Here is a 225,354-nt window from a genome sequence, read left to right as displayed (position 1 = left end):
CAATTTGATTGTTTATTGCACAAATCCCCAAAGGAGTACCAAATGTGGCACCCGTCAAACCCTTTAATTGGGCAATGTAGGAGAGATCGCAAAATGGACAAGTATTTGTGCACGTGTTGATGAGATGAATGCCCGACTTCTCCAACTATTGCGATGTGACAGACCTTCGAACAATTAAGGGGATTGGGTGGAGGACGGAACGAAAACCCTTATTTCAGAATGTCAAGCCACAAAGTAAGTGGCTAGACTCGAAAAGGTATACGTATACCAACACGACGTCATTTGGTTTTTTGGATTTAATTAAAATCGATAATCCAATATAGGTACCACCATTTCCAATTCAATCCAAAATACCAAGGCGGAAAAATCATTTTTCTCTACGCGTGCTCACATAAGGGGTCCTTAAGTCTGAAACGAATAAGTCAGGCCCATAAGACAAACACCTGCAAAGTGCCCAAGATCTCTTGCAGCCCAAAACCCCGAATCAAATATGGTTTTTGGCATCAGAAAATCCATGTTTTGACAGAGAGAGAGAGACGAATCATGCTAACTGACTTTGACGGTTTGTCCTCAAAACAGCCACTTACCCGTATAATGATATTCATACCATGTTTTTATAGAAGCATTTCTACTCATCATCATAAACTATGACGTATGCTCACTATACATCTAATCAATTGATACGTGTTCTTTCACCTAACTCTAGTTAACTTTCACATTAAATGTTAGTTTTTTAATTTTTTTAAAAAAATAACCAAAATTAAGTGAAATGACACGTGTCACACCAACATAAATTATTATATATGCTCATCATACACCTAATCAATTAACACGTTTCATTTCACTTAATCTTGGTTAATTTTTTTCAAAATTGAAAAACTAACATTTAATGTGAAAGTTAACTAGAGTTAGGTGAAAGAACACGTGTTAATTGATTAGGTGTATGGTGAGCATACAACATAGTTTATGGTGGTGAGCAAAACTGCTCCCATGTTTTTATATCATATTTCTATACCACCTTAGGTGACATCTGATGTAGACAGCCACATCATTTGAAAATTTTGCAAAACCCAAGGAAATGAAGGAGAATGATTCCTCGTATACCACAATCATCATTTAATTAACTAGTTTTTCTTAATTATTAGTTTATTAAATAATGAACTAAATTTAAAAATCTGATTAATTCAAATTATGTGCTTGTCCACATCAAATGTCACATAAGATGATATGAAAATGTGGTACAAAAATATAATATGAATAACGTTACTCATATCATAATGGTGGGATGATACTATACGTCAAATAAATACACGTGCATGGTGTATGATTGAATTTGTAGACGTAGTTGCAAGACTTGACCACTTATCTCTCTCTCCTCCTCCAGCAGTTGCCGGAATCTGACACTTCATGCCTTAAACCAATTGGGAGAGAGAGAGAGAGCTTCTTCTGATTTTTTTACTATTCAGTCTTCCAGAGGATGATGCTGATTGTGGAAAAGTCAACTCCAGCCCACCACTAAACAACCAACCTTTCTTTGACTTTTGCTTCTTACTTTTCCAATTATTTCGTTTCCTTTGACGCAAGCCCCCACGCCCACCCCCGAAGAGCACATGATGGATGCGGAGTCGCATCACCGCCATCGGCCCTCCCCTGACGGCGGCGCTGCTGCCGGTGGGCAGGAGCTGGTCAGGACTTACAAGACCTGGAAAGGCAGCAACGTAAGCTAAATCTCTCACTTGGGTTTTGTTTTTCATATGTGAAGTTTTGTTTTCTTTTTCTTGATTTTGCTCACTTTTGGGGAATCTTGGAGTTACCCAGTTGCTGAAATTGAAAGGGGTTTCTTTTTTTTTGAGTGTTCGATTGAAAGGTGATTGCTTTTTTATTAGGAAGGTGTTGAAAGATGCAAAATTGTGTTGATTGATTTGGGTTGTGACTGCTTTTAAGAAGTGGTAATTTGTTTGGTGATTGACCGGACACAAATTAGCTTTAATTATTTCTTGGAAAACTGGGGATTATGTCCAATTTTTACTTTTTTATATTTTGGCAAGACGACATTATGAACTACTCTACTTTATTGGAGGAGATTCAAACTCGAATGCAAGGAGGCGGGCACGCTATCTTGTTCGTCTTTGAGTTTACGGTTTAGGTCTCTGCTATGGCATTCCCAGCATACCCTTTAACCATACAATCCTCAGAGACCGAAACTTATGCTTATTGATCATGTTGTAGCATAAGGGAGGATATCCTTTCAAATATATGACGATTTGACTATTCGGCATTTAAGCTTTTCGTTTGGTTTGTCTTTCCTTGTAAGTGGCAGCATATGCATCCTTTGTTATGCGTTTATGTTTACTCAAACACATTGTTGGCTGTTTATTCTGCAGATATTTTTACTTGGTGGAAGGCTTATATTTGGACCCGATGTTAGATCTCTTCCGTTAACAGTATTCCTACTTACAGTGCCTGTTGCAGTTTTCTGCATCTTCGTAGGAAGGAAACTCATTGATCACTTGGGAATTTCAGTAATTGTTGCCGTTTCTCTATGGACGCTACTTGTAAGTCCTTTTCCTATTTGAATTCTGTTGTAGTGGTTAATAAGATTGTATGTATACGCATTTGCTCAACGCACAAGCTTGGAATTTACTAAGGCATAGCTTATTAGTATAACTGAAGGTCATGATTTTTGTGATAGTAGTTTTCTACTTATTCGACACTCTCTTTTCATGAATGCCTGAACTATGAACTGCCAACGAGAATTATGATGGTCAAATTTCTGAAGTTTGGTGCAACAAGTTGTGTTCTGACGAATGGAAGCGTGTGTATTTGTTTTCTCAGGTTTTGGTTTTTCTTATGCTAACCTCAGGAAGAGATCCTGGTATAGTACCTCGTAATATTTCCCCTCCAGAGCCAGAGGATTATGATGCGAGTATGGAGAGTGGGTCAAGTGAATCGCAACAGTCACGTTTTCCACGCATAAAGGAAGTAGTTATCAATGGTATTACTGTGAAGATCAAATACTGTGACACCTGCATGCTTTACAGACCTCCTCGTTGTTCTCACTGTTCCATATGCAATAACTGCGTGCAGCGATTCGACCATCACTGCCCTTGGGTTGGCCAATGTATTGGATTGGTAAGGGACATTCTTTCAGGATCTAAACTTTGGTGCTTTTCTATTAATATTTTCACTTCTGCGGAGGTGCTTAGTTTGATTGGATGACTAATTTATAATTGATTAGAAGAATCGCAAAAACTCAAAACAATTGCTCAAATTTATGTAAACCTGCCTTTGATTTCTGTGTGCAGCGGAACTACAGGTTCTTCTTCATGTTCGTGTTCTCTGCGACTCTTCTTTGCTTATATGTACAGGGGTTTTGCTGGGTCTACGTTGTGAGGATCATGCACGGCGAGGATATATCAATTTGGAAAGCGCTAATAAAGACTCCTGCCTCCATTGCGCTCATTATTTACAGTTTCATTGCCTTTTGGTTTGTCGGCGGTCTTACTGTGTTCCACTCATACCTCATCAGTATGAACCAGGTTAGAAACTCATTCATTAAACAATTTTGCTGTGCTGTGTGTGGTGATGCTTATTCATGTAGATCCATCTATACTTTTGAATTCATGTTTTTTTTTCTTTCCGATCTTGTAACGTTAGAGTTCTATTTTGTTGTGCATTGGCAGTCTACTTATGAAAACTTTAGATACCGGTATGATGGACGAGAGAACCCATTCAACAAAGGCACAATTAAGAACTTCATGGAGGTATTCTGCACTAGTATTTCTCCATCCAAGAACAATTTCAGGGCAAAAGTTCCAAAAGATCCTGTTCTTCCTGCACCAGTCGGCGCCAACTTTGTTAGTCCTGTCATGGGGAGAGCCATGAGTGACATAGAGATGGGGAGGAAGCCATTCTGGAATGACGCTTCAGGAGAGATGGGCGATTATGAAGGGCAATTTAGCAACGATGATGGAGTAAACAAGGGCCCCCGAGTAAGTGAGGCCGATAGGTCCCAAGATTTAAGCAGGAGTCTCCGAACAGAGAGCACAGAGAGACACGTTGCCTCGCATCCAAGACGTTCTAGTTGGGGAAGGAGGAGTGGAAGTATAGATATAGCACCTGAAGTTCTTGCTTTTGCTGCTGGAGTTGGGGATTCAAAGCGGGTCACTGATGGAAATGGTATCAATGGCAAGTCGACACCAGAAATTAGACAATCTCATACAAGTTTGTAGATACTCGATGAACAGGAAGGCTATTATACTAAAGAAAACAATACAAGGAAAGGCTGCGCGAGCTTTTGAAAATGTTAAGCTGTGTTATGTTGTCTGTATGTAAGTGTGAAGTTTGAAAGAACAGCTCTCTCAAGCAGTTAATTCTTTCCAATGTGCCGCAACGCCATCACGAGTCTATCTTTTTTTTCTTTCTTTTGACCACATCTGTAATTTAACCACCTCAGTTTTCATGGTATAAATGTGGAAGCAATTTTTCGTGTATGTTCGAAATTTGTTTCACCTTTCTGTTTTACCTGTTGTCTGGACAAAGATTTTCTAGCACTATGAAATGTACTTCATTCATCAGAATATGAAATCTGTTTCCAGATTAACACAACTTTGTTACTTAACTGATTTGCAGAAGCAAAAACATACACCGTGTGTTCAAATCAGGATCTTATATCATCAGTAAGCCGTATCATTAACCATTTTGCGATGCAGTCTGAATGAAACGCATGAGAGCACGCCAAACGAGTGACTTTACATCCACGCAACATCTCTTCCGGGCAAACCACACACATTCCCATCTCCAACACCTTCTTGTCGATTATCAACTTCTCCAAGAACTCAATTGATGCTTTAGTTGCAGGCTTTGATCCGAACCTACTTCTTCTTCTAATGACTCAATCACAGCACGTTCGAGCTCTTGATAATGTTCATATTGTTGATGCGAAAGTTTAATTTGCTTATGAAAGGTGAAAAGAATGTCCAGCTTCTTGCGTCCCAAGGCAGCTTGCCCTTGATGACGCTACATAATTTCATCAATCATGTTAATTACGCTCCCTAACGGTTTTAATCTTACTTTGTCGCCGCTGTTTTTCCAGCGCAACCTATTCCAAACGAACGGGAAACGTATCTGCTCAGATACCGTATGATCAATTGTCATTGAGAATACAATTTCCCACAACGAATGTGAGTGATGAGAATTGTATTTGTACACCAACCATTAAACCTGTAAAATTCACTATGTACTTATTTTGGTTGACGTCATAGTCTGAATAGTAGCTTCTCATCACATTCCAAGTAATTGAGAGCTCCTGATGAACCGAAAGCGATTGATCATCTGGCTCAAAGTACATGATTTGTCCTCTGTGATCACACGTACAATGTCGTCATTGTCCCCGTATCAGGGGTTCAAGTACGTAGACATCTTGAACTCCGATCGGAAAAGTTTGTGAGAGAATGGAGTGATAGGAGAGTAGAAAAGTTTGTGTGAATTCTAAGATATTGGCCTTTTACGCAACGAGTGATTTGTTTTACTTTTTAAGCAACCAATGCAATTTTGTTTTTTATTTTCAGAATTATAACGTATAAAACTTAAAAAAGTTTTGAATTTTAAATATAGGAAAGAAAAATCTAAAAGGATTGAAGGGCACTCTCAAAAGTCATAACTTCACAAGTGCTTTTGGAGACATTTGGCAGGAAAAATACATTTATGCTCCAAGTTTTTCTACTTTCTAGATTACAGGGCACTTGCAGTTGCAGTGCTTATCAAGTGGTTCCTCGGAGGTGCTTCCAAATGCATTTTCAAAAAGGAAAATTAACGAAAAGTTAAAAAAAAAACTTCTTTTTTAACGAAAAACCCTTTTTAAATGTATAGTAAATAGTGTCAGTTAAAGGTAAAAATATGGTTTTTCGTTAAAAATGAATGTGCCAAAAATGTTTTGTTAAAACTCCCTTTTCAAAAAGCACTTGGATCTGTCTTAAAAAGCTTCTTGTGCCTCCAAAAACAAAAAACAAAAAAAACAAACGATTTTGCAGAAAGCACTTATGCTATGAGCATAAATGCTTTTCTACAAAAGCATTTCAGACGGGCCACTACTTTGCTCGTAGATATACCCGTGATTCTGAGTCATACTTCACACATTGTGTTTTGCTCGCTAAAAATTTTCAAACTCTCGTAGCATCAAATTTACAGCCCTGCTGCCGGCGCAACATGTAATGCTTTCATCACGGTGATCACAATAGAGGTATCGAATACAATAGTTTCAAGAAAGGGGGAAGAATCCGTTTCCAACATTACGGAACATTTTCAACTGAATTTAACTGATTTGAGAAGCAAAAAAATGGACCAAGTCAAGGAATTGAGAAAGCCCGGAAAACATCCAAGCCTTCATTGCATGCTCTGAAAACGCTTCATAATAATCATACTCATATCAAGATACCGGCGGGCGCAGTTTGCCAGGCAAGCGGACTCGCTGGAACTGAACTTGCTCCCGGGGGTACCAGTGATGCACTTGTCCCAACACACATTCGTAAGCTTTCCCACCATCTCATTCACCATTGCTCTTTCCTTCTCTTGCTGCACAGCAAGCACGGCGTTGTTTAAGAAAAATCAACCATCAATGGCATAAGTATATTGACAGAAACGTAACAAACCAACACCAGAAACAGGTATACCGCAGCAATAATCACATAGCAATTGGCTGTGCAAGAATTTGAAAAACATTATTTTGATTTGACAAAGCTACAGAGGATATCGCCAGAACATTAATCAACGCATATCCAATCAAAAAAAATCATTTGAACTTAGTTTCAAGGCTATAGAGGCGACATCTAAATTCGTCAATTCATCAATATCTTCATAAAATTCTTCTATGCTCATGTTTTTTCCTCCGATAAAAAGTACGAAAAAAATCAATTCAAATTCAGGTGTAACCGGCTATCACACAATGTTAAGCATCAAAATGGAAATCCGAGGGCGAAGTTTGGAAGCAATTTTTAGGCATTCGACAATGTTGCTCAAGACGGTCACCCTAAAGAATTGATGCATTGAACTGTACACTGAAAGATAAAGATTTCCATCCTTACATTTCTTCAAAAACCAAATAGTACGATAACAAAAAATCTACTCCAAAACTGCCAATTACTCATGCATAAGGGTTCGATTAATTTCTTAAGACTATTTTATTTTTTGTTTAGCGACCCCAAGCCAACAAGGCTCCCCTTTTGCGAGGGTCGGGGAGGAACGTCTGTGAGGCTGTTTCCATAACTCGAACCCGTGACCTATTGGCCACAAAAGAGCAACATTTCCGTCAAGGCTCACCCTCATTTAAGACTATTATTAGGGAGAAATTGTTTGCTTGAGACTTGCATACAAATTCATAAAAGCAAAAAATTTGACGGATAACCCATAGGGCTAAAATTACAGCTTTCAAATGGGTAATCAAGCATGTATAGATCTATGTGAAATTATATATGCATTCCAAAACGTATACATACAAAAACAAATCCAAAACCGTAAATCCCCAAATATATTCAGAGTTTTAATCCGCTCAAATCAGAAGCAACTGGCTTTCTTTTCTTCCTCGTGAATTTTATCGGGAACCAAACAGGGAGAAGGACAATAGAACTTACGTTTATGAAGTTAAGCAGTTCAGGATTGTTCATTGCTGAAGGATCCATGGCAGTTTGTACTCACTACTCCGGTAAAACCCTTCTAAATTCTTGAACTATGAGGACAATCCCACCGTCTCTCACGCTCTAAAAAACCCTAGAAACATTCAGAGGAGACCGGCAACAAATAAGGGACTAAACTTGTTGGGCCACATTTTGCATGAAAGCTGGTTCGGCTGTCTAAGCTTTTTACTATAATACTGCAAGTTTTTATTTTGTTTAGGCCCAAAGAAGGGGATGTGGGCTGAGACTTAAGATTACTAATTTTTTGTCAAAACACATGCCAACATAGGATCCGTCGTAAAATATGAAACATGTTAGTCGAAGAACGATGCTTAGCTCCTTACATTTAATAAGTCATCTCTCATGTCACTTAGTACTATGATTTAGTGGTATTCCTCTTCATTTGTAAGTTAGAGATTATAGGTTCGATTCTCGCTAAAGATGAATTTGAACTGCTTTATTGCTAGTCCATTGTGATACTAATCTCATCCCCTTCTTTTTAGCGTAGATAATACTGTTTGTTCAATAAAAAGAAGTCATCTCGTATTGGCTAAAAATTATAGACTGACACTTCTAATGAAGTGACTTATTACAAGTACAAAAATAAAAGTTTATGCACACATATTAAACTGTGATTTGTTTGCAAATAAGCAAAACTTCGTATGTGTAATGAACCTAGTATACTCTTTTTCTTTGTAATACAAAATTATCATAAGATAATTTTAATCATGCAACCAAGACGCCAAATATCAAACCCAAACGGGCGAAAGAATCAATGAGTCCAAGAGGCAAACTACACCCGCATTACTAAAATTAAGCATGATCTCAAGCTAAGCCTACAAAAACTTCATCAACCAAAATCCTAAAACTATCCATAAGCCTAAATGAGCAATATCGACCCACCTCAAGCATCCTTGTCATCAAATGTAGCGCATGTAGCCGTGGAAATTTTTTGAACATTGAGCAGAGCTCGGTCTCCAGCAATCGAACTACACATAATCGTAAAAACCAAAAGAGCAATCATAAGTCAACAATGTTCTCTGCTTTGTGAGATACGAAATGGAAAACGTCTATTGTATACATCTTTATGCTTACTTTGCAAATAAGTTGTTTTCACAATTCAAATTTGTGACATTTTGGTCATAAAAGAATAACATTTCCGTTACGCCAAAACTTGCCCTCACATAATCGTAAAACCAAAAAATAAATAAATACACAAAATCGCATATAAAGACCAGTTCCAACCGAAACAATGGTCACAAACAATTGAGCAAATTGCAGTATAACAAGATTATTTAGTTAAAACTGATTAATGGATTATGCAAAAGTATATGAAAGGCATTTAACTAAAGCATATATGCAAATGGTTTGACATCCACATGGTAATTCAACCATAAAATTGTTTAAAGTAGAAATTTAGACCAAGTAGCAAATTCTGAAAGACTTTCTTATGCGTTAAGCATTTGTACTCCTTTTTCTTTAATGTTAAACTTTTTTATACTAAACAGATGCAAGATATACCTTATAAAATTAATACAAATCATAAATAAACTTTTTCTTCACCATTATAACTTTTCTTTGGTCCAATAATCACATCTCCTTAAAAAATAAATGACTCAAATGAATTAAATTAACCAAATATTGCTTAAGATTAAGGCTGGCAATTTCTTGTATGACATGTTAACCCGACACGAAATGACACGTAAACAATAAGTTTCAGGTCAACATGTTAATGAGTCTGGTTGTTATCAGGTAACCTATTAATAATCCGTTTACAAAACGGGTCATTATCAGATCATCCTATAAGATATCGTTTGCCAGATCTAGACATTAAACATGACAATTTCTTGCATGACCTGACCGTTAACCTGACACAAAACAACTTGACCCGTTAATGAATCAAGTTGTTATCGGGTCACCAATTAAGAATCCATTAAGATAACGAGTTTGACATGACATGACCCATTAAGGTAATAAATATGACAAGAAAACGATACGAACACAACAAATACGACCCATTTCCCAAGTCTTCTTTAGATTCAAAGAAAAGAGAGCAGCAAAAATTGAGGCCTATGGGTGAAGCCATAAGACATTACCATTAAAGATAACACAACAAAATAAGCATGTTTACTTTTGGTGCTGCGCTTTCAGAATAAGCATTTGGCTAGAGACATTGTTTTAACGAAATCGGGTGCTTTTTCAGGAAGCAGCAGATCTTTAAATCAACTTTGCACGCATGGAAATAGAGGACATCTTCACGATGAAGAAAAGCACCAATCTAAGTTGACTAGCTCTCTAAGGTTTTTCAGCTAGATAGCTTTCCATAAAGGCATGTTCTTTTTCTGGCTCCTTTCATTCAAACAATTGTTCAAAGAAAAAAAAAAGAACAAAAATATTTGATCTTTTGTGCGGCTATTAAGCTTTATGTGTCAGCCATCCATATTTCAAAAGAAAGTAAGTAGCTGTAAACCATTGAAGGATTTGGTAAGAATTGTTATGCAGAGAGAGAAGAAGATTGAGAGGGTTTAGAGAGAGAAGGAATCTTTGGAAATGTATTAATCTTTCTTGTTAGTTACATCTGTTTATTACAAACTATGTATAATAGCTAACTTCTTAATTTTTTGACACATGTCAATTCCATAGCCATAGAATCTTAATACTCCTAACATCCCTCCTCAAGCTTAGGAGCACAGAAATTGAGCCTAAGATTGGCACAATGTGTCTGAAATAGTGGTGCAGAGAGTCATTTTGTAAGTATATCAGCAAATTGTTCATTCGAAGACACGAAATGCACATGCAGTTGCTGTTTTGCTACCCTCTCTCGTACAAAATGCACATCAATCTCAATGTGTTTAGTGCGTTGATGCTGAATTGGATTGCAAGTAAGGGTTATTGCAAATAAGTTATCACAAAAGAGGAGTGGTTTATCAGAAAATGGAACATGCAGAAAAACCAACAGTTGTTTGATCCAATCGATTTCAGCTGTTGTAGTTGACAAAGCCTGATATTCAACTTCAGTTGATGATCAAGAAACAGTGTTTTGTTTCTTAGATGACCATGAAATGGGATTAGACCCTAGAAACACAACCATTCCAGTGGTTGATCTTCTATCATTAGGGTCTCATGCCCATTTTACATCACTATAGGCAGTGACATCCAATGAACCTTTGACATAATGAATACCACAGCCTTGAGTAGCTCTTAAGTATCTGAGAATTCTTTTAACAGCCATGAAATGCAACTCTATAGGGTTTTGCATAAATTGACATACCTGATGCACTGCAAAAGCAATGTCATGCCTAGTGAATGTTAAGTATTGGAGGGCACCAACCAAACTTCTATATAGTGCAGGGTTATTATAAGGCTTTCCATCATCTTTGAGCAATATGTTATAGGGCAAGCATGGAGTAGCACATGGTTTAGACAATAACATTTCAGACTTGGTTAACAAATATGTGACATACTTGTCATGAGATAGGAATAAACCATTCTTCTTCTGCATAATTTGGATCCCCAAAAAGTGGTGAAGTGGCCCCAAGTCTTTGATATCAAATTCATGAGTGAGAGATTGAACAACCTCAATGATTGCTTGTGTTGCACTTCCTATTATAGTGATGTCATCAACATATAATAGGAAGATCACCACAGAACTGCCAACAATTTTCACAAACAATGATGAATCTGCATATGTGGATTTGAACCCCAAAGATGGTAGAAAACTAGTGAATCTCTCTTTCCAGGCCCTTGGTGCCTGTTTCAATCCATATACGGATTTATGTAATCTGCAAACATAGTCTCCATATTTGGTATCAACAAATCTAGGTGGTTATGCCATGTACACCTCTTCTTGCAAGATGTTTTTCACATCCAATTGTCTCAATGTCCAACCAAAGTGTGCAGATAAGGCTAGAATTAATCTCACTATTGTATGTTTAACAACTGGGCTAAAAGTCTCTCCATAGTCAATACCTTCTTCTTGATTAAACCCTTTAGCCACTAGTCTTACTTTATTTCTCCTAATTGAACCATCAACATTCTTCTTGATCTTAAAGACCCATTTACAACCTACTAAGTTCTTGTGTTGTGGTAGAGGAACCAATAACCATGTACCTTGGTTGTGTAAAGCTGACATCTCGTCTTTCATAGCCTCATACCATATTGGGGATTTTAATGCAAACTTATTTGTTGCAAGTTCAACTTGACTTAAATCAACTCCTTCATTTTCATGTACATCATTAAGTAGAGCAATTTTACTTAAGATGTCACTCTTTGACCTTGTCTACATAAGGTGAAGATTGATTGAAGGAATAGATAGAACCACTTGCAAGTGTTCAAGTTGGAATTCAGGTACCACAGAGTGTAGGAGACAAGGGTTGTGTTGTTAGTGCAGTAATGGATTGACTGGAGCTTGAATCTTCTGAATTTGAACTTGAAACTGTAACTGGAAATGCAGTGGAGTCTTCTTAAGCTTGATTGATAACAATATTTGACATGGAACTAGGTATAGGAGCTGAACCTAATTGTGTGGAACTTGGTGAGGAACTCAATGTGAAGTGATTTTGTGGTTCTGTCAAAACAAAGACATTATTGTGATCTGGTATTGGAATTGGTGCTTGTATGAGTGATGGTAGTGGTGTAATAGTGACAGAGTGATGTTTGGGAACCAAAGATTGGTAAGGAAACCTATCTCATCAAATATCACATGTCTAGAGATATAAATTTTCTTTCTAAATACATCTTAGCAAATACCCTTTATACTTGGATGCATTCCCCAAAAAGACACACTTTGTTATTCTGGGTTTAATTTGGTGTTGTTATATGGTCTTAACAAAGGGTAATAAAAACAACCAAATATTTTCAAATGTTGGATCTTAGGTATTGAATTATGCAACAATTCAAATGGTGATTTATTGTCTAATGTAAGGGATGACATTATGTTGATTAAGTATACTAAGGTTTGACAAGCAAAATACCAAAACAAGGATAGTAATGAAGCAGATCGTAACAAAGTGATGGATGTTTCAATAATATGTCTATGTTTTCTCTTTGCTATCTCATTCTGTTCTGGTGTAAAAGGACATGACATTTGATGGCTCACTCCTTTATCAGAAAGAAACTTTTGAAATGCTTTACTTATATATTCACCACCACCCTCACTTTGGAGAGTTTTTATGGATGTATGAAACTGGTTTAAAATGAATTTGTAAAAGGAAACAAATGTTGCAGAAACATCACTTTTATTGATATGGAGAAAATCTAACAATACTTGGTACAATGATCAATGAAGGTCACATGTATTTGAATCCTTCTAAAGACACACAATGAGCAGGGCCTCACACATCACTATATACAATATCAAAAGGTTTTACACACTTTGCAACTGAAGGAGAAAATTGCAGTTTACTAAATTTACCCTCTAAACATGTTTGACACAATGAAAGTATATATCAACACATAAGGCATTTGAAGTTCTTAAAACTTAAGAGACTATGGAATTAGAAGGATGACCTAGTCTCTTATACCAAATACTGATTGTAACTTGTTGTCCAAGAAAAGCTACATATTACCCTTTATTAATGACTGCATGAGAACTTGGTGAGATGATAGGTTACAATCCATTATTACACAGCCCTTTATAAAGTATCCTCCCTATGGCTTTGTCCTGAATCCAAAATGAAAATGCATTGAAAATCAACCAACAATTATTATCCAAACATATCCTATGCACAAACAATAGGTTTTTAGACAGTTTTGGGACATAAAGAATAGAATTAAGCTTAAAAGGCTTCATTGGAGTTGTGAGGAGAGTTGAACCAATGTGAGAGATAGCTAAACTGTCACCATTAACTGTCTGGATTGTTTCATTTGATGGATATGGGGTTGCCAATGAGATTACTCAATTTTAAAGTCATGTGATTATTGGCACCGGAATCAATAAGCCAAACTTGTTGTTGTGATGGTGCATATGGCACTGAGAATTGAAAGTAAGTAGCTGTAAACCATTGAAGGATTTGGTAAGAATTGTTATGCAGAGAGAGAAGAAGATTGAGAGGGTTTAGAGAGAGAAGGAATCTTTGGAAATGTATTAATCTTTCTTGTTAGTTACATCTGTTTATTACAAACTATGTATAATAGCTAACTTCTTAATTTTTTGACACATGTCAATTCCATAGTCATAGAATCTTAATACTCCTAACATCCCCCCTCAAGCTCAGGAGCAGAGAAATTGAGCCTAAGATTGGCACAATGTGTCTGAAATAGTGGTGCAAAGAGTCATTTTGTAAGTATATCAGCAAACTGTTCATTCGAAGACACGAAATGCACATGCAGTTGCTGTTTTGCTACCCTCTCTGGAACAAAATGCACATCAATCTCAATGTGTTTAGTGCGTTGATGCTGAATTGGATTGCAAGTAAAGGCTATTGCAAATAAGTTATCACAAAAGAGGAGTGGTTTATCAGAAAATGGAACATGCAGAAAAACCAATAGTTGTTTGATCCAATCGATTTCAGCTGTTGCAGTTGACAAAGCCCGATATTCAGCTTTAGTTGATGATCAAGAAATAGTGTTTTGTTTCTTAGATGACCATGAAATGGGATTAGACCCTAGAAACACAACCATTCCAGTGGTTGATCTTCTATCATTAGGGTCCCATGCCCATTCTACATCACTATATGCAGTGACATCCAATGAACCTTTGACATAATGAATACCACAACCTTGAGTGGCTCTTAAGTATCTGAGAATTCTTTTAATAGCCATGAAATGCGACTCTATGGGGTTTTGCATAAATTGACATACATGGTGCACTGCAAAAGCAATGTCAGGCCTAGTGAATGTTAAGTATTAGAGGGCACCAACCAAACTTCTATATAGTGCAGGGTTATTATAAGGCTTTCCATCATCTTTGAGCAATATGTTGTAGGGCAAGCATGGAGTAGCACATGGTTTAGACAATAACATTTCACACTTGGTTAACAAATATGTGACATACTTGTCATGAGATAGGAATAAACCATTCTTCTTCCGCATAATTTGGATCCCCAAAAAGTGGTGAAGTGGCCCCAAGTCTTTGATATCAAATTCATGAGTGAGAGATTGAATAACCTCAATGATTGCTTGTGTTGCACTTCCTATTATAATGATGTCATCAACATATAATAGCAAGATCACCACAGAACTACCAACAATTTTCACAAACAATGATGAATCTGCATATGTGGATTTGAACCCCAAAGATGGTAGAAAACTAGTGAATCTCTCATTCCAGGCCCTTGGTGCCTGTTTCAATCCATATAAGGATATACGTAATCTGCAAACATAGTCTCCATGTTTGGTATCAACAAATCTAGGTGGTTATGCCATGTACACCTCTTCTTGCAAGATGCCATGTAGAAAGGCATTTTTCACATCCAATTGTCTCAATGTCCAACCAAAGTGTGCAGATAAGGCTAGAATTAATCTCATTGTTGTATGTTTAACAACTGGGCTAAAAGTCTATCCATAGTCAATACCTTCTTCTTGATTAAACCCTTTAGCCACTAGTCTTACTTTATTTCTCCTAATTGAACCATCAGCATTCTTCTTGATCTTAAAGACCCATTTACAACCTACTAAGTTCTTGTGTTGTGGTAGAGGAACCAATAACCATGTACCTTGGTTGTGTAAAGCTGACATCTCATCTTTCATAGCCTCATACCATACTGGGGATTTTAATGCAAACTTATTTGTTGCAAGTTCAACTTGACTCAAATCAACTCCTCCATTTTCATGTACATCATTTAGTAGAGCAATTTTACTTAAGATGCCACTCTTTGACCTTGTCTACATAGGGTGAAGATTGATTAGAGGAATAGATAGAACCACTTGCAAGTGTTCAGGTTGGAATTCAGGTACCACAGAAAGTGTAGGAGACAAGGGTTGTGTTGTTAGTGCAGCAATGGATTGACTGGTGCTTGAATCTTCTGAATTTGAACTTGAAACTGTAACTGGAAATGTAGTGGAGTCTTCTTAAGCTTGATTGATAACAATATTTGACATGGAACTAGGTATAGGAGCTGAGCCTAATTGTGTGGAACTTGGTGAGGAACTCAATGTGAAGTGATTTTGTGGTTCTGTCAAAACAAAGACATTATTGTGATCTGGTATTGGAATTGGTGCTTGTATGAGTGATGGTAGTGGTGTAATAGTGACAGAGTGATGTTTGGGAACCAAAGATTGGTAAGGAAACCTATCTCATCAAATATCACATGTCTAGAGATATAAATTTTCGTTCTAAATACATCATAGCAAATACCCTTTATACTTGGATGCATACCCCAAAAAGACACACTTTGTTGTTCTGGGTTTAATTTGGTGTTGTTGTATGGTCTTAACCAAGGGTAATAAAAACAAACAAATATTTTCAAATGTTGGATCTTAGGTATTGAATTATGCAACAATTCAAATGGTGATTTATTGTCTAATGTAGGGGATGACATTCTGTTGATTAAGTATACTAAGGTTTGACAAGCAAAAGACCAAAACAAGGATAGTAATGAAGCAGATCGTAACAAAGTGATGGATGTTTCAATAATATGTCTATGTTTTCTCCTTGCTATCTCATTCTGTTTTGGTGTAAAAGGACATGACATTTGATGGCTCACTCCTTTATTAGAAAGAAACTTTTGAAATGCTTTACTTATATATTCACCACCACCATCACTTTGGAGAGTTTTTATGGATGTATGAAACTGGTTTAAAATGAATTTGTAAAAGGAAACAAATGTTGCAGAAACATCACTTTTATTGATATGGAGAAAATCCAACAATACTTGGTACGATGATCAATGAAGGTCACATGTATTTGAATCCTTCTAAAGACACACAATGAGCAGGGCCCCACACATCACTATGTACAATATCAAAAGGTTTTACACACTTTGCAACTGAAGGAGAAAATGGTAGTTTACTAAATTTACCCTCTAAACATGTTTGACACAATGAAAGTATATATCAACACATAAGGCATTTGAAGTTCTTAAAACTTAAGAGACTAGGGAATTAGAAGGATGACCTAGTCTCTTATGCCAAATACTGATTGTAACTTGTTGTCCAAGAAAAGCTACATATTACCCTTTATTAATGACTGCATGAGAACTTGGTGAGATGATAGGTTACAATCCATTATTACACAGCCCTTTATAGAGTATCCTCCCTATGGCTTTGTCTTGAATCCAAAATGAAAATGCATTGAAAATCAACCAACAATTATTATCCAAACATATCCTATGCACAAACAATAGGTTTTTAGACAATTTTAGGACATAAAGAATAGAATTAAGCTTAAAAGGCTTCATTGGAGTTGTGAGGAGAGTTGAACCAATGTGAGAGATAGTTAAACTGTCACCATTAACTGTCTGGATTGTTTCATTTGATGGATATGGGGTTGCCAATGAGATTACTCAATTCTAAAGTCATGTGATTATTGGCACCTGAATCAATAAGCCAAACTTGTTGTTGTGATGGTGCAGATGGCACTGAGAATTGAGAGTAATGACCATTAGGTGTGGTAGCATGCATGACATTCATTGGGGAAGTAGAAGTCTTCTGAAAACATGTTTCTGCACTATGATAGGGATTCCCACATATTTGACAACCTAAAAAAACATTTGTATTTCTATATTTGCAAGTATCAGCAAGATGGTTGTTCTTGACACAAATTTAGCATCCCTGTGACGAATTTGTATTCCTGAATCGACGAGTAAAGGCCAGATGATTGTTTTTCCCACAAATTTGGCAAGTTTAAGCCTAAAAGCCATAGTTTTGTGATCTTGGTGGTGATGTACCAAGAATTCCAGGAGCATGACTTGAATGAAAATTCTTGTTGTTGCCAAACTTCGAATTGAAGTTGGAATTGAACCGATTTTTGCCTTTGTTGTTGTTGTTGAAAGACTTGTATGCATTAGAGTTAGGACTAACATGGTTGCCACCAGAGTTGGAAAAAGATTGATTCTTAGAAGTAAAACCATTGTTTTGTGCCATGAGTGCAGATAACACAGGTGATGTAGATACATTTTCAAGCAAAGTTTCTTCAGCAAGTAGTTAAGATTGAAGATCTTTCAATGATATCACAGTTTCACGACCCCTAATCATAGATCTTATTGTATTGAATTCAGCAGACAAACCATTTAGTGTAAGAATCACAATATCATCATCCTCAAAAAATACACCAGCAGCAGTCAAGAAATCTCTTGCTTCTTTAATTTTTTGCAAATATAGTGTGATGGAATCATTACCCTTGTTTATAGTCTGAAGCTCGGATTTGAATTGAAAGATGCTTGTTATTGTGATTGTAGAGAACTGCTCTTTAAGCCAAGTCTATAAATCTTTGGAACTGGTATTGCCAATTGCACAAGAAATTGCAGTAAGAGACAAAGTTGCAGTGATTAACTACATTAATGCTTTATCATGCATCTTCCAAATTTTATATTCATCTGATGGTACCCTTGTGAAGGAATCACCAGATAAGACTGCAGAGTTATCAAAAGATTCTTGACTAAACTGGGCAGGACATGCTGTTGAGTCATCAACAAACCCAATGATGCTATGACTTTCAAGAAGTGACTACATCTGGAAATGCCAGGCCAAATAATTCGTATCATCCAATTTCATGTTTACCAAGCTGGAAACAGATGAAATGAATGAAGTGATTGGAGATTGGAGAATCTGTAATTAAGAAGCTGTCACCATTGTTGCAGATTGTGACGAAATCTTGAAGTAATCTTGACAGAGAACAAACCATAAACACTTGGTGTGTACACTTTGTAGAACGTAGAATCAAAAGAAAGGGTGAAGACAAAGCACCCAAATTTACCAGAAAGAATCACAGTATTGCAGAGGAAACTTGAAATGTAGTGGAAGCAGATGAAACCAAGATCGAAGAACCGTCAAGCTTCTATGCTTGTTCCGACGATGATACCATGTAAATCATTGAAGAATTTGGTAAGAATTGTTATGCAGAAAGAAGAAGATTGAGAGGGTTTAGAGAGATAAGGAATCTTTGGAAATGTAGTAATCTTTCTTGTTAGTTACAACTGTTTATTACGAGCCATACATTCTATATATACTAACACTCAAACGGGTGGTTACTGTTCTAGGGCAGTGTGCGGACCAAAATGCCCCTCAAGTTGGTTTCAGGCATTCCTTTTTGTCTTTTTTGTACAGTAAAATCCCGAATTTGACCTCATTTTGTGCTATTTGCCGGTTATGCATGGCTTGGACTTTGTTTCCGTGCGTGGGTTTTGTATTTTCTAGGGAAGATAATTTACTTTTATTATTCTGCATGTCTGTCTTTCTGACTTGCTTTTGGTTGGTAGTTGTGCTCTTTGACCCTGTTCTTAGTTTTCTAACGTTGCATGCAAGATTTATGGCACAAAAACAAATAAAAAATGATAAAGTAATGGGTTGTTGGACAAAAAATTAAAAAATGTCAGGAGTTAAGCCCAAGCAGATGATTTGTAGCACAAAAAAAAATAAAAAATTATAAAAAAATTTGGTTAGAGAGTAAAAAATTGATTAAAAAATGTGAAAAGCTGGTTTGGTGTGTTTGGTTTTTGTTTTTTAATATTTTCTCCTTTTAGCATACCCATGTATAGCTGTTGGGAAAACAAAAAAAATATTTAAAAAATGTGATTAAAACAGGGTCACGTGGTTTGTGGCACAACTAACAATAAAAATTTATACATTCTTAATTTTTTAAATCCATGTATAGTTGGTGGATGGACCGAAAAATATTAAAAAATATGATGCACAGTAAATTTAACAGTGCCTCTCCTGACACAAAAATATGATGCAGCACAGTTTTGTCAGGCCCACGTGTTGGTCATCGTGTGGTGCTTTGTTTGGGTTTTATTTTGTTCCATTTTGTTTCCTCTCATTTTCAACTTTGCTTCACTGTCGCTTTAACCCGTTTTGTTTTCTCTCATTTCCATCTTTGTTTCGCGGTCATTCTCACAGCTTAAATCCTTTTTGCCTAAAAAATTCTTGCTTCGGGTCGTTGCAAATTTTCGTGTTGTTGCTTTCAGTCGGTGTTTTGTGCAATTCTGCAGCCTGCAGTTGCTCGGAAAATACGAAATCAATGTAAGGTTTTTATTTGCACCCTGCGAAGACATCTGTGTTTAAGGTGAAGAGTTTTGAAATTATGTGCTTTTAATTCGAAGGATAGTGTGCTTGCTTATTGTTAATTATTTTTATTTCATTTTGAATTTGTTAGTTTATCTTTTGTGCATCCAAGTATATGATTCAATGTTTAGACTGGATTTTTGTGGTTTTGAGTTTGTGGGTTTTTTTGGGTGCATGAGAAAATGTTATCCAATTGTTTGATTCAACATTTTTCCTTAATCTGTTGCAACTTTGCTGTCAATGTGCCCCTTTGTCAAACTTTGTTTTCAATTTTTTATTTTTTCTGTGCTGCTTTTGTAAAATTGAAGTAGGAGTTTGACGGATGTTGATGAATCCCGCAATTTATTGGCGAAAAGAACAACACCTTTTGTAATGTTTGTAGTCATTTACCCACAAATTATTTTAACCATTTATTTAATTAGGAATGAAAGAAATCAATCCTTTCTTTCATATTTGTTTATAGATTTGTGTTATGCTGATTCTTATCTTTATAAAATTTATTTCTCTTTTAACAGATTCAATGGAAACAGTTAAGGTCACCCCCTATTGCAGAATTGTGTCCTTACATTAAAGCAGACAAAATAAAGATTCGTGTATGTAGGATATGGAAATCTAGCATTTATGCAATTGTTCACAAATACGTAACACTACACTGTATCTTGGTTGATGAAACGGTAAGCCATCATTGTCCCATAATTTAAATTAAGTATTTTAACAGTTATAGTTATGTCATAAGTTTTTTTTTTCATTTGTTAGTTTGTTAATTTATATTTATGTTTTTATATTTCTTTTTTTTTTCAACAGTTTGATTTTTTAACATGTCTAAAGTGTTTTTTAAATCTTGGTTGTGATAGTTGACATATTTTCAGTTAGTTTATTTATCCATTGTGCTCATTCAATCTCTATGTACCAAAATATAATGTTTTTTGCTATTTACTTGCTCATAAGTTTTTTAATTCTGTTTTTTTTTTTTGTTTTTTTTTTCTTAATATGGCATATGATCAATTACGAAGAACAAAGCGGTTGAAGCATCTGCGTCAGACATCGATTGTGAACTGGTAGTCTCAAAGATTGACGCTGGTAGTTGTTACGAAATCATGAAATTTCGCACGGTCAAAATCAAAAGACAGTATAAAGTGGTGCCGCATGAAACCCAGGTTATATTCACTGGTACAACAGTATTTAAAAAACTATCTACCATCTTTCCACCCATCCCTCGACATCGGTTTTTCCTACTAGATTTCAACATGCTCTATCCCCGTCTGAACAGAGATGATATTCTTACAGGTAACATCAATACGTGTATATTTGTCTATATATATATATGTCTGTATCTACATGTCAATCAATTAAAAACATTTCTGTTATTTTTTCAATGAAATGAGTTTTGACTTTATTTTTGTATTAACTTTTTAAATCATAAGATGTGATTGGCCATATAACTGCGGTCCAGCAATTGGAATCAAAACAGATTAATCAAAGACTAGCGCAGAAGTGTGATATACACATTGAGAATATCATGTTGTTCTTTTCCTTAACTGTTGCAATTCCAATTTGTTAATATCATTTTCTCTGTTAGGCTGGGAAGAAAATTTAGTGTTTGTTTCTCATTTGTTTTGTGCACAGAAAAGAAGAATTGTCTGTTACATTGTGGGCAGATATTGCAGAAGCTTTTTGTCTTTATCGATCCAGAAGTTGTCTTTGCCGATTATTGTTGTATTTACAAGTTTAAAAGTCAAGATTTACCTAGGTAACTCATTTAACTAAAACCCATTTTTTCTATCTGTACTTGGATATGTTCTTACATTTCTTGCTATATCTTATTTTTTTTCTTTTTTATTTCTTATTTATACACTGTTAGAACCTATTTGTTACAGTTTATATTTCGTTTCTAGCATTGCATGTTCAAATTATTTTACCACATTTTTATATGTATCCATTACAATTTTTTCCTCACATTTAAACATCTACCATCCAATTAAAAACATTTACTCATCTATGATATTTGCTAATATTTGTTTTACAATTCTGTTATTATTTTTTGCCATCAACAGAGAACATCATCTTGAATAGTACTGGCTCCTCCCTTTTTTTCATCGACCCAGACATCCCGGAGGTTAACTCATATAAATCAATGTCAGTGCACTTCTAAAATCGTCATTCCTGTTAAAACCTCTAAACATGCTGATTTTTCAAAATTTCTTATTTTCTTTTTAAACTTGCAGGTTCTCAACCTATAAAGTCCCTGTAAAAATACTACCTTCTTCTTCAAGGCAGGCAAATGAGGCTGAAATTTTGTGTACAGCAAGAAGAGTAACAATAGATGAGCTGGCCTTTTTGGATCCTGATTTGTATAAGGTATACAAACGATTTGTTGATGCACAAAATCAGCGAAGACTTTGGTACAACAGAAAGTGTCAGGTTTTGTGACCTTCGCTTGGTTGCTTCGGTCACTAGTGAGGATAAGTACGTAAATGAATAGAGACAGAGAAGCAAACACAGGATGTACGTGGTTCACCCAGATTGGCTACGTCCACGGAGTAGAGGAGTTCTTATTAGTAGTGAAGGGCTTACACAAGTACAAAGGATCAAGCTCTCAATTTAGTGAGTTCTTGTGAATTATTTAACACAAATGGCATTCGGCAATATTGTGGGGGAATGACCCCTATTTATAGAAAAACTTGTAGCTTTGTCACATTGACATGTGTCATGTTATGATTGGTTCTTGATGTTGACACGTGCTGCGCTCTGATTGGCTTCTAATCTTGACACGTGTCGAGTAGTGATTGGCCTCCTGGTCGGAGGGGAACTCTTCTGGGTCCTTAACAGTATAGCGTTGGCCGGTGCTCGGTAGTTTCGGGATTGGTCAAGTATGGTACAAACAGTGCTCCCCTAAGTTCCCGAGTGAGGGAAACTCCTCGGTTGGGGACTTGCAAGATCCAATCCCTTGAGTAATCACGAAACTTCTAAGTACCGAAGTGTGGTCTGATCTTCATCTGCCATTCTCTGGAAGTACCTTTCCTCCATCCGGGAATGGTGTATTTAGCTGATGTTGACGCACAAGGTAATGTATCAATTTCACTTGAAGCTTAGTTGTAGTTTCGGGCTTAGTCAAGTGTGATACAAACCCTATAGTAGGAGTCCCCCAAGTCGCCGAGCTAGGAGATCTGCCGAAAGAGGTGACAGACAAGGTAAGCAGTCAAACTTCCAAGTAAGCAACCCAGGATCAGAGGTTTGACGTCGGCTTCCGGTTGATTGTTCTCATTCTCCTTGTCTCTCATTCAACTGCCAGGATAAGGAGAAGCAAATGGATAAGAGATGATATGAGATACTTTTGCTTTTGAAGAAGTAACTTTCCACAGGCTTATTCTTGAACTGTGCTGGAGGGTTTTCTGGTGCCCTTCAGAGTATAGGGCCGACTCAAAAATTTGAGGGTCAAAACAAGTCCATCAAATCTAGAGTACGTTCGACCTTGATGATATGGGATACTTTTGCTGTTGACGGAATAATGAATGTGGTATGGAAAGGTGTCGTGCTGTAGTGATCTGTTTCAGCTCACCGTTGAACCTTCTGCTTCAATCTTTTGCATGGCAGAAGTGGTGTGCAACCTTTGCATTTAAATGGTCCTTCAGAACATTCCTTCATAGTGACTCATCCACGCTTGGCAGCTTCAGTGTAAAGAGCCAATATCTGATCAACTGTCATGAGGTATTTGCCGGTGGAATTCGTGACCTTGACAGCAGTTGAGGATGAGTACTCGAGAGCAATGCTAAGTAAGCAACCAGGCAAAGGCTCCAGGCAGTCAGTTCCAAATTGGAGGTTTGATTTCAGGTTCCGACTGACTGCTCTTTTTCTCCTTGTCCTGCAGGTGTGGACAAGGACAAAGACAAAGACAAGGAGAAAGCATGATATGGGATACTCTTGCTTTCGACCCTGATGATATGAGATACTCTTGTTCTTGGTGTGGCTTATTTGCTGAGGCATTATCGGGGGGAAATAAAGCTGAGTATTTCGAGAGGTTATGTTGAGGGTGCCTTTTCGAATGCGAGAAAGGGTTGAGCATTTTTGCAGGTTTTTTTGTCCGTTGAGGAGGGAGGTCAATGTATATAGGGATTTCCCAATAACAAGTAGTAATGCTATTCCTTTACCCTTCTTGGTCACAGCAATGTAGTGGGAGCTGCCAGCTTCACGTGTTTTAATTTTGTCAGAGCACTTTGAAAAAGTGGTATGTGGTATCTGGAAAGCTGATGTTACGTGTGAAGATTACAGACAAGCTTTATCTAAGGAAATCTGGCTCTCGAAGTTCTGAGAGTTGTGCCTCTTCGGTTTTCGAACAAGCAATCCCGTCGAGGATCTGACTCTCGAGATTCGGAAAGCGGTGCTACTCCGGTTTTTTAGAAAGTAATTATGTTGGGAGTCTTTTCTCGAATGTGAGTAAAGGTTGGACGTTCTTGCCAACCTGTCTTGCCGCAAAACACGGAGGTCGACACACATAGGGACTTTCCAGTTGTCAAGCAGTGGTGCTGTTCCTTTACCCTTATGGGTAATAGTAGGGTAGCTGGAACTTCGAAATTCTCGTGCCTAAACTTTGTCAGAGATCTTTGACAAAGTTATATGTGGTACCCGAGGAGTTGATGGTGCATATGGAGAGCGGTGATTGAACAGTAAGATTCACGTGCTTTCTACTTCACCAGAAATCTTCGACAGAGTGCCCGTAATTTCCGCAAAGCTGATTGTGCATGTGACAGGTGCTGACGAGGCTGAAAAAGCAGGTGCTTCTTCGATTTCTGAGATCGGCCCTCGTGGTCTCTGAGCAGCCCAGCTTTTGAGAAAGTAAACGCCTCTTCGATTTCTGAGATCGGCCATCGTGGTCTCTGAACAGCCCAGCTTTTGAGAAAGCAAACGCCTCTTCGATTTCTGAAGCTCCGTCGAGTGCAGATTTTTATAGAGGCTGACATTAAGTTCCACAGCACACTTGAATCTCTACCAGTAGAAGCTCATTTCTTGCACTTCTAAGATCTTGATTTGTCTGACCTCTTCCCTCTTCAACACATTTGAAAATGTCTGGACCCTCCGACCGTCGTTTTGACTTGAACCTTGGAGAAGAGACAGCCACGCCTTCTCCAGACAACATATGGCGCCCATCCTTCATATCCCCTACCGGTCCTCTTACCGTTGGGGATTCTGTGATGAAGAATGATATGACCGCTGCAGTGGTGGCCAGGAACCTTCTCACTCCCAAAGATAACAGACTACTTTCCAAACGGTCTGATGAGTTGGCTGTTAAGGACTCTTTGGCTCTTAGTGTTCAGTGTGCAAGTTCTGTGTCTAATATGGCCCAACGCCTATTTGCTAGAACCCGCAAAGTTGAATCATTGGCTGCTGAAGTGATGAGTCTCAAACAGGAGATTAGAGGGCTCAAGCATGAGAATAAGCAGTTGCACCGGCTCGCCCATGACTATGCTACAAACATGAAGAGGAAGTTTGACCAGATGAAGGAATCTGATGGTAAGGTTTTACTTGATCATCAGCGGTTTGTGGGTTTGTTCCAAAGGCATTTATTGCCTTCGTCTTCTAGGGTTGTACCTGGTAATGAAGCTTCAAATGATGAACCTCCAATGCCTCCTCCTTCTGGGGTTTTGTCAAGTACTGAGGCTCCGGATAACCACCCTCCGGTGCTTTCTCTTTCTGGGGCTCTACCGACTGCTGAGACTTCCCCTAAGCAACCTTTGTGAAGGCTCCCTTTTGTTTGTTTATTTTGACTCATGTATATGTACATATTTGTGGCTTATCGAAAATATTAATAAATAAGCTTTGCTTCATTTCAACATATTGTGTTAAATACACCAAAGCCTTCTTCATAAAGTTCTTTGAATTTTTGCTTTTGTTGAAACCTGTATTGTTGAAGCTTTGTGAGTGAAGCATGTAGTTTGAGGTAGTGTTCCCTTAATTTCCCGAGTGAGGAAAACTTCTCGGTTGGAGACTTGAAAAATCCAAGTCACTGAGTGGTTGTGAGACTGCCGAGTATCAAGGTGCAGTAGCATATGGTGGGAGTCCCCCAAGTCTTCAGGCGAAGAGAGTTGCCGAATGAGGTGTCTCGCGTGTTACTAATTTGTCAAAGTAACGAATCCTTGTTTCGATGTCACACATTCGTATATGCTTTATCTAAAAATATTTCCAACTTTTGTGTGTTTGATGCTGCATGCTATTGACTAGACAAGATCAAGTGCAATTAGTAGCTTTTCTCTCTTTTTCATCTTTTCTTTGGTGGAATTGCTTTTCGTTTCCACTAATCAGCCTGAGTGGATGCAAGATAACACCTTTCTCTATAGCTCAGATTGCAAAGTCGTCTTCATGAAAGTTTTTCCTTATCTTGTGAACTACAACATATCCAAATTTGAGATCCATCGGAGTAGTACAACTTCAGAAATTCAAGTATGATGAGTAACTGTTCATCAATGTTCTGTTAATCCGTCAGACTTGTTGTGAGCTTCGAAACTCCATTTTCTCTTGTTCAGATCAACATACTTTCTTCATCGAAGTTGTTCCTCAGCTTGTGAACTACAACATATCCAAATTTGAGATCCCTCGGAGCAGTATAACTCCAGAAATCCAGGTATGATGAATGCCTGGTTATTATTTTTCTGTCAACCCGTCAGATTTGTTGTGAGCTTCGAAACTCCATTTTCTCTTGTTCAGATCGGTATGCTTTCTTCATTGAAGTTGTTCCTCAGCTCGTGAACTACAACATATCCAAATTTGAGATCCCTCGGAGCAGTATAACTCCAGAAATCCAGGTATGATGAATGACTGGTTATTATTTTTCTGTCAACCCGTCAGATTTGTTGTGAGCTTCGAAACTCCATTTTCTATTGTTCAGATCGGCATGCTTTCTTCATTGAAGTTGTTCCTCATCGTCTCTTTCATAACATATCAAAAATTCAGAATGAACTAATGGTTAAATATTTCCAGATCTTCGAAACATCACAGCAGCTTCGAAATCTGCAAGAATCCGACTGTCATGTTTGGAGCTTCAACACTTTAATTTCCGTCGCTCAAACAGAAATGGTTCCTTCTTGAAAGTTGTTCATATGCTCAAGAACTATAGGGTGTCCAAAATTCAGCTCCATTGGAGAAGAGCAGAGGTTTCAGAAATTTGATAGATGAAAGGAGGCGGAAGAGGGAGAGAGAGAAAAAGTCTCTTGGGTTGGATTTCTATTTTGGGGCAGATTCCAATTTTTGTAGCACCTTCATTATTGATGAATTGCTTGTACTTTTGTCCATTATGAAACTTGGGACTTTGGCTTGTTGTTGGATCTATTATAATATGTTTGGGAACATATATAAGTGAATAAATAAGAAGGAAAATTTTGGGCCCTTGTGGGTGTAAAACAAAAAATGTTTATGTTTACCCAAGTGTTTTTGTACAAGTTCAAGGGCATCTTGGGTTTTGTGAACAAAATTTGTTTATTTGGAGCAAGGTTTTGTGTTGAAGCTTTGTAGGTGAAGCTTTGGTGTTGAAGCTTTGTAGATGAAGCTTTCGAGGTGAAGCTTTGATGGTGAAGCTTTGTAGATGAAGCTTTCTAGGTGAAGCTTTGATGGTGAAGCTTTGTAGATGAAGCTTTGTAGATGAAGCTTTCTAGGTGAAGCTTTGATGGTGAAGCTTTGTAGATGAAGCTTTCGAGGTGAAGCTTTGATGGTGAAGCTTTGTAGATGAAAGTATGTAGAGGGAGCTTTCTAGGTGAAGATTTTTTAGGTGAAGCTTTGTAGGTGAAGCTTTTTTAAGTGAAGCTTTTCGGGTGAAGTTTTTTTTTTGGGTGAAGCTTTGTGGGTGAAGCTTTTTAGGTGAAGCTTTGTGGGTGAAGCTTTGGAGGTGAAGCTTTTCGGGTGAAGCTTTTTGGGTGAAGCTTTTTAGGTGAAGCTTTGTGGGTGAAGCTTTGGAGGTAAAGCTTTTCGGGTGAAGCTTTTTGGATGAAGCTGTTTTTTTTTTTTTTTTTTTTTTTGGCGCTTGACACGGTCTTCATTTGCTTGTTTTGTAGTGACTGTGGAAGACGGATTGCTTTCTGATTGAGAAGGGTTCCGGCATCGCTTGCTATGAATGTAAAAGAGTGAGGACTGAGTTGGCTAAATTACCTCTTTATTGAATTCATTGCCAAATGGCCTTCATTACATAGGATGCCGAACGGCTATAGCTCAACACTTGTACATCGTGAGTCTATTTGTAGTAGTACTTCAAGTGATCAGCGTTCCATGGATGGCCAAGGGTCTTGCCATCGGAGCTTCTAAGTGTGTAAGAGCCAGGGCGACTGATGCCAATGACTTCATACGGTCCATCCCAGTTTGGACTAAGTGTGCCTTCACTCGGGACTCTGTCGCAGAGTAATCTTTTCTTTAAGACCCAGTCTCCTATTTTGAAAGAACGAGGCTTGACCCTAGAGTCATAATAGTTGGAGATGCGCTGCTTGTAGGCGACATTCCTCAAGTGAGCTTGGTTTCTGTGTTCCTCGACTAAATCCAAGTTGAGGGTGAGTTGTTTGTCATTTTCACTTTGAATGTAGTTCTGGACTCGGAATGTTGCTTGCTCGAGCTCAACAGGGACAACCGCCTCTGTGCCAAAGGCAAGTGAGAATGGAGTTTCTCCTGTTGAAGTCCGATATGAAGTGCGATATGACCAAAGAACTTGGGGTACAAATTCTGGCCAACAGCCTTTAGCTTTGTCCAAGCTGGTTTTCAAAGTGCGCTTGATTATTTTGTTGATGGCCTCAACTTGTCCATTAGACTGGGGATGAGCTGGAGAGGCAAAGCATAAGTTGATGTTGAACTTAGAGCAGAACAACCTGAACTTCTTGTTGTCAAACTGTCGCCCATTGTCAGTGACTATCGCATTGGGAATGCCGAATCTACAAAGGATGTTCTTCCACACGAAGTCTTCTATCTTTGCCTCAGTAATGGTTGCCAAGGGTTCTACTTCGGCCCACTTTGTGAAGTAGTCCACTGCAACGACTGCGTAACAGACTTTGCCCTTCCCTGCCGGCATTGGGCCGATCAAATCAAGTCCCCACTGGGCGAAGGGCCAAGGGCTGATCATAGGAGTAAGAGGCTCTGGAGGGGAATGAGGAATAGTTGCATATCGTTGACATTTGTCACATGAGCGGGATACTTTGATGGCGTCCTGGTGGAGTGTTGGCCAGTAATATCCTTGGCGAAAAGTCTTGTGTGCTAGGGACCGAGATCCAGCATGATCTCCACAGACTCCCTCATGTATTTCCCGAAGGACGATTTCCGCCTCGGCAGGCGTAAGACACCTAAGTATGGCAGGCTAAAACCTCGCTTATAGAGTTGATCATTGATGATCAGGTAGCGGGTAGACTTGTATCGAATTTGCTTAGCCTGGACTTTATCATTTGGGAGGGTGCCATGAGCAAGGAAATTATAGATCGGGGTGATCCAACTATCCCCCTGTTGTAAGTTGCATACTTCTGCGGCCATGGTGCTTGGTGTTGCCAGCAGTTCGACATGAATTTTTCTTCCAATCTTGTCTTCCACAGCTGAGGCGAGGCGAGCCAGGGCGTCTGCATGACTGTTTGCCGCTCGAGGAACTTGGGTGATCTGGTAGTGGAAGTGCTTGAGCAAAAGTTGTGTTTGCGCAAGATATGCTGCCATGGAGCTGTCCTTAGCATCAAAGTTGTTGGTAACCTGGTTGACCACTAATTGGGAGTCACTGAAAATATCAATTTGTTTAACCCCGAGGTGTTTGGCCAAACGTAATCCTGCTAGAAGGGCTTCATACTCGGCCTCATTGTTTGATGCCTTGAATTTGAAACGAAGAGCATACTCCATTGCTACTTTGTCGGGCGTAGTCAAGACTAGTCCCGCTCCACAGCCCTGTTGGTTGGATGAGCCATCAACATACAGACTCCATGCTGAGGTCGTTGATTCTACTTTCTGAGCTTCCGATGGTAATGAAGCTACTGCTTCAGGTGTAGAAGCAATGTCAACAGGATATGTGAAGTCGGCGATGAAATCTGCTACTGCTTGACCTTTTTCGGCTGGTTTTGGTTGGTAGGAGATGTCAAACTCACCCAATGCTATCGCCCATTTGATCATTCGCCCAGACGTGTCAGGACTCTGGAGTATCTGTCGAAGAGGGTGATTGGTAAGCACGATGATGGCGTGTGCTTGGAAATAAGGGCGAAGTTTCCGAGCAGACATGACCAATGCTAGAGCTAATTTCTCAATGTTGGAGTATCGTGTCTCCGCATCTTGTAGGGCCTTGCTAGCGTAGTAGACGGGCCGTTCGACACCACTGTCCATTCGAATAAGAACAGAACTGACTGCTGAAGCCGAAACCGATAGATAGATGATGAGAGTGTCACCAACTTCTGGTTTGGAGAGCAGAGGGGCTTTACTCATGTACTCTTTGAGGTTCCTGAATGCCTTGGCACATTCCTCCGTCCATGTAATGTACTTCTTATTTCCCTTAAGTGCTTTGAAGAAATGAGCACATCTGTCTGTGGCCTTAGAGATGAATCTGGTTAAGGCTGCCACCTTGCCAGTAAGGCTTTGGATGTCTTTTGAAGTTATTGGCTCTTTCATGTCGAGGATTGCTTTGATCTTTTCAGGGTTAGCTTCAATGCCTCGTTGGCTAATCATGAAGCCTAAGAATTTGCCAGAGCCCACGCCGAAGGCACATTTGTTGGGGTTCAATCTCATTCGATACCTCTTTAGAATGGTGAAAGTTTCAGATAGGTCGGTGATGTGTTGGTCAGCATGTTTGCTTTTGACTAGCATATCATCAACGTAAACTTCCATGTTCTTCCCAATTTGTTCGGCGAACATTGAATTGACCAGTCTCTGATAAGTTGCTCCTACATTCTTTAGGCCGAAGGCATGACTTTATAGCAATATAGTCCCCTGTCAGTAGTGAAGGCCGTGTGTTCTTGGTCTGAGGGGTTCATGAGGATTTGGTTGTATCCTGAATAAGCGTCCATAAAGCTCAAGAGCTCACACCCTGCCGTAGAGTCTATAAGCCTGTCAATAAGAGGAAGAGGGAAACTATCTTTCGGACACCCTTTGTTTAGGTCGGTGTAGTCAACACACATCCTCCACAAGACCTTTTGAAGCGAAAGACTTTCTTTGGTCGGATTTTTCCTAACAAGGACCACATTTGCTACCCATGTCGGGTAATTGACTTCGCGGACAAAGCCTATGCCTTTGAGTTTTTCAACTTCTGCTTTCATTGCCTCGTATCGTTCAGCGTCATAAGATCTTCGCTTCTGTCTCACCGGCTTGATCTTGGGGTCAATACTCAAACGATGACATATGACATCGGGAGAGATGCCTGGCATGTCCTCGTATGACCAGGCGAAGACTTCAGTGTTCTCTTTCAAAAAAGATATCAATGCTAACCGAAGGGGTGGTGACAATGTGGTGCCAATATTCACCATGCGGTCTGGATGATCTCTTGAGATAGGTACCTTCTCCAACTCTTCAGCAGGTTGGGCTTGCTGGGTGAAAGAGTCATCTCGAGGATCATCGGGTTGATTGTTGCTATCAGGAAGATCCAAGGTCGCTTCATCTAGGCTGGTCTTTGTGACTTGGTCATGTACAGACAGGGTTTCCTTGGGTCTGGGCAAGTGTTGTTGCTTAACTGAAGTGTTGTAACATGATCGTGCACTAAGCTGATCTCCTCTGATGTAGCCGTTGCCATGGGGGGTTGGAAATTTCATCAACAGCATATGCGTGGATACCATAGCCTTGAGATCATTGATGCCTGTGCGCCCAAAGATGACATTGTATGCCGTTGGGCAGTCAACCACTAGGAAGGTAGTGGTAATGGTAGCCGTGTAAGGGCCTGTACCAATAGTAAAGGGTAAATGTATGCTCCCTAAGGGTTGCACGATATCACCGGAGAAGCTTATCAGAGGAGAAATCGAGCGATCGAGCAAGTGTTCAGCTACACTGAGTGCCCTGAAAGCTTCGGCAAACATGATATTGACCGAAGCCCCTGTGTCTACGAGGATTCGTCGAACATCAAAGTTGGCTATGTGAGCCTCCACGATCAATGGGTCGTTATGAGGGTAGATGATGCATCTTTCTTCCTCAGGGTAGAAACATATCGGATCCCAGTTAGGCTTTTGATACTTCCCTCCCCTGATGTCTTCCACGTGAAACACTTGGTGACCAGGCCTCAGAATTCGTTCACTGTTTTTCATGGCCCTATTGGAAGATTCAGATATGGGTGTGCCGCCGCTTATGGAATATATGACATTCACCTGGCGTTGGTTACGGTTATCCCTTTGAGGGTGAAGAAGGAATTGATCAATTTTTCCTTCTCGTGCCAAAGCTTCAATACGATCACGGAGGATGATACATTTCTCGCTATCATGGCCGTTATGCTCATGGTAGCAACAAAACGTGCCCGCGTTATTCGGGGGCGTGTAATCTGGGTGCCTCGGCTTTGGCTTTGGTATCAGGTGAGCTATGCTGGGGTAAATGGCCGCACATGTGGCATTCAAGGGCGTGTATGTCTCATACCTTGGGGTAGGGGGTATCTTGACGCGGGTTTGACCCACTGCATTGACTGCCTGGGGGCGAGCGTTATTGTGGCGATACCCTTGGTTATCGGGATAGTGTCCCTTACTTTTTTTACTGAAAGGAGAGTGGTGAGGATGGAAATCCTTCCTCTTGCCTTGAAATTGATATGTCTGTTGATTCGGTGAAGCATTATGCAAGGCATGGGAAGGTGCCACTGCTGTTTGGGAAGTCGAGGTCTTCTCATTTAGGTGAGTCTGGCTTCCACCTCCCACTTGTTGATAAAGGATGGTTGTAGGGGGTTTCTCCTGATATGTCTTTGCCTCGGCGGAGGCATGGTTATAAGCCTGCGCCATCACCTCAGAGTAAGTCTTCCAAGTATTGGCATTGATCATGTATTTAAAGAAACAATCACGTAGGCCTGCCGTGAAGGCTTTGAGGGCAGTCTTGTCGTCTGCCTCGGCACACCGGGAGTATTCATGGCTGAAGCGGCCAGCATACATACGTAATGACTCGTCTGGCTTCTGGCGGATAGTGTACAAGTCATCTGCAGAGTGCAAGCGATCGGTTTGGAAAATGTGTTGGGAAACAAATAGTTTCCTCAATTCCTCAAATGAGTCTACCGTCTCAGGTGTAAGACGACAATACCAATTTAGAGCTCCACCAGAGAGGGTGGAGGGGAATAGAAGACATCGCTCTTCGTCGGTGTGCATCCGGTATGCCATGGTGGACTCAAAGAGGTTAAGGTGCTCAATCGGGTCCTCTTTTCCAGTATAAAGTTGCAAGCCAAGCTTTTGCTTTGTCTTTGCTTGAAGGGGGGTGTTGAGGATCCTCCTTGTAAGAGGGCCAGGCCTGGGTTGGTTCCAGTCAGGTATTTCAGCCTGACGTTCAGCCTTCAACTTGTTTACTTTCTCAAGAATTTGTAGGACAAGGGGGTCCTGAGCGGAGTTATGTGTCACTGGAGCTTTCTTTCGTAAATCTCCATCTCTTATTGGAGTTAGGAAGGTTTGATCAAGGGCATGTGATTTTTCCCTGGACTCGCTGTACTGGCTTCCAGGGTATGTCTGTCGGAACACCTCTGAGTCCCCTGTACCCTCATGTCTCTCTGGGACTTGTTGCCCCTTCCCCAAATTGGTGGCCGGCTTGGGCCGTGGCAGGGGACCGAGTCTCTCAGAAATCCTTGGGTCATTAATCTTTGAGCTTATATGGATGGAATTCTCTCGACGTTGCTTCAGGAAATCCCGACAATCGCGAAAGACGGCTTTCGATCCTTCTGCCCCTTCAGCAAAGAGGTGTCTCCCTCCACTTCTCATGGTTCGGGTCGAAGCAACTGGGTTAAGAGAAGCCTCATGTTGATTATCAAGTCGAGGGGTAATCTGTTCCCTATCAGGGATATCTATGTCGAATGCATGTGACCCTCCATGTTGGAGGGCACCCAGTTGATGGTTGACTTCCACGGGGGCAACAATCTCGCGTGTCTGAGCTTGCCTAGCTTCGTGGAGTGTCTCGAAGAGCTTCTCATATTGCTCCTGGAGGACCTCATTCCTCATTGCTATCTTGTTGTTCTGAGCTTCCAACTCATCGACTTTAGCTTGAAGAAGAACTCGTTTTCCTTCCTTCTTTCGTTGTTTCGCACTATGTGCAAGGGGGGTGTCATTCTGTGTGCTGTGGCTTCCTTCGCTTCCCATGTTGGATAGGGATGCCTGGTCAAAAGAAAGTGTACGAATGATAGAAACCAGCTTGACACAGCTGAAGAGAGTAGGAATAAGTGTCGTTTCCCACAGACGGCGCCAAATGTTGATGCACAAAATCAGCGAAGACTTTGGTACAACAGAAAGTGTCAGGTTTTGTGACCTTCGCTTGGTTGCTTCGGTCACTAGTGAGGATAAGTACGTAAATGAATAGAGACAGAGAAGCAAACACAGGATGTACGTGGTTCACCCAGATTGGCTACGTCCACGGAGTAGAGGAGTTCTTATTAGTAGTGAAGGGCTTACACAAGTACAAAAGATCAAGCTCTCAATTTAGTGAGTTCTTGTGAATTATTTAACACAAATGGCATTCGGCAATATTGTGGGGGAATGACCCCTATTTATAGAAAAACTTGTAGCTTTGTCACATTGACATGTGTCATGTTATGATTGGTTCTTGATGTTGACACGTGCTGCGCTCTGATTGGCTTCTAATCTTGACACGTGTCGAGTAGTGATTGGCCTCCTGGTCGGAGGGGAACTCTTCTGGGTCCTTAACAGTATAGCGTTGGCCGGTGCTCGGTAGTTTCGGGATTGGTCAAGTATGGTACAAACACGATTTATGCTTTTCTATCTTTGTTTTTTTTTTTTTAACATTTACCTGCATTTTTATATATTGAACAAAAACTAATTTTGTTGTTGCTCTTACACGTGTCATAAAACATTTGACAGAATGATACATTCCTATGTAAAGCATTTGTCAAACATTTTGACACACGTTATGATTGGTGGTATAATGCTTGCCCTAGCTGTGTCAAACAAATGCATAAGGACCCATCGACCGGACAACTCATCTGTCAGAAACACCCTAACCAAATTCCAACACCGTGGTAACATTCAATATGCAAGTTTGTTATTCTGTCTTTTTTTTTACTTTTCTATGATTTTCAATTCCATGTTGTTTCTTTCCAACTAAAAAATGACTTCAAATCTATAACCTCTGTTCTTTAAACTTCTTTGCTCTGATTGTTAACAATGAGTTATAAGCCATTAAAAAAACTCATGGAATTTAGTTTTTAAATATAGGTACAAAGTTAATTTGATTCTTGAAGACAGCACTAATGAAATTAGTGCTTTGATAATTGGCAAAGCTGGAGAAAAACTCTTTTGTATGCCCTGCAAAGATTTGGTCATGAATCAGAGATTGATTGACCAACAACAACTGCCTAATGAGTATTTGCGACTAATTGGGCAAAATAAGATTTTCCACTTGCGATTCGGAAATAGAAAAAATAGTTTCAACTCAAGTGATGTGCTGGTTTACAATGTGTCTGATGATACAGCTATAGAACCAATAACTCCACAAATCTTACCAAGAGCAGTCATAGTATCTTCCACTACTGTATCATCTTCGACCTCACCACCTGAAACAAGTGGAGAATCACATAAATGAAAGAGGGAGCCTGTGAGGAAGGCTCTGTTTACTGGCAGTGAACAGAGGTATAGATTCAAACTCCATAGTATCATAAAATCTGATAGTTTTATTTTACTTCCCTGTGTTCAAATATTCATATCTTCTGCTTTGATTAATATATACATGTCAAGAATCTTTTTTTTTAAGACAAAATTTGAGTAAAGAGATACAAATTATAGTTGGACAACATTTTTTTATGTTTTATCCAATAAAATGTGCTCATCAGTCATGGTCATTTAAAACAGTGAAGCAGAAGAAATTTCAGAAGTTATCCAAAAGAATTTGATGAAATGCCTATCAAATTGCTGAAAAAAAGCTTATGCAAAAATAGATGGTCCATCCAAAAATTAAATAGGTAAATATGGTTTCATTTTGCTAAATTCTTTGCTTCAAAACTGCTTAGCTGTGAACTTAATCACTTTCTAAATGCCTTGCATTATTTTTCTTTGTACAGGTTGGTTTCTCAATGTCAACACTGATAATGCTCCTGCTACAAGACGTTTCCTCCTCTGCTACAATATATTTTGCATCTTTTCCTACTCTGTATTAAACTTTGTCTGATATCTTTGTTGGTTTGTAAATACCACTTTCTGCACAAAACTAGACAATATTTTTTGCACCTTCGTATACCAGCATTTGTTAATTTTTTGTGTACAGAAGCTGGTTTAGTTTTTAGAGCACAAAGAATAGCTAAATTAGAATATATAGCTCTAATATTTTTTGTATCCCTGTAACAAAGTATTTGCTAATTTTTTGTTTGTAAATATGATCATCCTAATCCAAAAACATAAACTTTCATGTTTATCCATATCTTCTCACAATTCAAGCTTTTCTCCAACTTTTCCATTTTCTTTGTTATTAATGTTGTTATTGCTTTGCAAATTCATTTTTCAAGTCTTTAATATAGCATTTCACTCTACTTTAAAACCCGCAGCAACGCGCGGGTATAAATATTTAGTAATAGCTATAGTAGCTTGCACTTTGAGCTACAATCACAACAAATTTAGCTAACTTTTTAATCTCTTGACACATGTCAATTCCATAACCATAAAATCTTAATACTCCTAACAGTAGCTAGTAGTAAACTAATTAGTCCAAACCACTAGAAAGAAAAATTTAATTTGAAGAACAACCAAAAGAAAATGAAATCGATGAGTGATCTGATGACGAATCAAGATATTGCCTACTGTGAATGATTTGGGATTAACTGTATCGTAATGAACGTAGCTCGGTTATTGCATGCATATATGGTTTTACTTTTATTGCTGCATTATTTTAAGTGGTCCACGGAATTTTGCTTTTAGAGAGACAGTTACTCAACATAACCAAATTTTTGTATAGGGATTATTGATTTACCAAGTTATCATGAACTTTAGGTTTTACTTGGCTTAGTTTCTTTCTCGGACGTTTCATGTACTTGAGACAATATCCTTTTAAAGCAAGTATGTACTATCGATGTTTGATTTACCAAGTTATCATGAACTTTAGGTTTTACTTGGCATAGTTTCTTTTTCGGACGTTTCATGTACTTGAGACAATATCCTTTTAAAGCAAGTATGTACTATCGATATTTCAAACATTAAAACACTTTTCCAAATAGACATGCATAAATAACGTGCAACTTTTTAAACGAAATTAGGCTATGTATTATATATATATATATATATATATTTTTTTTTTTTTTTTTTTTTGAACCATTGCTTTATATTTATTATATACTATCAAATTACAATTGTATATTTTCTGTTTGTAATTCGTTTTGTTTAAAAAAAAATGGAACCAACCGGTGACTTCGTCATAGCAGTCCACCCTTTTGGGGGTGGGGACTCATAGCAGTCCACCCGTACCAAAAGTCGAACACATGACATACCATGTAGAATAAGGATTTGAAATTCGTTCCCAATCATTCAACCACTCCATGGTGGTTGTAATTCGTTTCCTTTAATATAATAAAAAATGCGGCAAAACGAGATAGTCTTGTTTGCATATGAGTGGCACACTACAATAACATTTCAACTGAGGTGGCACACATTGATGCAATTTGCAGTAAAACCTATAGTTCAAGTGATATTGGTCCCTTTTATATATGATTAATGTTAGAGAGATTACATTCAAGGAATTGACAAAACATATATCACTTGCTACATCGTGTATAGTACAAAAATATAAATTCCTCAATTCCCTAATAATTTTCTTTATTTATGTTTTTTCCAACATCACTTGAGGTAAATAATTTTGTGTGTTTTTTCATATGTTACTTTCACATAGTTTTACTTACTAATTCTTCCACATATAGTTTACTAACAGTTTATGTGTTTTTCCATCTAGGTAATGAGTTAAGCATGCCATCGGATGACTTCATATGAATGAGAAATACATCACCTGTCCATTTCGATTAATAATGAGTAATATGTGTCCTTACCTGAAAAAAATTCACCGAAGCCTCATAACTCCAATATAATATAACTGATTAGATCAATGATGTTTTTTTTTTCAAAAAAAAAAATAAATAAATAAATTGTTAGTAACTTCACCATGGTAGTCCACTTTTCCAAAGATAAAAAAGACTCACTGGTTAGCTCAATGCTCTTTGATTAATTGCTTGTTAACACATCTTTCACATGAGATGCTCTTTATAACAAGGACATCGAGATGTAAGAATTTGCTTTTTTCATCACAAATTATAGACATTACAAAACAAGAAATTAAATGATCTGTAAGTAAGTCAAAGTTTTTTAAAGGGTTGCTATATCGATATAAAGCTTCACAAAAACTTCATTTTATAATTAAAAACGCTTAAAGTCCCGTTTTAAAGCAAAAAACTCATAAACTTAAATGTTATTGTACCAACTTTTCTTATACTCGACTATTATTGCACAATAAATTTAGTGTTTTTTCAAGTCTTAGTTTTATAATGATGCGTTTGGATGATAAATTTAAAAGTTTCATAAACTTATAACAAATTTATTACCGATGCACCTATAAAATTTAGATAGAACAACTTGAAAGTGACTAAATACAAAATTTTGAAATGACATATTTCAAGGTGTCAATTTGAAAAATCTTTTATTTAGCGTTTTTGGTAACACATACATGTGTAATGTTTTTATAGTAAATTTCTAGTGCTTGAGTAGTTTATGTTGCTAGTGTTTTTATAGTGCATTTGTAACGATTGAGTCTAATTAAAATGTCATAAAATTTTAAAGTTCTTTTTCCAAAGATAGCACAAGTGTGTCGTGATTCACTGCTAGCAGCACCAGTTGTTTGAGAATAAACAAATTAACTATTTTTTAATTGTCAAACATCAAAAGTATTCATCCAGTAATACTGTAATAGTACTGTTGTCCCTTTCTATATTCACACCGTTAGGAATCATTTTTCTTTTCTTTTTCTTGTACAACCACTCAAAAAGATACCATCTCCAAATTCTTCTCTTGTTCTATCTATAAATACTCAACATGGTTGCTTCTCATTTTGCTCATCCTTGACAGAGTCCAATAAGTTCCAAGAAATAAAGGCCTTTGCATTTTTCATTTTTCAAAATAATGGACAAGTTCAAATTTGTTAGAAATGGGATGATCAGATTGCCTCCTGGTTTCCGATTCCAACCAACAGATGAAGAGCTAGTTTTTCAGTACCTGAGATGCAAAGTCTTCTCATGCCCACTTCCTGCTTCCATTATTCCCGAGATCAACGTTTGCATGTATGATCCTTGGGATTTGCCAGGTCAGCACACAATACATATACATTATCACTAATCACTTCGCTTAGTTCTGAATTTTTTTGGTCATTTTTTCACTTATAAAAACTGACAGTTTATGTGCGGTATGTTTCCAGGTAATTTGGAACAAGAGAGGTATTTCTTCAGCAACAAGGAGTCAAAATACCGGAATGGAAACCGAGCCAACAGGGTGACAAGTTCCGGTTACTGGAAAGCAACCGGCGCAGATAAAAAGATTGTATCTTCAAGGAGGAATCATATTGTGGGAAAGAAAAAGACTCTAGTATTTTACAGAGGGAAGTCTCCACATGTTTCTAAGACTGATTGGGTCATGCATGAATATTGCCTTGTGAATGCAGAAACTACAGCTTCCATTCACGCAACTGAGGTGAGTTTAGAACGAGGTTTGTCACAAACTCAATAATTCAAGAGGATATTTGACATGAACACGTGGGTTAAGCCAAATGGTTAAGGCATTTTGCCCGACTCTTTGCACTTAACTGTTCGAATCCCACCCCCTACTTGTAGATTAGAATATATACCGTCTTATTAAAGGAAAAAAAACATCAGTTGACACTCTTAACTAATTTTATGCAGAATGCTTTAACGCCAAAAGGAAATTGGGTTTTGTGTCGGGTTTTTTCTAAGAAAAGAAGTGGCAAGATGAATGAGGAGATTGTGGTGAATTACAACAGCATCAAAGTTAACAATAATGCGAATCCTGCATCTTCTTCCTCCTCTTGTTCAAGTTCAAGTGGGATCACAGAAGTAACTTCCCCAAGTGAAGAATGTGGTGAAGAAATCAGTAGCTGCCCTAAATTTTGATCATATTAATTAAATGTAGCATCGTTCTTCGTGTGTCGTGTTCGATCATGATAGGAAATGAATCTTTTTTTCTTGGAAGATATTAAGAGTATTCATACTATGTTTTTGTACCACATTTTCATACCATTTTAGGTGGCATTTAATGTGGACAACCACATCATTTGAATTAATCATATTTTTAAATTTAGTTCATTATTTAATAAAATAATAATTGAGAAAAACTCATTAATTAAATAATGATTATGGTATACGAGGAGTCTTTCTCCTTTCTTTCCTTAAGTTTTGCAAATTTTTCAAATAATGTGGTTGACCACATCAAATAGGTGGTATAGCAATATGGTATAAAAACATGATAAGAATAACATTACTCAGATATTAAAGTACTTCCAGAAACTTTAGTGCTCTGAGAGATTGGTGGATGTAAAAGTTGGTAACGTTTAGAATACTGAACCCAATTCTCAGCATCCTCCTTTGGAGAAAAAATTAATATAGCTTGGGCTACCCAATTAGGGCATCTTTTATACCGGGCGTGGGACCACAATACCGAGCGTCTAATATTCTTGTGAAAGCTGCCCTAACAATTAATGAATTGCTTCAGATACCCTCACACAAGTTTTTTCTCTCTTCTTTGACAGTATAACATGCATGGTAATCTTCTATAGATAAAGTAAATTAAAAATATGAATAGTGATTTTGGTGTATCAAGTTTCAACAAAAATATTTGGACAAAAATACTCTTGAGACAAAAAATTTCAAATGCATCAAATAAGATAGGGGTGTTTTCGTCATTTTAATAGTATTTTTTTAATAATAAATTTTTTGGTAGTTTTTTTTAATTAGTACCTCACAATAGGTTAGCAATAATGTGATTCAATTTCTCTATTTTTAAACACGTTCAAAACATTTTCAGAGGCTTGTAATGCCAGTTATAAAAAATATCTTTCGCACGTGGATAATAATATGATTAAATAAATTGTCAAATGATTGTTTTTTGGGTAAATTACACTTTCATACCTCAGGTTTGGGGTCCATTTCAACCTCATACAACAACTTTAAAACATTTCACTTTCATACCTCAAGTACTATTTACATCCGTTAGATTTTCCATCCATTAATCCGTTAAATGCTGATATGGCTGCCACATTTGTGCCACGTGGCTACCAAATGTCTGCCACGTGGCAAATAAATTTTTTTTTTTAAACCTGAATTTTCTCAAAAAAAAAAAAAACCAGATCTGCAAGAAAAAGAAGAATAGGGAGGAAGAAAGAAAAAGAAAAAAAAATTGTCCTCCCCCCCCCCCCCCAGCGACCCAGAAGAAGAAGAAGAAGAAGAAGAGGAAGAAGAAGAAGAGGGAGGAAGAAAAGAAAAGAAAAAAAAATTTGCCCTCCACCCCCCCCCCCCCCCCCCCGGAACCCAGTGACCCAGAAGAAGAAGAGGGAGGAAGAAAGGAAAAAAAAAATTTGTCCCTAACCCCCCTCCCCAACCCCAGCGACACAAAAGAAAAGTAGAAGAAGATGAAGAATAAGAAGAAGAGGGAGGAAGAAAAGAAAAAAAATAATTTGTCCCTAACCCCCCCCCCCCCCCAACCCCAGCGACAAAGAAGAAAAAGAAGAGGAAGAAGAAGAAGAAGAAGAGGGAGGAAGAAAAGAAAAGAAAAAAATTTTAAATGTTTTTTTGCCACGTGGCAGGCATTTGGCAGCCACGTGGCACAAATGTGGCAGCCACGTCAGCATTTAACAGATTAATGGATGGAAAATCTAACGGATGTATTATATTGAAATAAAATAGTACTTGAGGTATGAAAGTGAAATGTTTTAAAGTTGTTGTATGAAGTTGTAATAAACCTCAAAACTTGAGGGGCTACTGTGTAATTTACCCTTGTTTTTTTTAACAAACGATATTATTTACACTAAAGGGGAGGGGGTGGGCTTAACCTCATAATGGGTTAGCAATAATGTGATTTAATCCGCTGTTTATTAAATATTATTTTCTCTATTTTTAAACATGTTCAAAACATCTTAAGATGTGTGTAATGCTGGTTATAAAAAAAAGGTATTTCGCACGCGGATAATAATGTGATTAAATTAATTGTCAAATGATTTTTTTTTAACAAACGATATTATCTACACAAAAGGGGATGAGCTTAGCCTCACAATGGGCTAGCAATAATATGATTCAATCAATTGTTTATTAAATATTATTTTCTCTATTCTTAATGTAAATTCTATAGAGACCGATTTTATTATGTGAATTCAGTTGTTTAAATTGGTTTATGAGGGGTTTCTTCTAGCATAATCTAAAATTATTCATTTACTTCAAATATTTGACAGTGTTTTTTAAATAATTAATTTTTTTGTACTTTTTTTAATTAGTACCTCATAATATGCTAGCAATAATGTGATTCGATCAGCTGTTCATTCAACATTATTTTCTCTATTTTTAAACACGTTCAAAGCATCTTATTATGCGTGTAATGCTGGTTATAAAAAAGGTCTTTCGCACGTGGATAATAATGTGATTAAATTAGTTGTCAAATTATTGTTTTTTTTTTAACAAACAATATTATCTACACTAAATAGGTGGGGGATAAGTTTAGCCTTATAATAAGCTACAAATAATTAAATGTGGGGTCTCGCCAATTTTACGAGGCATTCTCGTAAAAAGATAAGGGGAAGGGCTTATTGCTACAGGAATCTCTAGCTTTTCATTTCAAGAGGTAATTGATTTTTCGGTCAGGATGATAAGATAGAGAGGGCTAAAAAAGAAGCAAAGCATATATATCAACTTTGCATAAAGAAATCCTTTTTTGGAGAGCACCAGGTCCAAAATGAAAGCCATGCCAGCAGCTAGAATCATATGACTTTCATTTAAGCTTCTTTCCTAGTTCTAAAAGTTGAAAATAAGATATAAACATTTACACACAAAAAGAAGAAAAAAAATTTATTAGAAAATTAATAAAAAAAACCCCTCGTAAAACTTTTTTTTATTTAACTCTTAAACAGCTTTCTTTATCATTAAAGGCACGTTTCTTTTATTATTAAGAACACTTTCTTATTATTAAGGACATTTCTTTTAAATCAAAGCCTCATGAAATGAGACTCTCTTTGTTTTTTGTCCTTGTAATATAACAAATAACATCCTTAATAATTGTCTAAGTGTTTTTCAATAAAAAAAATTTTGACGGGAAACTTTTTATTAGTTCTCTCTAAAATTATTACCTATGAAGACTTTGTTTGGATTCTTTGCTTAATATATAAAAAATTCAATTTCAGGTACATATAATAAGTCTCTTCATTGTCTAATCAAGAACAATACCTATAGTTTTTATTCCAAACAAAAAAATTCCAAACTTGAGATTTCTTCTCTAAATAGTTATATTTGGGTGGGAATTTGGTTAAATCGGATTTGCACCATCAGCCCATGAATTCTTGGCCGTTGGATATGCACCATTTTAGCTAGATGGGTATCTAATGACCAAATGGTTTTCCGTTTTCGTTCGCCCAATTGCTGGCTGGGACGGACGAGATTGAAAGAGTGGAAGCTAGTCCTGTCGAGTTCTAATTTTTTAGAGGAGAGTTATAAGACATATATGTTGAAACTACTCTCTAGAAAAACAATATTCTTATTAAAACAGTTGCAAAGTTCCTTGAGTTCTTAATCTTCTTTGTTTTTTTCATTCACTCTAATGTCTAAAACTTAGTTGAGTTGTATATGTTCCGTTACTTTGAATGAGTAATAGATCCTTATTTATGCAAAATAAAAACTTCGAAAAGAGAGTGAAAAAAATAAGGAGATTTTGTAACATGGCGAAAAATCTAGCTTGATATATCAAGAAAAGATTTGAAGTTTCAAAGCTGAAAGAATATAATTTCTAACTCCGCTATTGACTAATTTTATGACATTACATTTCCAATCAAAATGTATCTGAACGTAAAATTCGTCTCTAACAGAATGCTTTGCCCTAATTATGGTTTATAATTGAGATTTTGTTGAAGCTGGCAACACACTGTTGGCAGCGATAAACATGAGCTGACATACACATTGTTGCCAAGCACTGCGGATGACTCTTTCAACATTCGAAATACATGGCCCCAAGACAAAAAAAAATTCCACAACCACAAAATTACAAATATAGTAAGTTTGTTTGCAAAACCCAATATTTTTCTATAATTAACCAAACCAAATCTCAAACCATATTTTTATAGTTAATCAAACCAAATATTTGCATTATTATTATTTTTTGGTTGCCTAACTGTCAAGGAACATGAAGTTTTATCCTATATAACTAATTAACTGCCTTTGACCTATCTCTTTCATATTCTCCCTTCTAGCTCATAATTTTCCAAATCTAATTATCTTCTACGTCTCTTCTTCCTACCGCTTGTGGCCGCAATCCCCCATTGTTGTCCTCTCCAATGGGTGACCAAAATTCAAAGCTCACCCCAGAAGCCGAGGCTGTGCCTCCTAGAATCCTTTCCCTCTTGCAGAGACGCTTCGAGGAGATGAAGAGCCGGTCCAAGGCACGAAAGCTAAAAGCCGCTAGTACTCTCTCCAAGAAACAGCTACTTAAGGACTGTGCACAGGAGGAGGTTGATAACTCTCTCCTTCATTCGCCGCAGTGTTCACCAGAGTCTGACAAAATAACGTTTCCGAAGATACCACCAACTTTGGAGAACAAGTCCAAGGTTGCACCAATCTCGCAGGAGTGTGACAAGGGTACAAAACAGGTTGACGATGAGGACCAAAAGAAGCAGCAAAGTAAGAGAGATGGGACGGAGTGTAGTGTTGAAGATCATAAAGAGCCAAAGGGTGTGAATGTGTATATAGGAGGGGTTTTTGCAATGGAGGACACCACAGAGGGAGAGGAAGAGGATGAAGATAATGAAGATGGTACGCAGAGAAACAGAGAATTTTTCATGTGTCCCGCGTCACCAAGTTTTAAAATTTATTGCATGGAAGCTCTGGAAATTGAAAATGATAGCAGTAAGTTTTTACACGTAAAATTGGATGCAACTTTTTTTGTAGCACATTGTATTTGAGAAAAAGATATGAAAATTTTTGGAATTGATGCATACAAATGCAGGAAAGTACGACAGCACAACGGACGAGGATATCAAGCACAAGAAATCGCCAAGTGCTGCTTCTGTAGACTGCAGTGTTGATAGCCTAGCGTCAACGACTGATCACAACGATGTAAATATCTTATGAGAATAAAATATACTAATTAAGCAAAGTTTGTGATCTTGTTCTAAAATGTTTCATGTCATGTTCCAGGGCCAGGTAACAAAGACAAAGAAGAAAGGAAGGAGAAGGAGAAGAGTACGAAATGGATTCGGAGTAAAGAATCTATTGCACATTAAAGGATGCTACTACCTAGGTTGCAGTGGTGGCCACGACAGAGCCACCTATCTGGCCGAGAAATCTGCAGCCACTTGATCACGCAAGGAACTGTGAGCTTGATATACATTGTTGATCCATTCCTTGACAGCGGTTGGGGTCTACTGTTTCTCTAACATGATATCAGAGCTGCGGTTCCAAGAGGCCTTCGGTTCAAAATCTCCAAGCCACCACACCTAATCACTTGTCAAGTTAATTAACCTGCAGGGTCGGGGTTGCACCTATACAGTCGTGCAGGATGAAGCTGCATGTAAGAGAACGTGTTGGCTTGAGTGATTTTCTGCGAGGAATGAGCACGAAGAGTGATGGTCATTATTTTCGTACTTTTCCTTCGGTCTCTTTCTTGTTCTTGGCCATGAGACTTTCATTTTCCTGCACTTCTGGGCCATGACTCTCTAACTCATGTCCTTTAGACCAAAATTTGTGTCCCAATGTAAATCAGTAGAGATGTACATTGTGATTACAGTGGACAAAGCTCTCTTGCCTGATATATATGCATCGGAACGTTGTTCTTAATTATATACAACAAGAAAGATCAAACAAACAAAAATGAGAAGTACTTAACCTAAGTGATCACAAATAGGATAAAATTGCTCTTCAGAAGCTGAAGACATTAGTTGATTAAGCTACCTTTTAGCGAATATTTAAAACCAGTAAGTGCAATGAAACATTATAGTAAACGGTAATTAACGTAATGAAAGATCAATCATTTGCTCAACATACAAAAAGCACGAAACCAAAGCAAAATAAAGTTCAAACCATAACAATGTTCTAGCACGAAGGCCAGCTTGATCAGCTCAGAATGTAGCAAAACTCTATCATACTCTTTAATTCCTAATAAAAGATAAAATGTGCGTCAAGAAGCTTTTCTTATCGACTTCCTTACGGCATTCAGTTCTTCCTAGCAAGACGGATTGACAGGCAAGAACCTGGACTTACGAGAACTGTAATGATTACCAAGAAAGAGAAATGCATTAACAAATGCAGCGGGAAATCAAGAATCCCGAGTCCACTTCTTGTCAAGGAGAATTGTTTCCCTTGATCAAGAAGAAAATATGCCTGAATTATAAAGGGAAAGTTTGTCACCATCTCTGTCTGATAGAATGCATAGATCCCGGGTGACGAGTTTGGTACTCCGCCTAGGCGTTCACCAATGGGAAGTACGAGCGTTATCATCCACTCATCCAAACCCGTTCTCCTATCCACTCTGAATTCATCCTTGACAGGAAACTTCGAATATAATAACTGCATAATTTTCTGAGCTCACTGACCTTTATCCCTATTGGACTTTCAAGTGTTTTGCCTTAAACAGCTCGGTGAAGATACTCGACCAAAGGGCTGGCTACATGAGTTGATTATATTTGATAAATTTTCAATTAATTTAGCCTTTCTTCTTCCTTGAGAATCTGTTCACTAATTTCCCCCCTTTTCATCAGTTTCCAAGGAGTAAGTGGAAAACCAGCTGCTTCCTCTGCTCACATTTCAATTTATGAAATTTTCGTTGTACATTTTCTTTAATCATTTCTACGAATTCGAAACTGAATCTTTTTTAATTAGTTAGCAGCTTCTGAAGAATACAAAGCTAAAACTTAGGAAACTAATTCAGCAATCATAAAACGGACCAATTAGTAAACTGCAGAAGGTTGTAAAAAAACCAGATGAGAAAACATGGTTCATAAGTTCATATGATAGTAGAAGCAAATCCAGTTGTTCAAAATAACACGAGAATCCAACGGTAAAAAACCACACAACCAAATCAGCATAACATAGAGTTCACGTCATCTGTAGAGAGAGACTATTATTATTGAAAAGAACATAACTAGATAGAAGGGTAGGCAGAATTCAGAAACTCTGCATCCTCGACAAAGATCTGCAGATTCTTCGACTTCATCAAGAAATCAACAGCTTCCTCATTGAATTCTAGCACAAATTCCAACTTGATGAGTTCCGAAAGTGCAGGTATATGTTCAGTGCACTCCCACAGCACACACTCAGATATTGCTTCAGCAAAATAGGTAGCAAACTCAATGGTACTCTTCTGTCCGCCAGATTTGTCCATCTTCTGGATGAAGAATTTGGAATTCTCCCTGTCCCACCGTATCTTTCGTGTGCCTCTCACATTCAAAACTTCCCCAGAAGATAGTGGCAGATCATAGCTCACAGTGATTGGTTCAGGTGTCTCCACAACAGCAATGTCTACAAGACCTTGGACAGCTTCCTGCCTCTTCTCTACTTCCATCTCAATGGGAGGACCAGCTAGAAACCCAAGAATCAGCCTCAGCAGCGTTTTCCCGATCAATTTCTTCGTTGGAATCATCAGTAGTTCAACATCATCTGCGAGGGATGATTCTACCTTCTTCACAGATTCTGAAATACTGCGAACACCAATTTTCTTGTAGATTTCAAGCAGCCTAGTCTGAGGCAAGGAAGCCAAGCTTGGCTGAGGGTACCAAACAAATATTGACTGTGAAAACTGTTTGAAAAGATACTGCAGCTGAAGGTCATCCGCAACGAAAACATCCTCCTTGTTGCACAACAAAATTCCACCTGAGCCAGAATAAACCGGTACTTTAACCACGGCATCAGCAAGACTTTTCTCCATCTTCAAATTCCAGTGGTTTGAAACATAAAGCCAGAACATGCAGCATTGATCATGAGACAATCCGCTTTCAGAACTTTCCCAAACTTTCCAGAGATTCAAGTAATCATCAACAGAAGGATGGGATCTTATTCCAAAAGCAGGAGAGAAGAAACCAAACAACTTTTGCTCATAGTGTTTCTCCAAAACAGTTAGCAGCAAACCAAATAGACCATCCTTGTCATACAGAACACATTCATCTGCACTAACCCACTCACCATTTTTATTTTCTTTCAGAACCCAGATCCTTCCGGGAGCCTCTCCATCTGTCAGTGGCACCCACATAGAGTCACTCAAGAAACTATGTACTCGAACAAATGTCGAAAACTCATCATGTAGATCAAGGTGCCTTGCAATCAAGGCACATCCCTTTTTCACTTCGACAATCACCCCAATTGCAGCGAGCTCCTTTCTGTAGGTTGTAAGTTTAGAACCATAGAATTCTTCATCAATGAAAGGCCCATCAGTTTGCTTTAAATGCGATTTTGAATCAAACAACAAGCACTGGTCAGGAGAATGGTAACCAACATGAGTCTTCAACCATGCTCGAGAAAGTTTTCCCCTGAAAGCCTCCGGAAGGGAGTAGGCATTCTCATGCAATAAAATCTGTAGGCATCATTGCAGTGCACACAGGGCTCTTCACTGAACCTTATTTGATATCCGTTACTGAAAATGTAACGTCGCGCAGTAATGAGAAACACGCTTTTGAACCCAATACCTGTAGATTAACCAGGAATGCAGTTGAATTAGCAAAACGGAAAACTAACAAGACATTCAAACAGAGAACAAAAACTTAATTCAGAACGCATAATAAACATGAGATGGGCATGATACCATTATCAAAGCGGTATTACTATTACATGACTCCAATAAGAGTACATAATTCTTTGAAACAAATGACATTTCAAGATGGAAATATTGATACTTAGTAGTGGCATGCAGAATATATAGAAGCATCTCGTGTATATATACACATACCTTTCTCCCCAATGTAGCCGCGCTTCCTGTTGCCTTTCTTGGTGGAACGGCCAACACTGCAAATGGACTCGATGTTCTTTAGTGAAAACCCCTTCTCATTGTTGAAAACAGTTAAAGTAGCAGGAGCCCCCGCGGCTGTTATATCCCTGGAAGTTATGACAAACTCAAGTGATGGATCAACCCCTTCTGGGTACTCATTATCTTCTGCATTCTGCAAAATAAGTAGTACACTGTGAACCATTGATTCATATATTCAAATAGCTACCGTCTAAGGTAAATACATAAACACACATTAAAGCACACAAGCACGCACATATCTATATATATTACAAAAAAAAAAAAAAAAAAACCTGGATGAGTTCCATGAGGAAGTGAACATCCTTAACGTAGAGTTCAGCAGAGAGATTCTTAACAGCCTGGTGAAGATCCTCAGTCAAAGGGTTGGCCTCTTCCCTTCCAATGGAGAACTTTGTCTTCCTTATCTCTTCCATGTGCGCTTTCGGAGTAGCCATTGACTTATCAATTGCCTCTTTTAGTTAAGCTTCAGTACTTCACAGACAATCAGAAGTTGTGACTTGAGAGAAATTGAGAATGATCAATGAGTTGTTTATATATGAGAACGAGAGAGAAAGTAGAAGTTTATGATATTGATAAACTTCAATTAATGCATGGATTAGCTTAATTAATTTTGTCTTTTCAACTTCCCATGAGAATCTGGGACGTTTTATCTCCTTTTTTCAGTTTCCAAGGGGAAAAGAGGAAGAACTGCTTCCTCTTCTAAGGTTTCAATTTCATGAAAATTTATGACTGTCAACTACAGCGTGTATGTAGGTTGTGATTAAAGGTGGTGAACAAAAGAATATTTATGAATACCTTGAATAGATTGGGTGGCAAGTTAACAAAATAAGCTATCAACAATCAATTGTCCACAATCACAAGAGAATCACATTAACTAATACAGATTAAAGTTCACAGCATTTATATATTGACGGATTATCGGAAAATCACACTAATTATTTACATTGAAACCACACATTATATTAGTAAGACAGTGCTTAAATTAAGGACACAAACTAAACCTTAAACAACAGCAAAGGGAAGTTTATAACATATCTAGTCAGAAGGCAGAGTTTAGAAACTCCTCATCCTCGACGAAGATTCGCAAATTCTTGGACTTCATATAGAACTCAACTGCTTCCTCATCGAAATCCATCACGAATGCCAACTTGATCATCTCTGAAAGTGCAGGTATATGATCAGTGTTCTCCCACAGGACACCAGAAGATATTACTTCGGAGAAATATGTGGCAAACTCAATGACACTTTTCTGCCCTCCAGACCTGTCCATTTTCTGTGTGAAAAATGCACACATTTCTTTGTCCCACCGTATCATTCGGCTTGCCCTTACGTTCAAAACCTCTCCGGTAGACAATGGTAAGTTATAGCTTACATTGATTGGTTCGGTTGTCTCCACAACAGTAAGACTGAGAAGGCCTTGCACAGCTTCATGCCTCCTTTCTGCTTCCATGTTGAAGGCGGGATCAGCTAGAAAACCGAGAATGAGCTTCAACAGCGGTTTCCCAATCAAACCATCCCTTGGAATTACCCGTTGTTGCTCAATGCCAAATTCTAGGGGCAGTTCTTCCTTCTGTACAGATTCGGAAATAGTACGAACACCAATTTTCTTGTAAATATCAAGCAATGTAGTCCGAGGCAATGCAGGCAAGCTTGGCTGAGGGTACCAAACAAATAAGGGATGAGGAGAAGACTGCTCAAAAAGATCCTTCAGTAGCAAGTCATCAGCAAGAAACACATCCGACTTGTTTAGCAACAAGATTTCATCTGAGCCGGAATTAACAGGCAGTTTCACCAAGGCCTCAGTAAGAACTTTCTCTGTTTTCGAATTCCAGCTCTTTGTAATATAACCCCAGAACTTGCAACAGTGCACATGCGACAATGTTATTTTGGAGCTTTCCCAAACCTTCCAGAGCTTGCAGTAGTCCTCAATAGAAGGACGAGATTTTACCCCAAAAGCATACGAAAAGAACGCTAGCAGGTTATGCTCAAAGTAGGTCTCCAGGACAGTCAGCTGCAAACCAAATAGCCCGTCTTTGTCATTGATTACGCATTGATCAGGACTAGCCCACACTCCATTCTGATTTCTATTCGGAATCCAGATCCTTCTGTCAGCCTCGCAATCCGGCTTCCACATAAACACCTTCAAGTACTCATATACTCGAACGAAAGTAGAACGTTCATCATGAAAATCAAGGTGGCTGGCAATCAATGGACATCCTTGTTCCACTTCAACGATCACCCCTATTTCAGAGAGCTCTTTTCTGTAAGTTGTAATTTTAGAACCATAAAATTCTTCGTCAATGAAAGGCCCGTCAGTCTTTTTCAGAAACAAATCAAATTTGGAGTCGAACAACAAGCACTCGCTCGGACGCCTATAACCAGCATAAGTCTTCAACCATGGTTGAGAAACTCTCTTTATAAATGCATCTGAAAAGGAGTAATCTTTCACCTCCAACAAAATATGCATGCATTCCAGCAATGCTAGCGCATTTTCTGGGGAAATGCTGCTTGGATTCTGGGGAAGACAAACATTAGGAGGCACAAACTTGATACCATCCTTGAATTCCACAGCGACCCCCATGCTCTTGAGCTCCTTCTTATATTCATGAATATTCTTGCCATAATAATTTTCAGAATCGTCGATAAAAGGGAGACGAGATATTGGAGAGATGTATTCCCAATCAGGACTAAAGAGAATGCACTCTCTTGGAGATCTATAATCACCCCGACGAGTGCGCAGCCACTTTTCCTCCCGAATGCAGCTTTTCAGATCTTCAGGAAATTTAAAAGGAGTTCCCTTCAGCTTTCTACAACACAACAGAAATGATGCAACATTTTCCTTGGTGATGGAAGTCGAAGATGCGTACTGCTTGAAATAACGAGCAAATACTTTTGCAGCCTCCTCATAATCAACAACCACCCCTATTTTCTTCAACTCATTTCTGTAGGAAAATATGTTGTCTCCATAGAAATTGTGATCGATCAATGGGAGGCCACTAAACACCTGAAGAAGGCAACCCCATTCCTTATGAACCAAGAGACATTCATGTGGAAACTTGTAAACATTGTTTGCTTTCAGGCACCTTGTTCTACTCAATGTTTCGACAATCTTATCAGATGAATTTGAGATCTGCATAATTATCAGCAATAGTAGAATAGCATCCGATGTTAGAGAAGATAAGCATGACGGTGGCTTTAGGTGGTCGATCATGAGCTGGTAATTTGTGCGGAAGGAAACAACCACACCAAGCAACTCGAGTTCTTCTCTGAAATGAAGAATTTCTTCACCGTAAAGCTCCTGATCAATGAATGGAATGTCACTAATTTTGGATGCAATTCGCCACCCTTGGTTGAACAAGACAGATCCAACTGGAGACCTGTAGCCATGGGACGTTTTAAGCCAACTCCCCCTTTTAATACTGGATACGAATTCTTCTGCTGAAAAATAGTTGTCCCTCAAAAACTTGATAAATTTCAGGATTGAAAGTACACTGTCTATAGTTAAAGTGGATGAATCTGCGAGAGACATAAGACGGTCCCCAATAAACTTGCATGCTTCTGCGTACTCAAACATGACTCCAACTGCTTTTAGCTCCTCCTTGTAATCATTAATTTTCTCCCCATAATAACTCATGTCAACCAATGGGATATCAACAAAATTAGATCCACTCTGCAGAATGTTTCCACATGATGATGTGAGTATGAATGACTGCGAAGGTGGCCTAATGGCACCCGAATATCCATTCAAATAAACTTTCAGCCAGTAACCGTTCGCTATGCTTTTCAAAAACTTCTCTGGAATGTGAACCCTCTCGTGTTTCAGGTGACGAATCCAGTCCAAAAGCAAGAATGCATTTTGCTTCGTCAGAGTTGAAGACACGGTTGGAATACATGCATTGGGAGCAGAAATAGAAGGGACATCCGAAGCTGCGGCATGATCTTTGAGGAACTCAAGGAGCCGCTTCTCTTTTGTAACTTTACCTGCAAAGTGACCTGGTTTTATGTAATCTTCTCCTAACTCGACGTAGCCTTCTTCCATCCACAGATTTGAATCAGTCAAATCAGCCCATTTGCTTTCATAGGCAGGGACAATAAGCCCTCTCCTTTGTCTATTAACGTAGCCGTAGTTATTCACAAGTGGCATTTTACTACATAAATCATCAACTTCGTAAGCAGGGATATACTTATTGCACAATGAATGATACAAAAAGTGGGCATATGCAACGACAGGTTTCCGCTCATTGCCAAGAGAATGATCCAGGCAAACTGCATACTCGTAAACACTTACAGCAGCAACCTTCATTTCTTCTGCGAACCATTTCAGCAACTCCTCCTTCTTAGAACATGACTGGAGAGCTTCCTGGGTTATTTCTGGCATAAAAAGAAGTTTTGCTGTGGATATAAATTCCTTGTTCCAATCAATCAACCATGAGACATGACAAGAAAGACGGGATAGGCAAATCTTCTTTTCACCAATCCGCATTGCACTTAAGCTGCAGAATGCTACACTCCCGTCAAAATCCACATATTTTATCAGTGGAATGTTCTTGATGTTGGTACAGTGGAATGTCCGCCTCCAGTTATCAGAAACAAACAATAGAAGCTCCAAATAGACATCTTCAGACACTCCGGCAACAATATCGGAACTCTGAATGCATTTAGCATACCACTCATCGTGAACTGGTTCAACTCCAAGGAAATTCAGAATGTGATCATACTCCTCTTTGTCAAATGAATCACATAAAACATATCTTCCATGGGAAGAGATGTTCCCCAAGCTAACCCTTTCATCGCTCGCCTTTCTCAAAATATTCCAGAAAGCAGGCAACAACCTACCCACTTCGCGAGGTTTATGGAAGAACCTCTGCTTGTGTGACTTGGTTGGTACAATGTCTTCCTCAATAAGCAGTGCTTTGATTGACTCCCTCACAACATTCAATTCATCATAGGGGGTGTTCTGGACAGGTAAGAACCTAAAGTAAGGAGGCAAACTAGAATCTGGTGCGTCTCCTATAGTTTTCACGAGCGAGATAAATGCTTTGAGGAATGCAACAGGCACACAACTAAGAATTCCTCGATTCCACTTGCTGTCCAAGACAATACCTTCTCTTGATGATTGTAACAGAAAATCTGCCTGAATTATGAAAGGCAAATTTGTAAACATCTGAGTTGGAAGGAATGCATAGACCCCGGGTGAGCTTGTTCCTCTATGAAGGCGCTCCCCATATGGAAATGCTAGCGTGATCACCCACTCATCGACCTCCATTCTCCTCTCCTCTCTGAACTCTTGCCTGACAGGAAACTTCTGCTTCCACATATAATAGATACAGTTTTTGTCGTCATCACCATTTTCTTCTGCAGAGAGGTGGAGTGTGTAGGACTGAGCATCAATGTTCTTCTGCGCCACAAGATCAATCTCACTTGATATTGATATCGCGCTCACAGTGTTGAGCCTTGGATCCTCATTATGTTCCCTAACCGAGAGCCGCTTAATCTTTGAAAGAAACAAGAGAACTTCCGGATGCATTCTTGAGAGCTGCTGCTTCACAGGATGGACCTCGTCAGGCTTTAGAGGTAAGATCAGCGTTGTGGTTGGAAGGGCAGAACCATAACCATATATCTGTTTTATGTCACATAGAGTAGGGTTTTCCTCAACCCATTCAGGAACAATGTACCCGAGATTGCAATGCAGACAAGGCTCTTTACTGAACCTTATCTGATAGCCATTACTAAAGATGTAAGGCCGATCTGTGATCAGAAACACACTCTTGAAGCCAATTCCTGTAGATTAACCAGAAACATGATTGAATTAGCACAACAATGAAAAATCATAACTACCAAATAAGAAAGAAAACACATATAAGCTTATAGGCATTCCAAACTTCAGTTGCGTACTTCACCGATTAATATATAACAGTCATCACGTAAAATATCACCTAAATTTTGATATCTGCAGAATAATTCCAATCAAAGTACTAATTTTTTCTGTATCAAGCATACCATAGTATAGCATATAGTTCGCGATGGACGACTGAAATGTGAACTCGCAGAGAATTATTAAATCTTGGAACATTTCTATAACCTGTAAGGGCTGATCATAAACATGTGCCACATGGTATCAAATGAAACATTGCGTGGCTTCCATAAAGTTAGGGGAAGTAATGTACTGATAATGCACATACCTTTCTCTCCAATGTAGCCGCGCTTCCGGTTGCCTTTCTTGGTGGACCGTCCAATGCTGCAAATGGATTCTATGTTCTTACGTGAAAATCCCTTCTCATTGTTGAAAATCAGCAATGTGGCAGGAGCCCCTGTGCCGGTTATATCCCTGGACGTTATGACAAATTCAAGTGACGGATCAACGCCGTCTGCGTACTCATTGTCTTCTGCATTCTGTGAAGTAAAATACAACATGTTTTGTTATTTCAATCAAACCATATAAGAAACAAAAGTTAAATCTTTAAATTGTTCATAGTGGCATATCGATTAAGATTAAGATTCACAAGCATATATCTTTACAAAACTAAATTATTTCCCATTTCCATTCGATTAAAACATTGAGAAATCGAATAGCATCTCATCCAATGTAAGCTTTAACAGTTTAACTTTACTGAATGTATTAAACGAAATTAAAAACCTTCAAATGCATTATCCAGCACACTAATACCTACATGCATGCGCATACAAACGTAACAAACCTACATAAAGTCCATAATCTTTCTTCAAAACGCATTTAGTTCTTGTGATACAAAAAAAAATATTGGGGAGAGGGGGTATTGAACACGTGACTCGGGATTGCTCTTTGCCACTTGAGCTACAAGCTTCTTGCAAAAGCATTTACTTTTCTTTTCTGGGCAAGGGTATATTATAAAGGAAATTGATTTCCGCATTTAGCAAGGTGATATTCTAAATTAAAGTGATTTCGGCACACCCTTTCCCTATGACACTCCATATTTATTTTTGACATTTGAAGTGAATGAATGAAAGAAAGCAAATTCCTAGTCAACTGACCTAACCACTTTGACAAAAAAATAAAAAATAAAAAATTGACCTAACCACATTAACACCAAAAACAAAATTCATCATGCATATTGATGTCAAATATTTAGAGAGACGGATCACTAGCCTACTCTTAACCACACAAAATTGTCTCAACTCAACTACCGTATTACTAGGTGTTGAGTTTTATAAGTATGGTTTGGAGTGAACCAGTGACCCATCTTTCTGAAAATCTGAAATAAAATCAAAGCGTACTATTCTTTCGATACGTCCTGGACTTGATTTACTGGGCTTGAATTTGCATCTTTAAGTTGAGTTTTCAAAAAGTTACGCTAACTCCGACTTAAGGATATTGAGTTGATTGGGCCTCAAAAAGTTACAATAGCTCTAGTCCCTGAATGATGACTGGGCTATGAAAAAATTGTGTTAACTCTGGTACAATGGAGTTCTTATCATATATGGCCAAATTTTAGCCCCAGCTTTCATAAATATTAACTTTTGGAACAAATTTCATACATAGTCAAAATCACTCTTGAATAGACCCAAATACCCACAATTAAACCTTTTTTTCTGTAACGTGTGCCAGCTTTTCCTCTTAATGAATGAGCAGCAAGTACGCAAAATTTCATAGGCCTACAATAAATTTGGATTCACTGGGAAGAAAACTGTTGTTCGAATATATCAACCTTTAGGAAACTGCAAATTATATAAGTCATATATAGTTTCATTTTCATACTAGGAAAAAGAACAAAACTCCCTTTGATACAATACCGGTAAAAACAAGCGAAAAAGCTCCAATCAACTCTTATGCCTAACAACATGTATTGATAGCGAAAAATCTTCACATGCTGTCGGACATGTATTGATCTAAGAAAGGTTAATTTCTTTGGATTACAGAGATTTGGGTCAAAGTACACAATTCTTCCAATCCTCCATTTAGGAACTTGAGGTAGTGACTGTTATTGGTAGTGTCCTTCACATTTATATGGTGATGAAACGACTGCGAAATCTACTTTCCGGCAGTCAAAATTAGTATTTTCCAGAAATAAGCCAGTAGTCCTTTTGTATGTATTACATGAGTTGGAATCGAAAGGAACTCCGAGGATTTTAGGTCTAGTGTAACTGGGTTTTAATTTTTAAGGCATTTAGGTCTATTTAGGTGTATTTTTGGTTATAATGAAATTTTTTATAAAAAATAACATTTATGAAATTGGAGGGTAATTTTGACTATAGATGATAAATAATCGGTACGGCACTACAATGACTTGACCAGTTTTCCATGTGGGAATTGATTTTTCTTGTGACCATGTGGGGTTGGAATTGATTTTTCTTGAGACCATGTGGGGTTACTCACAAGAGAGCATATTGAAAAATAGGATCATAGATACAAAATAATATACAATTAATATATGATCCTTAAAATTGTTGAGGCCTTTTGTGGTATTAAGAGTGAAAACTCTCATATATTATTTTGTCATATGAAAGATCCTATCCTTCAACAACTGAGTGTTTTCACAAGGAGTGTGTGTGTGTATGTATATATATGTATAATATATAGATATATATATGTGTGTGTGTGTATATGTATAATATATATGTGTGTGTGTCTATATGTGTGTGTGTGTGTGTGTGTATAGGAATGGGAATGCAAATTACCTGAATGAGTTCCATGACAAAGTGGACAGATTTGGTATAGAGTTCAAGAGAAAGATTTTTAACCGCCTGATGAAGATCTTCAGTTAAAGGGTTGAGTTTTTCTTCACCGATGGAGAACTTTTTCTTGCGTATTTCTTCAATGTGCTCTCTTGGCGTTGCCATTTTCGGTACGGTCGACGGGCGATCACAAAGCCACAGCCGGCTTTTCAGTTACAGAGAGATTAAACAAAGTCAGAGAGAGAGCAAGCAGGGAGGGCAAGTAAACGAAAGTAAACAGAGAGTCAAGAGCGAAGGTGGGACACTAATAACTCCTTTTCCATGTTGCAAAGGAATAGGGTGTTTATATATAAAGGCCAAAATTATTTTTCGGAATGGTTAATGGAACCCAAAAAAATTTGAAGTATGCATTTAATTATTTTTTATACATATTAAGAAAAAAATGCCTTTAAAGGAAAAAATCTCCATTTTTATAAAAAAAAAAAATTGGAAATATGGCTCTCACACCACATTGAGTTTTAACGATTCGAATTATCTATTTTTTAAGTTGCACCTCATAGATCATCTTTACAAAATATTAGCCAAATTAAAAATATTTAAGACAACTAATTGAGTTCAAAGAAATTAACGACATTTTATTCTCTAAGAAACATTAAAATTTCATGGTGATAATTAAATAAGTAAATGGTTTCGAATTGAATTGAATTGAATTTTTATAAGAATTGTCTATAAATCAAGACTTACAAAATAAACGATTCGAATTATTGAAATTCAATGTGAAGTCGATCCCACAATTAATTCCTATTTTAAAAAAAAAAACAGATATCTTCTTATAAAGGGTCTGATTAGGAAAAATACTTTTATCAGAAGTGAATAATTAGTTTGTCAAGAAAACGCACATTAATTGTTTAATATTAATAATAGTTCTCTAATTTTTATTTATTTATTTTGATATGAGATGCAATTTTTTACTCTCTTTTTTTGTGAAAATGAGAATATAAAAATATTTAATTTACTAAAATAGACAAATGAACCTTCTTGAGGAAGTTGAATGATTCAATGCAAACACAGGAAAGGTAAAACCGCTCGATGAAGGAAAGCAAAGGAAAAGCGAACTTTTACCAAAAAAAAAAAAAAAAAAAAAACATCAACAAACGCGAAAGAACAAAAGAAAAAAAAATATATTATTGAAATTGTGAGTTGCTTTCGAATCTAAGCCACTTGTCATTCTAACGAAGAACGGAAGGACCACAATTTATATACAAATATTCCATCATTATGGGATGTTCCAGTCTATTAATACTGTCACAAGCAAGTTTTACATATTTCTTAGATTGAAACATGTGACAGTAAACTCATTCTGTGTAAGTTATTCTCCAATTAAAGAGTTTTGTTGTACAATAATAATTGACGTTGAACAAAGAACTCCTTGTATATGAGAGTGGTCCTTTGTGTAAGAGCTCTTCTTCTTGCAAGTATAGAGCCCGTCAAATTTTTTTTTTAGTACATCGGTATTTTACACATAGAGGATAGAAAGTTCAGGTAAATCACACAATAATTAGCCTAATTTAGAGCACGTCAATTTAAACTCTTAATTAAGGTTTAATATCATTTCTAATGCACCAAAAAAATTTGGACTTCTTAAATATAAGGATAATCTAATGCACCAGATACTCAAAACTCTTACAAGTTTTCTGTCAAAGTAAGACCAAATTTGAATTTTAGTATAATATTTAAGTTTGAGGTAGAGCTTATACTAACAAGAAAAAATGTTATTCAACCGAAAACATTAAGCTTTGATTTTTTTACTACAATCATCTTCAATGCACATACTTAAATCGTGAAAAACTCAAGTTTGACTCAAATATTTTCTCTTACAATACAAAGACTTAGATTTTAGATGTAACATATAAGTCAAATACAAAAATATGTCTAAAATTATAAATCTTGCATGGAGAATGCTCTTCACAAAAATTGGATGTCAGGTCACATTGGTTTATTCAGATTGGGATTCTCTCCCCTCCATTTTTTTCTCCTCTCACAATTTTTTTTCTTTTTCCTCTTTCTACTTTTTTCTTCTTTCTCTCTCTACAAAGATGAAATGTTGAGTGTTCAAACTAGTGGTGTAGCTATAATTTTTAAATAATAGGGTCATAATATCAACAAAATAAGTTTCATTGGGTCGAGCACCTAGGAGGCATGTGTCAATTCTTGTTAACATATGCCGAAAGTTCATGTCATATATGTCGTCAACTAATATTATTTGTAGAGGCTTGTCGAGTGTAGATGTAAGATATTGCGGAGTAATGTTGAAGTCTACCAAGGTTTTTCAACTAAAGTATTTCATCGAGCACATGATAAGCAAAACAGAGTCGCAAACAAGAAGAGAGAAAATGAAGACAAATATGATAAAAGAAAATAGAAGAAATAGAAGGAGGAGATTATAATTTAGTTTGCCTTAATTGTTTATAGGGGTCAAATACAATACATTAATAAATATAATGAGATTTTTTAAGTTGTTGGAGTCAAAGATAACTAATGATCTCATGTTAGCTCTGCCACTGATTCAAACATGAGTGAGAAAGAGGAAAAAAAAAAAAAAAAAAAAAAAGGAGAGAATTCTTGTTCCCTTTATTTTAGTTTGTTGTCGTATCTGTAATTTTAATTTATGAGTTTGTACGAAAAGCAAACTCTTTGCATGATTTCAATTGCTTATTAAATTGTGTTTCTTTTGCTTTTGAATTTTTTGTGAAAGAAGAAAGTGAAAGGAAACATGTAGTGGTGGGAATTGTATCCGAAAAGCAAGACTGATCGCATCACCTTGGACGCTGATTCGACCGCTCAGTCACCACTCTCCAGAGTCTTAATCTTTTGAGGAATCTGAACACCTTTCCACAACTTTTGTTTTTCCAAAGGACAATATATAATGGAAGACTCACTGTATCTTATGGTCTAGCTGAAGACTTGTAGTTGTCTTCGTTTATTCAGAAAGGTTTCAAGTTCGGTAAAATTCTTGTTAATCGTATCAAGTTAACTATAAAACAAATTTAGTTTAAAATATGATTTCGTTTTAGGCTATCTAAGCTTGAATCCGAATAAAGTATACATGCATTGCGTCAAAACACAACCCCACCATGCACACTATCCTAGGTTACCATGCGTGGGATACGTATTTACGTGGTTGCTCGAATGGTATCAATCAGCAATAATTTTAGGATCATAAGTCGCCTATACGCATGTAAAATTTAGTAGAATCGTATTAATTTGATGACATAATGACATGATGACAATGATAAAAATGATAATGGAAATTCAATTAGGATCAGAGGCGGATCCACCTTGGATAAGGTGGGTCAGCTAACCACAAACTCATAAATTTTCCATGAAATAATTGGGTGCTGCCTATTGAAAATTTGAGATTGCCCTTGAAAGCTGTTCTCTAACTGTTCAATGAACTAGGGGCACTGAATAAAGTAGCTGCTAGCCTCATGCCTTTGCATGTTTTTCTATGGGCATTTTCAATAAGATCACTCAACATCTATCGACATGGTCGCCCAAAATCTATCGACATCAGTCAACATGCTCTTATTGACATGTGTCAACAGACATGTAATATGACTTGACAAATAATTTTAGGCATACAAAGATTTGATAAAATGTCAATTTTCATGCTATACGATCTAAAAAATTTTGTACGCGCTACGTGTACTATTCTTATTAACTTCACATTTAATATTTTCTAGATCCATCACTGATTAGGATGGTGTTACTAATTAGTGCGAGAAAACCAAAAGGCCGGTGATTGAAATTACCATTCCTCATCCACTTGACTTTTATCAGGCAGAAGAGACTTGATCAAGCAGATATTTTATTTACGGTCTAATATAGACAAATGAACCTTCTTGAGGAAGATCAATGATTCGATGCAAACAGAGGAAAGGTGAAACCCCTCGATGAAGGAAAGAAAAACATTAGCATTAACAACAAAAACAAAAGAATAACAACAAAACAAAATATTATTGAAACTGTGGACGGATTGCGATTGCCCTGATGCCTTCGAATCTATGCCACGTGTCATTGTGTAACCAAGAACGGTAGCAAGGCATCTTACACATGAGAGATTTTTCAATGTGACCGGTACACGGGATGATACATCATGTGTCATTATACAAATAGTAAGATATGTATGTTAAAAAGTTAATAACTAAAAAAATAAAACTTTCAACTACTTATATAAAAACACATGATGTATCATCCGTATTTCCATCACAAAGAAAAATTTCTCCACGTAGAACAATTTTATCAGCACGTGGAGGCCCGTCCACTAATACGCTGTCACAAGTAAGCTTTTTTAGCTCTACATAATATTGCATTATTAGACACTCATTTTTAACATAAACATATAATAATTTTTGCATTGAGATTGAGAGAGAACCAAATAACGGTGCTAACTACACATTTGTTTTTACCTCTTACACACGTATTTTAAAATTCGATCATCAGATTAAACGAATTGAAGAATATGAGTAAATAAAAATTAACAAGAACGTGTGTAAAAAGTAAAAAAAGATATGTGATGGCACTATCCAAATCAAAAACCTCAAACCGGCCACTTCTTTTAATTTAAAAGTACAAAAATATAGCTCTAAAATTATAAATGTCTTGCATTGCCATTAAGAATGCTCTAAATCAGAAAAATTGGAAGTTAGTTAGATCACACTCGTTTATTCCACTTTATTGTCGTCCCTGTAATTTTAATTGATGAACATGCTTTGCTCTAAATCACAAAAAAATTTAGGGAGTTTTAACGAAAAATCCGCGGTACTATTTACTTTAACGAAAAATCATATTTTTACATTAAAAAGTCAAACCTGGTACTATTCACTTTACCCTTTATTTTGTCCTTATTGTTAAAACTTAAAGATTAAAACCATTTTCATTAGTTTTCCTGAAAATTTAAGTAACCCCTAATCAATCCGACACGTTTCCCTTCACTTTCTTATTTTTTTTTTTGAACAAATTTCACTTTCTTATTTATTATTTATTATTTTTGATCAAATTTCACTTTCTTATTTTACAAAGTTTGTAGGATTGATTGGGGGTTGCTTAAATTTTTTTAAAAGCAACTTCTTAAAAAGGTGGTGTCTTAATTATGTTGGGTAAATAAAAAAGTTTTTATTTTATTTTTATTTTCAAAATCTTGGATCTAAAACAGCAAAAAGTATAAGCAGCTTTGCAAACTTTTTGAAAAAGTTACCGGAAAAAAAAAAGCCTAAATTCATTATTTAATAATCTCGTGCTAAAATTTTAATCCAAGACTATTGGAGCAAAAAAACTGTTTATAAGTTAATACCTAAATTTTCTCAGTTAAAAATGTTAGATTTTAGCGCAAGGGTTAGAGATGATCTAAGTATCTAAAAAGAACCAAAACGTTGACCACGTTTGCTCGACTAAATTTTTTTTGTCGAATAAAGTTACTTGACCCGACGAAATTTTGTTTGTTGCGCAAACTTTCGTCGAGCAAATTGTAATTTATGGTAGTATTTGGAGAGATTTGAGGAAATGCGTGTATATTGAGTTCTGGTGGTTGTTCGTTTTCTTTTTGTGCGGTTGTTAAAGGAGACATATTGGAGGAAATGCGTGTACATTGGGTTTTGATGGTTGTTAAAGTGGTCCTATTTGTGTCGATTTCTGTATGTAAAATTTGGTAAATTTGATTAAATTTTGTATTACTTAGTTTACTGTCTATTTGGTATTATGTGTGTAAACTCACTCTAAATTGTAGTACATAAATTAGTGTGGGATTCTATTGATGTGAAAGATAAGAATTTATTAACATGGGGTTTTATTTTTTATTTTTTGTCAAAGGTTTTATTGACTTGCAGCTGATCTAAATGAGTTCACACTCAAAATCCACCATGGTGTTACTTTGTGCATGAATTTTACATGGGTGGAATTGTGCAATGGGAAGACAAGTGTGACAGAGACTTTATCTCCATGTTTGACTAAAACGACTTGGCAGAGCATCTTGGCTACAATAAAGTCACAACCGAATTTTGGTACAAAGAGAAACGAAAGGGTTGGGTTCCTATTACCGAAGATGCTCGCTAGTGTGATTCTGCGGAGATAATATCTTCAAGAAAAATAGTTATGCTGCGTTATCTTACTGAAAAATGTGTTCTTATTTTGTAAAATAAGAAAGTGAAAGGAAACATGGAGTGGTGGGATTTGTACAAAAAGAAGGACTGATTGCATCAGCTTGGACGATAATAGTTATGCTGCTTTATCTTACTGAAAAATGTGTTCTTATTTTGTAAAATAAGAAAGTGGAAGGAAACAGGTAGATTTAGTGGTGGGATTTGTACGAAAAGCAAGACTGATTGCATCAGCTTGGACGACGCTTCGACAACTTAGGCCATTTTTAGTGGAGAAGGTTAAAAGTTATAAAGTTAAAAAGTTAAAATGATTTGATTTGTTCAAAAATTCCTTCCATCAAAGGTTATGTTATAATTCTATGAAGTCCACTATATCAAAATTTGGCTAAAAAGGCATGAGGTTGGCCAAATATAGCCCCAACTTGTTTTTTGGGTCCAGCTCCTCATTTACAATAATTGATTCAAATTCAACGGTTAGATTTGAAAACATTCAACAGTAATTTAATTAAATTACCAATAAATTTAAAGTACAAACATAAAACTAATAAATATAAGAATGGGCAACGGTTATGACAGACGGGTAAATGCGGTTATTTGGCCATAATCGTTTAACCGTTGGGTAATTGCATAAACGATTATACTCTTACATATAACCGTTTATAAATGGTTAACCATACTTATAACGGCGTAACCATTTCACTGTAACCGTTTACCCGTTTTTTACTCATTTTGCCCCTTTTTTTACCTGTCATGTTTTTTAAACAACGTAAAAATTGCAACTTAGTACTACGGTCTAGTGATATTCTTTTTCACCCATAAGTGACATAAGTGAGAGTTCTTGGATTCGATTAAAAAAAAATTGAAAATTAAAGTAGAAATTAGTCTTTTTTTTTTACAATTAAATACCGTTGTAGGTACATTTAACATGCATTTTCGTATTTAATATTTTAAGTCCTCAAAAAATTTATACAAATTATTGTATCATTGATGAAAAATGTTTTGATTGCCGCATGTTCATGTCATGCAAGTCGTTCTTGTTACGATACTTGTGTGGTTGGCAGTCAATTAATATCATAAGAAATAGAGAAAATAAAACAAATACTGGGCATCAAAATAGAACTCTGTGTGTTCATGAAAATAAATTAGGAAGCAATCTGGGACTCTCGCTTGGAGATTAGTGAGCAGGCAGCAGCACCACAAACAATTGCTTCCCTTCCCCAATTATTTACCACATGTCAGACTAATCCAAACCTCCAATCCAATTAATCCAAAATATAAATCCTTGAACTAATTTTGAATACAAATAAAAAGAGAAGAGAAGTGGATTTTGTGGTTGATGGAAGTCGGAATGAGGTGCTGCAATCATCGACGACTAAAAATGGGCAACAAATCCACTGTTTTGCCGGAGATGAGAGAGGGCACCAAGGAGAGATGAGCGGCGGGAGTATGGGAGAGCTCGAACAATTTTAGAGTTTTTTATAGCTTGTTTTCAATTTTACATATATTAAAATAAACTATTAAATGGGTACTCATTATAGCTGCAAGTAATAACCATAATCATCTATTTAAATTTTACGAGTAAACATGTTATACACATAACTATTTATTTGTTTAAACAGTTACTCATAATTGTAATCGTGAGTTTTAAATGGGCCAGTTACCATGGTTATCCATACTCGCGAGTATTTTGTCCATTTTTAATTGAAGACGATATATGAACATAGTCTAACATTATTCATTTAAAAATGACTTTTTATAAGAATATAATTCTAAACATAATTATGTTTAGTCATTTTCAATTAGAGATGACCTTACCCACCATAGTGAGGAATCTAAACACCTTTCCACAACTTTTCTTTTTCCCAAAGAACAACAATGGAAGAGACTAACTTTACCTTATGGTCTAGCTGCAGACTGGTGGCTGTCTTCATTTATTGCTAAAGTTGGGTCTGAATCGTATCAAGTAACTATAAAACAAATTTAGTTTAAATATGATTTCGGGTTTAGGCTATTTGAGCTTGGACTCGAAAGTATGCACTCATATTAGGTTTTGTATCAAAACACAACCCCATGCCCAATGTCCATAGTAACTATGGGTGGGTATGGGTAAAGTATTTACGTGGTTGCTCAAATATTCAGAGGTGGACGCATTAAGGGGGAAAGAAGGTTAGATGACCATCCAAACTTTGGCGATTCGTCATGGATAACTTGGGTGCTGTCTTTTTAAAGTTTGAAGTTGACCTTCATATATGCTCTCAAATTGTTTGATACAATGCCTCAAAGAAAAGTTGCACTTCTTATTATTTCTTTTTAAAAATATTACGTGGCCAAAATGATGTTGTGGGCCATGTTACTTTATATAAAAAAAAAAGGAGGATACGCTAGAACTTTAAATCCAATCCCACCAAACTCAATTCTTAACGTCCAAACTCCTACCACCCCACTTTGGCGATCATTCTAACGACCACCTAAATTTCATCTTTCAAGTTCCAAAGTAAGTTCTTCATAACTTGTCCAAATTAAATTTCTTTTATGAATAATTATATTTGATTATTGATGTGAATCATATATAGTTTTTATTTAGATTAATTCTATGTGTTTTAGACTTTTTGTATTTGTGTAGATAAACTGGTGAAAGTTTTTATATAGATTGTTGAATGAGTTGAGTTGAGTTTTGTGTGAGGTGTTGGTTTGTGTAAGTTTATCAAATTTGAGTAATTCCTAACAAAATAGGTGTGGACTTTATTTAAATTATTAAGTTACGTTACAATATTTTCTACATGTCAACTCTTGGCACTTCAAGATCAACTTGGGCATTGTAGTCTTTATATGCGTCCGCAATGAATTTTCTCAATTGAAAGAAATTGGTAGTCTTACAAAAAAAATGGTAGAGACGAGAAGTTATATAGTATATAATCCAAACTTTATATATTTTTATGAGATAACCTTGACCTCCTAGTTCTATTTTTGAAATTTGAGGAGTCATCAAAACTTTATATATTTTTGGTCAAATTTCAAAAATATCTAAAGTTTTGATGACCCTTCAAAGTTCAAAATAGAATTAGGATATTAAGGTTATCTCATTGATATTGAGAGTATGTCAAGTTGGAGATGAAAGTCCTAATGAAATGTTTAAAATATATGAGGATCTCTTATATGTTGCCAATTGGTACTGAATTGGATGCTTGCTTTCTAACATACTAGTAGAGAGCACACACCTTGTATGTGTGAACAACCGCCCACCTCCTTCCACGTTCTTCTCAAGCGCAACCGCTTCAGTTCATTCAAACTATCCAAAAAAATATCATGATTTCACTTACGTGTATGAAAAAATGATGATGGAACAATTTCTCTTAATAAATGCATATTTTTTATCTTATGTAAATATTTCGATATAAAATTATTATTTTGCCCTCCTTATGTAAATATTGTGTATCAAAAGTGAGGCAAAATAGGGAAAAAAAAGGGGAAAAGTTCAAAAGATACAAAATTACTATTTTACCTTCCTCATGTCAGCATTGTTGTATTCAAAAGTGAGGGCAAAATTGGAAGAAAATTGGGCAAAAAGTTGACAAGCCCTCTTCTCTTAATAGAATAGATTATTAATTATTATGACTGTAACATCCCACATTGCCCAGAGGAGTGGATTCTGTAAGCCTTATATGCATATTCCCATCTCTACCTAGCACGAGGCATTTTGGGAGCTCACTGGCTTTAGATTCCTTAGGAATTTCGAAGTTAAGCGAGTTCGAGCGAGAACATTTCCAGGATAGGTGACCCACTGGGAAGTTCTCATGTGAGTTCCTAAAAACAAAACCGTGAAGGCGTGGTCGGAGCCTAAAGCGGATAATATCGTGCTACGACAGAGTCGAGCCCGAGAAGTGGTGGGAGCCCCGGCGGGGATGTGACAATTTGGTATCAGAGCTAATCCCTGGGCGGAAGTGTGCCGACGAAGACATCAGGCCCCTAGGGGGGTGGATTGTAACATCCCACATCGCCCAAGGGAGTGGATCTTATAAGCCTTATATGTATATTCTCATCTCTACCTAGCATGAGGCCTTTTGGTAGCTCATTGGCTTTGAATTCCTTAGGAACTCGAAGTTAAGTGAGTTCGAGCGAGAGCAATCCCATGATGGGTGACCTATTGGGAAGTTCTCGTGTGAGTTCTCAGAAACAAAACCGTGATGGCGTGGTCGGGGCCCAAAGCGGACAATATCGTGCTACGACGGAGTCGAGCCTGAGATGTGGTTGGGGTCCAGGCGGGGATGTGACAATGACCGGACATGATTTCGTGCAAGATTAGCAAGTTCAATACCAAATTGAAGCACAATTTAGTATCTAGTTAATTACTTTCACTTTGTTTAATCATTATGTTCGATTTTCCAATATGGTACTTAAATTTATAGGGAATTGTAAGAAGTCTTTAAGAATCTCAATTGAATATAGCAAGACTTTTATAAAATCTTTCAAATTCTCAATTGAATACCCCTGGAATTATTAATTTCCTGAAACTCTCTTAAAATCCTAATTGAATACACCCCCCTTAATTTGAAGAAATTACTACTTTCTTGCATGCGTACAATATATAGGTGGAGATGGAGTGGATGAAAACACAAGTAGAAGGAACTGAAAAAGCAATCCTTTGTTATGGTAACCCTATGCCACAACGTCCCCTTTTTTGGTCAAGCAAGAGAACTTCCATTACAATAAAAACTAGTACAAGGCACAAAAAGAGCCAGGTAAACAACAATATATAAAGTAAAAGGCACAAGCAAAATGAGAGTTACAACCCAAGATACAATAAGAGGCCCACACAAGCTTAGGCCTGAAGGCTGCAAAAACAAACAACAAAAAACCCTAAACTCAAGTAGCATAAACCAGACCACCGCCGCCGCCGTCACATCCTCGAAGAAAGCCAAACTCCGAACCAAGAGAGTAGACACTAGATCCAAGTCTCATTCACGAACCCTTACAATATATATATATATATATATATATAACAAAGCATTTTATGGATAGAAAGCGAGGCTAAGGGGTATGTAAAATACCAAACATTTGGCCTCGATGGGGATCTAGCATGCCAATTGGGGGAGAAGAAGTGAGAGAGGGAAATGGATCTTGGTGTAAAGTTTGCATAATTATTAGTAGTTATTATTTGTGTAGAGTTTGCATATCAGCGGGATTGACATTGTCTTTAGTTGGCAAATAACCTTTTTAGTGTTATTTCTGCTCCCCAATTGAATTTTTTTATCCTCCTTGGCCTCTTCGTACATAATAGTCTATTTGGCTGTTCACATTCGAAAAATGACTTTCTACGCATTTCACATATATTTGTGAAGAAAATCTTGTTACGAACACTTTTGCTAACAAAGGCTTGCCTTCTCCAACTTTAATATGGCATGACTACCCTCAATCGGCGGCTCATGTTGCATTGTTTTTTTACTACGTTGGTTTGTCTGGCTACCGCTTCTTAAATTAATGTTCATCTTGACATACATGTTTATCTCACTTTCTTGCGTTTTTCTAACCTCTTGGTGTTGTTTGACTTGTTTTACAGGTTTAGATGTTTTAGGTTTGACTCTAGAGGGTTTCATGTCCCCCATATTTTCTTTGTATCTTTCTTGTTTTGGTTTCAAGAGGGTAAAGTTTATGTCCTCTTTTCCTTCATGCATTTTTTTTCTTTTCTATGTGGCATAAAGTTTAGGGTAAATTACACTTTACCCCATCAGGTTTGCGTGCAATTACAACCTCATACAACATCTTTAAAATTTTCAATATCATACATTATCTATTATTTTATTACAATTTCATACATTTGTTAAAAGTTCTATCAATTCTTCTGTTATATGCCTATGTGGCCGTCGTGGATCCCACAAATTTGTGCCACATGAATAAAAAATAAATAATAATTTTCAAAAAAATTTCTTGGGAAGTCTTCTTCCCCAAAAATAAAAGTTATGGGTCTCTTCTTCCTCGAACCCCCCTCCCCCCCCCATTTCAATTGCCACACACTCCATTTTGCCGCTCTTAGCTCAATTTCCACACACTTTTCCTTCTCTCTCATCCTACTTTTTCTCTCTCTAAAACTCAACCCCCTATCTCTTTCTCTCTCTGCATAGTCTGTGACTTCCAACGATGGTGCTGCTGACGTCGATTCTGCAGCTCCTTCACTGTTCCAGCAATAGCCACTCCCCCGTCGCCCAGCCTTTTTGTATCGGCTCTTCCTTATCGATTTCATCGGCTTATACAGTAAATCGAAACAGATTTGCAAGAATTTCAGAGCCGCCTCAAAGAGAAACAACAAGTCTTGATCAAATTCACCGTCGAAGCCTCATTCTTCGCCTTCGACGTCTGTCCTTCCCATCTTATGGGTTCTTGCAGAAGCTGTGGGTTTTTCTTGGGTCGTGTGGATCTGGGTTTGTACAGTTTGGTGGGTTGCGATGGATTTCTGTGGTTTGAACTTCGAACCACTTTTCAATATTTGCTTCAATTCTTTGAAATTCATAGATTTCAAAGCAATTTTGGGTGTTTTGCAGATGGGTGGGTTGCAATGAATTTCCTGTTTTAGGGCTTAATGCTAGCAAGGTGGAGACTTGGGATGGTAGCAGCGCAAATTGAAAGGGAGGAAGAAGAAAGATGAGGAAGTGGAGAAAAATGGATGTTCTTAAAATAGTTTTTAAGAATTTTTTTTTTAATTTTTTTAATTTTGTATATTCCATGTTGTTACTGGAGCAATGGGTCCCACTTGTATGCTAGGTCAGCAAAAAATGTGGCCACATTATCACTTAACAGAAACTTTAGCAGATTAATTAACGGTTGTATGAAATTGAAATGAAATAATAAATAATGTATAAGATTGAAATGTTTTAAAGATGTTGTAAGAAATTGTAATTGCATGCAAACCTAAGGGGGTAAAGTGTAATTTTTCCTAAAGTTTATATCCTCCCTAACTAATAAGTGTAAATTTCTCTCCTTCTATCAAAGTTTTCTAAGAATAAAAAATACGACTTTATTAAGAATTACATGTGCATGAGCAACTTCTTGAGGGGTTTTTCAATGTGACCGGAACACGAAATGATACACTACGTGTCACTATATAAATTATATTATTACATATTTGATACTCAAGCAACAACCCCCCGGGGGCGCCGCGGGCGGGGTGGTTCCTAATGATATGGTGGTTACTAAGGATATTGTGCATGGTTGGGTTGTGTTTTGACGCAAAACCTAATATGAATGGATACTTTATTCGAATTCAAGCTCATATGGCCTAAATATGAAATCATATTTAAACCAAATTTGTTTTATAGTTAACTTGCGATTCAGCCCCAACTTTAATGACAATTTTCTCGAACTTGAAATCTTTTTCAATAAATAAAGACAACTGCAAGTCGTCAACAAGGCCATAAGGATAAAGTGAGTCTTCGAATAGTCTTCAGCTTCCAATTTTTTCAAGGTTTGTTGTCATAAATGATATTTAAAATTGACTAATCTTATCAAAATGATTTTTAAATTTAAAAATCAATCTGGTTCTTAAAAATACATGTCACAAATCAATTTGCTCATTCCGTTAAAAATTTATTAAAATTTTTGTTATGTACTTATATAACCTGATCTCATAAATCTAATTAAATATTTTTATTTGAATTAAAAATGTTTAAATAATAAAAATTTTATATAATTAAAAACTTACAAAAAAAAAAAGAACAAAAAAAAAGGAAGAAGATGAACAGCTCTTCTTCTTCTTCTTCCCACCCCAGCTGTCGCACATGAAGCCATTCCTTGTATAAACTATAAAGTTCCTAATGAATGACATTTAGCCGTCCAAATACTGCAAGAAGCTCAAGCCTTTGCGCTCCAACTACCTCCCGAGAGTCCTTCGCTGGTACCCAAATGCCTCCCACGTCGATCTCACGCTCTGCCCAGGAGTCCCGGACGCCTCCCTCGCCACCGTTCAAATGCCTGCAAGTCCAGCCTCCTTTCGATATATCTTTCGCGGTCGAATTGCTTTTTCGGAACTGGGTTACCGAGTTTGACTGCCAATTGCAAGAATCTGGTGGAGATCGACCTGTCAAACGCCACCGAGCTCAGAGACTCCGCGGCGGCAGCTCTGGCGGAGGCGAAGAACATTCAAATGCCTACAATTCATCTTCGTTATTCTTTTTTCCTTTGTTTTTAGTTTTTAATTATACAAAAAAAATTGTTTTTTATTAATTAAATATTTTTAATTCTTATAATAATATTTAATTAAATTTGTATGACCAGTTATATGATATGTCACCACATAACAGAATTTTTGACAAATTTTTAGCGGAATGATCACATTAATTTGTAACATCTATTTTTAAGGATTAGGTTGATTAATTTTCAATTTTAATATCTATCTTGATAAAATGGATCAATTTCAAAAATTATTTATGATAAAAGTTATTTGAATAAAGAAAAGTTGTGGAAATGTGTCTAGGTTCCTCAAAAGACTAAAGTCTATGGAGACTAAGTGGTCGAATCAGCCATGCTTTTCGTACAAATCCCACCACTAAATATTTACAACTACATGTTTCTTTTTCACTTTCTTATTTTACAAAAGTTTGAAAGAAAAAGAAACACAATTTAATCAGTCAATTGCATTGCTTAGCGTCTTTCAATTGCGTATGTAAGTAAATAAAATATTGTTATATTATCATCCTCACAAAAACATAAATAAAATAACGAATGAAAATAAAATTATTAAGCATTTTAGGCAAAATAATCCGTGAAATTTGTACAATTCTTCATTTTAATTCCTCAGATTATGGTAGAAGTAGCCATGAGTTTAGACTCAATGTTCACTTTTTCTTTAAGGGTAATGCTAGAAAGACTAAATTTGCAAACTAAATGATGTGTCGCAAATAAGAATGAGCATGTTTATGAACGCTTAAGTAATAATCCAATAATCAATTGCCATGTCACTTAGTTTACAACATTTAATCTCCTTAACATTACCTTTTCTTTAAAATGAAATTCACAATTGAAATTGCAGTGTAACTAAACTAATGTTCACTTCTTCTTTCCTTCATTGAGTAGTTTTACCTTTCATCCGTTTGCACTTTGCATTGAATCATTGATCTTCCTCAAGCAGTTCTCTGCTATAAATAATGTTTGTAAGACCCATTTTCAAAAAGAAATCAATAAAAATAAAATTTCAAGATCTATAATTGATGTATTAATAGAGCCTATACAATAAAATAAGGAAATTGTTCTTAGCATTCAAAAAATCTTATTTGTCACTCCAAATTTTCTATAATTAGAAAGAAAAATACCATCGTAAAGAGTGTAGAATGTGATTTTTGAAGTATTAATAACAGTTCCCTAAAATAATTAAAAAATGATTTGACATCACATTTTCTCATATGTCAATCCTATTTGGATTGGCATATCAATTAGAGTGTATTTCTACTTTCAAATTTGTTTATATGACATTCTCTTTAGAATTGGACATCTCCTTTAGAGATGTTCTAAAATATTGTTATGTTAATTCTCACAAAAAAATAAGTGCATCCTTACTTCAAAATAATAATAAAAAAATCCTTAAAAAAATAAAGGAATTATTATTAGAAACTGAAAAAAAATTAAAGGAATTGTTATTCCAAAATTCTTATTTGTATTATGAACTTTTTATATTTAAAAAGAAATATACATTTGTTAAGTGCAAAATGAGATTTTGAGTGTTCTAATAATAGTTCCCCAAATTAATTGTGCATTCATTTTTTTGTTAAATTAATTGTACACTTTTTATAAGAGTATTTATTTTAAATAAAAAAAAAATTAGAGTGCATTATTAAAATTTTAAAATTTCATTAACTGGTACCAAAATAGTAATCCTAGGCTGACTAACTTTTTAGATCTAATTTACGAGAAATTTTTAGTTGTGACAGGAATACAAGTGGTATACCATGCGTTTTAAAAGGAATGGTGAAAATTTTTATTTTTTAAGTTACTAACTTTTTATCACACATATCCCATAATTTATTTAGTGACCCATTAACACGTGATGTACAACTCGTATTGATGACACTGAAAAATCTCTCTTAATTTACAAGCAAAGCACAATAACACCTTTATACGTAAACATCATTGTCCTTTCCAGCCTCACCTCTCTCTGTTTACTCTCGTTTACTTGCTCTGTCAGACTGTCTGCTTGATCTCTCTGTGATTTTATTGTGTTATTCTCTCTGTAACTGAAAAGGTGGCTGTGGCTTTGTGATCGCCGGTCGACCGTACCGAAAATGGCGACGCCGAGAGAGCACATAGAAGAAATACGCAAAGGAAAGTTCTCCATCGGAGAAGAAAAACTCAACCCTTTGAATGAGGATCTTCACCAGGCTGTTAAGAATCTCTCTGCTGAACTCTACGCTAAGGATGTTCACTTCCTCATGGAACTCATCCAGGTTTCAATTCATTTTTTTAAATAAAATATATGTGTACGTTGGAATACGATCATGATGATCTCCGCTTTACTATGTGTGTATTTAATGTATGAAGGTGCACCATAGGAATGGTGTACTGATATACACTTGACCTATGATGTACGGATACTTTACTTTAGTAGCGTTCCATATTCAACAATTGTCGGATACTCTCGAATACTCATGGTACGCATCATGATCAACGGATACGACTTTGACTTAATAGATACACGCATCCCACGTTTGGGATACAAGTATCATACTTCTAGGAGACGGAGGTTTATATAAAATCTGATGAATACGAAGAGTTTGCCTCTAATTGAAACTATGAATACACTTTCACACTTGTTATATATATATATATATCAAGTGAATTAGATTTCTAACTTTTCTTTTCCAACAAATCATTCGATTTGGATGATGAAATCGATTTGCTGTGTTATCAAAATATGTTCTAAATTATATATTATTGTATAATTTTAATTGCCTATCTCGGCATATCGTATGTTACATTTAGAGATTTTTCGTAGTGCCACGTTGTTTTGTGTCATATCGTCGTATCGGTCTAATAGCACTTAACCAAAGGGTGTAATAAGAAGTCTGACTTATCATTAAGATTGTACCTTTCTATAAGGGACCATTAAGAGAAGTCTCATAACTCTCTGGAAAAAGTACGATGAAGTCTATAAAATGAGTATTTATTCGTCCAGTCAAATCAATCCAACATGAAATATATTTTCTCTTCTTCCCTTTGGTGTGTTATTTCTTTCTTGGCACTACCGCATAGTAATCAATAGTCTAACGACATAAGAGATTGATCCTGTGATTTCCTACATGCTTGTGTGTTTGTGTGTTTGCGTATTACCTTAGACAGTAGCTATTTGAATATATGAACCAATGGTTAATAGTATATTACTTATTTTGCAGAATGCAGAAGATAATGAGTACCCAGAAGGGGTTGATCCATCACTTGAGTTTGTCATAACTTCCTGGGATATAACAGCCGCGGGGGCTCCTTCTACTTTAATTGTTTTCAACAATGAGAAGGGGTTTTCACCAAAGAACATCGAGTCCATTTGCAGTGTTGGACGTTCCACCAAGAAAGGCAACAGGAAGCGCGGTTACATTGGGGAGAAAGGTACGCTTGCAGTATATACACGAGATGCTTCTATATATCTGCATGCCAATCCTTTTCCTTTTGAGTTTATGACTACTAACCAAGTATCAATATTTTTGTTATATAAATAAAATAGAGGGTTAGGTGATATTAGCCCTTCAGAGTAGTACAGTCTTGCCATTGCTGTTTATAAACAACAAGAAACTAAAGAAAAAGGACTTCTCAATCTTGACATGTAATTTATATCAAAGAATTATTTACTTTTATTGGAGGCATATAATAGTAATACTGCGTTGATATCATGCCTATGTCATGTTTCTTATGCGTTCTGAATTAAGTTTTTGTTGGCTGTTTGAATGTCTTGCTATTTTTTCGTACTCTTTTTATCGTCGAATCCGGAAGGAAGAAGTGGTTGTAGCTTTGAAGAAGATGAAGCATAAAAAAGCAATAGGCCCAGACGATATACCAATCGAAGTGTGGAAACTTTTGGGAGAGACAGGTATAACATGGCTCACTGACCTTTTCAATAGGATTTTGAAAACGAAGAAGATGCCAAATGAGTGGCGAATGAGCACTTTGGTGCCTATCTACAAGAATAAGGGCGACGTACAAAATTGCATGAACTATAGGGGTATTAAGCTAATGAGTCATACAATGAAGCTCTGGGAGAGAGTCATTGAGCATAGATTAAGGCAAGAGACACGGGTTTCGGACAACCAATTCGGGTTCATGCCAGGGCGCTCAACCATGGAGGCAATCTATCTCTTACGAAGATTGATGGAAAGATATAGAGATGGGAAAAAGGATTTACACATGGTCTTTATAGATTTGGAAAAAGCGTATGATAGGGTCCCAAGAGACATTCTTTGGAGGATTTTAGAGAAGAAAGGAGTACGAGTAGCATATATCCAAGCTATAAAGGATATGTATGAAGGAGCAAAGACTGCCGTAAGAACTCATGAAGGACAAACCGAAAGCTTTCCCATAACTGTAGGATTACATCAAGGCTCATCCTTAAGTCCTTACCTTTTTGCGTTGGTAATGGATGAGTTAACACGACATATTCAAGATGATATTCCTTGGTGTATGCTTTTCGCAGACGATATAGTGTTGATAGATGAAACTCAGGAAGGGGTAAATGCAAAGCTTAACCTTTGGAGAGAAGTGTTGGAATCTAAAGGTCTTCGCCTAAGCCGATCAAAGACAGAATATATGGAGTGCAAGTTCAGTGCAAATGGAGGCCAAAACGAGTTAGGGGTGAGGATCGGAGATCAAGAAATACCAAAGAGGGACCGTTTTCGTTACCTAGGATCTATCTTGCAAAAGAACGGAGAATTAGATTGAGATCTCAACCATAGAATACAAGCTGGATGGATGAAGTGGAAGAGTGCATCCGGCGTGTTGTGTGACCGCCGTATGCCACTGAAGCTCAAGGGAAAATTTTATAGGACGGCAATAAGGCCGGCGATGCTGTATGGCACAGAATGTTGGGCGGTGAAACATCAACACGTACACAAAATGGGTGTAGCGGAGATGAGGATGCTTCGTTGGATGTGTGGGCACACGAGAAAGGAAAAGATTAGGAATGAGGATATCCGGGGTAAAGTAGGAGTAGCCGAAATTGAAGGAAAGATGAGAGAAAATCGGTTACGGTGGTTTGGACATGTGCAAAGAAGGCCTACTGACGTTCCGATTAGAAGATGCGACTATGGGACAGAGGTGCAGGGCCGAAGGGGTAGAGGAAGACCTAGGAAAACTTTGGAAGAGACTCTAAGAAAAGACTTAGAGTACTTGGATCTAACGAAGGACATGACACAGGATCGAGCACAATGGCGTTCTAAGATTCATATAGCCGATCCCACTCAGTGACTTGGATTTTCCAAGTCTCCAACCGAGAAGTTTTCCTCATTCGGGAAATTAAGAGAACACTACCCCAACCTACATGCTCCACTCAGAAACCTTCAACATACAAGCTTTAACAAAAGAAAATTCAAAGAACTTAGCGAAGAAGGCTTTGGTGTATTTAACACAATACGTTGAAATGAAGGAAAGCTTATTTATTGATATCCCCGATAAGCTACAAATATGTACATATACATGAGTCAAAATAAGCACACAAGAGGGAGCCTTCACAAAGGTTGCTTAGGAGAAGTCTCAGCAGTCGGTAGAGCCCCAGAAAGAGAAGGCATCGGAGGGGGATCATTTGGAGCCTCAGTACTGGACAGAACCCTAGAAGGAGGAGGCATCAGAGGTTGATCATTTGGAGCTTCATTACGCGGTACAGCCCCAGAAGACGAAGGCAATAAATGCCTTTGGAACAAACCCACAAATCTCTGATGATCAAGTAAAACCTGACCATCAGTTTCCTTCATCTGGTCAAGCTTCCTCTTCATGTTTGTAGCATAGTCATGTGCGAGCCGGTGCAACTGTTTATTCTCATGCTTGAGCCCTCTAATCTCCTGTTTGAGACTCATCACTTCAGCCGCCAATGATTCAACTTGGCGGGTTCGAGCAAATAGGCGTTGGGCCATATTAGACACAGAACCTGCACACTGAACACTGAGAGCCAGCGAATCCTTAACAGCTAACTCATCAGACCGTTTGGAAAGTAGTCTGTTATCTTTGGGAGTGAGAAGGTTCCTGGCCACCACCGCAGCGGTCATATCATTCTTCATCACGGAATCCCCAACGGTAAGAGGACCAGTAGGGGAGACGAAGGATGGGCGCCATATGTTGTCTGGAGAAGGCGGGGCTGCCTCTTCAACAAGGTTCAAGTCAAAACGACGGTCGGAGGGGCCAGACATTTTCAAAGGTGTTGAAGAGAGAAGAGGTCGGACAAATCAAGATCTTAGAAGTGCAAGAATGAAGCTTCTACTGGTGGAGATTCAAGTGTGCTTTGGAACTTAATGCCAGCCCCTATAAAAATCTGCACTCGACGAAGCTTCAGAAATCGAAGAGGCGCCTGCTCAGAAATCGAAGAGGCGTTTGCTTTCTCAAAAGCTGGGCTGCTTAGAGATCACGAGGGTTGATCTCAGAAATCGAAGAGGCGTTTGCTTTCTCAAAAGTTGGGCTGCTCAAAGACCACGAAGGCCGATCTCAAAAATCGAAGAGGCGCTCGCTTTCTCAAAAGCTGGGCTCCCCAGAGACCACGAGGGCCGATATCAGAAATCGAAGAGGCACCTACTTTTCCAGCCTTTTCCAGCCTTGTCAGCACCTGTCACACGCACACTCAGTTTTGCGGAAATTATGGGCATTCTGTCAAAGACTTCTGGGGAAGTAGAAAACACATGAATCTTACTCTTCAATCACCCACTTCCCACACGCAACAATAGCTCATGGGTACCACAGATAACTTTGCCAAAGTTCTCTGCCAAAGTTGAGCACGTGAAGCTTGCAGCTCCCACTACATCGCTCTGACCAAGAAGGGTAAAAGAATAGCAAAGAAACAGCACTAACAAAGTTTAGACCCATAAATTTTGAAGGTCTAGCTACCATATTATTACCCACAAGGGTAAAGGAACAGTACCACTGCTGGATAATTGGAAAGTCCCTGTGTGTCAACCTCTGTGCTTCGTGGCAAGGTAGACTAGCAAACATGCCCAACCTTTACTCACATTCGAGAAAACACTCCCAATAAGATTGCTTGCTCCAAAATCGAAGAGGCACCGTCCTCCGAATCTCGAGAGCCAGACTCCCAACATGACTACTTTCTTAAAAATCGAAGAGAGGGTAAAGGAACAGTACCATTGCTGGATAATTGGAAAGTTCCTGTGTGTCAACCTCTGTGCTTCGTGGCAAGGTAGACTAGCAAACATGCCCAACCTTTACTCACATTCGAGAAAACACTCCCAACAAGATTGCTTGCTCCAAAATCGAAGAGGCACCGCCCTCCGAATCTCGAGAGCCAGACTCCCAACATGATTACTTTCTCAAAAATCGAAGAGACACTGCTCCCCGAATCTCGAGAGCCAGACCCCCAGCATGATTGCTTTCTCAAAAATCGATGAGGCATCGTTCTCCGAATCAATCGAAGAGGCGCTCGCTTTCTCAAAAGCTGGGCTGCTCAGAGACCACGAGGGCCGATCTCAGAAATCGAAGAGGCCCTACTTTTCTAGCCTTGTCAACACCTGTCACACGCACACTCAGCTTTGCAGAAATTATGGGCATTCTGTCGAAGACTTCTGGTGAAGTAGAAAGCACATGAATCTTACTGTTCAATCACCCACTTCCCACACGCAACAATAGCTCATGGGTACCACAAATAACTTTGCCAAAGTTCTCTGCCAAAGTTGAGCACGTGAAGCTTGCAGCTCCCACTACATCGCTCTGACCAAGAAAGGTAAAAGAATAGCAAAGAAACAGCACTAACAAAAGTTTAGACACATAAATTTTGAAGGTCTAGCTACCATATTATTACCCACAACTGTAAAGGAACAGTACCACTGCTGGATAATTGGAAAGTCCCTGTGTGTCAACCTCTGTGCTTCGTGGCAAGGTAGACTAGCAAACATGCCCAACCTTTACTCACATTCGAGAAAACACTCCCAATAAGATTGCTTGCTCCAAAATCGAAGAGGCACCGTCCTCCGAATCTCGAGAGCCAGACTCCCAACATGACTACTTTCTCAAAATCGAAGAGAGGGTAAAGGAACAGTACCATTGCTGGATAATTGGAAAGTCCCTGTGTGTCAACCTTTGTGCTTCGTGGCAAGGTAGACTAGCAAACATGCCCAACCTTTACTCACATTCGAGACAACACTCCCAACAAGATTGCTTGCTCCAAAATCGAAGAGGCACCACCCTCCGAATCTCGAGAGCCAGACTCCCAACATGATTACTTCCTCAAAAATCGAAGAGACACTGCTCTCCGAATCTCGAGAGTCATACCCCCAGCATGATTGCTTTCTCAAAAATCGAAGAGGCATCGTTCTCCGAATCTCGAGAGCCAGATACCACAGACCACTTTTTCAAAGTGCTCTGACAGAGTTAAAACATGTGAAACTGGCAGCTCCCACTACCGTGCTATGACCAAGCAGGGTAAAGGAATAGCATTACTACTTGTTGTTAGGGAGACTCCTATATATGTCGACCTCCATCCCCAACGGACAGGCAGACCTGCAAAAATGCTCAACCCTTCATCATATCTGAGAGGGCACTCCCAACGAAGCCTTTCGAAATATTCAGCTTTCTTTCCCCCCGATAATACCTCTGCAAACAAGCTATACTAGAGCAAGAATATCTCATATCATCAGGGTTAAAAGCAAGAGTATCCCATATCATGCTTTTTTCCTGTCTTTTCTTTTGGCCTTGTTTTTACCTGCAAGACAAGGAGAAAGAGAGCAATCAGTCAGCACTTGGAATCAAGCTTCCAGCCAGGAACTGACTGCCTGGAACCCCTTACCTGATTACTTACCTGGCATTGCTCTCGAGTACTTATCTTCAACATCTTATGTTTCCAGGGAAGATTCCGCATCTGCTTGAGGAACAGATAGGGCAAGTGCGAAGGATACAAGGAAGCATGTGGAGACAAGCGTAACAGCACACGTGCCGATACATTCATTACTCTGTCAAAAGCAAAAGTATCCCATATCAGCAGGGTGGAACGTACTCTAGATTTGATGGACTTGTTTTGACCCTCAAATTCTTCAGTCGGCCTTATACTCTGGAGGAAACCAGAAAACCCTCCAGTTCAGTTCAAGAATAAGCCTGTGGAAAGTTACTTCTTCAAAAGCAAAAGTATCTCATATCATCTCTTCTCATTTTTCTTCTCTTTATCCTTCATGCTGCTGCAAGATGGGGAGAAGGTGAACAATCAGTCGGAGCTCTGATTGCTTACCTTGTCTGTCACCTCTTTCAGCAGACCCCCTAGCTCGGCGACTTGGGGGACTCCTACTACATGGTTTGTATCGCGCTTGACCAAGCCTGAAACTACAAGTAAGCTTCAAGTGAAATTGATACATTACCTTGTGCATCTCCACCAGTTAAAGATACCACCCCTGGATGGAGGAAGAGTACTTCCAGAGAAGATGCCACATCTACCTATGAGACAGATAAGGCAAGTCAAGACGACACCACACTCCGATACTTAGAAGTTTCGTGATTACGAGATCATTCTCCCACAATATTTCCTAATGTCATTTGTACTAAATCATTCACTTGTACTCACTAAATGAGAGCTTGAACCTATGTACTTGTGTAAACCCTTCACAATTAATGAGAACTCTTCTATTCCGTGGACGTAGCCAATCTGGGTGAACCACGTACATCTTGTGTTTGCTTTCCTATCTCTATCCATTGATATACTTATCCACACTAATGACCGGAGCAATCTAGCGAAGATCACAAAAAGCGATCGTTTTCGCTACCTAGGATCTATCTTGCAAGAGAACGGAGAATTAGATGGAGATCTCAACCATAGAATACGAGCTGGATGGAAAGAGTGCATCCGGCGTGTTGTGTGACCGTCGTAGGCCACTGAAGCTCAAGGGAAAATTTTATAGGACGGCAATAAGGCTAGCGATGTTGTATGGCACAGAATGTTGGGTGGTGAAGCATCAACACGTACACAAAATGGGTGTAGCGGAGATGAGGATGCTTCGTGGGATGTGTGGGCACACGAGAAAGGATAAGATTGGGAATGAGGATATCCGAGGTAAAGTAGGAGTAGCCGAAATTGTAGGAAAGATGAGAGAAAATCGGCTCCGGTGATTTTGAACATGTGCAAAGAAGGCCGACTGACGCTCCGGTTCGAAGATGTGACTACGGGACAGAGGTTCAGGGCCGAAGGGGTAGAGGAAGACCTAGGACAACTTTGGAAGAGACTCTAAGAAAAGACTTAGAGTACTTGGATCTAACGGAGGACATGACACAAAACCGAGCGCAATGGCGTTCTAGGATTCATATAGCCGACCCCACTTAGTGGGAAAAGGCTTTGTTGTTGTTGTTGTTGTTGTTAATTCGGCCGAATTTATGTTTATACACCATACAGGTATAGGGTTTAAAAGTGTGTTTCTCATCACTGCACACCCCTACATTTTCAGTAACGGTTATCAAATAAGGTTCAGTGAAGAGCCCTGTGTACACTGCAATGTTGGCTACATAGTTCCGGAATGGGTTGATGCAAATCCTACTCTTTTAGACATAAAAAAGATTTATGGTTCCGGTTCTGCCCTTCCAACCACAACACTGATCTTACCTTTGAAGGCAGACAAGTTCCAAGCTGTGAAGCAGCAGCTCTCTAGCATTCACCCTGAGGTTCTATTGTTTCTTTCAAAGATAAAGCGGCTCTCAATCCGCGAAGACAATGAGGATCCAAGGAAAAACAATGTAAGTGCAATTAAGATTGCAAGTGAGACTGAATTTGTGACGAGGAGGAACATTGATGCCCAATCCTATACCCTCCATTTGTCTGCAGAAGAAAATTGTGATGAGGTTGAAAAAGAATGCAGCTATTATATGTGGAAGCAAAAATTTCCTGTCAAGCAGGAATACCGAGTTGAACAGAGAAATGAGGTAGAAGAGTGGGTGATCACGCTTGCATTTCCAATTGGGAAACGCCTTCGTAGAGGAATGAACACATGTCCAGGTGTATACGCCTTCCTACCAACGGAGATGGTGACAAACTTTCCCTTCATAATTCAAGCTGATTTTCTTCTTTCATCATCAAGGGAAACAATACTCCTCGACAACAAATGGAATATGGGGATTCTTGACTGTGTATCAACTACATTTGTCAATGCATTTATCGCGCTTGTTAGATCGATAGACGATGCTCCAGTGTCTAGTTTGCCTTATATGTTCCAGTTCCTGCCTGTCCATAGCTCTTCCTTTGAAGAACTGAATGTTGTTAGGGAGTCAATTAAAGCAAAACTTGTTGAAGAAAACATTGTACCTAGCGAGCCCCACAAGGAGCAGAAATTCTTTCACAAGCCTCGTGAAGTGGGTAGGTTAAGGCCGGATTTTTGGAATATTTTGAGGATGGCGAGGGATCAAGGGATAAGCTTGATTAATCTCTCTTCTCATGGAAAATATGTTCTGTCTTATGCATTTGACCAGGTGGAGTATGATCACATACTGAGTTTCCTTGGTGTTGAACCTGTAAACAGCGAATGGTATGCTAAATGCATCAAGGGGACTTTCGGTCTTGTAACTAGGGTGTCCGAAGACGTCTATTTGGAGCTTCTATTATTTATTTCTGATAACTGGCTGAATAAAATTTTCCAGACCAGCATCAAGAAAGTACCACTAATAAAATGTTCAGGTTATGGAACCGAATCTTTGTGCCGCATAAGTGCAATCCAGATTGGTGAAAGTAAGGTTTGCGTATCCAGTGATTCTGATCATGTCTCATGGCTGATTGATTGGAACAAGGAGTTTCTACCTGCCGGTAGGCTTCTCTTTATGCCAAAAACCACACAGGAAGCTATCCAGTCTTGCTCTAGGAAGGGGGCATTGGAGAAATGGTTTTTAGATCAAGTTAAGGTTCGTTTCGTGAGTGTAAATGAATATGCAAAGGATCTCCTTGACAATTCACTTAATGAGCGAAAGCTTGTGATTGCGTTTGCCCACTTCATGTATTTTTCCTGGTGCAGACATTATATCTCGACGAAGAAAGTTAATGAATTATGTGGAGATATGCCGCTAGTGGATAAGTATGGGAAAATCATCAGAACAAGGAAGAAGGTGATTGTGGATAAGTATGGGAACATCATTGAAAACAGGAAGGGGATTATTGTGCCTGCCAATGGAAGCAAATGGGCAACACTGACTGATTCTAATTTGTGGAGGAAAGAAGGCTACGTTGAGTTAGGAGAAGATTATATGGCTGCAGACTGTTTTGCTGGTAACTGTACAATACAGGAGAACCTCCTAGGGTTCCTTAAAGTCCGTACTGCAGCTACAGACATTCCTTATATACCTGCTCCCAGTGATAGTATATCATCTTTATCTGCACCACTTACTAGGGAAAATGCATTCTTGCTTTTGGACTGGATTCGTCGTCTGGCGCATAAAAAGTTTTTCGTCTCACAGAATTTTGCGAAGTGCATAGAAGAAGGTGGTTGGCTGAAGGTTACTTTGAATGGCTCTCCTGGTTTTAGGCCACCTTCGCAGTCATTCCTACTTGAGTCATCATCAAGAAACATTTTGCAGAATGTCTCCGTGTTTGTTGATATCCCATTGGTTGATCAGAATTATTATGGTGAGAGGATTAATGAGTACAAGAACGAGCTAAAAAGAATTGGAGTCAGGTTTGAGTTTGGAGAAGCATGCGATTATCTGGGGAAGCATTTGATGTCTCTTGCTGCTTCTTCTACTTTAACCTGTGGCAATGTACTTTCTGTACTCCGTTTCATCAAATATTTGAGGGACAACTGTTTTTCTTCTACTGATTTTATCTGTAGTATTAAAGAAGGTCAATGGCTTAAAACGTCCCTTGGCTTCAGGTCTCCGGTGGGTTCTGTTTTGTCGGACAAAGAGTGGATAGTTGCATCACAGATTAGTAACATTCCTTTCATTGATGGAAGATTTTATGGTGAAGAAATTTTTCAGTTCGAAAAAGAACTTGAGTTGCTTGGTGCGGTAGTCAAGTTTGGTGAAAGTTACCAGCTAATCATTGACAACCTAAAGTCACCTTCTTGCTTGACGTCTTGGACACCCGAGATTGTTCTATTCATGCTTGAATGCATGCATATTTCCAGTTCATCTGAGAAACTTGTCAGAGCGTTGAAAGAATTGAATTGCCTGAAGACAAACATTGGTTACAAGCGTCCAGAAGAATGTCTCCTGTTTGACCAGAAATCCGACTGGGGCTGCATTCTTCAGGTCTTTAGTGGTCTTCCATTGATTGATCACGTTTTCTATGGAGACAGGATATTTTCCTACAGAAATGAGTTGAAGAAAACTGGGGTGGCGGTTGATTTTGAGGACGCCACTAAAGTATTTGCTCAATATTTCATGCGGTATGCATCATCGACTTCCATTACCAATGAAAATGTTGCTTCACTTCTGTTGTGTTACAGAAAGCTGAAGGGAACTCCCTTTAAATTTCCTAAAGATCTTAAGAGCTGCATTCGCCAGGAAAAATGGTTGCGCACTCGCCTTGGTGATTATAGATCTCCCAAAGATTGCATTCTCTTTAGTTCCAGTTGGGAATCTATCTCTCCGATGTGTCTTCTCCCATTCATTGATGATTCTGACAGTTGCTATGGCAAGAACATTCATGATTTTAAGGAAGAACTGAAGAGATTTGGGGTGGTTGTGGAATTCAAGGATGGAGTCAAGTTTGTGGAATCTTGTTTTTATATTCCCTTGAATCTGAGCCACATTTCTGCAGAAAATGCGCTAACATTGCTGGAATGTTTGCAAATTTTATTGCAGGAGAAAGATTATTCCTTTCCTGAAGTGTTCTTAAAGAAAGTTTCTCAACCATGGTTGAAGACTTATGCTGGCTATAGGCCTCCCAACATGTGCTTGTTGTTTGATTCCAAGTTTGGCTCGTACGTAAAGCAGACTGATGGACCCTTCATTGATGAAGAATTTTATGGATCTAAAATTTTAATGTACAGGAACGAGCTTGCTGAAATAGGGGTGACTATTGAAGTGGAACAAGGGTGTTCTGTTATTGCTAACCATCTTGATCTTCATGATGAATTTTCGACCTTTGTTCGAGTATATAATTACTTGAGCTAGTTTAAGTGGGAGCCAGATAGTGAGGCTGGCCGAAAGATCTGGATTCCGAAAGGAAATAAAAATGGAGAGTGGGTTGGTGCAGATGAATGTGTTATAGACGACAAGGATGAGCTGTTTGGTTTGCAGTTAACTGTTTTGAAGAAACACTATGAGCGAAAATTGCTTAATTTCTTCTGTTGTGCATTTAGAGTACGATCCCAACCTTTGGTTGATGATTACTTGAAGCTTTGGAAAGTTTGGGAAAGTTCTAAAAGAGGATTGTCACATGATCAGTGCTGTAAGTTCTGGCTTTATGTTTCGAAACACTGGAATTTAAAGACGGAGAAAAGTCTTGCTGATGCCCTTTTGAAAGTACCAGTTTATTCAGGCTCCGCTGAAATCTTGTTGTCCAACAAGGAAGATGTTTTCATTGCCGATGACCTTCAGTTACAGTGGCTTTTCGAACAGTCTTCTCACTTGATATTTGCTTGGTACCCTCAGCCAAGCTTGGCTTCCTTGCCTCGAACTAAGCTGCTTGAAATGTATAAGAAAATTGGCGTTCGTGTTATTTCTGAATCTGTGCACAAGGAAGAACTTTCTCTTGCAAACGATGCTGAACTACAAATAATCCCAAGCGAAAGAGTGTTCGCAAAAGCCCTTCTGAGGCTGATTCTTGGATTTCTTGCTGGTCCTCCCATTGAAATGGAAGTGGAGAAGAGGCAAAAAGCTGTCCAAAGTCTTTTCAATGTTGCTGTATTGGAGACGCATGAACCAATCATTGTAAGTTATGATCTGCCTTTATCTTCTGGGAGAATTTTGAATGTTAGAGGCACACGTAAGATACGGTGGGACAGGAAGAATTCCAAATTCTTCATCCAGAAGATGGACAAATCAGGCGGACAAAAGAGTACCATTGAGTTTGCTACATATTTCGCCGAAGCAGTATCTGATTGTGTGCTGTGGGAGTGCACTGAACATATACCTGCACTTTTGGAGCTGATCAAGTGGGCGTTTGTGCTAGAATTCAATGAGGAAGCTGTTGATTTCTTGATGAAGTCGAAGAATCTGCAGATCTTCGTCGAGGATGCAGAGTTTCTGAATTCTGCCTACCCTTCTATCTAGTTATGTTTCTTTCAAGAATAATATTCTCTCTCCGCAGATGACTTGAACTCTTATGCTGTTTTAGTTGTGTGGTTTTCTACCGTTGGATTCTCATGTTATTCTGAACAAGGGGAGTGCTTCTTTTTACCATATGATTTTATGCACCATGTTTTCTCATCATCCGGTTTTTCTCGGTTTCCTCCTCAAACTTGTTACTGTTGTCAATTTCCCTCCTGAATTCTAATTTTGACCGATTATTCCTAAACTTTTGTAATTAGTCACTTTCCCTCCTTTGTTGGACTTTGAAATTTTTTATTTAACATTCTATCCATCTTGGTAACATGGACAGCAGTGAGAAATATGGGAGGGCAGAAACCCCTCACCAACACCCAAGACGCTGTTGCTTTCATTTTTTAGTCTTCCGATAGTAGGTTTACGACGGAGGACAAGGAAATGTCGTCGTCTTCACCTTCCTCTGTCTCCGATGCTCTTGGTTGGTCGGTGTCGGTGCGATTGGAGCTTTGGAACTCGTGGGTAGGCCTACTGCCTCTCTTGGAATCTCATTGATTCTGATCAGTACCTTCAGAAGTTGAAGACGCCGACGAGATTCAACGTTCTGATTCTCTTGGTACCAATGCTTGCTGCTTCCCGTAAACTGATTCAAGTATGTTCCCATTTTCTTGCTGTCCGAGAACTCCCTATCCATCTACTTGTTTTACATATTCAATTCTATGTTGTTTCACCAACCCATCCATCAAAGCTCAGAACTCTTCTATTGGCAGAGATTGGGTTTTGGTGAGGGATAAAATTACTTTTTTGTTTTGTACATTTGTCTGATGTCTACGCGATCAAAGATGGATGAAAAATTCTACAATTTAATGATAGGGGAATTGACAGCGTGCCTTACAGGTTTGAGAAGAAAATCGACAAATATCGCATTCATAATAAGTGCGAAGAGGAAGAGGGAGCAGGTCCATTGGAAACTAATCAAAAGGAGAAAACAAAACGGCACAGATTCTCAAGCAAGACGAAAAGACTGATGGTTCATTCAAAGGAAACCTCCAATGGTGAAGTGGATCAAGGTGAATACTGATGGTTCATTCAAGTTTACAGGCTGTGCAGGTTATGGTGGTGTATTTTGTGATTCTCAAGGTATTACTTTGGGTGCTTTTGCGTTGTCCACGAATTTTTCTAGTCCAATTGCAGCTGAGGTTCTTGCTGTAATTGAGGTTATTCAAGTAGCTTGGGTGCTTGAATGCATCACATTTGGTTGGAGACGGACTCAACTATTGTGATTCACCACTTAAACCCTCTAGTTCTATTATTCCTTGGTATTTGCGTGTTGATTGAAGCAACTGTCTATGGCAGATTAAGCATATGTGTGTTTTTGTTTCCCATATCTTTCATGAGGGAAAAGGTGTGGCCGATGTCTTAACTAACTGTAGTGCAAATCACGATGCATATTACTAGTGGTCTAACGTTTCTTCACGTACAACTTCTGCTTATATTCATGATCTTTCTGCTTCTACTAACTATCGTTTCAAATGATTCTTATCATATGTTTTCTTTGTAAGTGGGGTTAATTTTTTATTCCCCTCTTGTATTACTTGCTATATTTTTTCCATCAACGAGCGAGGTTTGCCTTTATATCCCCCTCATTTGTATTTAGAAATAAGACTATGGGTCCATTAAAAAAATAAAAGCTAATCCTTGCATTAATTGAAACTAATGATCAGTATCAACAAACTACTTCTGTCTCAATCTCAAATATAAATCAACTCTTACCCTTCCTCTTTCTTTGATGATTTAAAGAAATAATTCAATCATTAACCGTCACAACATGTGGTCTACAAAATATGATTTTAAAACATAGTCTGCTTAGCATTTTCTATTATGAGAATTTATGACTGTGTCGACGACATCAACGTGGAAGTTTTTTGTCAGAATCTTTCTCAAACCATGTTGGTCACGAACTGTTAGATGACTGAGAGCCAATAAATGTTCGGTGGTATAGGGCCGAACAATTTAATTTTTTTCAATTTTATTCCTTCTTGTTGGGCTATCTGCTGCCGAACATCTTTGTGGTTGGTTTGGTTGAGAACAACTCGTAGTAGAACTTGAAGATGTCTGGCTTAGTGGGGTTGAAGAAAATAAAAGTGGGGTTCAATTTGTATGTGATCTAAGTTCTTTTAGTGCACAAATGGTAATTACAGAGATTCTTAAGTAGAACCATTCATTTTTTAACTAGTAATTTATTTGGCGTTTCTATAACTTCTGAAGAATACAAAGAGAAAACAATGTTATGAAAATAATTCAGCGATCATACAACTGTACAATCAGTTAACCGTAGAAGGTTAAAAAAAACAGATGACAAAATATGGTTCATAAATTCATATGATAAAAGAAGCAAATCCACTTGTTCAGAATAACATGAGAATCCAAAGGTAAAAAACCACACAACCAGAATAGCATAACATAGAGTTGAAGTCATCTGCTGAGAGAGACCATTATTTTTTATAGAAACTGAGAGAGACCATTATTTTTTATAGAAACATACGAAGATCTGCAAATTCTTCGACTTCAAGAAATCAACATCTTCCTCATTGAATTATAGCAGAAATGCCAACCTGATCAGCTCCGAAAGTGCAGATATATGTTCAGTGAACTCCCACAGCACACACTCGGATATTGCTTCAGCTATTTACGTAGCAAACTCAATGGTCCTCTTCTGTCGACTAGATTTGTCTGTCTTCTGGATGAAGAATTTGGAATTCTCCCTGTCCCACCATATCTTTCATGTGCCTCTCACATTTAAAACTTCCCCAGAAAGATTGTGGCATATCATAAATTACAGTGATTGGTTCAGGTGTCTCCACAACAGCAACGTCTACAAGACCTTGGACAGCTTTCCGCCTATTCTCCACTTCCATTTCAATGGAGGACCAGCAAGAAATCCACAAATCAGCCTCAGCAGCGCTTTTCCAAACAATCTTTCCCTTGGGATTATTTGTAGTCCAGCATCATTTGCAAGAGAAACTTCTTCCTTCCGCACAGGTTCTGAAATAGTGCGAACACCAATCTTCTTGTAGATTTCAGGCGGCTTAGTCCAAGGCAAGAAAGCCAAGCTTGGCTGTGTTGAATTGTAATCTTGTCTTGACCCAAAGATAATGGATCCAGCCCATGCACAAAGAAAGATCCATGCACATGCTAGAGAATTCTAGCAAAGTTCAAGTTGGTGGAAAAATCTAGAATAATGGTGAGGATTCCACCAACATACAAGATTAGTGTAGATAATTCTAGCTTAGGAAGGTAGTGGAATTATCTAGAAAACATGATGCTTCCATGCTTCTCCAAGGTTCCATCCATGCCTATAAAAGGAGAAGGTATCCACACCATTTGTAACAACCATGGTCCGAAATGCCGATAATATCGGCGATATATCGCCGATATTATCGGTTTTTCAGGGTACCGATTTTTTTCTCTATATCCAACGGGTTTTCGGGATAATATCGCGATATTATCGAATTTATCGATAATATCGGTGGCTGACCCTTGGAGAAGAACGCCGGAGCTGTAGAAGCTCCGGCCGATTGTAAAACAGAACCGATCTAGGTATGAAAATGAAAAAGAAGACGAGATGAACATTTGTATATATGAAATTTGCCGTGAAATCATCGGAGGTGTTCGGAAATTGAGGCGACACGCACGGCCTCGCCGGAGTTCGCCGAGTTGCAGAGATGAGAAGGAGAGGGAGAACGAAAGACGACGGCGGCGTCGACGATGTGGGTCTTGGACCATCGGCGCAGAGAGCTAGAACGAAAGACGACGGCGGCGGCGACGATGTGGGTCTTGGACCATCGGCGCAGAGCTAGAACGAAAGACGACGGCGGCGGCGACGATGTGGGTCTCTGTGCGTGTGTGTGGGAGTGGGAGAAGGATCGAGAGACCTTGGGTCTCTGTGCGTGAGTGTGTGTGTGTGGGAGAAGGATCGAGAGAAGAGAGAAGGGGGATCTGTGTTTGTTCTTGACGGGGGAAATTGACGTGGGAGAACGGAGAAGGGGGAGAAGGGACTCAGAGAAGATAGAAGGGAGAAGGTTCGAGAGAGTCTGAGAGAATACGTATGCGTGTGAGAGGTGAGTGTGCGTGGGATGTGTCATGTCGGTGTGTGTGTGTGGTGTCGTGTGAGGTGAAAGATGTCAAGTGTATATAGACATATAAATATTATGTAATGCATTTGTAACCTGTAAAGCCTGCAACACCAATAATATTCTTACTTTTTGGTTTTAGATTCTAGCAATACTTCAAAAAATTTATGTGGCCCTTTGATGTGGTTGGGTCATCTCATCTGAGATGCCTGACTGATTTTACATTATGTCCATAACTTTTTGCAGTTTCAGACTATGGACATCAAATAATACTGCTTTTATAGTGAAACCGTGTCTGTGTGCGTGAGTCCGTGATTTTTAGGTTTCACATGCAGAACAGTGTATCATTGTCTATTATATTCTTTCATGCGACACGCCTTATCAGAAGTGGAGTGATAGTATCAGAGAGGCATTCAGCATTTTCGTTTGTTCTTCTTCCCTTACCATTTTCAAAGCTATTCCAGATCCATTCCAAAGCTTGAAAACAAACGGTTCCATATTTAAGGTAAGTTTACAAACTTAAATTTATATTATTGTAATTTATACAACAACAAATAAATTTGTATGGACTCGTATGTTAATTTTTTTAAGTAATTAATACTATCATGTTAAATTTTGTAAGTAATTAAGTAATGTTAACAATTACATGTTAATTTTTTTAAGTAATTAAGTAATGTTGTATAATTATTCCCTAGGATAATTTTAATATGTTTAATGTTATTTATTATTTTATTTCCCTTACCATTTTCAAAGCTATTCCAGATCCATTCCAAAGCTTGAACACAAACGGTTCCATATTTAAGGTAAGTTTACAAACTTAAATTTATATTATTGTAATTTATACAACAACAAATAAATTTGTGTGGACTCGTATGTTAATTTTTTTAAGTAATTAATACTTGCATGTTAATTTTTTTAAGTAATTAAGTAATGTTAACAATTGCATGTTAATTTTTTAAAGTAATTAAGTAATGTTGTATAATTATTCCCTAGGATAATTTTAATATGTTTAATGTTATTTATTATTTTATTAATATTAGGTTTTATTATCAAATTGGATTATTATTCATTAACAATAGGTTTTTTTATTATCAAATTGAATTATTATTCATTAATATTAGGTTTTATTATCAAATTTGATTATTCTTCATTAAATTGGATTATTATCAAATTGTATTATTATTCATCACCATGTTTTATATTAGGATTATTTTTAATTATCAAATTGGATTATTCTTCATTAATATTAGGTTTTATTATCAAATTTGATTATTCTTCATTAAATTGGATTATTATCAAATTGGATTATTATTCATCACCATGTTTTTATATTAGGATTATTTTTTTATCAAATTGGATTATTATTCATTAATATTAGGTTTTTTTTAATTATCAAATTGGATTATTATTCATTAATATTAGGTTTTATTATCAAATTTGATTATTCTTCATTAAATTGGATTATTATCAAATTGGATTATTATTCATCACCATGTTTTATATTAGGATTATTTTTAATTATCAAATTGGATTATTCTTCATTAATATTAGGTTTTATTATCAAATTTGATTATTCTTCATTAAATTGGATTATTCATTAAATTGGATTATTATCAAATTGGATTATTATTCATCACCATGTTTTATATTAGGATTATTTTTAATTATCAAATTGGATTATTCTTCATTAATATTAGGTTTTATTATCAAATTGGATTATTCTTCATTAATATTAGGTTTTATTATCAAATTTGATTATTCTTCATTAAATTGGATTATTCATTAAATTGGATTATTATCAAATTGGATTATTATTCATCACCATGTTTTATATTAGGATTATTTTTAATTATCAAATTGGATTATTCTTCATTAATATTAGGTTTTATTATCAAATTGGATTATTCTTCATTAAATTGGATTATTCATTAAATTGGATTATTATCAAATTGGATTATTCATTAAATTGGATTATTATCAAATTGGATTATTATTCAGTAATATTAGGTTTTATTATTCCATATTATTTGTATAATTACTTAATTTTTTACAATCATTTTCATTTTCATTACTTCGTATTTAATTCTTCTGTAGAATAACTTTATGATTTAGGTTCTCTTATTTTATCAAAAAATAATTGTCTAATTTTCATGAAAAATTAATATAGGTACATTTAAGATGTCAAGTGGAGTTACTAAACGTGATCCAGCTTGGGAACATGGAGACCCAATAGACGGAAACAAACATGGCACAATTTGCAAATATTGTGGTCGGGTAATGAAGAGTGGCGGAGTGACACGACTTAAGTACCATCTTAGTGGATTAGATCCAGCAAAAAATGTCCAACGATGCGATAATGTCCCCCCAGAAGTGAAGGCATTCATCAGCACATTATTAAAAAAATAAAAAACAGCAGAAGGAAAAGATAACACATGGAATGGAAAATATTCGAGCTGGGCTACGAGGAGAAGTCATTGGCCAAGCGGTTGACAGTGATGATGATGACGATGAGGACGAATGTGATGATGACATGGGACCTGAAGAACGACGCAGTTTGAAACAAGCATTACGTGCCTCCAAACAATCAGCATGGGAAAGAGAACACCTTCATAAAATTCCTAATAGGGGACAAGGTTCCGGGACAAGTGGTGGTGCACAAATGAGACAGGGAGGCAGTCTTAGAGAATCACAACCAACACCACCAATAGCCCCAAGTTTATATAAGTCATCCAACGCACGTTGTTGAGCAAAAATTGTACATAATATGTAAACAAATAATTCACTCGACACAATTTCACCCTCGTTCAGTTTTCCGAAGAGGATTTTATTAATTCGAGTTCGACCCATTCTAGGCTACACACTTATTAATTACAATCTTTCTTTTGGGAAAGAAATACCCTTTGATTCCAATTCGAATAAAAATGTAACTTGAGGAATTTGATGTTTGTTTGATTTTGTGACTGCACCTAGGTCGAACCCTAGATTGCCTACGTACCCTCTTGAGGGATCAAGTCACTCGTAGTTCATGGTGTTGGTACTTATTTGGATTTGATGCTTTGTGCAGTTTTAGCTCATGCGGGTGAGAAGCATAGTGCCTTATGCAGTTTCAGCTCATGCGGGCGAAGAGCATAGTGCCTTATGCAGTTTCAGCTCATGCGGGCGAGGAGCATTTGAAAGTTTGATATGGCTTCATGCCATTTGAGACTTTTCTTCGGCTTTGTGCCATTTGAGAGTTTGATACGGCTTCGTGCCCTTTGAAAACTTTTCTTCGGCTTCGTGCCATTTTGGTATTTGATAGCAGGATTGAATTTAGTTTGTATAAACCAGGGATTCGTTTCGCCTTCACGGTTGCGTCTAAAACTTGATATTAGACTGCCTACGTATCCTTAACGGAATCAAACCGGCGTAGTTCATTATTTTGAGACTCATCGCGGCTTTGTGCCATTTAATACTTGATATGGCTTCGTGCCATTTGAAGTTTGACGGGGTTTTGTGGCATTTGTGTCTTGTAAACTTTGAGTCCTTGCTTTTCTTCTTTCTTTATTTTTCTTTTGTCATTGCCGTATGTCTCCTTAATGGTTCGAAGAGGATGGGATCCAATTTTGAAATGGCACAAGTTAAATTGCCATAAAGAACTCCCATAACTTTATTGACCCCCACGTGAGCGACTTTCCATGTGAGATGCTAATTTCAGTTAGCATTTCTCCTCTTCCTTTTTATATTTTTCTTTGAACTTTTCAAAACATGGGACTTCAAACCTATCTGACCTAAACTTCTGACCAATCTGACAGCAAGCCTTACTCTTTTAACTTTACTTTTGATGTGACCAAAGCTTTTTGGTCTGGAACTCTTCTTCTCTTCCTTATGAGTTTTAAACATTTTTTTTCTGTCTTCAACCTTGAACTTAGCTTTTGCCCAACATTTGACAATAACTTGCTTCATCTTTGAGGTGCCACGTGCTTAGCCTTTTTAAAAAAAAAAAAAAAAAAAAACAAACAAGCACTTTCTTTTGAGTTTTCCGTTGCCTGCATGGATTTGTCTTCAAAGGGGTAAAACTAGTCTTCGACTAAAATCACGAATCATCTTTGCTTGTTGGAGATTTTTTTTCCAATTCCTAATTTAAACAGGAATTCGAATGAAACTTGGTCAGTGGCAACTAGCGCCTATTCTTCTTTGGTTGGGCTTTCTTCGGGTTTCTATCTCAATGAAGAACGCAAAACTTTTTTTGAAGACGACCATGGCTCGTCGACCGATAGAAGCTCGGGACCATAGCTGGGCATGTTGGGTTCTTGTTCTCCACTTGTTCAAACGTGCAGAGTGACGGCTTCTTCTCCGTTGCATCTCTGAAAAGAGGAAGGGAGGTGTCGAAAAACTTCTTTAGACACCCAAGAGGCTGCAGGAGCTTCACAGAGAGCCTTTGAGCCTCTGTAATCTGTTTTAAAGTGCAACTTTAGAACCATTTCCGCTGCATCCTTGGACCTGGGGACATGTCTATTTTCCCAAATTCTCGGCTTTCTTGCCTTCGGATGTGTTCCACATTTTCTGAAGGCCTTGGGTTATTCTCGCCACTGTCAGTGGGATGGGGATGGCTCATGGCGATTGGTGTTGCATTTTTTCTTTCACTTCTTCACACTGACCATCGCTGCCATCTTCTCGTACGAGCCTTTGTCGAAATTTCTGATGGTCTGGACCCGCGTGCTTAACTACATCGCTTGGCTCAACGTCCTCGGAGTGCAGATGGCACTGCCCTTGGGCTTCTTCCGAAGGACTGCCGGAAACAACAGTTGAAGAGCGGTGGTATTGCGGTTTGGTTGATTGCTTGGTTCACCGTCCTCGGGGCCCTTGGGCTTCTTCCGAAGGACTGCTAGAGACAACGGTTGAAGAGCGGTGGTGACTGGGTTTTTATCAAAGCAACGCCCCCTGTTGTCGGCAAAATTAAGGGGGAAGGAGAAAAGATTTTTTTTTCTTCTCTTATCAATTGGCTGCCATGGGGAAATTTGCCCATCCATCTTTCTGGCTTCGGTGAAAGAGGAAAAGCCAAGTTCCTCTTTCATTCATCCTGCAAAAAGCTGCACCCAATACACAAAACCAAGAACAAATTAAAGATAAAGATTGATACCTTTGTGTATTTTAATGTTCTTTGTCGTGTGCACACTTTGATGTTCTTTGCCGTGTGTAAACCTTCCTCCTTTCCTGCGTTTTTTTTTTTCTTTTTTGCTGTTGTGTATTTTTCCCCTTACTCTCTTGCTTTGTTCTTCTTTGTCGTTCGTTCTTCACCGTTGTCTCTCAATTTCTGCAGAGTCTCTCCTCTTCTTTCTCTGTTTTTTTTTTTTTTGCTTTGGTTCGATGCCTTTTTATAGGCGAACAGTGGACATGGCAGTTGAAGTTTAGTGGGATGCAACTTTTCTGGAGTGTGGAGATGCTGAGAGAAAACCATCTCTTGAGTGGAGAACGTGGGAGTTTTAAAGGGTTCTAGATACACACATTCTCTATACCCGGTTGCCATGTAGATGACAAACTCCTTCAGACTTGGTGTATGTTGAGGTCCACGTGTGCGGGTGTAGTTTTTTTTCTCTCTTTATTTCTTATATATATTATATAAATATAGTATACATAAGAATATATGCGCGCACACACACAAAATGAGCCTTATTTCTAGTCAGTCCATATTTTGGACTATTATTATTTTAAAGTCTCCCCATTTTTATTAAGATTTGCTAATATATTTTGTTTATGAAAATATATAGCTCAACAGTTGCCCCCTCAAGCATCGTGCGTGGAAATAGCCTGGACATGTACGAGGCTTGAAATTTTTTCTCTTCTCTAGCTCCATTTATGTTTTGATTTAATAAAAGCGTCCTTTTGTATCTTTTGGCTTGAGCTTTCTTTTTGAGTTTTAAACTCAGTTTTCTCCTCTTATTTGCAGAGAAACAATCTTGGAAGTTTGGAACAAAGGCTAGTTGTTGCTTTTTGCTGGGCTAGAGGTGGTGCTTGGTACTTCCTCCTTTTGTTGACGGCGACGCAACGACGATGTTGCTTTTTTTTTATCGCAACCACTAACGCCGCATGGGAGTTGCTTGTTTTGCTATTGGAGAACAAATCTTGCAGCTTGGGCTGTTTGTTGGTGACCATTTCTAATATTTATAGAGATCCCACTTTTTAAGGGGAAAAGAGAGAGTTTGGTCTTGTCTCTTGCTGCTGCCGGTGGGATGGGTATTCCCCGATCCTCCTTTTCCTTCGATTGCTCTCGTTGCTGTGGTTGAGTGCGGGGAATTCCACCATTTTGCTATGTTTGGTTTTAGAATTGGTCCCTACCGCTACCATTGAATTTTTTTTCAGAACTTCTTTGGCAGTTTGATGTTGTTGCCATGGTAAGCCAATGGGCTTTTCAAAGTCTCACCTTCATTTTGTTTCGGGAAAAGAAGAAAGATTGACACTTGCTTCTTTCTCTGCAAAAAAGAGAGATATAGACAAGAAGATTTTTTTTTTTTTTTTTGCTTCTCCCTTGCGATGTACCCCTTCTCCCTACCGTGGGTTTCTCCTTTTTTTTTTTTTTTTTTAATCATATTTCCCCTTGTAGATTTTATAATCACTTGGTTGAAGTAGGACCGAAAGCACGACCTATGTTCCCTTCATGATTACAGGTTTTTTACACGGCATGCTACCTTAAACATAATTGTACTATTTTTCAAGCATAGCTGTTGTTTTCAATATTTTAGCCACGTATAGCTTCTGTGCAACACCTAAGAGCAAATGTATTTTTGCTATTTAGACTTAGCTCTCTGTAACCAAGCATGCATGACAATTGTTGTTTTCAATGCATTAGACTTTTTTATCACAAAGTGAATCACCTATGCTTTGTCCTTAAACTCTCGCCTGGGAAGAGTGCAAACAAATATTAGCATATGACAATTCAAACAAATGCTAATTCCGTTGGGGGACAAATATATAATTTTTGAAGAGTTATGGCTGCGTCTAATTTTGGGGATCAGATTGCCTACGTACCCTATGAAGGGATCAAGCCAAACGTAGTTCATCCCTTGATTTCGGGAAAGTGTTTTTTTGCGGCTGTATCTAGTAATAAAGCTAGACTACCTACGTACCCCATGAAGGGATCAAGCCGAACGTAGTTCACCCCTTGATTTTGGGAAAATGATTTTGATTTTGATTTTTTTATGACTGCACCCATTTTTAATGATAGGCTGCCTACGTACCCCTTTTTGAGGGATCAAGTCATACGTAGTTCAGAGGAAAGGATTTATCTTGACTTGTTTCCTCTGAACTTGTTTCCCTCTCGGAGTTTGTTAGGCATTAGCTTGCCCCCTATCCTTTATTTGGGGATGTATTGCTTGAGCTCAGTTGATTCGTCACCATTCTATTCTTTTTCTTCTTAATGGTAACGCAGTTTACTTGAGTTGAGTCACAAACTTCTTCCATGCTTACTTTCTCAATTGTTCCATAAGTTTCATTTTCTGGAAGTGGAGGTGCACTATTGAAAGTCATGAAGTCTATGCAGGTACAAACCTGTCCATTTTTCTTCTTGATTAGAAAGCAGGTTGGGAATTGTCTGACAGACTTAATTGGTTCGTTATCAGATTCCTTGCTTTTTTCTTTGCTACCAATCGTGTTGACTTGAACAATGTCTTGTACCTCTTCTTGCGCATCGTCATTTTTGTCACGATTTATTGTCACCTTTTGGGTTTTGACTCTCCACTTTTTGCTTTTATGAGACTTCTTATGTTGAGAGTTGTTGATTTTACCAAGTCGTTGGAAGACAGAAATTCGAGGTGGCTTGCTGCTAGATTCTTCTTCAGACAACATTGCTTTCTCGAGATCAGTAAAGCCTTCAAACTCATGATTCTCGGTATTTGAGACAAATGCTTTGAGCATATCATTTTCTTGGTGCACTGTGACGTTGATGGCGCTTCTTTTAGCTTTGCACCTCTTTGCTTTTATCTTTAATGGAACCTTTGATGAGGACTCATTTCTTTTGAATGAAACAATGCGACCCTGTCGACCATTATTCCTTTGCAAATTTGTTGAGACTACCAAATTGCCCCCAGGAATCGATTGGTTGATTTTGCGTAGAGGCTTTGTGTAGTTGGTCATGAGTGCTTCAAATGCATTTTGGATTTGTTCCATTGCCTTCTTTTCAGGTTCTCTTCGATCTTGTAATGAACAATTGTGACCCACTTTTTGAGATTTCGGAGTTTTAGAACTCGCGATTTTGACTAGCCTTGATGGCTTTACCCTTTCTATAGCTAGTGATCGTGATTCCTTCTGCCCAACCTCATTTTTTGTTGGTTGCGAAAAAGTGACTTTTGATTGTTTGTAGAATTTTGCATCTGCGTAATTCACTTCTTCACCCCTAAATGGGTCGGTGTCCGCTAGGACTTTTTTGACTTCGCCATTCACCAAAAACTTGAAGCATTGATGGAGTGTAGAAGGAACGACACCATATGTATGAAGCCACGGACGTCCCAATAAAACATTATAAGATGTGTCAGCATCAATTACATGGAAAAGGGCGTCGGAGTACAACTCCCCTATCTCCATTTGTAATGTTATCGATCCCATTGCTTTTTGTCCGACTTGATTGAAGCCTTGAATGGTTAACATTGATGATGTCAATTGACGAACATTCATCCCCATAACTTGAAGTGTTCGAAGAGGAAGTAGGTTTACTGCTGATCCACAATCAAGCAAGATTCGATTTATTGATGTATCTCCCACTAGTCCACTGACGTATAAGGGTCGATTGTGGTATTCGTCTCCAAGTATAAGGTCACTTTTGTCAAATGTGATACTTGCAAGGCAGCAAGCGCAATATTTTGGTGACGTTGTATCCATCTCTGCAAATTTCAAGCTTGTTTCAAATACTTCAGGATTTGTTAAAGCCATTATGAGTGCTTCTCTAAGCTCATTAGACATTTTTAGAGCATCGTACACACTAAGGAGATATGAGATGCACTTAAGATGGTCGACAATGTCGTATTTGCCATCTTGGGACTGTAATACATCTTTTGCATGTCTCTTAGAGATACTTTCTTTTGTGGTTGAGACTGAAACTTCTACCGTAGGCTCTACAGTGGTAGTGACTGGAACCTCTCTTGCACTTGGTTTATCGGAATGTTTGACTGAATCAACTACTTCTTTTCCTTCTTTCTTGTCGGCAGACGGGATCCTTTGGCCAGAGCGTAGAGTTATTGCATCTACCTCATTATCGTTATAGATTTCACATGAGGTTGCGTGGCAATTTTCAATTCCTTCCTCATTTCCCTTACTTTTGAAAAGTTTTGGAGGGAGGTAGTCTTCAAGGGTTATTGGTGCTCTGAAAGGCTGCTTGTACTCATCGTCTTGAAAGACTCTAGGCCTTCTCTGAGTATTTTTCTTCTTTTTCTTTGCATCTTTTGAGGGTGGTCCACTCCATAATTTTCCTTTTGATTGCTTAGTGGAAGAATGATGTTTAGCAATCTTTTTCACCCTCTTTTCACTTACAGTTTGCCATTCATCTTCGGATTCAAGTGACGAATCTTCCCAAACATCAAAATTTGGTGCCGTCATGAGCTCATACAGAGTTGGAATTTTTGGATTTCCAGAATGAGGCATGGCAGGATAGGTATAGACAACTGTGGTTTCATTATCGACATGGAATCCTACAGGGATTGACCCTTCTGGTAATGGAGATGAGGGTGTTGATTTTCCTTCGATCATATTGGACGTTGCCGTCTGATGTTTTGAAGATGAATCCACCTCGATCTCATGCTTGTTGATTTTTTCTTGAATTATATCCTTAAGGATATAACAGTCCTCTATCGTATGGCTGATGAGTCGATGATACCGACAATACTTTGGATCATCGGTCTTATTTACTTCAGCGGGACGCTTTGGTTCAGGAAGCGTGATCATTTTTGCTGCAAGGAGTTCGTCGAAGATAGTTCCAACATCTTCATCATCGAAACTATATTTAACTTCTTTTCTTTCTTTAAGTGAAAGCCTCCTTGTCCCCTTGGTTTCTTCTTTTCTTTTTATATTGTCACTTTTCTTGTCTACTTTGACAAATGTCGCCATAGAATCTCCCTTCTTCGACATTCTTTTGTTATCTCCATTCTTGGTGTCTGACTTATTTTCTAAGTCTTGGATCATTTTTCCAATCACATTTTTCCGGGACATCTGCTTCTCCACATTGCTTGCTTTGGATACCAACTCGTCGAAAGTTCGAGGCTCCGCAATTCCTACAAATGTTGCAATCTCAGGGATGAGGTTATTGTAACATATTTGCACTGCCGAAAATTCAGAAATCTTTTCCATGCATTGTAGGTTAAGACTCCTCCATCTTGTGATGAATTCGCTCGTACTTTCTCCAAGCCTTTGTGTTGTTTGAGCCAAATCCATTAATGTGACTTTTTTCTTTGAATTGACGAATTGAGCTAGAAAAGCTCTTTGCATATCATCCCATGTTAAAATAGATCCTGGCTCTAACTGAGTATACCATGTGAAGGCACACCCTTTGAGTGATTGAACAAACTGTCGAACCAATAAGGGATCTGACTGCGATGTTTCCCCGCAAGCTGAGTAAAAATGAGCTAAATGTTCTTGAGGAGAACCACTTAAACCATCAAATTTATCAAAGCTCGGTTTTTGATACCCTTGGGGAAATGGCACTGTGTCATAGTGAGCTGGATAAGGCTTCCGGTATCCAAGAATTGGTGTCGTTAAAGACATTTGAAATTCACGAATCTTTTCAGCGAAAATTGCATTGATATCTTGATGCGTGAGTTGGGTGCCAGAACTTTCTCCTTCTGTTTCTTTCCTTGCTCTTTCTCCAGCATTATTTATGCTAGCTTGAGCGGCTAACTGAGCTGCTAAAGTTGCAATCTCAGCTTCCTTATCAGCTACCAAAGCCGCCATTTCTGCTTCTTTTTCTGCTAGTTTTCGTTGCATTTCTAGCAATTGTTCTTCTATATTTGATGCCCCAGTCATCAAAACTTGCATGTTCTCAGATTCGGGGTCTTCATTTATCTCCAACCTTTGGAATTGAGTCATTACTCTAGGAATCTCTTCTTGGGAAAAATATTCGTTTCCTCCAAGAGTATCTTTAAGGGAAGATGAACTCTCGAGAGAGTGGACTGCCAATGCTCGGGCCCTTGCACGTGTGATAGGCCCCTCAAATTGAATGTTGTTACCTTCCTCAACAATTTCGTAGGCCTTGGCCTTTTGTTGAACATTTCCGGATACTATTGGCAAAATTTCTTCATCTTCTTCGACGGAAGTCATCATGACCAACTCCGTTGTAGGTAAAGTGATTGGGATTGTTCCAATCATGATTTGAGTAATGACGGGAACCTTGGTAAGTGGTGATGATGTCACTTTGACAATCTTGCGTCGAGGGACCTTGGTGTCCTTAGATGAAATAGCTCCAAGAAGCTCCCTTGAGATGATTTCAATATCTTCAAGTACACACTCCTTAGCGATCTTCTTCCTAAGAGATCGTGCTGCTCTTTTCCTTGCGTTCCTTAGGGCGTTCTTGGACGGGCATTTTTTTGGTCCAACCTTGATGATTTTTACAGCCGCCTTGTTTGTCTTTGTTGCTAACTTAGCCTTCACCATGTTGCAGATAGTTGGTGCTTCATTGATGGTGAAGGAGATTCGGCGACTAGCACGCCCTCCATGTCCAAGTTTGGATGCAGCAGCAGAGAGTTCGTGGAAGTAAACAGTAACTTGTGGTGCCATGCTTCCTTTTTTTTTCTGCAAAAAAGAAAACACATAGCACATTAATTATCTTCAAAATTAGAGATGAAAGGGAAAATGGGTCCCACCGGGCGTGCCAAAAATTATGTTGAGCAAAAATTGTACATAATATGTAAACAAATAATTCACTCGACACAATTTCACCCTCGTTCAGTTTTCCGAAGAGGATTTTATTAATTCGAGTTCGACCCATTCTAGGCTACACGCTTATTAATTACAATCTTTCTTTTGGGAAAGAAATACCCTTTGATTCCAATTCGAATAAAAATGTAACTTGAGGAATTTGATGTTTGTTTGATTTTGTGACTGCACCTAGGTCGAACCCTAGATTGCCTACGTACCCTCTTGAGGGATCAAGTCACTCGTAGTTCATGGTGTTGGTACTTATTTGGATTTGATGCTTTGTGCAGTTTTAGCTCATGCGGGTGAGGAGCATAGTGCCTTATGCAGTTTCAGCTCATGCGGGCGAAGAGCATAGTGCCTTATGCAGTTTCAGCTCATGCGGGCGAGGAGCATTTGAAAGTTTGATATGGCTTCATGCCATTTGAGACTTTTCTTCGGCTTTGTGCCATTTGAGAGTTTGATACGGCTTCGTGCCCTTTGAAAACTTTTCTTCGGCTTCGTGCCATTTTGGTATTTGATAGCAGAATTGAATTTAGTTTGTATAAACCAGGGATTCGTTTCGCCTTCACGGTTGCGTCTAAAACTTGATATTAGACTGCCTACGTATCCTTAACGGAATCAAACCGGCGTAGTTCATTATTTTGAGACTCATCGCGGCTTTGTGCCATTTAATACTTGATATGGCTTCGTACCATTTGAAGTTTGACGGGGTTTTGTGGCATTTGTGTCTTGTAAACTTTGAGTCCTTGCTTTTCTTCTTTCTTTATTTTTCTTTTGTCATTGCCGTATGTCTCCTTAATGGTTCGAAGAGGATGGGATCCAATTTTGAAATGGCACAAGTTAAATTGCCATAAAGAACTCCCATAACTTTATTGACCCCCACGTGAGCGACTTTCCATGTGAGATGCTAATTTCAGTTAGCATTTCTCCTCTTCGTTTTTATATTTTTCTTTGAACTTTTCAAAACATGGGACTTCAAACCTATCTGACCTAAACTTCTGACCAATCTGACAGCAAGCCTTACTCTTTTAACTTTACTTTTGATGTGACCAAAGCTTTTTGGTCTGGAACTCTTCTTCTCTTCCTTATGAGTTTTCAACATTTTTTTCTGTCTTCAACCTTGAACTTAGCTTTTGCCCAACATTTGACAATAACTTGCTTCATCTTTGAGGTGCCACGTGCTTAGCCTTTTTAAAAAAAAAAAAAAAAAAAAACAAACAAGCACTTTCTTTTGAGTTTTCCGTTGCCTGCATGGATTTGTCTTCAAAGGGGTAAAACTAGTCTTCGACTAAAATCACGAATCATCTTTGCTTGTTGGAGATTTTTTTTCCAATTCCTAATTTAAACAGGAATTCGAATGAAACTTGGTCAGTGGCAACTAGCGCCTATTCTTCTTTGGTTGGGCTTTCTTCGGGTTTCTATCTCAATGAAGAACGCAAAACTTTTTTTGAAGACGACCATGGCTCGTCGACCGATAGAAGCTCGGGACCATAGCTGGGCATGTTGGGTTCTTGTTCTCCACTTGTTCAAACGTGCAGAGTGACGGCTTCTTCTCCGTTGCATCTCTGAAAAGAGGAAGGGAGGTGTCGAAAAACTTCTTTAGACACCCAAGAGGCTGCAGGAGCTTCACAGAGAGCCTTTGAGCCTCTGTAATCTGTTTTAAAGTGCAACTTTAGAACCATTTCCGCTGCATCCTTGGACCTGGGGACATGTCTATTTTCCCAAATTCTCGGCTTTCTTGCCTTCGGATGTGTTCCACATTTTCTGAAGGCCTTGGGTTATTCTCGCCACTGTCAGTGGGATGGGGATGGCTCATGGCGATTGGTGTTGCATTTTTTCTTTCACTTCTTCACACTGACCATCGCTGCCATCTTCTCGTACGAGCCTTTGTCGAAATTTCTGATGGTCTGGACCCGCGTGCTTAACTACATCGCTTGGCTCAACGTCCTCGGAGTGCAGATGGCACTGCCCTTGGGCTTCTTCCGAAGGACTGCCGGAAACAACAGTTGAAGAGCGGTGGTATTGCGGTTTGGTTGATTGCTTGGTTCACCGTCCTCGGGGCCCTTGGGCTTCTTCCGAAGGACTGCTAGAGACAACGGTTGAAGAGCGGTGGTGACTGGGTTTTTATCAAAGCAACGCCCCCTGTTGTCGGCAAAATTAAGGGGGAAGGAGAAAAGATTTTTTTTTCTTCTCTTATCAATTGGCTGCCATGGGGAAATTTGCCCATCCATCTTTCTGGCTTCGGTGAAAGAGGAAAAGCCAAGTTCCTCTTTCATTCATCCTGCAAAAAGCTGCACCCAATACACAAAACCAAGAACAAATTAAAGATAAAGATTGATACCTTTGTGTATTTTAATGTTCTTTGTCGTGTGCACACTTTGATGTTCTTTGCCGTGTGTAAACCTTCCTCCTTTCCTGCGTTTTTTTTTTCTTTTTTGCTGTTGTGTATTTTTCCCCTTACTCTCTTGCTTTGTTCTTCTTTGTCGTTCGTTCTTCACCGTTGTCTCTCAATTTCTGCAGAGTCTCTCCTCTTCTTTCTCTGTTTTTTTTTTTTGCTTTGGTTCGATGCCTTTTTATAGGCGAACAGTGGACATGGCAGTTGAAGTTTAGTGGGATGCAACTTTTCTGGGGTGTGGAGATGCTGAGAGAAAACCATCTCTTGAGTGGAGAACGTGGGAGTTTTAAAGGGTTCTAGATACACACATTCTTTATACCCGGTTGCCATGTAGATGACAAACTCCTTCAGACTTGGTGTATGTTGAGGTCCACGTGTGCGGGTGTAGTTTTTTTTCTCTCTTTATTTCTTATATATATTATATAAATATAGTATACATAAGAATATATGCGCGCACACACATAAAGTGAGCCTTATTTCTAGTCAGTCCATATTTTGGACTATTATTATTTTAAAGTCTCCCCATTTTGATTAAGATTTGCTAATATATTTTGTTTATGAAAATATATAGCTCAACACACGTCAAAAGAGTGTTTGGAGTTATTTCAAGGGAGGTAATGTGAAGGAGGGAATGGGGCGTCTAATTAGCAAGTTCTTTATCTATGAAAATGTCCCTGCTGAGAAAACATCATCACATCATTTCAAAAATATGGTAGTGGGATGTCAACAGGCCGGTGTTGGAGTACAACCTCCCACTCCCTATGAGATAAGAAACAAATATTTGGATATGGAGTATAAAGACATTGGCGAGTATGTTAACAAGTTGAGGTCAAAGTGGGAAACTAATGGTTGCACAATCATGTGTGACGGATGGACTGGGCCGACCAGATTGTCTATCATCAACTTCATGGTATACTCCAAGGGAAAGACAATTTTTTTGAAGTCTGTTGATGCTTCAGACCATATAAAGAACTACAAGTATATTTACAAATTATTGAGGGATGTAATCATGGAGGTGGGAGAGCATAATGTTGTCCAAGTCGTGACCGACAACGGTTCTGCATTTGTCAAAGCTGGAAAAAAGTTAATGAAGCATCATACTGTGTTTTGGACATCATGTGCAGCACATTGTATTGATCTCATGTTTGAGGCAATGGGGAAGAGAGAGAATGTTGCTACTGTGGTCAAAAGAGCTAGAACGATCACAAATTATATTTACAATCACGGTTGGTTGTTGGCAAAGATGCGTGAATTTTGCAAAGGAGAAATCATTCGTCCAGCTACCACTCGATTCGCCACCAACTATATTGCATTAGACAGCCTACTGAAGAAGAAAGCAGGGTTGAAACAACTATTCACTAGTGATGATTGGGCCAACCACAATTTCAGCCACTCAAATACAGGTCGTATGGTGGAAAGTATAGTGCTTGATCATGCTTTCTGGACTCAATCAGAACATGTGTGCCAACTGTTTGAACCTTTTTACAAAGTTTTACGGATCGTTGACACATAAGAGTATCCTACTATGGGGGCAGTATATGAGTTGATGCGTGTAGTGAAGGATGAATTGGAAAGAAAACATGGTGCAAGGTGGGTCATCAAGATAATTGAAGATCGATGGTATAAAACATTGTACCACGATTTGCATGCAGCAGGTATAAATTATGTCATAATTTGCAATTCATTTCTTTAGTTGCATAAGTATTATTTCTCTTATTAGAGTATGTGTTTCTTTGAACAACCTATTATTTGAATCCTCGATACCAATACAGACCCGGTGTTGGAGATGATGGTACCCTTATACGTGCTGTACATAATGTATACTCTAAATTAGACCCTGCATCACCAGCAGTTGGCCAATTTGGAAATGAGGTACACAATTACTTAAATTATAATAATTACTTAAATTATAATATTAATAATTACTTTGTTGGATTAAACTAACACGATTTATTGAATTCAGCTAACATGGTTTAAAGATGCAAGAAGAACTTTTGGAGAACCAACATCAATTGCTGCTCGAACAACAATGTCTCCTAGTGAGTGTAAACATATTTCACTATAAGTTTATAATAGAATTTGTTCGAGTTATTAGGCTTATCAACATTGTTTTTCATTGTAGCTGAATGGTGGATCATGTATGGGACCGATGCACCAACTGTGAGAAAGTTAGCAATAAAAGTATTATCACAAACAGCTTCATCATCTGCTTGTGAAAGAAATTGGAGCACATTTGCACTGATACACACAAAGCAAAGAAATAGGTTGGCGCATAGTAGGTTGGAAAAATTAGTTTATTGCTACTACAACATGAAGCTTCAAATTCGAGATAAGGAAGCTGAAATAGATCATGTCGACCGTGGTGACCCACTAGATGTGTTTGATATTGTTGGTGAAGATGATGATACGGAGGGTAACCAACTTTTTCAATGGATTAGACCTCTTCATTTAGATGATGATGAAGGCAACCCAGCTCCCAGAGTTGCTGAAGAAGCACGTAATGAAGGGATAAATGTAGAAAGAGTATTAGAGGAGGAGGTGGGATCTAGCAGCGCTGACTCTTTGGATGAACTTTTCCTCCCAAGACCAAGAAACACTGGAATTCCACCTTCTTCCAATCTTACACAACCACAACATCGTGCTAGTACTAATGATAGCTCTAGTACAAGATCAGGAGACTCACCTACCACCGGAGGTGGGAATGATGAAGGACATAGTGGAGCTGGAGGTAGTGGAGCTGGAGGTAGTGGTGGTGGATATGGAAACTATTATGGACCACCACCTCCCGGATATATGAGCCCTTTCACTGGTGAGGCAAACTTCACGCATGCAACACAGGATGATGACCATGGCAGTAGGCGGGCAGGACCAGGAATTGGTGCCATAGGAAAGGACTATACTCGCAGAGAAAGAGGCAAGGGGATTTTGTCAAGTCAAGAAGATGACTCGTTATCTAGAACTTCAGACTCTGTTGGATTGGGAAGTAGTAACTATGGTTATACTCATAACCAACCATTTCCCTACCCTTCATATCCCTACCCTTCATATCCCATTCCTGTTGGGATGGAATCGAGCGACTCATGGAAACAATCCCAGACTCAATCTTCAAATGATTTTTCTTATGGACAACCTCAACCAATCTCGGATCCATATGGGTGGCATATTAACAATTACATGCAAAACTATTTTGGGGATTTATCATTTGATAACTACTCTTCACAATACACTCATTCTACACATAGAGATGATGAAGATAGTGAAAAATTTGAACCTCATAGGAACTCTATGTGGTACTAAAGTGTAAAATATTGTACTAATTCATTATATATAAATGATTATGGTGTGTTTAGACTTCTTTCATTAATTACTACATATTTTCTACACTCATAATGTTTGTCAGATCGCTATATAATCAACTTGATAATGTTAAATCCATCATGCAATGCATTTCCTTCCAATTTTTTGTGATAAACTAATAGATAATTGACTAAATAAACATCCTACAAAGTTTCAATAAAAATTTCCAAGTTTTTCTTACAATTTCCGTGGTTTCCATGTAATTTTTATCGATATCGATATTTTACCGATATTTCCATCGATATTTCCGTGTTTTCGGATTACCGATATTACCGATATTTAATACCTTGGTAACAACCAAGAGAGCAAGTAGTGAGAAGTGAGAAGAAGCAACAAAGCTTCTAAGAGTGTTTGAGTGTTTCCTTTTGTACTAAGTTTGTGAGTGAATAAAAATCTTGTGTAAAAACTTTGAGTATTCTTTATTTCTCTTGCCTATCAATTCCGCTGTGTTACATACTCCTTTGTGAGATAAATAACTCCAAAGTAGTGAAGTCTTTTTAAGCCCCAACAAAGTGGTATCAGAGCTATGGCTAGCAACGCTATGGTAGCCTTCCAAGTTCCAGTGCTCGATAACAACAACTTCGATAATTGGAGTATCAAAATGAAGGCCATTTTGGGAGCACACGATGTATGGGAAGTCGTGGAGAAAGGCTACACTGAGCCTGGAGATGAAGCTACTATGTCCCAACCCCAGAAGGAGAGTTTGAAAGATTCAAGAAAGAAAGACAAGAAGGCTCTCTACCTCATCTACCAAGCATTAGATGACAATGGCTTTGAGAAGGTCTCAAGTGCAACCGCTGCCAAGCAAGCATGGGAGAAGCTTCAAACCTCTTACAAAGGATCTGAACAAGTGAAAAATGTTCGTCTTCAAGTATTAAGAGGTGAGTTCGAATCTCTACAAATGAAAGGGTCTGAATCAATCTCTGATTATTTCTCAAGAGTCTTAGTTATTTCTAATCAATTAAAAAAGAAACGGTGAAAAGTTGGAAGATGTTAGAATTATGGAGAAGATACTACGCTCGTTGGACCCCAAGTTCGAGCACATTGTTGTGACGATTGAAGAAACTAAAAACTTGGAAGAAATTAGTATAGAGCAATTAATGGGTTCGCTACAAGCATATGAAGAGAAACATAAGAAGAGGCAAGGGAATGATGAACAACTCCTCAAGATGCATGTCCAGCCAAAGAAGAAAGAAGAAAGCTTCGACAATGAGAGAAGCCAGTACGAAAGAAGTCGTGGTCGAGGACGCGGATGTGGACGTGGACATGGTTGGAACTTCAACAACCATAACAACTACGAATGAGGAGGAAGCTCAACAAAAGGTCATGGAAGAGGATGCTCAAACTTAAGGTATGAAAAATCTCAAGTTCAATGCTACAACTGTCAAAAGTTTGGGCATTATGCTTGGGAATGTAGAGCTTCAAGCAACAGACTTGAGAACATAAATTATGTGAAAGAAAAGAAAGAAGATAATGGTGTTGTGCTACTAGCATGCAAGAACAATGATGGAGACCCACATGTGCGGAAGAAGAAGCATGTTCGTAGAGCTTAATTAATCGGTGAGTGGCAATGTTTCTTTTGGAGACGAATCCAAAATACTCGTCAAAGGAAAAGGTAACATCCTAATTCCCATGAAAAATGGCGGTCACCAATTAATTTCAAATGTCTACTACGTGCCCAATATGAAAAGCAACATTTTGAGATTGGGTCAACTCTTAGAAAAAGGTTATGATATTCACTTGAAAAATTATAGCATTTTTCTTAGAGATGACAAAGGAAGATTAATTGCCAAGATGAAAATGTCAAAGAATAGGATGTTTCCTATGAATATTCAAAATGATGTTGCAAAGTACTTCAAAACATGTTACAAAGACACATCCTGGCTTTGGCATCTTCGTTTTGGGCATCTTAACTTTGGAGGACTGGAGTTATTATCCAAGAAGGAGATGGTGAGAGGCTTACCGTGCATCAGTCGCCCTGATCAAGCTTGCAAAGGATGTTTACTTGGGAAACAGTTCAGGAAAAGCTTTCCAAAGGAGTCAACCACAAGAGCCCAGAAGCCACTCGAGCTTATTCACACTGATGTGTGCGGTCCAATAAAACCAAGCTCTTTGGGTAAAAATAATTATTTCCTTCTCTTCAATGATGATTTTTCAAGGAAAACCTGGGTATATTTCTTGAAGCAGAAATCAGAGGCCTTTGGAGCATTCAAGAAGTTCAAAGCCGTTGTAGAAAAAGAAAGTGGTTGCAAGATCTAAGCCATGAGATCTGATTGAGGAGGAGAATTCACTTCGAACGAATTTCAAGAATTCTGTGAAGCCAATGGAATTCGTAAACCTTTGACAGTTCCAAGATCCCTTCAACAAAATGGTGTGGCGGAAAGAAAAAATCGAACCATCCTTGACATGGCTCGAAGCATGCTCAAAAGCAAGAGATTGCCTAAGGAGTTATGGGAAGAAGCTGTAACATGTGCTGTTTACCTATCAAATTGGTCTCCAACAAGAAGTGTGTGGGGAAAGACTCCACAAGAAGCATGGAGTGGAAGAAAACTAGGTATCTCCTATCTAAGAGTTTTTGGAAGCATAGCCCATGTACATGTACTAGACGAGAGAAGAACCAAACTCGACGATAAAAGTGAGAAGTTTATCTTCATCGGCTATGACTCAAATTCAAAAAGCTATAAGCTATATAATCCAAACAATGGGAAGACAGTGATTAGTCGAGACGTGACGTTCGATGAAGAAGGAGAATGAGAATTTTGCTCTCATACAGGTGATCTTCACTTCTTTCCTCAGTTTGAAGAAGAGAATGAACAAGGGATGATGGAGCAAACAAGAGAGGTTCAACAAGAATCCATTATTCCACCTGCTTCACCAACATCAACCAATCATGGTAATTCACCAGCATCAGCATCATCAAGTAGGAGTCTAAATGAAAGAGAAGTACCACGCACAAGAAGTCTACGAGATCTTTATGAGGTAGCTGAAAGACTTGATAATCCTACACTTTTCTGTTTCTTTGCTGATTATGAACCAGTTGACTTCCAAGAAGCACTGCAAGATACTAAGTGGAGGAAAGCAATGGATGAAGAAATTGAAGCAATCCAGAATAACGATACATGGGAACTCGCTATTCTTCCAAAAGAACACAAAGCCTCAAGTGGGTGTATAAGACAAAGAAAAATGTCAACGGAGAGGTCGAAAGATACAAGGCAAGATTAGTGGCGAATGGCTATAGTCAAAGAGCCGGAATCGACTATGATGAGGTATTTGCACTCGTTGCTCGGTTGGAAACTATACGATTGCTAATTTCTTTGGCAGCTCAAAACAAATGGAAGATTCAACAAATGGATGTGAAGTCCGCTTTCCTAAATGGAGTCATTGAAGAAGAAGTCTACATTCAGCAACCGACAGGTTATGAAATCAAAGGGCATGAAGACAAGGTTTTGAAGTTGAAGAAAGCCCTCTATGGGTTAAAACAAGCGCCACAAGCATGGAATAGTCGCATAGACAAGTACTTTCAGGAGAACAACTTCATCAAGTGCCCTCATGAACATGCTCTCTACATCAAAGTCAAAGATGGAGATATTCTAATTGTGTGCTTATATGTGGATGATCTAATCTTCACCGGAAGTAATCCAAGCATGTTTGAAGAGTTCAAGAGAATGATGACCAAAGAATTCGAGATGACTGACATCGGGATGATGGCATACTACATAGGCATTAAAGTCAAGCAGAACGAAGAAGGCATTTTCATCTCCCAAGAAAGCTACACAAAGGAGTTACTGAAAAAGTTCAAAATGGATGACTGCAAGCCCATAGGCATGCCAGTGGAGTATGGAGTCAAACTAACCAAGCATGACAGAGGAAAAAGCGTAGATCCAACATTTTTCAAAAGTCTAGTTGGAAGTTTGCGTAACTTGACATGCACAAGACCAGACATTCTTTATGCCATCGGATTAGTCAATCGCTACATGGAGAATCCCACAACTACACATTTGAAGACTGCCAAAAGAATTCTTCGATACCTTAAATGTACTATTAACTTTGGCTTGTTCTATTCAAGTTCTGATAACTACAAACTTGCTGGATATAGTGACAATGATTGGGCAGGAGATTTTGACGATAGAAAAAGCATTACTGGATTTGTGTTCTTCATGGGAGATACTGCATTCACATGGATGTCAAAGAAGCAACCGATTGTCACTCTCTCTACCTGCGAAGCTGAATACGTAGCTGCTACCTCATGTGTTTGTCATGCAATATGGCTGAGAAACTTGCTGAAAGAATTAAGCATGCCACAAGAAGAGCTAACAGAGATCTATGTCGACAACAAGTCTGCAATAGCTTTAGCAAATAATCCAGTATTCCATGACAGGGGCAAACACATAGATACCCGCTATCATTACATAAAAGAGTGTATTGCAAGAAAAGATGTGCAAGTGGAATACGTGAAGTCACAAGACCAAGTCGCTGACATATTCACCAAACCACTCAGGCAAGAAGACTTTGTCAGATTAAGGAACACAATTGGCGTCACAAGACAAGATTAAGGGGGGATGTTGAATTGTAATCTTGTCTTGACCCAAAGATAATCGATCCAGCCCATGCATAAAGAAAGATCCATGCACATGCTAGAGAATTCTAGCAAAGTTCAAGTTGGTGGAAGAGTCTAGAATAATGGTGAGGATTCCACCAACATACAAGATTAGTGTAGATAATTCTAGCTTAGGAAGGTAGTGGAATTATCTAGATAGCATGATGCTTCCATGCTTCTCCAAGGTTCCATCCATGCCTATAAAAGGAGAAGGTATCCACACCATTTGTAACAACCAAGAGAGCAAGTAGTGAGAAGTGAGAAGAAGCAACAAAGCTTCTAAGAGTGTTTGAGTGTTTCCTCTTGTACTAAGTTTGTGAGTGAATAAAAATCTTGTGTAAAAACTTTGAGTATTCTTTCTTTCTCTTGCCTATTAATTCCGCTGCATTACATACTCCTTTGTGAGATAAACAACTCCAAAGTAGTGAAGTCTTTTTAAGCCTCAACATGCTGAGGGTAGCAAACAAATATTGATTGTGAAGACTGTTAAAAAGGATATTGCAGTTGTAGGTCATCGGCAATGAAAACATCCTCCTTGTTGCCCAACAAGATTCCACCTGAGCCACAATAAACAGGTACTCTTTTTTTTTTGGTGAAGAATAAACCGGTACTTTCACCAAGGCATCAGCATGACTTTTCTTCGTCTTTAAATTCCAGTTCTTCGAAACATAAAGCCAGAACATGCAACAATCCTCTTTTAGAACTTTCCCAAACTTTCTAAAGCTTCAAGTAATCATCAACCAAAGGTTGGGATCGTACTCTAAATGCACAAGAGAAGAAATTAGGCAATTCTTGCTCTTAGTGTTTCTTCAAAACAGTTAACTGCAAACCAAACAGCTCATCCTTGTCATATATAATGCATTCATCTGCACCAACCCACCCTCCATTTTTATCACCTTTCGGAAGCAGATCTTTTGGTTAGCCTCACTACTGGCTCCCACTTAAACTCGCTCAAGTAATTATATACTCGAACAAAGGTTGAAAATTCATCCTGTTGATCAAGGTGCCTAGCAATCAAGGCACATCCTTTTTTCACTTCGACAATCACCCCAATTGCAGCGAGCTCATTTTTGCAGGTCGTAATTTTAGAGGGGTGAAGTCACGATTTAGTTCATGAATTATCAGTTAAAATTAAGTCCTGAATTATTTTTTTCAGTAAAATAAGTTTTTAAATTCATTAAAAATTACTAATTTCATCTCTACTATTATTTTCAAAACTATTTTATCTAATTTTTCGTCAACTTAAGTCACTTGACACACTTTAGAATGTAATGCCGTCATTTTCTTGTCTACAAGTCTTTAACATTTCATATAAGTTGCAAATCTAATGACTAATTTACCCTTCGAAAACTTAACTTACACTATTTCTTATGAAAAAACTACCAATTTACTCTCCAAATTTTTTTTTCCGAAAACTCTCCAAAATTAACTCCATACACTATTTCTTTATGAAAAACTACCAATCTACCCTTCAAGTAATGTGACTTCAATTGACGGAAAATTGAATATAATAGCTTCGAATATATTATTAGGGATATAATTGGCATATTTTTATAATTCAAGGCTAATTTTTCTGAAAAAATGGTTTATGAATCTAATTTTCACTGAGATGATAATTCAAAAACTAAATTGACAATTCATTTATTTTAGAGTCATAAAATTCTTCATTAATAAAAGTGTTGAATACGTGGTTCATTTTTATTGGACCTTTCAATATTGTTAGCTAGCAACCCATTTGTTTCACTTTTTCGGTTTTGTATTTGAGTGCCACATGGGTGGCTTTAGGGTTTAAGGCAACAACTCCACTTTATAAAGGCATCATGCCTTTTTGGGTTTTCGAGAGAAGAGAGAGCAGCCGTACAGAAAAGAAAAGGAAAGCTTTTGGGTCAGCTCCTCGTGAGGCTCACCAGGGACAATGCTTTCTTCAACAATCTTTGCCTTTATAGACTCCCTGGCAACATTCAATCCTTCATAAAAAGAGCTATGAACAGGCAGAAACTTGAACATACTAGTCAAGCTAGAAACGGGAGCATCTTCTATAGATCTGACAAGCGAGATAAATGCATTCACAAATGCAGTTGGCACACAATCGAGAATCCCCTTATTCCATTTGCTGTCCAGAAGAATTCTTTCCCTTGATGAGGCAAGAAGTAAATCAGCTTGAATTATGAAGGGAACTTTCTCAGAAATTGTAATATACTTCATTATTATTTGTTTACAAGAGGGAAGCCCTCTCTTATAGAGGGCTAAAAACTACACTAGTCCTAACAAGTGGACAAGCCAAATGATGATCACATGAGGAAAACATCGAAGAGGAAAATAAGGAGAAAAGGAAAGGAAAGCAAAGTAATGATGGCTAGCTATAATGATGGCTGTCTATAAAGTAAAGTAATGATGGCTAGCTAGATGAATAATTACAAGTCTATTGTCTATACCAATAATGTCTAGCAGCTATTGTTGACACTCCCCCTCAAGTTGGTGCATAGATGTCATGAATGCCCAACTTGCTTAGTGAGTTGTGAAATACTGAACATGTGACTGCTTTGGTGAGCATGTATGCTAATTGATCTTCAGATTTAACGAATGGAACTTCAATAAGTCTTGCCTCAATTTTTTCTTTAATAAAATGCCTATCCACCTCCATATGTTTGGTGCGATCATGTTGAACTGGATTGTGAGCAATGTCAATTGCAGCCTTATTGTCACAATGTAGACGCGGCCTAAATCCCAAATCTCTCAGTAAATTCTTCACCCAAAGCAGTTCACATACTCCATGTGCCATGCTCCGATATTCTGCTTCAGCACTTGATCTAGCAACAACCTTTCGTTTCTTACTACGCCAAGAGACTAGATTTCCTCCAACAATAACAAAGTATCATGATGTTGATAGTCTGTTAGTTACATCACCAGCCCAATCAACATCAGTGTAGCCTTTAACATCTAGATTATCATGTTTTGAAAACATTAATCATTTCCTAGGAGCTGACTTTAAATACCTCAAGATACGATTTACAACATCCATGTGTGTTTCACTTGGTGCATGCATAAACTGGCTTACCATGTTGACTGCATATGCTATATCTAGTTTAGTATGTGCAAGATATATTAGCTTACCAACAATTCGTTGATATCTCTCTTTGTTCGTAGGTATCTGATCAGGATATTCACCAAGTTTGTGATTCAGCTCAATTGGGGTATCTGCTGGTTTGCATGCTAGCATCCCAGTTTCTGTCAAAATATCAAGAACATATTTCCGTTGTGATAGAAATATTCCTTGTTGTGAGCGGGCCACTTCAATGCCCAAGAAATACTTTAAAGCACCAAGATCTTTCATCTCAAATTCACTTGCTAGATACTTTTGCAGTACTGCCTTCTCTTATAGATCATTTCCTGTAACCACCATGTCATCCACATATACAATAAGAGCAGTGATTTTACCTTTCTTATGCTTTAAGAAAAGAGTATGATCTGAGTTGCTTTGCTTGTATCCGAAAAATTTCATCGATTTGGTAAATCTCCCAAACCAAGCTATCGGTGATTGCTTTAAATCATACAACGACTTTTTTAGTTTACAAACGTTGTTGGTCTGATTGGGATCCAGTTTGCATCCTGGGGGAAGCTCCATATAAACTTCTTCTTCTAAATCTCCATGCAGGAAAGCATTTTTGACATTGAATTGTTGCAAAGGCCAATCAAGGTTTGCTGCTAAGGATAAGAGTACACGAATAATGCTTATCTTAGCTACAGGGGCAAAAGTCTCTCCGTAGTCAATGCCATATGTCTGCGTGTAGCCTTTTGCCACTAATCTTGCTTTGTATTGCTCAATAGTGCCATCTGCATTGAATTTTACTGTGTATATCCACCCGCAACCAATTGATTTCTTCCCCTTGGGTAGGTTAGTTAACTCCCAAGTGGAATTTTTCTGGAGTGCCTCCATTTCTTCATTCATTACACGAGTCCACCTAGGATCTTTCATAGCATCCTCTACACTACAAGGAATAGATATAATGGATAATTGATTTACAAATGCCTCACATGATGTAGATAACCTATGGAGGGACACATGGTTAGCAATTGGGTATTTAACCTTGGCTCTAGGATCAAGATCATATAACTGTTTAGGAATCCCTCGAGATTTTCGAGGGGGAAGTTGATAATTAATGGACTCAATTTGCCTTGACTCAGGTATGATCTCAATAGAATTAGATTGATCAGTTACCTGTTGATTATGTTCAGGGGCTGATTGATCATGTGGCACTATCGAAGAAGGCAATCCCAAGCCATCTGGACTTAACGTTGCTGGATGTACTTCTGTGTCTGATGTTGGAGTTGATGATTCTGTTTCTGCATGTATTGTTTGATTACAGTCGTCTGCCGACTTATCAACATTTATCTCAATTTCCAAAATTTCTGCAACAATTTTAATGTTGCTAATGTCTTGGGTATCCTCTTCAAACATATTATTCTCCTCCTGAAGGGGATACTCAATGTCCCCCTTTAAAAAATATGTTTCTTCTTCTTGAAACTGGACACCTGCAGTGATGTATAAAGTTTGGGTAGGAGGATGAAAACATTTGTATCCATTTTTTGTATCAGAATAACCCAAGAATACACACCAGAGGGCACATGGATCAAACTTCCCTCGTTGATGTGAATAAACCTGTACATAAGACACACACCCAAAGATACGTGGTTCTAAGTTTGGGATAGATGGAATGGTGAGAAGGTGGTTAAGTGTTTGGAATGGTGTTTGATATTGGAGAGTACTGAATGATGTTCGATTTATGAGATATGTTGCAGAACACAGTACCTCCCCCCAAAACTTATGATGCATGTTGGCACCATATAAAGATGCACGAACCACTTCTAAGAGATGTCGATTCTTCCTCTCTGCTACACTGTTTTGTTGAGGTGTATAGGCACATGTGGTTTGATGAAAAATACCATGCTCTTGCAAATAGTTATGCAGAGCATGATTGACATATTCTTCTCCATTATCAGACCTGAGTGTCTGAATTTTCTTGTCAAACTGAGTTGCAACATATTGATGAAAAATATTGAACTTGGTAGGAACTTCACTTTTGTGCTTCATTGGAAACACCTAGGTCATTCTAGTACAGTCATCTATAAATGTCACAAACCATCTAAATCTAGAAGTGGTAAGAATTCTAGCAGGACCCCAAATGTCAGAATGAACAACCATGAATGGCACATAACTTTTATTTAATCTTAATGGATAGGAAACATGATGACTTTTGGCCAAAATACAAATTTCACAAGGGAAATCGGATTCTTTGAATTGGGGAAAAAGTTCAGGGAATAAAAGTTTAAGATAACCAAATGAGGGATGTCCTAATCGCCTGTGCCATAACCAAATCTTCTTCATTCGGGTTGATTCGTCTCTGCTTACATGATGCACTTGACTCAATCTATTGCTGCATTCTTCCGTTAAGTCCAAATAATATAGTTTGCCCCTTTTAGTACCACAACCAATCACGACCCTGGTGAGCAGATCCTGGAAAAGACAATATAATGGCAAAAAAGAAACAGAACAATTAAGGGAGTCAATAATTTGAGAAACAGATAAAAGATCGTAATCTAGGGATGGTACAACTAGGACATGATCAAGATTGAGAGAGGAAGTTAGTGAAATAAAGCCTTCTTCAGTAACTAGAGAGATTGAACCATTGGCACTGGTAATGAATGTCTGGTTGGCTGTTTTTAGTGAGTGAAAAATGTTAGCATCAGATGTCATGTGATATGTGGCACCTGTATCAATAATCCACGATCTATTACAAGTATTAGCGGATGTATAATTAGATATACCTAAGGTGTTCAAGGCTTTTGGGACATGGTCAGATGAGCTAACATCTTGAGAAGACTCAGATGTGGTGAATGATGCTCTGCTGGATTCCTTCTTTCGTCCTTTGTGAACCCATCCTTCTGGATAGCCAATAATCTCATAACAGCCTTGAATAGTATGGTTTTTCAATCCGCATTTGGTGTACTGCATAGGTGGTCGATTACGAAATCGATCAGCTGTTGAGGAGTTTATGTTTTGAAGTCGAGGTTCTTGTGGAGATCGAGAATTTGTGGTAAAAAGCACAATAGCTTCAAGCATGGTGGAACTTTCTGACATGGTTCCTTGTCAATTGCTTTCACGTTTGACATGAGAATATGCTCCTTCAAGACCAGGTTTGGGCTCCATCCTCAAAATCTCACCACGAATTTGATCAAACTTGTTGTCTAATCCTGCAAGAAAAATATAGACTCGAAGTCGCTCAATTTCTTGTTGCCTTGATAAGATATCATCTGGGTCCTTCATGTTAGTAGGACTAAGTTGATCAAGTTCTTGAAAAATCTCGGTGAGATTGCTGTAATAGTTAGCAATAGGAGCTCCATTTTGCTTCATGGTAAATGACCTTTTATGAAGATAATAAATTTTGGCTTCATTAGAGCCATTTGAGTAAGTCTTTTTTATGGCATCCCATACCTGCATGGTTGTGTCGTAACGGATGAATCGCTTCATCTGATTGGGTGTCATAGCATCAAATAACCAACTTTTGACTTGGCAATTTTCAACTCGCCACTTGTTATACAGTGGGTCTGTGATTGCAGGCTGCTTGGTATCATCGGAAAGATGCCCATGTTTTTCTCGACTAGCAATTTTCATCTCTATGACTTGATGCCATAGAGAATAGTTGTTTTCATCAAGTTTAATTCGTACAGAGAAATTGGAATTATCATTTTGAATGGTGACCACTTGTGTGGTGGAGTTTGATTCACCTGGTGTGAATGATTGAATTGGTGGGTTTGATACTTCATCATCACTAACCATTGTATAAGCTTAAGATCAGTGAAGTTGAAATAAAAATAAAACTGATATGATGATTGAGATATGATATGGCGGAAGCTTTTTTTTTCTTTCTGTTTTTGAGGTTCAAGAGTCAGTCATGATCGACTGCTCTGATACCATCTCGGAAATTGTAATATACTTCATTATTATTTGTTTACAAGAGGGAAGTCCTCTCTTATAGAGGGCTAAAAACTACACAACTAGTCCTAACAAGTGGACAAGCCAAATGATGATTACATGAGGAAAACACCAAAGAGGAAAATAAGGAGAAAGGAAAGCAAAGCAAGGTAATGATGGCTAGCTATAAAGTAAAGTAATGATGGCTAGCTATAAAGTAAAGTAATGATGACTAGCTAGAGGAATAATTACAATTCTATTGTCTATACCAATAATGTCTAGCACGTATTGTTGACAAACTTTTATCACTATCTTGGTGGGAAGGAATGCATAGACTCCAGGAGATGTGTTTGTTCCTCTATGAAAGAGCTCTGCAATTGGAAATGCAAGCGTGATCACCCATTCATCTACTACATCATTTCTCCCATCCATTCTACAATCCAGCCTGACAGGAAACTTCTGCTTCAACATATAATAGCCGCATTCTTTATCAAACTCGTAGCCATTTTCTTTCGCAGAAAGGTGGAGTGTGTATGATTCAGCATCGATGTTCTTCCTGGTGACAAATTTAGTCTCGCTTGATATTGCTATCGCACTTACAGAGCTGTGCCCCTGCGACTGTTGCATCCTGGGAAGTTATGACAAACTCAAGTGATGGATCAACCTCTTATGGGTACTCATTATCTTCTGCATTTTGCAAAATAACTAGTATACTATTTACCACTAATTCTATATTCAAATACAATATTGTAAGGCCATCTCCAACTGGATTGGCCATAGGGCCATAGGTCAAATGATAACCTTTTTTGACACAAAACTTCTCCAATAGAGATATGGGTAAAAAATTCTTGGGACCCATTGGGCCAAAATTCTGCCATATGGCCAGCCAGCCCCCTCGGTTAGGCCAACTGGATTTTTTTTATATTTTTTTTGAGACAAAATGAAAAATTCTAATTTTTTCTTATAAATACTTAAGATATTTCGACATCATTTCTCATATCTTTTTCACATTTTCATACTATCTTACTTCATTTTATTTTCATTATTCACATTCTATTCACCTCAAACATTTTTTTATATATATACCCCACTCTTATCTCATCCAATAATCTTTCCTTTAATTTTTTCAATAATTTTCATATGGTCACATCTTTAAGTGACACTCAAAATATGTCCGGATACTTATTCATTTAGCGACAAGTGATACTCAAAATATATTAGAAAACTTTATTTTAATATAGTAGTTTAATTCAATTAACCAATAAAATTAAAGAACAAACTTATAATAATAAATTATTGAGATGACTAAAAAATAGCCCATTTGATTGGAGATAGTATATAAATAATTAAATATAATCTAGTACTATTCATTAAAAAATAATTTCTTGTAAGGTTATAATATGGGCGGGAGCTAAACATAGCTCATTCGGTTGAAGATTGCTTAAGATTCCAAAAGCATGCCATAGACTAAACATTAAAATGCAAAAAAAAAAAAAAAAAAAAAATCCAAAGAAATGAATTAAAAACTGGATGAGTTCCATGAGGAAGTGAACATCCTTAGCGTAGAGTTCAGCAGAGAGATTCTTCACAGCCTGGTGAAGATCCTCAGTCAAAGGTTTGGCCTCTTCCCATCCAATGGAGAACTTTGTCTTCCTTATCTCTCCTACGTGCGCTTTCGGAGTAGCCATTGAAGTATCGATTGCTTCTTTTAGTTAAGCTTCAGTACTTCACAGGGAATGAGAGAGAGTAGTAGTTAATGGTATTGATAAACTTCAATTAGTGCATGGATTAGCTTAATTAATTTTGTCTTTTCATCTTCCTTGAGAATTTGAGACGTGTTGTCTCCCCTTTTCATTTCCAAGGGGCAAAGTGGAAGAACTGCTTCCTCTTCTAACGTTTCGATGTCATGAAATTTTATGTGGGTTAATTACATTAACATGTCCTGAGATTTATTGAGTTTTCACAAAACTTCCTCATGTTTGAGATATTAACACCTTTTGAAATTTTTATTTCCTTTCATAAAACCTTTGAGTGAAAAATCTGCATATAAATTTACTATTTTACCTCTATAATTAAATTTGTTGAGTAAGAAAGTTTCTATAAATACACACAAAAAAATATCAAATTAAAACATTAAATATTAAAAAATAAATAAAATCAAAACCTCAGCCGATGAGATGAGATGACAAAGTCCTAGCTGTCTGTCTCTCCCTGCAAATTTTTATTTTTCACCACAATCTGAATCTCTTCAAACATTTAAAAAAAGATTAAAACTTTAAGGTGAGTAGTAAATACCCATAGAGAATTGAGTCGGAGTTTGAATTTGATATGGATTCTCGGTCACAATTTGGGTCTGGGTTAAGGAAGCATCAACAATGGCTGATTTTTTCTCAATATGCAGAGGCGGCAGCGACGACCATTGTAACAGGAACAACCCAGAACAGCGACTACCACCATCACATTTCTCCGGAGACGTTGGTCTGCAACAAGAATGAGGACGTGGCAAATCAGTCGTACCAGGACTTCGAGCTGTGGAAGCAACAAAAGCAGCTCCTCCAAACCCAGCAGCCGTGGCTTTACCAGTCTCGTACCAAGCTAAACTCCAAGGTGCTTTGCTGCAACTCTTGGGCTGATCTACTGACCTATGATATGGCAGGTCTCTTTTAGTTTTGCAGCCCCTTTTCTAGCCTTGGGGATCCATTCCCTCAACTTGGATATGAGCACGGTATCTTTTGGATGATCTGATCAATTATATATTGGGATTTTCCTTTTATATTTGTTGCTAGTGCCTTATTGAGAAATAAATGTTTGACCTATAATTGGTTAGTCTTCACCAAGGATCACAAACAACATACACATATATATCTTTGAGGAGTCGAGTAAAGAACGATGATTATACCTGAGGATGCCATGGTATAAGCAGCAAAGAACACCAAGAGAGTCTTCTACTCATTAAGGAACTTGATATCAAAACTGATGCGTAAAATAACTAAACACACAAATTAAACCCTCTTTTTATCAATTGTAGTAAATTATGTAAGTAGGGATCGTTCTAGGCCGGGGATTAGGAGGGATTGCTAAATCACTTGGAAACTGACTTGAAAACGTGAAAACAAAGTTTAAAACACTAACTAGACTCAAAGAATGCAAAACTATACTTTAAAACACTAAAACAAACCAAAAGACTCAAAACAGCCCCTAAACACTCAAAACTACCTTAAAAACACAATCTGGGCAATTTTGGGACTCTCACACAAACTTGGACAAATTTTGGTTTTCTAATGAACTAAAACACTTAAAAACATAATCTAAGACAAGTTCTAATTAATATGACTCAAAGAAATAAGATGGGGTTGATTTTCGACGAAAATAATTAAATCAAGACAAGAACAAAGTAAACAAATTCTTAGACAAATTTGGGTGAATCAAAACACTCTAACACACAACTAAAACAGAAATTAAACACTTTGAAACAATAAAGTAAAAGAGGGATTTTGGTTTTAATGAATTTGAAAACAAAACAAACTTTGTAAAACGAAACAGATTGTAAGTGAATTTGAATGAAACTTATGGATGGAAGATTAGCTAGGAGGTTCTTCTCCACATATGTCACACTTGCATACAAAACGATTTCCAGTTGCTTTTCGATAAGCTATGAATACTCAACGCCCCAAATTAACCGTGAATTGCACTAATTAACCCTCAGTTTTTTTTTTCACAAGTTATTAGGTTGGATGATTGCATACGACAACCCAAAACATTCCCTACAAGTTCCCTACATGAATTGCATAATAGAGATACAAGCAAGAATCATTAAGTTCTATGAAAAACATAAGCATTGACGAGGCACTCGTTACTATGAATTGCATGAAACTTATGCCAAAAATTTACTTAACGTGATTGTGACTAGCAACATTCACTACTTGTGAATATAAGTTCATAAGGATTAGGTGAAACTCCTTTATATTCTAGCGTTAAATTCATGCATGAAAATTAAGCGTGCACTCTTAACCAACATACACAAATCATTTTTTATATGATCGGATAAGTATGAACATAGTTTCGAATCATCCCCTAACTAAAAGGGGTTTAGTTCCTCATACTCACAAAGCAAAGATACATAAAATTAGACATTAAAATCAAAGGAAAGAAAACACCTAAAATGCTCCAACTTGGATAGCAAGTGCATCAATGGATCTCCCTTCCTCCTTGTTGCGGCATGAGGCTTGTGGACAGATTTTTTGGTGGACTTATGGTGTAGAATGGATGGGGAATTTTGTGGAAGGGTTTAGGGTGAGAGTGGAAGAGTGTTTGATGGTTGGGGAGTGGTGGAGAACTAGGCAAAGAGGGTGGAAGAAGATGGAGTGGCTGTTATGTTTTCTAGGCACTAGAATGATGTTTTTTGGGTGTTTTGCTACCTAGAGGTTGTATGGACGAATTTTCTATGATGAATGATGAATATGGGGGATTGTCCTTTGGCCAAGGGGTGTAAACATGTATTTATAGGCCCCAAAAACCTTAGAAAATCAGGTTAGGTTAAGGATGAAATGCATGGCAATTTGTGTGTGTGGTGTGCAATGGTCCAAGGGTGAAAATGAAGTAATGATGCAAAGTGTGAAGGGTAAAATGGAGTGGTGTTGTAGCTAGGGAGCATGAATGATTGTGTACATTGCATAGAGATGGAAAGGGAGGTGAAATGTGTCAACAAATGGGTCAAAGGTGCAACAACATGTGTTGCACATGGCATTGGATTCCAAATGTGAATGATGGAGCATCAATTGGTGCATGTAATGGATGTAAATGTTGTCTAAAATCTAATGAGTGAAGGAAACAAGAGGTATCAAGCAATTAAGTGTAATAATTAAATGAATTGAAGCATGAAATCAGAAATTATGTAGGGGACAAGAGTGATCAAGCATGGCATGGGAATCCAAAGGGAATTCTATGTTGTTTTGCATGGCAATGAAGGCAAGTTGGGGTGACAAATTTTTGGGCTGAGTTCTTCATCTTTTGGACCATAATTCTTCACATTCTTGGCCTCTTTAGTTCTCAAATTCGTCCATCCACTTTGGCCCAAATATGTGACATGCATTCCAAGCTCCATTTTGCTCCAAAATGCTCCAAAATGCATATTCTTGCCTACTTTGTCCATAAAATCTGAAAACACACGAAAATGACTTTAAACATTAAAATAACTAAGGAAACACGACATAAATGCACAAGAACAAGCCAACTAAGTCGCATAAATATGCGATCAAAAACCCTAGTGATAGTTCTAGCAATTGTTTTGACGTAATCTTCCTGTGAGCAGGGACACCTCCTATATAAACTTATAACTCAACTGCATTTCAACTATCATGGGATCGTTGAAGCTTAAAAAAACTTTCGCATTCGTTAGTTGTTAAACCACAACTAATGCACACACTTAGTGTCCTACAAACAAGGGATTTTATTCTTCAAATAGTTTTTGTCATTAATTAATTAATTCCACATTTAATTGTCCTTATTATGCTCAGTGACAATTTCATAGAGTCCTAACATTCTCCCACTTGAATTATCAAGGATCTTATCCTTAATCAACGTATTGAATCAAATTAATCATTTAGTGATCACTTTAGCCAACACAACCATTAATCCCTTTGCATATCTACCATAAATTATTTAAAAAAAAAATGAACCTTAGAAAATCTTGTACATCAACTCGTACAAGCCATCCTAAGATTGTATCTCCCAAAATAACTTATGCATGATACAAATACCAAAACAAATTTAAAGCTCTGTTTCCAAGCTCCCACTGATTAGAGTGGTCCACCATTGTCAAGCTTTTGTTTAGCTTCAATGGAATGCTTATAATACCAAGCTCATTTGGTCTGAATCTTTCATCAGTCCACAACATTTCAATATAGTGCATACCTCTGTTTCCAAGCTCCCACTGATTAGAGTGGTCCACCATTGTCAAGCTTTTGTTTAGCTTCAATGGAATGCTTATAATACCAAGCTCATTTGGTCTGAATCTTTCATCAGTCCACAACATTTCAATATAGTGCATACATATAATTTGTACATATACACAATAACTGAAATAAAACCTCAACCATTAATATGGTCATGACTCCTAATTGGTTTAAACCACGTTTCGATATCCTTATGATGATATGTGTAAGTTCAAAACCTAACATTCTCCCACTTTGAACTTTCACTTATTATGTTCCTTATCTATTGCATTAAACCAATCCCTTAAGTGATCACATGAGTCAATCCAACCATATAATTTCTCATACCTGCCATGAATAATCTCAAAGAGTTGAACCATAGAAAATTGGTACATACAATGAATTTGTACCAACACTCTGAGATCATATCTCCCAAAACTATTCATGCATGATACAGAGCCGAAACATATTAAAATGTTTATCCTTTACGCTCCCACTGATCAAACCAAACATCATTGTCAAACCTTTATTTGGCTCCAATGAAAAGCTTAAATAGTCCAGCTCGTTAATCCTTGGTTTGCTTTTAATTTCATTATTTCAACGCATTGCATATATATATATATATATATATATATATATATTTGTATACACATACAATACTTGAAACAATCAATTCTCATCAATTGCCATGATGACAAATATACGAATACATTAGTCTATGCTTGTTCAAAACACAAGGAAAATTTAGATGAAAGGAACAACCTTTACTCCCACATAGCAGCGAAATCAAATAAGTCAATGAGTCTCATATTCATGACATGTTCCTTGAACACCCCACAGCCAAGGGCTTAATGAGAAGATCTGCAATCACTGATGCAGTGTCTATGTGCTCAATAGACACTACTCTTGCCTTCACCTTTTTCTTTATGGACAAATATTTCACGTCCATCATTCATACATCTTTATGTTACGCCTTTGGGCAAGAAACGTAAATAACCATCATTTGGAAAATAGATTATATAACCTTAATGTATAATAGTCATGTAAAAGATTAAGAAAACAACCAAGATTTCAAGTCTTTTGAACAAGAAAACAGTCAACTTAATTCTCTAAAAAATGTTATGCTTGAACAAATCTCAAACCATTCATACATTCCTCTCTTTGGAAAAGAATATTGACATGTTATGAATTTTAAAAACACAATTTACATAATCCATTACCTAAAGTCCTTTCACTTTTGTACCAAATCTAAGACTTTATTGTTATGCTTCCAACCATCTGAAGAATCCAAGAAACATTAGGCAAAGGAACAGTCCACTTAACATTTTACAAAGTACAATATACTGAATAACAATTTGAACCACACAAAATTCTTTTCTTTTGAAAAGAATAAATACATGGTATAAATTGCTGATCATAAACATACATATATAATGTTTATATATGGTTTCTTTGAACAAAATTTCCTTATAATTTCACTTTATTGAAAAATTATATCAACATTTGTTCAAGAATAACTCATTATGGTTGTTGCTCCTGCAAAATGTTAGTTTCAATAACTTATGAGATGAGTAATTTTTATCATCTTGTCATTCAACTGGCGCCTGAGAAACTTTATGTTAAAATTGAAGACTAGAAACCCAAGGTCAATTTATAAGGTGATTTGAATGACTTCAAATCAATACTCTTTACGAATCTTAGGCAGGCTAATTGCATCATAAATCAAGATACAACATGAATCAAGTCTTTGCTCATATACTTAATGGTGAAGTCAGGAATTGTCGGGAGGAGGGGCGAAATTTAAAAAGGTAAGATTCTAGAAAAATGTAGACAGCCAAATCTTTTTTGATAGTAAACAATAGCAAAAACATCTCTCTTAATGTAAACAACTTTGCTACCACTAAACCGTTGATCTCTCATTTTGTTACGCAGTGATGTTTTCACAATATTCATAGCAAAAAACGCTCTCGCTGCTTAAGCGGTTGCAACTGGTAACTCGGTGTTTACCTCATTAAAGCAACCATCCAATTCTTTTAGTTGCATACCAAGGACTTGAAAATAGAGATCCACACGATAGTAATGTAAGTTTGTGAGTCTTGGAGCTTTGGGCTTTGATTTTCCGAGTGTGAAATGCAAATCCTCTATGTTAGGAACATTAATATCATTTTCCTCACAAAATTTTTAGACATTATGAAATAAGTCCTCAAAGTCACATCAAAAATTCGTTAAAAGTAGTGATGACTAGAAAAAAATATACAAATTTGAGTATGAATGTGAGGCTTAATTCACTTATCCACCTTCTTATTGTAGAAATTATCATTTGTGATAAAAGAAAAATCAACATTAAGGTAATTTTGAGTATTGAAAGTCTTAATATCATGTCCAAAACAATTAATTAGGGACCAATCAAAACATCCAACCAAAAGAACGAGGGACCAAGGCAAACCATTAACAAAAAACAAAGGGACCAAATCAAACAGAAGAAAAGATAGAAGGAAAAAAAATTGGAGAAAAGCAACAAAAGAAAGAAGAACAAGTAAAACACAACGTTTCATTTAAAAGGAATGGAGAATACGATGTCGTTCGATCCAATATTTTTCTTTTAAAACATACTTTTTCTTTTCTTTTCTTCTTCCTCGCACATGAGCCGCCTCTTCTGCAACGGGCAACCTACCAACAACAGAATGGGTGAGGGAAGGGGCTGAACCAAAGCTCCAGTTATGTTTTTCGGCGAAGGGAGTGGCTGCCGCCACTCCTTGCCCTCACGTAGCTTCGCCATTGCATATACTACATATACCATTTGTAATAGCGTTCAAGGTTGAGCATGCTTTGATATCATGGTGAATTAAAGAATAACTTTTTTTTGGAGAAAATTAAGGTTCATTACAACTTATATGCATATTGACACACCCCGACCTAAATCAGGACGTGCTGGCCGTCACGTGAGCGTGACGTAACCATGTGCACAGTGCGGAAGCAATAAAGGTATAAGGAAAAACGAATAAACAAAAACCAAATCAACTAGAGTACTAGATGAGATAAGGTGTAAGTGCGAGATTAAGTGTAAAATACACAACCAGAGCTTAAATATCCTAAGTGCAGTCAAGCAGGATAAATACTAATCATACAACACCCAAGGGTGATCCTACATTTACGATGTTCTGTCAGAACCACCGTCAAAATCCTCGTGATCCACCAAATAACTTCTACCTAAAACCTGGAAGGGCACGAAACAGAAAGTGTGAGTGGGCAAAAACAAACTGAAGCAATCTCATAACTTTAATTTATGAACTTACCTGACAGTTACTTGGGCATCCGCAACGCCAATCATAAATATATGCAACTACTAATGCATAAATAAAACAAGCAGATACTTTGCATGGCATTTCAAAACGTATAATTATTCAAATTCATTTTCTGAGAAAAATCTCAAGTATATAGATATATACGAAACACTAAAAGCCCACTCACTGATATGTCAAAGGGTCGTAGCCCCCGAGCCTCTATTGATGGCTCTTGTCCTCAGGATAGGTCTCACCTATATGCGAAATAACTGAATAAACGTTATTTAAAGCACATACACAAAACTAGGAAATAACTTCTCATACATTGCTCAAATGGGGTATTTGAATATACCACCATAACCTACTCAACCTCAGGAACATCCCCATATTTTTAGAAAAAAATTTCATGACCCCACGCGCTCTCACGCGCCGGCCAAGGCACTGCTATACACGCCCCCACGCGCAAGCACGTGCTTGACACACCTAACGGAAACCTTAACGCCGTTAGGGAATATTTCGTTAAAAAGTAGCATATGCCGTTAAAGTTACCTGACGGCGTCAGAATATTCCGTCAATATTCTCCTTCTTCTTCCTTGGTTCGCCGGAGTATGGTGCCGGTGCTGCTGCGATCACCGGTTTCTAGAAAATCTTTAAAGTTTCATATCTCACTCATTTAAATTTGAACCAAAATAAAGCTTAGGGCTAGAGGAACAAAACCTTACCACTTTCAAGCCTTGAAATCCACGGGATCTCGCCAGAGAAACCTCGATATTCCGGCCACCTTTGCAACTCGTCTAACCCGAGTATGACCTTAAAACTTGCTGAAAAGTCCACATTTACGATTGCTTGAACAGTAACCCAAATCGGGAATTCTGGTTTTTGGGTTTTACGAGTTCTCATGTCAAACTAAGGGTATGGATGAGCTCCTGAGTTCATAAGGAACACAAAAGCAACCTCCTCGACGTCGATCCGAGTAAGATGAAGCTAGTTTGAAGAGTGACCGTACAACTTGTACGAAAAATGGATAAAATTCGAGAGAATGAGAGAGAGAAGGGTCAACGGGTTATTTGGGTGTGTGTGAGTGGTCCTAGTTTGGGTTACCAACCAAAACAAACAAAAGCTTAAGTTCTAGTTGGGTCCAAAAATTTAGAAACTTAACATATTGGACCACCTCTAAAAGCATGTCGCACACAACACACCTCAACGTCCAAGGGAAAAATAGACATTTTACACTGACGATAAAAATAATTCAGGACGGGCTATGACACATATTGGTTGCAACATGTATATCAATTAGACATCAATAGCCACATAATGAATTCATAGTAACATTTTTACCTTGCAAAAAACAAAAAAAAACACTCAAAATATGATTCAACCATATTCATTCCTTTATCAAACTCCAACGAGTTTGCCTAAATACTTCCAAAAAATCCTAAATTCTGCCATGTGTGGATAAACTAGTTATTCAATGAATGACCATGACATGCAATTTTATGTAACACCTTTGGGTAAGAGACATAAAATATCAATTGTGCAATCTTACTCATGCATCCTAATTTGCACAGCTATTTCACCAAAATTTCAAGTTACAACTCAAATTAGGTCTTTGTCTAGTATCCATGCATAAAACTTTAACATGGTAAGTAGGAGAACCTTCCAGTAGTTCTGAGGTATGTGTAGTTTTTATTTGGCCACATAATTTACTTTGCATTAGAATATGGCACTACAACATGACAACATACTAATACATTCAAAAGAATAAAGAATCACTTTGCAATATGGTATGGACATCGAACTCAAACCAACTTCTATAATGGGAAACAAACACTCCAAACTAAACACAGTGCAAAGCAAAGATACAGAAACAGAGAAATAGAGAAACCTGCAATTGACAACAATGGCGGCAATCCAGGGGTATGCATACCACCCCAGCCTTCAATGACCAGATTGAAGTTCGTGAAGTGAGGGCTTCCCTTGAGCCCGATGGATCGAATGTCCGGGAACCACCTAATCACCATCCTAGGGATGACAGCGTAGCAATTCCCGCTGAAAATCACATCTTACACCGTTCGATCTCTTACCACGACTTGCACACCGTTGAGATCGAGTTCCGGTTCTGGTCCGTCTATATAAACGAGAACACGTGCTCCAATACCTCATTGGGAAATTAGTTCCGTCATGTTTATCATTTTCCACAACTTAAACTGGTCGAACAACACTAAACTGATGCCGCTCTTCCGACTTCTCTTATGCGACAATTCAATGATATCAGAGGAAACCCAGCAATCACTATGCTCTAATTCATTAATTGAACCACTCACATGTTGTCTTCTTTATAAGAACTTATATGCATGTTATGATTGATGAATTACAATTTCATGTGATTATCATACTCGGATAATATATTATCATAAACCCATTTTGATGTAGTTTCTGCAATCAATTGTCCCAAGAAATAATCACACGGTCTTTTTGAGATCCTTCCTTTGTTCTGAGGACCCCATCAATCAAGCAGCAAAGACAACACCAAGAGAGTCTTCTACTCACTAAGGAACTTAATATCAAAACCCTAGCGATAGTTCTAGATCTTGTTTTGACTTAATCTTCCTGTGAGCAGGGACATCTCCTATATAGACTTATAACCCAACTGCATATCAACTATCGTGGGATAGTTGAAGCCCAAAAAAACCTCCACATTCATTAGTTGTTAAACATAACTAATGCACTTAGTGTCCTACAAACAAGAGATTTTTTTGTCATTAATTAATTTATTCCATGTTTAATTGTCCTTATAATGCTTAGTGACAATTCAATAAAGTCCTAACAATAAAGGGAATGGGGTTTGCCGGAAGCCATGGCAAGGTGGGGGGACGGGTGCTTTATCGAGAAGGAAATGGTTGGCTGCTAGGGATTTTTTTTTAATTTTTTTAATTATTGTTTTGATTTTTCTATTTCTTTATAAAGTTTATGTATTTTTCTTATGTAATTAATTTTAAGGTTAAATCTGTCTTAACGGAAATTTTTTAGAATGAAATTTGAATAAAAGAGGTTTTGTGTAAGTGAATTAAAACCTCAATGGGTGTTAGTATAATGTGTTAAACGTGAAGAGTTTGTGTGAAAACTCAATAAATCTTAGAGTGTTAGTGTAATTAACCCAATTTTATGATGATGACTACTACGATACAATCCATTCATGGAGGTTACATATAAGTGATTAAGAGCAATTTCACCCCTAAAGACTTTACGCCAACACCCAATGCATTTATCCACTCAAGTGAACAGTAATAGATCTCAGTGAACAGTAATCAGCCAAAGCATCTCCACCCCTAAAAAAATGCGTTGGCACCTAGCCTAAAAATGTGCCGGCACAAACGATCTCCACCCCTACAAAATGTGCTGGCACCAGCCCTATTTAAAATATTTTATATATTTTTAAAAAGAATAAAAAAAAATAGTTTTATTTTTGGATAAATTTTTTAACCAATTTCAGATAAAATTTCAAATAAACATAAAAAAACACACTAAATAAAATTACACACTCATCAAATAAACTTAAAAAAAACACACTAAAATAAAATTATATAAACTCATCAAATAAACTATAAAAAAACACACTAAAATAAAATTACATAAACTCATCAAATACACTTTATTCTTCAACCACAATCTTATTTTAATTATCTTCACCTTCTTGCAATCCCCACTAGTGCTCAGTCAAGTCATTTTGGCGGGTTACGTGTCAGTATAGCTCTTGCACATCTGTATACCGTTGAACGATCAATTCATTGTAACTTACATCCTGTTCCAACGGCTCGTGTTGCACGGGATCTTCGGTCCGGTCATGAGCACAGTAGATACGTGTTCTTGAGTTGTTCATCGGATTCGGTTCATATTCATCGACGACATCATAATCATACTCATCTTCCACAATCATGTTGTGGAGAATAATACACGTCATCATGATGGATCGAAGAGCCTCAACATCAAACATTCTAGCAGTATACCTGATAATCGCCCAACGAGCTTGCAGGATACCAAAACAGTGCTCCACATCCTTCCTACACCCATCTTGACATTTTGCAAAGTGTTTTTCTTTTTCAGTCTATGGATGTGGCACTGTTTTAACAAACGTAGACCACCTTGGATAAATGTCGTCTGCAAGGTAGTATGGTCCATCGTATTTAGTGCCATTAACCAAATATATGCATCTCGGCGATTTTCCTTGTAGCATATCGTCGAACACTGGAGATTGAGCTAGGACATTTAGGTCATTCTAAGCTCTTGGAACACCAAAAAAAGCATGTCAAATCCATGTATCAAATGAAGCCACCGTTTCCAAAATGATATTTTTGCCTCATTTTCTGTCACCATAAGCTCATTGTCATGCACTTGGATAGTTTTTCCAAGTCCAGTGCATGCAGTCAATGCTTCCAATCATGTCAGGGAAGCCTCGCATCTCACCCTTCCTCAGAAGCCTTCGCATGTCCCTTAGCGTGGGTGTCCGGAAGTACTCATTGGTGTACAGGGCTTCAATTGCATAGCAAAATTGCATTAGGGACTCCAGAACAATTGTTTTTCCCATCCTCGCGATCTCATCCACTTGATTTGCAGATACTCCATATGCAAGCATTCACAAGGCAACCGTAATGTTTTGCTTTGGAAGAAAACCTAGAACACGAAAAGCATCCTCTTTTTGCACAAAATATGGATCATGGTTGCAAATAGCACTCATGATTTTGTTAAACAAACTTCGTTGCATTCTAAAACAATGTCTAAAAACATGATCACGGAATACGTTGTTGGGAATAAAATAATCTTCCAAGAGATATTTACCTCGTCTTTCCCTTTTTCCATCGAAGTTTGCAGCACGTCTGGGTTTGGCTATCTAACCTACAACTTCCATGACACGGCGGGAATGTGAGGCCCTATGCCTTCTATGGTCATCATCCGAGTCCTCCTCCATTGCGAAAGCCTCATCTCCACCTCCACCTTCCTCGAGATTGATCAATTCTTCTTGTTGTGCCAACAATCTTTTCTATTGCTCCACAAATTGTTTATGCACTCTCCTTGAAGAAGACATTGTAAAAAAACTCAAGATTTGAAAATGATGAAGATGGATGTAGGGCTATATGGTTTATATGGACAAGGATGAGCTTTTTGGTTTTTTTTTTTCACACAAAAAGTATATGAAAGCTTTGGTAGAAAGTGTAGAAAATATTGAAATGTGGTGTAAGGTGGAAGATGAGGTTATGTATTTATAGAAAGAAAAAAAATTCTTTTAAAATTTTTCTGTATTTTAAAAAAAAATTTAAGTATTTTTTAATAATTTTTCTGTATTTTTTCATAATTTTTAATAAATTTTAATATAGTATCTGGATAATTGGATTTGAAAAATATTCAAATCCAAGAGCCAAGACGTTGCCACGTGGCCAACGATCATAATTCTAACCGTTGGGCCTTTTTTTTATTATTTTTATTTTTATTTTTGGTGAAAAAACGTGGACCGTTGATCTGTGATCGGATGGTCCATTTTAAAAGTCAAATTAAATTTTTTTTTTACTGTTGGAAATCTAACGGTCTACAAAAACTAGCCGTTGGAAATCCAACGGCATTGAGAGAGCCACATCGCTTCCTTCCGGGTGAAGCACAAGTGGGTTGACAACGGGCCCTGCCGCTTGCACCCTTGTCCTCTACTTGCGCCCACTCGCGAGTGAGCTGCACGCGCCAGGCAAATAGCCTGGCTCCTTGGTCAATCAATTTTGGGCTGGCCCAGAGACCAGCTTGGGCTGGGTGCCAGGCAAGTTGCTGGGTTGGAGTGAATTGACAAGGTCCCAGCCTGATTTTTTAACTGGGTGCTGGGCTATTCCACCTCCGGTGGAACTGCTCTAAAGGTGGTGAACAAAAATAGTTGTCCCAAAACAAAAAATGTTTCATTCAAAATTTCAACTAACCCTATTCGAGCTTTGGCATAGGACAAGACGGTGCCTACTCTAATTTATTTCTTGTACAAAAAAATATACTTGAATGAATTTAAACTCGATTGCAAAGGGGCATGCACGCTACCCCGTCCAACTAACCTAACTGATATTTGCATCTGTACCTTCCTAATACCATGAATCAATAAAAGAAACTGAAATCGTCACGAGGATTCGGACGCATTTTGGTAGATTTCGTAGAGATTCTAAAATCCAAGAGACAGAAATATGGGTGCAATGCATTGTCACACTAAAGAAGCTATCAACTTAACAAAATAATAATTATGAATAATTTGAATAGATCGGGTGCCAACAAATGAAGCTATCAAATATCAACTGTCCAAAATCACTAGAAAATCACATTAACTAATACAGATTAAAGTTCACAGCATTTATATATTGACGGATTATCGGAATATCACAATAATTATTTACATTGAAACCACACATTATATTAGTAAGACAGTACTTAAGGACACAAACTAAACCTTAAACAATAAACGGAGGGCGCCGCGTGATTTTGAACATAAAAAAACCCAAGGTTAGGTCTCGGGTCTTGCACTCGCCACCGCACGAGCCATAATGTGTCCCCATGCTCCAGCCACGCGCCTCCGTGCTCCAGCCACATGCAGCCGTGATCTCCCGCGGTGGTGCCACGCACCGTCACTCGCTGTCACGCGCCAGGAAACACGCGCAGCCGCGTGGTCACTGGGGACAGCGAACATGCCGCAGCGTTCGCAGAGGAATTCCTCATCCTCGACGAAGATTCGCAAATTCTTGGACTTCATATAGAACTCAACTGCTTCCTCGTCGAAATCCAGCACGAATGCCAACTTGATCAGCTCCGAAAGTGCAGGTATATGATCAGTGTTCTCCCACAGGACACCGGTAGATATTACTTCAGAGAAATATGTGGCAAACTCAATGACACTTTTCTGCCCTCCAGATCTGTCCATTTTCTGTGTGAAAAATGTGGACTTTTCTTTGTCCCATCGTATCTTTCGGCTTGCCCTCACGTTCAAAACCTCCCCGGAAGACAATGGTAAGTTATAGCTTACATTGATTGGTTCGGTTGTCTCCACAATAGTAAGATTGAGAAGGCCTTGCACAGCTTCATGCCTCCTTTCTGCTTCCATTTTGAAGGCGGGATCAGCTAGAAAACCAAGAATGAGCTTCAACAGCGGTTTCCCAATCAAACCATCCCTTGGAATTACCCTTTGCCCAAAGACAATTTCTAGGGGCAGTTCTTCCTTCGGTACACATTCTGAAATAGTGCAAACACCAATATTCTTGTAAATTTCAAGCAATGTAGCCCGAGGTAATGCAGGCAAGCTCGGCTGAGGGTACCAAACAAATAAGGGGTGATGAGAAAACTGCTCAAAAAGATCCTTCAGTAGCAAGTCATCAGCAAGAAACACGTCCGACTTGTTTAGCAACAAGATTTCATCTAAGCCGGAATTAACAGGCAGTTTCACCAAGGCCTCAGAAAGAACTTTCTCTGTTTTCGAATTCCAGCTCTTCGCAATATAACCCCAGAACTTGCAACACTGCGCATGCGACAATCTTATTTTGGAGCTTTCCCAAACCTTCCAGAGTTTGCAGTAGTCCTCAATAGAAGGATGAGATTTTACCCCAAAAGCATACGAAAAGAACACTAGCAGGTTATGCTCAAAGTAGGTCTCCAGGACAGTAAGCTGCAAACCAAATAGCCCGTCTTTGTCATTAATTACGCATTGATGAGGACTAGCCCACTCTCCATTCTGATTTCCATTCGGAATCCAGATCCTTTTGTCAGCCTCACAATCCGGCTTCCACTTAAACTCATTCAAGTACTTGTATACTCGAACGAAAGTGGAAAGTTCATTATGAAAATCAAGGTGGCTGGCAATCAATGGACATCCTTGCTCCACTTCAACGATCACCCCTATCGCAGAGAGCTCTTTTCTGTAGGTTGTAATTTTAGAACCATAAAATTCTTCGTCAATGAAAGGCCCGTCAGTCTTTTTCAGAAACCCATCAAATTTGTAGTCGAACAACAAGCACTTGCTGGGAGGCCTATAACCAGCATAAGTCTTCAACCATGGTTGAGAAACTTTCTTTCTGAATGCATCCGGAAAGGAATAATCTTTCGCCTGCAATAAAATCTGCATGCAATCCAGCAATGCTAGCGCATTGTCTGGGGAAATGCTGCTTGGATTCTGGGGAAGACAAACATTAGAAGCCACAAACTTGACACCATCCTTGAATTCCACAACGACCTCCATGCTCTTGAGCTCCTTCTTATATTCATGAATATTCTTGCCATAACAATTTTCAGAATCGTCGATAAAAGGGAGACGAGATATTGGAGAGATATATTCCCATTCAGGACTATAGAGAATGCACTCTCTTGGAGATCTATAAGCACCACGACGAGTGCGCAACCACTTTTCCTCCCGAATGCAGCTTTTCAAATCTTCAGGAAATTTAAAAGGAGTTCCCTTCAGCTTTCTACAACACAACAGAAATGATGCAACATTTTCCTTGGTGATGGAAGTCAAAGATGCGTACTGCTTGAAATAACGAGCAAATACTTTTGCAGCCTCCTCATAATCAACAACCACCCCTATTTTCTTCAACTCATTTCTGAAGGAAAATATTTTGTCTCCATAGAAATTGTGATCAATCAATGGAAGACCACTAAACACCTGAAGAAGGCAACCCCATTCCTCGTGAAGCAAGAGACATTCATGTGGAAACTTGTAAACATTGTTTGTTTTCAGGCACCTTGTTCCACTCAATACTTCGACAATCTTATCAGATGAATTTGAGATCTTCATAATTGCCAGCAATAGTAGAATAGCATCCGATGTTAGAGAAGCTAAGCATGACGGTGGCTTTAGGTGGTCGATCATGAGCTGGTAATTTGTGTGGAAGGAAACAACCACACCAAGCAACTCGAGTTCTTCTATGAAATGAAGAATTTCTTCACCATAAAGCTCCTGATCAATGAAGGGAATGTCACTAATTTTGGATGCAATTCGCCACCCTTGGTTGAACAAGACCGATCCAACCGGAGACCTGTAGCCACGGGACGTTTTAAGCCATAGCCCCTTTTAATACTGGATATGAATTCTTCTGGTGAAAGATAGCTGTCCCTCAAAAACTTGATAAAATTCAGGATTGAAAGTACACTGTCTTTAGTTAAAATGGTTGAAGATGCAAGAGACATAAGACGATTCCCAATAAACTTTCATGCTTCTGCGTATTCAAACGTAACTCCAAGTACTTTTAACTCCTCCTTGTAATCATTAATTTTCTCGCCATAATAACTCATGTCAACCAATGTGATATCAACAAAATTAGATCCACTCTGCAGAATGTTTCCACATGATGATGTGAGTATGAATGACTGCGAAGGTGGCCTGCTGGCACCCGAAGATCCATTCAAATAAACTTTCAGCCAGTTACTGTTCGCTATGCTTTTCAAAAACTTCTCTGGAATGTGAACCCTCTCGTATTTCAGGTGACGAATCCAGTCGAAAAGCAAGAATGCATTTTGCTTCGTAAGAGTTGAAGACACAGTTGGGATACATGCATTGGGAGCAGAAATAGAAGGGACATCCGAAGCTGCAGCGTGATCTTTGAGGAACTCAAGGAGCTGCTTCTTTTTTGTAACTTTACCTGCATAGAGGCCTGGTTTTATGTAATTACTTATTCTAAAGTAGGGGGGAGGGCAGGCACTATTCACGTTTGTTTTGATTTTGCTTTATTTACGACAATGCCAGCCGAATGTGGCTGGGTTGGGGGGTAATTCTAAAAAATTCAGAGGGTGATTTTGTCTTTTGAGGTCAATTCCTCCCCCCTCGATTTTGCTTTATTTACAACAAAACCGTGGGATTTTGGGCTGGGTTGTAACGTAGTTATTAAAAGTTAGGAGGGTAATTTTGTCCTGTGCATTTGAGACGGATTGGGGTGGGTTTGGGTTTGCTGTCATTCAGTAAGAGCAATTCCACCGGGGACCAAATGTCCCAGCCTCCAGTCCAAAAACCAAGCCAGGCCTCTGTCAATCAAGTCCACCCCAACAAACTGACTGGTACCCAGCCCGAGCTGGGCAAGAGCCCAGCCCAAAAGAGACTGAGACAGAAGCCGGGGAAGAAGCCTGGCGCGTGCACTTCACGCAGCCGTTTGGCGAGTGCCCGACAAGCTTTCAGACGCCGGGGCCCGCGTGCAGGCGCTGTCAGTCCCCCCCCCCGAGTTGCGACGTGGCTACCTCTCTGCCGTTGGATTTCCAACGGCTAGTTTTCTAGACCGTTGGGTTTCCAACGGTAAAAAAATTTTAAATTTTACTTTTAAACTAGACCGTCGGATCAAAGATCAACGGTCCACGTTTTTTTCACAAAAAGTAAATTAAAAAAAAAAAAAGGGCCCAACGGTCAGAAATATGACCGTTGGCCACGTGGCAACTCCCTAGCTCTTGGATTTGAATATTTTTCAAATCCAACGGTCCAGATTAATTAACTATATTAAAATTCATTAAAAATTATTAAAAAATACAGAAAAATTATTAAAAAATACAGAAAATTTTAAAAAAATTACAGAAAATTTTGAAAAATGTTAATTTTTTTTCCTATAAATACCTAACCCTCATCTTCTACCTTTACACCACATTCCAATATTTTCTACACTTTCTATACTATCTACATTTCAATATTTTCTACACTTTAAGAGAAAAAAATGTCTTCGTGGAAGCTCATTGAAGATGTTACGTTGTGTGAATGTTGGGTTCACACTACTCATGATCCGATTACGGGTAATGAGATGGATAAGCGAGAGATGTGGAGTAAAATTACGAAAGCGTTTTGTGATGTACATGGAGAAAACGCCAGAACTAGTCAAGGTCTTCAAGATCGTTGGAAAAAACTCAACGCATCATTTACTTATTGGAAAAACGCCATCTCTCATGCTTCCGGTAACCTCCGTAGTGGGACAAGTTTAGCGGATCAGGTGACAATATTTTTATTTATTTATATGCATTCCACTCACATTAATATTTTGATTTATTTAATTTCGTATGTAATTTTTATCTTATTTCTTATGTAATTTTTATTTAATTTCTTATGTAATTTTTATTTAATTTCTTATGTCATTTTTATTTAATTTCTTATGTCATTTTTATGTAATTTATATGCATTCCACCCGTATTAATATTTTGAATTTATTTATTTGTGTTACACCCGCATTTTTTAACACTATGTTATCCCACTTTTTTATAGACACTACAAGCTCAAGCATTCTACAATTCAAAGAACGGGAACAAATCATTCAATAGATTGGAATGTTGGCAAATTGTCAAAGATTGCCCTAAATACAAAATTGTGGCAACTGGTCCAGAAGTTGTCATGCACGGTATGGGTCTACATAGTTCTCCAGAACCAGACATGGCGGAACAAGAAGCCGACACATTTCAAGACACGGAAGGGACGGCTGAACAAGTGCCCGAGACCCAACCGACTCGTCAGTCCCTAAGGCCTCTAGGTAAAAAGGCGTCAAAGAAAAAAGGTAGTTCTTCCAAAAATGACTACACTAAATATATGGAGGAACTTGCTCGCCAAGGTGAACTAAACTTGGCACGAGAAAAGGCTAGAGATGAGGAAAAAGTTGCTGCTATGGCAGCAATATTAGCAGCTACTGAGGCCCGTGATGCGGCGGCTGAAAGACAAAGAGAAGTAGTTAATCGAGAGAACGAGCTGGTTAGAGAAGCACTTCATCGAGAAAATGAATTGCTTCGAGAAGAAAGGATGGCTCAAGCAGATCGTGACACTATGAGCAAGTCTCTAGTAGGACTGTCTCCGAATTCTAAATATTTTTGGACATCGGAAAAAAGAGATGTCATGCGTAGGAGGCGTGCAAGAGATGCGGAAACAAGTCAAGGGGGTTCTAGCTACACAAATCATGGCAACCAAGATCCTAGCACCACATATCCTAACTCGAGAGACTTTATTTAATTTCTTATGTATTTTTATGTATTTTCTTTCTTTTTTCTAGTAGAACTTTATTTAATTTCTTATGTTTTTTCTTTTTTTAGGTTTGAACTTTATTTAATTTCTTATGCAATTTTAATGTAATTATTTATTTAATTTCTTTTGTACTTTATTTAAACACATGAAATAAGATTACATAAACTCACCAAATAAATTTAAAAACAAAACACATTACATAGAATTACATAAACTCACCAAATAAACTTAAAAACAAAACACACTACATAGAATTACATAAACTCACCAAATAAACTTAAAAACAAAACACACTACATAGAATTACTTAAACTTAAAAAAAATACAATTTATTCTTCAACCACAAGCCTCATTCTAATTATCTTCGCCTCCATGCAATCCCCACTGGTGCTCAATCAAGTCATTCTGGCGGGTTACGTGCCAGTATGGCTCTTGCACATTAGTGTACCGCTGAACGATCAATTCATTGTAACGTCCATCACGTTCCAACGGCTCGTGTTGCACTGGATCTTCGGTCCCATCATGAGCACAATAAATACGTGTTCTTGAGTTGTTCATCGGATCTGGCTCATATTCATCGACGGCATCATAATCATACTCATCTTCAACAATCATGTTATGGAGAATAATACACGTCATCATGATGGATCGAAGAGCCTCGACATCAAACATTCTAGCTGCAGCCCTGACAATCGCCCAACGAGCTTGCAGGATACCAAAACAACGCTCGACATCCTTCCTACACCCTTCTTGACATTTTGCAAAGTGTTTTTCCTTTTCAGTCTGTGGATGTGGCACTGTTTTGACAAATGTTGACCACCTTGGGTAAATGCCATCTGCAAGGTAGTATGATCCCTCGTATTGGGTACCATTAACCCAATATGTGCATCTCGGCGAGTTTCCTTGCAGCAGTTCGTCGAACACTGGGGATTGGGCAAGGACATTTAGGTCATTTTGAGCTCCTGGAACACCAAAAAAAGCATGCCAAATCCATGTATCAAATGAAGCCACCGCTTCCAAAATGATGCTTTTGGCTCCTTTTCTGTCGCCATATGCTCCTTGCCACGCACTTGGACAGTTTTTCCAAGTCCAGTGCATGCAGTCGATGCTTCCAATCATGCCAGGGAAGCCTCGCATCTCACCCTTCCTCAGAAGCCTTCGCATGTCCCTTGACGTGGGTGTCCGGAGGTACTCTTTGGTGTAGAGGGCTTCAATTGCAGAGCAAAACCGCATCAGGGACTCCAGAACAGTTGTTTTTCCCATCCTCGCGATCTCATCCACTTGATCTGCAGATGCTCCATATGCAAGCATTCGCAAGGATGCCGTAATTTTTTGCTCGGGAATAAGACCTAGAACATGAAAAGCATCCTCTTTTTGCACAAAGTATGAATCATGGTTGCAAATATCACTCATGATTTTGTTGAACAAATGTCGTTGCATTCTAAAATGCCGTCTAAAAACATGATCAGGGAATATGCTATTGGGAATAAAATAATCTTCCAATAGATTTTTACCTCGTTTTTCTCTTTTTCTATCGAGGTTTGCAACACGTCTTGGTTTGGCTATCTGACCCACGGCTTCCATGACACGGCGGGAATGTGAGGCCTTCTGCCTTCTATGGTGATCATCCTCATCCTCCTCCATGAAGAAAGCCTCATCTCCACCTCCACCTTCCTCGAGATTGGCCAATTTTGCCTGTTGTGCCAACAACCTTTGTTGTTGCTCTTGCAACTGCTTATACACCCTTCTTGAAGAAGACATTGTAATAAGAACTCAAGATTTGAAAATGATGAACAAGGATTCTGAGCTAAAAAGAAGGATTGAGCTTGGTGTGAGGATGGATGTAGGGATGTAGGGTTTATATGGACAAAAAAAGAAAGGATGAGGTTCTGGACAATGCCACGTGGCACTACGTGATTGGTTGAAAATCTTATCGAAATCTTGGCTAAATTATTGTAAACCGGAAGTGACACGTGGCGTGTCAGGATTGGTCGAGAAGATTATCGAAAATCTATCCACAAAATAGTACGTTCGGATAATGACACGTGGCATGACGTGATTGGTTGAAAATCTTATCGAAATCTTGGCTAAATTATTGTACCATGGAAGTGACACGTGGCGTGTCGGGATTGGTTGAAAATAATATCGGAAATCTATTCACAAAATAGTACGTTCAGATAATGACACGTGGCGTGACGAGATTGGTTAAAAATCCTATCCGAAATTAAAATTATTTTATTTTTTTATTCTTTATTTTAAATGGGTTAAAAATCTTATCCGAAATAAACTTAAAAAAAAAACACACCAAATAAATGCGCTGGGTGCCAGCGCATTTTTTTAGGGGTGGAGATGCCTTGGCCTATTACTGTTCACTCCAGTCTATTACTGTTCATTTAAGTGGATAAATGCGCTGGGTGCTGGCGCAAAGTCCACAGGGTGGAATTGCTCTAAGGGTTTCGGGGATGGGAGGCCATGCCTCCGATAGAGAAGGAGAGAGAGAGAGAGAGCGAGAGAGAGGTGTGGGGATCTCAGCGCCATTGCTGCAGATCCTCGATTTCATGAGTGGGAGAGGGGGGACAGTCAGAGAAAAGTATGGGGGCCTGTAGTTAACGGGACACGAGTCTCAGGAGTAGAACCCAACCAGCTCTCATCTCTCACTCTTCCTCTCTCTCCTACGCGAGCCCTCTCATCTCTCACTCTTCCTGTTTCTGTCCTCCTCAAACCCTAGCAGCCACAGCTCCATCTCTTCCGTTTCTCTCATCCTAGAACAGAAGAAATATGGAAAATCAGGGCCTTTTCATTTGCTTCCACAGATTTCTCGAGCTCCGGATCGCTAGCCTCCGTATGAAGGTTCATCTCTCTCTCTCTCTCACTTTTTAATCTTATATATATATATATATATATATATATAACCTAATATTATTAGGACAAATAGAACATTTCATCTGGAGAGATTTTTTTAATTGATTGTTGTAAAATTCGATTCTTGCTAAATGCTTTCTTTATTTTTTGCTGATTTGTGTGTGGATTTTTTGTTTGATTTCATTTTTGGTTGCAGGAAACGTTTATCTTCTAATTTTAGGGTTTTGTTTTGGGAGTTTGCAAACGCTTTCTGGGTCAGGTGTGTAACCTATCATTAACAATTTTTTTTTTTTTTATAATTAAAATTGAAAGATTGCTTAGGAATGGATTTGCCTGCGGTTATATAACTTATCTTTAACCATTTTCTAATATTTTTTGTGTTTTAATTAGAATTCAAAGATTGTTGAGGAATGGATATGGCTATGGCTTAGTTGTGAATTAGTGGTGCAGCGGCAACTCCTAAGTTGCTATTTAGGTAAAATATCAGAGCTCCCCCAATTTGAATTTTCAATTCTGAATTTCAATTTCTAGGGTTCATTTCGATTTGGGTTTTTTTTTGGAATCTGATCTTTCTTTGGTATTTTTGTTTATTCCGTCGTCAGTCATGGCCTCCTGAGATGAAAGAGCCATGGGCGTGCATGGCTACTACTGTGTTTGCTTAGTGTGAGAGGCTGATTTGCTTTTGCTAATTTTGGATATGTTTGGATTATTTTTTTTTTTTGTTGGGGTTGTCATTCTTTAAATTTTTGTAAATTTTCTATGAAGAGTTGAATATTTGTGCCTGTCCAGGGTTTAGGTTTCGCTGAAATGTTCATATCTAGGATTAGATTTAGAAAAAAAATTGGGTTTTGAGCTGGGGCTTTTTTGCTTTTTGCTAATTCCATTGTTCCAATCTGCTTCTTACTTATGAAGATAATGTATTTTCCTGTATATTGTTTTCCCTTTTTTTCGTTGGTATTTTTAGTGATTTTCCTGTATGTTGCTTTCTCGTATATCAAATTTTATTTATTCATTTTTTATATGTTGTGAGCTGTTTTATGATTCAATCCAGCATCATCCACTTTCACAAAATAGGTTGCTCATACTTCAGTGGACACAATTTTTTAAGGTTTTTCTTAAAGTCTTGGTGTCATGTTACATTTTGAGGAAAGCTTCCATCTCTACGTGAATCACTGGCAAATAGAAAAACAAACTGTCTTTTCAGCATTCAACGTTGTCATTTGCATCTTGACAAATTGTCTTTAGTTTTTCTGAGAACTTCAATAGCTGAATGCAATTAGATGTAGGTTGATTTTATTTGAATTTTGTTTCCTTTTAATAAAATTTGCAGAATTCTGGCCAAATAGCCCCTTTAGACAAGATAGTTGAATTGAAGGAGAAATATAAGTTTCATGTGTTATTGGATGAGAGTAACTCATTTGGTGTGCTTGGAAAATCTGGAAGAGGTAACTGAATACTGTAGGATTCCGGTATTTTTAGAAACCCGTCTTTTTTTGTATCTCTCATAACTATTGATCCATTACCTGTTTGTGATTTCTGGTGGTGTGATTTTGCAGGTTGAAAAATTAGATATTATTACTGGTGCAATGGGACACGCATTAGCCACAGTAGGAGGATTTTGCACTGGAAGTGCTAGAGTCACCAATCACCAAGTATGTTTACCGAATACACACTATTAACCATTTATATGATGTCTCTGTTGATAGATGAAATTTTTAACAAGCAAATGACTTTCTTATCTTTCTATTTTAGTGAATGCTTAATTATGTGCTCACAATCACTTATGTGCATGCATATATTAAACAAAAAGCGTCAAAAGTTTCTAAATGATAAAATTTTGGGATATGGTAATTGGCAGCGATTGAGTAGCTCTGGGTACGTCTTTTCTGCTTCTTTGCCCCCATATCTTGCGAGTGCTGCCATTACTGCCATTGATATCCTCGAGGAAAACCCTGGTCTGATAACAAAGCTGAAGAAAAATATTGCCATATTATGGAAAGGTATGTTCTTGATCTCTTATTCACTTGCATGTAGTTTGATGTTCTTTATTCTGTATCTGGACAGTTGTCAGCGCCGTGGTGTGTACTCATCACTTGATCAATTTCCTTGGCATCCCCTTTGCTTTGTGAGATCACTTACTGCCTGCCTTGCATTATGATGCTCTTGATTGAGAAATGTGACGTGATGTGATGTGGTGTGCAGGATTGTCAGCTATACAGGGCCTCTCATTCGCTAGCAGTCCAGAATCCTGAATTGTCTTCCTCAGACTACAGAAAGCAGATTATGTGAATCCTTTTCTGTCATTTTCTGCCTCTCTACTTTTAATTGTAATGGTTGCGGTTATGCAGTTGTTGAAAGAGCATTCCATCTTTGTGGTTGCCTCCAAAAAGTCATCGCTTGATAAATGTCGTCTTCCATTAGGAATTAGATTGTTCGTCTCCGCTGGCCATATGTAATCCGATCTGTTCAAGGCAGCTGCATCCATGAAAGGAGTTGCAGAATTGGTGCTAGATTATATAACCAAGCAGATTGTCATTTTCTGAAGGCGGTATGTCTTTTTAACCAAGCAGAATTGGTGAAAAATTGAACCCAATAGAATATAGAAAATGAAGTGTTTAGAAAAGAATTTTTTTCAATTCAAGTTGTCTTTTTCTTTCTGTTTATTTAACTTCGGATTGGCTGCTTTATTTGTTTTTCTAGATTATATATTTTGATATTCTCTAAAAACTTATGTATCGTCTACCGTCACCTGCTTCTGCTCCTCAACTTGCTTCATTTTTAATTTTCAAACTTTATTTTTTACATGTGAAAGCAATTGATTGCCTTCTTTTGGAAAAATGCTAATGGAAAACTTTTTCCCCGTTTCTAAATGATTCTCATCTGTTTTTTTGCAGTTTTCTATAGAGGTTTAGTTGAACATGGAGACAATATCCGATTGCTTGAAGGCAGGAATGTCTGGTATTGCTCACCTGGTATGTTTAATTTTCATTGTTCATCTGTCTGATTACGCTTTTTATTTTTGCTATCTCCCTTCATCTATAAACCGTCTGAGACTTATCTATCTCCATTTTGGCGATACAATTTCTTCATTGTGGAGATAATACTGTGTGATTGTTTTGCTTCTGGTAAATCTTTTATCTATTTTCCGTCTGTTCCAATTTGAATTCCCTTTTTGGATTTTATATGCCGTTGATTTTACTAATTAAAGTATATAATTCCTTTGACACCCTCCGTGTATATATAGTGGCAATTTTACTTAAAATTGTCTTAAACCTAGACATGGATGATCATAACCTTGATGTACATGTGATTTGCAATTAGATGCGTTGTCTTCTATAGTTATTTGTTTGCCCTGAGGTTTTATACGATATACTTAGTTTCTTTTCTCTACTTCAGACCAAGCAGTGCAGTGCACGGTAGATATGACAGATTATATAGTGTGATGAATTGCTTGCTACTACAGATCTTTTTATCGACAGATATACATTGTATTAATCGTGAATTCCTTCGTGTGACAATAGTTGTGCTTTTGTGTCTGCATTATTTAATTTGGTTATGGTTTAATTTAATAAGATTATTATTAGAGGTTGAGCTGTCTTTAAGGTTTAATACATTACATAAGTGGGTTAGGTTTTTCAACTTTAAAATTGTTTTGTTGTAAACATGCAGCGCCCATGCTCACAAAGTCCTAAACTAATTTTATTAAATTAAGGAGTTGGCAAACCACTTACAAAATTATGGACTCAAGGAATTAAAAAAACTGGTCCATTTCCTACTATCCTAACCCGTCTCCCCCAACCATTTTCTGCCATCCATTAGGTCCTTTAAATAATTAATGTCTTAAGTCTTGCATGACCAAACTTTCCACTTCCCATTTTGGGGAGAGAGAGAGAGAGAGAGAGAGAGAACCATATGGGGTATTCAGGATTTCAGGGAGAGGGGTAGGGGTCATGCGCAGAGGCTCAGTGTTGTGGGGTGAAAAGTTATTTGAAAATAATGGAAAGAACATTTTCTGCATCGTGATTCTTTAATTGTATGATAATGTTTTCAATGTTTTAGATTACATTGATCTGTATTATTTTAAAGTATATATGAAGATTAGTTTATAGGTTTATGCACTTAAATTGGATATATGGTATTTTTCAGATTATTTGACATACAATTGCATATAATCTCAATTTTTCTCATGCAATTTTTGTCTGAGCTTCGGAATCGTTGAATAGGATAATTCATACTTGGATAGCTACATCAGCACAATTGGAGTTGAATTTGTAAGCATTTTGTCAGTTTTACACTACTGATTCCTTTGATTCAACTCTCATCTTACCAACATCTTTCACTCATCTATCCCTTTTGTTTGTTCCTGATTATGATGAATTTTTTTGCAGATTAAATGTCCTATTTACAGCAAAGCCGTCAGGTTTGGGCTGATATTGGGGCTGGGTTGGAAGGGCAATTTTGTCCTGTGCGTTTGAGACAGATTGGGGTGGGTTTAGGTTTGCTGTCATTCAGTGAGTGCTTTCGGGAATGGGAGGCCATGCCTCCGATAGGGAGAGAGACAGAGCGAGAGAGAGGGAGCGGGAGGAGTGGGGATCTCAGCACCATTTCTGCAGATCCTCGATTTCATTTGGCTTCGTTTTCCCTTTCTGAAACCCTAACAGCCACAACACCATCTTTGGAATAGCATCGGCTTCCTGCTTCCTAAAATCAAAACCACTCAAAGTGGCCTTCATTTATGTAACTCGAGAGCTTCGGTGAGATGGAGGAGAGGAGCATGGAGATGGGCTCGAGTCCGCAAACGACGGAAGAGATCTTGAGGTTTGATAATTTTTGCACTTTCTCGAATTGATTCAGTGCATTTTTTTATAAATTACTTAGTTTTGGGTTTGAATCTTTATCTGGAAATCCAAAATGAAAAAACTGTGCTCTGCAACACGATTGACGATTTCGATGTCGGCTTCATGAGATCTCTTCGATCTTTGCTCCCAATTTCTGTAAATTTGGGGTTTCTTGGGGTATAATGTTTTCAAACTCTATTACTTATTGGATGTGAAGATCTAATTCAATTTGGTGATTAATATAATTAGATTGTATTAAATTTTTCATGATTTTGTAGAATTTTACGTTTTAATTTGTGGGTTTTGGAGAATTCTTCATTAAATTTCTGGGTTCTTTTGATGTGAGATTTAGTTAATTTTTGTAGCTTTTGTAAAATCCTTCGATTAACTTTTTTTTGTTTTGTTCTCTTTTCGTATTAGCAAGTTATGGAACCAACTAAGATCAATTAACTTATTACTGATTCTTCTCTCTTCAGGTTCATGGATTGTTAAGGAGAGTGTGGGAAAGAAAGGGTGCCTCATTGGTTAGGCACTGGAAATCAATTATTTCCATCGGAAGAACTACTTGGAGGTAAAGTTGAAGAAATAATTATTAAAGTACATTAAAAATTGTAACTTGCGTTTTGATATTCTATTACTCCACATGCTAAATCTGCTTGGACATTGAATGATGGAGGAGCTGGTTTCTTTTTTACTTAGGGCGTGTGGGATGAGATTTAAATGCGTGTCTCTCATGATTTGCATAAACATAACTTGGATATGAAAGTATAAGATATCATGAATCATATGTTATTTTCTAATTTGGATACATTATTTGAATTATTGCTTCTTTAGAAAAGATTAAGGAAGGTGGGTTCATCATGGGATTTAAGTTTTAACAATACAACTTCTTAAAATTGAGTAAATGCTCGCATTTGATAGAACTTTGAAGATGGATTTTCAGGTTCAAATTTTGGTTGTGTATTGGTACTGTGGAGTTTTTACTTTTATTTTATTTGGATGTATGGTTGGGAATGAGGTATCTGAAAATTTTGGAGAAAAATTAGCGGCTATTGTTTACTTGCAAAGTCTGTAACTTTCTTTTAGCTTTTGCAGTACGTTTGGGAGCAAGCTGAAATTGATATCATTGAGCACAAGACAAGAAAAAGCCTCCATTTCCATCTCCTAAAAGCAGCAGAAGAAAATTAAACAAGCATTTTCATACAGCTGGAGGCTGTAAGTTGTTTATGTTTTTCCAATTATTACTTATTTGATAATATTTTGTTTTTCTGGTGAATTCTGAATTACTGAGAGACAATTACTCATGTGTTACAGGTGGTCACTGCCTGACATCAAAGACTACTTAGAAGTGGCAGCCTTTAAGTCCGTTCATTTTTTAATGCGCAAGATGCAAGACAACAGAAAAATCCGAAGAACAGAGGAGTTTACTATCGGCCGGGACATAAAATATGAAGAGATGAAACGTTTTCATCAACATGATTCTTGGAAATAAGAAGCGTGCTTATGTTTTTGTCACAGATCCTGAAGAAAACTATAGATCTGCATGCATTTGTATCTTCAGAGAATTCTAACTGTTGTTCTGGTGAGAAAATAATCTCAAAACATATGATGTGAAGTGGACTTGGCTAATAATTCATTTTGATTATGTATATGCAGAATTAGTAGCTGAGAAAATAGAATGGGCAAGTATACAAATGGATTTGATTTGATTCTTGGAGCTCACATATATCTCCACAATTGTTAATTTTTATCATGGTTAGGCAGCATGACTATATTATTTGCTACTAACTGAGAGAGTGCACCTGCAATTCAAGCCCATAACGTGTTCTTTATTTATTTTTTTATATTGAAAATCATTACACAGCGTTGGTGGTGGGTACCTGATACGGTACCTCTGGCTCTCTTCTTCACTGCAACAAGTTGCCAAAAAAGTAAGTCGAAATCGTGATGCATAATTTCCTTTCATTTTTTAATTAATTTATGAATATACTTTCATCATAATGTATTTACTTCTTGGGCAGTGCAGCCTTTACAGAAATGGATGCATCCATTCTTTTCCCTGGTACAGGTATTAACCTCTGTTAAATTTGATTTTCCTGAGCATTTTCTTTTATTTAAGGTCAAAACTATTTATGAGTCATATTTATCATCGTCGTGCATAGAAAAATGTTGTAATTATTTCTCTCTCTCACAAAATTAGTAGATTTGAAGTCAGTAATTGACTAAATCATTTGTATTTTGTTTGAATGCAAATGTCTTATTAGTTCATTTATGATATTTATTGTGACTGTTAAAATATTATTCTCATAATTATTTAAATTATGTTTCTTACCATAGTAACTAAATAATTTAAAAAATCTAAACAGGAATTAGTATGCAGTTTGTTGAATCCGAATGATATTTATATATGCCCTCATTTCATCTGAAAAACGGCTTTTATGCTTGGTGACAATGTGTTTTTCAGTTTGCTGCAGCCAACGTCGAATTCTATCTAATTAGGGAAAAGGTCCAACAAATTTCCACTAGATCCATCAAGCGCATGATTAAGCTTTTGAAATTTCTGTAAGTAATTCTTTTGTTTGTTCCTTTAAGTTTGCATATATGATTTTTTGCATTTATAAAAGTTAAAATCAAGTTTTTTTTTTTTTTTTTTTTTTATGTGAATGCAGATTTTGGATTTAGCATTTGATTTTCTTTGATGGGATTTTGAATTTAATGTGTGGAAATTGGGTTTCATTTGAATCTGAAAAATATGAATGTTTAGGGTTTTTGTTTGCTGATTATTGTTTGTTTTATTTGTATTTTTTCGAGTTATATTTAATTTATGTTTATATTGGGTGGTATCTTTAAGGTTTAATAGAATAGATGAGTGGATAAGGTTTCTCAACTTTTAAATTGTTTTGTTATCAACGTGCAGCACCTATGCTCACAAGTCCTAAACTAATCTTATTAAATTAAGGAGTTCGTAGACCACCTACAAAATGATGGAATCAAGGAATAAAAAAAAAGTGGTCCATTTCCCACTGTCCTAACCCGTCTCCCCCTACCTGTAGCAGAATTAAATTTTTGTTTTGAAGTGTATGCCATTTCGGATAATTTGGGCTTTATTTTGAGCACGTTGTTAAGATTATTAATCACACTTTTTCATAGTAATTTAGATGAAAAACAAATGCTGAATTTGGGGGCATGGGGATGGGGGAGTGGGAATGCAGAGATAGAATTATGGGTTGAGTAGTGATGCTGAATATGGGGGTATAGGGGTGTGAGAATTTCAGAGAGAGAGTGAGGGAGGGATGGGGTTGGTTTTGAAAGATTTGCTCTACCTAGGATTGTTCCTGTAAGATTTTGACAGCGTTGTCTCTCTAAAATTTGTACCCTTTTATGACGTTTGTAGGGTTTAGGTTTCATCAGATGGCGTTTGTAATGTTTATACTGAACTGTCGACTCTTTTATTCTATGTAGGTGAAATTGAAGGTCAGTAGATCTCTTAAATTGATGAGGGGGCTACAATTCGTACAAGGAAACTAGCCAGAGATATGCTACTATTTTGGAAGAGAGTAGATAAAGAGATGGTATCCTTCTCTTCTCCTCCGGAAATGCATTGAGTACAAGAAGTACATGCATGAAAATATCAAAATGCATGTCTTTTTATCCTATTGATCTTAAATTTAGTCCTCTGTAATGATGTGTAGTAGACCTCAAATTCATATCTTGAAATGTTCGTGTCTAAAGTTCTGTACATCTTCTGTTTTGGGTTTTTTCCTATTTTAGGCTAAATAAAAAAATTATTATGAAGTCTGGATAGTCATTTAGAATTTTGGTGATATTGAGAGTTGATGAAGTAGGTGATGAAGGAGGGGGGGACGGAGAAGGTGAAGGTACTGATGGAGAAGGTTATGAAATTGGTGAATTTAAGTCTGAAGGCACTTTCAAATGTTTTCAAAAAGTCTGAAAGCACTATTATTTTGCTAATTTGCACCACTGATATATAATAATCTTCATCAGAAGCAATATGTCGAACTACTGCTGCTTCATCAGAATTAGCAGTTGAAACAATTGAGTTTATTATTTATGATTTTCCTAATTAATTTGACCATGAAAATTGTCAATTATTTTCTAAATATTGGATGCTTTAATTCCTAAGTTGAGCAGTTTGTGTTACCCCTGTTAGTCATTTTCACGCTCATTATTTAATTGCGGACATTACACTAAACGTGTTCAATCGGTTTCATAATACCTGATAAGTTCATGCCCATTGAACGCATCAACTTATTATATATATATATATATATCTGATATATGTGACTGTTTGAATCAGGACTTATCGAATGAAGGCAGCAGCAAGGGAATTTGAGCCTTGGCCTGTAGAGATACGATTTTGTAAGGAAGCTAGGTACCTTTCTAAACTTATTGGATGTGAAGATTTGAATGATCAAATTTGTGAATAATGTAAATTTATGTGATGATTATTCAACCGCCAAATAGGTGGGCATGTTCATATGTTTTCCAATGTTATATACTCTCCTGTCAACTCTGAATGTTGAATTACTCAACTATTAATGTCAGATTAATTAAAGTTGGGCATCAGTTCATATGTTTTTCAATGTTTTGTAAAAACGATGCAATTTTCACTTGGTATTGAGTATGTGGTTGTTTAAGTAGAATAGTGGGAGATTCATTTGTAAAAAATCCTCAATGATCATTTGAATATAATTTTGAATACTACACTACCGTTCTGCTTAAAGCGCTCTAATAGATGCATAATCTTGAATGAATATGTAAAGACTACTTGAGAAACTAACAGTATACAAAATCTGAATAATTTTATTTTATTTATTTATTTTTTTTACCGACACAAAACCGAGCGCAATGGCGTTCTAGGATTCATATAGCCGACCCCACTTAGTGGGAAAAGACTTTGTTGTTGTTGTTTCCGTCTTTTTCTAGGTTTGTCTGCTATGGTTATTATGAGTTTCTGGTTTTCTTCATCCTTCAGGCAGTTGCTTCTTTAGGGACTTATGACATAGCATTAGAGATGGGAAAGAAGGTGATATGTATTTTCGTTATCCGTTCAATTTTGATGGTAGTCCTTATCTTAGTTGTGTTTATTTTCTATGTTGTATATATCCATGTACATATGCTATGTGTGCGTATAGATCGATCATCTAACAAAAAACATGCTAAACTATATAGAAAATGAAAATTATACGTAATAATGTGTAAAGTTGTTGCCTTTCTATTATTTTGTGGTACATTATTTTTACAGGTTTGAACCCCTTGCCACTCATCAGTGGTTGCTATTTCTGGAACTTCTACTTGAATTTCTATGATCTGATTTTATAGTTTATTTCTCTTGCATTTTGTGAATCTCAGTGATGGGCGCAAGAGCTGATGAAGAGGTAAAACTTATTGCACTATTGAAATTGCGGTATATCTATACCACTGTGAATGCTCATTTTCTAATTATTTTACTTTGTACAGACAATTGAAAGATTAATTGAGACGGGAGACGGTGAACAAATTTTCCAGAAGGCAATCCAAGAACAAGGGGGAGGCTAGGTTTGTCAAATATCCTTTTTTATTCTCTGCCCCTAAATAAGCACTTTTTACAATCGAAATTGTGCATTCTCTCACAAACTTGACACATTTTTTGACATCTTAAACAATTAATTTTAAGCTCCTAACTCTTCTAGCTTGGGTTGTTGAAAACTTAATTTTCTGATTAAGATTGATCATTTCCAAAATTGTGTATCAAATTGTAGATAATGGACACTTTGGCCGAAATTCAAGAGCGACATGATGCTGTTAGAGATCTTGAGAGGAAGCTTCTCAATTTACAACAGGTATCTTCTTAGTTTGTTCAATGATGTGTACTCTCTGATGGAAATGAAGTTGCTATATAATACAGATATCTACCATAGGCCTTACTTTTTAGAGTTCACTTTACAATTTGGTATTGCCATATTGAATATAATAACATTTTAGATTACATTGATCCATATTATTTTAAAGTATATATAAGGATTAGTTTATAGGTGTATGCACTTAATATTGGATATATGATATTTTTCAGGTTTAGTTTGATTCCAACTCCTTTTTGAATAAAAAAATTGGTAAGTTCGAGTCAATTTCTTGCTTTTCTGCTTAATTTCTACTTCTTTTTTTCCTGCTTTTCTGCTGTTTTTCTGCAGCTTATCTGCTGCCTGTCTGCACTCCCCCTTTTCTGCTGCCGTCCATTGCCTTGAACAAAAAAAAAAAAAACCCATTTTCCAAAGCCACCAAAGCCACAAGAAAAGAATGTATGATGTTGGTGTTTTGTGTATCTATTTCACATCTGTGAATGAAAAAAAAAAAACCATTGTAATGTTGGTGTTTTGTGTATCTATTTCACATGTGTGTTGCAAAAATTTGATTTGAATTGGTGGATTTGGGTAAGAAACTAAGAAACCGAAACAGTTCTTTCGGTTTTAAGATCGGAAATGGACATGCATGTGTTTCTCTTTGTGAGATATAAGGGATTGAGGAATTTTGAGAGTGATGGCTAGATAAGGAATAGAGAAGGAATAATTTTTTTGTTTTTGGATCTAGAGTTTACTGCAAAGTTGATTTCTCTTGATTTTTTGTTGTTTTAATATCTTTTGTTCATGTATTTGAATGGATTTTTTTTTTAAATTTCTGCCTATTTATGTAAACCCCTATTCAATTTGTTGGATTTCATCAGAGACTATTGGGTCTAATCATTTCCTTTTAATTTTTCAGGTTGTTTTTTTATTTCTATAGGGGAGTTGCAGGTGTCCGTGTCAGATTCATAAGGAAAAAGAACCATTTTTGTGGATATATTGAAACATGTAAGAAATTGTTCTCTACTAACATATTAGGAAAAATTAGAAATTTTCCAGTAAATTTGTTCTCTTTCGGTTAAGTAGTTTAGGCAATATGGACAGATTACTTCAAAATTCAAATTGAATGATGGTTTATTGGTGTGAATTATGTTACATGTTTAGCTATTCTAATAGATGTAGATGTATTAATATTCAATTTATCCCCATTCACTTATGGTGTTTACTAAACTGTTGTGCACTATTGCTGCACAACCTCTGATGGTTCCATTGTTGGGCAAAAAATTGAGATTAAATTTAATTACAAAATAAAAAACTAGATCGCTACACAGACTCTGATGTTATTTTGTAACTTAGTTGATTTGGGTTTGTACAGTTTTTTTTCATCTTTGAGCCACTGGCTTGCAGGCTTTCAAGTGTTAAATTGTTTACTCCTTGCTATGAGAAACTAACAAAATACAAAATTTGAATGATTCTATTTGTGTCTATCTGTTTTTCCGGATTTGTCTGCTATTGGCTATTCTGATTTTCTCTGGCTAACAGACTCTCTGAAAATGTGTTTTGGCTTTTTTAATTCAAAAACTAAAACTCATTTCGTTTGTCGACGATGATTTGTTATGAGGTATTGCTATAAAATGGAGAAATTAACACTGATTCTATTACTATGTGTACAGCAGTTTGTAATATCTAATCTTAAAATATATTTTTTTTTGGGTAGTCAGAAAGAAGGCACTCAAATTACTTCTGCTCCAACCCATTTCAACAATTTATCAAGCTTTAGTTGAAGCTCCTGGGAAGCATATCCATTATATTGCCAACCTTGAAAAGCCTTGGTAAATAATGTCAGTTGTTGCTTCTCCAACTCTTTTCCCTAATTTAAGCTTTTTAAGCTTCATTTCCTTTTTCCTATATGTAGTTTTGATTGTGTTGGGAGTTAGCATCTTTGGTTTCGACACTGTTTTGTTTGTGATAGATCTCAATTTATTGCAAATATTTTGCAAGTTGAGGTGCTAAAGATTTTGCATTAACTTATTTTTTCATTTGCCCGTGTTCTAATCCAAAAGGTTTAAAGTTGGTTGAATATTACAAACTGGTATTACAAACTGGTATAGGTTTGGGTATAATAAAAGAAGTAATATAAATTATTACTAGGGGTGTGACATCCACACACCTCATTTTACTTCTCACACCTTTTTAATTTTCGGTCATCGGATCGGATGAATTGAAGAATATCAACAGACTAAAATTATCAAGGGGTGTGTGAGAAGTAAAATGGGGTGTGTAGATAGCACACCCTTATTACCATGACACAGTAACATTGCGAGAGGTCTTTTATTAATCTCTCTATCTATGACAGTACGAAATATATCATAGATGAGACTAATATTTAAAACCATGTTTATGTACTGGTGAAATACAAGCATCTATATTTCATTGGAAAATCAGGTGAAATATAGGTGTTTTTATTTGCAAAAAATTCAGATATGGTGTCTTAATAACTTTCTCATTCTATTCTATATGATTCTTTAATCAAAGTTTTGTAGCTTTTGGATTTGGTAGATGTTAGTAAATTAGGTAGTAAAAAGTACTCTTTTGCTTATTCTCAATGTAGTCAAATTTTCTCAAGACAATTTGAGTGGCGAAAAACAATTTCAAACATATGTCGTATATATAAACGTTTCTTTTGGTTGTGAAGATAATACTATGGAGTGTGTGCATATTTGAATTTTCAGTTTCCTCGACTGTATTCAATCTCCCATTTCATTATAGACCTCACGTAGTACTTAATTGTTCTCCACTAAGATGCATGCTTCAGTACAATCGAATGAAAAAAAAAAAACCATTGCAATGTTGGTATTTCGTATATCTTATTTATAACAATGTTTTCTATTGCAAATTATTGCCACAACAATTTATATACACAAGGTCCATGTGGCTATTATGCATGCATTATTTTCTTCTAACTGAGGATACGTTTTAATTAGTTCCTCCCTTAATTTTTTAGGTACACAGTGGTGTTGAAAGTTTTCCTCATTATGCTCCTATGCCCAGTTGGTCAGGTGTATATGACATGCAGTGAGCTCGGGGACACGGATAGGTTAATTCATCCATGATGTTGAGCCCTGTCTTGAATGGTATCTTGGGCGCCGCGTTTTAGATGCTTAGGTATATGATTGAAGTGTTATCTGTAGTTTTTCTTTTTGAATTCATAATATTTGCAACTATAAAAAATAATATACTTTTATACCTCTGTTTCTCATTTCTTTGTTTTCATGAAAAATTAATTGTCATTGGCAGCACTATAGAAAACCATCTTTCTGCATTATTCTCCGCTTCATACATAGTTACATGATTTTAGGTTTAATATCTAGCTTTTTAGTTGTAGATTACTTATATGGTCTTTAACTACAATATTTAATTTGTCATGTTTTTACTTTTGACTTGCTGATATTTATTTTAGAATCTGGAATCATATCTAATATTTGTTTATTTCCTGACTGTCTTATTCCCTCACTATCTCCAGATTTTAAATTTTGGTAAGAACCATGAAAATGACTGAAAAGTACAATGTTGTTTTTGAAATATATATTAGCATCCCCTTCTCACCTAAATGCCAAAATCAGGTGGCTTGACTTGAGGTATTTTCAGATATTGTAATTGAATCAACAATTAGGTTACACTTTAACAAAAATATGTAAAAATGGTTGATAACCACATTTATAAGAGAGAAGTACTATTTTGTCTTTGATAGTTAACAGATTTGTGGTGGAGTCAATAACATGCTCTGAGTCTGAAATCTTTGCTCTTCTCTTTTGCATTCCCAAAATTTGTTTCCTGTAGCTTGGGAAGAAAATTTTGCAAACTGTGCAAGATCCTTTACATGTGCAATTTGGGATGCTCATTTTGCAATCCAACAATAGAAAAAAAGTTTAAAAGTCTTAATTGAAAACGTTAATTCCCAACCATTTATAACAGGATAGCTTTTTAAGTGTGAATAATCATATTGTTTGTTACACATTGCTGTATAACCATTTGTGTGGTAGACAGATCAACTACTTTTTTAGCTGTTATAAGTTCTTTGTTTGACATACTAATTTTTCTTTATTTGGTTGATTTGTTTTGTAACAGGAACCAAAGAGAAAAAAGAATGAGCTCAAGGGTGCAATATCGTTGAAGATCAGCCCTAAACAAGTTATGTAAATCCTATCAACTCTCTACGTATAGAAGGTTCTGCAAATATAACTAAGCTACCAACTAATCCTTAGTAGTCAAAGTGCTCCAATGTTTGGAGTACATCGGTAAAATAGGAACGACTATATTTTGGGCATCTCTTAATATGTATATATCAGTGTACATAGCTAAGCTATAAACTACTACTATATACTTTATATAAATAATTTGTGCATGTTCTATATAAATAGTTTTTACATATCTATGCAACATGCCATAATACATTTAGGCCCTTAGCTTAACCTTATTGTATCTATGCAACATGCTATAATACGTTTAGGCCCTTATCTTAACCCTTTTATACAATACTTATAATTTGTTTGACATTTAGGCCCTTATCCTAATTCCTAATTCCCAAGGTTAAACCCAACCGTGCTTTATTTAGTTGCTTAAAGCTTTAGTTTGTTGATTGTTATGTTTTATCAGCTGTTATAAAGCCGCTCTCCATGTTTTTGCCTTTGAACATGTGTGCTTGAAAACTTGCTGAAACGACAACGGAACAATTTTTATGTTTTTTGTTAACTGTTTAAACAGGTGCCTGGCCTGTAGGACAAGTATTTAACCACCTTTACTACAGGGGCAAAATATGTGTGGACTACATCTTCCTTCTGTTTCTTCTGTAACTTATGGAAACAGGCATCCTGCATCTTTTTAGCTTTGAACATTAGTGCTTGAAAGATTAGCTACTGAAACAAGAACAACACACTTTTTTTTGCTTTTTTGTTTAGCTGTTAAAACACGTGCCTGGCCTGTATGACATATATTTTGCCATCTTAACTTGAAGGGCAATATAAGTGTTAAATGCATGTTACTTCTGTTTCTCAAGGAAACGGAGCATTTTTTTGCAACTATACCTTTTATAATCAGCTCGGTTGAATGTATATAAAAGTCGAACTGCTTATCTTACCGACACCTTTTACTCATCTATCCCTTTTGTTTGTTCTTGATTATGTTGATTTTTTTTTTCAAGTTAAATGTCTTAATTCATGTGGTTAAGGTTGGTGCATTCAAGTCCCGCAGCAACGCGCGGGCATTTTTACTAGTATTCTCCTAACTCGACATAGCCTTCTTCGATCCACAGATTTGAATCAGTCAAATCAGCCCATTTGCTTTCATTGGCAGGGACAATAAGCCCTCTCCTTTGTCTATTAACGTAGCCGTAGTTATTCACAAGTGGCATTTTACGACATAAATGATCAACTTCTTAAGTAGAGATATACTTATTGCACAATGAATGATACAAAAAGTGGGCATATGCAACAACAGGTTTTCGCTCATTGCCAAGAGAATGATCGAGGCGAACTGCATACTCGTAAACACTTACAGCATCAACCTTCATTTCTTCTGCGAGCCATTTCACCAACTCCTCCTTCCTAGAACATGACTGGAGAGCTCGCTGGGTTATTTCTGGCATAAAAAGAAGACTCGCTGCGGATATAAATTCCTTGTTCCAATCAATCAACCATGAGACATGACAAGAAAGACGGGATAGGAAAATCTTCTTTTCACCAATCCGCATTGCGCTTAAGCTGCAGAATGATACACTCTCGTCAAAATCCACATATTTTATCAGTGGAATGTTCTTGATGTTGGTGCAGTGGAATGTCCACCTCCATTTATCGGAGACAAACAAAAGAAGCTCCAAATAGACATCATTCGACACTCCGGCTACAATATCGGAACTCTGAATGCATTTAGCATACCACTCATCGTCGACTGGTTCAACTCCAAGGAAATTCAGAATGTGATCATACTCCGCTTTGTCAAATGAATCACACAAAACATATCTTCCATGGGAAGAGATGTTCCCCAAGCTAACCCTTTGATTGCTTGCCTTTCTCAAAATATTCCAGAAAGCAGGCAACAACCTACCCACTTCGCGAGGTTTATGGAAGAACTTCTGCTTGTGTGACTTGGTTGGTACAATGTCTTCCTCAATAAGCAGTGCTTTGATTGACTCCCTAACAACATTCAATTCATCATAGGGGGTGTTCTGGACAGGTAAGAACCTAAAGTAAGGAGGCAAACTAGAAACTGGTGCATCTCCTACAGTTTTCACGAGGGTGATAAATGCTTTGAGGAATGCAACAGGCACACAATTAAGAATTCCTTGATTCCACTTGCTGTCCAAGACAATATGTTCTCTTGATGATTGTAACAGAAAATCTGCCTGAATTATGAAGGGCAAATTTGTAAACATCTGAGTTGGAAGGAATGCGTAGACCCCGGGTGAGCTTGTTCCTCTATGAAGGCGCTCCCCATATGGAAATGCTAGCGTGATCACCCACTCATCGACCTCCATTCTCCTCTCCTCTCTGAATTCTTGCCTGACAGGAAACTTCTGCTTCCACATATAATAGCTACAATTTTTGTTGCCGTCACCATTTTCTTCTGCAGAGAGGTGGAGCGTGTAGGACTGAGCATCAATATTCTTCCGCGCCACAAGATCTATCTCACTTGATATTGATATTGCGCTCACAGTGTTGAGCCTTGGATCCTTATTATCTTCCCTAACTGAGAGTCGCTTAATCTTTGAAAGAAACAAGAGAACTTCCGGATGCATGCTTGAGAGCTGCTGCTTCACAGGATGGACCTTGTCGGGCTTTAGAGGTAAGATCAGCGTTGTGGTTGGAAGGGCAGAACCAGAACTATATATCTGTTGTATGTCAGATAGAGTAGGATTTTCCTCAACCCATTCAGGAACAATGTACCCGAGATTGCAATGCAGACAAGGCTCCTTATTGAACCTTATCTGATAGCCATTACTAAAGATGTAAGGCCGATCTGTGATCAAAAACACACTCTTGAAGCCAATTCCTGTAGATTACCCAGAAACATGATTGAATTAGCACAACAATGAAAAATCTTAACTACCAAACAAGAAAGAAAACACATATAAGCTTATAGGCATTCCAAACTATTGTGCTAGGATAGCACCAAACCTTATGGAACCAACTCAAGCTAAACTACAGGAAATATATCAAATTGAATGCAAGAACAAAATACTAAAAGACACTAAGATTTTAACGAGGTTCCTCAATAGTCAGTGTAACTGGAGTACGTCCTCGGAGCAGTAGAAGCTCACCCAATAATCCACTATCAATCAAATGAGAGTTTACAAAGTGTTGGCAAGCTCACAACCCAAAACCCCAATACAACTAATAGCTCGTACACACCAAAGAAACAAATAGAGAAAGAAATAGAGTGATTAATTTCTTCTATATACAAAGCTCAAAGCTATTACAATAATAAAACTTTGATGGAGTGAGAACTAAACAATGAGAGGGCACACTTTCTTTTTCTCTCCAAAATGGAGCTATTGAAAAAACCAATATGTGCTCTCTATTTTCTGCTACTATGTGGCTGCCTTGCTCTCTCAAAGATGGGCTACTAAAACAAATGGTGTTCACTCCTTCTCTCACTCTCAGCTGCACACATTCATCCATCATAAAGCACCCAAAAACAACACCAATAATAAGGCTACTTGCTAGCCTTTACCCTTTTTTCTACAAACATCATCATAACCTTTTTTATCTTTTCAACAAACATAATGATGTTGTCTACCTCATTTTGTTTATTTTATTTAGCCAAAAGTTGTTTTGTCATTTGACCATAATTCAACACAAACTTCAGCTGCATACTTTACCGATTAATATATAACCGTCATCATGTAAAATATCACCTAAATTTTGATATCTGCAGAATAATTCCAATCAAAGTACTAATTTTTTCTGTATCAAGCATACTATAGTGCATATAGTTCGCGATAGACGACTGAAATGTGAACTCGCAGAGAATTATTAAATCTTGGAACATCTCTATAACAAACATGTGCCACATTGTATCAAATGAAACATTGCGTGGCTTCCATAAAGTTAGGGGAAGTAATGTATTGATAATGCACATACCTTTCTCTCCAATGTAGCCGCGCTTCCGGTTGCCTTTCTTGGTGGACCGTCCAATGCTGCAAATGGATTCTATGTTCTTACGTGAAAATCCCTTCTCGTTGTTGAAAACCAGCAATGTGGCAGGAGCCCCTGTGCCGGTTATATCCCTGGACGTTATGACAAATTCAAGTGATGGATCAACGCCGTCTGCGTACTCATTGTCTTCTGCATTCTGTGAAGTAAAATACACCATTTTTTGTTATTTCAATCAAACCATACAAGAAACAAAAGTTAAATCTTGAAATTGTTCATAGTGGCATATCGATTAAGATTAAGATTCACAAGCATATATCTTTACAAAACTAAATTATTTCCCATTTCCAATTGATTAAAACATTGAGAAATCGAATAGCATCTTATCTGTAACATCCCACATCACCCAGGAGAGTGGATCCTGTAAGCCTTATGTATATTCCCATCTCTTCCTAGCACGAGGCCTTTTGGTAACTCACTGGCTTCGGGTTTCATTGGAACTCCGAAGTTAAGAGAGTTTGGACGAGAGCAATCATAGGATTGGTGACCTACTGGGAAGTTCTGCTCGTGTAAGTTCCTAGAAACAAAACAGTGAGGGCGTGGTCGGGGCTCAAAGCAGACAATATCATGCTATGGTGGAGTCGAGCCCGGGATGTGGTGAGGGCTCGGGCCGGGACGTGACATTATCCAATATAAGCTTTAACAGTTTTAACTTTACTGAATGTATTAAATGAGATTAAAAACCTTCAATTACATTATCCAGCACACTAATACCTACATGCATGTGCAGACAAACGTAACAAACCTACATAAAGTCATTAATCTTTCTTCATAACGCATTTAGTTCTTGTGATACAAAAAAATATTGGGGAGAGGGGGAATTGAACACGTGACTCGGAATTGCTCTTTGCCACTTGAGCTACAAGCTTCTTGCAAAAACATTTATTTCTCTTTTCTGGACAAGGGTATATTATAAAGGAAATTGATTTCCGCATTTAGCAAGGTGATGTTCTGAATTAAAGTGATTTCGGCACACCATTTTCCTATGACACTCCATATTTATTTATGCCATTTGAAATGAATGAAAGAAATAAAAAAAAAATATATATATATCTTATTCTAAGAAAGAATTCCTACTCAAGTGACCTAACCACTTTGACCAAAAAAAAAAAAACTGACCTAACCACGTTAACACCAAAAACAAAATTCATCATACATATTGATGTCAAATATTCAGATAGACAGATCACTGGGCCACTCCTAACCACACATAATTGTCTCAACTCAACTACCGTATTACTAGGTGTTGAGTTTTATAAGTATGGTTAGGAGGGGTGAACTAGTGACCAATCTCTCTGAAAATCTGACATGAAATCAAAGCGTACTAATCTTTCGATATGTCCTGGACTCGATTTACTGGGCTTGAATTTGCATATTTAAGTTGAGCTTTCGAAAAGTTGTACTAACTCCAACTTAAGGATATTGAGATGATTGGGCCTCAAAAAGTTACAATAGCTCTAGTCCCTGAATGATGACCGGACTATGAAAAAATTGTGTTAACTCTGGTACAATGAGGTTTATATCATATATTGCCAAATTTTAGCCCCAACTTTCATAAATGTCAACTTTTGTAATAAATTTCATACATAGTCAAAATCACTCTTGAATAAACCCAAATACCCACAATTAAACCTTTTTTTTTGTAACGTGTGCTAGCTTTTCCTCTTAATGAATGAGCAGCAAGTATACAAAATTTCATAGGCCTACAATAAATTTGGATTCACTGGGAAGAAAACTGTTGTTCGAATATATCAACCTTTAGGGAACTGCAAATTATATCAATCATATATAGTTTCGTTTTCATATTAGGAAAAAGAACAAAACTCGCTTTGATACAATAACTACAATAAGATTAAATCGTCCGGTAAACACAAGCGAAAAAGCTCCATTCAACTCTTATGCCTAACAACATGTATTGATCGCGAAAAAGCTTCACATGCTGTCAAACATGTGTTGATCTAAGAAAGGTTAATTTCTTTGGATTACAGAGATTTGGGTCAGAGTACCCAATTCTTTCAATCCTCCATTTAGGGACTTGAGGTAGTGACTGTTATTGTTAGTGTTCTTCACATTTATATGGTGATGAAAAGATTACGGCGAAATCTACTTTCCGCAGTCAAAATTAGTATTTTCCAAAAATAAGCCAGTAGTCCTTTTGTACGTATTACATGAGTTGGAATCGAAAAGAACTCCAAGGATTTTAGGTCTAGTGTAATTGGGTTTTAATTTTTGAGTATTTAGGTCTATTTAGGTGTGCTTTTTGCTATAATTGATAATTTATATAAAAAAATGACATTTATGAAATTGGAGGGTAAGTTTTGGCTATATATAATAAATACTCAGTACGGCACTACAATGACTTGACCAGTTTTCGATTTGGAAATTGGTTTTTCTTGTGACCATATTGGGTTACTGACAAGAGAGCATATTGAAAAATAAGATCTCAGATACAAAATAAAATACAATTAATATATGAAAATTTTCATCCTAAAATTGCCAAGGCCTTTTGTGGTATTAAAAGTGAAAACTCTCGTATATTAATATTATATTATTTTACAATCCTATCCTTCAATAACTGAGTGTTTTTACTAGGAGTGTGTATATATACATAGGAATGGGAATGAAAATTACCTGAATGAGTTCCATGACGAAGTGGACAGATTTAGTATAGAGTTCAAGAGAAAGATTTTTGACTGCCTGATGAAGATCTTCAGTTAAAGGGTTGAGTTTTTCTTCTCCGATGGAGAACTTATCCTTGCGTATTTCTTCAATGTGCTCTCTCGGCGTCGCCATTTTCGGTGCGGTCGATGGGCGATCACAAAGCCACAGCCGGCTTTTCAGTTACAGAGAGATTAAACAAAGTCACAGAGAGAGCAAGCAGGGTGAGCAAGTAACGAGAGTAAACAGAGAGTGCAAGAGCGAAGGTGGGATACTAATAACTCTTTTTCCATGTTGCAAAGGACTAGGGTGTTTATATATAAAGGCCACGATTATTTTTCGGAATGGTTAATGGAACCCAAAAATTTAATTATGCATTTAATTTTTTTTATCAAAACTACATATTAATAAAACATTGTTTGTCAATTAAAAACAAATATAATTACTACTATACCTTTTTAATACAAAACTAAAAGAAGATATTAGAAAAGAAAATAATGTGAGCATTAAAGTAATTTTGTACAAACAAGTTTTTATTACTATTTTTCTAAAGCTCACAGCTATGTCACTTTATTACTACCCTTTCAACTCATTCACTCTCTTTCTCTTTCTCTCTCCTTCCTAACGGCCAACACCTATTTTTTTTGGAATGTCTATCAATCTGTTAAAAGCAAATAACTTCTCTCATTAAAAATTTAAAATACAAATATTTAAAATATATATTACTCAACACACAGAGTGTGTGACCTTTGCTAGTATATATTAAGAAAAAAAATGCCTTTAAAGGAAGAAATATCCATTTTTATAAATAAAAAAAAAGAAATATGGCGCGCACACCACATCGAGCTTTAACGATCTGAATTATCTATTTTTCAAGTTGCACCTCATAGATCATCTTTAAAAAATATTAGCCAAATTGAAAATATTTAAGACAACCAATTGAGTTCAAAGAAATTAAAGAACATTTTATTCTCTAAGAAACATTAAAATTTCATGGTGATAGTTAAATAAGCAAATGGTTTCAGATTGAATTGAGTTGAATTTTTACCAAGATGATCTACAAATCAAGACTTACAAAATAGACAGCTCGAATCATTAAAGTTTAATGTGAAGCCGACCCCACAACTAATTTCTATTTAAAAAAAAATAGATATCTTCTCTTAAAAGGCCTGATTAAGAAAAATACTTTTATAAGATGTGAATAATTAGTTTGTCAAGAAAAAGCACATTAATTATTTAATATTAATAATAGTTTTTTTATTTTTATTTATCTCTATTAATTAATGAAACACTCTTTGTCAATCAAAAGAGGGTGAAAAAACAACTTAGTATTATATCACAAAAAAAAAATGATAGGCAATAATGTAATTTCATATGTTCAAATTTTACTCTTTTTTTATTGAAGTCTCACATACAGGTGATGTTAAAATATCTCTAATATTTAAAATAAAAAACAATCAAAAACAAAAATCTCCCACTTCCCCCGCGTTCTCTCTCTCTCTCTCCCCCTCTCCTTCTCATTTTCTAAAAAAATGTGTTCATACACAAAAACCTCCCACTTCCCCTCAAGCTCTCTCTCTCTCTCTCTCTCTCTCTCCCTTCTCATTTTCTAAAAAAATGTGTTCACACACACAAAGTATGTAAGTAAATGCTGAGTTTATTTATATATGAAGATGCAATTTTTTACTTTTTTTTTTGTGAAAATGAGAATATCAGAATATCTAATTTACTAAAATAGATAAATGAAACCTTCTTGAGGAAGTTCAATGATTCAATGCAAACAGAGGAAAGTTAAAACCACTCGATGAAGAGCAAAGGAAAAGCGAACTTTGGAAAAGAAAAAAATAAAGAAAAAAAAACATTATTGAAACTGTGAGTTGCTTTCAAATCTAAGCCACATGTCATTGTAGCGAAGAACGGAAGGACCACAACTTATACACAATGATTCCATAATTATATGATGTCTCAGTCTATTAACATTGTTACAAGTAAGTTTTACATAATATTGTATTTCTTAGATTGAAACGTGTGACAATAAACTCATTCTATATAAATTATTCTCGAATTGAAGAGTTTTGTTGTACAATAACAATTGACGTTGAACAAATAACTCCTTGTATATGAGAGTGGTCCTTTTTGTAAGAGCCCTTCTTCTTGCAAGTCTAGAGAGCGTCAATTTTTATTTTTTTAGTACATCGATATTTTTATACTAAGTTCGGGGAAGTTCGGGGAAGTTCGGAGAAATTCTACTAAGTCACACAATGAGCAGCCTAATTTAGAACGCGTCAATTTAAACTCTTAATAAGGTTTAATGTCATTTCTAATGCACCAAAAAATTTGGACTTTTTAAATATAAGAATAAACTTATCTAATGCACCAGATACTCAAAACTCTTATAAGTTTTCTGTCAAAGTGAGACCCAATTTGAATTTTAATATAATATTTGAGTTTGAGGTAGATATACTTGAGTTACAAATATGTACATATACTTGAGTCAAAATAAACAAACAAGAGGGAGCCTTCACAAAGGTTGCTTAGGAGAAGTCTCAGCAGTCGGTAGAGCCCCAGAAAGAGAAGGCACCGGAGGGGGATCATTCGGAGCCTCAGTACTGGACAAAACCCTAGAAGGAGGAGGCATCAGAGGTTGATCATTTGGAGCTTCATTACGCGGTACAGCCCCAGAAGACGAAGGCAATAAATGCCTTTGGAACAAACCCACAAATCTCTGATGATCAAGTAAAACCTGACCATCAGATTCCTTCATCTGGTCAAGCTTCCTCTTCATGTTTGTAGCATAGTCATGTGCGAGCCGGTGCAACTGTTTATTCTCATGCTTGAGCCCTCTAATCTCCTGTTTGAGACTCATCACTTCAGCCGCCAATGATTCAACTTGGCGGGTTCGAGCAAATAGGCGTTGGGCCATATTAGACACAGAACCTGCACACTGAACACTGAGAGCCAGAGAATCCTTAACAGCCAACTCATCAGACCGTTTGGAAAGTAGTCTGTTATCTTTGGGAGTGAGAAGGTTCCTGGCCACTACCGCAGCGGTCATATCATTCTTCATCACGGAATCCCCAACGGTAAGAGGACCAGTAGGGGAGACGAAGGATGGGCGCCATATGTTGTTTGGAGAAGGCGGGGCTGCCTCTTCAACAAGGTTCAAGTCAAAACGACGGTCGGAGGGGCCAAACATTTTCAAAGGTGTTGAAGAGAGAAGAGGTCGGACAAATCAAGATCTTAGAAGTGCAAGAATGGAGCTTTTACTAGTGGATATTCAAGTGTGCTTTGGAACTTAATGTCAGCCCCTATAAAAATCTGCACTCGACGAAGCTTCAGAAATCGAAGAGGCGCCTGCTCAGAAATCGAAGAGGCGTTTGCTTTCTCAAAAGCTGGGCTGCTCAGAGACCACGAGGGTCGATCTCAGAAATCGAAGAGGCGTTTGCTTTCTCAAAAGCTGGGCTGCTCAAAGACCACGAAGGCCGATATCAGAAATCGAAGAGGCTTGCTTTCTCAAAAGCTGGGCTGCTAAGAAACCACGAAGGCCGATCTCAGAAATCGAAGAGGCACCTACTTTTCCAGCCTTGTCAGCACCTGTCACACGCACACCCAGCTTTGCGGAAATTATGGGCATTCTGTCGAAGATTTCTGGCGAAGTAGAAAGCACATGACTCGTACTGTTCAATCACCCACTTCCCATACACAACAGTAACTCATGGGTACCACAGATAACTTTGCCAAAGTTCTCTGACAAAGTTGAGACACGTGAAGCTTGCAGCTCCCGCTACATCGCTCTGACCAAGAAGGGTAAAAGAATTGCAAAGAAACAACACTAACAAAGTTTAGACACATAAATTTTGAAGGTCTAGCTACCATATTATTACCCACAAGGGTAAAGGAACAGTACCACTGCTGGATAATTGAAAAGTCCCGGTGTGTCAACCTCTGTGCTTCGTGGCAAGGTAGACTAGCGAACATGCCAACCTTTACTCACATTCAAGAAAACACTCCCAACAGGATTGCTTGCTCCAAAATCGAAGAGGCACCGCCCTCCGAATCTCGAGAGCCAGACTCCCAACATGATTACTTTCTCAAAAATCGAAGAGAGGGTAAAGGAACAGTACCACTGTTGGATAATTGGAAAGTCCCTGTGTGTCAACCTTTGTGCTTCGTGGCAAGGTAGACTAGCAAACATGCCCAACCTTTACCCACATTCGAGAAAACACTCCCAACAAGATTGCTTGCTCCAAAATCGAAGAGGCACCGCCCTCCGAATCTCGAGAGCCAGACTCCCAACATGATTACTTTCTCAAAAATCGAAGAGAGGGTAAAGGAACAGTACCACTGCTGGATAATTGGAAAGTCCCTGTGTGTCAACCTCTGTGCTTCGTGGCAAGGTAGACTAGCAAACATGCCCAACCTTTACTCACATTCGAGAAAACACTCCCAACAAGATTGCTTGCTCCAAAATCGAAGAGGCATCGCCCTCCGAATCTCGAGAGCCAGACTCCCAACATGATTACTTTCTCAAAAATCGAAGAGACACCGCTCTCCGAATCTCGAGAGCCAGACCCCCAGCAGGATTGCTTTCTCAAAAATCGAAGAGGCATCGTTATCCGAATCTCGAGAGCCAGATCCCCGACAGGATTGCTTGTTCGAAAACCGAAGAGGCACCACTTTCCCAACTTCAAGAGCTGGATCTCCTTGGATAAAGCTTGTCTGTAATCTTCACACGCAACATCAGCTTTCCAGATACCACAGACCACTTTTTCAAAGTGCTCTGACAGAGTTAAAACATGTGAAGCTGGCAGCTCCCACTACCGTGTTATGACCAAGCAGGGTAAAGGAATAACATTATTACTTGATGTTAGGGAGATTCCTATATATGTCGACCTCCATCCCTAACGGACAGGCAGACCTGCAAAAATGCTCAACCCTTTCTCTTATCTGAGAGGGCACTCCCAACGAACCCTTTCGAAATATTCAGCTTTCTTTCCCCCCGATAATACCTCTGTAAACAAGCTATACTAGAGCAAGAATATCTCATATCATCAGGGTTAAAAGCAAGAGTATCCCATATCATGCTTTTTCCCTATCTTTTCCTTTGGCCTTGTTTTTACCTGCAAGACAAGGAGAACGAGAGCAATCAGTCAGCACTTGGAATCAAGCTTCCAGCCAGGAACTGACTGCCTGGAACCCTTTACCTGATTACTTACCTGGCATTGCTCTCGAGTACTCATCTTCAACATCTTATGCTTCCAGGAAAGATACCGCATCTGCCTGAGGAACAGATAGGGTAAGTGAGAAGGATACAAGGAAGCATGTGGAGACAAGCGTAACAGCACACGTGCCGATACATCCACTACTCTGTCAAAAGCAAAAGTATCCCATATCAGCAGGGTCGAACGTACTCTAGATTTGATGGACTTGTTTTGACCCTCAAATTCTTCAGTCGGCCTTATACTCTGGAGGAAACCAGAAAACCCTGCAGCCCGGTTCAAGAATAAGCCTGTGGAAAGTTACTTCTTCAAAAGCAAAAGTATCCCATATCATCTCTTCTCATTTTTCTTCTCTTTATCCTTCATGCTGCCTGCAAGATAGGGAGAATGTGAACAATCAGCTGGAGCTCTGATTGCTTACCTTGTCTGTCACCTCTTTCAGCAGATCCCCTAGCCCGGCGACTTGGGGGACTCCTACTACATGGTTTGTATCGCGCTTGACCAAGCCTGAAACTACAAGTAAGCTTCAAGTGAAATTGATACATTACCTTGTGCATCTCCACCAGTTACAGATACCACCCCTGGATGGAGGAAGAGTACTTCCAGAGAAGATGCCACATCTACCTATGAGACAGATAAGGCAAGTTAAGACGATACCACACTCCGGTACTTAGAAGTTTCGTGGTTACGAGATCATTCTCCCACAATATTTCCTAATGTCATTTGTACTAAATCATTCACTTGTACTCACTAAAGGAGAGCTTGAACCTATGTACTTGTGTAAACCCTTCACAATTAATGAGAACTCCTCTATTCCGTGGACGTAGCCAATCTGGGTGAACCACGTACATCTTGTGTTTGCTTTCCTAATTCTATCCATTTATATACTTATCCACACTAATGACTGGAGCAATCTAGCAAAGATCAGAAAAAGTGACCGTTTTCGCTACCTAGGATCTATCTTGCAAGAGAACGGAGAATTAGATGGAGATCTCAACCATAGAATACAAGCTGGATGGATGAAGTGTAAGAGTGCATCCGGCGTGTTGTGTGACCGTCGTAGGCCACTGAAGCTCAAGGGAAAATTTTATAGGACGGCAATAAGGCCAGCGATGTTGTATGGCACAGAATGTTGGGCGGTGAAGCATCAACACATACACAAAATGGGTGTAGCGGAGATGAGGATGCTTCGTGGGATGTATGGGCACACGATAAAGGATAAGATTGGGAATGAGGATATCCGAGGTAAAGTAGGAGTAGCCAAAATTGAAGGAAATATGAGAGAAAATCGGTTACGGTGGTTTGGACATGTGCAAAGAAGGCCTACTGACGCTTCGGTTCGAAAATGTGACTACGGGACAGAGGTTCAGGGCCGAAGGGGTAGAGGAAGACCTAGGAAAACTTTGGAAGAGACCCTAAGAAAAGACTTGAGTACTTGGATCTAACGGAGTACATGACACAAAACCGAGCGCAATGGCGTTCTAGGATTCATATAGCCGACCCCACTTAGTGGGAAAAGGCTTTGTTGTTGTTGTTGTTGTTGTTGTATTTGAGTTTGAGGTAGAGCTTATACTAACAAGAAAAAATGTTATTCAACCGAAAACATTAAGCTTTGATTTTTTACTACAACCATCTTCAATACACATACTTAAATCGTGAAAAACTCAATTATTTTCTCTTGCAATACAAAGACTCAGATTTTAGATGTAACATATAATTCAAATATAAAAATATGTCTAAATTTTGAAAGAGAAAACCAAAAACCTCAAACTGGCCTTTTTAATTCAAATATAAAAATATGCCTAAAATTATAAATCTTGCATTCAGAATGCTCTTCACAAAAATTGGATGTCAGATCACACTAATTTATTCAGATTGAGATTCTCTCCTCTTCCTTTTTTTTCTCCTCTCACAGTTTTTTTTCTTTTTTCTCTTTCTACTTTTTTCTTTTTTCTCTCCCTACAAAGATGAAATGTTGAGCGTTCAAACTAGTGGTGTAGCCAAGATTTTTAAATAATAGGGCCATAATATCAACAAAATAAGCTTCATTGGGTCGAGCACCTAGTAGGCACGTGTCAATTTCTGTTAACATATGTCGAAAGTTTAAGCCACATATATCATCAACTAATATTATTTGTAGAGACTTGTCGAGCGTAGATGCTGGATATTGTGGAGTAATGTTGAAGTCTGTCAAGGCTTTTCAACTAAAGTATTTCATCGAGCACATAATGCACAAAATAGAATTGCAAATAAGAAGAGAGAAAATAAAGACAAATATGATAAAAGAAAATAGAAGTAGTAGAAGGAGGAGAATGTAATTTAGTTTGCCTTAACTATTTATAGATGTTAAATACAATACATTAATAAATATACATGAGGATTTTTCAGTTGTTGGGGTCAAGATAATTAATGATCTTATGTTAGCTCTGACACTGGTTCAAACATGAGAGAAAAAGAGGAGGGAAAAAAAGAAAAAGAAAAAAGAGAATCCTTGTCCTCTTTATTCTAGTTTGTTGTCGTATCTGTAATTTTAATTTATGAGTATGCATGAGCCTCGTACGAAAAGTAAAGACTTTGCATTATTTCAATTGCTTGTTAAATTGTGTTTCTTTTTCTTTTGAATTTTTTGTGAAATAAGAAAGTGAAAGGAAACATGTAGTGGTGGAATTGGATCTCGCATCACCTTGGACGCTGATTCGACCACTTAGTCACCACTCTCCAGAGTCTTAATCTTTTGAGGAATCTAAACACCTTTCCACAACTTTTGTTTTTCCAAAGGACAATAATGGAAGACTCACTGTAATCTTATGGTCTAGCTGAAGACTTGTAGTTGTCTTCGTTTATTCAGAAAGGTTTCAAGTTCGGTAAAATTCTTGTTATTCGTGTCAAGTTAACTATAAAACAAATTTAGTTTAAAATATTATTTCGTTTTAGGCTATCTAAGCTTGAATGGAAAACTAACCAAAACACCCTCAAAACTTTACTTTTAATCATCAAGACATATTTTTTCAAAAATGCCGATCATACCCTTCACACATATGTACAAGATTGGATCAGTTTTCTACAAAGTTCATGTGGATACATCCAAAAGAAGAAAAAGGAGATTGACATTTTCAGAAAACATTTGCATGGAAAAGAATATGTGGCAAATATTGCAACAACCAAGACAATACAGATTCACATGCAAAAGAAAATGTGGCAAACTCAACCAAGACAACATAAATTCACATGACATTCAAGCAAAGACAAGACAACCAGTTTTCAGAAACAGTGCTGACAGTTTTCAGAAACAGTGTGCTGTCACTATTCAAAAAATTGTAAATAGATGAAATTTTATTTTGTCTTTGAAGAATTAGATTTTCTATATAAGGGAGCCTTTCCTCCCATACAGAACACACCTCTCTCAACATCTGAAAACATCATACTCACTTCATACACTCAAGCATTCGTAGCCTTCATAGTATACTTGTAAACACTTCTTTGTAATCACTTTCTTGTAAGCAACTATCTCTGTAAACATTCCATATCTCAATAAAAGTTCAAGTGTACATATTCAAGCAATCTCCAAGTCTTAAGTCAGTTTTCTTTTCTTTCTTTAGTGTGTTTGTTTAATTAAACTTCTAGTCCAAAACAGGGAAACACTATTATGGTTATATTATTAACCTGCTAAACTGACGATCATACTTTGTTCGAGCACTCTATTATAGTTGAATACTTGCCATATAAATAACTGGACATTAACCAGGGTACCTCTAAGTTCTTCGTACCTCTAAGTTCAGCCGTTAATGCCTTATACTTGTACTGTGAGTGGCCGTCATGCTGAAACATGTCGAGTTCCATGTGCAAGGTTCTATGTCTAGTTGTTATAATGGTCATCTGACTATTTAACCGAGCATGCTTTGCGAATTTGGAATCAGAGTCAAGTTTAGCATTTTAATAGTATAATAATAATAGTAAAGTACCTTGAGAATAGAAGTCATTGATACAATTGATATCATATTTGTTTATTGTGTATGAACAACATATATTATTGTCCCTGTATACCCTGTCAACCACAATTACCAGGTATTTATTGTCCTAGACATCCAACTATAACTAGCATAAAGAGAAGATTAGCATATATATCCAAAAGAATTATCAGTACTTTGAAGAAGCAAAAGTTTTATCTTGGCTATCTTGAACATCCTTCATTTATTCGTAAATATAATAACACAGAAGTGCAGCATAAAGTTTTAGAAGCAAAAAGAACAACAGATCGAGTTTTAGAGACATTGAGAGAAAAAAAGAGAGTTTTTAAAAAACCAGTTAGTCGTAACTCTAGAGAAATGTAGACTGTAGTTTATGATAGATTATCTTAATTTAGAAATTAGCGAACCTCAAAAAAGAAAAATAACTTTAGACCAAAATAGTTTAGTTTGTTATTTTCCATCAAGAAAACATAATCATATTTTGCACAGTGAAGAAAATTCACAAGCCAATACTATTGTAGATCTTATTATTAGTCAAGCAGAAAATATAAAATTAGAAAATAATAAGCATAATCATTTGTTAAACCAGTTGTTAGAACATTTTCAAAAAAATTCCATAAAAGTAATTAGACAAAATTTAGACTATATTACATCTCAGTTAGAAGATAATAATAAAAATATTCAAATGTTTCCAAGCAAAAGAGAGATAAAAGAGCTTGTTGATCTTATAGATAGTAAGCCGAAGCAAGTAGAACTTAGATTATTAGAAATAATTGAGCAGCTAAAATTAGAAGTTCAAAAAATCCAATTAGTACAAAAAGAGTTAAGTGAACAAGTAGATAAGTTGCATAATAAAATAGATAAATTATTAATTTAATGACCGACTCTAGAAGTAGTAGAAAATATATACAAGCTTTGAAAGAAATCAGTAAGTTAGATAAAAAACCAGTAGGTTTAACAGATTTTTCAACACAAGTATCAAGTAGTAATATTCTCATTAGGCAAAATAATTTGATTATTCAATTAGTTTTAAGTTTGGCTGAAAAATTAGATCAAGTTGAAGAACAAATAGCAGAAATAAACCAAGTTTTACATAACGCATCTTCATCACTTCCACCATCCTTGCTAGATAAATTAGAAAATTTAACTTTGAGTGCAAATAATAATAGAAGACCTAAGCTAAATCCTTTTGATAATAGAAAATGGAACTCTTTAGGAAAAAGGGAAAAGAAGTAGATAGAGCGGAAGATATTTATCCAAATGAAGAAGAAGCACAAGAATTTATTCGAAGAGGTTTTGAGAGAACACAGAAAAATAAATATAACTTGTATCAATTATGTTTATTTGAAAACAGAAGTAGAATTGTAAGCAGCATCAGTCAACATGAAATTAGCTGTATTGATAAAAAAGTCACACTTAATCTAATTAGTAAAGAAGCAGTTACTCATATAAGAAAATCACATTTTAGTTAGATTCATATAGGAACAATATTAATTGGAATAGCAGGATTAACCAGAGCACAAGTAGGTACAAACGCTTTAGTATACATATATGATGATAGATGAGATAATCACCAACAAGTAGCAATAGCAACAGCTGAAGTAAACTTAAGTTCAAACTTAGCAGTCATGGGATGTATTCAAAATTATGTTATGACGATTAATGAATTTAGTAAATATATTAAAGTGAGCATAAGAACAAAAAATTATAATATGAAAGGAGAGTATAAAAATTTGTGTATTAGCTTAATGTATATAGGTAAAGTGTCCGATAGATATAATCATAATTTTAATTTAGAGTTTCAAATTTTAGTTCAAACATTTGGCAGTAAACATGTAAATATGATAGAAGCAAAACCCGTAGATACTAGCTTTTTAGAAGAAACTCAGTGGACAATGCCTAATTTACAAGTAGCACCAAATAGACAACCATTTAAAGTACAAATGAAATTAGTACATGTCAAGCAACAATTAGGTTTAGTAATTATAAGCAGCTAGAAAAAAATAGAAGAGGATGAGAATGAAATCGAAAATGAGAGTATACATATGGCTTTTGATAATTTAGATATTAATTTAGTTGAACAAAATTTTGATCATATTGTAGATAAACTTATAGAAGATATTGATCATTTAGATGAAGAACAATATTTGGAAAAATATAAGACATATGATTTAGGACTATATAAAATTTGAGACGAAGAAATGAGAAATTTAATCTTAGAAATAGGAGTAGAACACATTTTATGATCAAAAGAATATAATAATTTATTAGAATTGAAAGTAGAATGTAATCCAGAAGAAGAAAGTAGTACATCAGGAGTAGAAAATCCAGGACATGCAAGTAGAACTTATCAACAATTTTTGAGACCAACAAATGAACAATATAATGAAAAAGCAAAAGTAGACTATATGGAAGAAAGTATGATAAAACCTACAAAAAATAGGAGTCCATATTTGAGAGGGTTGGAACAAATTAATATAGCTGGTAATATATTAAATTTAGATAATGTAGATCCACAAGATTGGGAAAGAACGATTGAGAGATGAGAAAAAGGTTGAGTACATGCAGCATTAATGTTAAATTTTAGTAATTCACAAAATATGTTAGATTACTTTGAGCATACTTTGGATGGTTTAGTTTTTTATTATTTCCAGTCATGGAAAGTTCAAAATCCAGAACAACATCAGGCAGCTAAAACACATTTTAATATTGATGGTTTTGTTACTTTGATTAAACAAGAGTTTTTAGAAATAAAAGGACCAATAGGTGAAAAGATTTGGAATGAATGGCAAAAGCATCCGAAGAAAAATGATATTGCTATACGACCTAGAATTCAACATGTATATGATATACTCAGACAAGAGTGTAGTCAAATAAAAGCTAAGAGACAAATTAGGAAACAATTTTACATGAGTTGCAAAAATATAGATTTACCACAACATTATGGTTGCCATAAGAAAAAGCATAAGAAAATATACAAAAAGAAATATAAGTCATATAAACCTTATAAACAGCATAAAAATTTCAGCATAAGACCTTCAAGAACATATAGGAAAAGAAAATATATTCCAAAACAATTTAGAAAAAGAAGTGGCAGACCTTGGATTAGAAAATATAAAGCACTAAAAGATAAGAGTAATTGTAAATGTTACTCATGTGGAGAAGCTGGACATATTAGACCTAAATGTCCAAAATTAGGTTAACAGTTGAAAGAAAAAGTACATTTGATGGAGTTGTTTAAGTTATAAGAAGATGAGGAATTCAATCAATATACAGTTTAGATAATTTAAGTGATAATGAGAGTATTTATAGTATAAAGAGTATTAACATGATAGATTCAGACTCAGAAGATTCAAGTAGCACAAATAGTGATCTAGAAGAGTATATGTGTACATTCATAGAAGAACAGCATGAAGAAGAATATAAATACATCAATTTAGGTTCGCCAGAAAAATGTCATAAGTGTAGTAAATTAGTTGCAAATAAATACTATAATACATATTCAATATTATGTGAAAAATGTTATAATAATAGGTTATTAGAAGTTAATTCAGCAGAATCACAAGAAAATACTGAAATATTAGGAAATATTGTTCATAGTATAGAAAAACCAAAAAATAGTTCTTTAATTACCATAAATTGCGAAATAGAATTAACAAAAGAACATAAGATACACACGATAGCTATGATAGATACCGGGAGTACAAAGAGTGTCATAAGAGAAGAGTTAGTACCAGAAAAATATAGACAAAAATTAGCAAAACCAGTAAGAATAACACAATTTGATGAGAGACCAGTTTACTTAACACATTGTATAAATAATGAGTTTATTAAAGTAGAAAAACAACAGTTTAATTTACCAATTATCTTGAGAAAATGGGTGGGAGTAGAACCAAATAATCGATGTCTAGTCGTTGTAAATTACTTAGCCAATCATTTAGTATTTGGAGAGACGCATTGGCACAAGCTAGTAGTAATCTTAAAAGTGAGGAAAATTACACGGATTAGGTAACAATATATTATTTATTTGTTTGTACTATACCCAAATTTACATTGTAATTATTTGTTTGTATTATTTATTTGTTACATACTTTAATTATAATTATTTGTTTGTATTATTTATTTGTTACATACTTTGATTATAATTTTGTGTTTGTATTATTTATTTGTTTCCTACTTTAATTATAATTATTTGTTTGTATTATTTATTTGTTACATACTTTGATTATAATTTTTTGTTTGTATCATTTATTTGTTTCCTGCTTTAATTATAATTATTTGTTTGTATTATTTATTTGTTACATACTTTGATTATAATTTTTTGTTTGTATTATTTATTTGTTTCCTACTTTAATTATAATTATTTGTTTGTATTATTTATTTGTTACATACTTTAATTATATTTATTTGTTTGTATTATTTATTTGTTACCTACTTTGATTATAATTATTTCTTCTCCCCCATTGTGTAGCTAATTCAAGCACAAGCTTGGTATGGTGCCAAAACCAAAACCAAAAATAAATCATTCAACCGGTGGGAATGTTGGAATATTGTCAAAGATTGTCCTAAATTCAGAGTTGTGCATGTCGGTCCAGAAGTTGTCATGAACAGCACCCCGCTATACTCTACACCTGATAATGGCTCGCATGAAGATGATGTAGAAGAAGTGCCCAAAACGCCCATCCTTGAACAAGCATCAGGTTCGACCCGTTATCCAATTAGGCCTCAAGGTAAGAAGGCTTCAAAGAGAAAATGAAGTGCTTCCAAGCATGATTATGCAAAGTACATAGAAGAACTTACTCGCCATAGTGAATTGACTTTGGCGCCGGAAATGGCGAAATTTGAGGCTGATAAGGCTAGAGAAGAGGCAAAAGTTGCAGCTGTTGAGAGAGAATTTCAAGCTAATCAGAGAGAAAGAGAGCTACTTAGGCAAGAAAGGGAACTGGTTAGAGAAGAAAGAATGGCTCAATGAGATCGTGAGATTATGAACACGCCTTTAGAAGGGAAGTCTCCAAATTCTAAATATTTTTGGAAGTCGGAGAAAGAGGATGTGGTGCGTAGGAGGCGTGCAAGAGAAGCGAGAGTAAGAAGAGATGGTCCTAGCAGCACAAATTGGTTAAGTGATGATGAATAGAGTACTTTTTGTAATCGGAGCTCATAGTTTTCCAATCACCTTGGGTTGTAATTTATTATTTATTTAATTGAGTATTTTATGTTGTTTCTAATTTATTGAATTTAGTACTTTATTTAAAGTGAGAGTAAATTTATTTAATATGGTAATATATTTATACTATAAGAGAATCTTTATTCAAATGACATAAACACACCAAATAAAAAACTCACGAAATGAACACCAAATAAAACGTACCAAATAAAATTACATAAACACACCAAATAATAAAAACCTCACTAAATCAACTAAAATAAAACACACCAAATAAAATTACATAAACATACCAAGTAAAAAAAACCTCACTAAATGAACTTAATTATCTTCAGCTTGTTTCAATGCCCACTGGTGCTCTATCAAGTCATTTTGCCTGGCATTGTGCATGTCTGGCCTTTGAAATGCAGTATATCGTTGAATGACCCTTTCATTGTAACGTCCGTCCCTTTCTAATGGCTCATGTTGCACGGGCTCATCGGTGGCGTCATAAGCACAATATATACGTGTTCTTGAATTGTTCATCGTGTCTGGCTCATATTCATCAATGGCTTCATAATCGTACTCATCTTCCACAATCATGTTGTGAAGAATGATGCACGTCATCATGATGGATCGAAGCGACTCTACATCAAACAATCTGGCAGCACCCCTGACGATCGCCCAGTGAGCTTGAAGGATACCGAAACAACGCTCCACATCCTTCCTGCACCCCTTTTGACACCCTGCAAAGTGTTTTTCCTTTGCACTTCGCGGACGTGGCACTGTTTTGACAAATGTTGACCACCTTACGTAAATGCCATCAGCTAGGTAGTATGGCCAGTCGTACATACGTCTGTTGACCTCATACGTGAGTTTTGGTGCCTTTCCTTGCAGGACATCATTGAACACTGGGGATTGGGCAAGGACGTTGAGGTCATTTTGAGCTCTCGGAATCCCGAAAAAGGCGTGCCAAATCCATGTATCAAAGGATGCCACCGCCTTCAAAATGATACTTTTTGCTCATTTTCTGTCTCCATAAGCGCCTTGCCATGCACTTGGACAGTTTTTCCACGTCCAATGCATATAATCAATGCTCCCAATCATCCCAGGAAAACCTCGCATCTTGGCCTTCTTCAGAAGCCTTTCATGTGAGTAGGTTCCGGAGGTACTCTGCGGTGTAGATAGATTCGATTGCTCCACAAAACCTCATTAGGGACTCAAGAATGGTTTATTTCTCCATCCTCGCTATCTCATCCACTTGGTCTGCAGATGCTCCATACGCAAGCATCCGCAGCGCAGCAGTATTTTTTTGCTCAGGAATGAGACCAATAGCACCACAAGCATCCTTCTTTTGCTGAAAGTAAGAATCATGGTTGCAAACAACAATCATGATTTTGTTGAACAAATGTCGTTCCATTCTAAAACGACGTCTGAAGTAGGTATCAAGAAATAAACTATTATGGACAAAATAATCTCCCAACAGCTCATCACCTCGTAGTTGCCTGCTTCTATCAAGGTTTCTGGAACGGGTGGGCCTGCATATCTGACCCACAGCTTGGATGACTCGACGGGAATGTGAGTCTCTGGCCATTCTTGCTTCATCATCTCTCCTTCTCCGCTCCTCATCCTCTTCCTTCTCATTTTGGGCTATATGGAGATTGAACATTCCTTCAGATTGGTTAAACAATTCTTCATCTTCTTGATCGATTTCCCACATCATGCTTAAAGAAGAAGACATTGTAAGTAGAAACTATAAATAATGATACAAATTTTGATTTGGTGAAGAAGGAAACAGAAACTATGAATAATGATAGAGATATTGAGAAAATTGGTGTGAGATTTAACATGATGGATGATGGATTATATGGAAGATTATGAAATGATTAGGTTGTAGATAGTGCCACGTGGCATGCTGTTATTCGTTAAAAATCTCATCGAAATCTATCCTAAAAGATTATGAAAAGATAACGACACGTGGCACGACGGCATTGGATAAAAATCTTATCGAAATCCATCACCAATAATTATCTTTTCGGATAATGACACGTGCCACAACGAGAATGATTTAAAATCTGATCGAAATCTATCCTCAAATATTCTGAAAAGATAATGACACGTGGCACGATGACACTGGATAAAAATTTTATCGAAATCTATGACCAATAATAGTCGTTTTGGGTAAATGACACGTGGCGCAACGAGAACGATTTAAAATATCTTATCCGAAATTACAAATAAATTTATTTAGTATTATTTTGTAAAAAAAAAATATTAATAATATTTTATTGCCTATTGCCAGGGCTATTCAAGTGCATGGGTGGAGATGCAAAAGACATGTACTGTTCATTAAGGCAGTTACTGTTCACATGGTGGATTGAATAGTGAATTGCCTGGGGGGAGGGCTCCAAGGGTGGAGTTGCTCTAATACATATTTCAATTGTTGTAGTACCTTCATTAATATTAAAAAAATGACATTATTTGCCTTCCACACACATTTTATTCCTTAGAAAATAAAGTGACTGTTACAACCTACCACTACAAACACTAACCTTTCACTATCAACGTCGTTTGCCACCACCACAACCATAATCGCAACCGCATCATTGCTTTTCTTACTCACAACACTTTTAAAATACAATTAACTAAACGATCATCTGCTTTATTTTATAGATAATTATTCTTAGAGTACATCATAAACAGTATTTAAAAAAAAAAGCACAACAATTTGGTAATTACAGAGATTCTTAAGTAGACCCATTCATTTTTTAGTGCACAGCAATGTGGGGTTGAAGAAAATAAAAGTGGGTTCAATTTGTATGTGATCTAAGTTCTTCTTTTAGTGCACAAATGGTAATTGCAGAGATTCTCAAGTAGAACCATTTTTTTTTAACTAGTAATTTATTTGGCGTTTCTATAACATTAAGTTGATAATAAACAGCGTAGGGTAGCATATACCATAGCGGTTTGAGAATAAGACGGCATTCTACCTTAAGGGTATTGTAACTCAGTTGATTATGGATATTCACCCAAGTTCGACTCCGCCTCAGTTCCACGAGGAAGTGAACATTCTTATAGCACAGAGTTCAGCAGACAGATTCTTAAACAACTTGGTGAAGTAACTCAAGCAAAGGGCTGGCTGGTTACATGAGTTGATTATATTTGATTAATTTCAATTTATGCATGGATTAACTTAATTAATTTAGTCTTTCTTCTTCCTTGAGAATCTGTTTAACTTATTTTCCTCCCTTTTCATCAGTTTCCAAAGGACTAAGTGGAAAACCAGCTGCTGACCAATCAGTTATTAAAATAAATCAGCGATCATACAACTGACCAATCAGTTAACCGTCGAAGGTTACAAAAAAATTATAAAAATAAAATAAAATAAAAAATAAAAAAAACAGATGAGAAAATATGGTTCATAAATTCATATGATAAAAGAAGCAAATCCAGTTGTTCAGAATAACATGAGAATCCAACGATAAAAAAGCACACAACCAAAACAGCATACAATAGAGTTCAATTCATCCGCTTAGAGAGACTATTAATTTTTGTTGAAAGAAACTAGTTAGAAGGGTAGGCAGAATTCAGAAACTCGACATCCTCAACGAAGATCTGCAAATTCTTCGACTTCATCAAGAAATCAACATCTTCCTCATTGAATTCTAGCACGAATGCCAACCTGATCAGCTCCGAAAGTGCAGGTATAAGTTCAGTGAACTCCCACAGAACACACTCAGATATTGCTTCGGCGAAATATGTAGCAAACTCAATGGTCTTCTTCTGCCGGCCCGATTTGTCCATCTGGATGAAGCATTTGGAATTCTTCCTGTCCCACCGTATCTTTCGTGTGCCTCTCACATTCAAAACTTCCCCAGAAGATAGTGGCAGATCATAGCGTACAGCGATTGGTTCTGGTGTCTCCAATACAGCAACGTCTACAAGACCTTGGACAGCTTTCCGCCTCTTCTCCACTTCCATTTCAATGGGAGGACCAGCAAGAAATCCAAGAATCAGCCTCAGCAGTGCTTTTCCGAACAATCTTTCCCTTGGGATTATTTGTAGTTCAGCATCATTTGCAAGAGATACTTCTTCCTTCTGCACAGATTCTGAAATAGTGCGTACACCAATTTTCTTGTACATTTCAAGCAGCTTAGTTCGAGGCAAGGAGGCCAAGCTTGGCTGAGGGTACCAAACAAATATTGACTGTGATGACTGTTCAAAAAGACACTGCAGCTGAAGGTCATCAGCAATGAAAACGTACTCCTTGTTGCACAACAAGATTTTGCCTGAGCGAGAATAAACCGGTACCTTCACCACGGCATCAGCAGGACTTTTCTCCGTTTTTAAATTCCAGTGCTTCGAAACATAAAGCCAGAACATGCAGCATTGATCATGCAACAATTCGCTTTCAGAACTTTCCCAAACTTTCCAGAGATTCAAGTAATCATCAACAGAAGGATGGGATCTTATTCCAAAAGCAGAAGAGAAGAAACCAAACAACTTTTGATCATAGTGTTTCTCCAAAACAGTTAACTGCGAACCAAACAAACCATCCTTGTCATGCATAACACATTCATCTGCACTAACCCACTCACCATTTTTATTTTCTTTCGGAACCCAGATCCTTCGGGGAGCCTCTCCATCCGTCAGTGGAACCCACTTAGACTCACTCAAGTAACTATATACTCGAACAAATGTCGAAAACTCATCCTGTAGATCAAGGTGCCTAGCAATCAAGGCACATCCCTTTTTCACTTCGACAATCACTCCAATTGCAGCGAGCTCCTTTCTGTAGGTTGTAATTTTAGAGCCATAAAATTCTTCATCGATGAAAGGCCCATCATTATGCTTTAAATGTGTTTCCGAATCAAACAACAAGCACTGGTTAGGAGACCGGTAACCAGCATGAGTCTTCAACCATGCTTGAGAAAGTTTTCCCCTGAAAGCCTCCGGAAGGGAGTAGGCTTTCTCCTGCAATAAGATCTGTATACATTCAAGCAATGCTAATGCATTTTCTCGAGAAATGCAGGTCGGATCCTGGGGAAGATACAGACAAGATTCCACAAACTTGACTCCGTCCTTGAATTCCACAACCACCCCCAAGCTCTTCAGTTCGTTCTTAAATGCATGAATGTTCTTTCCATAATGATTTTCAGAATCATCAATGAATGGGAGAAGACATATGGAAGAGATGGAATCCCACTCGGGACCAGAGAGAATGCACTGTTTGGGAGATCTATAATCACCAAGGCGAGTACGCAGCCACTTCACCTCGCGAATGCAGCTCTTAAGATCTGCAGGAAATTTAAATGGAGTTGCATTCAGTGTTCTGTAACACAAGAGAATTGATGCAACATTTTCTTTTGAAATGGAAGTCGAAGATGCATGCTGCTTGAAATAACGGGCAAATACTTTTGCTGCATCCTCAAAATCAACCACCACCCCAGTTTTCTTCAACTCATTTCTGAAGGAAAATATTCTGTCTCCATAGAAATCGTGATCAATCAATGGGAGATCACTGAAGACCTGAAGAATGCAGCCCCAATCCTTGTCAAACAGGAGGCATTCCTCTGGACGTTTGTAACCAGCTTTTGTCTTTAGGCAATTCGATCCTTTCAAAGCACTGACAAGTTTTTCAGATGAGCTCGAAAGACACATGCATTTAAGCATCAATAGAAGAACCTCAGGTGTCCAGGAAGTCAAGCAAGAATGTGACTTCAGGTTGTCAATTATCAGTTGGTAGCATTTGCTGAATGAGACCGCCACCCCGAGCAACTCAAGTTCTGTTTTGAACTGACAGATTTCTTCTTTACCATAGAATGCCTCATCTATGAAGGGAATGTCACTAATTTGCGAAGCAACTGTCCACTCATCATCCGACAGGACAGATCCAACCGGAGACCTGAAGCCAAGGGACGTTTTAAGCCACTGACCATCTTTAATACTGCTGATAAAATCGTCTGGTGGAAGAAGTTTCTCTCTCAAAAATCTGATGAAACGTAGTACAGAAAAGACATTGCCACGGGTTAAAGAGGAAGCAGCAGCAAGAGACATGAGATGCTTCCCCATATATTCACACGCTTCTCCAAACTCAAACCTGACTCCAATTTTTTTCAGCTCCTCCTTGTAATCGTTAATCTTTCGACCATAATGACTTTGATCAATCAACGGTATATCAACAAAAACAGAGCTATTCTGCAAAAGGTTTCCCGATGATGACTTGAGAAGAAATGACTGCGATGGTGGCCTGAAACCAGGAGAACCATTCAAAGTAACTTTCAGCCAGCTACCTTCTTTTACACACATCAAGAACTTCTGAGGGATGCTAGCTTCACGCATGAGCTGGCGAATCCAGTCCAAAAGCAAGAATACATTTTGCTTATTGAGTGGTGCAGATAAAGATGATATACCATCGCTGGGAGCACAAACATTTGGGATATCTGAGGCTTTAGCATGATCTTTTAGAAACCCAAGGAGCTCCTTCTGTTGTGTAAAGCTACCAGCAAAATGACCGGAATCCAAATAGTCTTCGTTCAACTCAACATAGCCTTCCCTTCTCCACAGATTAGAGTCGGTCAGTCCTGCCCATTTGCTTCCTTTAGCTGGAACAAGAACTCCCTTCCTAGTGCTGGTGATTTTGCCATACTTACCCACCAATGGCATTAGTGCACACAAATTAACAGCTTCCCAAGATAAGATATATCCCTTGCGCAAAGACTGGTGTAAAAAGTGGGCGAATGCAATAGCAACCTTCCGCTCACAAAGTGACTTATCAAAGAGAATGACTGCATAGTCATATATACTTACAGAACCAACCTTGACTTGGTCCAAAAGCCACTTCTTCAACGTCTCCTTCCTAGAACACAATCTGAGAGCTTCCTGTGTGGTCCCTGGCATAAAGAGAACATTGGAAACAGATGCAAACTCCATGTTCCAGTCAATCAGCCATGAAATATGACAAGAATCACTTGATACACAAACTTTGCTTTCGCCTTTCTGGATTGCACTTATGCTGCACAGAGATTTGTTTCGATAACCCCCACATTTTATGAGCGGTATATTCTTGATGCTGGTGCTTGAAAATTTAGAACCCCAAAATTCAGAAATAAAAAGTAGAAGCCCCAAATAGACATCTTCCGGCACCCCAGTTATAAGATTAGATGTACCCCGGATGCATGTTGCATACCATTCATTGTTCACAGCTTCAACTCCCAAGAAATTCAGTATCTCGTTATACTCCACATCGTCAAAGGCATATGCCAGAACATATTTTCCATGAGACGACAGATTAACCAAGCTTACCCCTTGCTTCTTCGCTTTATTCAAAATATTCCAAAAGGCAGGCATTAACCTACCAACCTCACAGGGTTTATAAAAGAACTTCTGCTCCTTGTGAGGCTCACTAGGTACAATGCTTTCTTCAACAAGCTTTGCCTTTATAGACTCCCTGACAACATTCAATCCTTCATAACGAGAGCTCTGAATGGGCAGAAACTTGAACATATGAGTCAAGCTAGAAACTGGAGCATCTTGTTTAGATCTGACAAGCGAGATAAATGCATTCACAAATGCAGTTGGAACGCAATCGAGAATCCCCTTATTCCATTTGCTGTCCAGAATAATTGTTTCCCTTGATGAGGCAAGAAGAAAATCGGCTTGAATTATAAAGGGAAAGTTTGTCACCATCTCGGTGGGAAGGAACGCATAGACTCCAGGAGATGTGTTTGTTCCTCTACAAAGGCGCTCTCCAATTGGAAATGCAAGTGTGATCACCCATTCATCTACATCATTTCTCTTATCCACTGTGCACTCCCGCCTGACAGGAAACCTCTGCTTCCACATATAATAGCCGCATTCTGTATCAAATTTGTAGCCATTTTCTTTTGCAGAGAGGTGGAGTGTGTAGGATTCAGCCTCTATGTTCTTCCTGGTGACAAAATTAGTCTCGCTTGATATTGCTATCGCACTTATAGTGTTGTGCCTTGGATCCACATTGTCTTCTCTAACCGAGAGTCGCTTAATCTTTGATAAGAACAAGAGAATTTCCGGATGCATGCTGGAGAGTTGTTGCTTAACGGCTTCAACCTTGTCCGCCTTCAGAGGTAAGATCAGTGTTGTGGTTGGAAGGGCAGAACCAGAACCAGAACCATATATCTGTTTTATTTCTGAAAGAGTAGGGTTTGCGTCAACCCATTCTGGGACTATGTAACCAACATTGCAGTGCACACAGGGCTCTTCACTGAACCTTATTTGATATCCGTTACTGAAAATGTAAGGTCGTGCAGTAATGAGAAACACGCTTTTGAACCCAATACCTGTGGATTAACCAGGAATGTAGTTGAATTAGCAAAACGGAAAACTAACAAGACATTCAAACAGAGAACAAAAACTTACTTCAGAACGCATAATAAACATGAGATAGGCATGATACCATTATCAAAGCAGTATTTCTATTACATGACTCCAATAACATTGATACTTAGTAGTCATAAAAGGACTGGCATGTAGAATATTGATACTTAGTGGTCATAAAAGGACTGGCATAAAAGGAAATAGGCTTTTTATTCAAAATGGTCCATGAGATTTGCATCATCCATAAGTTTGGTCCCTAAGATTTAAAATCAATAAAAGTAGTCTTGAGATTGTCCACCATCCATGATTTTGGTCCTTCCGCTGAAGCTTTTGGCTGGAAGTTTGAGCAATTTTCAAAGTTTCGTAACTCAATCGTTTCTTAACCAAATTCGACCCGTAATATATCAAAATGAAAATAGGAAAGTATAGAATAAGATTATATCATTTGTAAGCCCAATGGTTTCCGGAGATTGTCGGAAAATAGCCTCAAAATTGACTGGTCCGAGGGAAAACTGGAAAACTCGCCGGAAACTGGGTAAACTTTAAACGTTCATAACTTCTTCAATACTCAACGAAATTAAGTGATTCAAAAACAAAAATCATACTAGTCGACGAGAAGAAGAGAATGGTACTTTTTCCAACACTAAATCTCCGTGGTTTGGCCAAAAAACGGCTCGAACGTTGCTGACTCGTTTTTCAACAGCTACTTTCGAGCCGTTTTTCGGCCAAACCACGGAGCGTTAGCCATTGAAAAAGGTATCATTCTATTCTTCTCGTTGAGAAGTATGATTTTTGTTTTTGAATCACTTGATTTCATTGAGTATTGAAGAAGTTATGAATGTTTAAAGTTTACCTAATTTTCGGCGAGTTTTCGGCAACTTTTCCAGTTTTCCCTCGGACCAGTCAACTTTGAGGCTATTTTCTGACCATCGCCGGCAATCATTGGGCTTCCTAATAGATATAATCTTTTTCTACACTTTCCTATCTTCATTTTGATATATTATGGGTTGAATTTGGTTGAAAATCAATTGAGTTACGAAGCTTTGAAAATTGCCCAAACTTCCGGTCAAAAGCTTCAGCGGAAGGACCAAAATCATGGATGGTGGACAATCTCAGGGACTACTTCTATTGATTTTAAATGTCAGGGACCAAACTTATGGATGATGCAAATCTCAGGGACCATTTTGAATAAAAAGCCAAGGAAATATTGATACTTAGTACATAATTCTTTGAAACAAATGACATTTCAAGATGGAAATATTGATACTTAGTACTCATAAAAGGACTGGCATGCAGAATATATAGAAGCATCTCGTGTATATATACACATACCTTTCTCCCCAATGTAGCCGCGCTTCCTGTTGCCTTTCTTGGTGGAACGCCCAACACTGCAAATGGACTCGATGTTCTTTGGTGAAAACCCCTTCTCATTGTTGAAAACAATTAAAGTAGCAGGAGCCCCCGCGGCTGTTATATCCCGGGAAGTTATGACAAACTCAAGTGATGGATCAACCCCCTCTGGGTACTCATTATCTTCTGCATTCTGCAAAATAAGTAGTACATTGTGAACCATTGATTCATATATTCAAATAGCTACCGTCTAAGGTAAATACATAAACACACATTAAAACACACAAGCACGCACATATCTATATATATTAAAAAAAAAAAATTAAAAAAAAAACCTGGATGAGTTCCATGAGGAAGTGAACATCCTTAGCGTAGAGTTCAGCAGAGAGATTCTTAACAGCCTGGTGAAGATCCTCAGTCAAAGGGTTAGTCTCTTCCCTTCCAATGGAGAACTTTGTCTTCCTTATCTCTTCCACGTGCGCTTTCGGAGTAGCCATTGACGTATCAATTGCCTCTTTTAGTTAAGCTTCAGTACTTCACAGACAATCAGAAGTTGTGACTTGAGAGAAATTGAGAATGATCAATGAGTTGTTTATATATATATGAGAACGAGAGAGAAAGTAGAAGTTTATGATATTGATAAATTTCAATTAATGCATGGATTAGCTTAATTAATTTTGTCTTTTCAACTTCCCATTGGAATCTGGGACGTTTTTTCTCCTTTTTTCAGTTTCCGAGGGGCAAAGAGGAAGAACTGCTTCCTCTTCTAAGGTTTCAATTTCATGAAAATTTGTGACTCTGTCAAGTCAACTACAGTAATAAATCCATGTATGTAGGTTGTGATTAAAGGTGGTGAACAAAAATAGTTGTCACAAAACAAAAAACGTTATTTCAAAATTTTAACGACCACTTTTGAGGAGAGAAATTCGAACTTTGGCATAGGACAAGAGGGCGCCTAATCTTATTCTGAACTATTCTAATTTATATCGTCCACAAAACATACTCTAATTTACGAAATGGAGTTTAAACTCGGGTGTAAAGGGGCACACACGCTACCCAGCCCATTTGACTCCTTAACACCTTAACCACCATATCACTTATGTTGTTGTGATAATATGCTACTATATTTATATATATGGTTTTGTTTTGAATTCTTTTTACAAGAAACAAATTTGCACATATTCCAAATTTTTTGTGGTATTATATTTTAAATTGTGTCAATTAATTACTTAGTCAATGGCATGTGGTTTTTAATTTTTCTTTTTTTTATTTGGTCACTTACATGGTAAGGCTGGAAAAAATTCCCGAAAATCCCAAACCAAACCGAAAAAGTCCCAAACCAAAACCATCCTGAAGTTCGGGAATCCCATCCCGAAAAATACCGAAATTTTCGATATGGGATTGGTTTCCAAATCCCATTTGTTTGGTAATCCCGAAAAATACCGAAGTATTCGGTTTCCTATTGACTTTTGGGTTTTGGTTCTTGAAAACCATTGCCATGGTTGCTGACTACTGTTCACAATACACTTACTCTACAAATAGAGATGATGAAGATAGTGAAAATTTTGAACCTCATAGGAACTCTATGTGGTACTAAGTCACTCATGTATCTTACCATGCAATGTATAAAGTGTAAAATATTGTACTAATTCATTATATATAAATGATTATGATGTGTTTAAACTTCTTTCATTAATTACTACATATTTTCTACATTCACAATGTTTGCCAGCTCGCTATATAATCAACTTAAATCAGTTAAATCCATCATGCAATGCATTTCCTTCCAATGTTTTGTGATAAATTAATAGATAATTGACTAAATAAACATCCTGCAAAGTTTCAATAAAAATTTCCAAGTTTTTCTTACAATTTCCGTGGTTTCCATGTAATTTTTATCGATATCGATATTATTCCGATATTTCCATCGATATTTCCGTGTTTTCGGATTACCGATATTTTCTTCCTTGACCTTGAATCAAAGAAAGAAACTGAAATCATCACGAGGATCAGGACGCATTTGGATAGATTTCGTAGAGATTTTAGTATCCAAGAGAAAGATTTGGGTGCAACGCTATAGTTTGTCCACACTAAAGAAGCTATCAAGTTAACAAAAGAATATTTATGAATACCTTGAACAGATTGGGTGGCAAGTTAACAAAGGAAGCTATCAACGATCAACTGTCCACAATTACAAGAGAATCACATTAACTAATACAGGTTAAAGTTCACAGCATTTATATATTGACGGATTATCGGAAAATCACACTAATTATTTACATTGAAACCACACATTATATTAGTAAGACAGTACTTAAATTAAGGACACAAACTAGACCTTAAACAACAGCAAAACTACATATTAATAAAATATTGTTTGTCAGTGAAAAACAAATATAATTACTACTATACCTTTTTAATACAAAACTAAAAGAAGATATTAGAAAAGAAAATAATGTGAGCATTAAAGTAATTTTGTACAAACAAATTTTTACTACTATTTTTCTAAAACTCACAGCTATGTCACTTTATTACTACCATCTCAACTCATTCACTCTCTCTCTTTCTCTCTCTTTCCTAACGGCCAACTCCTATTTTTTTGGAATGTCTATCAATCTGTTAAAAACAAATAACTTCTCTCATTAAAAAATTAAAATACAAATATTTAAAATTATATTTCTCAACACACATAGTGTGTGACGCTTGCTAGTATATATTAAGAAAAAGATGCCTTTAAAGGAAGAAATATCCATTTTTATAAAATAAATAAATAGAAATATGGTGCGCACACCACATTGAGCTTTAACGATCTGAATGATCTAATTTTCAAGTTGCATCTCATAGATCATCTTTACAAAATATTAGCCCAATTGAAAATATTTAAAACAACTAATTGAGTTCAAAGAAATTAACGAACATTTTATTCTCTAAGAAACATTAAAATTTCATGGTGATAGTTAAATAAGCAAATGGTTTCGGATTGAATTGAGTTGAATTTTTACAAGGATGATTTACGAATCAAGACTTACAAAATAGACAGCTCGAATCGTTGAAGTTTAATGTGAAGTCGATCCCACAATTAATTTCTATTTTTCGAAAAAATAGATATTTTCTCTTAAAAGGCTTGATTAAGAAAAATACTTCTATAAGATGTGAATAATTAGTTTGTCAAGAAAACGCACATTAATTATTTAATATTAATAATAGTTCTCTTATTTTTCTTTATCTCTATTAATTAATGAAACTCTTTTTGTCAACCAAAAGAGGGTGAAAAGACAACTTAGTCTTCTATCACACAAAAAAAAATGGGCAATAATGTAATTTCACATGTCCAAATTTTACTGTTTTTTATTGAAACTTTATCTACATGTGATGTTAAAATATCTCTAATATTTAAAAATTAAAAAAAATTAAAAACAAAAACCTCTCACTCCTCCCACATTCTCTCTCTCTCCCTCCCCCTCCCTCCCTCTCTCCTTCTCATTTTCTAAAAAAATGTGTTCATACACACAAAGTGTGTAGGCAAATGTTAGTTTATTTATATATGAAGATGCAATTTTTTACCTTTTTTTTTGTGAAAATGAGAATATCATAATATCTAATTTACTAAAATAGATAAATGAAACCTTCTTGAGGAAGTTCAATGATTCAATGCAAACAGAGGAAAGGTAAAACCGCCCGGTGAAGGAAAGCAAAGGAAAAGCGAACCTTGGAAAAGAAAAAAAAACATTATTGAAACTGTGAGTTGCTTTCGAATCTAAGCCACATGTCATTATAACGAAAAACGGAAGCACTACAACTTATATACAATGATTCCGTAATTATATGATGTTCCAGTCTATTAACATTGTTACAAGTAAGTTTTACATAATATTGTATTTCTTAGACTGAAACGTGTGATAGTAAACTTATTCTATATAAATTACTTTCGAATTGAAGAGTCTTGTTGTACAATAACAATTGACATTGAACGAATAACTTCTTGTATACGAGAGTGGTCCTTCGTGTAAGAGCTCTTCTTCTTGCACGTATAGAGAGCGTCAATTTTTTTTTAGTACATCGATATTTTTACACTAAGAGGAGGGGAAGTTCGGCTAAGTCACATAATGGGCAGCGTAATTTAGAGCATGCCAATTTAAACTCTTAATAAGGTTCAATGTCATTTCTATTGCACCAAAAAATTTGGACTTCTTATATACAAGAATAAACTTATCTAATGCACCAGCTACTCAAAACTCTTATAAGTTTTTTGTCAAAGTGAGACCCAAATTTAAATTTTAATATAATATTTGAGTTTGAGGTAGAGCTTATGCTAACAAGAAAAAATGTTATTCAACCGAAAACATTAAGCTTTGATTTTTTACTACAACCATCTTCAATACACATACTTAAATCGTGAAAAACTCAAATATTTTCTCCTGCAATACAAAGACTCAGATTTTAGATGTAAAATGTAATTCAAATATAAAAATATGTCTAAATTTTGAAAGAGAAAACCAAAAACCTCAAACTGGCCTCTTTTTTAATTCAAATATAAAAATATGCCTAAAATTATAAATCTTGCATTGAGAATGCTCTTCATAAAAATTGGATGTCAGATCACAATAGTTTATTCAGATTGAGATTCTATCCTCTTCCTTTTTTTCTCCTCTCATGGTTTTTTTCCGTTTTTTTCTCTTTCTACTTTTTTCTTCTTTCTCTCCCTACAAAAATGAAATGTTGAGCATTTAAACTAGTGGTGTAGCCATGATTTTTAAATAATAGGGTCATAATATCAACAAAATAAGCTTCATTGGGTTGAGCACCTAATAGGCACGTGCCAATTCCTGTTAACAAGCCGAAAGTTTATGCCACACATGTCGTCAACTAATATTATTTGTACAGGCTTGTCGAGCGTAGATGTTGGATATTGTGGAGTAATGATGAAATCTGTCAAGGCTTTTCAACTAAAGTATTTCATCGAGCACATAATGCGCAAACCAGAGTCGCAAACAAGAAGAGAGAAAATGAAGACAAATATGATAGAAGAAAATAGAAGTAGTAGAAGGAGGAGATTGTAATTTAGTTTGTCTTAACTATTTATAGATGTCAAATATAATACATTAATAAATATACATGAGGATTTTTAAGTTGATGGGGTCAAGACAATTAATGATACCATGTTAGCTTTGTCACTGGTTTAGGGAAAGAGGAGGGAAAAAAAAAAGAAAAAGAAAAAAGAGAATCCTTGACCCCTTTATTCTAGTTTGTTGATGTATCTGTAATTTTAATTTATGAGTATGCATGAGCTTTGTACGAAAAGCGAAAACTTTGCATTATTTCAATTGCTTATTAAATTGTGTTTCTTTTTCTTTTGAATTTTTTGTGAAATAAGAAAGTGAAAGGAAACTTGTAGTGGTGGGAATTGTATCCGAAAGGTAAGACTGATCGCATCACCTTGGACGCTGATTCGACCACTAATATTATTTGTACACGCTTGTCGAGCGTAGATGTTGGATATTGTGGAGTAATAATGAAATCTGTCAAGGCTTTTCAACTAAAATATTTCATCGAGCACATAATGCGCAAACCAGAGTCGCAAACAAGAAGAGAGAAAATGAAGACAAATATGATAGAAGAAAATAGAAGTAGTAGAATGAGGAGATTGTAATTTAGTTTGTCTTAACTATTTATAGATGTCAAATATAATACATTAATAAATATACATGAGGATTTTTAAGTTGATGGGGTCAAGACAATTAATGATACTATGTTAGCTTTGTCACTGGTTTAGGAAAAGAGGAGGGGAAAAAAAAAAAAAAAAAAAGAGAATCCTTGACCCCTTTATTCTAGTTTGTTGATGTATCTGTAATTTTAATTTATGAGTATGCATGAGCTTTGTACGAAAAGCAAAAACTTTGCATTATTTCAATTGCTTATTAAATTGTGTTTCTTTTTCTTTTGAATTTTTTGTGAAATAAGAAAGTGAAAGGAAACTTGTAGTGGTGGGAATTGTATCCGAAAGGTAAGACTGATCGCATCACCTTGGACGCTGATTCGACCACTTAGTCACCACTCTCCTGAGTGTTAATCTTTTGAGGAATCTAAACACATTTCCACAACTTTTGTTTTTCCAAAGGACAATAATGGAAGACTCACTGTATCTTATGGTCTAGCTGAAGACTTGTAGCTGTCTTCGTTTATTCAGAAAGGTTTCAAGTTGGGTAAAATTCTTGTTAATCGTGTCAAGTTAACTATAAAACAAATTTAGTTTAAAATATGATTTTGTTTTAGGCTATCTAAGCTTGAATCTGAATAAAGTATACATGCATATCAGGTTTGCGTCAAAACACAACCCAACCATGCACAATATCCTTGGTTACCATGGTGGGATACGTATTTACGTGGTTGCTCGAATGGTATCAAACATGCAGCAATAATGTTAGGATCAGAAGTCGCTCATACGCATGTAAAATTTAGTAGAATTGTATCAATTTGATGACATATGACATGATGACAATGATAAAAATGAAAATGGAAATTCAATCAGGGTCAGATGCGGATCCAGCTAACCCCAAACTCAGAAATTTTCCATGAAAGAACTGGGTGCTACCTATTGAAATTTTGAGATTGCCCTTGAAAATTGTCCACTAACTGTTGGATGAACTACGGGTACTGGACATGGTAGCAGCTAGCCTTATGCCTATGTATGCTTTTCTATAGGCATCTTTCAATAGGATCACTCGACATCTATTGGCATGCTCACCCAAAATCTATCGACATCAATCAACATGCTCCTATTGGCATGTGTCAACAGACTTGTAATATGACTTAGCAAATAATCTTAGGCCTACTAAGATTCGATAAAATGCCAATTTTCATGCTATACGATCTAAAAAAAATTCATACATTGTGTGCACTATTCTTATTAACTTCACATTTAATATTTTCTAGATCCGTCATTGATTAGAATGGTGTTACTAATTAGTGCGATAAAACCAAAATTCAGGAGATTGATGGTAATTACCAATCCTCATCCTTTTGACTTTTATCAGGCAAAAGAGACTTCATCAAGCAGATATTTTATTTACTGTCTAATTTAGACAAATGAACCTTCTTGAGGAAGATCAATGATTCGATGCAAACAGAGGAAAGGTAAAACCCCTCAATGAAGGAAAGAAAAAGTTAACATTAACAACAAAAACAAAAAAGCAAAACAAAACAAAATATTATTGAAACTAAGAACGGAAAGAAGGCAGCTTACATCGAACAATTTTATCATCACGTGGAGGCCGGTCCGCTAGCTCCACATAATATTGCATTATTAGACACTCATTTTTAACATAAACATATTATAATTTTTGCATTGAGATTGAGACAGAAAACTAAATGATGGTGTTAATCACACAATCATTTTTACCTCTCACACACGCCTCTCAAAGTCCAACCATCAAATCGAACAAATTGAAGAAGTTGAGTAAATCAAAATTAACAAGAGCATGTGTAAAAGATAAAAAAAAATATGTGTGAATATTACTATCTAAATAAAAAAAAACCTCAAACCGGCCACTAGTTTTAATTTAAGTACAAAAATTATCTATTCTAAAATTGAGGAGTTGATTGGTTGTAGCTTAGCTACAGTGAACTGTTTGCTCCTTGATTTCACCTTATTTACAAGAAACCCATCAGATTTGGGCTGGTATTGGGACTGAGTTGTTTTGGGCCGCTCATGATGTTGTTCCTGGGCTTTGTCATTTGTTGGTGTGAGGCCGGCCCTTTGGGAGTCTTTGTCACGTGGGTTGGGGATGGGATTCTGTGGGAGGATAAAACCTAATTTCGACTCATGGGCCGATCATCTAAGGAAAAAGAGTTGTGCAGAATAAAAAGCCCATAAGAAATAAGCACAAGGGCGCGTGCCGAGGTAACTACCCCATTACGGAAGAGAAGTGGGAGGGGAAGACAGGTCATGGGACTTGTTCCCAAAGCATGTAGTGATATGACGATGACCACTAAGGAAGTGGGGAAGGAAGACGATCGTGGTACTTGAATCTCAAGTACGCAATCCTATAAATAGGGAGAGGAGCCAAAGAATCAGGTACGTAAAGAACACCCGAGAGAATCCCGAGAATAGGAACTAATCGACTGACTTGAGCGTCGGAGTATCTTCTGCAGGTACCCCGCCCGGCCAAAGCTGCGGAGGAAGATTATTTTGGGACACTTCGAAGAAGGATTCGGCGAACGTGAGGATTGCGGTCAACAACTCTGTGGAGGTATTTCTCTTTGTGGGAAATCCCGCTCCAACAGTTGGCGCCGTCTGTGGGAACGAAACAAAATCAAGCTATAAACATGACTGGATCCACACAAGAAGTTCTGAATCCTTATGAAGATACAAGGACTCGATCGGTACACGCAAGGTCTCAATCCCAAAATAGTGAACCTTGTCTCGCCATGGAACAATTTAGAAGGTTAACGAGGGAATTGCGTGAAACAAAAAAGACAGCAGATGAAGCGTTGAAGAAGGCTGAAGCGAGAAATGCAGTAGAAGGTGCAACCGGTACCAAGAGACAACGTGCAGAAGAGGAAGATAAGGGGGGCATCTCTAGTAGCGCGCCATACAGTAACCGTGTTGAAGTGACGAAAAATCAGGGCGAAGAGGATCACAGGGGAAAAGGATCGAAAAAGGTAAATGATGCTGATTTGCGAGAACAAATTGAGAAGATTGTGAAGAGATATAAGCCCCAGACCCTGGCAGAACTTGCCTTGGAAGCAGCCAGAGGGATTCGCAAATCACCGTTCACAGAGGACATCCTGAAAGCTAAAAAACCTGCCAAGTTCACCCAACCAAAGTTTAGGCTATTCGAAGGTGCAACTGATCCCGTCGAACACATTTACCACTTTCAACAACAAATGGCGCTTGAAGGAGACGATGAGGCCCTCATGTGCAAGTTGTTCCCCTCAAGTCTTTCGGGGTCATCATTAACTTGGTTCAGGCAACTGAAACCGAGGTCTATCGGAAGTTTCACAGAGCTTTGCGAAGCATTTATATCCCAATATGTCTGCAATCGGAGGCCAAGAAAAGATATTACGATCTTGTTCAACACCAAACAAAATGTTGGCGAGAGCCTCAAAAGCTACATGACTAGGTTCACCGAAGAAATGTACACCCTAGAAGAATGTGATTCCCACACTGCGTCTTTGGCATTCCGAGAAGGGGCGTTGCCTGGAACAAAGATGCGTAAGTCATTGATCGAAACGCCACCACTGGACATAAGGGAGGTGATGGCCCGAGCTGATAGACTCATCAGATTAGAGGAAGAGGAATTAATCCAATCAAAGCAGGCCACCGCGACTATTGTTACATCTCCAGCGGGCACTACCACGAAAGATTTGAGTGGATATTGAGAAAAGTTATGGAAAACACAAAAGATTTGAATGTAGGGAAACTTGGACGCATATGGGAATGACCATATGAGGTGACTGAAGCTTTCAGAAATGGAGCTTATAAACTCAGGCACGTAGAAACAGGTCAGTATGTGCAGCGCCCATAAAGCGCAATTCATTTGAAAAAGTACCACATTTAGCTACTCGTGTTTATGTTTTCCGTATCTAAGTTTCTGTTTCCAGCAATGTTGAAGGGTAAATCCCCTATTGTCTTCCTTGCATGTCAAAGAGGGTGTCCCTGGATGTCTGTTGACATCTCCTCATTGTATGATAAATAAAGTTGCACTTTATTCGAATCTTAGACTAAAGTCTAAAAGTTGAAGAGTATATAAACCAAGGGATGAGGATCGAATCAAGATCGAAAACATAAGATCGAGTGGGAAAAGAAAACCCAAGATTGGATGGGCAGAGACCCAATCAAGATCGAAAATCTAAGATTGTGTGGGAAAAGAAAACCCAAGATCGGATGGGCAGAGACCCAATCAGGATCGGAAATCTAAGATCGTGTGGGAAAAGAAAGCCAAGATCGGATGGGCAGAGACCCAATCAAGATCGGAAATCTAAGATCGAGTGGGAAAAGAAAACCCAAGATCGGATGGGCAGAGACCCAATCAGGATCGGAAATCTAAGATCGTGTGGGAAAAGAAAACCCAAGATCGGATGGGCAGAGACCCAATCAAGATCGGAAATCTAAGATCGAGTGGGAAAAGAAAACCCAAGATCGGATGGGCAGAGACCCAATCAAGATCGGAAATCTAAGATCGTGTGGGGAAAGAAAACCCAAGATCGGATGGGCAGAGACCCAATCAAGATCGGGAATCGAAGATCGAGTGGGAAAAGAAAACCCAAGATCGAATGGGCAAAGATCCAGCCAAGATCGAAAAGGTAAAAAATTGATTAAGAGTAAACTCAAGGTTGAACGATTTTTGAGATCGATAACGAAAGTGAAATGTTTGAAATATTCCCACAAGAGGGGTTTGAAATAAAAAATCACCTGTAAGCTAAGAGGCCACTTTGAAACGAGAAATCACAGGCTTGGTGAAGAAACTGAGCAGGTGAAGTGAAGGAAAATAGGGATGGAGGAACTCAAGGTAATGACATATAAATATATACGCATACATGTGTAGAGATATATGCAAGTATATGAGAAGTAAGTGCAGAGATTTGCATGTCGTACGCAAAGGTATGCCTATGTTGCGTGTAAAAATGTGCCTATATATGCCAATGTACCCAGATATGTGTGCATATATATATATATATATATATATGTGTGTGTGTGTGTGTGTGTGTGTGTGTGTGTGTGTGTGTGTATGTATAGGTAGTCTGGTTAAGGAAGTGATGTCTGCAAGTCCAGGAAAATATATATGTAGATAGATATATAGGTAGCCCAGTCAAGGATGTGATTTATGCAGGAATGTACATAGACATATAAGAGAGGGAAAAGCAAGTGTGTCGGTGTATATATATATATTGATATATTGATATATGTATACATAGGCGTGCATATTAGATGTGCAGACTAAGTGTGCAGCCTAGCGTTATGGATTATATGCATGAGGAGGAAACACACATGGTAAATATTTATATATGTAAATATATATATATATATATGTATGTAAATCAGGTAAAAGTGAATGAAGGAGTGCAGACAAGATGGGATAGAGATCTATATAATAAACATGTATAAGGCGTCAATCCACTTTCGTAAGTCCTCTTTCGTAATGTTCGTAAATCCTTTTTCGTAATGATAGACCTCTTCCGTGACGTCAGACCTCGTTCGCCATGTCAGTCTTTCGTAATGTTCATAAATCCTCTTTCGTAATGATGGACCTCTTCCGTGATGTCAGTCCTCTTTCGTAATGTTCATAAATCCTCTTTCGTAATGATAGACCTCTTCCGTGACGTCAGTCCTCTTTCGTAATGTTCGTAAATCCTCTTTCGTAATGTTAGACCTCTTTCGTGACATCAGTCCTCGTTCGCTCTTTCGTAATGTTCGCAAATCCTCTTTCGTAATGTTAGACCTCTTTCGTGATGTCAGTCCTCGTTCGTCATGTCAGTCATCTTTCGTAATGTTCGTAAATCTTCTTTCGTAATGTTAGACCTCTTTCGTGATGTCAGTCCTCATGTGAGTTCGTAATGTTCATTCCTAAATCCTCTTTCGTAATGTTCGTTCTTCGAAAATTTATTTTTAGAAAAAGCAACTCCCACAAGGTTGGCAATGCTTAAAGTTTTAGTTTGGCTTAGAGAGTACAGTTTCAAGGCCTTATGAGATCGAAAAACTTGGTTTTTCCCTATTTTACATGTGTAAAAAAGGGGAAAAATGGGGCATTGTGGGAGGATAAAACCTAATTTCGACTCATGGGCCGATCATCTAAGGAAAAAGAGTTGTGCAGAATAAAAAGCCCACAAGAAATAAGCACAAGGGCGCGTGCCGAGGTAACTACCCCACTACGGTAGAGAAGTGGGAGAGGAAGACAGGTCATGGGACTTGTTCCCAAAGCATGTAGTGATATGACGATGACCACTAAGGAAGTGGGGAAGGAAGACGATCGTGGTACTTGAATCTCAAGTACGCAATCCTATAAATAGGGAGAGGAGCCAAAGAATCAGGTACGTAAAGAACACCCGAGAGAATCCCGAGAATAGGAACTAATCGACTGACTTGAGCATCGGAGTATCTTCTGCAGGTACCCCGCCCGGCTAAAGCTGCGGAGGAAGATTATTTTGGGACACTTCGAAGAAGGATTCGGCGAACGTGAGGATTGCGGTCAACAACTCTGTGGAGGTATTTCTCTTTGTGGGAAATCCCGCTCCAACAGATTCACTGAAAGCATTAAAATTACTCTTTTGCCTATTTTCAATCCAGATCGAACAGACCGGGCTACAGAACTTGGGGTTAATTTTGTAGTTGTGCATTTAAAGGATGTGATTGGTGTGATGACATTGAGGGGATGGTTCTGAGAGGTTGACGATAAATTTTCCATTGTGACGGAAACATGGGTGGTACACCACGTGTTTTTATGTAAGCGGTGGAAAATTTTATATTTTAATTTATTAACTTTTTAACACACATATCCCACAATTTGTATAATGACACGTGATGTACCATCCATGTACCGGTCACACTGAAAAATCTCTCAAGGTTGACAAGACGTGCTGCAGATAAAGAGATGAAGTAGGCATAGGTATTCCAAAGAAAGAAAAATACATGATTGAGTGGTGATGCTGAATTTGGGGGAATGGGGGAGTGGGAATGCACATATAGAATTATGGGTTGAGTGGTGTTGCTGAATTTGGGGTATGGGGGAGTGGGAATTGTAGAGAGATAAAGTGAGGGATGGATGGGGTTGGTTTTGAAAGATTTGCTCCACCTAGGATTGTTCCTGTAAGATTTCGACAACATTGTCCCTCTTCTGAGTTCCTCCCCCAAAGATGCCGTCAATTGCCTCCTCGCTTAAGGTTCTCCCCATATCTATCTCTGTCCTTACTTTCTCTCTAAAATTTGTACCATTTTTCAAATGGCTTTAGGTTTCATCAGATGGCGTATATACTGTTTATACTGAACTGTTGACTATTTTATTCTTTGTAGGTGAAATTGAAGGTCAATAGATCTCTTAAATTGATGAAGGGGCTATAATTCGTAAAGGAAACTAGCCAGAGATATGCTACTATTTTGGAAGAGAATAGATAAACCGATGGTATTGTTTGGATTAATATTTAAACCTTGGGCTGCAAGTGTGTGGAAGCCCAAAGATACCAATTAAAAGAAGACTTGCCCGAAGCCCTGCATCAAGCCCAAAGACAATTTGGCACCTTCCCATTAATGCAAAGGTCATGTGCCTATGATTTAAATGTCAAGTGCTAGGGACTAACTCACAATAAGCCAAAAAGCACTTTTCAGTGGCAATACAAGTAAAAAGATGATGACTCACTAACCCTCCAAGTGTTTTTGGGCAAGAGCAAAGTCACTGCAGTCGGGCTAATCTGCCTATAAAAGGAGGAAGATGCCCCAAAGACAAAGACACTCAACCAATCAAACAAACAAACATACAAACTCTGCTTTCAAGCCAAATTTGCATATAAAAGCTGTAATCAGCCCAGTTCTCAGTCATTTTCAGGATCATTCCCTACAAAAGCCATCTTTTGTCTAGTTTAGAAGCTCTGTTATCACCCCTAGTGGCGTAGTATCGATTCCCTTGTGTAAACTTGTTTGACATCCATCCTTTTTTAGCATATAAACCCTGTAAACTCAAAAGAGAAATGATTGCAAGAAGTTTAACCTTGTCCGACAAGGTGAAATCTTGCTCAAAGCTATTTGTTTGTTTTACAAGTTAATAGATCCACTGCTTAATGTATTCTCCAGCATGTATTCAAGTCATATCCATATGTTTTCCTACTTTAAGAGTCTCATTTGTGTCTGGATCTGGTCACTTTAATGGATATTCATTTAAAACCAACCAAGAACCAAACAAATGACTTAAGGGATCTGGACTCCCCTCATTCGAATATACAAGACTATGAACTGAAAGTCCTTGTTTGCAAGGCAAGAAAAAAAACTTAATCCACAACAATCCTTTGATAACAAAAAGTCTGAGTAACTTGGGGTGTAAGTAATCGACTAAACACAATCTTATTCTACATCTGCTATACTGAGATAGCAATGGCATGCCTAGCACTTGGTTAGTTTTGATTGCAAGCCTCAAGGCCTATACCTAAGGCCCGACAAAGGCACCTTTCAAAATTAACTCTATCATCTTCTTGCAACACATCAGCAAGCAAGAGCCCGACTACACATCCAAAGTGCCAATCCCTTGGGGAGCTATGTTGAGAGCCGAGGAGCCCTCTTCGGAGAAATCTTTGCCCGAATAGGTATCATTCCCTTCTCCTCTGGAAATGCATTGAGTACTACAAGTATATGCATGAAAATATAAAATGCATGTCTTTTTACCCTATTGATCTTAAATTTCGTCCTCTCTAATGATGTGTAGTAAGCCTCAAATTCATATCTTGAAATATTCATGTCTAAAGTTCTGTACATCTTCTGTTTTGGGTTTTTTCCTATTTTAGGCCAAATAAAAAAAAATAGTATGAAGTCTAGACATTTAGAATTTGGGTGATATTGCGAGTTGATGAAGGAAAAGGGGACGGTGAAGGTGAAGGTACTGACGGAGAAGGTGAAGGTACTGATGGAGAAGGTTATGAAATTGGTGAATTTAAATCTGAAGGCACTATTACCTTGCTAATTTGCTCCACTGATATATAATAATTCATCAGAAGCAATATGTCGAAATACTGCTACTTCGTCAGAATTAGCAGTTGAAACAAACGAGTTTATTTAATTATGATTTTCCTTATTAATTTGACCATGATAATTTGACAATGATTTTCCTTATTAATTTGACCTGTTAGTCATTTTCATGCTTATTATTTAATTGCGGGTGATGGGTGTTTTGGTAAATTCACGTTACGGGAAATATTTTTCTGTATTTTCATTGGTGACTTTGAACTATGTGTCACGCGGGGCCCACATCCCACTTTTTCCTTCTCTCCCATGTCTTCCAATCCTCATAAATCCCATTTTTTTTATCAACTCTCCAATCATTTGCTACCACCTCATCTCTCATTCCCTTATTTCACTTTCTCTCATCTCTCAGCTCTGTCTTCTCTCTCTCTCTACAAGTGTAGAGAAACCGGACCATACCACTCTCGCCGTTTCGGCAAGCATCACCACCACGAACCTAGGCTAGTCACGAACCACCGTCGACTACCATGATTTGTTTTCCCTCATCCCTCACCTTTCTCTCTCTCTGTTGCCCATTCTCATTTCTACAGTTATGCAAACGCTACCTCGAAGAGAGATCACCATCACTATCATCTAACCAGTTCAGTGCACCCTAGTTCAAAATGTGGCTACACAGTGGCTCTGCCCACTATTCATTGTCTCATCTGGTGAGACTTTACTATTTTTCGACCAAGGTATGCCTCAGGAACCCCCTCTCTCGTCATTTTCATCGTTTGTGAAAAATTATAAGGTTTTAGGCCTTTGTTGTAGGGTATGGGGACAAAAACCACTCGGGGAAACACTCCCAAGATTTTCGACGAGAAAACCCAGCTTTTGCAGGCTTTTTTTGGCCGAACCCGACCTTAGCTCAACCTCACTTTGGTAAATTTCGATTCCTTAACTCCTGAGCTTTACTTTGGCTTTTGAATTTTTGAATTTGGTTTAGAATTGAAACCATTATAGCCTTCTAAAGTTTTCCGACCATCCTCACTGCTATTCCGATGTTCTCCTTCGCAGAAAACCGGCCGACCTGCGAGCCCACGGGTCAACCCGACCCGATGCAGGAAAAAAAAGGCCCAAACCTACCTCAAATATTTGGCCCAAGCCCAGCCCAAACCTTTGGGCCATTATTCTTGCCGACCCAGTTCTTAAATGGGCTTAGAATACTCTGGGAATATTCTCTAGAATATTCTCTGGAATATTTCAGAATTTTCTCGGAAACTATCCTAAGCTAATTTCGACGTCCTGAGTTAGTTTTTGACATCCATTTAGTGAAATTCCAAAGTTTTAAAGTGTTGACCACTAGGGCGTCTAGGTTAATTTTTGGGGTTGATCGTTGACTTTTCATTGACTTTTTACAAAATTTGCCTGGGACCCTTCTTAGCGTAATTTGACACACTAATTCCAAATCTGCACTCTATTTTTCCAAAGTTAATTGTCTTAATGGAGTTTTACTAATGGGTCCTAATATTATGCTTAAGTGCAATTACTATCGGAGACTCCAGCTTCCCTAGTTCGAATGGTTGGGACCTCGCAAGTATCTATGAGTGGGTCTTTTCTTCTATATAGTATATATATAATTGTTAGTTCCATTTATACATTTCATAAAGAGCTTTCTACAATACAACTAGACTAGCGTGACGTTTATAAGACTTAGCGAATTGATAGAAATTATGAAGTTATGCTACATCCTACAGGATGCACAAGTATGCGTATTATTATTGATGCCTTGATTATATTTATGATCATGAATAATATTATGGTGATGTAAATTATCAATTCACCACTGTATAATTTTATTTACGTTATCTGCTCGTCGTTGCTGCACCGGTGTTAGTACTCATCTAGGCTAGGGCCAGTCTTTCACGTGTATGTTCACATCACACTGTACGCTCACTTTGGATCCATTGTAGGTGCCAGTCCTGTCCTAGATTGCTATAAGCAATTAGGACTCGTATGTGATGCTCATAGCTCCAATCTTCACATGATTGTAGTACTAGAGTGTAAATTATTGTTACAGCCAATCATGTTCATGTCAGAATACCTCTGCATGAACTCGTGTATCAACATATGTCGATGAGCACTCGATGTGATATATTTATTTCTGCGAGATATTGTGATTTCTAGAAGTTATATGCCTATCTACAAAATTTGTGACATATTGAAGTCTTGAGATATTGCAGGCTATGGTTAGTATTTTCATACTATATGTACTATGTATATTTTGGAAACTATACTTGTTTTACGGCTATGGGTTATAATGTTTTCAAAAAGGTTTTTACAAAACTTTATTTTTATGCCCACCCTTGTTTTTCACCCCTCCAGGTTTAGTAGTTGAGCTTTACTTTCGACGAGGATTCTTGGCAAATCTTAGTACAGGTGATTACCTTCAAAGGGTATAATTCTTATCCAACTTTGACTGTATTTTACTTATGCTCTGACATCACATGTGAGATGGGTTCATTCCCGCTCACAAGTGCACTCTTATATTTAGGCACTTTTAGGTTTAAATTTATTCACATTTCCACATCACTACACTTGATGGCTTCGTCACCCTTCTGGTGTCAGCCAACACAACTCGATTCGGAGTCCAAGTGGACATTCCAGGTCAGGGTGTGTCAGTTTGGTATCAGAGCATAAGTTTGGGTAGTATTGCATTCGTCACACGCGTGATGTAAGCATTCTCGGTTCTTAAACCTAATTGTCGAATATTGCCTCCTCGTCGAATATGAAAAACGTGTTAGCTTTTCCTAAGTTATAGGTTACTTAGATGACTTATTGACATGTTAGAAGAACACTTTGACAACCACCTCTAAACTATAAGCAAAGAATTTCCCTACCAAGCAAAGATGTAGATTTGAGACAAGTTGATAGCCCTGAAGTAGGGCTACTATATCAATAGTTGTGCATCACAGGAGATTTACCCACAAATCCACTACCATATAGTCATTTCTACCAACCCTTTCGAGTTAGAAAACCATAATAGTTTTGATTCCTTGCCAATACCTATTAGAACTCCTACGAAGTTTTACTTTTTGTCAAAATTCAAAAAATATTAATAGTGGCAATGTGGTGCTATAATGGTAGCACTCGATGGAAGAACATCTGGGGGACAGTCACTTTTGGTCCTCGATAGCATTAATCTTTTCAAATGCACTAGTGATCATTCTGGATCTTCATGAGGAAGATCAATTTCCGTTGAAGCCCATTCCAAGGTAGGTTACTAGCAAATTCTTTTTTTAAGTCTTAGAACACTTCAACCAACACTAGTTCCTAGAAATTCTTTCAATGCTATACTCATCATTTCGATGAGTATAGGCTTGTGAGATGAGTTGTTATACCTACAGTTAGTAAAAATCCCCATGTAGCAAGTATTTTCTCTAAAATTAATGGAACCACCTTAGAAAACCAGTTCCTTACCAATCATCCAAAACTATCCACTTGAGCGGGCTCTAATCTGTAATCAGCTTATTGTGGCGCTACTAATTGACGATATTGTCCGATATACAGAATTTGTCAACCTGTATTCAGGATATATGATTTCCAATACCGGACACAGGTACTAGTATATAGGAGTGATACCTTTATGACAGAATGTCAGTTCACAATGAACAATATAAAAATATCATATATACGTTGATTAGCGGTGCGATTGATAGATTGATTAATAGTGACTACATGAGCCGAAGAAATTAGAATCATGGAAACTTAGGAGCAAACCTTGTTAGAGAACAGTAAACTTGTAGTTGTTTCAACTATACTTTCCACTTAGGTAACCAAAACCTCTTCGACCAGTCACTTCTCCGATCACTTTCACAGACAAATATTAGAATCAAGGCACAAGTCAAATTCCCGTTGTAAGAGCGATTTAAATATCAAGAAAGTTGTGAAGACCTATTAGCATATGTCGTAGAGAAAGGAAGTAGTATGGTACTTTTCGAGGATGAATATCTTTGGCGTCATTTCCCAAAATTTTACCTAGGATATCACCAAAGTGCAAAGTGAAGTACACCATCGATCCACTTTCTAGTATTACACCAATTTTTCTTGTGCATTTTCAAATGACTCCTACATCATTGAGAAAACTTAGTTACAAAAGCTTACCGATAAGGAATTTACCCAACCAAACACTTTATCTAGGGAACCTTAAACCTGTCCGCAAAGGCGAAAAACTGAACCTTATGATCGTACCTAGATTTTAGCAACACAATCGAGTGATGTTTAAAAACCGTTAACCCCTACTTCAAGTTGGTGGTCTCTCCGACCAAATTTTGGAACCCGAGTTTCTTCCATAACCTGACAAATTTGTAGTAGTCTTACCGACGACTTTCTCATCTACCCAAGCAACAAGAGCAAATTTTCGAGACACCGACATTTAACTATATACCAAATTCCTCAAACTGTTAACTTTGAGTAAATTGGTACTTTTCTTGCTAGACGTGATCTCAATAGACAATATTCTTTTCTTTTTCCCAAAAGGGTTGTAGCGAAAGAAAGTTGAAATTCTCACAAAGTGTTGTGAAATTCGAGATATCTTTGGTCTTGTCGATTTTATCATTAATTTGTTGGTGATTTTTCGGCTATAGTGTTTTTCCTCACTTATTGACCTAGGAAAGTTAGTTTAGTTTGGGATGATGGATGTGAATAAAACTTCTAACCACTTAATGTTGTCCCTTCTCGAGCATTATTCTTACATTTTTCGACAACGTCGATAATTTGGAAATCCACAATGACATTTTATCAGGATGATTTGGCTAGGTAGATGCAGCATGACGGGGTATCGATTATGTTTCCCAAATGTGGGAACCGTACAAACTAAACAATCTTATTCATGACTTGGTGTCAACAGTTACAATCTTTACTTGAAAACCGAATGACACTTCTTTGTGGAGAAACTTGTCCAAAATCATTATAAACCTTAGACCTCTCAAATACATCTTCATTTGAAAGGAACTAGATTTCTGACTGTGGCGAAGGAATAACCAAATCAGCGCATACGATTGTACTATCATGTATCACCCCGGTTGTGCAAACGTAATTACTATTTACCGCAACAAAAGACATATGTACACTTGAACACTTTCAACCTATTCTATCCCATTAAGTTGGAATGCATGAATATTGGTATGGCATTACCTACAAACCATCAAGAAATCGTTCGCATGGTTATAATCACTTCCTGTATCCAAATGGAAATGGGGAAATATCATCCTAAACTCCTGGTACGAGTTATCTTGTACATGTTGAGATTATGAGGATATTTCGGTGATTACTAACCGACTTGACAAATCAACCCACTTTATGTTGGTCCAAATGGGCTACATTTTAGACCACTTGATAAAATTCTTCATTCTTAAATTTATTAGATTTTCTGGCGTTTTGATCTACTCTGACTGTGATTCCATATTCACCTAATTGTGCTGGAAGGTATTCCAGTCAACCGTGAGTACATGTCTACTATATTGCACTTCGTATTAATTTAGAAGCAGACACACCGTTTAGGTGAATCGCTCGAACAATTAAATTTTAGTTATGACCATTAATTCCTCAATCACCCAACAAATACTCTGTTAAACGAATATTTACCGTTGTAGCGAGATGTAATACATTTAATCCAATTACCTTGTATTTTAGAGAACTTGTTTTGACTCTCAAATACTTGAGTGTTCATTTAGCCTTTTCGACGTAATTTTTCGCTAAACTCGAATGGACATTCATAATGAATCTACTTGCTGAGGCATATGTGAATTACAATGTTCAGTTGCATAGTATGCATGACACTACTGTATCTCGTTGTGATGCGCGTTTTGCTTCCAAGTCTTAGGAAGTTTTCTTGAAGGTTATGAGTACAATGTTGTTGTCTAGTACCACACTTCACCCTTAGACTAACGACCAGTTTAAACGAATTATCCGGACCTTCGTGGCATGTTGCGTTTATCCATTCTATACTTTTAACATGATTGTAGTAGACACTTATCATGTTAGAGTTGCATGTAACTGCGGTTACACTTTCGGTTTTTAGGTATGGCACCATTTGAGATGTAGTACAGAAATTCTATACATAATACATAATTGACAGGTGAGTATTACAAACATGTATTTGAATGATCTCGATTGCAATGTAGCAAAAATTGCGTGCTATTGACGATGTCGCCCGAGAGTGTAATGTGTGAGCGCGATCAAGGCGTTAATCAGATGATTTATATGTATTTCCCAATGAGTGGCAAGATGGTAATATTGCACCCTCGGGAATTATTTGCTTGCTTATCGTGACAACAGTGAGTTGTTAGTATTGCGGGTTGCAGACCGTAATATTTATAACTTATTTGTTGGATTCGTTAAGCAAGTGGACAATTAGACCGTTTACGTTAGTTTATTTATTGTTTGGGCTTGACCCAAAGATACCACACTTATTCTTCGGAGTACGTGATGCTACAAATGCGTATGTGAAAATTTTTCTACTTTCAATTTTGATTTCGATACAATCATTTTAACTTCACCTTATCACATATGTATTTTGACGATATGTTACTATATATCTATTTTTAACTTTATGTTTTAATAAAGGATTTTATATTTTAGTATGGCACTAAAGGAGAAGGAAAGTATGAGTTTGGAGGCATGGAAGAGGAATAATTGCAATCCGATCGCGACGGAATGGCATTCTCTTCTATGCAACCTCTCTAACTTGATTTCTTCCTTATATTTACATATATTTTTCTTCCTATCTTCCTCGAGTATTTATGTAAACAAGTGATTTCAAATTTCGGGGATGAAATTTTTTTAAGGTGGGTAGATTGTGACAACTCGTCCCTAATTTTACGATTTTATAAATTTTAAAAGAGTGATTTGAGAAAAATGTCCCTAGAGGCAAGATCGTTGACTTTTGTTGACCATCATTTTGTGATGCATATGGGCTATTATTTTATCCTATTCTCAAAGTACTCAACAGTATAAACGGCTAGGCGCAAGTGGAATTGATTATGCAAAAAATGGTCGATGACAGGTTGAACTGATTCTACAAAAATGGTCGAAGACGGGTTGAACTGATTTTACAAAAAATAGTCGAAGATGGTTTGAACTGATTCTGCAAAAGTGGTCAATGACTGATTGAACTGATTATGCAAAAATGGTTGAAGACGGATTGAAGTGATTTTGAAAAATGGTCGAGGACGAGTTGAAGGGTTGAGGACGAGTTGAAGGTATTCTGCAAAAATGGTCGATGACGGGTTGAATTGATTTTGCAAAAATGGTCAATGACTGATTGACCTGATTCTACAAAAATGGTCGAGGACGGGTTGAACTAATTTTACAAAAATGGTCGAGGACGGGTTAAATTGACTCTACAAAAATGGTCGATGACTTATTGAACTGATTATGCAAAATTGTCGAAGATGGGTTGAACTAATTCTGCCAAAATTATCGAATACGGATTGAATTGATTCTGCAAAAAGGTCGATGACTGGTTGAACTAATTCTCAAAATGATCAATGATTGATTGAACCGATTCTGCAAAAATGATCGAAAACATGTTGAACTGATTCTAGTCATACAGGATACAAACTAATTCTACATGTAGTTTCCAAACTTATTATGTAGAAATAGTTGTGAATGATTTGAGTTTATGGCACATATTAATTTTGTTGGAGTTGTGAGGACTGGGTTCTATCCCTCCTTAGGGGGTATAGCTGGTATTTTAAAACATTGTTTTCATGTTTTTAGGCTAGTTTTGGTTGCTTTTATGTTTTTATCTTTCCTTAACATGTTTAAAAATTAGTAGAGTTCCTTGAAATATAATGAAATTTTTTGTCTCCATATATAAATCTCCCTTCAAAACTCTAAAAATTAATTTTTATATTTACAAAAAAAAAACATTATTATAGAGAGTGGACAATTAGATTTCTAGTGTTTGTTTTTTTATATATTTATTTTGAAATATGCATGCATTTTTTTTTTTTTGTGAGAGTGAGAATATATTTTTAGTATCGATCCTTAATAAAAAATACAAATGTTAAAAAAAAAAAAAAAAAAACTTAAAGTGCTTCCCAAGAATGCTTTTGAAATCTAAAAATATTTTCTCTAAAAACTCTTTTAATCATTTTAAAAGTATTTTCAAATAAGCATATTCACATATGAACCTGCTTAAGGAAGATTGACGAATCAATGCAAAGTACAAACAAAGGAAAGGTAAAGGTAAAAACCCTCGATGAAGGAAGGAAAAAGTGAACATTAACAACAAAAACAAAGGAGCAAAACAAAAACAAAAAAATATTGAAACTGTGAACGGATTGTGATTGCCCTGATGGACGCTTTCGAATCTGAGCCATGTGTCATTGCGTGATGAAGGGAATGACTGCACCTTATATGGAACGAGTTCATCACCACGTGGTGGTCAGGTGCACTAACGCACTGCCATAACTAAGGTTTTTGCTCTATGTAGCATTGCATTATTAAACTGAAACGCCATGTGGCAGTAACCTCATTTCATGTAATTACTCTCGAACTAAAGATTTTGTTGTATAAAAAAAAATGATGTTGAACGAGCAAGAACTCCCTTGTATTTGAAAGTGTTTCTTGCAAAAATACAGAGCGAGTGATTTTAAACTTGAAATCTGTATAAGGTTTAATGTCATTTTTAATGTATCAAAATTTTGGACTTCTTAAATATAAGTTTAAACTTATCTAATGCACCGGATACTTAAACTCTTATAAGTTCTCTGTCAAAGTGAGATCCAAATTTGGATTTTACTATGATATTTGAGTTTCAGGTAAAGTTTATACCAACAAGTAAAAATGTTATTTAACCAAAAATATTAAGGAAAACTAACGAAAAAAAAAACTGTAGTTTTGAGGGAAAATGACAAATAAATGTGTAGTGAATAGTACTAGGAAAAGGTAAAAATGTGATTTTTCGTTAAAAATGAACAATACCGGAAGTGTTTCGTTAAAACTACCAAAAAATTAAGATTTGAGTTTTGACTCCAACCTTTTTCAATACATACCTAAATTGTGAAAACTCAAATTTTTCCTGCAATGCCAAAACTCAGACTTTAAACTTAAATATATAAAAGGGAAAACTAACCAAAAATCCTAAAAAACTTTCCTTTTAATCATCAGGACAAAATTTTTTGATAATACCCAAACTAGGCATAAGAAAGGTGACAAATGAGGGCTCCAGGGAAACAAACCATGCAGGAGGATTCACATGGATCCACACGGCCTTCATTAAAAGCAAAAGGAAAAGACAAGTTTGGCAGATGCAGAAATAGTACCACAATTTCAAAAACAGTGCACTATTCAAAAAAATTGTTTTTCATTTAGGACTTTAGTTTTGTATATAAGGGAGTCTCCCATACAAAACACCTCAAAACCTCAACACACACCTTAAAAATCTCAACACAGCAGAGACACACCTCTACACTGCTACATCTCTACTCCTCTCAACCTCTCAACATCTCAACACCTAAACACCATACACTCACATCATCTTCACCCGTAGCCTTCATAGCATCCTTGTAAACACTTTCTTGTAAACAATTATCTTTATAAACATTTTATATATCAATAAAAGTACAAGTGTACATGTTCAAGCAATCTCCAAGTCTTAAGTAAGTTTTCTTTTCTTTCTTTAGTGTGTTTGTTTAATTAGACTTCTAGTCCAAAATAGGGAAACAATATTGTAGTTATATTATTAACCTGCTAAACTGACGATCATACTTTGTTCGAGCACTCTGTTATAGTTGAATGTTTGCCATACAAATAACTGGACATTAACCAGGGTACCTCTGAGTTCTTCGTACCTCTGAATTCAATCGTTAAGGCCTTATACTTGTATTGTGAGTGGCCGTCATGCTGAAACATGTCAAATTCCATATGCAAGGTTTTATGTCTAATTGTTATAATGGTCATCTGACTATTTAACCTGGCCTGCTGTGCTAATCTGGTATCAGAGCCAAGTTTAGCATTTTAATAGTATAATTATAATAGTAAAGTACCTTGAGGACAGAAGTCATTGATACAACTAATATCACACTTGTTTATTTTGTATGAACAACAGATACTATTGTCCTTGTAGATCTTGTCAACCACAACCACCAAATATTTATTGTCCCAGATATCTAACTATAATTAGCATAAAGAGAAGATTAGCATATATATCCAAAAGAATTAGCAGGACCTTGATGAAGCAGAAGTTTTATCTTAGTTATCTTGAACATCTTTCATTTATTAGTAAATATAATAACACAGAAGTGCAGCATAAAGTTTTAGAAGCAAAATGAGCAACAGATCAAGTTTTAGAGACTTTGAGAAAAGAAAGAGAGTTTCTAAGAAACCAGTTAGCTGTAACTTTAGAGAAAGGTAGACTGTAGTTTATGATAGATTATTTTAATTTAGAAATTAGTGAATCTCAAAAAAGAAAAATAACCTTAGACCAAAATAGTTTAGTTTTTTATTTTCCATTGAAAAAGTATAATCATATTTTGCATAGTGGAGAAAATCCACAAGCCAATAGTATTGTAGATCTTATTATTAGTCAAGCAGAAAATATAAAATTAGAAAATAATAAGCATAATCATTTGTTAAACCAGTTGTTAGAGCATTTTCAGAAAAATTCCATAAAAACAATTAGACAAAATTTAGACTATATAACATCTCAGTTAGAAGATAATAAAAATATTCAAAGGTTTCTTGGCAAAAGAGAGATAAAAGAGCTTGTTGACCTCATAGATAGTAAGCCAAAGCAAGTAGAACTTAGATCACTAGAAATAGTTGAGCAGTTAAAATTAGAAGTTCGAAAAATGCAATTAGTGCAAAAAGAGTTGAGTGAACAAGATAAGTTGCATAATAAAATAGATAAATTATTAGTTTAACGACCGATTCTAGAACTAGTATAAAATATATTCAAGCTTTGAAAGAAATTAGTAAGCTAGATAAAGAACCAATAGGTTTAACAGATTTTTCAACACAAGTAGCCAGTAGTAATATTCCCATTAGGTAAAATAATTTAATTATTCAATTAGTTTTAAATTTGGCTAAAAAATTAGATCAAGTTGAAGAACAAATAGCAGAAATAAACTACGTTTTACATAACACATCCTCATCACTTCCACCAACTTTGCTAGATAAATTAGAAAATTTAACTTTAAGTGAAAATAATAATATTAGAAGACCTAAGTTTATTCCTTTTGATAACAGAAAATGAAACATTTTAGGAGAAAAAGAAAATAAGTAGTTAGAGCTGAAGATATCTACCCAAATGAAGAAAAAGCACAAGAAAATATAGAAGAGGATGAGAGTGAGATTGAAAATGAGAGTATACATATGGTTTTTTATCATTTAGATATTAATTTAGTTGAGCAAAATTTTGATCATATTGTAGATAAGCTTATAGAAGATATTGATCATTTAAATGAAGAACAATATTTAGAAAAATATAAGACATGATTTAGGACTACATACGAAGAGATGAAAAAATTGATCTTAAAAATAGGAGTAGAACATATTTTAGGATCAAAAGAATATCTTAATTATTAAAATTGAAAGCAGAATGTAATCTAGCAGAAGAAAGTAGTACATCAAGAGTAAAAAATCTAGGACACGCAAGTAGAACTGATAAAAAAAATTTGAGACCAACAAATGAACAATATAATGAAAAAGAAAAAGTAGATTACATAGAAGAAAGTATGATAAAACCATCTAGAAAAAATAGGACTCCATATTTGAGAGGGTTAGAACTGTAACATCCCACATCACTCAGGGAAATAGATCATGTAAGCCTTATATGTATATTCTCATCTCTACCTAACACGAGGCCTTTTGGGATCTCACTAGCTTCGGGTTCCATCGGAACTTCGAAGTTAAGCGAGTTGGGGCGAGAGTATTCCCATAATGGGTGACCCATTGGGAAGTTCTCGTGTGAATTCCCAGAAACAAAACTGTGAGGGTGTGGTTGGGGTCCAAAGTGGACAATATCGTGCTATGGTGGAGTCGAGCCCGGGATGTGGCGGGGGCCCGTGCCGAGATGTGACAATTTGGTATCAGAGCCAATCCCTGGCCGGATGTGTGCCGACGAGGATGTCGGGCCCCTAAGGGGGGTGGATCGTAACATTCCACATCGGCCAAGGGAGTGGATCATGTAAGCCTTATATGTATATTCCCATCTCTAACTAGCACGAGGCCTTTTGGGAGCTCACTGGCTTCGGGTTCCATCGGAACTCCAAAGTTAAACGAGTTCAGGCGAGAGCATTCCTAGGATGGGTGACTCACTAGGAAGTTCTCGTGTGAGTTCTCAGAAACAAAACCGTAGGGGCGTGGTCGGGGCCCAAAGCTGACAATATCGTGCTACGGTGGAGTCGAGCCCGGGATGTGGTGGGGGCCCAAGCCGAGTTGTGACAAAAACAAATTAATATAGTAGAAAAAATATTAAACTTAGATAACGTAGATCCACAAGATTGGGATAGAACAATTGAAAGATGAGAAAAAGGTTGCGTACATGCAGTTAGATTTTAGTAATTCACAAAATATGTTAGATTATTTTGAACATACTTTAGATGACTTAATTTTTTATTATTTCCAGTCATGGAAAGTCCAAAATCCAGAATAGCATTAGGCAGCTAAAACACATTTTAATATTGATGGTTTTGTTACTTTGATTCAACAAGAGTTTTTAAAACATAATAGGTTAGATGGTAGAACCGAACAAGAACAAATAAGAGCAATTAAAAATTTAGAACAATTACAAATTTGTGATTTACAGTATATAGCTGAGTATACCACAGATTCCTTTAAATATTTAGGAAGAACAAGTAGAATTAGTGATATTAATTTATTAGATACTTATATGACAAAAATAAAAGGACCAATAGGAGAAAATATTTGGAATGAATGGCAAAAGCATCCAAAGAAAAATGATATTGCAATAGGACCTAGAATTCAACATGTATATGATATACTTAGACAAGAGTGTAGTCAAATAAACGCTAAGAGACAAATTAGAAAGCAATTTTACATGAGCTATAAAAATATAGATTTACCACAACAGTATGGTTACCATAAGAAAAATAAGCATAAGAAAATATACAAAAAGAAATATAAGTCATATAAACCATACAAACAGTATAAGAACTTTAGCATAAGACCTTCAAGAACATATAGGAAGAGAAAATACATTCCAAAACAATTTAGGAAAAGAAGTGGTAAACCTTGGATTAGAAAATATAAAGCACCAAAAGATAATAGTGGTTGTAAATATTATTCATGTGGAGAGACTAGACATATTAGACCTAAATGTCCAAAATTAGGAAAACAGTCCAGAGAAAAAGTACATTTAATAGAGTTGTTTAAGTTAGAAGAAGATGAAGATATACAGTCAATAAATAGCTTAGATGATTTAAGTGATAATGAGAGTATTTATAGTATAGAAAGTATAAATATAATGGATTCAGACTCGGAAGAGTCAAGTAGCACAAATAGTGATTTAGAAGAGTATATGTGTGCATTTATAAAAGAACAACACGAAGAATAATATAAATACATTAATTTAGGTTGGCCAGAAAAAATGTCATAAGTGTAGCAAATTAGTTACAAATAAATACTATAATACATATTTAATATTATGTGAAAAGTGTTATAGTAATAGGTTATTAGAAGTTAATTCAGTTGAATCACAAAAATGTACTAAAATATTAGGAAATATTGTTTATAGTATAGAAAAGTCAAAAAATAGTTCTTTAATTACCATCAATTGCGAAATAGAACTAGCAAAAGAACATAAGATACAAACAACAACTATAATAGATATAGGGTGTACAAAGAGTGTCATAAGAGAAGAGTTAGTACCAGAAAAATATAGACAAAAATTAGTAAAACCAGTGAGAATAACACAATTTGACGAGAGACTAGTTTACTTAACACATTGTATTAATAATGAGTCTATTAAAGTAGAAAAACAACAATTTAATTTACCATTAACATTTGTTTCACCAGTAGGATCATATCCATTCATTTTAGGTTTAAATTTTTTGAAAAGTGTGCAAGGTTTTTATTCATGAATCCTAACATAACATTTTTCAAAAGAGGCATTACAATAACTGATCAAAGTAATACTGTAGAAGCATACAAAAGCATAAGTATAGAAGAATCTAGTAGTCAAGATGGTTATTATTTAGAAAACTCAAAAGAAAATGATGAGCATAATAATATAGAAGAGTTTGATGAAGAAATATTTGAACATGAATATCCGAATTTTGAAGAAGGAACCCGTATAGAAATATTACAGTTAGATAAACCAAAAAGTTTAGAAAAATTATTACAATTAGAAGAACAAACTAGAATCCTAGGAAAAAACCCACAGTTACATTGGAGTAAAAATAAAATATTAGCAAAATTAGATATAATTAAACCAAATTTAACCATTAAGACAGTTGATATGCCTTGTAGTTTAATAGATAAACAGGAGTTTGAGCAGCAAATAAAAGAGTTGTTAAATTTAACAGTAATTAAACCCTCTAAGTCTAGACATAGATCATCAGCATTTATAGTAAGAAAACATTCAGAACTAAAGAGAAGTAAGGCTAGAATAGTTTATAATTACAAGAGATTAAATGATAAGACATACGAAGATAGTTATAAGTTACCAAATAAAGATGAGCTTATAAATAAAATTCAAGAGAGTAAATATTTTAGTAAATTTGATTGTAAATCAAGATTTTGGCAAATACGATTAACAAAAACATCAATTGAGTTGACAGCTTTTACTTGTCAAGAAGAACATTTTGAGTGGCTTTTTATGCCATTTGGACTTAAAAATGCTCCATCGATCTTTCAAAGAAAGATGGACCAAATTTTCAAGAAATATGATAAATTTTATAGTTTTTATGTCGATGATATTTTAGTACATAGTAAAAATAGAAATGAACATAGGAAACACTTAGATATACATTTACAAGAATTTATCAATAATGGAATTGAGATTAGCAAAAATAAAATAAAATTAGAAAAGCAAGATATAGAATTTTTAAGAATGTATATCAAGTCAGGTAAAATACAATTAAAAGATCATATAGCTAAAAAAGTTTTAGAATTTCCAGATAAGTTAGAAGATAAAAAAACAGTTACAAGCATTTTTAGGATTGTTAAATTATGCAAGAAATTTTATCCCTGATTTAGTAAGAAAAATAGCAGTTTTACATAGTAAAACTAGCAAAACAGGACAAAAGTATTTTAATAGTGAAGATATTAAATTAGTTCAAAATATAAAATAAGAAATTACTAAACTTAAGCCATTAACTTTACTATTAGATGATAGTTACAAAATAGTTTGAAATAGATGTTTCATCATTAGGATGGGCAGGTATACTATACCAGAAAAAGCATAAGAAATCTCCAAAGTATGACAAACAAGTTTGTAGATATTCATCAGGAAAATTTAGTGATGTACAGTCAAGATTACCATCAACAGATTTAGAAATTTGAAGAATAATTAACTCACTTGAAGCATTCTCTTTATTTTTACATAATGAAGTATTTACGATTAGAACAGATTGTCAAAATATAGTTTCTCATTATAAAAGGTAATGACAATACATTAGTCGATATCTTATCAAGATTAATTTGTTGAACAGGAATGAAATATCGTGGACCATCATCCTCAAATAGCGCAAGACCACAAGGCAGAAGAGCACATTTCAATAGCATAATGATGCATCATGGATCTCCACCATTTAATGAATTTCAAAATAGCATAAGCAGACCAGCATCACCACCAATACCTACTTTCAACTTTAATGGCAATATTGTTGAAGGAATCAGAAATCCAACCCTAAGATATAGGCCAATAGTACCAGGACTTTCTGATAAGCAGCAGGTTCTCTTAGATAATTTTTGGAATATCCAAATCAAACAACCAAGCATGAGGTTAGGTCATGAAAAAGTACTTAGAACCTTAGAACAAGAGTTTGATAGCTTGAATTTTAATTTCCATCAAAGCTAGGAACATATTCATTCTCTTGAGTACAAACTTCAAGTCATTTCTAGAGACCATGAGTCATTACTTGGTAAGTTTACCAAAATGAACCAAGAACTCCAATCTCTTACAATGCAGCAAAAGGCAAGTGACACCCTGAAAAGAGATTTGAAAATAGGTTTGGAAACTGATCAGCATAAGAATAAAGGAAAATAGGTTGTTGAACTCATAGAACAAGAGGCTAATAAGCCCATAGAAGAAGTTAAGATTGAGCTCTTAGAAGAAGACATTGAAATGAAGCAGCATCAACACCTGAGTAACAAAGAAAAACAAGAAGGATATGAAAGTTTTCTTAGGAATTTACCTTTAGACTTAATAATAGATGACATCATATTAGAAGAAATATCAAAAGCAAAATTAAGAATAATGCCACCATATATGCAAAATGAGATCCTGAGCAAAGTACCATAGTTCATGAAAGAATTACAATTACAATTACAATTACAATGTGTTTTGTATCAGTCAATCTTTGATCCAAATCAAGGATGGATATTATTACAAAAATGTATCCACCATGTCTTTGTAATAGTACAGAGAATTGTATTTGTAAACTAGAAGTTAGCATAACTGTGGCCAGGATTAACATGAGAGATTTTAGACCATGACATTTTAGTTATGAGCATCAGAAAAAGCATAATGTGCTAGAAGTTACCCTAGCCTTACTATTAGAGTGTGGCTATCTTGATAAAATATTCATTAACCATATTTCCCAACTAAAATCATTTCCTAAAAAACTTATAAAAGTAGCAGAAGATTATTTGGAAAGGTGGAAAGAAATTTGTATAAGTTTTATTAGTAGTCCTCCAAATTGGTATGTACATACGCATAAGGAGAAAGCTAGGCATATAAACATGATTAATGAAGAGTGCTTTAGACTATCATCTATCTCCTCACATAAGTGAACTCCTTCATACAAAAATATTCTAAAATTTCGAGGAATCCAAATGTTAGCTTTAGATGAGTTTAAAAATTTTAGGTATGATATGGTATTAGTAGCAGAAGAAGAAGAAATGTATATTTACAGTAAGACAAGGATCAATCATCAACCCTATTGGAAGCCTCAAAATTTCAAAGAAGAAACAGCAGAAAAGAAGATAGAGAAAGAGATGCAGAGCTAGTAGAAGACGATGAACAGTACTGGAACAATTTGACAGAAGAAGAGCTGCATAACATCGACAACATGATGGAAGCATGAAGAGCTAGCAGCAAATTAGCATAAGTTGAATAATGTGGATGCAAATTTTCTCCTTCTCCTTATTTGACAAAATTGCACCTACAAAACAATCAACACCTTTAGTCAAGGCCAAGAACCTCAACCGCCCACGATGAATGGGGGGGCTTTGGCCGAAGAACCTCCGCTGCCAAAGTTAGAATTTAGAGAGAAAAAGTGTTTAGAGGATTTTTGAGAGTTTTGCAAGGGTATCAACTTCGCTTTTTAGAAGAAATAGGATCATATATATAAGGAATGAGGTGGCCGGCCCTTAGAGGATTTTGTGTGAAAATGGTGATTAATTGGATGATTAATGGATTAATTAGGAATTAATCCATTAATTAGCCTAATTAATCTAATTTGTATGGAAGGTTTTGAAGGTTATGGAATGAGGATGGATGAGACAAATTTGAACTTGTTACCTATTTTGGGTAATTCTGATTTGGTTGATGGATGATTCTCCACTGATCGCGTGTAGGAGACCCGGTATGCCTCGAGGGTAAATTTGTCATCTTCATCCAAAAATTCATGTATCGCCTTGTAATTATTTTTGGCTCCACAAATAACATCATGCAAAATAATGTATTTTGATCAGACAAAAATGTCAACATCATTGTGGACCCCGCTACAATAATGAAATAATGGCATAAGAGTAAATAAAGAAAAGAGTTTGATCCATTATAGACTTTTCATATACAAAATGTCTTTTTTATTAAGAATGAATAGTAATATGCCCTTTTCGTTAAAACTCCCTATATAAAACTATTTGCATTGAGATTTGAGAGAGAAAACCAAAAACTTCAAACTGGTGAAAAAAATAATAATTTAAATATAAAAAATAGGTCTAAAATATATATCTAGCATTGAGAGTGCTTTAAATCACCAAAATCGGATGTTAGATAGGATCACCCACGTTAATTCTACTCTATCATTGTCACTGTAATTTTAATTAGAAGTAGGATTCTCTTTCCTTCAATTTATCTTCCTTTTCATTTCCCTCCTCTCACACTTTTTACTTTGTCTTTCTTTTTTTATAAATTAAGAAGTCAATACAAGATGTTAACATAATTTAATCATGACCGTTCAAATAAGAGCGAAAAATAAATAAATAAAAATAAAAAGGGGATGATGAGTACGCATGAGCTTTGTACGTAAAGCAAAGCCTGCATTATGTCAATTAACTTCTTAAATTGTGTTTCTTTTTCTTTTCAAACTTTTGGAAAATAAGAAAGTGAAGGGAAACATGTAGTGGTGGGATTTGTACGAAGGCAAGACTGATTGCATCAGCGTGGACGCTGAATCGACCACTTAATCTACGGAGTCTTAAGTCTTTGAGGAATCTGAACACCTTCCCACAACTTTCATTTTCCAAAGGACAATAATGGAAGACTCACTGTATCTTATGGTCTTTTACTTTTTGGTCATGTATCTTATGGTCTAGCTGAAGACTCGTAGTTGTCTTCATTTATTGGGAAAGATTTCAATTTAGACGAAATTGTAAATTAAGTTGGGTGTGAATCGTATCAAGTTAACCATACATTGGGCCTTTTGCTCTTCTAAAGTAAGCTCCAAGGCTTCACACCAAGTCTTCACTGACATAATATGCATGAGCTTTAATTTGAATAAAGCATGTATTCATATTAGGTTTTGCAAGTTTCAAGGATTAGGTAACGAGAAGAAACTCAATATTTTTGTGTCGTTTAGTTAATGTGTGTATCAAGTCGTTATCAAGTCAATACGTTAACTAATCGGGATCGTTATCTGGCATCAGATGTCAACACGTTAAAACTTTTTGTTGAAATTTTTACCTTTGGTAAAAACTTTTCGTCGAGCAAATGGTAGTATTTGGAGAGAGATTTAAGGAAATGCGTGTAAATTGGGTTTTGGTGGTTGTTGAATGAGAGAGATTTGAGAAAATGCATGCAAATCGCATTTTGGTGGTTGTTATAGTGTTCCCATTTGTGTCGATTTCTGTACGTAAAATTTGGTAAATTTGACTAAATTTTATATTTTTTAGTTTACCTTCTATTTGGCAATATATACGTAAATTGACTAAACTGTAGTACAAAAAAATAGTGTGGGGTTTTATTGATGTGGTAGATAAGAATTTATTGACGTAGGGTTTTTTTGACTTGCAGCTGATCTAAATGAGTACACACTTGGAATGCACCATGGGAGTTAGTCTGGATGGATTTTACATGGGTGGAACTGTGCAATGGGAAGACAAGTGTGACAGAGACGTTATCTCCTTATTTGACTTAAAATGTGAAATTCCTTCCTCACAATTTTATTATTTAATTATTTACTTCGTATCTGTTAGATTTAATTAACTATATTTTTGTTAATATTAGAATTTTAATTATTTAATTACAAAGTATGGTTTTTCATAATTAGTCAAAAAAAAAAAAGACTAGATCTGCCAAATGGCAATGGGAGAGAGGGAGAAAGGGAGAGAAAAGAGGGAAAGAGAGGGACCAATCAGAAGGAGGGAAATGAGAGAAGGGGAGGAAGCAGCCAAACCCAGACCTCCCTTCAACCCGCCGACTCGACCTGATCGTATCTCCCTATTCCCGTTGACGACGGGATAGGTGCCATAATGTTCCTCACTTCAAACCCAGTCTAGCCCTTACCTAAATTCCACCTATGGATTACTATATTTGACGAACGAATCACGAGAAACTCGCAGCTCACTGGAAACCCTGGAGCAATTATCGCCCTTTCCGGCATCGATCACAGTGGCGCACCACCTGGGGTTGGTAGCCCTCCCTTGTAGGAATAAAACCCGACAACAATCACTGGCATCGAACCTTCGACGGAGGAGCAGCGAAGCTCGATAATTTCCGGCCACCCGGCCATTTTGAGGTGTTTTCAGGTGTTTCTTGGCCGAATTGGACTTCGGCTTAGGTATGAAAGTTATTCCCCTTGTTATGTTTTACAATTCTGCAAAATTTGGTAATTTTTGGAGTTAGTCGGAAAATTAGGTTTTCGTTCGTCGGAAACCGCTGCATGTGGCAGTGCGTGGACAGTGGGCCAAATTTGTCTTTCTAGGCTAAATTCGATATTCTTTATCCAATTTTGACAGTTGTTTGATGTGATTTCGTTGTTTGAGCCTAGTTTCGTAGATTGTCGCCCCTT

The 225,354-nt window shown here is 37.0% G+C and overlaps 15 protein-coding genes, 2 long non-coding RNA genes and 2 pseudogenes across 54 annotated transcripts; 11 read left to right on the top strand and 8 right to left on the bottom strand.

Annotated features, from left to right (window-relative positions):
• Nucleotides 1-1,357: 1,357 nt before the first annotated feature.
• Nucleotides 1,358-4,493, top strand: LOC126626972 (probable protein S-acyltransferase 7). The gene is made up of 5 exons (XM_050296380.1): nt 1,358-1,718; nt 2,385-2,555; nt 2,836-3,132; nt 3,306-3,539; nt 3,684-4,493. The coding sequence occupies exons 1-5, from the start codon at nt 1,611-1,613 to the stop codon at nt 4,230-4,232; spliced, it is 1,359 nt and encodes a 452-aa protein (XP_050152337.1). The 5' UTR covers nt 1,358-1,610; the 3' UTR covers nt 4,233-4,493.
• A 1,734-nt stretch (nt 4,494-6,227) lies between these two features.
• Nucleotides 6,228-7,799, bottom strand: LOC126626981 (mitochondrial import inner membrane translocase subunit TIM8-like). The gene is made up of 2 exons (XM_050296394.1): nt 7,629-7,799; nt 6,228-6,573 (listed from the first exon to the last, which is right to left on the bottom strand). The coding sequence occupies exons 1-2, from the start codon at nt 7,674-7,676 to the stop codon at nt 6,385-6,387; spliced, it is 237 nt and encodes a 78-aa protein (XP_050152351.1). The 5' UTR covers nt 7,677-7,799; the 3' UTR covers nt 6,228-6,384.
• A 12,553-nt stretch (nt 7,800-20,352) lies between these two features.
• On the top strand, nt 20,353-36,115 carry LOC126626970 (uncharacterized; annotated as a pseudogene).
• LOC126626983 (uncharacterized) lies at nt 26,032-27,363 on the top strand. Its single transcript, XR_007624832.1, has 3 exons — nt 26,032-26,448; nt 26,532-26,629; nt 26,805-27,363. It is a non-coding gene; the product is annotated as an uncharacterized LOC126626983 (long non-coding RNA).
• Nucleotides 36,116-39,014: 2,899 nt separating the features above from the next.
• Nucleotides 39,015-40,298, top strand: LOC126627050 (NAC domain-containing protein 83-like). The gene is made up of 3 exons (XM_050296469.1): nt 39,015-39,257; nt 39,369-39,640; nt 39,850-40,298. The coding sequence occupies exons 1-3, from the start codon at nt 39,077-39,079 to the stop codon at nt 40,075-40,077; spliced, it is 681 nt and encodes a 226-aa protein (XP_050152426.1). The 5' UTR covers nt 39,015-39,076; the 3' UTR covers nt 40,078-40,298.
• A 4,091-nt stretch (nt 40,299-44,389) lies between these two features.
• LOC126627048 (uncharacterized) lies at nt 44,390-45,990 on the top strand. Its single transcript, XM_050296468.1, has 3 exons — nt 44,390-45,060; nt 45,161-45,270; nt 45,352-45,990. The coding sequence occupies exons 1-3, from the start codon at nt 44,493-44,495 to the stop codon at nt 45,511-45,513; spliced, it is 840 nt and encodes a 279-aa protein (XP_050152425.1). The 5' UTR covers nt 44,390-44,492; the 3' UTR covers nt 45,514-45,990.
• A 1,143-nt stretch (nt 45,991-47,133) lies between these two features.
• Nucleotides 47,134-48,653, bottom strand: LOC126627047 (uncharacterized). Its single transcript, XM_050296467.1, has one exon. It carries the CDS (start codon nt 48,395-48,397, stop codon nt 47,294-47,296), a length of 1,104 nt encoding a protein of 367 aa, XP_050152424.1. The 5' UTR covers nt 48,398-48,653; the 3' UTR covers nt 47,134-47,293.
• Nucleotides 48,649-49,836, bottom strand: LOC126627052 (protein NO VEIN-like). Its single transcript, XM_050296474.1, has 3 exons — nt 49,441-49,836; nt 49,091-49,301; nt 48,649-48,830 (listed from the first exon to the last, which is right to left on the bottom strand). The coding sequence occupies exons 1-3, from the start codon at nt 49,600-49,602 to the stop codon at nt 48,649-48,651; spliced, it is 555 nt and encodes a 184-aa protein (XP_050152431.1). The 5' UTR covers nt 49,603-49,836.
• A 176-nt stretch (nt 49,837-50,012) lies between these two features.
• On the bottom strand, nt 50,013-58,148 carry LOC126627044 (uncharacterized). The gene is made up of 3 exons (XM_050296464.1): nt 57,824-58,148; nt 55,351-55,561; nt 50,013-54,949 (listed from the first exon to the last, which is right to left on the bottom strand). The coding sequence occupies exons 1-3, from the start codon at nt 57,983-57,985 to the stop codon at nt 50,208-50,210; spliced, it is 5,115 nt and encodes a 1,704-aa protein (XP_050152421.1). The 5' UTR covers nt 57,986-58,148; the 3' UTR covers nt 50,013-50,207.
• Nucleotides 58,149-65,999: 7,851 nt separating this feature from the next.
• Nucleotides 66,000-70,846, top strand: LOC126627057 (uncharacterized). Its single transcript, XR_007624877.1, has 2 exons — nt 66,000-66,469; nt 69,533-70,846. It is a non-coding gene; the product is annotated as an uncharacterized LOC126627057 (long non-coding RNA).
• A 3,248-nt stretch (nt 70,847-74,094) lies between these two features.
• On the top strand, nt 74,095-87,583 carry LOC126627043 (uncharacterized; annotated as a pseudogene).
• On the bottom strand, nt 77,628-170,826 carry LOC126627051 (uncharacterized). 3 transcript variants are annotated; one of them, XM_050296470.1, is made up of 2 exons: nt 170,452-170,826; nt 77,628-79,359 (listed from the first exon to the last, which is right to left on the bottom strand). In XM_050296470.1, exon 2 carries the CDS (start codon nt 78,339-78,341, stop codon nt 77,667-77,669), a length of 675 nt encoding a protein of 224 aa, XP_050152427.1. In that variant the 5' UTR covers nt 78,342-79,359; nt 170,452-170,826; the 3' UTR covers nt 77,628-77,666. The 3 variants fall into 3 exon arrangements, with proteins under 3 accessions (XP_050152427.1, XP_050152428.1, XP_050152429.1); XM_050296471.1 differs by having other exon boundaries at nt 77,628-79,141; XM_050296472.1 differs by lacking the exon at nt 170,452-170,826 and adding an exon at nt 80,056-80,487.
• Nucleotides 107,171-109,080, top strand: LOC126627046 (uncharacterized). Its single transcript, XM_050296466.1, has 4 exons — nt 107,171-107,375; nt 107,462-107,592; nt 107,684-107,759; nt 107,843-109,080. The coding sequence occupies exons 1-4, from the start codon at nt 107,246-107,248 to the stop codon at nt 109,015-109,017; spliced, it is 1,512 nt and encodes a 503-aa protein (XP_050152423.1). The 5' UTR covers nt 107,171-107,245; the 3' UTR covers nt 109,018-109,080.
• On the top strand, nt 109,396-110,466 carry LOC126627055 (uncharacterized). The gene has a single exon (XM_050296477.1). It carries the CDS (start codon nt 109,604-109,606, stop codon nt 110,054-110,056), a length of 453 nt encoding a protein of 150 aa, XP_050152434.1. The 5' UTR covers nt 109,396-109,603; the 3' UTR covers nt 110,057-110,466.
• LOC126625567 (uncharacterized) lies at nt 136,385-139,818 on the bottom strand. The gene is made up of 3 exons (XM_050294626.1): nt 139,707-139,818; nt 139,097-139,505; nt 136,385-138,902 (listed from the first exon to the last, which is right to left on the bottom strand). Exons 1-3 carry the CDS (start codon nt 139,816-139,818, stop codon nt 136,385-136,387), a joined length of 3,039 nt encoding a protein of 1,012 aa, XP_050150583.1.
• Nucleotides 144,297-147,458, top strand: LOC126627056 (long chain base biosynthesis protein 1-like). The gene is made up of 7 exons (XM_050296478.1): nt 144,297-144,691; nt 144,900-144,962; nt 145,094-145,178; nt 146,034-146,148; nt 146,260-146,355; nt 146,562-146,703; nt 146,906-147,458. The coding sequence occupies exons 4-7, from the start codon at nt 146,095-146,097 to the stop codon at nt 146,953-146,955; spliced, it is 342 nt and encodes a 113-aa protein (XP_050152435.1). The 5' UTR covers nt 144,297-144,691; nt 144,900-144,962; nt 145,094-145,178; nt 146,034-146,094; the 3' UTR covers nt 146,956-147,458.
• On the top strand, nt 147,658-160,441 carry LOC126627053 (uncharacterized). 36 transcript variants are annotated; one of them, XR_007624851.1, is made up of 20 exons: nt 147,658-147,675; nt 148,927-148,974; nt 149,092-149,521; nt 150,018-150,112; nt 150,637-150,756; nt 150,856-151,123; nt 151,198-151,296; nt 151,406-151,472; nt 151,568-151,609; nt 152,006-152,103; nt 153,004-153,113; nt 153,860-153,934; nt 154,915-154,940; nt 155,023-155,100; nt 155,304-155,384; nt 155,733-155,840; nt 156,301-156,389; nt 157,099-157,213; nt 158,386-158,546; nt 159,510-160,441. XR_007624851.1 is itself a non-coding variant. In XM_050296476.1 (18 exons), the coding sequence occupies exons 14-18, from the start codon at nt 155,338-155,340 to the stop codon at nt 158,492-158,494; spliced, it is 468 nt and encodes a 155-aa protein (XP_050152433.1). In that variant the 5' UTR covers nt 147,797-148,974; nt 149,092-149,521; nt 150,018-150,112; nt 150,637-150,756; nt 150,856-151,123; nt 151,198-151,296; nt 151,406-151,472; nt 151,568-151,609; nt 152,006-152,103; nt 153,004-153,113; nt 153,860-153,934; nt 154,915-154,940; nt 155,023-155,100; nt 155,304-155,337; the 3' UTR covers nt 158,495-158,547. The 36 variants fall into 36 exon arrangements, 1 of the variants encoding a protein (XP_050152433.1); XR_007624843.1 differs by lacking the exon at nt 147,658-147,675 and adding an exon at nt 154,538-154,588 and having other exon boundaries at nt 147,798-148,974; XR_007624855.1 differs by lacking the exon at nt 147,658-147,675 and adding an exon at nt 154,538-154,588 and having other exon boundaries at nt 147,798-148,974; nt 153,004-153,155.
• Nucleotides 160,791-166,521, bottom strand: LOC126627045 (uncharacterized). The gene is made up of 3 exons (XM_050296465.1): nt 166,223-166,521; nt 163,520-163,730; nt 160,791-162,428 (listed from the first exon to the last, which is right to left on the bottom strand). Exons 1-3 carry the CDS (start codon nt 166,382-166,384, stop codon nt 160,816-160,818), a joined length of 1,986 nt encoding a protein of 661 aa, XP_050152422.1. The 5' UTR covers nt 166,385-166,521; the 3' UTR covers nt 160,791-160,815.
• Nucleotides 170,827-183,984: 13,158 nt separating the features above from the next.
• Nucleotides 183,985-190,892, bottom strand: LOC126625839 (uncharacterized). The gene is made up of 3 exons (XM_050294942.1): nt 190,620-190,892; nt 190,267-190,477; nt 183,985-188,897 (listed from the first exon to the last, which is right to left on the bottom strand). Exons 1-3 carry the CDS (start codon nt 190,779-190,781, stop codon nt 184,144-184,146), a joined length of 5,127 nt encoding a protein of 1,708 aa, XP_050150899.1. The 5' UTR covers nt 190,782-190,892; the 3' UTR covers nt 183,985-184,143.
• Nucleotides 190,893-225,354: the final 34,462 nt, after the last annotated feature.

The sequence above is a fragment of the Malus sylvestris genome, chromosome 6 (assembly GCF_916048215.2).
Source record: "Malus sylvestris chromosome 6, drMalSylv7.2, whole genome shotgun sequence".
In the NCBI taxonomy this organism is placed as follows: domain Eukaryota; kingdom Viridiplantae; phylum Streptophyta; class Magnoliopsida; order Rosales; family Rosaceae; genus Malus; species Malus sylvestris.
Note: the sequence above shows the minus strand (reverse complement) of the source record. Positions and strands in the feature narration are given on the sequence as shown.

Bases quoted from the DNA above. Each gene is read 5' to 3' on its own strand.
- LOC126627051 (XM_050296470.1), bottom strand. From the start codon at position 78,341: ATGTCTGGCCCCTCCGACCGTCGTTTTGACTTGAACCTTGTTGAAGAG.
- LOC126627055 (XM_050296477.1), top strand. From the start codon at position 109,604: ATGGCTAGCAACGCTATGGTAGCCTTCCAAGTTCCAGTGCTCGATAAC.
- LOC126627050 (XM_050296469.1), top strand. From the start codon at position 39,077: ATGGACAAGTTCAAATTTGTTAGAAATGGGATGATCAGATTGCCTCCT. The intron at 39,258-39,368 runs GTCAGCACACAA...GTATGTTTCCAG, and splicing joins TGATCCTTGGGATTTGCCAG to GTAATTTGGAACAAGAGAGG. The intron at 39,641-39,849 runs GTGAGTTTAGAA...AATTTTATGCAG, and splicing joins CTTCCATTCACGCAACTGAG to AATGCTTTAACGCCAAAAGG.
- LOC126626972 (XM_050296380.1), top strand. From the start codon at position 1,611: ATGATGGATGCGGAGTCGCATCACCGCCATCGGCCCTCCCCTGACGGC. The intron at 1,719-2,384 runs GTAAGCTAAATC...TTTATTCTGCAG, and splicing joins AGACCTGGAAAGGCAGCAAC to ATATTTTTACTTGGTGGAAG. The intron at 3,540-3,683 runs GTTAGAAACTCA...GTGCATTGGCAG, and splicing joins ACCTCATCAGTATGAACCAG to TCTACTTATGAAAACTTTAG.
- LOC126627053 (XM_050296476.1), top strand. From the start codon at position 155,338: ATGATGCTGTTAGAGATCTTGAGAGGAAGCTTCTCAATTTACAACAG. The intron at 155,385-155,732 runs GTATCTTCTTAG...GTTTTTCTGCAG, and splicing joins AGCTTCTCAATTTACAACAG to CTTATCTGCTGCCTGTCTGC. The intron at 155,841-156,300 runs GTATGATGTTGG...TTAATTTTTCAG, and splicing joins CAAAGCCACAAGAAAAGAAT to GTTGTTTTTTTATTTCTATA.
- LOC126625567 (XM_050294626.1), bottom strand. From the start codon at position 139,818: ATGACAGCAAACCCAAACCCACCCCAATCCGTCTCAAATGCACAGGAC. The intron at 139,506-139,706 runs GTAAATAAAGCA...GCCTCTATGCAG, and splicing joins CAAAATCCCACGGTTTTGTT to GTAAAGTTACAAAAAAGAAG. The intron at 138,903-139,096 runs GTTTGAATACGC...CCGTGGCTACAG, and splicing joins TTAAAAGTACTTGGAGTTAC to GTCTCCGGTTGGATCGGTCT.
- LOC126627045 (XM_050296465.1), bottom strand. From the start codon at position 166,384: ATGGCGACGCCGAGAGAGCACATTGAAGAAATACGCAAGGATAAGTTC. The intron at 163,731-166,222 runs GTAATTTTCATT...TTTACTTCACAG, and splicing joins TCGTCATGGAACTCATTCAG to AATGCAGAAGACAATGAGTA. The intron at 162,429-163,519 runs GTATGTGCATTA...GGTAATCTACAG, and splicing joins CGGCTACATTGGAGAGAAAG to GAATTGGCTTCAAGAGTGTG.
- LOC126626981 (XM_050296394.1), bottom strand. From the start codon at position 7,676: ATGGATCCTTCAGCAATGAACAATCCTGAACTGCTTAACTTCATAAAC. The intron at 6,574-7,628 runs GTAAGTTCTATT...CTTGCTGTGCAG, and splicing joins AACTGCTTAACTTCATAAAC to CAAGAGAAGGAAAGAGCAAT.
- LOC126627052 (XM_050296474.1), bottom strand. From the start codon at position 49,602: ATGGCTACTCCGAAAGCGCACATGGAAGAGATAAGGAAGACAAAGTTC. The intron at 49,302-49,440 runs GTTTTTTTTTTT...CTTATTTTGCAG, and splicing joins TCCTCATGGAACTCATCCAG to AATGCAGAAGATAATGAGTA. The intron at 48,831-49,090 runs GTATGTGTATAT...GTTAATCTACAG, and splicing joins CGGCTACATTGGGGAGAAAG to GTATTGGGTTCAAAAGCGTG.
- LOC126627048 (XM_050296468.1), top strand. From the start codon at position 44,493: ATGGGTGACCAAAATTCAAAGCTCACCCCAGAAGCCGAGGCTGTGCCT. The intron at 45,061-45,160 runs GTAAGTTTTTAC...ATACAAATGCAG, and splicing joins GGAAATTGAAAATGATAGCA to GAAAGTACGACAGCACAACG. The intron at 45,271-45,351 runs GTAAATATCTTA...GTCATGTTCCAG, and splicing joins CAACGACTGATCACAACGAT to GGCCAGGTAACAAAGACAAA.
- LOC126627047 (XM_050296467.1), bottom strand. From the start codon at position 48,397: ATGTGGGTGCCACTGACAGATGGAGAGGCTCCCGGAAGGATCTGGGTT.
- LOC126625839 (XM_050294942.1), bottom strand. From the start codon at position 190,781: ATGGCTACTCCGAAAGCGCACGTGGAAGAGATAAGGAAGACAAAGTTC. The intron at 190,478-190,619 runs GTTTTTTTTTTA...CTTATTTTGCAG, and splicing joins TCCTCATGGAACTCATCCAG to AATGCAGAAGATAATGAGTA. The intron at 188,898-190,266 runs GTATGTGTATAT...GTTAATCCACAG, and splicing joins CGGCTACATTGGGGAGAAAG to GTATTGGGTTCAAAAGCGTG.
- LOC126627046 (XM_050296466.1), top strand. From the start codon at position 107,246: ATGGGGGCAGTATATGAGTTGATGCGTGTAGTGAAGGATGAATTGGAA. The intron at 107,376-107,461 runs GTATAAATTATG...TTCTTTGAACAA, and splicing joins CCACGATTTGCATGCAGCAG to CCTATTATTTGAATCCTCGA. The intron at 107,593-107,683 runs GTACACAATTAC...TATTGAATTCAG, and splicing joins TTGGCCAATTTGGAAATGAG to CTAACATGGTTTAAAGATGC.
- LOC126627044 (XM_050296464.1), bottom strand. From the start codon at position 57,985: ATGGCAACGCCAAGAGAGCACATTGAAGAAATACGCAAGAAAAAGTTC. The intron at 55,562-57,823 runs GTAATTTGCATT...TTTACTTCACAG, and splicing joins TTGTCATGGAACTCATTCAG to AATGCAGAAGACAATGAGTA. The intron at 54,950-55,350 runs GTATGTGCATTA...GTTAATCTACAG, and splicing joins CGGCTACATTGGAGAGAAAG to GAATTGGCTTCAAGAGTGTG.
- LOC126627056 (XM_050296478.1), top strand. From the start codon at position 146,095: ATGTGTTATTGGATGAGAGTAACTCATTTGGTGTGCTTGGAAAATCTG. The intron at 146,149-146,259 runs GTAACTGAATAC...GTGATTTTGCAG, and splicing joins GCTTGGAAAATCTGGAAGAG to GTTGAAAAATTAGATATTAT. The intron at 146,356-146,561 runs GTATGTTTACCG...GGTAATTGGCAG, and splicing joins CTAGAGTCACCAATCACCAA to CGATTGAGTAGCTCTGGGTA.